Source organism: Hyaena hyaena, unplaced genomic scaffold (assembly GCF_003009895.1).
Source record: "Hyaena hyaena isolate Hyena2069 unplaced genomic scaffold, ASM300989v1 scaffold_168, whole genome shotgun sequence".
Lineage (NCBI taxonomy): Eukaryota > Metazoa > Chordata > Mammalia > Carnivora > Hyaenidae > Hyaena > Hyaena hyaena.
The window spans coordinates 1,270,923-1,521,158 of record NW_024080800.1 but is presented as its reverse complement, the minus strand read 5'-3'; the positions used below and the strand labels follow the sequence as shown (position 1 = coordinate 1,521,158).

General features: G+C 40.9%; 2 protein-coding genes and 1 pseudogene across 6 annotated transcripts; all 3 read right to left on the bottom strand.

Moving 5' to 3' along the window:
* Positions 1 to 7,106: 7,106 nt before the first annotated feature.
* On the bottom strand, positions 7,107 to 158,668 carry LOC120237010 (IQ calmodulin-binding motif-containing protein 1-like). The gene is given in 3 exon segments (XM_039240137.1): positions 7,107 to 7,842; positions 7,844 to 8,134; positions 158,538 to 158,668. Coding segments are annotated over 3 exon segments (1,005 nt in total). The 3' UTR covers positions 7,107 to 7,259.
* A 12,604-nt stretch (positions 158,669 to 171,272) lies between these two features.
* Positions 171,273 to 218,038, bottom strand: EVA1A (eva-1 homolog A, regulator of programmed cell death). 5 transcript variants are annotated; one of them, XM_039240095.1, is made up of 5 exons: positions 217,556 to 217,700; positions 217,170 to 217,403; positions 195,510 to 195,632; positions 187,981 to 188,151; positions 171,273 to 172,552 (listed from the first exon to the last, which is right to left on the bottom strand). In XM_039240095.1, the coding sequence occupies exons 4-5, from the start codon at positions 188,024 to 188,026 to the stop codon at positions 172,179 to 172,181; spliced, it is 420 nt and encodes a 139-aa protein (XP_039096026.1). In that variant the 5' UTR covers positions 188,027 to 188,151; positions 195,510 to 195,632; positions 217,170 to 217,403; positions 217,556 to 217,700; the 3' UTR covers positions 171,273 to 172,178. The 5 variants fall into 5 exon arrangements, with proteins under 5 accessions (XP_039096026.1, XP_039096027.1, XP_039096025.1 ...); XM_039240096.1 differs by lacking the exons at positions 217,170 to 217,403; positions 217,556 to 217,700 and adding an exon at positions 217,845 to 218,038; XM_039240094.1 differs by lacking the exon at positions 217,556 to 217,700 and having other exon boundaries at positions 217,170 to 217,453.
* LOC120237039 lies at positions 195,249 to 195,349 on the bottom strand (annotated as a pseudogene).
* Positions 218,039 to 250,236: the final 32,198 nt, after the last annotated feature.

Sequence of the window (250,236 nt, the reverse complement as noted above, 5' to 3'; positions counted from 1 at the left end):
TATTTTGTCAAATGCTTTTTCTGCATCTATTGACAGGATCATATGGTTTTTATCTTTTCTTTTATTGATATGATGTATCACATTGTTTGATTTGCGAATGTTGAACCAGCCCTGTAACCCAGGAATGAATCCCACTTGATCTTGGTGGATGATTCTTTTGATATGCTGCTGGATTCGATTTGCAAGGATCTTGTTGAGAATTTTTGCATCCGTGTTCATCAAGGATATTGGCCTGTAGTTCTCTTTTTTTGCTGGAAAATCCTCATTTATTGATGAGAAAACAGAAGCATATTGGGGTTCAGCAACTTGCCCAACATTACACAGCTAACATGTGGCAGAGCTGGGATTTGAATCCAGTGAAACGGGGTGAGAGACTTACCGAAGAGAGACTCCACTCTCAAAAGGGGACAACTGCAAATAACTCCAAGAACCTTGCCAGGAGGACCCTCATGCTTGTGAGCCACTTGAACAGGAGGGAAGCTGAGCCTGAGTCTGTTGGGATATAAACTCCTCAACTGTACTTTGCTGCTTGCATTTAACATTCATTGCTGAAGGAATAGTTAATAGCCTCGTTGTACTTTGTTTCAATTAATCATGGAATAAAAGGCAGATAGAGAAGTGCAGACCAGCTTTTAGAGGCTTCTTAGCCTTTGGTTTGACAGAGCATGTTTTTTACGCTTCCCATTACAAGTAGGTAATCTTTTCCAACTGTAAAGCAAGATGCTGACATGCGATGCCACACTGCTCCACCTGAATTCTTTGTCAGCATCTACAGATGCCATTACAAAGGGGACATTAGATTACACAGTTACCCCACAGGAAGATGATGAAAAAGCAAGCAAGGAGTGGGTTCACTGTAAAGATTCCAGGACATTTGATTAATCTAAGGGACATTAAACCTCCACCAAAATAAACTAAAGAAATATGCATTGCTTCTGCAGAGGCAGGCTGTGATTTCATATGAAAATAATAAAAAGAAGGAAAAAAACCCTCATGGTGAGTGCATTCTATTTCTGTCAAGTATTTTTATGACTCAACATGTAGTCAGTCAGCTAAGAGTTAGACGTCTGGTTGAGCTGGAACTTCCAAACTTAATAATGCATGGCATAGTGTCATTTACTGGAGATACGAGGTTTGTTGTGTTTTCTGTTTTTACCCTTCAGAATAGTTCCCTAGAAGTTTTCCTGTCTGCAAACCACAAAAGAACACCTGAAAGGAAGTAGAATTGCAGAAATGTGGCAGATATTTTGCTTTTTTTTTCCCCCACCTAGACATCAGCTCTGTTTCTGTTAGTGGAAATGGCCTAATAAACAAATTGGCTTTGTATACAATAATTATTAAAAGAAATTAGCTCTTCCTCACTAAATAAACAGAGATAGAAAAATATGAATTTTCAGAGGCATCAAATCATTAGCCTTCCCAGCCTGTCTTGTAGCCCCAGGAGAATAATCACTGTCTCCAATAATGATCACCACTAACATTTGTTTGCGTAGTTACTGTGTGTTAGGTACTGTCCAAAGTGGTCTACACACGTTATCTAATCTTGCAACAACCCCACAAGGTGGACATATCAGTCACCTGTTTTCACAATAATGCTGCCTGACAAGCAACAACAAAATCTCCGTGCATTCAACAATAAGTATCTTTTGCCCAGGTATCTGGGGTCAGCTGGGTGGAAGGGGATGTCTATAGTGGTAGTCAGATGGCTCTGCTGATGGTGACTGGCTCACTCACATGCCAGCCTGTCAAGGCTGGCCTCAGCTGGGACTACCAGGGAGATTCAGCTTGACTCCAATATGCCTCTCTTTTTCCAGCAGAATGGTTTGAGTATATTCCCAGGTGTTGGTAGGGGGTCAAGAAAGCAAGCAGAAAGACACACACAGAGGTCAGAACTGGCTCACTGTCCCTTCCACCTCCTTTTATTAGCCAAAGATCGTCAAAAGGCTGAGCCCAGATTCAGAGTGGGAAGGTACTGCAAGGTTACCTGGCAAAGAGTGTGGACACCAGGAGGGTGAGAAATGGGATACATCAGAGCAATCTATCACAGAAGGGACTGTTGTCACTTTACTCATTTTATAAATGAGAATACAGAAACAGATAAGTACTATACCTAATGTCACTTAGCTAGTTAGCAGTAGAAGCAGAAAATAAGTCTTGCGGTCTGACTCCATGGCCCATGGCTGTTAACCATTATGCACACTGCTTTACTCCTATGTTCATCTTTAGCCTGAGCTCTTCTCAAGTTAATCAGTGCCCTCCTATGGACAGATCCAATAGCCTTGGTTAATTGTCAGCATCTCTACCCACTCTAACACTATTGCAAGCTGCATCCTTGAGGCTCTTGTTCCCTTTGATTCTGCAGGTCCTGTGCCGTTTCTCTTTCCACCACTCCTCTGCCCAGCCCTCTCCACTCATCACCCAGTACACTAGCTTCTCTTGCTTGGCATCTCCCTTCCCAAGCCCACCCACTCTCATAGTTTCCATTACTACCTCTCTGTAGGTAACTCTCCTTCAACTCACATCTCTGGCTCTAAGAAAGCTCACTATAATTTCCAGTTACCTTACTTAGTGGTTTGTCCCTCACAAATAACAACCCAGGAGAATCAGGCTCTTCTCACTAGCATCTGATCATTTCCTGTCACCTAGCAACCATTCCAGAGCTTAAAATTGCATCATAAGAAACTTCTTACAAAAATATTACCACTGGAAAGTGTATTATACCTGAGGTCTTTTATCCTACCTTTTGCTCTGTTCCCATGGCATTTAAAACATGAAATTTCCCCTAGGTGTCTGTTTTTTACCTACAAAAGTAGCAATTTCACAAGTTTCAGCTTAATAGCATTTGTTACATTGTATTGTAATTATTTGTGTACTTGTGTTTCCCCACGAGGCTCAAAGCTCTTCGATTGAGGAAATCATACTTTCTTCTGCTCTAGATAGAGTTGCCTAGTACATGACACCATATAGGGATTGGAATAAGTAGATACTCAGTAACTATGAATGAAAAAATAAAAGAAACTCTCTGCAGTCAGGTCCCAAAGTCTGGAGACAGAGTGCTGGGAAAAGAAGAGGCAGACAGGGGCATCAGAACGGAAGTGGAATCAAAGTCAACGTTTGCAACGTGACTATTCCTGCCTTGCATCACTCGCAAGCACCACACATTATTTAAATAACACTTAAGAGGGGCACCTGGGTGGCTTAGTCGGTTAAGTGTCCGACTTTCGCTTAGGTCATGATCTCGGGGTTCGTGGGTTCGAGCCCCGCGTCGGGCTCTGTGCTGACTGCCAGCTCAGAGCCTGGAGCCTATTTCGGAGTCTGTGACTCCCTCTCTCTCTGACCCTCCCCTGCTCACGCTGTCTCTCTCTCTCTCTCTCTCTCTCTCTCTCTCTTTCTCTCTCCCTCCCTCCCTCCTAGAAATAAAATTTAAAAAAAAGTAAAAAGAAAATAAATAAATAACACTTAAGATTCTTCCAAGTGGCAAATGCACTGCATTCTTACTATAAAATAATGTAGAAAGTTCAGTATGTGTAAAGAGTAAAATCCAAGCCACTCATAATCCTGCCACCTTTTTGAAACTAGCCATTGACATCAATAATAGTGAATTTCCTTTAAGGTTTCACCCACAATATTTCTTTTATATAATTGAAATCATGCTATATACACAAACATTTACTTTTGATCTAAATCTTAATATTATTACATTAGCACTTTCTAATGCTCATGGAGATATTTCTTAATATCACATTATTCTTATTATTATTTTAAGTTTATTTTGAGAGAGAGAGAGTAAGGGGGAGGGAGGGGCAGAGAAAGACTGAGAGAGAATCCCAACCAGGGTTTGCTCTGTCAGCACTGAATGTCACAAACCGTGAGATCATGACCTGAGCTGAAATCTAGAGTCAGCCACTTAACTGACTGAGCCACCCAGGTAGGTGCCCCTAAATTTTACTTTTTTGAATGATGAAGTTTTTTTACATGTAAAGATTTCTCTGTATTTGGGTTATTTCCTTAAGATGTATTCCCAGAGGTAATACCCAAAACGTCATTTTAACTGGACCAAAGAGGACAAATAGTTTTCAGGTACTTCATACACATTTATACAGTGTCTGACAAAAAATTAGTACCATGGTACACTTCCCCATTTCTAAAATGTGAGTGCCTGCCTCACCACATGAAAATCAATGTTGAATACTATTATTTTTACCATTCTTTTATAACTTGATTGGCAAAATTCTAACCTACTATTTTCATTCTGCATGTTGCTGTCCAGTTCTCCCTGCACCATCTGTTAAAGAGGCTGTCTTTTTCCCATTGGATGCTCTTTCCTGCTTTGTCAAAGATTAGTTGGCTGTACACTTTTGGGTCCATATCTGAGCTCTCTATTCTATTCCATTGGTCTATGTGTCTGTTTTTGTGCCAATACCATACTATCTTGATGATGACAGCTTTGAAGTAGAGGCTAAAGTCTGGGATGGTGATGCCTCCCGTTTTGGTTTTCTTCTTCAATATTACTTTGGCTATTCAGGGTCTTTTGTGGTTCCATACAAATTTTAGGATAGTTCTAGTTTTGAGAAGAATGCTGGTGCAATTTTTTTTTTTTTCTAGGAGAGAGAGAGAGACAGCGTGAGCAGGGGAGGGTCAGAGAGAGAGGGAGTCACAGACTGAAACAGGCTCCAGGCTCTGAGCTGGCAGCACAGAGCCCGATGCGGGGCCCGAACCCACGAACCGTGAGATCATGACCTAAGCGAAAGTCGGACGCTTAACCGACTAAGCCACCCAGGCGCCCCAGTGCTGGTGCAATTTTGATTGGGATTGCATTGAATGTGTAGATTGCTTTGGGTAGTGATGACATTTTAATGATATTTACTCTTCTGATCCATGAGCATGGAATGTTTCTCCATTTCTTTGTGTCTTCTTCAATTTCCTTCATAAGTTTTCTATAGTTGTCATCATACAGATCTCTTGTATCCTTGGTTAGGTTTATTCCTAGGTATTTTATGGTTTTTTTGTGCAATTGTGAATGGGATCAGTTTCCTGATTTCTCTTTCTGTTGCTTCATTGTTGGTGTATACAAATGCAACTGATTTCTGTACATTGATTTTGTATCCTGCAATTTTGCTGAATTCATGGATCAGCTCTAGTAGGCTTCTGGTGGACTGTCGGGTTTTCTATGTAGAGTATCATTTTCTCACACCATACACAAAAATAAACTCAAAATGGATAAAGGGTCTGAACGTGAGACAGGAAACCATCAAAACCCTAGAGGAGAAAGCAGGAAACAACCTTCTTGACCTCAACAACAGCAATTTCTTACTTGACACATTCCCAAAGGCAAGGGAATCAAGAGCAAAAAAAGAACTATTGGGACCTCATCAAGATTAAAAGCTTCTGCAGGGCAAAAGAAACAATCAATAAAAACTAATAGGCAACCGACAGAATGAGAAAAGATAGTTGCAAATGACATATCAGATAAAGGACTAGTATCCAAAATCTATAAGGAACTCAACAAACTCCACACCCGAAAAACAAACAACCCAGTGAAGAAACGGGCAGAAGATATGAACAGACACTTCTCCAAAGAGGACATCCAGATCGCCAACAGACACATCAGATGATGCTCAGCGTCCCTCCTCATCAGGGAAATACAAATCAAAGCCACACTGAGATACCATCTCACGCCAGTCAGAGTAGCTAAAATGAGCAAATCAGAGGACTCTAGATGCTGCCGACGATGTGGAGAAATGGGCACCCTCCTACACTGTTGGTGGGAATGTAAACTGGTACAGCCCCTCTGGAAAACAGTGTGGAATTTCCTCAAAAAATTAATAATAGAACTCCCCTATGACCCAGCAATGGCACTGCTAGGAATTTACCCAAGGGATACAGGAGTGCTGATGCATAGGGCACGTGTACCCCAATATTCATAGTAGCCCTGTCAACAATAGCCAAAACATGGAAAGAGCCTAAGTGTCCATCAATAGAAGATCAAGAAGATGTGGTTTATCTATACAATGGAATACTGCATGGCAATAAGAAAGAATGAAATCTGGTCATGTGTAGCAACATGGATGGAATTTGAGGGTGTTATGCTGAATGAAATAAGTCAGGCAGAGAAGGACAAATACCATATGTTTGCACGTATAGGAGGATTAGGAGGAACTTAACAGAGGACCATGGGGGAGAAGAAGGGGAAAAATAGTGGGGAGAGGGAGGGAGGTAAACCATGAGAAACTCTTGAATGCTGAGAACAAACAGGGCAGGTGGGGAGAGGGAAAAGGGGGGATGGGCATGGAGGAGGGCACTTGTGGGGATGAGCACTGGGTGTTATATGGAAACCAACTTGACAATAAACTAAAAAAAACAAAGTTAGGAAATGAAAAAAAATTTTTTAACCTATTTTAAGTTTGCCTTTATTGTAAATTTATTTTCACACATTTATTAGGTATTTTTAATTTCTTGAGAAAATGGTTGGTTCATAATCTTTAATCCCTTGAAGTATTTTCTAATCAGCTGATTTTTAAGACTATTGAGGGGTTTTTTTGCCTGTTATATATTTGAATGCATTTTATTTTTATAAAATAACACCTACGTTTAGTTAAAAACATCTGGGTACTAAAAGCTTTATCACAAAAGGCCTCCTCAGGCTCTAGCCTCAGGTGTCAGAGGTAACCACTTTCAATTTTTTAGGTGTTTCTTCTGTACTTACTTCTGTTTTTAAAAATATTATTCTTACCAGGCCATTTTTTGACTTCTGAGTTTTAGACAGGATCTGCTGTGGACGACAAGAATTTCACTTTCCTTTATAGATAAATCACTTTTCCCTCTGCCATCCTCTTAATGTAATTAAAGTACAGTTTTTTTGTTAAATTACAAATCATTATTTCTTTTTTAAAAAATTTTAATGCTTAATTATTTTGAGACAGAGAGAGACACACACAGAACACAAGTGGGGGAAGGCTAAGGGGGAGGAGCTAAGAAAGAGGGAGGCACAGAATCCATTTTTTTTTTTGAGAATTGTTGAAAATATTTAGAAAACATCTCTAGTAGGAGAACAGCAAAAACAAAAGAACTACCACATTTCATCTAAGCCAACAGAATGCCAGGCTGAGGTTAGTTCCACAATAAAAGCCCTACTAATTTGTGTGTGGCCTGGTATGTTGATGTGGAAAAGGAAAAAGAGAACTGAGATAGAGGTAGAAGGTAACTCTTTTCTTACTGCCTGAAAATCTTACCTGGAGAAGAATCTGGAAAACCATGAGTTAGGATAGCTCTAGTCTACTGGCATGCCAGAGGCAGAACCAATATAATCTCCTGAAATAAGTGTCATTTCTTTGGGTAGCTCCCCAAGGGGGTTTGGTTCCACCAATGAGTAAAGTTCCTAGTTCTACACTAAGCTCATCCTTTGGGACATCAATCTCCTCTCCAGCTTCTTCCCCAAGCTTCTTCCACCAGGGTGCTTGTGTATGTTTCAGAGTGGTGAGATGGGCCTGCTTGGCCTTGGCTGCCACAGGCCTGGATCTACTTAGGAAGAGCTCAGGTTCCTTCTCTTCTGCTTCCTTCAGACTTGGTGCCTTCATCAACTGTTCAATGTTGGTGCTGATCTGAGCCATCAGAGCCTCCCTGTGCTGCTGGGCTCTCTCTTCTAGGGCTCTGCCTGTAAGGTAATGTTGCAGTTGTTCTTGAGCTTGGGAATGGAGCTCTTTGCTAGTCACATCTGACATCTGAGAGCTCGGATGTCTTCGAAGATAGTCATCCACTTGTTGCTTCAGTTCAACTCTGCGTACATCAGTGAGATCTTGGAGTCCTTGCCAAGAAGCAAATGGTTTCTTTTTCTTACGACACTGCTAGAAATTTAAGAGTTGCTCTCTGAAGTATGACAGCTGCTTTATTCTCCGTGAGAGATGGCCTCTGTTGGCGAAAATTTTTCCTTTCGTTGTACCCTCTTCAATGTTTCTGGGTAATCAATGCTGATTTCTCTTCTATTTCCCAATTATATTTCTCCACCTGACCTGGATGAACTATTTCGAGCATACTCAGCCGTAATTCTCGGGATAGTCTCAGGGCTCTCTGTCTTTGAAGGAGCAACTGTAATCTGCGATCCTCTTCTTCGTTCTGCCTACGTAGCTGTAGGCGGCTGGATTCACCCCGCACACCCAGTCCACTCCCTCAGAGACCTTCGCATGCTTCTACAAGGCCGGGGACTCCGCTTGCCTCCTCAGTCACGCAGCTCTGCAGTCCGTGACCCCACCCCCATGTGTTGGTCCCGCCCGCGGTGCAATCCATGACCCCTCCTCCTGACATCCTGGTCCCGCCCCTTGAGGCAGGGAAGCAGCTCCCTGAGGGCATGACTCAGCCTTCGGAAGGCAGGACCCCACCCTCTGAGCACCTCACACTGCCCTCAGAGTCCCTGGCTTCACTCTCAGAGGTTCAGGCTCTGTCCCCAGGGACTCAGGCTCTAAAACCAGAGAGTCTGCCCCGACTACCAGATACCCGCCCCCCCATCTCTGATTTGTAAAGTCAGGTCCCGGAAGTCGAGCCTGCCTGTAGAATACTCAGTAACACTCTCAGCATTCAGCTTTCAGAGGTGTTGCTAGAATTTCAGATTACATTCCTGGGATGCTACATTCTGTTCTTAGAATTCTAGATTGTTCTCTCAGAGTTCTACATTCCATTCCTGAGCCTCTACACAGAGCCTGGAGATCTGGCCCTGAGGCTCAGGCCCTCCGTGTGGTCCCCTTGTTGCCAGAGGTCCCGTTTTAACTGGGGGATAGGGTAGTCTGCTCTCCAGGGCTGGTCAGCACCCACATGGCCCAAGTAAAGAGAGCGGGGTCCTCTTCTCCGTGCGCCCATGTAGCTTTCCTGACCTCAGTCTTGTCTCCAGGGCTGGGAGAGGGGAAGCCCTAGGACGGTCAAGAGGAGACCCACTTCCAAGTAAACTAGAAGTGGGTGTCTCTGTGCTGCTGCCTGTGAGATCTGGGCCACACCTGGATCCTCAAATAAATAAAAATTTGAGTGGCAAAAAAAAAAAAAAAAAAGGCTCTCAGCACAGAGCCTAACATGTGGCTCAAACTCCTGAGCAGTGAGATCATGACCTGAGCTGAAGTCAGATGCTTAACCAACTGAGCCACCCAGGTGTCCCAGAAATCAGTATTTCTAAATGCAGTGTGGAATCCCATACGGGATTCTGGAACAACAACAACAAAACATCAGTGGAAAAAGTAGTAAAATGCAAAAGAGTTTAACACAGTAGTGATGAAGTTCATGGTTATATAAAGTCTTAACATGGGGGAAGCAGGGTGAAAGGTGCACAGGAACTCTCTGTACTATATTTGCAACTTTTCTGTAAATCTAAAATTATTCCAAAATAGTGTTTATTAAAACAACAATGAGATAGCACAACACACCTCTTAGAATGGGCAAAATATGGAACATTGGCAACACTAAATGCTGGCGAGGATGTGGAACAACCACAAGTCTCATTCAATGCTGGTGGGAATGCAAAATGCCACAGTTTGGCTAAAGGAGTTGTCCACACAAAAACCTGCACACAGATGTTGATAGGGTTTTTACTTATAATTGCCCAAACTTGAAAAGCAGCCAAGATGTCCTTCAGTATATGAATGGATAAGTAAACAGTGGTACTTCCTGATGAAGTATTATCCAGAACTAAAAAAGAAATGAGATATGAAGACATGGAAGAAACTTAAATGCATGTTAGTGGATGGAAGAAGCCAATCTGGAAAGGCTACATACTGTATGACTCCAACTATATGACGTTCTGAAAAGGCAAAACTATGGAGTTAAAAGGTCAGTAGTTGTCAGAAGTGGGGTTGTGAAGGGGGGAAATGAATAGGTAGAGCACAGAGAATTTTTAGGGCAGTGAAAATACTCTGTACATTATAATGATGGATGTATGACATTATACTTTTGTCTAAATTCCTAGAACATACGACACTAAGGGTGAATTTTAAGGTAAACTTTGGACTTTGATAATGTGTCAGCATAGGTTCATCCTTGTTAAAAAAAAAAAAAAACATACTATACTGGTGAGTGATGTTGATAACAGGGAGGCTATGCATATGTACAAGTGTGGGATATATAAGAAACCTTTTATCTTCCTCTTGATTTTGTTGTGAACCTAAAATTTCTCTTAAAAATAGTCTTTAAAATAAAATTTCAAAAGCAAGTTAGTGTTTACATTATTATATACATATATTTGCTGTTGAGCCAAGTAGTATGCCATTATTATGTTTCCCTTGGAATACAACATTTAACATTTTTTCTACAGTTAATACTTGTCTCATTTTAAATTTATTTATGTAACTATTTTTCAAATCATCTGTTTTCCAAGTTATCCAATAGGTATGCTTAACAAATATGGTAAATGTCTGTGAATATAATTATGTAAATATTTAAGTATATCTGATAATCTATCAGTTAAATATGTTTTCCTTTGGTATCTCCCTCCCTAAGTCCTTGATTCTACTGCTTTTAATCTAGTTTGGTGGATCTAGGACTTTCCTTTTTCTCTTCCCTGTGTTGAATTTCCTGTATCTTCAACTCCTGTTTTACTTATCCTTGGTTTATTCCTTAATTTTTCTAAAACACATCTTCTGATATTTCTCTGAGAAGGAGTAGATAAAGGATACATATATGAGTTATGTCTAATAACATCCTTATTCTACCCTTACATTTGTTTATAATTTGAAAGGTATAAAGTAATACTTGGAACTAATTTTTCCTCAGGATTTGGAAGGCATTATTCCATAGTCTTTTAGCTTCAAGTGTAACTATTAAACAGTCTAATACATTCTGATTGCACATTTTTTAGGGACCTATTTGTCTTCTCTTCAAGAGTCTTTCTAGAGTCTTCTCTTTATCCCTGAAGTAATAAAATTTTACCATGATTTAGGGTTTCTTTTTCATTCTTCTGGGTATTTTGATGAGACCTCTTGACCTAGAAACATATCATTTGGTTCTGGAAATTTCTCTAATAATTCTCTGCTTTTTATTTTCTCTGATTTCTCTGGAATTCCTATCAAGTGAATCTCCCAAATTGATCCTTTTTCTTTTCACTCCTTTTTTATATCTTTTGGGGTTTGTTGTTGTTTCTCAGTTTCTGAAACATTTTCTTAGTTTTATCTTCACACTCTTCTATTGCTTTTTACAAATGTGGATATCTCTGTTTTTTGTTTTGGTTGTTTGTTCCATTCTGAAAGTTTTTTTAAAAAATGGTGAACTTAAGTTGTCATTTCTTATTTAATATTCTGTATTAAAAAATGTAATTAAGAGAGACCTATTCCAAATGACTTTTAAATACAATAATTTGACTATACAACTCTAGTGGGTTATAGTCCAAAGATAAAATGACTACGTAATATGTTTAAACTGTTTTCATTAATAATATTGTCTGTAGAAATTGATATTTTTATTCTAAGACCATAGTATATGCATTGTGGGGTAAAGCAAATGAGTAATCATGTGAAATTCTAATTCTGTCATCCTCAGTACTATTGAAATCAGGATTATCAGCATTGGATAAAGGACAAGATAGAAAATATTTAGTAAAAGCTCTGTCCTGAGTTTGAACTGAAAGTATCATTTTAAATTCATCCTGTATTTTATTTTATTTTTTAATCCTAGCCCTGTCTACTGTAAAGGTCTAGAAATAATGACCAGTCCAGTAGCAATAAGTATCCCTAGCAGCCAGATTGTAGTCTTATAATATCATTTCCCATTAAAAGCAACCAGGGTTACTTAGAGAAATGGCTCAGTCCTGGCTGGAATAAATAGTCATACAGACAGCAGGGAAAATTATGAGTGACTAATGGTATCATGTCAAAAGGACTCAAGAGTCTACTTTAAAAGGCTCTTATAGCCAAAGATAGGACAAATTGAGCCTCAGAAGGAAAGTAACTGCAACATATTAAAACATATCAAATACTTTTAAAATCACGTGCTCAGAAGCCTAAAAAAATCTCATTAGTCAACATTGGAGAATATTGGGGAATCAACTTATTTTGAAAAGTGGTAAATAAAAAAACAGCACCAACTAATTGATGGGAGAAGTTTCTCTTCATAGAAATGCTTTACCTAATAAATAAACATAAAATAATAGAATTACAATATAGCAATATTATAAAATTTGTGAATTTAGGTGTTGAACATCAGTGACCACTCACATTCAAAAAAGACACAACCAAACAATGTTTCTTCTGATAAAAGAACTCAGTGCCACCTATGAAATAGACTTGCCATAAAAACAAATCTAAATCTGATCAGCCTTAAATCCATCTCTTAATTTAAAGGAAATATACAGGACAAAGAAGCACATTAAATTTAATATGACCAATTGTCCCTGGTTTAAATGCTGAAAAGTCCCATGTCCCAGAAGAGCCCTCAACCTCAGGCAGAGAGGACTATCTCTCTGATAGTCACTATCAAGAAAAGCCATCTGCAAAATCCAGAATATGGGAAGCTCCACCAGTGGGCTAGGGTGCAATGACCTTGACTTTAATCCATTCCTTCTGTGTTCAACCCCAACCTTCACTTCTGGTAGTTGTGTCTGGGCTTTTCTAGAGCCCGTGAAATACACAGCCTGCTTCTCTGGGCTGTCCTCCTCCTGAGGCATTCACATTTTGTGGCCACACTTGGATCTACTTTTTCTTTTTAATTTTTAAAATTGTGGTGAAATATACATATTGTCTACCATTTTAATTATCTTTAAGTGTACTGTTCTGTGGCATTAAGAATATTAAGAATATTTGCATTGTTGTGCAACCATCTCCATCATCCATAGTCCATATCTAGAACTTTTTCACATCATTCCAATCTGAAACTCTGTACCCTTTAAACAATAACTCTCTTTGCTCTGCTATCCTCTCTCCTGCTACCCTCTCCCCTGACAACCACCTTTCACTTTCTGTCTCTAACTTTTACTACTCTAGGTCCCTTGTATAAGTAGAATCATACAGTATTTGTCTTTTTGTGACTATCATAAACACATCATTATTTCACTTAACTATGTGTCTTTAAGTTTCATTAACATGGTACCATGTATCAGAATTTCCTTCCTTTTAAAAGCAGACTGGTGTTTCACTGCATGTGTATCCCTCACATTGTTTATCCATTCATCTGTTGATAGACATTTGATTTATTTTTACCTTCTGGCTTTTGTGAGTAATGTTGTAATGAAGACAGTGTGCAAATATCTGCTTGGGTTCCTGCTTTCAATTCTTTTGGGTATGTGTCCAAAACTGGGATTGCTGGAGTCTTTTTTTCTAATTTTGCATATCTCTTGAGTGAAAATTAGACCTCAGTATTGCTTTGTTTTTTCCCCCAAATTCTTTAACTTTTAATAGTTTTTCATTATTTCAAATTTACAGTTTTACCCATTCTTAAGTGTAGAGATCTTTGACATTACATATATTCGCATTGTTGTGCATTTGTCTACTTTTTGTCTTTTAAAGTTTTGTTGAAATTATATGGTGTCCTCTCCTGTTTTCTTTGTCTTCCTGGCTTTATGAAACCTATACATGTGCTTCTAAAGTACTACTTAAAAGTGGGTTTCCAAGAAGAGGAAGGATAAATGCGTGTAGTTAAGCCGCTGTGGTTAATCATGTCTCTCTGTTATATATTCTGAATATGTGCTCTTTAGTTGTGGTTTGTCTTTTATGTGTAATGGTATATGAAAATTATAAATCTGATGTAATTGCTTTTTCTTTTTCCTCTTTTTTTCCATATCAGATATTATGTTATGTTCTCTATTTAGGGATGGTAATAAAATTCATTTCTCTTTTATTTTTGTTTTTTTTTATGCATTAATATTAGACTGTTTTAAAATCTGAAGTTTACTCTGAAGTTCAGTGGATGACAAGAACCTGAAGTTCTTTTTTCCAATTGATATAATCAACTGTCCCATTGTATGAATCTTTGTTTGTTTTCCTAACTACTACCTGTGTGATCTTAACCAAATCATATAACCTCACTGAGTCAGAGTCTCCTCATAACAGTTCATACTTCACAGGACTGCTGTAGTGATTTAGTGAGTTAATATTGTCTCTCTCTTTGCACAGTGACTAGAAACAATTTATCAGTGAATGTCAACACAGCATTATATTTTCATTTCTGCCTCAACTGTCATTAACTGTACATGTAATAAGATGTTAAAGTGAGATTTTCCCCTTTTTTAGAGGTTTAATTTACCTCTTAAGCCTGGGGAAAATAGGTATTAATTAACCCCTCATTCAGAATCCAGTTCCTCAAATAGCTCTGCAGTAGGAAGACACAAAACTAATTCTGCCATCATTAGTGCCTATCACCTCCAGGGTTTCACCTCCAGGGTATCTAAGGACAAACCAAGGGTTCACCAAGAGGTAGAGGGGGAGTCAGGGTGCTAGGTTATCCCCCACCCACAGAGAAGATGAGAGCTCCTCAGAAAGTCCAAGATAAGAAGTTGGCTAAGTGTTGTGACAGCACAGAGAAGGAGAGAGACTCCTGACTTCCACTGGGAAAGAGAGTGTGTTTCCTGTGGTACACATGGGGACTCTGAGTTTTCCTGGAAGCCAGCAGCTGACAGGAGAATCACAAGTGGCCTATGGAGGAGGCATTGTGCATAGAAGGGAGCTGTAATTAGAGGGGTCCGGCTGGGGGATCTGCAACCCTGGAGGAGCCAAATGCAGAGTCAGTGGGGAAGATGGACAGAACATCAAGATAGAGCAGAACAGTGAAGGACCTTCACAGTCCCTTTCTCTATGGTCAATGTCAGAATCTGATTCAGACAGAGCCTAGAAAGAAGGGAAGTTTTAGATTGAAGATCGAACTTTTCAAAATTTGGCATTAAAGTTTTAGACCTTTGAATATATAGAAAAATTCTATAATTTTCCTGATATTTCATCCAGTGTCACAGAAGGAAGATCATAGAGACCCAGTTAGTAGGAGCAACAAGAAAAACACACACTAGCTTTCTGTTTACACCCTACTTAGTACTATTGAGTTACACATAATAGTATTATTGTTTATTTGTGGATTTTCAATTATATCCTATTGTCTATCTACATTCATGTGCCAGGAGAAGACTGTGATAGCCATTGTAACTTCAAGCAAATTTTTAAATATTTGGTGTACAAAAAATTAGTTTCCATTTGGAGCACATCTACTATGCATGGAATATTATCTTTAACCCTCACAGCAAGCATGCAAAGGTTACTGTGTTCCTTATTTTAAGGCTGAAGTTTAAGGAATTGACTGTAGCTCACAAAACCGTCATGTGGCTCTCAGATTCCAAACTTTCACTCTTGACATTGGAGGCAAGCCTCTAAGTCTTCTTTGTGTCAAAAACTTCATAGGTATTCTTGCCTATTCATTTTCTCCTAAGAAACTAGGGTAATTTTGCCAATGTATTTTTGTTGAAGTGATAGTATACCTGATAAAGTACACCCTTTTCCCAGGTTCTGCCAGAGGAGACAAATCTTCTAAGAGACACTTTACTTTTGTTACATAATTGTCACTCCATACAGGCATATCTTCAAACTACTGTTGAAAATGCTTTGTGGGCATCAGAATTGGCAAAGAGGAAGTCAAACTTTCACTCTTTGCAGATGACATGATACTCTACATCGAAAACCCGACAGACTCCACCAGAAGCCTACTAGAACTGATCCAAGAATTCAGCCAAGTTGCAGGGTACAAAATCAACGTACAGAAATCGGTTGCATTTTTATACACCAACGATGAAGCAACAGAAAGAGAAATCAAGAAACTGATCCCATTCACAATTGCACAAAAAACCATAAAATACCTCGGAATAAACCTAACCAAGGATACAAGAGATCTGTATGATGAAAACTATAGAAAACTTATGAAGGAAATTGAAGAAGACACAAAGAAATGGAAAAACATTCCATGCTCATGGATAGGAAGAATAAATATAGTTAAGATGTCATTACTACCTAAAGCACTCTACACATTCAATGCAATTCCAATCAAAATTGCACCAGCATACTTCTCAAAACTAGAACAAACTATCCAAAAATTTGTATGGAACCACAAAAGACCCCGAATAGCCAAAGTAATACTGAAAAATAAAACCAAAACGGGAGGTATCACCATCCCAGACTTCAGCCTCTACTACAAAGCTGTCATCCTCAAGACAGTATGGTATTGGCACAAAAACAGACACATAGACCAATGGAACAGAATTGAGAACTCAGAAGTGGACCCAAAAGTATACAGCCAACTGATCTTTGACAAAGCAGGAAAGAATATCCAATGGAAAAAAGACAGCCTTTTTAACAGATGGTGTTGGGAGAACTGGACAGCAACATGCAGAAGAATGAAACTAGATCATTTTCTCACACCATGCACAAAAATCAACTCAAAATGGATAAAGGACCTGAACGTGAGACAGGAAACTATCAACACCCTAGAGGAGAAAGCAGGAAACAACCTCCTTGACCTCCACCGCAGCAACTTCTTACTTGACACATCCCCAAAAGCAAGGGAATCAAGAGCAAAAATAAACTGTTGGGACCTCATCAAGATTAAAAGCTTCTGCACAGCCAAGGAAACAACCCAGAAAATTAATAGGCAACCAACGGAATGGGAAAAGATAGTTGCAAATGACATATCAGATAAAGGGTTAATATCCAGAATCTATAAGGAACTCACCAAACTACACGCCCGAAAAACAAACAACCCAGTGAAGAAATGGGCAGAAGACATGAACAGACACTTCTCCAAAGAGGACATCCAGATGGCCAACAGACACATGAAACGATGCTCAGCATCCCTCCTCATCAGGGAAATACAAATCAAAACCACACTGAGATACCACCTCACGCCAGTCAGAGTGGCTAAAATGAGCAAATCAGAGAACTCTAGATGCTGGCGAGGATGTGGAGAAACGGGCACCCTCCTACACTGTTGGTGGGAATGTAAACTGGTACAGCCCCTCTGGAAAACAGTGTGGAGGTTCCTCAGGAAACTAACAATAGAACTCCCTTATGACCCAGCAATAGCACTGCTAGGAATTTACCCAAGGGATACAGAAATGCTGAGGCATAGGAGCACATGTACCCCAATGTTCATAGCAGCACTCTCCACAATAGCTAAAACATGGAAAGAGCCTAAGTGTCCATCAACAGATGAATGGATCAAGAAGATGTGGTTTATCTATACCATGGAATACTACATGGCAATGAGAAACAATGAAATCTGGCCATGTGTAGCAACATGGATGGACCTTGAGGGTGTTATGCTGAGCGAAATAAGTCAGGCAGAGAAGGACAAATATCATATGTTTGCACGTATAGGAGGATTAGGAGGAACTTGATGGAGGAACAAGGGGGAGAAGAAGGGCGGAAATGGTGGGGGAAAAGGAGAGAGGCAAACCATGAGAGACTCTTGAATGCTGACAAAAACTGAAGACTGATGGATGTGGGAGGGAGGGGGGATGGGCATGGAGGAGGGCACTTTGGGGATGAGCACTGAGTGTTATGTGGAAACTAATTTGACAATAAACTATTAAAAAAAATAAATTAAAAAAAATAAAAAAAAAAATAAAATAAAATTTATTAATTTAGGTTTTCTATAAAAAAATGCTTTGTGTGTTTTCATATCTGAGCGTCTTCATCATTCCTTTCTATCTGGGTCATTTTCTTGTATCACTGGCCCTCCAAAGTGTCCAGTGTTTTGTCCCAACTTTCTGCACTGCTCATATTATTTTTCCCACATTAACTATTAGAAATTAATGGCTCCCTTTTCTCTCCCACTTTTACTTCTTCAAATCACCCTTCTTTATTTATTTTATAGTTTATTGTCAAGTTGGTTTCCATTTAACACCCAGTGATCATTCCAAAAAGTGCCCTGCTCTATGCCCATCACCTCCACCCCCATCAACCCTCAGTTTGTTCTCAGTATTCAAGAGTCTCTCATGGTTTGCCTTCCTCCCTCTCCCCAACTATTTTCCCCTTCTCCTCCCCCATGGTCCTCGTTAAGTTTCTCCTGTTCCACATTGAGTGAAAATATATGGCATCTGTCCTTCTCTGCCTGACTTATTTCGCTCAGCATAACACCCTGAAATTCCATCCATGTTGCTACAAATGGCCAGATTTCATTCTTTCCTCTTGCCATGTAATATTCCATTGTATATATAAACCACATCTTATTTATTTATTTATTTATTTATTTTAAAAAATAGTTTATTGTCAAGTTGGTTTCCATATAACACCCAGTGCTCATCCCCACAACTTCTTGATCCATTCACCAGTTGATGGACATTTAGGCTCTTTCCATGATTTGGCTATTGTTGAAAGTGCTGCTATGAACATTGAGGTACATGTGCCCCTATGCATCAGCACTCCTGGATCCCTTGGGTAAATTCCTAGCAGTGCTATTGCTGGGTCATAGGGGAGTTCTATTGTTAATTTTTTTTGAGGAATCTCCACACTGTTTTCCAGAGGGGCTGCACCAGTTTACATTCCCACCAACAATGTAGGAGGGTGCCCGTTTCTCCACATCCTCACCAGCATCTATAGTCTCCTGATTTATTCATTTTAGCCACTCTGACCAGTGTGAGGTAATATCTGAGTGTAGTTTTGATTTGCACTTCCCTGATGAGGAGGGATGCTGAGCATCGTTTCATGTGTCTGTTGGCCATCTGGATGTCCTCTTTGGAGAAGTGTCTATTCATGTCACTGCCCATTTCTTCACTGGATTATTTGTTTTTTGGGCGTGGAGTTTGGTGAGTTCCTTATAGATTTTGGATACTAGACCTTTATCTGATCTGTCCTTTGCAACTATTTGCCAGTCTCAGTTGCCTATTAGTTTTGTGGGTTGTTTCCTTGGCTGTGCAGAAGATTTTAATCTTGGTGAGGTCCCAAATAGTTCATTTTTGCTCTTGATTCCCTTGCCTTTGGGGATGTGTCAAGTAAGAAATTACTGCGGTTAAGGTCAAGGAAGTTGTTTTCTGCTTTCTCCTCTAGGGTTTTGATGGTTTCCTGTCTCACATTTGGGTCCTTCATCCATTTTGAATTTGTTTTTTTGTGTATGGTATAAGAAAGTGGTCTAGTTTCATTCTTCTGCATGTTGCTGTCTAGTTCTCCCAGCACCATCTGTTAAAGAGGCTGTCTTTTTTCCACTGGATACTCTTTCCTGTTTTGTCAAAGATTATTTGGCCTTTTATTTGTGGGTCTAATTCTGTGTTCTCTATTCTATTCCATTGGTCTATGTGTCTGTTTTTGTGCCAATACCATACTTTCTTGATGATGACAGCTTTGTAGTAGAGGCTAAAGTCTGGGATGGTGATGCCTCTCGTTTTGGTTTTCTTCTTCAATATTACTTTGGCTATTCGGGGTCTTTTGTGGTTCCATACAAATTTTAGGATAGTTTGTTTTAGTTTTGAGAAGAATACTGGTGCAATTTTGATTGGGATTGCACTGAATGTGTAGATTGCTTTGGGTAGTATTGACATTTTAATGATATTTATTCTTCTTTTCCATGATCATGGAATGTTTCTCCATTTCTTTGTGTCTTCTTCAATTTCCTTCATAAGCTTTCTACAGTTTTCATCATATGTATCTTTTACATCTTTGTTTAGGTTTATTCCTAGGTATTTTATGGTTTTTTGTACAATTTTGAATGTCACCCTTTTGTTTAAAGTCCAATTCAAGTTTCAAATGCTCCACAATTAGCCAAGTTAGTGGCAGCCATCTTTTGGTCTGAATTTATTATATTCTGCTTTATAATGTTAGGAACCTTGATGTGATTTTATGTTTGTCATTAACAGCTGGGCCCTATCTCAAGGGTTACTCAGAGATCTCAGTTGTCAGGGGAACATAAGCCTGTCCTACGGGGTGGGGGTGGAGAAGTTGGGATAGACAGGCCAACCTGTGTAACAGGCATGACCAAGTAGCTAGCTGCCCAAATGAACAACTTAAAAGACGCTGCCAACCTGAGTCTGATTCGAGGCAGCACCTATCTCCAGGGGTCCTTGACTCACGGTTGGAGGTACTTTGGCATTCAGAAAATAAATATTACATGCCTATTCTATTGGTGAGAGAAAGAAAAGTAAAAGAATCAGAAGCCCATGATCATAGTCATGGACTTTTACCTCAAGGTGGTCTTTTTGAGTTAATGGAGAGAAATAGGGGATAGTCTAGGGCAGTGATTTTGTCACTGAGGGTGATTTTGTCACTGAGGAACATTTGGCAATGCCTGGAGGAGATGCTTTTGATTGCTATAACTGGGAGGGGAGAAGGTAGGTTCTAATGGCATCTAGAGAATAGAGGCCAGGATCTTGCTGAAGTATCCTACGATACACAGGACAGCCGCCCACAAAAAACAAGTATGCTGTTCTAAATGTTGATAGTGTCAAAGGGGAAAGGGGCAAAGGATATCCAGTCTCTCACTGACTGTACCTTGTCAGGGGGTTTCAGGGCTGAGATCCACTAATAATATAAACAAGAACAAACAAACAAAAGCCTAAGAAATAGGGTAGAGGGCCAACTGGACACATAATCGACAAGCAATTGTAGAAAGGAAGGTTGTGTAATACCAATTTAATCTCATGCAGCTGTCACTCAGGATAGTCTGGCCATAGCAATAATTCCCAAAGCACTCTCAGGGAAAAGAGGATCTAATATGTCTATCATAGACTTGGAGTGAAGCTATGGGTGGTAGTAAATATTGGTAGAGTGAGGTGGGGTCAATAGGACTGATAATGGCCTTTCAGTTTTCTACAAAATTTAAGGACAGGGACCAGTTCTTAGCATGTTTATATTACGCATAATGCTAACACAATGTACTGTAGTTATTCAATTAGTGCTTATTAATTAACTGATTGATGATTTTCTTAATTGATCATGCCATTCACATCTATCTATGCTCAGCACCACCAGGACAACTTGGATATATTCCAGTGTACTGAGGAATTAAATCTTCCACTGAGGACCCTGACAATCATATCACCACAAGACTTGGATTCAGCTCTGCATTTAAATAGAAATAAAACAAGCACACTTCAACCCTCTGGGTAGAAAGTAGTATAATCTGCTTACTTACTGCTAAGCCCCCATGAGAGAGGAAAGTAATAGGCAGTAACTTCAGTGATGAATTATAGAACAGCTTCATTTAGCTCACCCCATCTAGGTAAGGCATCCTGCTGGCCTCCAGAGAAATTAATGCACCTTAATTTTAATTAGTGGATGATTTCAGATCAGCTATTTTACATACCTAGCTGTTGCTACTTTTTTCCTAGGTTATCTCTTCCCCTCAATCTGCCTGAATCTAGCTCAGTAACACACTTTGATCCTCGTTCTGGAGGCTGAATACTGAAGCCAAATATTCTAGAAGCTAAATATTGAAGAAGAAATCAGTGGACATGCATTGTGTCCTTACCCTCCCAACAGATGGCAAAATTTGTCCTTTCCCCCCACATCCTTGACTTCTGTTTGTTTTCAATACTCTCATGTAGTTTGTGGAGGAAGTTTTACCTCCTCCCAGAGAAGTTCCATATAAGAGAAGACCCTAAAATTCAAAAGGGCTTTACAATCCAAAGAAAATTACTCTTTAGGGGTAGGATTTCAGGCACCTCAAAGCAAGATAGACAAGGAAAGCCTCCAAATGCCCCTAAAACTCACACCATATCTACAAGTGATTAACAATGCCATCTCTTGACCATTAACTTAGTCATGAAACTGCCTCCTTTTGTGTCTCTATTTCTTTTTTCTTGATGATTCTTGTTCCCATTTACTCATCCATACTGATGAGGAGACATATTTTCATGTGATAAGAATGCACATCTCCCACTGAGGGGAGCCAGATGCAGTAGACCAAACCAGAACCTGTCTCTCTTTCATAGTAGTTTTATCCATGGTGGTTCTGAGTCCCTGCCCCAGACCCTCCTGGGTGCTGAAGGGGTCTCAGATGATAATGGGGACAAAGTTTTCTTTTCTTCTAATGTTGGTGCTCCTTATTGCTGTGGTGACTTTTCTTTTCTTTTTAAATTTTACTTATTTCTGAGAGAGAGAGAGAGAGGGACAGCATAAGCAAGGGAGGGTAAGAGAGAGGGAGACACAGAATCCGAAACGGGCTCCAGGCTCTGAGCTAGCTGTCAGCACAGAGCCCGATTCGGGGCTCGAACCCACGAACTGTTAGGTCATGACCTGAGCCGAAGTCGGACGCCCAACCGACTGAGCCATGTGGTGTCTTTTCTTATAACATGTTTGAATAGACATTTAGACAACCTAGTATTGTGATAGAAAGAAAACAGCTAAACTAGTTTCTTGAGTTGAAAACAGGACTTCGGACAACCCTCAGCATCTCAATAAACTTTGTTTTCCTATACAGTGAAAAGAAATTGCCAAAGAAGCTGCCACTTAATTCTCTTCTGTGAAGTAAAAACAAAGGTAGAGAGCAGTTTCTCATTATAGATAGAGTAAGTAGGAAAAAAGCAATGTTATTTTTACTTTCTTTCGGAACACTCAAGCAGACCTAAAACCATCAACTATTTCAATATATTGGTCTTGGAAAGAAAATCAACTATGGTGTTCAGAAGAAAAAGTAGCTATGTGCAAAGTAAAGTCAGAGAAGGTTTCACATTGGGGTCACTCTACCTGGTAATTGAGTGCTGGGAAAAATAGAACTTTCGTAGACATACCAGAAATAACAGGGCATAAGACTGTTTCTGTGATAAGCAACCAACAAACATTAATATCTTAGAATAGCAAAGGTTTATTTCTTGTTTATACTCTGTGCTCATTATGGGTCAATAAGCACACTACTCATGGTGATCACCCCGGAACCAAGCTCCAAAGTTGCTTGTTGCCCCTGCAGGAGAGGCAAACACAGCAAAACAAACCAGCTCTGAAAGTGACATGGCACCTCCACCCAACTTTCACTGGACAATACAAGTTGCCATCCATGACTCAAGTGGGCAGGAAAGTCGTTCTTCCATGTTCCCAGAGAGTGGGAGCCAGGATATTTGTGACCAGCCTTAATAACTATCATGAATTATGTTTGAGGCACAGCAAAAAGTTCCGTAGGAGGGAAGCTGAAAACTTAGGTTGGAAAACCTTGTATGCCACACTGTTTGGAATTTGTTCTGAAGATGTGGTAGGAGAGAAAATTGTCTTTTGTTATCTCAATGAGGTGACTTTTGGAAAGCCCCTAGGTCACCTAAGAAAGGGACTGGTTGCCAGGGGAAACAACCCCAGTAATTAGAGGGTTAGAACTTTCAGTCCCACCCCTCAGACCTGGGAGTAGGAGAAAGGGGCTAGAATTTGAATGTATCACTAAAGACCAGTGATTTTAATCAGTCATATGAATGTAATGAAGCTTCCATAAAAACCCCAAAAGGACAGGGTTCAGAGAGCTTCCAGGATGATGAACATGTTGAGATTCAGGGAGAATGGTGAGCTTGGAGAGGGTTCAGACGCTCCATGCCCCTTCGCACACACCTTGACCTAGGCATCTCTTCCATCTGGCTGTTCCTGAGTTGTATCCATTTGTAATAAACTGATGATCTAGTAAGTAAAATGTTACTCTGAGTTTTGTGAGCCATACTAGCAAGTTAATTGAAACCCAGGAGGTGGTCATTGGTATCTCTAATCTATAGCCATTAGATCAGACAGAGGTGATAATTTGAACTTGCCACTAGCCTCTGAAGTGAGAGGCCTGTCTTACAGGACTGAGCCCTTAACCTGTGGATCTGATGCTGTCTCCATGTAGATATTATCTAAATTGAGTTGAATTGTAGAACACTTGGCTGGTATCAGAATTTCTTATTGATGTGAGGAATGCCTGCTCCCCACAACACACACAGACACACACAAACACACTGAAATTGGTGATAAGAACTTTAGCCAGGATTCAGTAAGACAATAGCCCAGACAGGACATCTGGTGCTTACAATATATATCAGATAACACTGGTAGATGTGGGGGTAGGGTAGAGGGTCCTATTATAACATAACAGTTGGTAAGGAGAAGACATAGTGCCAAACCAGCCAACAATCCCCCACATGCAGAGCCTGGCCACTGAATGTTTGCCAAAGGCTAACCTGGACTAAAAATGATAAAGGAGAGCATCTGCCCTCAGGTCATCTGAGGGCACATCTCAGAACAGTCCAGTTTGTGTGTTCACAGTCCTAATGGTTTTGGCTTCATGGTGCCATGATTTATTTGAGTTGGATTCAAGTCACTAACAGAATTTTATAGATGGTAGATGAAGCTATGATCAATGGTTCTTCCAATGGGAAGAGGCTGGCTTCACTTATTTTATAAAGTTTTATGTTTAATAACATAAATACCATTTATGTTTAATAAGTTTAAAATTCCAAGTAGAATCTAAATTTGAAAGTTACAGTGGAGAACTTTTTTCCCTAGAGGTAAGGGCCTAACATCAGGGATCACGAAAGACATGAAGTGCAAGAGCATGGCAGATAACTTCAGTTCTTCTAAAAAACATAAAATCTATCTGAAATTAATGAGAAGTATCCATTCCCCCAAAATATGGGACAGAGGTTATGTGAACTAGAAGATCAAAACTGTCACATTGCCATCCTTCTGATTAAAAGAAACTAGTGAGAAGGTTATGTATTACTAAGAATTTAATTTGGCCTAGGGGAAAAACAAGGGTAATTCTAAAACCTAGTCTTTCCATAGCTAAGCTGTAGCCATTAAAAGGTTTAGAATTGGACGAGTAATAATTTTTAAATCATCTTTGAATAAGAGTACTTCAGGCAGAAGGAGTAGCATGTGCAAAGGTCCTGAGAAGGAAAACTTGTTTAGTATGGTTGAGGAGCAGAGAGAAGAGCTAGCTAACTAGATCGTGGGTGATGTGGGAAACAAAGGCAGAAGGAAATTGCAGATAAAATTAAATTTCCTTATCACCTCGGAGCCCATTGACAAATACTTGAGGCAGGTAAGTATAACATTTCTCCAGGAACTCCCTACTGTCTTAATCTTAATGTTTTGCTAGAGGGGAAAAATAACCTTAACTTGACTATAGCTAGGCCTCCAGTATCCAATGAGTCTCTTTAGCATATCAAAAATCCTTTGGAAATTTCCCCTTGCCTTTACTGAATCCCAAGTATTTAAGCAGTCTCTCTTCACAATCCTGAGGCAGTTCTTCCTGCCCATGGGTCCTGTCCCTGTGCTTTAATAAAATCACCTTTTTGCACGGAAGACTTGGCCATCAGATCCGGAGCCCCACTCTCACTCCATGACCACATCAATGGGGACCAGGGGGAGGCTGGGAAGAAAATTTTATGTAATAGCCGAGGGAAGATTGTTTAGGGCTTTATAGGACATGTAAGGACTTTGGATTTTTTTAAGCAGAGAAGTGACAGGATTTTATTTCTGTGCCACATATGGCAGATGGACTGGGTGGGCGGGGTAAGACAAGCAAAAAGACTGCTTAAGAAGCTATTGCTTTTGTTCAGGTGGGAGAAGAGGTAGTTTGGACCAAAGTCATAACAGTGCAGTGGTATTAAAGGGTCATATTTGTGATGTATTTTGGAAGTGATCTTGATGAGGCTTACTGCTGTATTAGATTTGAGATGTGAAGAAGAAAAAGGAATCAAGCTTCTGGAAAGCTTCTAGGAAACCCTAGGCTTTTGAGAGCTGACTGGGCAAAAGATGCCCAAAGGAGATGATAATGCAGAGTGCCACCTCCAAAGAAAATGGGGCTGAAGACCATGGCCACTGGGCAAATTGTAGAGCAATTAGAAAAATAGTCCTCTTTTTTCAGGGCACCTGGGTAGCTTAGGCAGTTAAGAGTCTGATTATTGATTTTGGCTCAGGTCATAATGTTATGGTTCATGAATTCGAGACCCACATTGGGCTCTGCACTGACAGCATGGAGCCTGCCTAGGTTTATCTCTCTCTGCCCCTCCTTTGGGTACATTCTCTCTCTCTCTCTCTCTCTCTCTCTCTCTCTCTGTCTTATTTATTAAATAAACATGAAAATTAAAAAAAAAAAGAAAAATAGTCCTCTTTCTCAATATGGAATTAGAATGTGATTTTCCCATTATATGTTATTCTTGGATGGAAGGAGACTGACTATGGGGATAAATTGGATTACATCCTCCATAGCCATGCAGCAATTGTATATTTAACCCCAGCAAGACATATGACATGATCTCCTGTGATAACCTAGTAGATAAAATGGAAAAGTAGGGGGTAGATAATAAAAGGATTTATGATTCATTGAGAGAATGTGGCCCAAATGTTGAAAGGCTCAACTTCAGCTTGGAGGAATATTTCTTATAACTCTAGAAATCTGCTCAGAGCTGAGATAAAGAAATAGAGGGCTTACTGATTAAATTTGTATACAACATAAAGCTGCAAAGAAACATGAATATATAAAAGACAGAATCAAGATCCAAAACCATTTATATTTGTATCTAACAAGATTCACTTAATGAAGGTTCACATAAGGTCTTACACCTCCAAAAAGAACAGATGAACAAATGCAGTGTGGAGGGTCAGGAATGGGCAGACACATCTATAAAAAGACACTAAGGTTTTAGCATCCAGAAAGATCGATATTAGCCCTCAGTGTGGTATGACTGCCAAAGAAATTAATGAGATTCCAAGGATATTCATGATGTATTATCCAGAGAGAGTTATTAGACCACATCTGGTCTCGTATAAGCCACAATTTAATGGATACTGAAAGTCAAAATAAAAGAGTTTAACCACTAGAGAGACTAAAAAACCACATCTAAGATATGGAAGACCTGGGTTATGTTTAATTTATTCAACATAGATTTGTCCTGTAATTAGTCTGTATCAGGCACCATCATAGGCATTGGAGTTACACTAGGAGATAAATCCTAAATCTTAAGAGGATGAGATTCCAGAAAGAGTAATAGCTAACAACTGTCATTTGGGAGAGATAAAAGATACACTCTGAATGGCCCAAAGGAGCAGAAGTTATAATGATTAGGAGTGTTAGGGAAACCTACTTTTCTTCAAAATTAAAAAAAGAAAATTAACAATCAGCTTTTTGAGAAAGATGAATTGTCCTGACATTATCAAGTTCTCTGTTACTAGAATCATTAAGACAAATAAAAAGTTATGCATTCAGTTCTTCTTTAAAGGCATTTTATGTGCACATTCCAGAAAATGTGAACAATAGAGTATTAAAAAAAAGAAAAGAAAAAGAAAAATTGCCCTTAATCTGATAACTTGGTATGGCTTCTTTCTCTAGGTATTAGATATCTCTCTATGTCCTTACACACACACAGACACACACACCATTAATCCTATCTACATATTAAATGGTTAAGATCATAAATGGAAGACAGCTTCATGTGGTTTTTTTTAATCAGTCAGACAATATTTTATTATATGGATGCACTATGACTTTTTTAACCATTCCTCTGATACTGGAAGCCTTAGGTTTTTCCTCCCCCCCCCCTTTTTTTTTCTTTTTTCTTCTGGGTATAAATGATTCTGTGGTGAGTATCTTTGTGCTGTGTGTGCTCCCATCTGACTATTTCCTTGGGATAGAGTTCTGACAGTGTAATTACTATGCAGGAAGCTATGGAAATTTTTAAGATTTTGGATGCATATTATAAAATTAATTTCAGGAAGATTAACCTCACTTACATGCCCATTAGCATGAGAATACCAATCTCACCTCACTTCTAGCCAATATTATTATTTTTTAAATCTTTCCTAATTTTATGCAAAAATTAGTGTTGTATTTTAATTTGCTTTTCTTAGATGACTAATGAGGTTGAACATTTTTTTTTTAATATGTTATTTATTTCTGAGAGAGAGAGAGAGAGAGAGAGACAGCGTGAGCAGGGGAGGGTCAGAAAGAGAGGGAGATACAGAATCTGAAACAGGCTCCAGGCTCTGAGCTAGCTGTCAGCACAGAGCCTGACGCGGGGCTCAAACCCACAAACCATGAGATCATGACTTGAGCCAAAGTCTGATGCTGAACCAACTGAGCCACCCAGGCGCCCCAAGGTTGAATATTTTTCAAATGCTTATTAACTACTTGTCTTTTCTAGAAGTTGGGATTTCTTACATTCTAGTAGATTTTCCAATGGTATTGTAAAGTTTCCCTTATTGCTTTGAACATGCTTTTAAGACATTAAGGATATTACTTTATAATATTTAGTATGCTCTTATGGTAATCTTTCCTCGTTGTCTCTGTTACTTGGTTTTGTCGACTTTTTATATAGCAGAGAAAGATATTGATAAATTTGATTGTACAAAATTTAATTTGGGTCAATTATAATAATATCAAAATAAAATCCATTACCTAAAAATATTTCCAACAAAATATTAATATGCTTAACTTTGACACCTAAAAAATCCATTAAAAAATCTGAAAATGCAATAAATAAATAGAAAAGGACAAAAACTCAATAGCCCAAGAAACAGTTTAATTTCACTAGCAATAAAATAAACTGAAATAAAACATCAATGTTTAAATTTTATCTATCATACTAGCCAATATTAAATGATAATATTGCCCTCTGTGTGGTCATAAGATGCACAAAAACTGCTAGGAAGCAATTTGGTAATATGCTATGTATTAGAAAGTTTAAAATATTTATATTCTTTGTCCCAGTAAGTCCACTCTCACTCTTGGAAAATTGTATTGAATCCATTAGGGAATGTGTTTACAGATATATGCACAGGTATGTTTACTAAATCATTACTTATTAAAAAAATTGTAAGCCATCTAAGAGTCCAATATCAGAAGATTTAAGTAAATTATATTCTATTCATATGGTGAATTATGCTGCTAATTAATGGAGCTGTCATCTTGGAAATTAAAACTCTGATAGCTAAAAAAAATCTAATAAAATGGTTAGAAGACAAAATGAGGCTATCTCCTGGAAAGTAGAAAAAAAGATAAAAATGAGAATGATAAGATCAGAGAATCTATTTGGGATAGCCAACTTCCAAGAAATGCAAGTTCCCAAAAGGGAGAAAAAGTAAATCAGCTGTAAAGAAAATAATCGAGAAAAAAAATGCAAAGAAATTTTCAGAACTAAAAGATACTTGTTTCCAGATTGCACAATACAACCAGTGTCCAGCGCAATGTAAAGAGGGAAAATAAACCATTATAATCATGAATGTTCAGAACACTCTGGAGATCAAAAGAAAATTATAATGTTTCCAGACAGGAGACCTAGGTCTCAGACAAAGTACTGAAATGAGAATGGCAGAAAGCTTTCTCAGCTGCAACAGTGGAGGCTAGAAAACAAAAATGTCTGTAAAAATCTGAAGGAGAAAAAAATATCCGAAGGTAAATGATTTTAAACCTAGAGTTCCCTAACCAGCCAACTCTCAGTCAAGTAGAAGAATTAACTAAGGGCATATTTTGGCAAACAAAATCTCAAAAAATATGCCTGTGTTTACCCTTACTCAAATCTTAAGAAACTGAAGAAGGATGTTTTCTACCAAAGTTACAGTGAGAAAGAGGAAAGGCAAAGGCTCATTAAGTATCTCAAATAAGAGGGAAGCAAGAGAAATCCAAGATGGTGGCCAGAGAAGCTCCAGAGACAACTGTGCAGCAGCACAAAAAAGAAACCCATCTTAACAAAACCAGGTGGACAAAGGAGCTCTTGATGGATATATCCTTCAGTTTACCATAGTCTCCACCACTTCTCATAAGTCCTCCAGCCCAGAAAGGCTACCTGATAGACAAGAATGTGTGAAAAATTAAGAGGTGTTTTATAGAACTATTGAAGGTTTGAAAAACTAAGAGATTCAAAGAAAATGAAGGAAAAATTTTAATGAAACAATATTAACTATAAAGTAAAGACAAAGTTGAGTAATAATTATAGCTGTTTACTGAGTATTCCTGGTATGCCACTTAATAACCTAAGTCCTTTTATACATATTTACTCCTTTAATTTTCACAACCACCATTGCAAGTAGGTATCATTGATATCTCCATTATATATTAGGAAAATATGGAGTGGTGATTTGTCTAGGGCACCAGAGTGGGATTCAAGCTCATCTTGTAAGTCTCAAACCCACCTCTCTAAGAAAAGAGATGAAATCACAATACTCCATTTGGCTCAGCAGTGAACAATAAATGCATACTGGAAATGATAAAACCACTGAATCCAGATTGACCCCAGCATGGTTATATAACCATATTGAGAGGATGGAAAAATGGGAATAAAAAGGAACACACAAATAACCAAAGGACAAGAAATAACTTCACCTGCAATAATAGGAAGTCAGTAAATAATTTCTACACACATATATATGTATACATCTGTATATGTTTAGATATGTATTAACTTGCTGTTATTATAGGTCGAGTGTGCATGTGGATGAGTGAATATGTTTGAAATATAGAGATAAATAGCAGAATAAAAGAAAAATGGTTGAGTGGTAGCTTCTAGGAGCCACTCAGTAGCATTTAAGTTTTAATTTAAAACTATGTATATTACACACACACACCTATATCTGTAGTATATCTATATGTATAGTTGATGCTGACAAATATTTTTAAAGGTACTGGTCATTGTCAATAGCCTGTGCACACAAGAGATACTTACATATTTGTTAATAGTTACTATCCAGGGCCTGAGTGCACCTTTATTCTCCTGCCTGCTCTGGAACATCCCTATATCCTCCAAACCTCCCTACGATGCAGCAACTAAGGGCAAAAGTGTGACAGAGGGCTCCTGGACCCTACTTCTACCCCAGAGCCAGCTGAGCATCAGTTTCACCTGCATTGGGTCTGTGCCTATGTTCTCTCAGCTGTTTAATACTTTTTAATGTCCTCCTTGCTTATGAAATGACATTAAGTGAGAGAACAATACAAATTATGTGTCTATAAAATCAGTAAAAATGAGTTTATCTACATGGGGAGTAATAGATTATTTTTTCATTATACTTGTCTGGATCTTTTATATTTTCCATGAAAAGCATATTAATTTTATGACAAAAAATATAAGAACATTAAAAAAAGCCATAGGTGGGCACAGTCTGGGGTTGTATTATGCCTAACTCTATGACTGGATCATATAGGCTGGTAAAGGCCAATCTCCACTTTCATAAACAATAGACCTCAAAAACCTTCGAAAGGCAAATGTCTAAGTGTGATGCTATAAATGTGATGAAGGGAGTCTTGATCTCAAAGAATTGTAATGGTTTTAAAGTCTCTGTTTACAGTCCTATGATCACAGATGAAGCTACCTCCCTTGGGTCCAGGAGGCCAGGTATACAGTGAGTGTCCAGTTAGGCAGGAGGTAGACATAGACAATCCCAAGCTAAGTTAGATGGTTGGCCATCCCCAGCCATTAATTCCTTGTCCATCTGCATTAAATATATGGAGAAGGAATAGGAAGCAGTCTGATTTGTCTAATTTTCCCTTTCCTAGAGACAGTACATCCTAAACCACTTCTCCCCTGCCAGCATAAGCAAGTTCTTATGATAGGTTGCTTATTTCTTCACCTACAACCCTTTGAGTTTTCTAAGGCAGGGCAAGAGGATCCCAAGGGTGTGCTTCTGGTGCCCATACCCCCCAATTCCAAAGTCCTTTTGGTCTGCTGGAGATAGGTTGACCAACCATCTCAGGTTGCCCAGGACTGAGGAGTTTTTCAGACTCCTGAAGCCAGACTTTCAGTGCAAAAATGGGGAGTATCTTAGGCAAACCAGGATGAGTCAGCCACCCTTTGATGGAGGTCTAGCTATAGATCATTACTAGAGCAGTGTGGGAGGGGATTGATGGGCATGATGCTAGGCAAGTAAGGGCTGACCTGGGAATACTCTTAGTGCCCCTGGCCTTTTCCACAGGGACAGTGGCTGGAAGACAGGAACCTCATTATAAGAAAGTGTAAATCATACCCCCTCAGATAACTTGTAAGGAGAAATCAGCATATATAAGAAGCAGCTTTTAAGTATCATATGTAAGGCCAAAAGCGACTGGTCGGGGGTAGTGTCTGGGTGGCTCAGTTGGTTAATGGTCCAACTCTTGATTTCAGCTCAGGTCACAATCCCATATGATTTGTGGGTTTGAGCCCTATGTCAGGCTCAGTGCTGACAGCATGGAGCCTGCTTGAGGTTCTCTCTCTCTCTCTCTCTCTCTCTCACCCTCCCCTGTTCATTCTTGCACTCTCTCTCTCTCTCAAATAAATAAACTTTAAAGAGAGAGAGAGAGAGAGACTGGTAGGTAAAGCAGTGGTTGGGGAATCCAGATAGAGTGGGTGGGGACCTTATTACCCTGAAAAGCCTCTCTTGCTTCCCTTAACTTCCTTTGCAACCCATTGAGGTTGCCAGGGGAGGATTAGGACCTAGTGTGGTCAGATCTTCCCATTTTACAGAAACCTGTGAAAAAAATATGAAATCTCAACCTTTCAACGTGGACAACTAATTCCAAAAACATGTAAATAATGCAGTCTTTCCAAACTAGTGCCTGTGAGTAGGTATGATGTATGATCTCTGTAACAGTAAGACCTATGTCTCTGTGACACTAAACTTTCACTATGTGGTATAGAGGATGCCTGGCGGGTGGGCATGGGCATCAGAGAACTTCCACAGGATTCACCATTCAGTCTCAACTGCTTTGTAATTGTGGATCTCTTTCTCTCTTTACTTCTCCAGATGTGTAGGTGACCCCACCCTCCACCCAGGTGGACATAGGAAATGGGGAGACTTACCTGATTTATTTCTTTGCCCCTATTTTATCTCCCCACTCCTCCAACCAAGTTTGAATGTTCAACTGGCCATTCATCTCTAAGATGGCACATGGCTTTAGAGCAACTAGAAAGTCCAAACTTATGGGTTGGTTTCAGTATCTTGTATTTTAGAAATTTCTGCTGCAGAGTCAAATTCCCTGGGCTCCTTTTGGCCTTTGAAACCAATATCCCATGCAGGCACACTGAAGGGACACATCCTGGGCCAGAGCTGGCTAATGGGGATGAGCAGATCCATTTGGCCATTGGTGTCTGACAAAACGTACATGCTGGGGCTCCTAATTAGCATTTCAGAAATTGACTTTTTTGCAGATTAAGGTTGTCCTTGTTAATTAGGCTTTAGGAGATCCAGTGTAGGGGAAGTCACCCTGCACTCAGCTGCCAAGTTTGGCAGCCTCACAATCCTATAGATAGTGCTTCTCAATGTGTCATCTAAAGACCACTTGTATCAAAATCACTTGGAGGTCCTTTAAAATATAGATATCAAGGTCCAACTTTCAACCTACTGAACCAGATTCTATAACAGAAGCCCTACGTTCTGAATTTTAACAAGCTCCTTGGGTTCTTCTTAAGCACAGTAAATTATAAGACCCACTGCTACAAAGACTTGCTTCTGCTTTCTTGGCAGCCAACAAGGCCTCTTTCCAGGTTGGGAAAGCAGGGGGAGATTAGCCATGTCTCACCCTTTGATCAGATAAAAGGGCCTAATTACTAGGATAAAACAATATGAGGGAAAAGGAATTACTCATTCACAGATTAGGAAATCAAATTCAAAATGAGCGTGATTTTTTTCAAAGAGTCAATTATGAAAGGGAACAGCCCAGTCTCCTGATGGAAAGGGCTCCCCAAAAGGCAGGCAGGATTTATATTCAATGTACCTCATGCCAGGGGCTCAGTTAGTATGTTACTCATTTCTTCAACATTTACTGGATTTATACGTGTGTGTGTATGTATATACATATTATATGTGTATACACACACACACGTAACAAGAATTCAAGTCCAAACACATTAAATGAAATACATAATTTAAATACATTTAATATTAATAGCATGTATAGGACAAATGAAGGTGTAACAATCATTATACTTGCTGTTCAACTAGTATACACCGTTAGTAAGATAAACTTAAGCTGTAAGACAATAGTGGGATATTTTTACATACCACCAGTCAATCTAGTAAACCAAATAGATAAAACTTAGTGTTAAGAGAATTTTCATCATGTGATCAATAAGTAGATGTACAGCAAAGTGTACAACCTAAAAGAGATCATCCTTAGCTGTACTTGAAGATTCGAATAGACACTTTTTCAAAGAAGACATCCAGATGGCCAACAGACACATGAAAAGATGTTCAACACTGCTAATCATCAGGGAAAAACAAATCAAAACCACACTGAGATACTACCTTATAGCAGTCAGAGTGGCTAAAATTCACAACTCAGGAAAAAACAGATGTTAGCAAGGATGTGGAGAAACGGGAACATTCTTGCACTGTTGGTGGGAATGCATACTGGTGCAGCTACTCTTGAAAACAGTGTGGAGGTTTCTCAAAAAATTAAAAATAGAAATACCCTAAACCCAGCAATAGCACTGCTAGGAACTTACCCAAAAGACACAGGAGTGCTGATTCATAGGGGCACATGTACCCCAACAGCAGCACTTTCAACAACAGCCAAATTGTGGAAAGAGCTCAAATTTCCATCAACTGATGAATGGATAAAGAATATGTGGTTTAATTATGCAATGGAATACTACTTGGCAATGAGAAAGAATAAACTCTTAACCATTTGCAACAATGTGGATGGAACTGAAGGGCATTATGCTAAGTGCAATAAATCAGTCAGAGAAAGACAGATATCATATGTTTTCACTCATATATGGAATATCATATGTCTTCACTCATATGTGGAATTTGAGAAACTTTACAGAAGACCATGGGGGAAGAGAAAGGGAAAAAACAGTTTCTGAGAGGGAGGCAAACCATAAGAGACTCTTAAATACAGAGAACAAATTGAGGCTTGATGGGGGGCCAGTGGGGAGGGGAAAATGGGTGATGGGCATTGAGGAGGACACTTGTTGGGACGAGCACTGGATGTTGTATGTAAGTGATGAATCAAAGGAATCTACTCCCAAAGCTTACTGTATATACTGTATGTTAGCTAACTTGACAATAAACTATATTTTAAAAAAATCCTTAGCTGTCTTCAAACATTGATTACTTCCATAGGCACAATTTTTCCAGGGAGCAATTTGGTAATACATACCAAAATTCTTTGAAGTATGTATATTCTTTAATCTTGTAATTTTATAAGTAGGAATTTATACTGTGGACCAAGTTGTATGTACAGAGATGGCAACTGAAGTATATACATGTCCAAGAATGGATGCCAGTTAAATAAATGAGGACCTTTCGTATATTTTTATTGAAGCAAATATTTCTCCAGATGAAATTGCAAAGCACAATTTCTGAAACTCTGTTTGAATTGGAGTATCAGCCTCCAGAGCCTTGTGCATCCCCAAGAGAAGTTCTTGTTTTCAGTGAGGAATGGTGGGGAGCCCTAGGGCCTGCAAAGGCTCATGGCCAGCAGAGGGCACACCTAAACCTGGCTGGGGCTGGTAGGAGATACAGGAATCTCAAGATCCTTTACAGGAGGTAGCCAGGTGCAAGAATCAGGTGAGACACCTTAGAAGCCAGGTATTTCACTGTAAATCAAAACCATATACCTCATTCCTTGACATGATACAGATCTACACAGAAACCAGGCACCATGGGGGAAAGGGGACCAGGAAACAATCCCAACTTCAACTATCTGAAAGTAAGTAGATCAAGGAACATAAGAAAGGAAATGCATATCACTAAAATCAGAATAGCAGAGGTGCCTGGATGGTTCAGTTGGTTAAGTGTCTGACTCTTGATTTTGGATTAAGTCATGATCCCAGGGGTGTGGGATTGAGCCCCATGCCAGGCTCTTCAATGAGCATGGAGCGTGCTTAAGATTCTCTCTCTCTTTCCCTCTGCCCTTCTCCCCTGCTTTCATTCTCTCTGTATATAAAATAAAAAAATAAAATCAGAATAGTAGTTTCTTCTGGTGGAGAGGAAAATTTAATACAGAAGGATACAGTGGTCTTCAAATGAGTTGGTAATATTTTACATCTGAAGTCAAATAGATGGTAGATACTTATCTGTCTGCTATATCATTCTTTATACCTCTCTATGTGTCTGGAATATTTCATAATATATATTTTTAAAAGATATCTGTTACTCTCCTGGGATGAAGAGATAAGCTGTGTAAGGACTATGACATCTTGGGCTCATGAGATAGAAGTGTGGAGAGATTTCTGTTGTGTTTTTAAAGTTTTTCTTTCATGCAAAGCGAAAACAAAGCTTTAAAGCAAAACCAAACAAATGTAATGTAGCAAGAGTAATGGTGGGGCCATCAGTAAATATCAGCATGGGTTAGCTGGAAGCAGGGAATAGACTGATTTTAAATAGCAGATTGGAAGTTATCTGTGCCCCAGATGCAGAGGCAGCACCTCCTACTGTCACTCAACAGCTCTGCTCTGGCGTTGGTGGCATACAAGATCTCAAAATTATCAGCTCCCATAGTTTATGTGTGTCCTTCTGTGAATTCTGGGCCATTGCACAGGGTGTGTGTGTGTGTGTGTGTGTGTGTGTGTGTGTCCATTGGAAGGCAGGTATGGGTTCAGAGGAGCACAGAGGCTCCCAAGTATATAAGTGGATGAATGATTGCTATTCTTTGTCCCTGGTCTGGGAGACAGGTCCTCTCAGCATTTTCTTGCCCTATAATACCTTGGCTCCATGTCCTTGTGAACATGTGAAGGACATGTGGACATGGACAGAAAAAAATAGAAAAATATAGTGAGGATTTGGCACTCTGCCAGAGGGGGCAGAGGTGGGCAAGTGTCCAGATCCAAGTAAGAGTACCCTCATTCTAAGGGGCACAGCTATAGCCTAGGGTGCACCCTGCCCAATGACACTTTCAAGGGTGAGGGGTCTGGAGGCAGAGTGGCAGATTGATCAAAGCAAAAGAAGGAACACAGGAGACAGCAATGTGCGATATCTAGGCACAGCCACAAGGGTTCCCTGTGTGGTTAATTGGAAGTCAGAAGGCAGATGTAGAATGTGCTCATATGAGGGAGGCCTCTCCCAGGGTACTGGGGCCAAGGTGACAAAAATAAGATCATGTCCCAGAAAGGACACCTGATGGCACTGTTGGAGGATCCCAGGTAGCCACGTGCATTGGAATAACTTTTGTCTATTTCTCCTACCACATGTCCAATCAACATACTGAGCTGAATTTATTGTCACAGTGGAAGGAAAATACTACCTAGACATGTAAATACAAAGAGACCTTTACTAAAATTATTATGAGATGAAGATTAATATTTTCAGACCTTTCTGTACTGACTCTATGAATGAGTAAATTAAGAGGTATTAAAATGGCATGATAAATGAAACTAAAATTAGGGAAGAGCTCATTTATGCATCTATTTTTCCTAAACAATGAGGTCTAAACATGTTATTTATGCTCAGTCATGAATATAATGCAGCTTTCAATTTCTCCACGATTGAAGGATGATTGTTTCCACAGGCTTATTTAATGTTGGTCTGACATCATTTAGTATCATATAATAAACTGAATTGAAATTTCATTTACAGAAATTAATAGGGTCATGATCCCACACAACATTTTGTAGCCAATATGCATATTTATTGAGAAAAGGAAGATTCTCACAGCGTAAACCACCAATAGGACTGAATCTCTCCTGTTGTGTCTTAAAGAAATCAAGTTTTTCAATCATCGATGTTAGGACCCCTCTAGGAAAGCATTATTTTATGAAGTTGTACTAAAAAAAAAATGAGATTTTCCCCCAAGCTTGTTGTTGAAAAAGTAAAACTGGATCATTTTCAGTATCAAGATTTGGCTGTAAACTAGTCACACCCCAGAAACTAAGACAAATTGGATGAAAGTGGAAAAAGATGCCCATATTCAAGGGCATCTCTTGGGGATGGACAGTCTTAGGGCTGTATAAGCCATCTGTAAAATTCCAGCAGTCAAAAGAAGACAGCACTTACCTGGGAGAAGAGCCAAAATGGAATGGATTATATGCCAATCAGATCTCACGGTTCATGAGTTTGAGCCTCATGATGGGCTCTATGCTGACAGTGTGGAGCCTGCTTGGGATTTTCTCCCTCTTTCCCTGCTCCTCCTCCTCTTGTACTCTCTGTCTCTCTCTCAATCAGAAGAGATGAGGCAAAGATGTGGGTGGCAGAAGCTGTTCCAGAATGAGTGGTTGAGTTAGGTAGCTCAGATCCAACTTCACAGACACTACGTCGTGGGGGGTGTTTCTTTTACATGTGGCCTAACACCTTGATGGAACAGGAGCTGGTCTGAAAGCTGGTCCTGGGAGCTTGTCCTGAGGAGCTGCTAGTCTAAGGAGCTGGTCTGAGGTCCCCAGAAGTGGGTTATGGTACACAGCTGTAACAGATGAATAGCAGATCAGGGCACCTCCTCCTGGTGTACCTTCCTCTGCCACAGAAGCTGAGAAGTTAAAAGCTGTGTCCCATACTTCCCTGAACTAGGATGGTCAGATGCACTCATGTGAGACCTGAATTTAGAACTGAGTTCTTTGGGGAGGGAGGTGGTGGCATGTGAGCATTCATTCTGCTGGTGTGGCTCTAACTGGCATATAAAGCTGGTGGCAGCTTTTTGATCCCTATTTAGAACCACAATGCTGTGTGACCCTGAGGCCAGCATGGGGTACAGTGGCTTTCTGATCCTCCAACTTTCGAGTCATAGCACAGGTAGCAGTTCTTTCAGTCAGTATTGTCCTAAAAGTCATCCCTAGAGACCTAGCCTAGAACCTGCTTTTCTAACCCTTCCAAAAACTGGGAAGCAACTACTTTCCCGCATTAAATTCTATTTATGTGCAATGGGACCTTTACTGAGATCACAGCACTTCCATTTGACTAATTATTTTGGCTAATATTTCTGGTACTTGGAAGCCCATACCAATACTTCCCAGAGCAGATACGTATGTTGAGATATTAATAGGTTGCTTTTCCCTGTTCTATACTCCACCATCTCTGCTTCAGGCTTTAGAAGTAGTTTTTTCTCAAACAACATTCAGAGGAAGCAAACATATACACAGTGAAGAGTCATTTTCTTGACTTTCAGATTCTTTATTTTTAATGTTTATTTATTTTGAGAGAGAGAGAGAAAGAGTGGGAGTTGGGGAGGGACAGAGAGAGAGAGAGAGAGAGAGAGAGAGAGAGAGAGAATCCCAAGCAGATTCCATGCTGTCAGCATGTGAGATCATGACCTGAGCCAAAATCAAGAGTTGGAAGCTTAACTGACTGAGACACCCAGGTGCCCCTTGACTTTTGGATTCTTAAACAGACTTGCAAATATTTGATTAAGAGCATAGTCTTAAAAAATTTTTTTTTAATTTTTCTTATTTAGAGAGAGACAGAGAGTACATGAGGAGGAGGAGCAGGGAAAGAGGGAGAAAATCCCAAGCAGGCTCCACCCTGTCAGCATAGAGCCCATCATGAGGCTCAAACTCATGAACCGTGAGATCATGACCTGAGCCAAAATCAAGAGTTGGACACTTAACCGACTGAGCCACCCAGGCTCCCCAGACCATAGTCTTAAAAGTCAATGTATGGGGCGCCCGGGTGGCTTAGTCGGTTAAGCGTCCGGCTTTCACTCAGGTCATGATCTCGTGGTTCGTGGGTTCGAGCCCCGCGTCGGGCTCGGTGCTGACTGCCAGCTCAGAGCCTGGAGCCTCTTTCAGAGTCTGTGACTCCCTCTCTCTCTGACCCTCCCCTGCTCACGCTGTCTCTCTCTCTCTCTCTCCTAGAAATAAAAAAAAAAAAAAAAAGTCAATGTACTATTGACTGAGTACATGAGAGAGAAATAGTATTTATTTTGAATTCTAAAAAAATAATGTCTTGGCTCAAAAGGAACATGCCTGGAGAGCCAAAGGTATAGACTATATACCATAAAATACAGAGTTTGAAAAAAAATGTATAATGTAATACAATTTTTCTTCTTCAAATGAGCTGAGAGTTCCATCAGTCAACAGTAAGGGAAAGCTAGAGGGGATTTCATGAGAACCTAGTTGCTGTCAGGGTCCCTAAGAATGGACTCAGGCCCTTGTGTCAAGTTGCAGGTGCTGCACATGTGATGGGAACCTGAGATGTATATTTAGGAGTAATATGACAGCAGAACATGCGTCCTTGGGATTCAATTGTCAGGGTACAGCCCAGGAGTTACAAGCCTCACCCCATATTGCTCCTAAATGGCAGAGAGGCAGTGTCCCATGGAGGCATTGAGGTAGATGTGCCTGTGGACAGCCTCACACAATCAGCACTTCCCCGCAGAGGGGATTTACCATGAAGCAGAGGAAGCTTAGGTTCAGGGACTTCCCATTCACAAAGCCCTGGACATGCTCAACAGTGTGTTCACAAGTAAGATATCTTAACTGCAAGCAGTTAAGACCACTGTCTCCCTTCTTCACCTGCCCCTTCATCATAATTCTCTTCTAGGGGATGGCCATAGACTGGGATCTGTGTAAAGAAAGCTGTGTTGAGAGTACATTCCAGATACTTATGTCTGGATATACTTATGTGGCTAGCAGGCACTTCACTGTACACCCATTCTGGTGCAGGAAAAGTTTCCAGGAATTCTCCTATTAACTTAAACTGTACCATCTCATCTGGCATCATGATAGGATGCAGTGTCTAAGAAAATATTGTAATATGGATATGCCTTCTGGTGCCTGAAACTACTGAAAACATACAGGTAGTGGAAGAGAAAACACATCTGAAATGTATGGGACCAGAAATTAATCTGTAGGAAATTTTTCCAAACAACAGTTGTGTAAAACTATAAAGTGAGGATTTAGTTCTCTTTACCATCTTGCCAAAAAGAAAGTCCCTCCCATTGGGAACAAACTCAAATTGTTTGTTTATTTCTAAGTGGGAATCATACAAAATATAATTTATCAGAACTTATTTGTTGGTAAGGCACAAGCTTGTAATAAACCTACCAACAGAGAGTGTGTCTATGTGTGAAGCCACATGTTTTACCAAACATACTAGAGGAAAGACTGAATCATTCTATTATTCTATTCAAAGAAACAATATTCTAAAACTATTGTCATGAAAGAGACGATTGAGAAATGTGCCAAAAATTTGTAAGACAAAAGTATTCCTGAGCTGACAGTGATAATTAAAAGTATTTTTCTAGATTTTGTGATGGCTATGATATGCTGGCTTCTTAAATGTGTAACTTATGATCTCCCATTCTAAGTAAAAAGTTACTTTTGTCTCTAATTTTGTATGTTTTTTTCTTAAAAGAGGCCCCACAAATTGCACAAAGTGCAGGCTCCGTAAAACCAGGATACATATTTAATTTCCAGCCTAGTATTCCTGAGTCCCCAGAGGGTCTTCAGAAATTCTGAGACAGCCATGTTCCAAAGGGGTCTGTGCTCCGACTGAGGAAGATGCAACATGCATGGTACCTATGGCCTGAGGGCATGGTAGGGACATGTGTAGAAATGAGCATGGACCAGCAAGGAGAGAAGATGGCTTTCAAAGCAGAGTTTCTCTCCCCACAGTGACTGGAGGGAGCTCAGCTGCCCTACCCGCTACCTCGCCCCAAGGAGGAAGACAAAAATAAAAGAGGGGATAAAATCTCGAATTGCCTTAAAACTAGAATTAATCTGAGTTACCTTGAACTGGCAAGATTAAGTTTTCAACCATTAGTGGAAATATAGTCTTGACAGCTAACTTAAGTTCACTTACAGGAAAACAATGAAAAGTATGCATTTGAATTCTGGAATCAGTGACTTGAAAAACTCACCCAGCTCCATGAATATATTGGCTTCCTTTCACAATCACCAAGGCAAGCTCCAGGGGTAAACACTGCACAGTAGGGCCCTCTAGTGAGATATGCTGAGAACTCGTGGGTTGGGGTGCATTTGAACAAGGGAAGGGCATTGGGGAGAGCCATGTATGGGGCCAGCTGCCCCAGATACCCCAAATTGGCCCAGGAGCCTGCCCTCCTTATTTCAGGATGAGGGCCAGAGCACAGAACAGGTTGTAGATTCCCCATCATTCATTCAGCAAATATTTACTGGAAGCGTCCTACCAAGTGTAGTGCTGAAACTATAGCAGTGACACAAGGAAGTCCCTGCTCTTGTGAAGGCCCTCAGAGAGAAACAGTACCCAAGTAAATTAAAACCTCATGTATTAGGTTGTATGCAGAAAAGTAAGGCAGAAAGTAGGGAGAGAGCACAAAATGACAGGGAGAGGGTGCTACTTCACACAGAGGGATTAGTAAAGTCCTTCCAGAGAAGGTGAAAAACGTGGAGCTATCTAAAGGAATGAAAAAGTCACCCCTGAGGGATATGGTGGGAGAACTTCCCGAACAGGTGGAACAAATGCAAACACCCAAGATAGGGGTCTGGTTGGCTGTCTGAGGAAGGGGAAGGAAACCAGGGAGGCTGCAGCAGAGGGAGGAAAAGAACTCATAGATATGGCCAGAGGCTGGACCTTGGGGGCCTGGGCAAAGACTTTGGATTTTATTCTCAGTGAGATGAGAAGCCACTGGTGGGTTTGGGGCAGAGGAGTGATTTTGTCAGACTTTGTTTAAAGTTAATCCCTCCAGCTATTATATGGAAAATTGATTGAGAAAAAGACAGGGGTAGAAGCTAGGAGAACTGTCAGGAGATTACTGCAATAATCTAAAAAATAATGGTGGCTTGAGCCACCACATAGAGGTAGTGAGAAGTGGTCTCATTCTGTGTATGTCCTGAAGGAAGAACCAACTGGATTTACCAATGTACTGCGTATATGTAGGAGAAACAGAGCAGAGTTAAGTACAACTCCAAGATTTTTATACTAACCAATTCTTAAAATGGAATGGCCATTTACTGAGGTAGGGAAAACTCGAGGAGGGGGAGACTTGGCACAAGGAAATCAAGAGTTCAGATGGAGAAAGATAGTCAAAAGTACAAGCATCCAGTTGTAAGAGCAATAAGTCACTAGGGTTGTAATATACAACATGGCGACTATAGTCAACACTGCTGAATGTGCATATAGAAGTTAAGAGAATAAATCTTGAAAGTTCTTATCAAAAGGAAAAAACCCCACTCTTTTTCTTTTCATCCCTCTCTCACCCTTTCTTTTTATATCTACAGTCGCCTCTTGAACAACATGGATTTGAACAGCATGAATCCACTTACATATGTGGATTTTTTAAATAAATACAGTACAGTATTGTAAGCATATTTTCCTTACGATTTTATCAATAATACTTTCTTCTCTCTTGCTTACTTTATTGTAAATATATGGTATCTAACACATATAATATACAAAATATGTGTTAGTTGTTTATGTTATTGGTGAGACTTCCAGTCAACAGTAGGATATTAGCAGTTAAGTTTTGGGAGAATCAAAAGTCATATATGGATTTTCAATTGCATAAGAGGCCAGTGCTCTTAATAAAACTGGTAAAAAATGTTCATTTTTGGACATGTTTTGAGATATCTATTCGAGATCAAGGTGAAGAGGTCAAGATTGTAGTTGGGCATAAGAGGTATGAGTGTAAGGGAGAGAGGTAAAAATTTGAGAATCACTGATATATAAATGGCATGTAAACCATGGGTCTGAACGAGAGCATCTCGAGAGTGAGGATAAGTAGGAAACAAATAGGGGGAGAGAAGGAGAGAGGGAGCTAAAGCCTGGGACACTTGGATATTTAGAGATTGGGGAGATGACAAGGGCACTTCTACCACCTCCTCACTGGTCATCTCAGAGCTTACCCTCTATCGAGTGGAGCCACTTCATACATGAATGTCCAGGCTAAGTAATGTCAGAAAAACCAACATCTGGAAGTGACAAGGAAATAGGAAACCATAAAGAATTAACTTCCAATAAAAAGCAAGGGGTTTTCTGGCTGTCTTTTGAACTGAAAATAACAGTCACCTGACTCTAGATTTACACCAGGTGGATTTCAAGACAGCAGATATCTTTGAAGGTAAGATCCTGATCCAGATCCTGATCCTTCCACATGCTAACCTGGACCAAATGGATATTTATTGGAGATGAGTGTCAGTACTGATGGGCCTATTAATCAAAGGACCATTTCCAAACAATTCAGCAAGGCAAGGCACGTTGTGTATCAAGTCTACATTAATAAAATTCAAAATCTTGATGAATCATAATATTTAATTAGAAATTACAATAATTAGCTAAGAAGTGGTTGAAACTTGAGTTATGTAAGGAATAATGATAGAAGAAATGTTTAAAGTTTGAGAACCATATCCAAAAAATACTGAGCCCAGATAATTGTATTATTTTATCCTTTCAACCTTTTCAAGGAACAGGCAATTCCCATGCTATATATAAAATATCCTGGAACATATAATATGAAAGCTACTTAATTCATTATATTAAGACAGCATAACTTCTGGTAAAACTTGCGAAATATAACACACACACCACATACAAGAAATACATAAACTACATCCCCTATGTTGATACATTTTAAAATATCAATAAAATAGTGACCTGCTATCACTAAAGTAGCCTCTACTGGACCAAAGTCATCAGTAACCACCTTGGTCCCTGGCACCCTAGACCCATGGACTACCATGGGTGAACCCATTTGTTATAAGTCTTTGGGCCTCCCACAAGTCTTTGGGCCAACCAATACCACTCCCATTTATGCTGAGTCATTTTCTAGTAGCTGCTAACTATGGAAAGTTGAGTATCATGGGGGGGGGGTAAAGGGTGGAAAGGACAAAAGTGTTCAAAGCTACCTCAAAATCCATGTCCATGTGTTACAAACTCTGGTTCTGAGACCAGAGACAGATAGTGAGGGTGATACAGAGTGTCTGCTTACCTATCTTCAGGATGTACCTCTATAATGAAACAAAGTCCTTGTTTTTGCTTTGTTTTCAAAACTAATTTAGGGGGCACCTGGGTGACTCAGTTAAGTGTCCAACTCTTGATTTCAGCTTAGGTCATGATCTCATGGTTCATGAGGTGGAACCCCACATCAGGCTCTCTCCTGACAGTGTGGAGCCTGCTTGGGATTCTCTCTTCTCTCTCTCTGTCCCTTCCCTGCTCATTCTATCTTTTTCAAAATAAATAAAAACACATAAAAAAATACTTAGTGTAATATGCTTTGTAGTTTGTAAAAATTCCTCCAAGATTCTGGCACTAATCTGCTTGTTGCTGAATTTCCTGGTGTGTATTTCTCTAAATTTACTTCTTGCAAAGTTTGAAAGAACCATAGAAACACTGTGGTTCCTTGCCATTTTGAACTGGAAGTCGAGGCCACTGGATTCTTTAACTGAACGGACTTATCAATACTCGTCAAAGCCCCTCATTTCTTGGGGCTCAGTGCTGACGTCAGAGGATACAAACGGGACATGAGAGACTTGGTTGGGTCTGACAAAGTGTGATTTCCCTCTGGTTTACCAGTCTCTCTCCCTAATCTTGTCCAGAACCTGACATTGCACATTCCTTCTTATTTCTGACTTGGTCATGTTTCCTGAGCTCAGCTTATTGAATCAGTATTTTCATTCCCTTCCTAGATGTGTGTTACTAATTCTCCAAAGGGTACGGCTAATAACACGGTTTGAGCTGGAAATGTGTCTTCAAGCAAGAATGTCACAAAGGATCCTTTTGTATCAACTGCAAAATAAATATATCTCTAGCCTGTGAAAGGAAAAACATGTCAAAGTTTTCCTTTATTTCCTAGAGAGACCAGAAACCCTGGGGGAAACAAGTCCAATTCAAGCAGACATTTTTCATTAGGTAAAAATAATTAGCCAAAGTGCATCTTGTTTCTAAAAGCAAGATTTGGAAAAGATGCCAAGTGCCTTAATAACACTCTGGATGTAATCCAGAAGAAAGGAGAACTCTTATCTTGGGGGCCCTGATTTCCCCAGGCTTTGGGATGTGATCAGGCTGGCAAATATATAAGTAAAAGTCAATGTTAGTTCCCAGATTAGTTTTGAGCAGGAACAGAGAGCAGAGCAGTGCAAGTATGGAAACCAGCAAAGAATTTGCATCTCCCCTAAGCCTAAGGCATTTGCATTTCTGGTTAAAAGGAGGCTGTGCCCACTATGAATGGAAGAGGAAAGCCGCCTTCCTCCCTCAGCCTCCCTGCAGCCTTCCTTTCACTCTGCAACCGGGAAGACCACTCAGCAGATAATCAATAGCAGCCGGCAGTCCTCATGGGGGTCCTCCAGCCCCTGTGAGCATTTGGCAGCACTGATCAATGCAGTGCTCCTGCTAACGATGGGTGGCATCTGTCCTTGATTGTCCCAGTCCAGCGTGGCTGCGCTGTCCCCTCCTGCCACCTGCCCCGGGAAGCTGCTGCTCCCTGACAGCACATGCTTGTGTTCATGCGCTGCCCCCTCCCTGGCCCTCACCAGAGAGTTTTTCTTTTTCTTGATTTCTAGAGAAAACTCTTTGCTGTTCACATTCTGTTGTCAGATGCCTTTGTACTGAGGCATTACAGAAAAGTCATGCAAACGGAACAGCCGTACCATTGCAGGGATCCATGAACGTTACCTGAGGACGTGCAATCTTTCTACTGTCTTGCGTTCTGTCTCAGCCACCTTCTCTTTCCAGATCTCTCTGTTTCTAGGATGCTGGGTCCAACAGGTCAAGTAGTTACTCTTGCTTGTTTGAAATATGAGATCCCAGTATGTAGGAGGAAATCCCATGTGGTATGAGGTAAAGCATGCAAGTTTTGGAAGCATCAGATTTGGACTTCAGACCTTGCTGTGCTGCCCACTGACTGAACTTGGTAAAATTACTGAACCCCTCTGAACCTCAGTTCCCTATTTGTGAAGTGGGACACAAATCCTTACAATGCAGAGCCACTGTATTAGAGATAATTCATGCAAAGTGCCTATATAAACACCTGGCACTTAGTAGGCGCTTAAGAAATAATTGCTATTATCATCACTAGCTGACCTATTATGTTCCTTTTTTGGTGAAGGTTAATTGAGATGTGAGGTGCTTTGAATAAATTGCTAAATAAATTCTAAAATATTGTCCTACTTTTTACATTATAGAAAAGTCACATCCATTATATCAGCGTTTATTCTCTCATGGCATTCTGTAACTTTTCTAAACATAATGGCAGGTTTATTTAAATAATACATATTATAAGAAGGTTGTATATTTCAAGGGTCATTTTGATCATTCAGTTGCTAGTTACAGAATTCAAGTTGATATAACATGGTACTTTGGTTGCAAGTGAAAGAAACTAAATTAATATGTTTTATATATTATATGGAGAATTATAGTTAATAGATGTATAACTATGGATATCCGAATACATAGAATATATATATATATATAATATAAAGATATAGCAGTAGCTCACAAAAACTTTGGAAAAGTTATGAAAACTAAGAACTGGGGCCTAAGGATCTGACACTGGGTACTCAGCACCACTAGTATTGTCACTGTCCAGCTCCTATCTCTTCTCCATGTGTCAGTGACCTTGGTCAGCAAACCACCATCAGCAGGGAAATCTTGTTTCTCCCCATGTTTGTTTGGGTCATGTGACCACACTAGAACACATCACATCACAGGGCAATGGAGGCTTATGATTGGCCAGGACTGGTTTCACTGGTCACTATCTGAGCCAGCAGAGCAGAAGCTCTTAATACAAAAAGGGGAAAGGAAAGTTTGCTGGGCTAAGTCTATTTGCCTTGTAATTTGTACCATAATCTCTTATATTCTAACCACCAGAATCTATTACATTCCACCTTATGGCTGCCCCAGGATTACACTAACCTTTATTCCCACACTTCCAATTCCAGAATTCCCAGTGTAACACAATTGTCCCATGTGAAATCATACATGCGTTCACCACCACTTCCTGAAAGGAAGATCACCCCAAATCATATCCAGTTATCCACTCCAGCTTCAAGACCAGGGCTCCTGGGTGGTAGGTATAGTCTGGTTATGGCCTCTTTTAGTTTGTCAGTTTATGGCTAATTGATAAATTTAAGCATCCCCAACATACGGAAGAATCAGTAGTAGAGGGAAAGCAGGAAAACCGTAACAGGAGCACCCATCTGTAAAGGGGGAAGCTGAAAATGCATGAGACATGCCATCCTCTGTAGCATGTCCTCTGCTTCTGTGTCTGGTTGGCCAGTGTGGCTTCCTCATTCTCCTCCTGGTGAGATTTCCTGTTTGACCCCCAGGACCATGGTTAAAAAGCATGTAGGGATAACTCCTCTTCAGGGAGCTGCTTTGGCTGGTTCCCAGGATTTTCAAGCCTGGGAACTGTTCTAGGAGTTCAGTATCATAGACTTTTTTTTCTAAGCTTTGTTAGTTTAACTTCCTTAAAACCCTAATAGACTGCTAGTCTATTCGATCCCTGGGGAAATTTATAACTAGTAAACAAAGCAATAAATTTAAAAATCATGATCCTTCATTCTAGGACATACCCCACTAGCTTACAGTTTCATACTCTTTGCAACAGGCCTGAGGGCTCTGCCCACTGGACCAAACTTCAGCCCTCACTGGCATGGCACAGCCCAATGCAACAGGCCTGCAGGGAGGCAGAGTTATCTCCTCCCCATCCCAGCCTATAACCTGCTGGGGAGTGTTCAACAGTGGGAAAATGATCGCTTTTGATGCGCATCACATGCACCGCAGGACATGTTTAGGGGGTTGGGGTTAAGTTCTCTCTTTTTTGTAGATCAGCCAGATTTCAGTCTTACAGCAGGTATCAGAAAGGAAAGGTACAGAGGAGCCCTATGTGGTGAGAGAGGTGCCAGGGGGCACACGCTCCCCATTTGTGAGGACGATCCTGTGCTCTGTTTCATGTTCACCCTGTTTCCATCATTGCCCTGTTTTTACTCACACTAATTCAACTCACCTTCATAGGTCCTGGATTGCTGGTGACAGGAGAAAAGTCAGCTTCATTTGGCTCTCTTTCTGCTTCTATCTCATGGTTCAGCTTGGACAAAGACTTGTTTCTTGCAGGAGCTTCCTGAAGGCCAGAGTGATATTTAACCATTCACTGTAGGACCCAGACTGAAAGAGCTATAGCCTTAAGGCTCTTTCTAGTCCCTTCGCTACCCTCCTCCCTTCCCTGGTGCCCTGACTCCTCCCTGGGGCATCCTAGAGGACCCCACAACCAAAAACTATAGGGTCAGCATGGGCCCAGCAGCGCCCCAGGACCCAGCTCCACGAACCTGGCATCCATTCTCCTTGGAGGGCCCAGGGCTGTACCAGTTGTTAAGCATGTTTTGAATATCATCCTTGCTGAAAGCCACAAGAGGTAACTGATATCCTTGAATAATCTGACATTCTCTGCCAACTCCCCAAAGTTTCACGTGAGACATATGATCTCAATCCCAATAAACAGCTAACAGTTTAACTGGTTTTTTTCTGTAGTGCATTAAATGGATCTGAGCCAGGATGGAATGAACCACAGAGCATGCTTCCTCCCATACCATGAGCAAACCAAATTTTATATTTAAGATCATATTTTAAGTTCTATTATTTGAACACCTCACTTTAGGCTTGAAATTTTGTATTAATTAGTATTTTAAAGTGTAAATAGCACAAACCAACTCTGTCCAACTTATGCATAAAACAGTATTTATTGGAGAGATAACGATAGTTCTGAGGGAATGAAAGAATAAGAAAATGACTAAGTTTTAGTAACATACAGAAAATCTGTATGCAAAAGAATGTTTACTTCCGAAGTGTTCCCTTCGAAAAACTTCATATTTATTCCAACCATACCATCACTGCTCAGGCTTTATTTTTGGACTTTGAATTGCCTCCAGAACCCACATCTCATTCTTTTGAATATCTGAATTATGCCAAATTTTTGCCATTTGAAAGTAGATTTGATTTTCTTAGAAAATCATTTGAAATCACAGCTAGTGAACAAGGTGATTTATCAAGGTGAGTATTACTGGTTTGGGTAATGATTTCTTTCTTTTTTTTTTTTTTTTAAGTTTCTTTTGTGACAGAGACTGAAAAGTAGTGGCAAATTATTCTCTCCTTAATATTATCTAAGGTTCTTTCTCTCTCTGACTAGTGAATTGCTAGGCGATAATTAGCCAATAATTGCCCGACAACTGCTAGCCAATTGTTACTAGCCCCAAAGAGAGAATGTGTGCCAAGGAGAAAGTAAATTTCAGATTCCAGGCAGGCTCAAATAGGCACAGCAAACTGACCCAAAGGATTTAGAGAAGGAAGCCATTAAGGGAAATAACTGAGGACTGTAATTCAGCCTGAGAGACCAATTAAACCAGAAGATAGGAAAGCTATAGAGAAAATCATGGACTCCTAGCAGTGTGTCATTTTGAGAGAGTATGGTTATGGCATAAACGCCTTTGGAGTAATGTAGACCTGAGTTCAAATCCTGACTTCATGTGACCTTGAGCAAGGTACATAACCCTGCTGGGTGCCAGGTGCCCAAGCTACATGGTAGGGATTTTCACATCTAACTTGTGGGTTGTTGTGAGAACTACATGCGAATCCTTATTTTATTTTATTTATTTTAACTTTAATTTAATTTAATTTTTTTAATGTTTAGTTTTATTTTTGAGAGGGGGAGAGAGAGAGAGAGAGAGTGCCAGCAGGGAAGGGGCAGAGAGAGAGAGGGAGTCTCAGAATCCAAAGCAGCCTCCATGCTCTGATGAGGGGCTCAAACTGTGAGATCACGACCTAAGCCAAAGTCAGATGGTTAAGCAACTGAGCCACCCAGGCACCCCTGAATCCTTATTTTAAAAACCTAATGCGGGGCACCTGGGTGGCTCAATTGTTAAGCGCCCGGCTTCAGCTCAGGTCATGATCTCTCAATTTGTAAGTTCGAGCCCCGTGTCAGGCTCCATGCTGACAGCTTGGAGACTGGAGCCTGCTTTGGATTCTGTGTCTCCCTTCATCTCTGCCCTTCTCCTGCTCATGCTCTGTTTCTCTCTCTCCCCAAAATAAGTAAACACTAGAAAAAAAACACCTAGTGCAATGCTTAATACATCATAAAAAAATAGTTATACTATTGTCTCACCCTCAATGCCAGAAATTAGTATATGTTAATTTATTCTTAAATTCATCCCTGAGAAAAGAAGGATTGAAGAAATGCTACATTACATACCAATGTAGTAACATAAGGAATCTCCAGATAGGAAGCTATTCAAAAATAAGTTTAGGAAGTTTAGTATTCTGTGTGGTTCAAGGTCAATAAAAACGTGTCAAAAAGCATGACAAGTGTGAGGAGATAAGAAAAGAAATTGCTTCCTGGGTAAACATCTTGGAGTCCCTTCCTTTGCTTTTCCTTTCCCTGGCTTCCAGCAGCTTCATCTGATTTCTCTGCTGGCTGCTGTCTTATCTCGGCCAGCCTCTGGAGCGGACGCGTCCATTCACAGGAGCCCAGCAGGAGCCTCTGGGTTCCCACAGAGTGTTAAATCTACATAATGTTAAGAGAATTGAGCACAGTGTTCAACCTCTGACTCCTGGAGCTTCTGGTTTGTCAATGAACACTCAAACGGGTGTCTTGTCTTTTTTAATTCTGTTTCCTATAGCAACTAATTTGCAAATGTTTACTCCTTCTGAGTCTTCAAATAATTTGCTTTACTTGAATTTTTCCTTAGAGCCTTTGTTAATTTTATTATATTATTATTTTTTAGTTAACTAATACTTCAGAAAGGAGCTATACAGGCCTAATATCTAGCCACAGAATTTTAGGAAGAATCACTTAGGGGGTACCTAGCCCCTGGGTACCACTAGGTCCCCTTTTCCAATTTGTACTGAGAGGCGTTTCTGACTGCTCCTGCCTCAAGTTCTTGGGCTTGGCCAGAAATCTCCTGAAGGAGATCTTTATCTGTTCTCTGAAGGTAGGAGAGAGTCAGCTCGAATCTGCAGCTCTCCTGATGATATATGTGGTACCGTGAACCTTCACAAGTTCCCAGGCTTTTCCTAGGGTGACCACGGATCGCATAACACAGTGTGGCTCAGCCAGTTTTCACTCACACCTGTGCCTTTTCTCACAGTTGGGTTTGAACGGGAAACATGTTGCTGTGTGGTGGGCACAGGGAAGCGGCAAGCCAGACCACTTATCACATAGTTCCCATCACATAGTCTGCTTTTGGCTCCTTGGGTATCGTTGTGGGGATGAGGTAGGGCAAGGCATGTGTGGTCCGATTGTGTGTTTCTCAATCTAATACCAGCTGATATGTCAGTCATTAGAAATTCTTCAGACTGTTTTTCTTACCTCCATATTCAGTGTCTTTGCTAAGTTTTTCCCTTGTTATAGATCTCCTTGGGTATTAAAATACAGTGGTGAAACAAAGCAAAGCGGCATTAATCTACTACTATGGGATAATGAAAGACTTTCATCTAAAATTTGTTTTTGGGGCACTTGGGTGGATCAGTTGGTTATGCGTCTGACGTTGGCTCAGGTCATGATCTCAGGGTTTGTGAGTTTGAGCCTCACGTTGGGCTCTATGCTGACAGCTCAGAACCTGGAGCCTGCTTCAGATTCTGTATCTCCCTGTCTCTCTGCCCCTCTCTTGTTCTTGCTCTGTCTCTCTCTCTCTCTCTCAAAAATAAACATTAAAAAGAATTTTTAAAAATATTTATTTGGTTCTCTGGGGTGTCTCTATCACCATCTGCTATACATTTATATAAAGTTCAGCCAATCTGTTATCCATTTCATCTTTTAGACCTCTCTACACCTTTGAACTTACATCAATTTTATTGTTAAAATAAGGTGCATGGTATATTGTATATTTTATATGTTATAAATATATGTTATATACATTATATTATACAATGTACGTGACACATATCCAATAACTCATGTCTATTAGGCCCACCACTGCCTATCAGAGCTATCAAGAGCTATCTTATTCCTTCAAAACCAGATGTGCACTTGTCTGTAGATGATAAAGAATTTTTTTTCCCCATGGGCATTCTTCTGCCTTCCCCTGCTAATCTGAAAACCTCTGCCTGGGTATTAGGGCATTGCATCACTAATAATTACAAAGAGCCTCTGGCTCTAACATGGCCCATGCTTCAGATGTCTGAATATTTCTTAGAGATACCTTTTGTTTATATCCTAAGACATGCTTGAAAACAACACCCATTCATTACCTGGAGAATGGTTTTCTATGGATAATTACAGAGCATAGGCAGATTGAAATGTTTATCAGCCAGGATAATTTTATGATTGATTTATTATGATGCATTTTAGTTAGATGGTTTTTAAAAACTTGTGTCCCTGACCTCATGATAAAATGGTTCCAGGCCCGTTATTACAATTTTGCTCAATTCTGCTAGCATCCTTGCTTGCCTGAAACCCACATAGTCCTTGAGTATGAGGTAGTTTTCTTCTGGAATAGCTCCCTTAGATTTTATTATGCACCAGGTTATTTATCTGCTAAGAAAAACAAGCCAAGCATCCAAGGATCTCATAATCACCTTCACATTCGTCCATTCAAATCCACAGGCTTTCAGGCATTAACCCATCCCCACACAGTCTTCATGAAATAGCTCATCAAATGCTTGGCAACAGGACGAAGCCATCTGGTAAAGAGTAAATTGTGATTATAACCCATCCAAATCTGCCTTCTCATCAACAGCAACACTGTCTTCGCCCTTACCCTTATAATCAGTCATGAAACCCTTGGAAAGAAAGGTGAAAAATAAGCAGATCTGACCACCCAGAGTTTTAGGTGTTTTGTTTTTTTTTTTCTTTTTTCTTTAGTTGGTGGAGCCCTATCACATTCATCTCTGAGTCAAAAACAAATTTACATTATGGTAATTACCTTGGTCACTGAAGACCAATATCTCTCAGCATCTGCTTCTCTAGCTGCTGGGCACATGGGATATTCTGGGTCATTGTCATACCTACCCCTCAGCAGGAGGCCCCTGAAAGCTGACAACAAGGTGATTCAACAGGAGCTCCATGGAACAAGCTCTCTTCAGTGCATTTGGTGGGCTTCTAGGCATCTTCAGGCCCACAGCAAAGTGCAAGAGCCACAAAACCATTCTGAGGAGTGAGCGATGTGCCATGGCCAATTTCAGCAGGGTTCCAATCAAATTGCTTATGCCACCATTCCTGTAAAAAACACTGTTCCAATCATATGTCTAAGCAGTGGGCTGAGGAACCAGTGATGTTGGTCATGTGATGAGATTTCCTGGTGCCTAAGTCTCACCCCTGAAGCTGTTTTCCCACTTGGTTTTAGTGTGCAGTCAACATTAAGTGCTTCAAGTGTCATTAGCAGACCAACCACAGAAGCATCCTATGGGAAGCTGGTTAAACATGCCCTACTTCAGACCACTGAGTCAGAACCTGCATTTTCATAATATCTCCAGAGACTCCAGGACTTTGTATGCACATTGCTGTTCGGGGTAGAGCACTGCTTCCCACAACATGCTACCCATCAAAATCTCTGGGAGAGCCCAGACTAACATCAGAATCTCCAAGATGGAGCCTAGAAATGTGATTTATAATAAGCTTTCTAGGTACTTCGTATTCTGCCAACCTGACACAAACCTGTGAACAGTAGTTCATATAATTCAGTAGCTCCCAAATGCCTTTGATGATAAGAATCACCTGGAAGAGGAGGCTTATTTAAAAAAAAAAAATCTGAACCCACTTCCCAGACTGTTTTATTTGGGGCTGAGGTGGGACATGAGAATCTGTGTCCTCTCCCTACACACAAGTGATTTTTGTAAATTCTGGGAAACATAAGTGTGGTCCCTAGCAACGGCTCTCAAATGTTAGTGTGCAACAGAATCATCTGGAGAGCCTACTGACAATATTGTTTCCTGGAACCGGTAAAAATAAATAAACACCACCCAAATGAAAATACACTAAGTCTATTTATTCAGAATTTGCCATAGCAGGAGAGCCAGAACCATCACTTGCGTTTGACAGAAACACAAAGGTGGGAAGTGGGATGTAAATGGTTATGGTGAGGAAGGGAAGGACTTTGGTATGCCTTGATTGGAGGTTGCTGACATGGGGATGCTGGAGGAACTAACTGGAAGTAGAACATCATATATGATTAGTTAGGAGAATACATTTAGCTTTCTCTTGTTAGTGCTATGTTGGGAGCAGGGACAAAAATTAGGGAAGCTGGCGGTTAATTGATCAAATCATGGCTGTTTAGGGCTGATTGCTGTGGAGGCTGTGGGTCAGAGTTCTATTTTTATATATAGCCTGGTCATGGTCAGTTTGTCAGTTTGAGTCTCTCAACATCCACACCAGAATTACTAAATAGAAACAATGACGTAGGCCTGGATAATGATATTTTGATAAGCTCCCCAGGTTTTCAAATTTGTGAACCACCCATCTGGAGACATCCTGGCTTTTAACTAACTGTCCTAACACGTTTTCAAAGGTATCAGGTAGGCTTTTACCCAACTCTGACCCCCACACACTATTTGAAGCACCCTTTTGTCCTCTTTGGTTCATAAATCCCAGTGGTGAAGCGGACTTTGTAGCAGAAAGTATGGGATTGGAAAGCAACTAGTCTCTTCTTGGTACTTGCTGAGGTAGTTAAGTTGTTTGTATCTTAATTTTAATTTAAAATAGATGCAGAATCAGCAGTTTCTAAGTCTTTGTTGGGCTAAAGAAAAAAAAGATTTTCCGTTTTCAAAAGTTTTCAGCTTTATTTGAGATTTCTGGACTCACATGTGGGTAAGGATTGGGAAACTGTTGATTTGGAGGGTCAGAAAGGAAGAGTGGAGAAATTCTTAAATATTTTAACAAAATCTTTCTACAAGTGATGTTGAAATTGCTAAAGATTTCTAGTATTTTCAGAATCAACCAGAGTCAAGCAGATGTGGGCTGTAACACTTCGAAGTGGGTGGCTTAATGAGACTAATATTTTTTGCTAGAGCATTTGATTAAAATTGATGTTTTAGTTAAAACAATTGACTCACTTAAGCAATACTTTGACAGGTAATGTCTTTTTTTAAAAACAAAATCACTGATTCAAATCTGAATAATGACATTGATTAGTTAAGATTCTCAAGTAGTGAAATGTAAATTGGAATTCCAGCCTTCATGGAAAGTTTTGGAAAAGTGTTCCTCACCAGCATCTTCTCATTTCTTACCTATTTCTCTAATGTACGTATGTAAGTTGCATGGTGCAGCCCAAGGTTGGACCATGAACTCAGACCAGGAAAGCCAGAAGTCAGGTGAGCTGCCGTTCTGAATCTAAGTGAAGCATAACAAATGGCTGGCTACGTGACAAAGGTAATAAGTTGTATTAGCTAAAATCATTTTTTTACATTTATTTATTTATTGGGGGGGGGGCAGGTAGAGAGAGAGAGAGAGAGAGAGAGAATCCCAAGCAGGCTCTGTGTTGTCAGCACCAAGCCTGATGTGGGGCTCAGACTCACGAACTGTGAGATCATGACTTGAGCCAAAATCAAGAGTTGGATGCTTACCTGATTGAGCCACCCAGGTGCCCCTAGCTAAAATCTTAACTGACTTAATATGTGTCATGCAGGAGTTGTCTGGTTTGAAAAATGACATGAAAGAAAGTAAGGAAGGGAAGGAAGGAGAGGAAGAAAGAAAGATGACATGTAGGAAATTCTTTATTCTAAAAATAAATAATTATTTATTCTAAAAATAAAAAGTATAAAATCTTTATAAGTAGTAAATTAGCTTATTCTCATCTTCATTTTTAAAAATGAATGAATAGCTATATATAGGAAATTGGTTTGCTTCCTCAAAGTTTAATTGGACATGGGTTCACATGACCACTTGAGCCAATAATCATACAAGCTCATGCCTGTTCATTACGAAGCATTGAAAATGGTGAGCCAGTGAAGAAGAGGAGGTGGTAATTTTTAGAGTTAAATGTTTATGAGCATTGACTTACCAAACAAAGACTTAAAATTTAATAGGCCTAAAAATGAAGACTATGTGTAAGAACTTTTAGAAACTGTGAAGGAAAAATAATGAGACTGTAGGGAAGAGACCAAATAGATTAGAATAAAAGGACACTCTGAGATAGTTAAGATGGACTGAAGCCCTTAAAGAACAATTGGAGCTGAGAACTATACACACACACACACACAATACCCATATAAAAATATATATATACACAATGAAATTATATGTCAATAATTATATATAATTACACACATATATGTGCCTGAGTATAATTTGTTGAAGTATTATGAATAGCTGGTAAGTCCAGTCAGAATGAATTCTGTTACATCACAGAGAGCTAATGCAAGCACATCTGTTTTAAGGCGTGCCAAATTATTAGCCCACCTGCAGCACCCTGTGCATTGTTTCACTGTGGTCTGGGCTAATATGAGATAATAAGAAATAAACATATTCTTTTCTTCCCTCAGTTCCTGGAACAAAGGTCCAAACACCCTTGTAAATTCCTAAGTGATAAAATCACTGGGAGCATCTTTTGTTCTAATGAGGTGACACTGGTGAGCTTCTGGATGGCTACTAGATGGAATGGTCACCAGAAAAATGAAGTCATAGTTAGAAGCTTGAAATTTTCAGCTCCATCCTCCGTCTTCTGGTTGGGGAGAGAGGTTGGAAATAGAGTCAATACTTGATAAGGCCTATGTGAGGAAGCCTCCATAAAATCCCAATTAGTATGGGGTTTGGAGAGCTTCCAGGTGGGAACACATCCAGAATGGTGACACACCCTCAGCCCCGGGAAGATAGAGCTCCTGCCCTTGAGACCCTCCCAGACCTCATCCTATGTATCTTTCCATCTGACTGTTCATCTGTATCCTCTATCACATCCTTTAGTGAACTAGTAAATATAAGTGTTTCCCTGAGTTCTGTGAGCTGCTCTAGAAAATTAATCAGACCCGAGGAGGGGGTCTTTGGAACCTCTAATTTGTAGTCAAATCAGATGGAAGTGTGGGAAATGCTGGAGGGTGGCACCTATTACTTGTATCTGAGGTGGGCACAGTCTTGTGCGACTGTGGAGTCCGGTAGGGTCTGGTGCTATCTCCGGGTAGACGGTGTCAAGATTGAGTTAAGTAGTGTTGGAGAATTGGTTGGCAGGGGAATCCTCCCCACATCTGGTGCCAGAAGTGCATTTGGTAGTGTGTGGGAGTGAAGGAGACACGCAGGAGGACTGGGATTCCCCATTATAGCTAACTTTTCCTCCCAATTCCTTCTTCCTTTTGTGCATCTCCTTTCATCCCAATTCTACTGGGTTTTAAAGCTTTAGACCTCCATTCTCTGTGTGCCTTTTCCTCACTCCTGTGTCATGTTTGGTATCTCCCCTCCTCTAGCAAGCACTTGGACTCATTAACCTAATGGCCTACTTCCTGCTTCCTGCAGCACTCTGTGGCAGGGAGATGGAGCAGGAGCAAGAGAGAAAGGAAAAAAACTTTGAACACAAGTCTCTTTTGTGTCTCTGAGGAGCTCTATGACCAAAGAGACTGGGGTATTTATGACACTAGGGTAAGGTGTTTATTACTGATTTATTATTTAACCTGATGTTTCCTTTATTTAATTAAGCTCACCTCCCTCCCCCCTCCCCCTTCCCCCCTCCTCCCACCATTAAGTTGTATTCCTTGCCTATAAGGATGGGATGTAGCAGAGACTTACTAGAAAGTTTCATCAGAGATAGTTTCCCAAGTCTCTGGGCTTGGGCAGGAATTAAGTACAAACTCCTAAAACTTCAAGGTCCCAGGATATCTCTGAGCAAAGGTCACAACTTTTTTCTACCATCTTCAGACTCAGTCATAGGCTGCCTCACGCACTTTTGTTATAGTGCAAGCATGTTTTCTAAGCATGTCTGTGTTTGCCCTTTTGAATTTTTGAAGCTCCATTAAAAAAAAGTGCTGATCCATTGTGGAGCCTCTTTTTAAATTTTTAATTACTCTTCCATATAGGAAATAACATTCAAGATACAGCTACTGTCTTACATTTCCTGTAGCTTCTAGCTGCCTAGTATTTGTGCCGCTTTTTATGGAGGTTTGCAACCATTTTCAGTGGACTAATTTTTCAATCTTAAGTAGAGCCATTAATAGTAATAAAACTTTATACTTAAACAGGCTTTCCTTAGGAATTTGAAAATGGATTCCAAACTCATGTTTTGGTTCTTTGCTCTCAGTTGTACAGATGGGACCAATTATTTCTGCTAGCAAATTTTCCTTTACTCCAAATACTTCTCATTTAAGTTAGGTTTGAAATTGCCAATTCTGCCAGCTGCTCTAACTTCCAGGTCACTTTTCCACTGACACCGGAATCACATAAAAAGCAACCTAATTCTGTGCGTCCACTTATTCAGTGTAAAGGATTAGCCCAAGACACAGTGGTTATTCATGCTTGTTTTTGAGGTCCTTCCTGATCACTGCCTTTGGCTTTTGCTTCTGTCCTAGAAAACTACTACTTGATGATGTTCTTAGGCCACTTCTGTTTGGGTTAAGCATCCTGCCCAGACCTGCTCCATTGTGAAGCAGAGTTCTTCTATCTTTTGTGGGGAGAATAGTATTCCTAAAAGAAAGTTATCTGATATAGTGATTATTTATAAAATGCTGATGCCTGAAGTCTCCCAATGAGCTTTCAATTTTAATAACAAAGATATGCTTACTCCAAAGGAGTTTAAGGCCAATTGAGGAGATACTTTTTTCAGGGAGGTAGAAGGATCCTTTATAATACCTTCTAATATAAAACCTCTATAATACAGTTATTATTACTGTAATATACAATATATATTACTGTATATATACTGTAAATATACAGTATATATTACTGAAGATAATACAGTATATTCAACTGTATATACACACAGTTGAAAGTATATTCCACCTACACCAATTCCTTGGTCAATGCCCTTTCATCTAGACTGGATATAAAGTCCTCCTACCAACAACTAGTGGTACCACCCCTCTGGTCTGGAGGTGGCCATGTCCCATGCTCACCAACTCACTCACTTCCTGAGCACCCACCTCGTGTCAGGACCATGTAAGACCCTAGGAATGGAATGTGATAAGAATAGTTCTTGTCTCTGGAGAGCTCACCCGCTTGTGAATGAAGCAAATGTGCAAAGAATCATTGCAGTGTACAAGTATTTTAGTAGAGCTTTGACGGGGCTTCTTCATTCTGCCAGGAGAGGTCAGCGAAGTCTTCCCTGAAGAGCCTTCACTAACTGCTTCATCACTGTCAGTTTATGTCAGTGTTGTCTTCTCAAAAGCATTATCAACCGTCCTTATGTCCCTCATAGTCCCTAGCACAACACTTCACATGTACTAGGCACCCAGTAAGTGTTTGTCAACTTACTGAGTAACCATAAATAAGCACAGCTTTGCCCAACTTTTCATTTACCTCCCCATTACCTCTGGAGGATCAGGTACCATAATGGAAGACATCATCCAGTGGGCAATCTAGCTATTACTTTCAACGAAGCCTTTACTTGATTAGTGCCTCGATGTTGTCAACTCTCCAAACTGCCCCACATTATCTCACTCGCACTAGCTACCCTACACATCCATAGACAATGAACATACATTGTTCTGATGTGCTGGAGTTTTAAACAGTCTGAAAATGAGGAAATTGCATCTCAAGACTAAATAAAACAAGCTCATCTGCCCCCCTGCAATTCCCCCAGGGGGTGGCTCTCCAGCATTTGTCATAAACAGAATGGAGGTCATTAAAGCCTGGCAAAACCTAGCAGCATATCTAATTATAGGTTTGAAATCATAGAGCTGAGCATTAACGACAGGACGTGCTGAGTTTAGTTACTTGTGAACACACTTTACTGCTTTGCTCGGGTAAATCATTCCCCATACTTAAAAAGAAGTGAAGATTTGTAGCATCATCTCCAAAGGGGCAGTCACCAGGACAGCATCCTCCGGCAGCAATAGAGTTCTTGAAATTGTCTAAATGGACTTTTTATCAGAGTTGAATGTAAAGTGCAACCCTTAGCAGCAGGCAAAACAAAGCTTAAGGTCCTCTGGAAAGAGTATCTCATAACTTACATTTATCTCCTAAATGTGTCCCCTTCAAGTTCTTACTGGCCATGAGAGAGTTGCCAGTTTCTTTAAATTGCAAGGGGAAACTAGGTAATTTGGTCAACAGAAAGGAAAATGAACAAAATCATTGTGGTTTCTGTTTGTACTTTATTTCTGGAGAAAATATTACATAATATGTTTGTATACATATATGCATGTATATTATATATACTCTTCTAAACCTTTAATGTAGCTCAGAAATAATATATGTATATATATATTATGTTTTGTTCTATGTCTTTTTAATGTAGCCCAGATATAATATATATATACATTTACATATGTGTGTATACATGCATATATACTGTATCTATGTTTTGTGCTATGTTTTTTAAGTAGTTCAGGGGTGCTTGGGTGGCTCAGTTGGTTGAGTATCAGACTCTTGATCTCACTCAGGTCTTTATCGCAGGGTTGTGAGTTCAAGTCCCACAATGGGCTCTGTGCTGGGTGTGAATCCTACTTTAAAAAAAACTAATTGATTAATTAAAATTAATTTAAATAAGTAAATAAAAGTAGTCAGAATAGGAAAATCTTATAATAATTCCTATGTTGCTGTTAATGTGATATAAAGTATGAAAATTTAAACATATTTTCATGACTTACTGATTGACCCATTTTATTAATAAGAACATGTCACTTAAAATAATCATACAGTATAAATATAAAAATGTATAATATGCTATTTTTTATATCATAAGAGGATTAGATGATATTTTATAGATAAGAGTGGCACAGATGGTTAAGGTCGTGCTTTGGCTCAGGTCATGATCTCATAGTCCGTGGGTTCAAGCCCCGCATTGGGCTCTGTGCTGACAGCTCAGAGCCTGGAGCCTGCTTTAGATCCTGTGTCTCCCTCTCTCTCTCTGGTCCTCCCCCTGCTCATGCTCTGTCTGTCTGTCTCTTGCGCGTGCTCTCTCTCTCTCTCTCAAAAATAAACTTTAAAAAAATAGTTTTTAAGTACATGAAATAAAAATAATTATTTTCAAATTATTTTATCTTGTTAAATAAATCATTTTATTAGTTTTCTTTTCAAAATGTTATTGCATACTCATGGGATGCCTGGGTGGCTCAGTCGGTTTTACTTGGGCTCAGGTCAGGTCATCATCTCCTGGTTTGTGAGTTCGAGCCCCAGCTGTGCTGACAGCTGGAGCCTGAAGCCAGCTTCCCTGCTCTCTCTGCCCCTCCCCTTCTTGTGCTTTGCCTCTCTCTCTCAAAAATAAATAACATTAAAAAATGTTACTGGATATTCTTGCCCTTTTATTCCTTCAGAAAAACCTAAGTATGTATGTCCAGTTTCTAAAATCTCCCTTTAGAATTTTGACTGAAAAATACTATAGGTATGAGTTAATTTGGGAGATATTGTCAACTTTATAAAATTAAATCTTTTTTATTCACTTCTATGCTGCACTTTTAATTACAAGCTCTTTTGCACTTTTGCTTTTAGTTTTATTCATATAGGGTTCACACAATTCTGATTATGTTTATTTCTAAGTATTATGACTATTGTATTTGGTTATTTTATTTTAATAAACACTCTACTAGTATTGCTAATATAGATGCTTAGGGGAGGCATCAATCATGGTGAGTAAATCTTGCTGCCCTTTGCATTTGATGACTATATAGAATTGGAATGTGAGAAGCAGTTTGATCACAAATTAGGGTCTGCAGTTTGGAAAGTTTCCCCTATAAGTTCTGACATAGAGTTATTTATTTGAAACCACCATTTGATCTATTGTTTTCGTGTGTGTGTGTGTGTGTGTGTGTGTGTGTGTTTTGCTCCTCTTTTCCTGTCACTTTATTACCCATGGTATTTTTCTTCTATTTGACATTCACATGTCACATTTGCCTCCCATGCCTCTGTTTAGGCAGAAAATGCTGCCCATCTCTTCAAGAGGCCTTCTTGTGAGACCCAAACAAATATTTTTGTCTCCTAGCCTGTTTAAAATCAGATAACCCAGCCTCCCAAACATAGCGCCCCAATTAGTAGAAATTATACCATTCATTTCATGAGCTAGAATTACAAACATATTATGTTTATACAGTTTATTTAATATATATTCATAAGCAAGGTCTGTTTGGGATTTTGTTTTTCACAGCCTATAGATTTTGTTCTCAGATAATACTTGCTTCTTTTCTTTTTTTTTTCCTAGATAATATTTAATATATACTGCAAACATTGCTGTCATTTTCTGAACTCTGAAATAATTTCCATAGAGTGATTGATCTTAAGTGTTTGGAAATTTGAAATGATACTTATGAAAAGTCACCTAAATGTTGTGCTTTGACACCTGTTCCAATTCTTCTCTGTACATTCATTCAGTTTGTTGAATGTCTACTCTTTGCCGGAAGCTCTATTAGGTAAATTTGAATTTCTACTTATTCTCGATTCAATTTGGAGTAATTATTTTGTCCTGGTGATTCATCCATTTCATCGAGCTATTCAAATTAGTTGAATGGCATGATGTACATTTTTATAATTTTTGAATCTCCTTTAATTTCAAGTTTATAATTGTGTTTTCTCTGTTTTTGATTAAACTTGTCACATTTGTGTACTCTATTGCTTATATTTAAAGAATTTGTTCTGAGTATCTTAATTCTGCTTTTCAAGTATATAATCTTCTGATCTCATTATTTATTTATATTTTTTGATCTTTAAACTTTTTTAAATGTGTTAATCCATATTAGTTCTTATCTTTAAGAATGAAGGTATAGTCGTGAATTTTTTTTTTTTTTTTTTTTTGGTAACTGCTCTGGATACCTCCCCATACATATTTCTGTATACTACTTTATGTTTTTATTTTATAAAAAGTCTGTAATTATGGGTTTTATTATATTTTGATTACAAACAATATATGTTCAGTCATTTTGCATTTCTCAAAAGTAACAGACATATTTAAGCAAGCAGCAAACTCTTCGTCCAGAGCCTGTATGTCTTCTGGATCATAATTTCAAATTTGATGCTTTTATTAAAAAGCTTATATAAATAAAATTAAGATACAGATATTAGTTAATGGACTACATCTAACTTAAATTTCATTTTTAAGAAACTTATCCTCTTGTACTGACTTTTAGTTAATTGGGTACTCCACTGGTGGGGTTCAGGACAGGCTACCCCAAAATACAGCACCTTGGCATACTGAATATTTTAACCTAAGGGAGTTTGAGAAAGCAAAAGAAGCAGGAAGATCACTCTGACCTCCCCCTTCACCCCACCTCTCAAGAAGTAAGTCAAAAAAACCCTCATGTGAAAGGGTCCTCCCTATACCAGTAAGAAAGGAGCATCTGTATATCTGAAGACAAAGAGACATAGGAAAATTCCAAGCAGGTTCTCCCCAGCTTACCACACTTACCTCACACTCTTGACCTATACTGTGTCTCCATATCTGTCCACTCTTCATCAAACCCAGCATAAAAGTACTGAGGTTCAGTCATTTCTTTGGGTCTTCATTTCCTTATGATAAGGCTCCTCTGTTGTGTAAAACTTAGATTTTTTAAATTGTATGTTTTTCTTTTGTTAATCTGTCTCTGTCCATTTAATGTTCAGACCCAGCCAGGGATGCTCATAGAGTCAAGGAAAACATTTTCCTTCCTTATACCATGAAGGCAAAAATGAAGCTTTGTTCGTCTTTTTTTTTTTATTCTCCAAGACTTGCATAATTACAACCTCATAAGTTTAAATAGATTTTAATTAGACACAAAAGCAGCCGATAGTCAATATAGTCATCAACTTCAAGAACCTAAGTAACCTTTTGAAAACTATGTCATTTTAGAGCAGCTGCTGTGAGAAGTAGTGGAAACTCAACCTAAATTGGTTTGAGAAAATAGAGATAGGTTTATGGTAGGATCTGTGGGTCTGATGGGTCACAGGCAGACATGCTAGGATCACAATAATATTATCAGGGCTCTGTCACCCTCGTCCCATCTTTGAATCTGCTTCCTTGTGTTTTTGTCGGTTTTGTTCTTCTTAAGCCTCACTCCACATACTTGGAAAGATGCCAGTAAGCATACATGACCTACTGGCTAGCAATCCTAGGGGAAAAAAAAAAATCAAGATTTCTTTTTAAATGTATCTCCAAGTAAACCCACCAGAGTGCTCAGACCAGGCCATTTTGGACTCAGTTCCTGAGGCTGGGAGGGTGAAATGTTCTGAGATTCCAGTCCTGGGCCATGTCCACACCCTAAGGATGAAGGTGAAGATGGGGCAGCCGTCCTTCACCATCACCCAGGTTCCTGCCCAGCAGACAGAGGAGCCTGCTGCAAAAGACAGGAGGATGAATTCCATGGCAGGCAAATAGTAAGTGTATTCCTAAGTCATTTATTTTATACTTTTGAATGTCCTGTGATTTCTGTTAAGACCTGTTTGCCTGACATTAATCCACAGCTCTGAGCTCCCTGAAGAGTTCCCTGGTCCTAAATCTCTACTTTTCTTTACTCATAGTGCTTCAGCTAGATCTCAGCTCAAATTACACAGCTTCTCTCTTTCTCTTTATGGTGGAGTTGGCGGAGGTGGGGGGAGTTACATTCAACTCGAGACTTCTTAGGGAAAGTTAGAAGCTAAATGCTGTTTGATGGTCCATTTTTAATCAGAGGAGAGCAATTTTCCCCTCTCAAAGGAAGACTTTTCACATCAGGTATTTGGCTTGAGAGGCGCTTGCTGATTAATTACTTACATTTACATAATATTAATCTCTTTTCTAACATTTTAGCAAGCTTCCAACTGGTGCCCCCATATCAGTCTGGTAGAACACCCTTGCTCTTAAAAGGTCAGAACTATTTTTCTAGTGGAGTTGGCAGTATTGTTCTTAGGTGAGGCAGGAGGGGCTCCTGCCTGGTGCCCCATTCTTTCAGGGTTCTGCCCTGGCCCTTCCCCACCTATGCACTGCCCCATGCCCCCCCACTATCTAGACCAAGTTATAAGTAGTCAATACTTTGAGTTCCCTGCCTAAACATCCCCAACTCCCTTTTGCCACCTGTGCTGACCTCTTCCCCAAGTCCAGCCTCTTGAAGACAGAATGTATTGGCAGTATGTGCACCCCTAGTCCTAGGGAGTGGCCGGGGGGCTCTGGGAAATGTGGCAGGAGCTTAGACCTGCAGACTAAGCTGTCCATACACATGTGTGTGAAGCCCCTTGTTGTAAGAGTGAGGGAAGAAGCGGGGTAGGCTGAAGGTCCAGGACCCAGGCACAGGTGTTGACTCTTTTATACCCTAGGGTCCAGCATGGAAATCCAAAGGATCTAAAAATTCCAAGTTTGAGCCTAGTCTTCAGGTCATTATGAAGGTACGTTTGTCAAGGTAGAAGGATAGAATACATTTCATATAACAGTTTTTTGACTTGATCTGTTTCAAATATGCACATATGTGATAGATTTGCCTCCACTTATACTCTTGCCCAGGGCCTCAGAAATGTTGGAGCAGTTCTGGGAGTCAGAGAGGCTGCAGAGGCTGTTCTGAGCAGAGAAAGAAGGCAGAAAGGCCCAGAGATGGGATTCAGGGAACCCAACCACAAATGGGTTGATGTAATGTCAAGATGGTGTGGAGAATAGTTAGTTAAGCACGTGTTCACCTTTCCCACCAGGTTGTCAACTCTTTGAAGTGAAATTCTATGGAACATTCATTCCTGTGCTTGGCAGAGCATTTCGCACAAACTAAACTCTCAGTTCACGGTAGATAGACTTGTTCACGTTGAACAAACGAGGTAATATACATCACCCAGAGGGAACCGCAAATACACTTGTCATCATTCACTCATCATAAAGACAACTACAGATAAATGGATAGTAGTCTACAATTTTATTAATTGATGTCCTCAGTGAACCAGTTTCATGCTATGTTAGTCTCAAATAACAGGTAATAAGCAGAAAAATAAGAAAAACAAAAGATGGCTAGCATAAAACAGTTGAATTGCAATGTACTTTTCTAAAAAACTGGGGCCTATTGTACTTATTTGGGCCCCCACTGGCAAGGATGCGGGAGCGCAGACATTGCATGTGATATTTTGTCAGTGACAGATCAGCACAACCACCCCTCTGACTTGTCCACAAGGCTTGAGCATGTTCACTCTTAAATGTGCCATCTCTCCAAGGCAACTTAAACGCGTGACTTAAAAAAACTTTAAGGCACTTTTTCCCACAGGCCCAAGGCAGCCAAAAAAGATATGCCAGTGACCTCTCGTGTCTGCCCATGGGACCTCACACAATCTTACCCCTTGTTGTAGGAGAGGGTTTTGTAAAAACCCTCATAGATGGATATACAGTTTTGTTGTTGAAATGTTTCTTTCTGTGTGCCAGGAGAGGGGCAAAGGAGAGAGAAGGGAGGTAGAAAATAAGGGGATGTAAGTAAATGGTAGTAAGTAAATGGTAAATAAATAGCAGATGTGTGTAGAGGTAAGAATCTCCCTGGAACTCACATCTTACCTTTTTCTTCACAGCCTTCTGGGATCTCCTCTGTGCACATGTACGTTGAGCTTACCGCCTTGCCTCTGCTGGTGCTCAGTAGTCTCCCCTACCGTGGAATCCTTCCGCCTCCTTGCACACAACTAACCCCTTTCAGCTCTGCACCTTTGCACATGGGGCTCCCTCTACCTGGTCCTCTCCTCCCACCTACCTTCCCAGACAGCTTTAAGTTACACTCTTCAACCCCATCACAAACCAGGGAGGCTGCCCTTGACCCTCCAGCTCTGGGTAGCTGCCCCTCCATCTGCCCCCATTGTTCCCTATGTTTTCCCCACTGTAGTGTTACTACATGATATTGTAAGTGTCTATCTACTTTCTTGTATCTTTCACTCAACTACAAGCTCTATGCAGGTAAGGAACAGTGTCCTCACAGCCTTGCTTATGATCTCTATAGATATTTGTTGAACAAATGATTGGAAGAATGAATGAATGAATGAATGAGTGAATGAATGAATACTATCCAGGTTGGCAGGTAGGCTTATGGCAGAGCCTCAACTTCCCATTGATTTCTCACATGAAAGCTGGGCCAGGACTCTGCCACAGGTAGAGCTACATTTCAAACAGAAACAGGCAGAAGATGAAGTAGGCACAAGTCTGTAGAAAGTGAGGACAACTCACTACTGTGCCAACCACGGGCAGGAATGTAGGAATGCACTGAACAACCTGCAAAAGGTGAGAATGTTATTGGCCCAGCTGTATATATGAAGGGAGAAAAGATATCCCATACCTATTGAGTATCTACTACTGATAGGCACTCTGCCAATTATTTATATGTGTGATCTCATTAAATCGTTACAGCAAGTCCATGGAGACATTAACTAGTATCTCCATTTTACCCAAGAAGACACTGAGGCCCAGAGAGATCAGGCACTTTGGCTGAAGTCACTGAGCAGTGGATTTTGGATCTAGGATTTAAATCCAAGTCTGACTCTTACCACTGTTTCATGCTGCTTCCAGAAGTGGGGTGAGGAATCTTAGAAGCACCATATGACTCCCACTTCTAACACTTGGGAGCTTATTGGCAACTTCAGGTGGGAAATGAGGAGGATCTAAGCTAAAATAATATGGACAGCTTTGGGAGGAGAAAGAGATAGATGTAAGAGCTCTCTGTGAGGTAAGAACTGGATTAGTGCACCTTATACAACACTTATTCATTTACTTATTCATCCAATATTCATTGGGCTTTTTAATGTGCCAGACACTATGTTAGGTTGGCCCAGGGAACGTAAATAAGAGTAAGACTTGGTTTTGACACTCAGCGAGCTCAGATTCTAAAAGAAGCAGTAGATGAAAATAAATAATGATACTACAGGGTCACTAAATCTTTTGATTCTATCTTTTAATATCTCCGTCCATTTCTTCTTTTCTCCTCACCGATTTGTGGCTCACAGGCCTCCGTGAATTGTATCCATTGCTGCCAGGGTCTCACACACAGTCTTCCTGGCTTGCGTACAGCACCAGCTCTCACTACATTTTAACATGAAGGCCTGCCAGGAACCACTTTCTCAGTTCATTGGCAACATAATCACAGCTAAAACTGCTTACCTTAAAAAGTGACTGATGGATGTGGGGGGGAGGGGGGGATGGGCATGAAGGAGGGCACTTTGGGGATGAGCACTGAGTGTTATGTAAAAACTAATTTGACAATAAACTATTTGTAAAAAAAAAAAAAAAAATGTTGCTAACATTGTAAAGACTGGTGGGGTTCCCTGAACATGTTTATATTATAACTAGAAAAATAAAAATATCTGAACGAAAAAAAAAAAAAAAGTGATGCATGAAAATATTAAAATATTAGTAATCACTTATTCAAAACCTTCTATATGTCAAGCTCTTGAGCAGACACCAAGTACAACACTATGACTTCAAGAGATGTGGCTGTCCTTGAGATTACATTTAAAGGGAAACACGGGAAAGTAAATGGGCAGATGCCCATTAAGTGGGTAAGCATAACTGAGTAAGTCATGACAAAATATAGAAAGGACATCTCATTTGACCTAAAGGAGTCAGAATGAAGCAGTGATGTTCAAACATAAAAAAAAGAGAAATATGTATATCAGGAGAGTCTATTCAAAATAGGGCCCTTTTCCTCACTCAAAATAATTATTCTGAATGTATCTTTTGAGATATAGGGAGCAAAAGACATTAAAGAAAAAAAGTGGGTTATTTGTCCTGGAATCTAAAAAAACTAAATTGAAAGATAGAGAATGTACCCTCACTAATGACGTTAATCAAAAACTCAATCTATGTATCATCTTTAATACTCAGAGGCATGTTATCAGGGCCACCAACCAGACTCTGTCTTTCTAATCCTTTTTCTGAGTCATCTTTTATCTTTTCCATTGTTCCTGCTGAAAGAACTGTCAAACCTCTATTTCCCTGCCCTGGAATTTAAGTTGATAAATGGAAAGACTGTTTCCATTGGGAATATTGACAACCTCCAGACGTTGGCTCTTGGGTTTTGAAAGAGGATTCTGCTTTTGTTGATGGAAATTCGTGAGTATTTGGAACACACTGATGCAATAGTTCCATAGTCTGGGGTCAAAGGGGGCCTGTGTGTATTAGCAGGAGGCACTGGCTCAAATCTAATCAGCAGTAACCTTAGGACCATTAGAGATCAAGCAGCACTTGCAGTGGGGCCATAGCAGAGTTCGCCGCACAGCTGTGAGTGGTGCTGCTGCTGAAAGTCGCAGAATCTCTCTGTGCTGCTTTGACAATTCTGCTTGCCTCATGTGAACCCAGCTGCGGACCACCTATGCTTGATAGTGTTTCCAGTTCCCTAAGAGGACCCATGCCAAGGACTCTAGTCTACCACGACAGAACCCTGAGGCTTGCCTGACCTCCCACAACTCTTGTGGCTTTGGGGAGAATGTGTATAATAGTCAATTTGAGAGGAGGAAGGAAAAGGAAGAGATCTATAAAGACATATTATTTCTCTCTCCCTCTTCCTCTCCCTCTCTGTCTCTTTCTAATTTCCTCTATCTTCTGTGTGTGTGTGTGTGTGTGTGTGTGCGTGTGTGTGTGTGTGTGCGCACAGACTTGAAAATCCAGCTCATTTTCATGGTTACAAAACCATTCTGGAGAGTGACATTTCATTTTAAATGCATCTCAGCAGAAGTTGGCCAGACACATGTGGACTTGTCATCTCACAGCTCTTTCCATGGTGACTCCTGGAGACAGCATTTCTCAAAATCATGACTATAAAAGGAGCATTTAAGCACCCATAAGGAGAAGCAAAATAAAACAATAACCACAACCCAAAAGCCTTCAGGGTATTGTTTTAAGGACAATTTTTTAAAGTTTTTAGATTTTCCCCCCATATCTAATTAGGAAACATTTTATTTTATTTTTTTATTTTTATTTTTTTTACAAATAGTTTATTGTCAAATTAGTTTCCACATAACACCCAGTGCTCATCCCCACAAGTGCCCTCCTCCATGCCCATCCCCCCTCCCCCCCACATCCATCAGTCCTCAGTTTTTGTCAGCATTCAAGAGTCTCTCATGGTTTGCCTCTCTCCCTTTCCCCCACCATTTCCGCCCTTCTTCTCCCCCTTGTTCCTCCGTCAAGTTCCTCCTAATCCTCCTATACGTGCAAACATATGATATTTGTCCTTCTCTGCCTGACTTATTTCGCTCAGCATAACACCCTCAAGGTCCATCCATGTTGCTACACATGGCCAGATTTCATTGTTTCTCATTGCCATGTAGTATTCCATGGTATAGATAAACCACATCTTCTTGATCCATTCATCTGTTGATGGACACTTAGGCTCTTTCCATGTTTTAGCTATTGTGGAGAGTGCTGCTATGAACATTGGGGTACATGTGCTCCTATGCCTCAGCATTTCTGTATTAATTAGGAAACATTTTAAACAGCCTATTCCCAAAGTAACTGCTGAAAGCGTGTACTGGGCTTGCCCTGGGGTCATGGATTGAATTTGCACAGAATGGGAAGGAGCTCCCCTGATGCAGAAGGCTGAGCTGGCTGAGGTTGACTTAATAAAAACCCATGGAGACAGGCCCCAGGAGATCATCCCAATGCAACTCCTGTTAGCAAAGATGAGCAACACAAAGGGAGTGAGACCCATGCCTGTTAATGGCATTGGTCCCATCAAGGATTACACAAGATGGTAATGAGGCAGGCTCTGGAATTTTCACCTGAGATGGGGACAGGACTGACATTGACTTAACTGGCAAAGTAGTTTATGTGTGTAGTACCACTCTTCTTTCTGGGTACTTTGGATGGCTGCCTGGGGTGGTGCCTCTCTTAAGTAGACAGATACACAAGATATATATGGTGTTTCAAGTGCTCCCATTCAATGAAGTTTGTTGCCATAGCATCCCCAGGAGCCTCTTGTCCCGGATGACAGAGTTCCTGTCCAAGAATTCTCTTGCCCTGGATAACATTTGTCTTTCACCTTAGGAAGGATCTTCAGCATGAAAACTAAGACCATGAGCTTTGAATATGGATCATGGTCAATACTGTGCCCCACCCCCTTTGCTAACTGTATCACAGAAGGAAGTTCCTCGTTTTCTCTGGACCTCTTTCTACTCATCCATAAAATATTGGTGCTTTACTAACTGCACCCACTTCAAGGTTGTGAGAATATGAAAGTGATTAAAAACAGAGAATGCACACTGAGCCTGACACATCGAAAATCTCAACAAATGGCAGCCATGGTTGCTCGTGGTGTTAAGATGCCACAGTTTTGGTTGTTTTTAAATCCAGGGAGAGTCACCAGGCATTTCTCTGCGCTGGGCCAGGCCGTCTCCCAGACTCCTGCCCATGTCAGCTGAGACACCTATTGGGAGAGACTGGCTCATGCAGCTCCCTGTGCACTAACCTCTCAGCACTGCCACTTCTAGGCTTCTGCGTGGTATTTTGTCCTCCTTGTCTCCCTATACCAACCACTGCTGAGGCTTCAAAGAGAGGAAGATTTTCTCTTCCTCAGGAAGAGGTTAGGACCTCTCTCCCCAGGTTTCTTCACTTCATACCAGGAACTTCCACCTATTGGCCCAACCTAATGTTTATCTGTGCGATTCTTTTTTTTTTAATTTTTTAAATGTTTATTTATTTTTGAGAGAGACAGAGACAGAGCACTAGTGGGTAAGGGACAGAGAGGGAGACAAAGAATATGAAGCAGGCTTGAGGCTCTGAGCTGTCAGCACAGAGCCCAGTGCAGGGCTTGAACTCACAAACTGTGAGATCATGACCTGAGCTGAAGTTGGCCACTTAACAGACTGAGCCACCCAGGCTCCACTTAGCTGTGCAATTCTAATCCAAGAAGACAAACATTTGAGATCCTGACCCTTACACTGAATACTGGACACTCTTGTGGATGATTGCCCAGTGTGTGTATTCCCCACTGCGAGGCTTTCTCGTTCTTCCTTTTTTACTTTCATATCTGGGTGCTTCTGGCTGATTTTCTAGCTGTTGGCCTTTTCAGAATAGGCTATTCCAAGGATAATTGAGATGCAATCCAAAGTGAGCTCATTTTTTAACCTAATTTATACCAATAATAGCAGCTTTATGAGCCACCCTTCCCAAATATGGCTGCTTTTAAACATAGAATTCTGACACATGGTGATAACAAAATTCAAAAGAATATTTGAGTTGTGTTGAGTTGAGTTGAGTACCAGGTGCCATGACATATTGTGAAGGGATGTGTTTAATCAGAGAATACTCTTCCTAGCCCTGACTTTTCTACTGCATCTCCCCAAACTCATAACTTCTCGCGAACTGCTGGGCATGGAACCAAGTGGCTAAAAATATGCCCCCATTTATTAAGAAAACTAGAACTTTTTTAGAATACTGTTTTCCTCCTCTATTCAATTCTTTTAATCATTGCAGCAATTTGGCATTTAAAATCGGGTAAGGACAAATCTATTTATCTCTTATTCTGGATAAATACTGTCCAGCTGTACCAGACAATCAATGGTGTTTGGCTTTTCATTTTTTAAACACACAAAAATATTTATTGGAAGGATTTCTGGGACCTCACAAAATTGACAGGAAGCCTGAAGCTCCAGACATGACAAATATGCAGGAGTGGAGACATCAGTCAGCTGACAACACAGCTAAGATCAGGCCCCAGGAGCAGTCTGCACAGGAAACCACTCCACTCCACTGCCACCAAGGTGAAGAATCTCCAGTTATTTCAGACAATTGGGTCACCAGCACAAGGTTCAGGTCCCGGGTGGGACCATCCAGTGGGCTAAACCTAGACCATTCCCACAACCAGGGAGAAGGGGAAGGGAAGACATTTCCTCTTTAGCTTCTTTAATGGGAAGTGGAGTCTCGCTACCCACCTAATTTGTGACTTCTTTCAAGTAGCACAAGTGTTCATATGCCAGGTCATCCCTCTCCCCCCACCCCACACACTCCAAAAACAGAGAGGGAGAATCAAATATTTACTCCATCAGGGATTCAACAAATTTGATCTTAGCTATGTGATTTTATCTAATACCTTAAGCCAAACCATTGTCTTTTTCTTCTTAAAACTGCTTGGGGAACAGATTTGGCCATTATTTTTGCCTTTTAGCTCACTTTGACTTCCATTTTACATGAATAATCTTAGTAAAATATAAATTTCTCCTCGTAAACTTATTTGGGTAAATAAACTTGCTCATTTTCCTCATCGTCTATGACATTGTGCTTCCCTCAGAAAACGTGCCTGTGACATCCTGTTAGAATCCCTCTTCACACTTTGAAACTGATGCTGATGCTAAGTTTTTGCTGGTATTTATAACTACCTTCTTCTACTACCCATTCTTTATTCCCTTTGCTTTCAGCAAACACCTCAGCTTGTTGTGTTTCCTTACCTGGTGGGATGACCCGAACCTTCTTTCCTGAAGGGTCTGGGCTATTAGAAATCCTACCCGGATTGGATTGTGGTTATCTACTGACTTTCATCACCGGTCATGGTAATACTAACAGACATAGTCCAGACAATTTCCAGACATATTCCCTCTTACCTCCATTTTTGTAGTAGTAGTGCGATTTCCCCTTGATAGTCATGATCAATTACCCTAACAAACACTGTAACTCTCTTCGTTGCCTGTTTATTCAGAGCCATGAGGAGTCCAAAGTTACCATGTGGTCATTTTAACTTCTAGTCCAATGACATCATGGTTGTATTACCTGGAAGAAGTATTCCTTCCTCTGGAACTAAGACCTCTAGTCCAGCAGAGCATAAAGTCATGGAAATAAAAAGCAACAATTGTACTAGTGCATCACCAGGACTAATAATGAGGGTTCTCTTTCTCCTTTCTACCCCTTGGTTTCTGGACTCATGAATCCTGGCTACTGGAGAAATGGCACCATATATTGAACACTGATTCAGAGCATATATAGCTTTCTGGAGAACCTTGCCCAGCCTTGCACTTAGTTGGTGCTATAACTGAGTCTTCAAAAGGTCATTCTATCAGGTCAGCTGCTTCAGGAGAGTAGGGAACATGGTAAAACCAGTAAATTACATGAACATGGTCCCATTGTGACACTTCTTTTGCTATGAAGTGAGTTTCTTGACCCAAAGTAATGCTGTATGGAATGTCATATTAGTGAATAAGGCATTCAGTAAATCCATGGTGGCAGTTTTGGGAGAAGCTTTTGGTGCAGGAAAAGCAAATCTGTATCCAGAGTTAAGTGTCTGATCCAATAAAGAAAAAACACTTATTTCATGTTGAGCACAATCTAGTGTAATCCACTTACCACCAGGTAGCTGGTTGATCACTATAGGAAATGGTGCCATATCAAGAGTTCAGTGTTGATCTCTGCTGGTAGATGGGGCACTTTATGGTGACCATAGCCTGATCAGACTTGGTGAGTAGAAGTCCATGTTGCTGAGCCCATGCATACCTTCCATCACTGCCTATATGGCCACTTTGTTCATGAGCCCATTGAGCAATGACAGAGGTGGCTGGAGAAGGAGGATGAATGGTATGTACACAATGGTTCATTTGAACCACCTGATTATCAAAATCCTCCTCTGTTGAGATCATCCTGTGATGAGCATTCATATAGGACACAAGTATCTTTATATTTTTCACCCATTAAAAGAGGTTTATCCACATACCTCTTTTTCAAATGTCCTTATCACCAGTTTTCCAGTGATGTTCCTTCCAAGTCCCTGACCATCCAGCCACACTATTGGCCACAGCCCATGAATCAGTATATAATTGCACATCTGGTTACTTTTCCTTCTGAACAAAGTACACAACCAGGGGCACTCCCTGAAGTTCTGCCTACTGCAAGGATTTCCTTCAGGAATGTCCCAGAGAGGGGCTATAGTGCTGCATACAGTGCAGGTAGTGGCTGCAGATAGTGCAGAACCATCTATAAGTCAGACCTGAGTCTTCTCTGTAAACTGATCATGGGGAATCCACCGTGAAGCCATAGGTACAGACTGGGAGTGAGAAAGCAGTGTAGCAGGTATGGGGACCAATGGTACTTGGACAACTTCCTGTAACTTACTTGTGCTTTCAGCTCCTGCTCAAGCCTGATCACATATTTACCATTTCAGTTTGATTCAACTAAATGGCTTGGTGGAACATATGACACCCATTCCATATGGGCAGCTCAGGTCACATGGCAACCTGGTGGCCCGTGGTCAAGTGTTCAGTCTCTACTAAGGCCTCATGGCAGGCCAGGAGCTGTTTCCGAAAAGAAGAGTAGTTATCTATGAATGATGGCAGGGCTCTGCTCCACAGTCCTAAGTCCACCTATAAGAGCTTGCCAAAGACTCCAAGCAGGGATACTGAGTGGCTCAGTGCATTAAGCATCTGACTCTTGATTTCAGCTGAGTTCATATTCTTATGGTTCATGAGTTCAAGTCCTCCATCAGGCTCTGCACTGACAATGTGGAGCCTGCTTGGAATTCTCTCTCTCTCTCTCTCTCTCTCTCTCATTGACTCTCTGTCAAAAATAAATAAATAAACATTTTTTTAAGAAGGCTCCAAACAGCATCCCTATCTACCAATGATACTTAAGCACCATTGGATCTGCTGGATCATACAACCCAAGTGGCAGAACAGCTTGCACAGCAGTCTGGACCTGTTGCAGAGTCTTCTTTTGTTCTGGCCCCCACTCAAGACTAGAAACTTTTGGGGTCACTCAGTAAATGGGTCATAGAAACACACCCAAATGAGAAATACGTCGCTTCCAAAATCCAGAGACACTGTGTCTCTTTCTTGGTTGCAGGAGAGGCCAAATGCAACAACTTATTCTCCTCCTTAGAAAGGGCATCTCACCATGCCCCATACCACTGACACCTAGAAATTTCACTGTCATAAAAGACACCTGAATTTCAGTTGGGTTTATTTCCCACCCTCTGTCATACAAATGCCTTACCAATAAGTCTAAAGTAATTGCTACTTCTTGCTCACTAGATCCAATCAGCATATTACTAGTAGACTAATGAATTAGTGTGATACCTTATGGAAGGGAAAGGCAATCAAGATCCCTATGAACTAAATTATGACACAGGGCTACAGAGTTTGATATATCCCTGAGGTAGGATGGTGAAGGTGTATTGTTAGCCTTGTAAGCTGAAAGCAAATGAATTCTGATGGGCCTTATGGACAGGTGGGGAGAAAAAGGGATTGCCAGATCAATAGCTGCATACCAAGTACCAAGGGATGTGTTAATTTGCTTAAGCAATGAAACCACAACTGGTACAGCAGCTGCAATTGGAGTCATCACCTGATTTAGCTTATGATAATCCACTGTCCTTCTCCAAGATCTGTCTGTCTTCTGCCCAAGCCAAATAGGGGAGCAGAATAGAAATGTGGTGGTAATCAGCACCCCTGCATCTTTCAAGTCCTTGATGGTGGCACTAATCTCTGTAATTCCTCCCAGGATGCAGTATTGCTTTGATTTACTATTTTCTTGGGAGAGGCCATTCTACTGGCTTCCATTTGACCTTTCCTACCATATTAGCACTTACTTCATAGGCCAGGGAACTAATGTGGGAATTCTGCCAGCTGCTAAGTATGTCTATCCCAATTATGCATTCTGGAACTGGGAGAAATACCACAGGATGGATTTGTGGACCCAATGGATCCCCAGGAGACAGACCTGAACTGAAAGTCCATTCATCACCTGACCTCCATAAGCCCCTACTCTGACTGCAGGGCCACAGTGATGTTTCAGGTCTCCTGTAATTAGTGTGCTTTCAGAGCCAGTGTGCAATAGTCTCTGAAAGTTCTAATTATTTCCTCTTCCCAAATGACCAGGTACCCTGATAAATATCATAATCCCTTTGAGGAAGTCTGGGAGAAAGATTAACAGTATAAAGTTTCAGTAGTGTACCCACATCCTTCCTTAAGGTGGCCCAGCCTCCTAATTATAAAAAAGAAAAGAGGCAAATCAATAGAAAACCAGGCAAAAAGCCTAAATAAACACTGTATTAAAAAAGAGCATCCAAACATCCAACAAAAAAATGTAAAGTGCACAACATCATCAGATAAATACAAATTAAAGCCACAATGAGATACCTGAATGCATCCATTGGAATGGCTAAAATTAAAAATAACCGAACACAGTGTGTGTGTGTGTGTGTGTGTGTGTGTGTGTGTGTGTGTTCACAACAGCACCATTTTAATATTTGAAAGCTGGAAATAACCCAAATAACATAAAAATAAAGTTAGTAAATAAAATGTGATAAATTTCCTAAAATGAAATACTACACAACAATGAAAAAGAACCAACTATTGCTATTTGTAATAAGGGTGAATCTCACAGACTCACTCTTAAGCAATAGAAGGCAGTACTATTGAGTACACGCTATTATTCTTTTTATTTAAAATTTAAAAAGCAAAATATAATGATGAGTGTTTAAAAATAGTAGTTAACTTTGCAGAAGGTGTAATAAAGGAGTATCTGATGTGGTGTTAATATTCCAGTTAATGCAGTGGTTACAAGGGCATGTTAAAATTTGTAAAATTCATGGAGCTGTACACTTACAAATTTTGCATTTTACTGTCTATATATATGTTATACTTCAGTTAAAATTTTACTCAAGAAAAACATAGGGGAATATATATGGTAATAAGTTTTAAGGGTATTTGGACAGGAGGAATTTAATTTCAGATTCAGTTTTATCAATATAGCTGCACATACCATATAGTCTGGATTTAATGTGTTAGCCTGAGTAGGTGGAACAGTTTAAATTATTTGCTCAGTTGACGACTATATTAATATCAGACAAAGGAAGCTTCAAACCAAAAAATAATTCAAAGACTAAATCCCTCAATGCAGCACATAATCCCTGACACTAGCATTAAGAATGGGATAAAAGAAAGAATGTGCATTGCTGTAAGTTTATTTTATGTGAAGTAGTATAATATTATTTGAAAAAAAAGTGATAAATTAAGATGTATACTGTAATATTTGTAATAACTAACATATAACATTTAATAAGCCAATAGAGAAGATAAAATGGATTTAATAAAACAATAAAATAAGCCAATAAAAAATTAACCTATAAAAAATAAATTATTTGCTCATTTGAGTGCTGAAAGTTAGACTCAACAGTGGCTTACATTTAATAAAGTTGGGATTATATAAATTCATTTTGTAATTGCAATGTGTAAGTAGACAATGAATTTTAAAAAATACTATGCCTGTGTCCCACTTCTAGATAGTCTTGGACAGAGGTGCAGACTGGGCAACAGGAATTTCAAGAACTCTCCATCTGGTTCTAATGAGCTGTCATGTTGAGATGTACAGAAAGAAACCCCAAAACTTATGAAAATGGGAATGTAGGATAAGTAAGACCCATTCTCCTTCTAGGATCCATTTTCACTTTTAAATGGTCCCTGAAGATGCTTACTTCACAAATTCATAGAGAAATACACTGATGAAGGGATCATCCATATAAAAAAACATAGAAAAAATTTTTTAATGTTTTTCAAATTTTGAGAGAGAGGGACAGAGCATGAATGGGGGAAGGGGCAGAGAGAGAGGGAGACACAGAATCCAAAACAGGCTCCAGGCTCTAAGCTTTCAGCACAGAGCCTGACATGGAGCTAGAACCCACAAACCATGAGATCATGACCTGAGCCAAAGTCAGATGCTCAACTGACTAAGCCACCCAGGCATCCCCAAAACAAAACAAAACAAAACAAAAAACAACTTCAGTGTCTGCTTCCTCTTGAACAAATATGTGAGTAGTACATGCCATCATTGAACTAAGCTGCATAATTTCAGTGGGATGAATAGGAACCTGGAAAAGAAAGAGGCCAACTAGAGGCACTTACCCAACCAAGGCAAGATGGACCTGGTTATCATAATAGATCCCCGTACTGGGTTGATAACCAAATAACCCAACCCACACAGGTCTCTGGTAATGCTTAATTAATCATGAGGTCTAAGACTAAACTACATGGAAAATAGACTAAGGTACTAATTAATCTGCATAATACAATTTAAAAAAAAAAGACCTCTAGACCTGGCCAACAGATGTCTGACTTGAACCATGATAATAGGGAAATATAGTTTCTCACTGAATTCTCAGACCTGTGATTAGTTCAGATAACCAGAGTTCCTTGACTGAATGGAAGTCTAGTGTACTTGAGGTCATAACACAAACTGTATCATATTTTTCTCTCTGTCCTTCCCTAAGGGATCTGTGGTCATTCACCAGGAACCTATATATGGGCAAAGGAAAATACATAGATATTTGACAGTCTTTGAATTCTGATTCTGAGCTAATTGATTGATTCCAAGGGACCCAGAATGCCACTGTGGTCTAAGTCAGATGATAAATATATGAGTTTTGTCCAGGGCCCATACTATAATGTGCATCTATTTGTCTAGATCTGAATGTTTACTCCAAAACAGGTTTAGTCAGTAATTGGCAGAAGTGCCATATTAGCTCTCTGATCCATGCCAAAATTATAAACCAAAAGTAATTAATAATACTATCAGTGGTCTGAAAGATTTAAGGGTGCTTATTTCTTTTTTTCCCCCTTAAATAGTTTATTGTCAAGTTGGTTTATATACAACACCCAGTGCTCATCCCAACAAGGGCCCTCCTCCATGCCCATCACCCTCCCTTCCCCTTTCCCCCACCCCCATCAGCCCTCAGTTTGTTTTCAGCATTCAAGAGTCTCTCATGGTTTGCCTCCCTCTCTCTCCCCAACTATTTTTCCCCTTCTTCTCCCTTATGGTCCTCCATTAAGTTCCTCCTAATCCTCCTATATGTGCAAACATATGGTATTTGTCCTTCTCTGCCTGACTTATTTTGCTCAGCATAACACCCTCTAGTTCCATCCATGTTGCTACAAATGGCCAGATTTCATTCTTTCTCATTGCCATGTAGTATTCCATTGTATAAATATACCACATCTTCTTGATCCATTCATCGGTTGATAGACACTTAGGTTCTTTCCATGTTTTGGCTATTGTTGAAAGTGCTATGAACATTGGGGTCCATGTGCCCCTATGCATCAGCACTCCTGGATCCCTTGGGTAAATTCCTAGCAGTGCTACTGCTGGGTCATAGGGGAGTTCTATTGTTAATATTTTGAGGAACCTCCATACTGTTTTCCAGAGGGGTGCACCAGCTTACATTCCCACCAACAGTGTAGGAGGGTGCCCATTTCTTAAGGGTGCTGATTTCTATGACATCCCTATTTAAAATGTATTTTTAAATTTTTTTTCTTTTTTGAGACAGAGCATGAGCAGCAGAGGGGGAGAGAGAGAGGGAGACACAGCATTCATAGCAGGCTCCAGGCTCTGTGCTGTCAGTGCAGAGACCAATGCGGGGCTCAAATCCACAAACTGTGAGCTCATGACTTGAGCTGAAGTTGGACGCTTAACCAACTGAGCCACCCAGATGCCCATAACATATCCCTATTTAATCTGGACCTCCTAAATCAAAAACTCTGGAAGTGTTGTCTAGCAGCCTGTGCTTTAATGAACCCTCTATGTAACTCTGATATACATTTAAAGGTAAAGAATCACAGATATAAAAAGAGTGTTTTTTCCTCTTTCCCAAAAAAGGAGAGAACTACAGAAGCACATTGCTATAACTTACAAAGGGCAGGAATACATTTACCATCTAGCCTGAGAACTATACCAGTTCTTCCTATTTACGCTACTGTTTAGTCCCAGATACCTTGTTTGTCTCAACATCCCCACAGTATATCAGCTGGTTCCTCCATTAATGACATCATGTTTGTAGGAACTATAGCAAGATATAATAGCACTCTAGGTAATGTTATGAGATACACGTGTACCAGAAGACAAGATATTTCCCATGAAAATAAAGACTTGAGCCACTACAGTGAAGTTTGTAGGAATCAGTGGTCTGGGGCATTATGGGACATCCTTTCCAAATGGAAAGACAACTTGCTGTACTCTTTATCTTCACCTCCTCAAATCCCAAATATAAAGGCATATTGTTACTGTGTTTTAGGTTTTGAAGTTAACAGTGTAGTTGGTGTATGGTTCTAATCTATTTACCAAGGCTCAGAGGAAGAGGTGGGTCTACAACTGATCCAGGTGGATTCTTTATGTGAAGAACCCAGCAGATAATCTGCATAAAATCAGTGTGTTAAATGGAGTCTGGTGCAAGCACAAATAGAAAAATGAGAGCAGAGTGTCCTGATAGGTTAGCATATCCTTCTTAGACAAATAAATAAGTCCCTTTTAAGAAACAGCTATTAGCTTGCTACTGAACCCTGGTAGACCAAATGCTGAACCATGAAACATTTGGTGATTATACAATCTGAGATTCCCATAATGTACAGGGTTTTATGTGACTCATCAAGTCAGTAAAATGTTCATGTTCCATAACACCCAATGAATAAGCAGAGGCGTTATATAAAGAAATAGGCTCAAGCAAATCCTGAAGGCTCAAGTAAGTTACATCAACAGCTGGATCATATCCTCAATGCACCTGCTCCACCACACTGCCATCTCTTCCTCAACCCAAATCAATGAAGGGTGTTCCAAAGAATTTCTTGTGATCACTTAAGAGAGAAGAAAATACTTTAAGCCTAACTGACAATGCTCTGAATGACAAGACTGTGGTGATAGAGATCCATAAGAACATTGGCTAAAAGTAATCATCCCATGAGGTAGAATTCCATCCATGAAAAGGAAAGATGGCCTGAAGTATGCATCTATAGTGATTCATGGGAAGTGGCTGATGACTTGGCTAGATTTTCAGAGATATTAAAGGGAAAAGATTGGTGGCAAAGAGATTTGAAGATGAGTTATATGAATGAAACTCAGAATTGGCCCTCATTGGATCCCATGTGAATGTACAACAAAAGGTCCCACTGTGCTGGAGACTGTCAGTAATCATGGGAGTGAAATCATGGGAGTCTTGTGGATGTCAGTCACCGTCTTTCCCCAGTTCTCTCAGTGCTAATCCAGGGCACTCAATAACAAAACCTCCATCCTGGCAGAGAGGGATGCTAAGCACAGGCCCAGTCACAAGACGTTCCCGCACCAAGGCTGACCTGGCCATCACCACAACTGAGTCCTCATTATGCCAGCAGCACGGACCAGCTTTTAGACTTGGATTGGCTGCCACAGACTGAGAGATCAGCCAGCCACCTGGTGATAAGTTGATTGTATTGTACTCTTTCCATCATGGGGTGGAAAATGATTTTTTCTCACTGGAATAAACACTCATTCTTGACGTTTATTTCTTTCTGCCTGCCACTCTCATATGCCAGATATACCATCTGTGAACTTACTGATCATCTTATTCATCATTGTGAGATTCCACACATTACTTCTAATAAAAGAACTCACATTTCAATCAGAAAGTGCTGGTTTGAAACCTTAGGAATCCCCCAGGTGAAATTCAAAATTGGCCATGATACACATAGGACAAGGAGAGACCAAAGAAAGAGGCAGACCACTCCAGATTGGTAGGTGGCAGTTTAATAAACAAGGAAAGTTTCTTTTGAGGCTTTTCTTGAGTGGGTGTAAGATGAGCAACTCTCCACACAGTGTACCAGAATCTTAAAAGTTCACATAAAGGCCTTAACTAGATTCAGTCATGTACACAGTCCAGATAGTCTCAACAACACCTTACTCTCTCAGGATTATGTCCTTGAAATGGCTCCAGCTATGAGAACAGCAGGTGCAATGTACATTTCAAGGACAGGGGAGTAAGTAAGGATCCTGCAATTGCTTGGGGCAAGCTTATGGACCAACCATTGGTCACATCTTCTTGTTGACCTCCTCTGACCAAAAGGAAATCAGTGGACTAATAACCAACAGCATTCACTGGTTTTACCATTGACCCCATATCCCATTAAGACAGCTGGTCTTAATGAATGGTGGAATGGTCTAATAAAGGCTCAGAGTGCCGGGGGGAGACCACACTCAATGAGGTTGGAACACTGTTCTATATGATATTTACTTTGCCATAGTCAGAAAGCATGGTTCCAAAGGCAAAGAAGAGAAAGAAAAAGGAGTATCTCTCACCATTATAACTGAATGGGACATTTAGCAAGCCTTTCATTCTACTCCCCCTATGATTCTGGGCTCTAGAAATCTTAGCACCCAAGGAAGGAAACCAATCTGGTAAGCCAATATTACTTCAGGCTTGTTCTTAGATATCACTAGGCAAAAAGATAAAAGAAAGTCATAAATAATCCTGATTATTACTAAAGAGGCTAGGAAGAATATGGAAGAACATAGAACCCTTGGGAATTCTCTAAAAAGTAAATTTTAAATGATCAAAGGCTTGAAAAGATACTTCATGAAAAGAGACCTTTTTAAAATGATCAATAAGCAGATGAAAAAAATGGTCTACACTTTTAGTCATACAACGTAAATTAAAATGACAGTGAGTTACTCTACATACCCACTAAAACTATTAGCATTCAAAGTACAAAGTATTGAGGATTTGGATCAACTGAAACTCTCATACATTGTTGGTAACAATGTTGTATGGTACAACAACCTTGGAAGATAGTCTAGTGGTTTCTTATGACCTTGCAATTCAACTCCTATGCAATTATCTAAGATAAGTGAAAACATATGGCCATGTAAAGAATTTGTACATGACCCTCAAGAAGCTTTATTTATAATAGCCAAAAACCTATATGTCCGATTAACAGGTGAATGAATAAACAAGTCATGACATATTCAGCAAATGGAATGCTAATCAGCAATAGATATGAACTAATGAAATATGCAACATAAATGAATCTCAAAGACATAGTGATCCAAAGAAGTCGAGCATAAAAGAATACACATTACATGATACTACTTATATGAAGTTCTAGAACAAGCAGAACTGATCAGATAGAAACCAGATCAGTAGTTGCTTGAGGGAGGGAATGGAATTATAAAGGAAAAAGCCCAAGGAAACTTTCTGAGTTAATGAACATGCTCTACGTTCTCCTGACTGAGGTTTATATTAGTCAAATCTCATTGAATGGTTCACTTAAAATGTGGCTAAATAAATAATAAATAAAGTGTGCATTTCAATATATATAAATACTATATTGATTTTAATTTAATTGTTTGGCTTTTTGGTGTTGAGCTATATAAGTTCTTTTTTTAAAAAATGTTTATTTATTTTTGAGAAAGAGAGGGTAGGAGAGGGGCAGTGAGGGAGGGGAACAGACAGAAGATCCAAAGTGGGCTCTGTGCTGACAGCAGAGAGCTGGATGTGGGGCTTGAACCCAGGAACCATGCAATCATGACCTCATCTAAAGTCAGACACTTAAGTAACTGACCCAACCAGGAACCCTAGGCTGTATAAGCTCTTTATACATTTTGGATATATCACTTGATTTTAAAACTCAAAAATAAGATAATTTTTCCTTTTGCCTTATAATTTTATATTTTTTAGGATAACTTTAGTAGTGGTTAACACTCTGATCCATTGCTTATGAAATATTAAAGCAAGGATTGTGACAAGCCTAAGGAAGTAACAAACACAACCAGAGATCCTGGACTTGAAACCAAATGCAAATGGGTTAACCCCATTGAGTGAAATGGCAAGGTTTTTTAAAAATATAATGAGAGATTATTGGACTATGCTAGATGGGAGCATTTTTTAAATGTTAAGAATGGGACAAAAGGTGTAGATTGTTGTTGAAAAGCCAAATAAGCATAGTGGATATTTGAAAAATCCTTTTGATCACTCAGCATTTGGACCCCTTCTTATGTTTGGGGAATTCTTCTAACTTATAAGTATGGATTTACTAGAGTTATATGTTATTTTCCCAGCCTGCTTTGCAGCTAGGAGATGAACATACAATTTAGGCTCATCCATTTGGTTGCACTCTACTCAGAGTTGGAATATGGAGGTAATGATGAGAAGAAAAGAGTCCTACAAGGATTTTCTCTGGGGAAGGAGCAATACTGAGCATAGAAACTTAAAGTCCCCTTGTCAGGAGGGACAGACATGACAGTGATGGACGCTGGGTCCGGCAGCAGTGGATTTGGCAGTGCTGCCTCCAGCATATAGCCCCTTACTGCATGCTATGGGCTGAATTGTATCTCCCCAAAATTCATATGTTGAAGCCCTAACCCCCAAAGTGATGCTATTTGGAGATGGATCCTTTGGAAGATAATTAGGTTTAGATGAAGTCTTGAGGATGGGGCCTTCATGATGAGCTCTTATAAGAAGAGACACCAGAGAGTTTGCTTTTTCTCTCCACCATGTGAGGACACATGAGAAGGTGGTTGTCTACAAGTAGGAAAAGAGTTCTCACCATGAAGCAAATCAGTGGCACCTTGGACCTTCCAGCCTCCAGAACTATGAGAATAAATGTCTGTTGTTTTGGCCACCAAGTCTGGCATTTGGTTTGGGCAGCTTGAGCAAATCAAGACACTTCAGTAGCAGTGTTTTCCTCAGTGGGACAGTTTTGTGATTTTTAGCTATTTTTCCTGACTGTTTAGTCTTGGATCTGTTTTTGTTTTTCTTAGAATTCTGAAGATTCCACAGGACACTAAATATTTCTTCTTAAATAAGTCATATTTGATTTCCATTGATTGCACCTAAAATCCTGGCTGATAAAAAGGGATTTGGAAAAGCTTCTAAAAGAAGGTATAGCATAGCCTGAACTGTGTCCAAAAAAGATTAAATTCTCTCTCTTTCTCTTTCTCTCTCTCTCTCTCTCTCTCTCTCACACACACACACACACATACACACACACACGAGATAAAGCACAGAAAAAGGTACTAGATTAAAAGAATTACAAGCATTTGGGTGTGGATGTAACATGAATTTCAAAGTAGAGAGTCACCAAGGTTTAAGTTGGAAAGATCAGTAGAAAACAGGTAATTTGGGATCTTACATGTTATCTTATGGAGCTTGAACTTTGTCCCATAGAAGATGGAATGCCATGAAATGGCCTTCAGCAGGGGGATGACATGGTCTTATTTGCATTTTAAATAGATCACACTAGCAGCTGTGTGGAGAATGGATTTGACCAGGATATAATTGGAATCAGCTAGAGCTGTTAGCAAGTTCTGTCAGTAGTCTACATGAGATATGATGAGGTCCTCAACAAAGAAATGTTCATCTGGATAGGACTTAGAGACAACTTTAAGAGATTTTTAAAGGATAAAATCACCAACTCTAGGGGTTTGAAAGTAAGAGAGTCAAGAATATGCAGACATAAAGGAAAATAGCAAGTTCCCCCCAAAAGTCATGTTGAAATGAGGTATCCTATGGTACATCCAGGGTAAATGTTCAACAATAATCTGGATAGATGCGTCTGACGCAGGATAGATGACTGGGATTCATCTGTTGACCTGCAAATAATGAATTGATACAAAGTAATTCATCCTATAATGGTAGATTAAATTACAAAGAGAGGTGGGTAGGGAGTAGGGCCACCACATCTGAACATGAAAGTTGTGCACGCAATCATACCAGGTGGTAAAAAGGCCTGTGGACTGTGGACAAAACCCTATGACATCCACTTTTAAAAAGTAGATGTAGTAGAGCTCTCGAAAAAAACCCCACAAAACAAAACAAAACAAAAAACAGGGAAGAAATGGTTAGAGAGGCATGAGAACAATAAGAAAGTTGAAATGTCTTGCCTGATAGATTTTGGAGAAATATTTGTTATTTGCAAAAATATTAACATCTGCTACAATAGCTTAAATAGATAAGGGTTTGTTGATCTTAAGCAACAAGATGTCTAGGGGAGGGCAGTTCCAGGCTGACACACCATTCCTCTACCCTCTTTTTCATGGGGTTTTTGTTCCTTATGGTCATACTATGGCTGCTGCATTCTCAGGCATTGTATCCTCATTCTAGTTAGGAAAGGAAGAAAATTGAGTCCCTTGGCTCAGTTGTAAATATTTCTGTTACAGCTGGATATTTTCCTCTCAAATACAGTAGAAAATTATTTCTTGTTTTTTCTGCTTAATGAGGATATTTCAGGTTAGTGGCAATAAGGGGAGGGACCTCTCTCTGCTTAAGGACCTAGGGTGACAGTAGCTCTGCCATGTTCAACACATAGTTTCCAAGATTTCTCTGTTGGGTATCCCAGTTAGATGCAAAGTGAAAAGAGGCCATCATGCTTTTCAGCTAGTTGTTATTTGACTGTGGAAAAGCTATTGACTTTAGAATATTAATTTGTGCCCAACTTCCTTAACATCTACATTGTTTTTCAGCCAATTCCTAGATTTATAATTATATTAGCTGTAAATAGTGATTATTTTATCTTTTTCTTTCTAGCTTTCATACATCTTACATCATACTTTCTAATGCGTAGGGTAGTATCTCCAGAACTATGTGAAACAATAGAGAAAAATAGTGAAATGGGAAATAATTTATGATTGATTAAAAAGAAGCAGAAAGAAATTTGGGGGGATAATGGAAACATTGGAGGGCTGTGGTTACCTAGATGTACACATTTGTCAAACTTTATCAAAGTATAAATTTTAAATATGAGCATTTTATTGTGTGTAAATCCTCTCACCTATGTTGATTAAAAAAATAATAAAAGTGACATTAAAAATTCTTTTTCTGTTCCTAGCTGCAGTAGAAATTCTGTTATTGTTTCTCCATTACACATGATGGCAACTTATGTTTTGAGATAAATACACTTGGTTATCTTAAGGAAACAATTAGCTATTTATATTTATTAAAGAGTGTATGTTGGGGCACCTGGGTGGCTCAGTTGGTTAAATGTCTGACTTTGGCTCAGGTCATAATCTCATGGTTCACAGTTCATGAGTTCAGGCCCTACATTAAGCTCTGTGCTGACAGCTCAGACCCTGCAGCCTGCTTCAGATTATAGGTCTCCCTCTCTCTCTGTCCCTCCCCCATCCATTCTCTCTGTCTCTGTCTGTCTGTCTGTCTCTCTCTCTCTCTCTCAAAAATAAAAAAAAAAAAACATTAAAACTTTTTTAAAAGAGTGTATCCTGAGCTTTGCAAAATACATTTTCAACATTAGTATGGACTGAATTATGTCTCCCCCAGATTTCATATGTTGACATCCTAACCCCTAATGTGATGGTATTTGAGCCTTTGGGAACTAATTAGGTCTAGGTGAGGTTATGAGGGTGGGATTAGTACCCTTCTATGAAGAGACACTAGAGAGCTTGCTCTCTCTCCCCTTCCAGACCTCCTTGCCATGTGAGGACACAGGGAGGAGGTGGCTGAGGAAGAGTCCTCACCCAAAACCAAAGATGCTGGCACCTTGATTTCAGACATCTAGCTTCCAGAACTGTGAGAAAATAAAGTTCTTGTTTAAGCCAGTCAGTCTATGATATTTTGTTATAGCAGCTCAAGCTAAAACCAACAGCTATTAAGCTAATTATTTAAGGATGCAACCTAATTTGGATGTGGTTGTAACCTAATTAACCTATAACACTGTTAACCTATAACACTGTTAACCTATAACCTATAACAATGCTTTCAGCATTGTCCTTTGTGCTGCTTCCCAGTTAGCCCTTAACCTATGACACTCATTTTTCTCTTCTACTTTTCCCCTGAGCTCTGCCCTTAGTTTTAATCTTATTTGGTTGTCTCCTTATCTCTTTCTTGAGCTCTTTTATTTCTACTTTTAGCTCTTGTTTTAGAAAGATAATATTTTGTTAATATTTTTTATCATAATTTCATTTACAACATGGGAATGTTTTTCTCATGTGTTCTTTATCTACCATTCCTCTGTTTTCTCCTACTATTTTGTAATATTTTTGTATAGCTCTGATACTGGTTTATTATTATTATTATTATTATTACTCATCTTTACATGAGGTGGTATTCATCCTGGAACAATTATTAGGGAGTTCACGTGAGAGACAACTAAGTCAGTGTTTTGGCTTAATTAATACTGTTGGGGTTGTACGGTTAGGTTTCTTTTTCCTCATTCCAGAGAAATTAGCAGCTGCAAAGCATGACATTTCCATTTTTGTTCCATGCCACATGACTGAAAGTTCACTTCTTGCAACTATGGTATATATTTATGTCTCAGTATCCAACCAGGTGTTCTCTACCATTTTGTTTTAGAAAGCAAATCCTTGGAAGGGGGCCTGGATGGCTCAGTCAGTTAGGTGTTGGACTCTTGATTTCAGCTCAGGTTATGATCTCATAGTTGGTGAGATTGAGCCCCAGTTGGGCTCTGTGGGCTCTCTGCTCTTATAAATTCTATTACTATACTCCAGTGGTTCTAAAGTTTTTATTCACATATTAATATATATGAAATTAGATTATATTTTATAACCAATGGAACCATACACTTGCGATCAGGATTGTGACGTGGTTTTCATTGCCTCTGTATGCATGAACTTCAACATGGTTGTTCACAGCGTCATTAATTCAGTAGAATTATGTACATTGTTGGGGCTTTATTGAGTCTAATGGACATGTAAAATTAATTCAAAAAGAATACACTTCAGGGCTGCCTGGGTGGCTCAGTTGATTAAGCGTCTGATTTTGGCTTGGGACATGATCTCATGGTCTATGGGTCTGAGCCCTGAGTCAGGTTCTGTGCTGACAGCTCAGAGCCTGGAGCCTGCTTTGGAATCTGTGTCTTCTCTCTCTTCCCCTCCCTCATTCATGCTCTGTCTCCCTTTCTCAAAAATAAGTAAACATTAAAAAAAATTTTTAAAAATACACTTCAATTTGGCATTGAAACAAAATGTTATTAAGCACACGGAAAGGCATGGAAACAGTATATCAGGATATAAATTTAATATTAGTACAGCAGATACTCATTATTGTAAGGATTACTGGATTTCTATAATTTCATACAAAGCAACAACTAAATACTGTATAGGACCTAAAGAAGGATGATAACCCCAAGTATGTGAGTCTCTGTTACATTTTATTATTAAGATCTGTGCAAAAGGATTGTCTATCACCTGCTAAGCAGTGCCTCTGAAGGCAGGAGAAATTGCCTGAATAGATGAGAGAAATTTCTGAGAAAGGAGAAGCTGTGTGGCCCATTCAAGCTTTGCATAGGACTATCATTAAGGCATCACATATCAGTTTGTCATAAGCTTCCTATTTTCACATCTGATAGCACAATTTCACTGTACTGGACAGGTAAAAAGCTTCCATCTATCATGAGTCTTTCTGTGTGTCTCTCTATTTCTGTCTCTCATTTGAAACATCAGCTCCTTCTCTTTTTGCTAGGCTAAGACATACTCTTCAGTCTTCTCACTTGGTTCAGGACCCTTTCTCTTCAGTATGTCTATCTAACAAACTACCTCTTTTCTTCCTTTCCTAAAATCTCCCTTTGTCTTGATTCAAGTTATTTTCCATTGGCTACTTACCCTGCCTTGAGTTTTCCAAATGTTACTATTAACATATAATGTAATTATAGAGAATTGTTATTAAAATATAATGTAGTAAACTATATAAACAAAGAGCTGTGAGGATTCCACCCACTCATCTTCCATTTAGTTCCAAGGATTTTAACACCATCTTAAGGCAAACTTAATTGGAGTGTTCATCTGCATGTAGATTTTCCTTCTATGTTTTGCAATTTTTCTAGAGAATTGTTTTTAGAATACCCCTGTTAATTACCTCATCTCTCTTACTTGTGTACATTTGCTCCTCTGAACACTCATATCACATTTCATCTTATGAAAAAGTTAAACACATTGGGATCTTCAAAGAAGATGATCATCTTGGCTCCAGAAAAGCTACAGTATGTCTTTGAGACTTTGTATCTATGTAAACCCAGGTCAAATGAAATACATTGAGATGAACTTAAGATTTTTCATCATCCATTCCTCTGGAGTCTCTTGTCCTTGCCATAACAATATAATGACTAAGTTGCTGTATTCGAGCTTTGTCTTTTCAAATTCATCTAGAATCCTAAAGGCATTCTACATTATAGGAGAGGTCTGAGTGTTGTCAAGGTTACTAAAGGTTCCAGTGGTATTCCCTGAGTATTTATTGCCCACTCCCACCCATGTGAGGTTTCTCTTCTGAACCTGGCATTTTATTCCACTCGGGTCTTCGCAAAACACATCTGCCTTTTTACTCTTACCATGTGGGATGTCAACCTGAATTCACAATAGTGTGACACCCGTAAAAGGTGGCTCAGGCTTTTATGCTATAGGCAGCCTTTGAAAAAGATTCTACAGGCAAAGAGTTAAGCAGCAGTGTACAAAATCTCCCTGACTCTCACCCATTCATTTTATCACTTTCAGAGTATAGAGTAAACCCTTTCACATTTCAGAAGTTAGATTTGCGTAACTGTGCATATACCATTTCAGCTTCTGCCTTTTTGCTTCTTCATCTCTTTCCTGTACCAACAATTCATTACTACCTGCCCTTTCATCATAAAGAAAGATTCATATATTTTTTTTTTTTACAAATAGTTTATTGTCAAATTAGTTTCTACATAACACTCAGTGCTCATCCCCAAAGTGCCCTCCTCCATGCCCATCCCCCCCTCCCCCCCACATCCATCAGTCCTCAGTTTTTGTCAGCATTCAAGAGTCTCTCATGGTTTGCCTCTCTCCCTTTCCCCCACCATTTCCGCCCTTCTTCTCCCCCTTGGTCCTCCGTCAAGTTCCTCCTAATCCTCCTATACGTGCAAACATATGATATTTGTCCTTCTCTGCCTGACTTATTTCGCTCAGCATAACACCCTCAAGGTCCATCCATGTTGCTACACATGGCCAGATTTCATTGTTTCTCATTGCCATGTAGTATTCCATGGTATAGATAAACCACATCTTCTTGATCCATTCATCTGTTGATGGACACTTAGGCTCTTTCCATGTTTTAGCTATTGTGGAGAGTGCTGCTATGAACATTGGGGTACATGTGCTCCTATGCCTCAGCATTTCTGTATCCCTTGGGTAAATTCCTAGCAGTGCTATTGCTGGGTCATAAGGGAGTTCTATTGTTAGTTTCCTGAGGAACCTCCACACTGTTTTCCAGAGGGGCTGTACCAGTTTACATTCCCACCAACAGTGTAGGAGGGTGCCCGTTTCTCCACATCCTCGCCAGCATCTAGAGTTCTCTGATTTGCTCATTTTAGCCACTCTGACTGGCGTGAGGTGGTATCTCAGTGTGGTTTTGATTTGTATTTCCCTGATGAGGAGGGATGCTGAGCATCGTTTCATGTGTCTGTTGGCCATCTGGATGTCCTCTTTGGAGAAGTGTCTGTTCATGTCTTCTGCCCATTTCTTCACTGGGTTGTTTGTTTTTCGGGCGTGTAGTTTGGTGAGTTCCTTATAGATTCTGGATATTAACCCTTTATCTGATATGTCATTTGCAACTATCTTTTCCCATTCCGTTGGTTGCCTATTAATTTTCTGGGTTGTTTCCTTGGCTGTGCAGAAGCTTTTAATCTTGATGAGGTCCCAACAGTTTATTTTTGCTCTTGATTCCCTTGCTTTTGGGGATGTGTCAAGTAAGAAGTTGCTGCGGTGGAGGTCAAGGAGGTTGTTTCCTGCTTTCTCCTCTAGGGTGTTGATAGTTTCCTGTCTCACGTTCAGGTCCTTTATCCATTTTGAGTTGATTTTTGTGCATGGTGTGAGAAAATGATCTAGTTTCATTCTTCTGCATGTTGCTGTCCAGTTCTCCCAACACCATCTGTTAAAAAGGCTGTCTTTTTTCCATTGGATATTCTTTCCTGCTTTGTCAAAGATCAGTTGGCTGTATACTTTTGGGTCCACTTCTGAGTTCTCAATTCTGTTCCATTGGTCTATGTGTCTGTTTTTGTGCCAATACCATACTGTCTTGAGGATGACAGCTTTGTAGTAGAGGCTGAAGTCTGGGATGGTGATACCTCCCGTTTTGGTTTTATTTTTCAGTATTACTTTGGCTATTCGGGGTCTTTTGTGGTTCCATACAAATTTTTGGATAGTTTGTTCTAGTTTTGAGAAGTATGCTGGTGCAATTTTGATTGGAATTGCATTGAATGTGTAGAGTGCTTTAGGTAGTAATGACATCTTAACTATATTTATTCTTCCTATCCATGAGCATGGAATGTTTTTCCATTTCTTTGTGTCTTCTTCAATTTCCTTCATAAGTTTTCTATAGTTTTCATCATACAGATCTCTTGTATCCTTGGTTAGGTTTATTCCGAGGTATTTTATGGTTTTTTGTGCAATTGTGAAGGGGATCAGTTTCTTGATTTCTCTTTCTGTTGCTTCATTGTTGGTGTATAAAAATGCAACCGATTTCTGTACGTTGATTTTGTACCCTGCAACTTGGCTGAATTCTTGTATCAGTTCTAGTAGGCTTCTGGTGGAGTCTGTCGGGTTGAAAGATTCATATTTTGAGAGACTCACACAAGAATAGTCACATGGTTCATTTCTCTGGTATTAACATGCTTTCAAAGTATGAGGGCTCTTCCTTCCTTATCTCTGGGTGCAGAAAGCTCCTTCCCATGGTGGCGCTCTGCCCCCTCACCCCACATCCTCCTTCACACAGTGTCTTCTGTTTTCTTTCTCTCATTAAATTGATAAGAAAACTGAAACTTCTGACTACATTTAAATGTAGATTAAAAATATCTCAGTTTAGGTTAACATTCTACCTATATTTTTTGTAACAAAAAATATATAAAAAGTAAATGAGAATGTTTTGAAGTTTGTGGAAGGTTTCTTTTTCTCTTAAACCCTAGAATAGGTACAAATTTATTTGCTTTGCTGAACGTTTAAAAATTATATAACCATTTTATTTGCCAAATAAATTTGCTTACCATTTTATTTACCCACTCTCTTCGCTACTATATTGCATCCAGAAGTAAACTACTGACATGAAATTTCAAGTCTTCCTGACCTAAATAGAAGGTGTCAGTTGCTAAGACATCGTGACTGACTATAGTCCCTATGAAATAAAATAAGCAAAATACATCCAGCTATAAAAATAGGTTAGAGATTTGATTTATTTTAAACTTCAAAATACTTATTTTCTTCTCACAAAAAAAACAGTTTATGTACATGTATATGTATATGTATGTATATCAGTAAGCTGACACAATAGAATACAATGTGAGAGAAACAAAAATATCAGCTCACTAAAATACCTGATGAAATAACTAAGCTGAAGTCAAGCCACAAACAGCAAGAGTTGGGTCTGTCATAAACCAAGAAGTAATTTTTTGAAGGCTCTATGAATGTCAAAATGAAAAAAAAAAAAACCTTATCATTTGGGAGGCTTGAGGAGGACAGGGAGAGAAGGACTGGTTTGCAGAAGGAATGCAAGTATTTTTAAGGGACTAAAGACTGAGGCTTTCCACCAGAGCAACAATAATCTCACTCAAATGTGGTTTGTTCTTTTTTTGGTTTTTTTGCTTGTTTGTTTGTTTGTTTTTTTACAAATAGTTTATTGTCAAGTTGGTTTCCATATAACACCCGGTGCTCATCCCCACAAGTGCCCTCCTCCATGCCCATCACCTCCCCTTCCCCCCACACCCATGAGTCCTCAGTTTGCTCTCAGCATTCAAGAGTCTCTCATGGTTTGCCTCTCTCCCTTTCCCCCACCATTTCTCCCCTTCTTCTCCCCCTTGTTCCTCAGTTAAGTTCCTCCTAATCCTCCTATATGTGCAAACATTTGTTATTTGTCCTTCTCTGCCTGACTTATTTCTCTCAGCATAACACCCTCAAGGTCCATCCATGTTGCTACACATGGCCAGATTTCATTTTTTCTCATTGCCATTTAGTACTCCATTGTATAGATAAACCACATCTTCTTGATCCATTCATCTGTTGATGGACACTTAGGCTCTTTCCATGTTTTGGCTATTGTTGAGAGTGCTGCTATGAACATTGGGGTACATGTGCTCCTATGCATCAGCATTTCTGTATCCCTTGGGTAAATTCCTAGCAGTGCTATTGCTGGGTCATAGGGGAGTTCTATTGTTATTTTCCTGAGGAAACTCCACACTGTTTTCCAGCTCACTCAAATGTTTTGAGTGGGCCTTTATAAGACAAAAGATGACTCATAGCAAAAATGTTGCTTTTATCATGGCGTTTTTCAATAAAAAGAAAAAATATATAGATCATATAAGGATTTTCTCACAAATTTGACAATCATTGGCTCTCCATTCAATTTTAAGAGTGAAGTAGGCAGAGTCGACCAAGAAGGTGCTACCACTGGAGGTTCCTGAGTGCCCCTCTTCTGGCAAATGCATCAAACGTACAGCCACCCATGGAGAAATCCCCTCTGAAAGAGATCTGGAAAAGAGCTGAGTGACTCCTACACATCAGATGATGAGAAAATGCCCGCATTGAAATGTGTAAGAAAGGTGGAGACACACTCTTGCCATCGACCCCATCCCAACAAAATGCCTTACAGTCAGGAGATAATCCCCCACTCCTAGCTGCTCCCTGAGAAGCAAAGGGTTTAGATTTCACACCTAGTGCCCCAATTTTTAAGACACCCACTGAGGAATGGGATCCCAAAACACCTAGCCAGTGGGGCGTGAGTCTGTAAGACCCACAGGACTATAGTAAACAAAAAAGCAATTCCTAACAGATGCACAAACTCTCATAGCAACTATGCTGCAGGGGTCAACACAGAGGAAGTGAGCAAAATTGCCCATCTCCCAGTCTTTCCCAGAAAGTGGTTTATTTACATACTTTAAAAGCTGCTCTTTATTAACAATAGCCAAGAGATGGAAGCAACTTAAGTGTCCATCTGTGAATGAAGGAATAAAAAAATTTGACTGGGGCACCTGGGTGGCTCAGTCAGTTAAGCATCCAACTCTTGAATTTGGCTCAGGTCATGAGATTGAGCCCCACATCGAGTTCTGCACTGACAGCATGAAGCCTACTTAGGATTCTCTCTCTTTCTGCCCACCCCCCACCCCGACTCATGCACCTGCACTCTTTTTCTCCCAAAATAATAAAACTTTAAAAAAAGAAAACATGAGATAGATAGATATAATCTTCTATATCTATATGTAATATAATCTATCTATCTCTATTATATGTCATTACTCAGCCATAAAAAAGAAGAAAATCTAGCCTATGTGACAACCTAGATGGAACCTCATGGTATAATACTTAGTGAAATAAGTAAGACAGAGAAAGACAAAATACCATACAGTCTCACTTATATGTGGAATCTAAAAAAAAAAGAAAGAAAGAACAAAACAGATACAGAGAATATATTGGTGCTTGTAATGTACAACATGATGAACATATAGTTTACAATATTGTTTTGTATATTTGAAAGTTGCTAAGAGAATAGATCTTAAAAGTTCTCATCTAAGAAAAAAAATGTGTGACCATATGTGGTAATAGATGTTAACTAAACTTATTGTGGTGATCATTTGGCAATATAAACATATACCAAATCATTATGCTGTGTGCCTGAAACTAATATAATGTTTTACATCAATTATATCTCAGTTAAAAAAAAAAAAAAAAGCTGCTGCCTGAGTGCCAGCCTTCTAATTTAGCATGCATCTAGGGACTGACTGCAATCTCCCCCAGAGACTGAAGAAGCTGGTAAACACCTCTACTGTTTTCTCCCTCCAGCCTGCTCCAATAATAAAACCAAATCCAATATCTCCCTAGAAAAAGCTGTACACACATCTGGCACCCCCGCTTTTGCAGGGATGGGTCTGCAGATCACCTGGCTGTAAGAGCCCACAGTACTATAGCAAACAAGGAAGCAGTTTTTAGCAGGTGCACACCCCCCTGCAGCTGCACACCTGGCCCCAGCACAGAGGTAGCAAGCAAAGATGCCCATCTCCTAGGTTCTCCCTAGAAGCTGGTTAACTTCATACTATCCCAGTGGCTTCCTGAAACTCCAACTTGTAATCTAATAGGTACTGACTGCAAACTTCCTCTTTGGAACATTGATGGTTCTTGGAATGCTACTGGGAGTCACTAAGAGCAACGAAGGAGACTGGACAAGCACAGAGGTTTGAGAGACAACTAGGAGCTCAAGCCAGGCTGATCAACCAGGTTCATTTCTCACATGAGATCACACTGTCAGGAGTGGGAAAGGGGTGTTCTCTCACCTGCACAGAAATCACAGAGTCAAGGAAAAAGTACAAGAATATATCCTAAACAAAAGAACGTGGTTAAAACTCCAGAAGCAAAGCTTAATGAAATGGAAATGAATGATTTACCTAATAGTTCAAAATAATGGTCATAAAAATGCCCAATGAGGTCAGAAGAGCATTGCGTGAAAAATGGAAAATTTCAACACCACTTCCTGCATGCTTGGGGATACTTGCTCAGACATTCCAATCTATGGACAAGCCTAGAAATGAGCAGTAGTTAATACTTCATGGGGCATTGACCAATGCAATAGAAGTTGCTTGATAAATATCCCCCTCTTTTATTGCTGGAGTGAATAATTCTAAGGTGAATTATAAATGGTTCTTTAGATGTTCCCAAATGGAGAGAGCCTTAGCTGTCTGTAGTGGTGAAAGTTTGATAACACACCAATGGATTATTTTTCCTTTCTTCCTTGTCCTTTACCTCTATCCTTGGGGTCATTTCCCAAATAAACTATTGACATACATGATCTTGTCTTGGGCTTGACATATTGGGGAAATCTAGACTAAGACAATCTTTACTTATGAGAGACTTTACCCATTCTTAAAAATTTATTATTTATTTTTGATATGGGGTGGAGGGGCAGAGAGAGAGGGAGACACAGAATCCGAAGCAGGTTCCAGGCTCTGAGCTGTCAGCACAAAGTCCGACAAGGGGCTGAAATTCACAAACCGTGAGATCATGACAGGAGCCAGAAGTCAGAAGCTTAACCAACTGAGCCACCCAGGTGCCCCTACTCATTTTTTTAAGAAAAGAATTTCAGACATTAATTTGGCTGCTTATTCTCTCTGTTTATAAGACCAATCCAGCTACAGAGTCAAGATTCACAGATACATTGTTAGTAAGAACTCAGCATTGTCCTCTTCCCTCAGCTATGTTCCATTATAAGAACTATCTGTACAATATCAATGCGTCTGTGAGCAATGGAGCACTTTTTCTTGGCAGAATCTGAAAGCACATGACGCAATCTCCCTTAGAAATACTTGTAGCACAGGGGAGAAAGTTAGTGGAAGAGCCAAAAAATAAAGCTGATTGAGGTTGAAAAGAAAGTGATCTCGTCAGGGAGCCACATAGTCCCTGAATTTTTAAAAGCAAAAGATCTATTTGTTTGTCTTAAAACTCTCATATCATAAGCCCTGAGTAATTTATGCAATTATAATATTCTACATCCTAAATGAGATTCCACAGCCCCTCATCCAAGAGAAATAAGCCTTGATATAATTTTACTCTGAAGTCCCTAAATAACATAAAATTCAATTCACAGAATCACATTATTACTGGGAGAATCGATAATTTTTTCAACAAATGAGTTTAACAAAAAGATTTAATTTAATCTCCAAGTTTATGAGGGTAATTCTTGCTTGTTTCCTGCAACTATTACCATACTTATTTCAGTTAACTGCATGAATAATATCATCGAGGCTGTTTTCTAATGATTGATCTGTGTAATAAAAAAATTCCTGTATATGCCATTCCTTGGAAGAATTAAAGAACTTTGCCAGCATTAGTCAATGTCCTGCAATTGGCACCAAGAAATGCTCAGAGCAGTAGACTGGATCCCCCTGAGAACACACAGTTTGTGCAAATCCCCAACTTTCTACAGTAGGCAAAGATATGGAGTAGCAGGATTTCTCACTGGGACCTTCTCACTTCCCCTTTCCCTTTCCGATGGTTCTTCCATCACCCAGTGCTCTCCCTTCTTCCCGGCTGTTCTGGTGTCACTACCTCACCTCTCTCCCCTGACTCCTCTCCTCTACCTTCTTCCCTCCTCCCCACCCTACCCAACAGCAGCACTTGTTTTTGCTGAAAACTCTCCCTCATCAAGTGCTGTTGGGTGGGAGGGTGTGTAAATAAAGGCACCAATTTCCCCCTTCCAATAGAGAATTATTAAGGAGAATGTCGATAATCCAAAGGTCAGCATTTTTTTTTTTAAATTTTTTAAATGTTTTTATTTATTTCTAGGAGAGAGAGAGAGAGACAGCGTGAGCAGGGGAGGGTCAGAGAGAGAGGGAGTCATAGACTGAAACAGGCTCCAGGCTCTGAGCTGGCAGTCAGCACAGAGCCCGACGCGGGGCCCGAACCCACGAACCGCGAGATCATGACCTAAGCGAAAGTCGGACGCTTTAACCGACTAAGCCACCCAGGCGCCCCCAAAGGTCAGCATTTTTGAAGGAGCCACTGTTCTTCGGCAAAAAAAAAAAAAAAAAAAAAAAAACAACTCCAAAGTGTCAGAATTTTTTGTGACATCTTCTGTTTAGGACTACTGTGTGTGAGTCTGTGGTGTAACCAGTGTAAGATGCACTTACATTTTTTTGTCAGTCTACTTCTTGTTTAAGAAGCTGTAAGAGTGCATGGGGGCCTCAGGGCAATTGCAAAGCATGAGGTTATAGATTAACAAAGCTGACATCTTCTATCATTTACTTCTTGACATCACAGCCTATGGCTGTGGAAGAAAAGTGGCTGCAATTTACCAATTCTCTCTCCCTCTCTCTTTCTCTCTCTCTCTCTCTCTCTCTCTCACTCACTCACTCACTCTCTTTCTCTAGCTCTCACTCTCGCTCTCCCTCTTTCTCTTTCTCTCTTTCTCCTTCTCTCCCCCAACCTCTTTGGTAAACACCAAATCAAACACTCCCAGAGCAAGATAAGAAAGCCAGATCCATGTCTCAAATATTGGGAAGACAAACCTATTTAACTTATTTGACTTGACAACTGTCTGACAGTATGAGGAGCAAACAATAATTTTTCTTCCTGACAGGCATAAAGTCTTGACATTTGGGGAGTGAATTGAGTTTCTGTTGCTTTCAGTAGACATTTCCTGCTCATGGGATGCTTAAAACTGGTCAGTGGCTTGGCAATCTCCAATTCACTTTTATTACTTTAAAAACATACGATTTGATTTTTTATTTTATTTTTAATGTGTATTTGTTTATTCTGAGAGAGAAGGGAGAGAGCTAACGGGAGAGGCAGAGAGAGAGAGAGAGAGAGAGAGAGAGAGAGAATCCCAAGCAGGCAAGATGGGAGGTGGGGCTCAATCTTACGAATCTCAAGATTATGACCTGACCTGAAATCAAGAGTCAGATGCTTAATAGACTTAGCCACCCAGGTGCCCCATGATCTGATTTTTCATTATATGTATATATCTCTCTTTCAAAAAACCACCTGCTTGTTTTTCATTCATCTTGGGATCATAACATGTGAAGTGTAAAAGAAACACTCAAAAAGCCCTACTTACCCTCATATGTTACAGCCAGGAAGACAGAGGTCCAGAAAAGCCAGAGTTTCAGCTCACTTGAGCTCATGGAGCTAAATGGGAACACATAGCTGTACAGGTCACTGTGAGTCAAACAACATCTGCATGAAAACTGACTGCCTTTTTCCTTGCTAAGAAATCTTAGCAGAAGCTTTGGGTACATTTTAATAGATGCTTATCCACTGGTGAAAGCCCTTGACATTTCCAGGTCCTTTTCCTTTTACCCTTATCTTTAAACCATCTTTATGCCCCTATAAAAGCCACCCAGGTGTCCCACTTATTTGGGTCTCCTGAAAAAAAAATTTTTAATGTTTTAGTTTATTTTTGAGAGAGAGAAACAGAGCACAAGCTGGGGAGGGGCAGAGAGAGAGGGAGACACAGAATCAGAAACAGGCTCCAGGCTCTGAGCTGTCAGCACGGAGCCTGACATGGAGCTCGAATTCGTGAACTGTGAGATCATGACCTAAGCCTAAGCTGAACGTTTAGCCAACTGAGCCACCCAGGTGTCCCACTTATTTGGGTCCCTAATTGGGACATTCGAACAGTAAGAATTGGCTTTTAGATTGAGATGTGTCTTCTATGGCCCCATCATTTCTTCATATAATAAAAATTTATAGAGAACTGTACATACTGAGAGCTGCACTAGGACATACAGAAAGAGACTTGGTTAAAAAGAAAAAAAGTCCGCTATTTGCAACTACATAGATGGAGCTAGAAGGTATTATGCTAAGTGAAATTAGTCAGAGAAAGACAAATACCATATGACTTCACTCATATGAGTAATTTAAGATACAAAACAGATGCACAAAAGGGAAGCGAAGCAAAAATAATATAAAAACATTGAGGGGGACAAAACATAAGAGACTCTTAAATATGGAGAACAAACAGGATTGCTGGAGGGGTTGTGGGGAGGGGGGAATGGGCTAAACGGGTAAGGGGAATTAAGGAATCTACTCCTGAAAACATTGTTGCACTATATGCTAAGTAACTTGGATGTAAATTAAAAAAATAAATTATTTTAAAAAGAGATTATTTCACAATCAAAAAAATCATCATTGCTCTTAAGGGTTTTGTGGGCTAGTGGGAATTATCTATATGTAAATAAATCATTTTAATTCAATGTGGTAAATGCTATAAGAAAGCATTTACCATGCCATGGGAATCCCAACTTTCTCCCTAGTGGGACTTCTCTATTTCTCCCTTCCTAAGGAGTTATCATTATTATGCCTTAGAACTCCATTCACAAGCACTGAGCAAAAGCCACCAAGATTAACTTCTAAGAACATAGGGTTTTTTAAGGGCTAGAGGACTCAGTAATTTCAACTAAATTATCTTTAAAGTCCTTTCTTTTTTGGGGAGTGGGGTAGGGAAGATAGAGACTATTTATTTATTTTTAAAGAAAAGAATGTCCTTTCAAGATATATTAATAAAATGCTTTGGTTTTGTCTAGGTCCTATTCCTGCCCTCACTGATAACAGTGTGTGAAAACTGCCTAGTTTTTTCTTTTCCCTTTGGTTTAAATTGTTCCACACTTTCAAAAAACATCTTATATTAACAACTACAGAGCATATAAAAATATAAAATAATCAAAAACTAAAAAATGGTGGAAACAAAATAATAACCCAGCCTCACTTTCAATAAAACACTAAATAAAGTAGCAGCAATTTAAATCCAAGTAAGCTTAAATGATTGCCTACCTCCATCTAGTATATTTTGCTTTAAATATGCAAGATACTTTGCTATTAGAATATCTTGAAACATAAAGTATGGTGCAAATAGGTCTAATATGGAAATGTGTATGAAATTTTCAAGAGATGCTGAAAAGCATATGAAAACTTTTAGCATGCACTTTTGAGGGGGAAAACATGTTAGAAAACTAGGAATAAATATGTAATTCTTCAACCTGATTTCTTGTTTTGTTTTTTGTTTTTTTTATTGTCAAGTTGGTTTCCATATAACACTCAGTGCTCATTCCAACAATTGCCCTCCTTCATGCCCATCACCTCTTTTCTCCTCTCCCCCAACCCCCTTAATCCTCAGTTTGTTCTCAATATTTAAGAGTTTCTTATGGTTTGCCTCCCTCCCTCCCCTTATCTATTTTTTCCCCTTCCTCTTGGTCCTCTGTTAAGTTTCTCCTGTTTCACATAGGAGTGAAAACATATGGTATCTGTCCTTCTCTGCCTGACTTATTTCACTTAGCATAACACCCTCAAGTTCCATCCACGTTGCTACAAATGGCCAGATTTCATTCTTTCTCATTGCCATTCAACATGATTTCTAAAAAAATCTATCTTAGTGGCTACACATCAAAGGCATTTCTATTGAAATCAGGACCAAAAGAATGATACACATCATCACCATTACTAAGAAAGCTTTTGTAGAAGTTATGACTGATTCAATGAAACATAAAAACAAAGGTATAAGTGCTTTTCCTTTGTAGCATTCACTACATTTGCAACTAAACAATACATTATGTAGTCACTTGTTATCTTCCCTGCTAAAATATAAGCTGTAAAAGACAGGAACTAGACTTGTATTGTTTATGTAGGTATCCTCAATGCCCAGAAAAATATCTTTCATAAGAAAATGTTACATAGATATTTATTGAATGCATGAAGCAGCAGTTCAAAATATAACTAGGTTAGAAGGTCAGCAAATCCCCTCCTCAAAAAGCAACTATAAAGTTGGGACCAAAAAATGACAGAAACAACTATTCCTATGCTCTGGAAGTCTACAAAAGGCAAACCTTAATTTGAGAAGTGTTTATGTTTGAAAAGCTTCAGAGATTTTAAGACGCATGGGAGTCTATGGAATTCATTCCTGGCACTGCTCCCATCCTCCACCCAGTGTGGTTGACATGGAAGCTATGACAGCCTGTGATGACTAGTGGTTTGGCTGCTGTGGCATATTGGCACACTTGATGTGGAGGGATGGGCCACACCCAGGCAATATTGTCTGTGGAAATGACAATTTCGAGCACTGGACCAATGGAGAGGGCCGGTGCCTCAGCTAGCTGGAGGGTGTGCTTGGGACAAGCATATCAGTTGAGACTGCACACATCCACACTCAGACCAGAGAGGGCCCAAGCCCTCCACATACTCCTGGCCAACACCGAGTCCACACCTGCACAGAAGAGATGAAAAATAGGCCAGGAGAAAAAAACAATTGAGAGAAGAACTTAAAACATTTTGAACTTTGAATGTGGTGCCTTCTCCATACAGAGATCCATCAACAGAGAACAGAGAACAGGTTGGAGTACAGCCTGTGTCCAGACCCTGCTGACCACTAAGCTACAGGGGAGGAGGGGTGACACTTAGTAAGTCAGGCTTAAAAATAGAAGCAACAATAATAATAATGTTTTAAAGGAGCAGACATACACAGTCATTGAGGAGAAGTTATTAAACAAAGGCAAGTTACTAAACAAAGCAAAAAAAAAAAAAAAACAACAACAACAAGCATTAGGAGAGAAAAATGATCACCCAGAGCTACTACAATATATTATAAAATGTCTTATAGTATTATAATGTATTCCAAAATATCTAGTTATCAATAAGAAATTATGAAATCTACAAAGAAAAGGAAAGTGTAACCGTATTCAGGAGTAGGGAATTGGGGAGTTTCTCCAACAGAAACCATCTGACTGCCTGAATTGCATTCTCTGCCCTCCACCTGTTTTCCTCTGGCCAACCCCTGCAAACCCAGGCTTTCTTGATAACTGGCTTCAGTCAGGTTCAGCCAGGGTAGACCCATTGGGAAGCCCCAGCTGATAATGTCATCTTTTCTCTTTGTCCCATTAGCAGTGGACATGGTAGTAGTTGCTGTTGCATATCTCTGGGTTTCCTACCATCCCATTTGCCCTTTTAGCAATTCCTCTGTAACAATTTCCCCATGTTAATTTCCTCTCAAGACATTTGTGTTATTTCCAGTCTTTTGTTCTTAAAAAATGCTGTAGGGGCACCTGGGTGGCTCCAACTCTTGATTTTAGCTCAGGTCATGATTCCAGGGTCATGGGATCGAGCCCTGCACTGGACTATATCCTGAGCTCTGCACTGAGGGTAGAGCCTGCACAAAATTTCTTGCTCTCTGCCCCTCCACCACTTATGCTCTCTCTTTAAGAAATAAATAAGCAAACAAACAAATAAGTAAGAAACACTATAAAGAATAGCCTTATGCATGTATGTTTTTATATTTTTGCAATTATGGGATAGATTGGGATAGATTCCTAGAATTGGGATTTATTATTCAAAGGGTAAATGCATATGTTCAAGCAGGCAGAAGAAGCCAGAAGAAGCACTATCATTTCAAGCCAAGTGTTTTTTCCCAGACATTAACTTTTTTGAAGAAATCAAATTAAAAAGAGAGCTTCGAAATATGCTGGACTTTTCAATTGATTCTCTTTGTGGGGAAAGTCTTCTTCCATTGAGGTGGCTTATTCTTCAATCATCCTTAGTTTGAGGAATGGGGAAGGGACCAGAGAAGGGATCTGGAGGTCACTTTTGAGAGAAGCAGCCCATGTGGAGCATTTCATAGTGCTGGCACTGTATAATTAGGGCCGTAAGGTCATTCGGTGCATATGTATCACTTGGTCTGTAACCATGGCTGGTCATGGTCACTGACCCTTATTCAAGATGGAAAGAATACTAAATGAATACCTAATGTCAGAAGTGGGTCAAGATAAATCATGCCCTCTACTGACCTCTTTTTAAAATGGTAGTGGGGGAGGTGATTCCACAGACTTTGAGTTACTGAAGTACTCATGCTATTGACCCCAGGAGACGTGAAGAAGCAGAGACAAGAACTCAGGAAGTAGACACATGATCCAGCAGGATTTTCCTGATTATCTTTTGATATCCCAACATAAGGGCATGGCCACAACCTAAGGACTATAGTCTTCAAAGTAAAGTATTTGGTATTAACTAGAGAAAGTACAGAAACAGAGATAAATGTTGGCTTCTATAGGGGAGATGTAGAGATATTCAGGCTTCCCCTGCTCATCTCCCTCTTTACCCCATGCTGAGGATGAGTCTTGTAAAAGGTTTAATCCTAACGCCCTAGGCATCATGGTCAGGGGAGCCTTCAAGTCGATTGAAAGATCTCAGGCTTCTAGTCAGCTGTATGGAAGATCTGCTTAGTTCAGTTCTTGTAGTCAGCACTGTTAATTATTTTCTCCAGTATAGAAATCTATTTTTTTCCAACATGTGAGATGCCATTTTATTATCTTCCCTGCCTTTGCGCTTTGCCTATGCCTTCAAATGGACATTTTTGGTATTTTATCTGGTTTTTCCTGTTTTCTTGTCAGCAATGGTCACAGCAAGGCTCCTCCACCATTGCTGAAAGTCAAAGCCTCTACTATTAATTATTAAAAACTTTGGGGTGCCTGGGTGGCTCAGTCGGTTAAGCGAACAACTTCGGCTCAGGTCATGATCTCACGGTTCATGGGTTTGAGCCCCGCGTCGGGCTCTGTGCTGACAGCTAGCTCAGAGCCTGGAACCTGCTTTGGATTCTGTGTCTCCCTCTTTCTCTGACCATCCCCAGCTCACGCTGCCTCTCTCTCCCAGAAATAAAGAAAACATTTAAAAAATTATAAAAAAGAAACATCTATTTTAATATCTCATATTATGGATATTTTGTACCAGAATTAGTTTTGAAATTTTATTAACCCTTACTGTTTATTTACCACATAAGCTTTAGAAGGTCAGTATCATGTACTCTCCCCCATGTTACTAATTTCACCAAATATATCAATTTATTTGGAGACATTTGAATATTGAGTATTCTTTATCCAGAAACATGATATCTTTCTTCTGAATTACCTTTTTGGGCTTTTTTTTTTTTGCTTTATTTTAGTAGGATCTGAATATTTCTATATTTCTTATTAAGTTTAATCCTATATATTCTAATTGCTATTGTCAATGGTCTCTTTTTACAAATCTGTGTTCTGCATTGTTGAATATGTACAAAGTCTTGAATGTTGTATACATTTTTAACTGATCATCTAAGTAAACTTTTTTGAATTAATTAATTATTTAATGTTTATTTTTGAGAGAGACAGAGACAGAGCATGAGTGGAGGAGGGGCAGAGAGAGACGACTTACAGAATCTGAAGCAGGCTCCAGGCTCTGAGTAGTCAGCATAGAACCTGACATGCTACTTGAACTCATAAACCATGAGATCATGATCTGAGCTGAAGTCAGATGCTCAACCAACTGAGCCTACCCAAGTGCCCTTAAATTTATTTATTTTTTAATTTGCATCCAAGTTAGTTAGCATATACTGCAACAGTGATTTCAGGAGAAGATTCCTTAATGCCTCTTACCCATTTAGCCCATACTCCCACCCACAACTCCTCCAGCAACCCTCTATTTGTTCTCTATATTTAAGAATCTTTTATGGTTTGTCCTGCTCCCTGTTTTTATATTATTTTTGCTTCCCTTCCCTTATATTCATCTGTTTTGTATCTTAAATTCCTCATATGAGTGAAGTCATATGATATTTGTCTTTCTCTGACTAATTTCGCTTAGCATAATACCCTCTAGTTCCATCCACATAGTGGCAAATAACAAGATTTCATTCTTTTTGACTACTGAGTAATACTCTGTTGTATATATATGCTACATCTTCTTTATCCATCCATCTGTCAATGGACATTTGGGCTCTTTCCATACTTTGGCTTTTGTTGATAGTACTTGTATAAACATTGGGGTGCATGTGCCCCTTCAAAAGTGCACACCTGTATCCCTTGGATAAATACCTAGTAGTGCAATTGCTGAGTCATAGGGGAGTTTTGTTGTTAATTTTTTGAGGAACCTCCATACTGTTTTCCAGAGTGGCTGCACCAGTTTGCATTCCCACCAGCAGTGCAAAAGGGTCTCCTCATCCTTGCTAACATCTGATGTTACCTGAATCATTAATGTTAGCTTTTCTGATAGGTGTGAGATGTTATCTCATTGTGGTTTTGATTTGTATTTACCTGATGAGGAGTTATGTTGGGCATTTTTTCATGTGTCAGTTGGACATCTCAATGTCTTCTTTGGAGAAGTGTCTATTCATGTCTTTTGCCCATTTCTTCGCTGGATTCTTTGTTTTTTGGGTGTTGAGTTTGATAAGTTCTTCATAGATTTTGGATACTAACCCTTTATCTGACATGTCATTAGCAAACATCTTCTCCTATTCTATCTGTTGCGTTTTAGTTTTGCTGCTTGTTTCCTTCACTGTTCAGAAGCTTTTTATTTTGATGAGATCCCAATAGTTCATTTTTGTTTCCCTTGCCTCTGGAGACATGTTGAGTAAGAAGTTGCTGCAGCCAAGGCCAAAGAGGTTTTTGCCTGCTTTCTCCTCAAGGATTTTGATGGCTTCCTGTCTTACATTTAGGTCTGTCATCCTTTTTGAGTTTATTTATGTGTATGGTGTAAGAAAGTGGTCCAGGTTCATTTTTCTGCATGTTGCTCTCCAATTTTCCCAGCACCACTTGCTGAAAAGACTGTCTTTATTCCATTGGATATTCTTTCCTGCTTTGTCAAAGATAAGTTGGCCATGTTTGTGGATCCATTTCTGGGTTTTCTATTCTGTTCCATTGATCTGAGTGTCAATTTTTATGCCAGTACCGTACTGTTTTGATGATTACAGCTTTGTAATACACCTTGAAGTTTGAGATTGTGATGCCTCCAGCTTTGTTTTTTTTTTTCAAAATTGCTTTGGCTATTCGGGGTCTTTTCTGGTCCCATACAAATTTTATGATTGTTCTACCTCTGTAAAGAATGCTGATGTTATTTTGATAGGGATTGCATTGAACATGTAGATTGCTTTGAGTAGTATTGACATTTTAATAATATTTGTTCTTCCTATCCAGGAGCATGGAATATTATTCCTTTTTTTTTTTTTTTGGTGTCTTCAGTTTCTGTCACAAGCTTTCTATAGTTTTCAGGGTATAGATTTTTCACCTCTTTGGTTAGATTTATTCCTAGATATTTTATGGTTTTTGGTGCAATTGTAAATGGGATTGATTCCATGATTTCTCTATCTGTTGCTTCATTTTTGATGTCTAGGAATGCAACTGATTTCTGTGCATTGACTTTATATCCTGTGATTTTGCTGAATTCATGGATCAGTTCTAGCAGTTTTTTGGTGGAATCTTTTGGGTTTGCCATAACGAATATCATGTCATCTGTGAAGACTGAAAGTTTGACCTCCTCCTAGCCAATTAGGATGTCTTTTATTTTTTTGTGTTGTGTGATTACTGAGGCTAAGGCTTCTAATACTATGTTGAATAACAGTGGCAAGAGTGGACATCTCTGCTTGTTCCTGACCTTAGGGGGAAAGCTTTCAGTTTTTCGAGGATGATATTAGTGGTGGGTCTTTCATATATGGCTTTTATGATCTTGAGGTATGATCCTTCTATCTCTACTTTCTTGAGAGTTTTTATTAAGAAAAGATGCTGTATTTTGTCAAATGCTTTCTCTGCATCTATTGAGAGAATCATGTGTTTCTTGTCCTTTCTTTTATTGATGTGAGTATCACGTTGGTTGTTTTGTGGATATTGAACAAGCCCTGCATCCCAGGTATAAATCCCACTTGGTCATGGTGAAAAGTTCTTTTAATGTATTGTTGGATCTGGTTGGCTAGTATCTTGTTGAAGATTTTTGCATCCATATTCATCAGGACAATTGGTCTGTAGTTCCCCCTTTTTAAAAGTGGGGTCTTTGTCTGGTTTTGGAATCAAGGTAATTCTGGATTCATAGAAAGAGTTTGGAAGTTTTCCTTCCATTTATATTTTTTGAAACAGCTTCAAAAGAATAGGTGTTAACTCTTCTGTAAATGTTTGGTAGAATTCCCTGGAAAGTCATCTGGCTCTGGACTCTTGTTTTTTGGGAGATTTTTGATTACTAATTCAATTTCTTTACTGGTTATGGGTCTGTTCAAATTTTCTATTTCTTCCTGTTTCAGTTTTAGTAGTTTATATGTGTCTAGGAATTTGTCCATTTCTTCCAGATTGCCCATTTTATTGGCATATAGTTGCTCTTAATATTCTCTTATTATTGTTTGTATTTCTGCTGTGTTGATTGTGATCTCTCCTCTGTCATTCGTGATTTTATTTACTTGTGTCCTTTACTTTTTCTTTTTGATCAAACTGGTGTTTAAGTCCCCTACTATTATGATATTATTATCAATGAGTTCTTTATGTTTGTGATTAATTGATTTATATATTTGTGTGCTCTCACATCTGGAGCATAAATGTCTACAATTATTACATCTTCTTCGTGGATAGACCTCTTAATTATTAATTATTATATAATACCCTTCTTCATCTCTTATTACAGTCTTTATTTTAAAATCTACATTGTCTGATGTAAGTATGGCTACTCTGGTTTTCTTTTGGTGACCATTAGCATGATAGATGGTTCTCTATCTCATTATTTTCAATCTGAAGGTGACTTTAGGTCTAAAATGGGTCTCTTGCAAACAGCATGTAGATGGATCTTGTTTTCTTATCCATTCTGTTACCCTATGTCTTTTGATTGGAGCAGTTAGTCCTTTGACATTTAGAGTGAGTACTGAAAGATATGAATTTATTAACATTATGTTGCTGGTAGAGGTGGAGTGTCTGGTGTTGTTCTCTTGTCCTTTCTAGTCTTTGTTGCTTTTTGTCTTTTTTATTTTTTCATCTATTCTTCCCTCAGAGAGTCCCCCTTAAAATTTTTTGCAGGGTGGATTTAATGGTCACTGACTTCTTTAATTTTTGTTTGTCTGGGAAACTTTTTATTTCTTCTTCTATTTTGAATGACAGCCTTGCAGGATAAAGAATTCTTGGCTGCATATTTTTCTGATCAGCACATTGAATATATCTTGCCACTCCTTTCTGGCCTGCCAAGTTTTTGTAGATAAGTCTGCTGTGAACCTGATCTGTTTTCTCTTGTAGGTTAAGGACTTTTTTTCCCTTGCTGCTTTCATGATTCTTTCCATGCCTGAGTATTTTGTGAATTTCACTGTGTTATGCCTTGTTGTTGTTTGGTTTTTGTTGAATCTAATGGGAGTCCTCTGTACTTCCTGGATTATGATGTCTGTGTCTTTCCCCAGGTTAGGAAAGTTTTCCGTTATGATTTGCTCACATAAACCTTCTACCCCTTTTTCTCTCTCTTCATCTTCTAGTACCCCTATGATTCTGATGTTATTCCTTTTTAATGAGTCACTGAGTTCCCTAATTCTTTTTTTTTAAATATTTTTATTTATTTCTAGTAGAGAGAGAAAGACAGCATGAGCAGGGGAGGGTCAGAGAGAGAGGCAGACACAGACTCTGAAATAGGCTCCAGGCTCTGAGCTGGCAGTCAGCACATAGCCCGAGGCGGGGCTCGAACCCACCAACCGCAAGATCATGACCTAAGCGAAAGTCGGACGCTTAACGACTAAGCCACCCAGGCGCCCCTGAGTTCCCTAATTCTTATATCATGCTCTTTTGCCTTAGTCTCCCTCTTTTTTTTCTCCTTCATTATTCTCCATAAGTTTGTCCTCTATATCGCTGATTCACACTCTGCATTATCCATCCTTGCTGCCTTGACATCCATTTGGGACTGCATCTCAGTTATAGTGTTTTTAATTTCATCCTGACTACCTTTTACTTCTTTTATCTCCACAGAAGGGGATTCTAATCTAATTTCAACCCCTGCTAGTATTCTTATTATCGTGATTCTAAATTCTGGTTCAGACATCTTCCTTGTATCTGTGTTGATTAAGTCCCAGGCTGTCATTTCTTCTTGTTCTTTCTTTTGGTGTGAATTCCTTCATTTCATCATTTTGAAGGAATAAAGTGATTTAATAAAGTAAAACAATTAAAATTAAACAATTAAAAACAACACAAAAAAATCTAATAAAGAATGCTAGATCCTAGGTGTGTTTTGGTCTGGTTGTTGAAAGAACCTTGATAGATTAGAGAAAAAAGGAAAGATAAGAAAAGAAAAAAAGGGAAAAAAATAGGAAGACGTTTGAAAATTTGGAAAAAATGAATACAATAAGATAGAATGAAATGAAACGATTTAAGAAAAATAGGGGCGGCTGGGTGACTCAGTTGGTTGAGTATCCAACTTTCACTCAGGTCATGATCGCATAGTTTGTGAGTTTGAGCCCTGTATCAGGCTCTGTGCTGATAGCTCAGAGTCTGGAGCTTGCTTCAGATTCTGTGTTTTCCTCTCTCTCTGCCTCTCCTCCACTCACCTCTCCCTCTCTCTAAAAAATAAATAAACATGAAAAATAACTAAAAAAGAAAATAGAATATAAAAAATTTACAAATATAATATAAAAAAGAATATATTAGAAAAAGAGTAAAGAAAACCTTTTTAATAAAAATGGAAAATAAAATAAATTCTTTCTCTTTCTGTATTCAAGAATAATATGGTACACCTGGGTGGCTCAGTTGGTTAAGTGTCCGACTTCAGCTCAGGTCATGATCTCACAGTTTGTGGGTTCGAGTCCCACATCAGGCTCTGTGCTGACAGCTAGCTCAGAGCCTGGAGCCTGCTTTGGATTCTGTGTCTCCCTCTCTCTCTGACCCTCCCCTGCTCATGCTGTCTCTCTCTCTCTCAGAAATAAATAAAAAACATTAAAATTAAAAAAAAATTTTTTTTAAAAATAAATGAAAAAAAAATTGAATAGATGGATCAGCAAACTGAATCGAATATGATTGAAATTATATCCAGTTTCCCCTAGAAGTCAAACTAATAAGCACTTTATAGTCTGTAAACTAAGCAAGCGGAGAGACTTGTGTTCTTCAAGAGCCAGTTGGCCTTTGGGGCTTAGTGTAATGGCTCTGTTCTGCACTAAGTGGCACTGCTTAGCTTATTGGGGTGGATTTTTGTGGCACCTGTAGGTGTCTATGAGCATGCGTGGAAGGGGTGAAATGGTGTCACCCATCTAACCAATCTCTGCTATCAGAACTCTGTGCTGTCCACAACTGGCAATCAAGCACCCCTCCTTTGCCTCTAACCTGCGTCCACTCCCTGCTTCTACACTGTCTGTAACCAAGCCATCAGGATGTCAGGTTGCACCTTCCTCCTGAGTTTTATCTCAGATGGAGCTGTGTTTCCCAACCCCTTACTTTGGAGGGACTGTGGCTTTGACCCATTCTGACCCCCTGGGGGAGAGTACCTCATTGAACAATTGCTGGGTGCCAGCTGCACCTAGGAATGTTCATGGGACCATGATGCTGCCAATACCCAGAGACTGCAGCCGGTGCCAGCCCTCCCCAGAAAAAGTTCGTGTGATTGTGTAGTAGCAGTGTTTCAGGGACTATGGCAAATCACAACACACATTTGGCACCAGGCTTCACCCTTAACGTCCTCACTCTAACACCAGTGAATATGGCTGTTCCCCAGGATCCGCTTTGACCTGTGCCTATGGGGATGCCAAACAGCTTCTACCAAATGTCCTTCCAGCAGGGGATCCACCTTTTCTGGTGTGGTCAGAATGGTCCTCCCTTTCTGCTCCCAGAGATTTGCCCTTCCCACCAGAGCATCGCCAGGTATTGAGCTGCAGAATTTCAGACTCTGTGCTCCCCCTGTTTATAGAGTTTTAATGGAATTTAAACCTTCTCCTTTCTCCCTGTTTTGTTCAGTCCCTGCAGCTATTTCCACTCTTCTTCTCTCCAGTTACTTTGGGGGGGCGGTGCTTTTTCCATACTCTCCCCCCCGCCCATCTCCATCCTCTCTCTGTAAGCAGAGACAGAGTCCTTGCTTTCCTCATCTTCTTTCTCCCCCAGTTCACCTCTCCACACTATATACCTGCCATGTTCTGTGTTTCAGGTTGTGCGGATTGTTGTGTTAATCCTCAAATCAATTTTCTAGGTGTCCAAGATGGTTTACTGTTGATCTGGCTGCATTTCAGGGAAGAGAGATAAAAACCAAGAAAACAAAACAAAAAAAAAAAACAAGAAAAAAAACCAAAACCTTTCATGCTGTCCTGCTATCTTGGCTCCTCCTAAGTAAACTTTTATTAGTTCATTTCCTTTGGTTGTCTAGGCAAATATCACATGGAAATTATAATGTTGTGTCATTTCCAATAGTTGCCCACCTTAATTATTTTCCATGGCCTATTGTTTTCCCTGAAATTTCCAGCAAAGTGGTAAACAGTACTGGTCGCAGTAGCCATTCTCCTTCTGTGCATGTCCTGATTCTACCTTAAAAAATAAAAGCAAACACCTATCATCTTATTTTTAAAAAGAATTTTAGAAGTCAGAAATTAATGTTAAATTATATAGATGCCTATTCATTTGGGGGTTTTATTTCTTTTTTAAATTTGTTTATTTTAATTCTACTATAGCTAACAAGCAGTGTTATATTAGTTCCAGGTGTACAATATAGTGATTGAACAATTTTATACATTACTCAGTGCTCATGACGATGTGCACTCTTAATCCCCTTCACCTGGTTCACCCATCCCCCACCCACCTTTCAGACAACCATCAGTTTGTTCCCTAAAGTTAAGACTCTGGTTTTTAGTTTGCCTCTTTCTCTCTTTTTTTTCTTCTTTACTTTGTTCATTTGTTTTCTTTCTTAAATTACACATACGAAGTCATATGTATTTGTCTTTCTCTGGCTTGCTTATTTCATTTAATATTATACTCTCTAGATTCATCCATGTCCTTGCCAAATAGCAAGATTTCATTCTTTTGTATGACTGAATAACATTCCATTTTGTGTGTATGGGTGTATGTCACATCTTTATTTGTTAAAATTTTAATTTAAATTCCAGTTAGCTAACATAGAGTGTAATATTAGTTTCAGGTGTGCAATATAGTGATTCAGCACTTCCATCCATTTTCCAGTGCTCATCAGAAGTGCATTCCTTAACCTCCATTAACTATTTAACCCATCTCCACACCCACCTCTCCTCTGGTAACCATCAGCTGTTCTCTATACTTAAGAGTTTGTTTCCTAGTTTGCCTCTGTCCCTTCCCCCCCCCTTTTTTCATTTGTTTTGTTTCTTAAATTCCACATATGAGTAAAACCATATGGTATTTGTCTTTCTCTGACTGACTTGTTTTACTTAGCATTATACTCTTTAGCTCCCCTGAAATGATCAGATATGTCATTTACAAATATCTTCTCCCATTTTGTCTATTGCCTTTTAGTTTTATTGATTGTTTCCTTTATTGTGCAAACCTTTTTATTTTGATGTAGTCCCTATAGTTTATTTTTTATTTTGCTTCCCTTGCCTCAGGGAACATAATTAGAAAGGAGTTGCTATGGCTTATGTCAAAGAAGTTACTGCCTGTGTTCTCTTCTAGGATTAAAAAAAACTTTTTTAAATGTTTATTTTTGAGAGAAAGATAGTGCACATGGGGAGGTTGCAGGGAAAGGGGGACAGAGGATCAAAAACAGTCTGTGCTGACAGCAGACAGCCTTATGTGGGACTCAAACTCAAAAATCATGAGATCATGACCTGATCTGAAGTCAGATGCTTAACCGGCTGAGATACCTAGGCACCCCTCTTCAAGGATTTTTATGATTTCAGGTTTCATATTTAGGTCTTTAATCCATTTTGAACATATTTTTGTATACAGTGTAGGAAAGTGGTTCAGCTTCATTCTTTTAAATGCAGCTGACCAGTTTTCTCAACACCATTTGTTGAAGAGACTGTCCTTTTCCCATTGGATATTTTTTCCTGCTTTGTTGAAGATTAATTTATCAAATAATTATGAGTTTATTTCTGTGTATTCTATTCTGTTCTGTTGATCTATGTGTCTAGTTTTGTGTCAGTACCATACTGTTTTGATTACTATAGCTCTGTAGTGTAACTTGAAATCCAGGATTATGATAGCTCAAGTTTTATTTTTCTTTTTCAATATTGTTTTGGCCATTCAGGGTCTCATAAGATTACATACAAATCTTAGGATTATTTATTCTAGTTGTGTGAAAAATGCTATTGCTATTTTGATAAGGATCGCATTACATCTGTAGATTCCTTCGGGTAGTATAGATATTTTAACAATATTTGTTCTTCCAGTCCATGAGCATGGAATATCTTTCCATTCGTTTGTGTCATCTTCAATTTTTTCATCAGTGTTTTGTAGTTTTCAGAGTACAGATCTTTCACCTCTTTGGTTAAGTTTATTCCTAGGTGTTTTATTATTTTTGGTGCAATTGTAATAGAATTACTTTCTTAATTTCTCTTTCTGTTCTTCATGTTTAGTGTATAGAAGTTCAATGAGTTATCTATACATTGATGTATCCTGTGACGTTATGGAAATAATTTATCAGTTCTAACAGTTTTTTGGTAGAGCCTTTAGGGTTTTCTATATATAGTTTCATGTCATCAGCAAACAGTGAAAGTTTTATTTCTTTCTTACCAATTTTGATGGTGATTTTTATTTTTTTTAATGTTTTTTTTTTTTTTGAGAAAGAAATAGTACAACTGGGGGCAGGCTAGAGAGGGGGGAGGGCCAGAGGATCTGAAATGGGCTTTGTGCCGGACAGCAGAGAGCCCAATGTGGGGCTCGACCTCATGAACCTAATTGTGAGATCAACTTGAGCTGAAGTTGGATGCTTAACTGACTAAGCCACCCAGGCACCCCAGGATAGCTTTTATTTTTTTTTTTGTTGTCTGATTTCTATGGCTAGGACTTCCAGTACTATGTTGAATAAAAGTGGTGAGAGTGGACATCTTTGTCTTGTTCCTGACCTTACTGGAAAGCCTCTCAGTTTTTCACCATTGGGGATGATGTTAGCTGTGGGTTTTTCATGTAAGGCATTAATTATGTTGAGGTATGTTCCCTCTAAACCCACTTTGTTTAGGGTTTTTATCATGAATGGATATTTACTTGTCAAATGCAATTTCTGCATTTTTTTATATAGTCACATGGTTTTCATCTTTTCTCTTACTGATGTCATGGATCACATTGATTGGTTTGTGAATATTGAAACATATTTGCATCCCAGAAATAAATCCCACTTGATCATGGGATTTTTAATGTATTGCTTTTTAATGTATTAGTTTGCTAATATTTTGTTGAAGATTTTTGCATCTATGTTCACTTGGGATATTGACCTGTAGTTCTCTCTCTCTCTCTCTTTCTCTCTTTCTGGAGAATCTTTATCTGGTTGTGTTATCAGAATAATGCAGGCCTCATAGAATGAATGTGGAAGTTTTCCTTCCTCTTCTATTTTTTGGATTAGTTTGAGAAGAATAGGTATAAAATCTTCCCTAAATGTTTGGTAGAATTCACCTGTGAAGCCAACTGGTCCTGGACTTTTGTTTTTTGGAATTTTTTTGATTACTGATTCAATTTCATTACTGGTAATTGGTCTGTTCAGATTTTCTATTTATTCCTGATTCAACTTTGAGGAGTTATATGTTTCTTTTTTTAATGTTTATTTATTTAGTTCTGAGAGAGTGAGAGAGAGAGAGTAAGCAGGAGAGGGGTCTGTACTGTCAGCACAGAGCCAGATGTGGGGCTTGAACTCACGAACCATGAGATCACGACCTGAGCTGAAACCAAGAGGTGGATGGTTAACCAACTGAGCCACCCAGGAGCCCTGAGAAGTTTTATGTGTCTAGGAATTAACCATTTCTTCTAGGTTGTCCAGTTTGTTGGCATATAATTTTAATAATATTCTCCTACAATCCTTTGTATTTCTTTGGTGCCAGTTATTATTTCTCTTCTTCCGTTTCTGATTTTGTTTGAGTCCTCTCTCTCTCTCTCTCTCTCTCTTTCTTTCTTATGAATCTGGCTAAAGGTTTATCAATTTTGTTGATCTTTTCAAAGAACTATCTCCTGGTTTCATAGATATGTTCTATTGTTTCTTTTAGTTTCTATTTTGTTTATTTCTGCTCTAATCTTTATTATTTTCTTCCTTCTACTAGTTTTAGGTTTTGCTTTTTATTTTTTTTATTTAAAAAACAATTTTTTTAATGTTTTATTTATTTCTGAGACAGAGAGAGACAGCGTGAGCAGGGAAGGGTCAGAGAAAGAGGGAGACACAGAATCGGAAACAGGCTCCAGGCTCTGAGCTGGCAGTCAGCACAGAGCCGGACGCGGGGCTCTAACCCATGAACCGTGAGATCATGACCTGGGCCGAAGTCAGACGCTTAACTGACTGAGCCACACAGGCGCCCCTAGGTTTTGCTTTTTAAAAAGATTTTTCTTTTAGGCTTTTTTTTTTTTAGTTGCTTTTATGCTTTTTATGACCTATGTTTATTTTGCCCTCTTTTATTGAGATGTATTTGACATACAACATCGTGTATGCTTAAGGTTACAAAGTGATGATTCAGTAAATGTATGTATTGCAAAATAACTACAATAGGGTTAGTTAACACCTCCATTACATTACATAATTTCCATTTATATTTTTGTGATGAAAATATTTAAGATTTAATCTCTTAGCAACTTTTAAGTATCTAACACAGTATTGTTCACTATAGCCCCTAATTTGTTTAGCCACTGTATACACTCAGCTGAACAGAATCTCAACTGATACAATAAATTTGCTAGATTTTGGAAGCAGTTTGTTTTTTAAATATTATATAGGAGGGGCACCTTGATGGAGCAGTCTGTTAAATGTCCAACTTCAGCTCAGGTCATGATCTCACGGTTTGTGTGTTCAAGCTTGATGTCAGGCTCTGTGCTGACAGCCCAGAGATTGGAGCCTGCTTCAGATTCTGTGTCTCCTTCTCTCTGCTCCTCCCCTACTCATGTTCTTTCTCTCTCTCAAAAATAAACAAACATTAAAAAAATTTAAAAAATAAAATTATAAAATTATATGCGAGACTTTCTACTCTTTTCAATAGTGTGAAATGAGAATTTAATTAACAATAATGTTCAGTTCACTAATAACAAACATATCATAATGATTAACATGTTAAAAATAGGAGAAACTGGGTGCAGAGCATATTGGAACTCTCTGTACTATTTTCTCAATTTTTCTTCAAATCCGAAACCAACTAAAAACTAAAGTCTATTTTAAAAACTAAATCTAGGGACACATGAGTGGCTCAGTAGTTGGGCATCCAACTCTTGATTTTGGCTCATTCATGGTCTCCCAGTTCGTGGGATTCTATCTCTCCTCTCTCTCTGCTCCTCCTCCTGCTCATGTACTCTCTCCTGCCCCTCAAAATAAATAAATAAACATTAAAAAAAACCCTAACAGATAAATAAGTGTGTATGTATACACACACACATATGTATTTACATACCCTTACATACATTTACACACATATGTATATATATAGTGTAGACACACACATAACCTCACACACAGAACTTTCTACTTAACAGAGAATATACATTCTGTACAAACACACTGACTATTCACAAAAATGACCAATTATTAGGCATAAGGAAATCTCAGTAAATCCCAAAAGGGCCAAATTTTCTGACCATGTTAGAACAATTAACAACAAAGCAAATATACATTTATACAGATATATATAGCATATTGTATGTTGCATCAGAAAAAGAAAAAAAAAATCCAAAATCTTAAAGCCTTTCAAAGAAATTCCTATATAAAAGAGTAAATCAAAGTTGAAATTACAAACTGTTAAGATGTGAAGAACAATAATGTGAGAATATTACAAGTGAAATTTGTGCAAATAAGGCCAACGTGTACACACAGGGTATAGTGCACTAGATCAGAAAACACAAAAGATTAAAAGTGAAAAAATAAGGCATTCAACTCAAGAAGTTAAAGAACCACAAAAGAAAACAAAGTAAAATAAATGAATCAATGAAGATAAAAGCAAATATTAAACCAAATAACAGAAATAGAAAAGATGATCAATAAAATAAAAATGGTTATTTAAAACAACCAATAATACATTCAAACTTTTGACAAATATGATCAACATCAAGGAAGAGAGAAAAAAGCTAACAATATTAGCAATGCGAGAGATGTAATTTCATATTTGAAGAATATTAGCAAAAAAGAACGAGTAACACTTTATACCAGTTAACTTAAAAATATCTGTAAAAAGACTACATTTCTAGAATAATAATTCTCAAACTTGATGGTGTATGTAAATCTCCTGGAGAGATTCTTAAACAGATTATTGGGACTCCTTCCCAGTTTCTGATTCAGTGGTCTGGGGTTGAGACCTGAGACATTGCATTTCTAACAAGTTCCTGAAGGTACTGGTACTGCTTGTCTGGGGACAATACAGAGCCACTGTCTAGGAAAATATAAATTCCCAAATTTGACTTAAGAATAAATTGAAACCAAAAACCTGAATGTAGAAGCTGAAACTATTAAACTCTTAGAAGAAAACATAAGGGTAAATCACTGTGACATGCAAAATGACAAATAAAACATTAGCAAAATTTAATTTTAAAAATCTCCAAGAATCACATGAGGAAAAAAAAAACCCTATAGTAATTACATTATAGCCCCCAAAAAAATTATTTGAAACTTTTAAGAGAAAACAATAGATGAGAATCTGGAGATTGCAAATGGAAACTCCTTATATCAACCAGTTAATTGGTTGTTCAAGAGAAGACACATGATGAGGTGTCTGGGTGGCTCAGCTGGTTAAGCATCTGACTTCGGCTCAGGTCATGATCATGTAGTTTGTGAGTTCGAGCCCTGCGTCTGGCTCCGTGCAGTAGCTCAGAGCCTGGAGCCTGGTTTGGATTCTATGTCTCCCCCTCTCTCTGCCCCTCCCATGCCCTTCCTTTTTTCTTTTAAAAAAAGAAAAGACACATGGTCTAGTAATTGAAGGAGAATAGAGGATCAAGGATGAAGTGTGTATGTGTGTGTGTGTGTGTGTGTGTGTGTGTGTATGATGGCACACACTTGAACATGTTCTTAAGTTGATTTGTAAGCAGCCAGTAGATAGAGAAACACTGATATATAAGAAAGGAGTTATTGACTGAGTAACATTGAGATGAAATAGAAAGGACTAGTGTCCAGAATGGAACTTTGAACAAAACATTGACTTAAATTTAAGATAGCAAGTTGAGAAAGTTCAGGCTGGTTCACATATATTTTCCCTATGAAGTAGGACATGAAAGCAGATGTTACAATCAGGTGAACAAAGGGATGAAATTTTTGAAGGTCAAATTGACCATTAGGAATTCAATGGTGACCTTTGAGATGAGCTGCCATGGGTTGTCAGTGGCTCAGAATCCAGTGAGTGAAGGAGTGACTGGGGTGTGGGAATGTGGCAGCAAGTACAGATTTTTATTTCAAAGATCAAGAGTGAAGAGGAATGGAAAAATAGACTGGTATCTAGATTTCAAAAGAAAACATTTCAAATTTTAAAACAATTTCTCAGTATTCAAGAATTGGCATACACTATGGGAGAGGATATGTCACTAGTTTTACGTGTGATGCAATTTATTGTTTTGTTTGCTAATGAGACATCAGACACTGCATTGTGAATGCACAATCAACTACAAATTACCTATCACACATCCAAAGGAAAGAAAAATTGGCACCAAAACTCCAGCAAGTATGTAAATATAAAAGCTAAAGGTTTTTGAGCTTCCCACTCAAATTAATTCTTTTCTTAAAAAAAAAAAGTACTGAATGAAGCTCCTCATTCTCCATCATAATAACCACTTCCACGTAGCTCTATTCTACAAGCCATAACGTGGGCTTGTCTAAATAGACAAACACTGGAGTAATAAGTCAGAACAAAATAGCCTTTTGAAAGTTACATCTAGGAGTTTCAATTTAGCATTATATGACCCAAATGCAGTCCATTTCAACTTTCCACTTAAAGGCCTATGAGGACAGAGGGGGAAAAAGACAAAATTTCATCAACTAGAATTGAAAATCAATCTACCACAAAGATCTTAGAGGAATAGAATTGGATGGGGCAGCCCACACAAGCTCTCTTATCAGAAATATAGCAAACCTGCTGCCAGCATAAAAAATAAATAAATAAAGGGAGGAAAACATGATCTCTTTCCTCCACTGTCTATGTCTTGATTGGAAAGCTCCAGGTGAGTGTCAGAAAATCCATGCTGCTTTATCTCTGCAAAGGAAGGGGTGATTTTTGAGGCGCTTGTAGTGATGTATTTCTCACCACCCCCACATCTCCACATATCCTTAGACAGAATCTTTCCACTTAGAGTCCACAATCCCCACAAAACAACAGGCTAAATGTGTGTCAAGGGCTAATTATGGTGAAGAAATCCTGTAAGGTAGGTCCTTAGAAGTTGACTGAATGGCTGTCAAAACACCAAACAGTATAGTGTTACAAGACTTTCCCCAGTCCCTCAGAGACACACTAGGTGAACTGCCATCTTAAAATGCTTCACCTAAAATGCTAGGTAGCTGTTAGAGGGGCTGCCCCCAACACACAAACTGAGCAGAGAACAGTGACAACATTAAGTCAGGTCTCTGATAGCCACCTTCCTCACCAATGCAGTGCTGTGGGAAGAGGTCCCACAGAAGACCCAGGCTTGTAAGGAAAGCTGTGTTGTACTGGGATGGGCCATACCTAACGGTTATATAAATAGGAATTGTTGGGGTGGGGTTGGTAGAGAGCCTCAGATGGCATTTTGGCCTATGTAAAAGGAAGCTATCTGGGGTAGTGAGGGGACATCTGATCTGAAAGTGAAAATGTGGCAGTAGAGGTCATCCTGTAGAATGCTGGGTACTGGTCACAGGGTCGATTTGTGTTCTCTCTAAGCGTGTGCAGTCCATACCATACCTAAAGACTAGCAAATTGTTGCAGGGGCCTCAGCAATATTAACAGGTCATACTGGCGATGTTGTTATCTTGGAAAACAAATTAGCTCAACAGACTGGCAATGAGTCCAGCCAAGACTGACTATATAATGGTGCTCAGCAGTCCAGGAACAGCCCATTCATGCAGGCAGGTGGAGGAAGGTCCTCCCATTTTCTTAGTTGGATGTAGATGTGGGTGCTGTCAGGTGGAGAAATTCTGTCTGTTTCACAGCAGATAGCCACTTCGTATTGAGCCTGGCAGTTGTACAGGTAAAACTAAAACAGGCTGATTGCAGTCCCAACTCTATTTTAAATTAACATTATATTTTAAGTATAAATTCATGACATGCTTGATACTAAACCGTAGGAAGCACAGAAAGGTACAAAGAAGCTGTCTCTGGGAAGCCCCACCATTGGCCACCTTTTCATTTGCCATGCTCATGCTTGCCTTTACATCTTCCACCATATGGACTCCCCAGGGCAGCTGCTCTACAATGCTAAAAGGACTTCCATGTCAATAGTTCCCATTCTCTTCCACAATATGCTTTCACCTCCAGCAATAATTCTTCCAAATTAGGGTATATAATTGGACCTAATAAGCTCTACTTTCTCTCAAGTAAGAAACTTTTTTTAATGTTTATTTATTTTTGAGAGAAACAGACAGAGAGATGGAGACACAAAATCTGAAGCAGGCTCCAGACCCTGAGCTGTCAGCACAGAACCTGATGTGGGTCTTGAACTCACAAGTTATGAGATCATGACCTGAGCTGAATTTGGAGGCTTAACCAACTGAGCCAGCCAGGCGCCCCTCAAGTAGGAAGCTTAATGAAAGATCTTTGATGTCTTCCACCAACCTCAGCTTGTTTATAATATACGTGGAAGAAATTCCTTTACCAGTTACTAATACTAAGGAAGCCTTCCCCCCTTTCTCTTCTGGAAGCTTGACAGAAAGGGGAGAATGGGGTTTTAGGTAAAAAGAATGACAAAAAGACATCGGGGTGTGAAAACATGGTGTCCTGGGAAACAATGAATACTTTGGTGTGGAGAAACTCTAGACTGTATAGAGAATGAAGCAGAGAAGAGGAAATGAGAATTAAGTGTAGGGCTGAAGTCCGGTACTGAACAAAGTTGAATGCTGTATGCATTAATTTCCTATTGCTGCTCTAACAAATTAGCACAAACTTGGTGGATTGAAACAATACATATATTGTTATCTTACCATTCTGAATGTCAGAAGTCCAAAATGGATCTTATAGGCTAAAATCAAGGTATCAGCAGAGCTGTGTTCCTTCCTAAAGGAGAATCTGTTTCCTTGCTTCTTCCAGCTTTTAAAGGCCAACTACATCCTTGACCCATGGTCTCTCTCTTCATCTACAAAGTGCACCACTCCAGCGTCTGCTTCTGTCCACATCTCCTCTCTGACTCTGATCCTTCTGCCTGCATCTTACAAGGACTCCTGTGATTACAATGGGCCCACCCACTTAATCATATCTCCAAAGCCCCTCTTGCCATGTAAATTAGCATAGTCAAATGTTCCAGAGATTAGAACAAGAACATCTTTGGGGAACCATTATTCAGCTCACCATCTCATGCAAAGGAATTTGGGGAGTATCATGTCAGCCAGGGACATGGTTTAATGCCTACCAATGTCAGACAGGAAAGTAGATAAGTGAAGTGGGTATTACACAGTAGGGAAGAGTGGAGAAATAACAAACTGGAGACTTCATGCTCTCTCTACAGGGAGTGCCAGTTACTCAGCTCTGAATGTCACCAGAATAAATACAAGCCAGTGGTGCTTTATCACATATTCTTATGGATATGTCATGGTTTATTGAACCATCACTGTTAGAAATTAATGTTGTTCCCTATGTTACACTACTGTAAATACTGCCATAATGGCCACCTTTGTATATAAATAATTTTCTGTAACTCTGATTATTTTTCTAGGATAGATATCTCAAAATAGAATTAAACCAAAGAGCACTGAGATGCCTTTAAAAAGCATGAGCAGAATGTGCCTGGACCACATGGGCTAGGAATGCAGTGTACAGTATATAAATCATTGCCTCTCAAAGCATGCTCCTGAAAACAAGCGACATTCCTTGAGCTAAAATTTTTTTTAAAAATCAGCTTTTGCTCAATTCATCAAAAATTAAATGGATAGAATTTCAATCTTAATTTACTATCCAATAAATATTTCTTAATCTCAGGAACCTGTCTTTGATTGCTAAAAATGAGTCCTAGCAAGTATCAAAGGAGTAATTAAGCAACCAGTATTTGTGGCAGACATAAGATGTGTTTTTACTAAATAAGCAAATACACATACAAACACACATTTTGTGGATCATGACCTTAACTGATAAAATCTAAAGCATCCTGAAAAGAGTATCCTGACTTCCAGTTGTTCCTAACATTGGAACAATTATATAAATCTTTTGATTTAGTATCCATTTTCTCAATGTCATGGTATATACTTTAAAAAGTAGGACTACATCTCTCTGGAAAAATACAAGAAACAGACCATTGGGAAGGTCAATACAAGGCAAGAAACCTCCTGCACTAGCCAACGATGGGGTAATCAAAGGTTAATGCTACTACCCCCATGTGAATCACAGCAAATTCTGCCAGTGGGTGCACGTAAATGGCATTTTTGGTATGTGTTTGGTCTTTAGTGCAATTGTGTGGGTTGTAACCAGAATTCTCTTTTTAAAAAAAAAATGACAGGGACACCTGGATGGCTCAGTCAGTTAAGTATCCGACTCCTGATTTTGACTCAGGTCATCATCTCGCACTTGTGAGATGGAGTCCCATGTCCAGCTCTGTGCTGAAGCATGGAGCCTGCTTGAGATTCTCTCTCCCTCTCTCTCTGTCCCTCCCCTGCTCACGATCTCTCTCTGTTTCCCTCAAAATAAATAAGTAAAACTTTAAAAATAAATAAATAAAAATTAAAATGACATAGAATAGAATCATACATTACATATAGTTAAGATATTGTTCTTGAACATTTTTTCCATATATACATGATGTATATTTGCATATATATGGATACACACACACACTGTGACGGGATGAAACATTTTTTTTAAATAATTTTTATTTATTTCTAGGAGAGAGAGAGAGACAGCGTGAGCAGGGGAGGGTCAGAGAGAGAGGGAGTCACAGACTGAAAAAGGCTCCAGGCTCTGAGCTGGCAGTCAGCACAGAGCCCGACGCGGGGCTCGAACCCACGAACCGCGAGATCATGACCTAAGCGAAAGTCGGACGCTTAACCGACTAAGCCACCCAGGCGCCCCGGGATGAAACATTTTTTTCCTTACTGTGGGTCTCAGTCAAAAGTATTCCAAAGTTACTGCTGTAGAAGAGAGAGATGTGATATGTCAGTCCAGATTCTCCAAGAAGTAGACACCAAGATAGAATTAGCTGTGCCGGAATAATTTAATTCACTTATTGGTGGAACCAATGTGAATAAGGAAGAAAGAGGGAGCAGGAGAAGACAGAAAGAGCTTCTTCATTTCTTATGTTGGGCAGGAATAGTCCAGGACAAATGAGCCCCCAACCCAGGGAGAACATTGCCTTGTCATGAGAGCAATGGTGAATACTAAAATACAGCTTTGGCTACTGTCCACCAGCTGTACTCCGTAAAGGGAGATCCTTGGCCGTCACCCAGAGGTCATGGGGAGACCTCTCCATTGTTAGATCCTTCTCTGTGGCATTTGCATGTACTACAGGTTAGGAGCCTGTGCTCTGAAGGGAGACTCCTTGGGTTCAAGCCCAGCTCTAAGGCCAAGTCTCAAGTGAGGCAAGTGGAGCCTTCAGGCCACAAAGGTTAAGGAGGACCTTACTTCCTGAGAGGCACTTGCATAGTCCCGACAGTGACTGCTTTCTTCAGTAGTGTGCCCATGACTCCCCAGCGTCCCCACCTTACCCAGATGGATCATTTATTTACTAGCTATGTGACCTCAAGTCAGTTACTTGCCTTCTGTTTCCTCATCTGCTGCTGGAAATGAGAATAATGTACCTTATGTGCAGGATTGCTGTGGATATTAATAGAGTTAGTGAATATGAACACTTTGGACAATGCTTGCCACATAGTAATGAATGCAAGAGTTGAATGCTTCTATTATCCTCAGTGTTACATTTATGTTTAAAATTCAGATTTTCAGGCACCATCCTGTGCCCCAAACAATTTTTGATGCAGCAGGTATGGGGTGGGGTGGATGAGTGTGTCTCTGTAATATGCCCTTTTATTCTTACAAGTACCCATGCCTGAGAACCACTGACCAGGTTGTCCTTGATGAGCCCTCCTTTCTTACTACTCAGCCCCTTGCTACTCATCTCATTCTTGCTCCAACTACCATAACTTGGGCAATGAAGCGAAACTATGCCAAGTATGCTTTCAATCTAAAGAAAGATGCAGGGGAAGAGCCCAAAGGTGCTGAGTAGTCTCATCACGATGTGGCCTTTAGCAGATGAAAACGTTACTCCACCTTTATAAAGGCTTTAGAAGTAGATGCCTACATTCTGCATTACTGTAGAACTGAACTCCTCTGCCTTCCTTTCCTCGTGTATTTCTCACCCTCCCTGTCGGACTTTGAAACAATCCTGCTGGAACCACCCCGAGAATGCATTCAACTATTCATGGGGCCCCACATCACAACAAGGAGTGATTTTGTGAGCAGTACCTTCCTTTCATACAGAGAGATGCTTCAGGGATGTGGTTGTGAATGCCTCCAAGCCCACAGACGTCAGACCCCCGACAGTGCCCTCACCCACAGCTTTGAAGTCTCTCAGCCTCGAGATGCAGCCCGTGAGAAGCACACAGGTGCACATTCAATTGGGGTTTGTGGGGGACAATAGCTTCTGATTGGGATGCGATCCCACCCATGGCAGAAATCGGCAGCAGCATAATCAACTTTGTATTAAATGACAGCACCACTCTGCCATTACCTTACACTCTGAAGGGATCTGTTTAATATGCAAAACATAAGCCAAAAAGCTTGAGAAGCTGAAATGTTTTGCCTGACTCTCAAAGAAGGGCTGAAGTCAGAATAACAGCCATGGTTTCAAACATAGCCTGAAGAGGAAGTCACGGAGGCAGGGAATGCATCTCAACCTGGTCAGCAATTCAAGCTGTCAGCCTGCATTCATTACATGTCACGGTGTGCCCAGCATGAAGAGCCTTGCTGATCACCCAATGCAGTGGGCTGGTGCCAAGCATGGCAGGCAATGCTGAGACCACAAGCAAGTGTTGCTATGATTTATTGAGCACTGACTATATGTGAAGCAGAGCCTTTTGCAAGCACATTATCTCATTTAACCATCATGACAGCTTTATAAAGTGGGTATTATTATCCTTATAAAGATGTAAACATGTCCCAAATCACAAAGTTAGAAAATAGAGATTCTGGGTCATTCTGGCTGCAGAATCACTACTCTGCTTTAAGGAGATGACTTTGAATGGAATGAAACAAAAAAACATGACATGGCTCTGCCATATATATTATGGGATATAGGTGGAGAAAGCATCAAACAAACAAGATACAAATTAGGGAGAGTCAGATTTGAAAAGAGCAGGGCCCAAATTCTGCAGAAAGAGGATCATCAAAGTGAGGGTGTAATTTGTACAGGCAGGAGTAGGTTAGAGAGTGCATCTTGTTGCCGATCCACCTGTTATCTAAGCACAACTAGGAAGACTATAAAACCCAGGACCTGAAACTCAACCTGTCTCAAGGGATGGGTAGGCATCAGGGGCCAGACTCAGCTGCGTATCACCAGGCAGTAAGTAGTCCTTTGATTGAATGTATCCAGGCAGTGTCCCCTCAAAAAGGTACAATCCAAGAAAGCAGAGTATTCTGGTAGAAGGGCAGGGAGTTCAATGTGAAAAGAATAGAGAAGAGAATTTCTTTGCCATACTGGAGAGGAAAAATCTTGAAGAGGATCAGACGACAGGCTGGGTTTATTCAAGTTTCTATCAGTCACAAGCTATGTGATCTTGGACAAGTCACTTAGTCCCTGGTTCTGTTTCTTCATCTGCAAACTGGAAATAATGATGGTACCTCAATCATAAGGTTGTGAGGAAGATTAAGAGGATTCATGGAAAACACTTAGAAAAGTGTCTAAAACAAGTTAAATGCTCTGTAAAGTCTTGCTGTTGTTTTAATCATACACGGGACATAATAAAACTTGTTAGAAGGGGAAATTTATCAGAACTGGACAGATTAACAAGGAGAAAAGGGAAGCAGACAGGGAAGTCTGGGAAAAGTTGGTGGCAATGGGGTGTACCTGGGATAATGTACCACAGGCATGTGGTTGGTGACCTTAAGACAGTCTCTGTTCTTAACACGTGTCCTAACTCATTTATAGCTCACCACAGTGTCTATGATGTAGGCTACTTTATAGCCCCACTTTACAGATATGGAAACTGTGGCTCAGAAATAACTTGTCCAAGGTCATACAGGTAATAAGGTATGAAACTGGTATCAAATGAGACATCAAATGTCAAATGACTTGTTGTCCTCAGGTTTCTATTAAATCCTTGGTTCAGAATTAGCTTAGTGACTCTAACAGGTGTTAGGGAGGATTTTGGTCATCTGGAAACTACACTAGGTTCTTCTTAACCACTAAGATTCCAGCTACCCGATGAAACAACCTTTTGTGTATTAGGATATGTGTGATCTAATCTCATATAATGTATCTAGGTTATGAGCACTTTCACACACTTTACCCATTCCAACCATTATTCAGACAATCCTTTATTCAACCTATGCCTGTAGTTAAGTTCTTTCCTCCATTCTAGGTATTATTTAGGCCTTAGGGACTCAAGTGAATAAAATACAGAGGCAGAGAAGCAGTTATATAAACAACCTCAGAACATTCTTACAAATGCTATGGCAGAGACATTCAAAGGTTTGTGTATTGGGGTAGACAGCATCATAGGGGGCAGTCAAGAGCCCAACTGCCTCACTTAAGAGATGTAACTGTTGAAATCTAGGATTAGATTCACTCATGGACACTCTCATTCTTGTCTCCTGTCTCTGCTCTGTGCCCAACCCCTGCTTCATATCCCCAGCCTCACATTGACTTCAGCCCCATCCCAGTCCCTGGAATTCCTATTTACATTTCTTTGATCATATAATGTTCAAATTAACCAATCAGTATTGAAGGTGAGACTTACTCCTTTCCCAAAAGTCAGATGTTGAACCACAGAGAGACAGAAAAGAATTTCTAATCTCTGAAGGGAGAAGAAGGAAGAATTTTATGGCAGTCTGTATATCTCCTTCTAAGCTAACAGGGATTGGTGGAGACAAATTATATTGATGATCAAAATAAATTTATGATATTAAATTAAATATTGATATAAAATTGATATTAAATAATCTGATATAAATATCTGATGATTATTTGTAGTCCTAGTACTAATATTATCAAAGTGCTTTAAAGCTATTCTAATAAGGGGATCTCGGGAGTTGCTAATATTCTCGAACTGTTTTTCAGTGTTTCATTTTATTAGAGCAATGAGTTCTCTGCTATTGGTCTTGAAACTTAGCAGCTCTTGAACAAAGAAGATAGCAAAGAACTACTGAAAGCTGTTAGTTCAAATTCTTTTTTTTTTTTTTTTGTGAGAGAGAGAGACACACACAGCATGAGCAGGGGAGGGCAGAGAGAGAGGGAGATACAGTATCTGAAGCAGGCTTCAGGCTCTGAGCTAGCTGCCAGCACAGAGCCCGACGCAGGGCTCAAACCCAAGAACCGTGAGATCATGACCTGAGCTGAAGTCGGTGCTTAGCTGAGTGAGGCACCCAGGCGCCCCTCAAATTCTTTAAAATGTGGGAAGACAGAACTCAATTTCTGACATCTTAATGTTTTCTATAACCTGATCAGCAGCAATAAGCCATCTCACCCACTGGTGATCAATATAACACTTGGTGAAACACTATATTCTGGTAACAAACAAACAAACAAACAAAAAGATGAGAGGAAGCTGATATGCACATCCATGATGGAGATGATTCCCCTAGCTAGTTCATACAGCCTGTAACCAAAATCAGAGAGAGCATTGACTAAGTTTAGTGGGGGGGAAATCTCCCTCCTTTATGTAAGGGCCTTATTTATGGGTCATACAGACAATCATTAGGAAGACTGCTTTGCTATCAAATATCTTCTGAACAGCTGCTAGAAATTTCACTGTTAGCAATTTTCCCCCTTTATATCTTTCCTCTTCCTCTGTTAAATTCAGGACTTTGAGAGCTGCAGGCAGTAAGCTATAATCAATTCAGTTTGGGTCAATAAACATGTATGGAGTGCCTCCTGTAGACCAATGCTATGCTAAACTTAAGATACAAAGCTGAGGAAAATGCATTTCTTTATTAAGGACCATATAGCCTAAGCAAAGATTTTCTAAAGCCAGCCCAAAGGATTGCAAAAGATGGCAACTCAGGTCCTTGTTAAATAAAAATAAAAATAAAGGTCTCCAGGCTCCATCCCATAGATTCTAATTATGTAAAATTCTCCAGGGGATTTTGTCATGTATCCTAAGTTATGTTTCGCTAGCCTAGGAAAAAGGCAAACATCCATGGACTACAATCCATTCTACAGTGGAAGCATCTATAAAGTTAACTGGAAGCAAGCAATTAATACTGGCTGGGAGGATGAGTGGAAAATCCACAGGTTAGACGGGTACTCAGACTGGATGGATGGATGAATGAAGTTCTCTAGCAGACAAGGGTGTGGGAGAAAAGGCGTTCCAAACAGAGGGAAAAGCTTGAGTATGAATTATTCAGTGGGCAATTCATTGCTTGCTGTGATTTCAACTCAAACAAGTGGATTTGGAGCAGATGTAGACAAAGGGAATGAAACTAAGGGAGAATTGAGTGAGAAGCCCCAGGCAAGAAGGAAAATGCATCAAACAGTTAACTTAAATGTAGAAATATTCATGTCTTGGGGATCCTGGGCGGCTCAGTGGGTTAAGTGTCCGACTTCAGCTCAGGTTACAATCTCTTGGTTCACGCGTTCAAGCCCCATGTCAGGCTCTGTGTGGACAGCTAAGAGCCTGGAGCCTGCTTAGGATTCTGTATCTCCCTCTGTCTCTGCCCCTTCCCCACTTGCTCACCCTCTCTCACTCTCTCTCTCTTACTCAAAAATAAACATTACAAAATTTAAAGAAAAAGAAATATTCATGTATTTGGTCATTCACTTATTCACTCAACAAATATTTATCAACCCACTGCACTCAAACTGAGCATTTTGTCAGATAAAGGCCACAGGTCAGCATAGGGGAGAGTGGGATCTTGGGACATGAGAAAGTAGGAGGCTCAGAGGTGAGCCCATTTCATCATTTAAATTCAAATCATTGAAAATACTGAAATTAGAGACCCAAGACTGGAGATTCCTGAGATATGGCTAATTTGCACTTGAATATAGGAATCGGAATTAGGTAATACATGTGAAAATCATTTGCAACTATATATATGGCTATACAAATGTTGACATTGCTACATATTCATACAAAAGTAGAGTGATGTGTGAAGTGTGAGAGAAGACTGGTCCCAAGACAGATTGCTTATCAAAAGGTTAGTTCATTCTTTGTCAGGCAGTTTAGAACCATGAATTTATAGAGGCAGGAGTTGCCAGTAAATTTTGTCAGAAAAGGAAGAAGCTTCAGGTATGACTTTTGGTTCCTTAATAATTCATCATAAAAGTCTTCCATTGGGGGTCCTAATTAATAGACCCTGATTCTGCTCAGAAAAATCTCATTTGCCCACAACTAAGAGAGTTCAGCCAGGGGATTTATGCTGCTAATCATTTACCATTCTTTTTTTTTTTTTTTCTTTTATTGTGTTCAGTTTTCTGATTTGAACTGTTGGGGAGTACTCTGTTTTGTGTCTTTTGTATTGTTGTTTTACTTTTGTTTTGTGTTAGTTTGCTTCATTTAACTTTTTTTCTTTGTGAGGAGACAATGTATAGACTTGATTAATATAACTGATGATGCATGACGAGCTAAGTCTCTATAAGCCCCTCCTCTTCTCCAGGAGACTTGAGATGGAAATGTATTAAGGAGGAGAGATTCTCAGGGATGAAGGAATAGAGCTAGGCCAGTGTCTGTCATCTTGGGCTACCAAAATAAAATAACAGGGACTGAGTGGCTTAAACAATAGAAATTTATTTTTTTATAGATCTGGAGCTAGAAGCCCAAGGTCAAGGTACCATCTTGGTTGGTTTCTGGTGAGAGCACTCTCCCTGGCTTGTAAACAGCTGCCTTCTCTTTTACGTATTTTCTTTTAAGGACATTAATCCCATCATGGGAACCCCACCCTTATGACCTCATCTAAACCTAATTATCTCCCAAAGGCCCAATCTCCAAATAACATCACATTAGAGTTAAGGCTTCAGTGTAAGAATTTGCAGGGGATGCGTGCGTAATTCAGTCCATAATAGCCAGTGAAACCCACCCACCCAAAGGCCAACTCTTCTGATGCTTTTGCTGGGGCTGATGGTCCAGGGTGCTTATTAAGTAGAGGCCACATGGACTGTGAAGTCTACCACAGAGATACTAAGGCCAAACTCATCATTATGCTAGAAAATAAGCCTATAACATGGTTGGGAGGGCAATAACAGACCCAATATCAGAGGTGGAGGAGTGGGTATCACTGTAAAACCTCATTGTCACCCTGGATACCCCTCTGATGCTTGCTTTAGCACTTCTTAAATGTTGTCATGTTTTGCAACTTTCTTCAGAGGTCAGGTCAAATCCATGGCGGATAGGGAATAGGAACTTGAAAGACCATGCCAGTGAGTTTCCTGTTAAACTCAGAGACGCCCTTCCCACAGCCTTGACAGTACCAGTGGGTGTAAGGATGGTGTTCTGGGCAGCATCCCAGCCATCACGTCAGTTTTCCAAAGGAGCTATCTAAAGCTTTCTACATGGCAGCAATAGTGTAAACATGGTTATCTACCTTCCACAATGCCAATGTTGTCATAATCACCTGGGCCAGGGAGGCCAAGAGTTGGTGCAGGTGGCATTGCTGACAATCTTGAGGGAGTGGTCATACCTCTCATGGTTTACTGCCAGCACTACCACGGCAGCATCAGCAGAAGGGGCAGAGATGATAGCCCTTTGAAGTCTACCACACTAGTAAACTGGTAAAGACGCTAGTGGACTCTAAAACATGTTTAGCCCCAGAATCATCCCCCTTTGATGTTATAAGACAGAGTCATGCTTCCCATTGATCACAAGCCTCCCAGTCTCACTTGAGACAGTGTCATTGGATTTGCATGCATACAACCGATCATGTGGTTGAGGTAAAAAATGGTAACAATGTTGCTTTGCCAAAGTTGAAGGCAGCTCTCTCTGGTCATCAGGCATGCAGTTTGGCCAAATCTGTTTATTCTGACCTTCATCACCATCTTAGGGACGCAGTTGTCACTTCATAGAAAGGCACAGCTGATTGTTGAGTGAGAATGAGTTTTTTCTTAAGGAGGCAGGATGGCAACATGATTCCATGTACCTAATCTCTCCTTTCTCACAGTCTTGAGGAAATAACAGGAGAGGAAATCCTCTGTATAGCAGTGAAACCCAGGGGTGTGTGCAAACACATGCTAGACACCTGAAGGAATCTCTCAGATTTATTGTGCAGTTGGAGTCCTTGAAGACTGACATGAGACCTTCAGAGCACATGTAGTAGAGTTCACTGGGGAAAGAAGTTCCAAGAGTCAGAGCAAGCAGCCCCTTGTGGCTCACAGGAAGAGGGTTTCACTTGTCCACTGAGGCCACTGAAAGATCTTAACCAAAGTGAAAAGTTGGATTCCTATTTTTAACAGATTAAGATTCTGGTTAAGGAACTAAACTAGGATGGTGGCATTAGAAATGGAATAAAGAGATAGATTTTCCAAATACATTAAAGGTACAATTACAGGATTTGGTGTTGGACTAGATATTAAAAGTAGCTGTCTCTGCGTGGTGGCACTGAAGGGTAATTTTTAGTCCCCTCCCCCCCTTTCTTTCTTTCACATATTTTGTAATTTTGTACAGTGAACATTGATTATATCAGAACTCTTTAAGGACTTAAAAACTGAAAATCAATCTTTCTGAATACAGCAAAAAAGGACAACTAGATTATGTACTAGGAGTATCCTGGAGAATCAACTTCAAAATAAGAAAAGTTCTCAAAAGACTAGCACAACAGATGAAACAGAGGCAAGACTCCAGGCATGTGCAAGCATAGGATTTTCGGTGTCTCTGTTTGGCTGGGGCAGTGGTTGTCAGATTTTTTTTTCAGCGTTGGGATTCTTTCTTCTAATAAAGTCTACACAGAGGGCTTGCATATCGCAGAGATCACAGGAGCAAGGCTCTGGATGAAGGAAAAGAGGTTGAATTTATGCCTGAGGTCACCCTCCTCTGTCTCTCCCCTTCCTCAGGAATAAAGGCCGAGGCACCTGAGAGAGAGAGAGAAAGCAACTATGGTTTGGCTTTTTCTTTTCATTTCCCTGGCTTTAGGGATTTAAGCAGAGGCAGCTCTGCTTGATGCACACGATATGTGAGTGATGGACAAAGCTGAGCAGAAGCCCGCTTTCAACCCAAAGCCAATCACAGCCATTATTGTGCACTGGCTAGAATAAATGTATCTGAAGGCAGTGAAGAACTGATTGGAAAGACGCCTTAAATGGGAAAACAAGAAAAAGAAGCCCTTTATCTTTCAAGGAAAGAAAAGACTAATGGGAGATGAGAACATGACTTGCAAGAAAAATGCCTGCCCCAGTTTGGGGCTTAAACTGTGTTTCTTTAATCTTCTGCTTGAATCCTCACTATTCCTAAGGACATCCAGGCGAGTCACAGTGCTGGGAGAGGAGGGCCAGTGCAGAGAAGGTGAATGGGCTGGGCCATGCAACCCATGGGGAATCACTACCCATCTGTCGCCATTCAGACAATGAAGGGACATAATTGTTCCCACCAAATGGAGTTCGCAGTACACTCGGAGAGGTTATGAATGAGGGTTGGAGAACCATACCTTTTAGACTGTTGTATCAGAGGAGAGGGGAAGAAGAGTTTATGGGAGAACAGGCTGGGAATGCACTGTTTCTCCACCGCTCACTCCTCTCCCTCTCCATTCCCAGGGTTTCCATGGTGGCTGTCCTGCTCTCCATGACTACTCTCCTAGCTAGAGATGCACCGGGTGGCTGAGCGCAGACCCAAGGTGGACAGATCCTCACTCCTTATCCCCACTCTTAGCTGATTTCTCCAGGGATGGCAATCTAACCTATGCTGAGTCTCTGAGCATCTTGCAGGGGTTTCTGGATTTGAAACCAAGAACATCAGCTAATCTTTTTCCGCCAGCCAAAAAGATAAGTGTTAAGACTATCACACTCTAGATGGATAGATAAACTCTGGTATCTCTGTGCAATGGAATACTGTGCAACTATAAAAAGGAAGAAACTACTGATAAACATATCCACTTGAGTTAATCTCAAAGACACCAAACTGATTGAAGGAAGCCAGGCCCAACAAGTTGCATCGTATATGATTCTATTTATACAACATTCACAAAAAAACAAACTCTCATGATGGGGAACATAGAAGAGGTTGCCGGGGTTATTACGGGAGGTGGGAGGGGATGACTGCAAAGCAGTAGCATGAGGCAATTCTGAGAGCCATGTAAATGTTTGTCTTCTGGTTGTGCTGTGGTCACATAAACTTATACTTGTGTTAAAATTCACAAAATTCATAAATATATTTCAAAATAAAAAAGTCAATTCTTATGGTTTTTTTCTTTCAGAGAGAGAGAGAAAGTATGTGAGTGAGCAGGAGAGGGGTACATAAAGAGAAAGAGAGAGAGAGAGAATCTTAAGCAGGCTCCATGCTCAGTGTGGAGCCTGTCGTGGGGCTCAAATCCCCACAGACCCTGGGATTGCGACCTGAGTCGAAATTAGAGTTGAACGCTCAGCCAACTGAGCCATCCAGGTGCCCCTGACAATGGTACCTTTTTTCCCCTTAAATAGTTTATTGACAAGTTGGTGCTCATCGGAACGGGTACCCTACTCCATTCCCATCACCCCCTTTCCCCTCTCCCCCATCAGCCCTCAGTTTGTTCTCAGCATTCAAGAGTCTCTCACGGTTTGCCTCCCTCCCTCTCCCCAACTATTTTCCCCCTTCTCTTCCCGCTTCGTCCTCTGTTAACTTCCTCCTAATCCACCTGTATGTGCAAACATATGGTATTTGTCCTTCTCTGCCTGACTTATTTTGCTCAGAATAACACCCTCTAGTTCCATCCATGTTGCTACAAATGGCCAGATTTCATTCTTTCTCATTGCCATGCAGTATTCCATTGTACAGATAAACCACATCTTCTTGATCCATTCGTCAGTTGGTGGGCACTTAGGTTCTTTCCATCTTTTGGCTATTGTTGAGAGGGCTGTTATGAACATTGGGGTCCATGTGCCCCCATGCATCAGCACCCCTGTATCCCTTGGGTAAATTCCTAGCAGTGCTATTTCTGGGTCATAGGAGAGTTCTATTGTTAATTTTTTGAGGAATCTCCACACTGTTTTCCAGAGGGGCTGCACCAGTTGACATTCCCACCAACAGTGTAGGAGCGTGTCTGTTTCTCCACATCCTCGCCAGCATCTAGAGTCTCCTGATTTGTTCATTTTAGCCACTCTGACTGGTGTGAGGTGGTATCTCAGTGTGGTTTTGATTTGTATTTCCCTGATGAGGAGGGATGCGGAGCATCGTTTCATGTGTCTGTTGGCCATCTGGATGTCCTTTTTGGAGAAGTATCTGTTCATGTCTTCTGCTCATGTCTTCATTGGATTATTTGTTTTTCAGGGTGGAGCTTGATGAGTTCCTTATAGATTTTGGATACTAGCCCTTTATCTGACATGTCATTTGTAACTATCTTTTCCCATTCCATCAGTTTCCTGTTAGTTTTATGGATTGTTTCCTTTGCTGTGCAGAAGTTTTTTTTTTAATCTTGATGAGGTACCAATAGTTCATTTTTGCTCTTGATTCCCTTCCTTTGGGGAGGTGTCAAGTAAGAAATTGCTGTGGTTGAGGTCAAGGAGGTTGTTATCTGCTTTCTTCTCTAGGGTTTTGATGGTTTCCTGTCTCACATTCAGGTCCTTTATCCATTTTGAGTTTATTTTTGTGCATGGTGTGAGAAAATGATCTAGTTTCATTCTTCTGCATGTTGCTGTCCAGTTCTCCCAGCACCTCCTGTGAAAGAGGCTGTCTTTTTCCCGTTGGATACTCTTTCCTACTTTGTCAAAGATTAATTGTCCATACATTTGTGGGTCCAATTCTGAGATCTCTATTCTATTCCATTGGTCTAGGTGTCTGTTTTTGTGCCAATACCATACTGTCTTGATGGCTAAAGTCTGGGATGGTGATGCCTCCTGTTTTGGCTTTCTTCTTCAATATCACTTTGGCTATTCGGGGTCTTTTGTGGTTCCGTACACATTTTAGGATAGTTTGTTCTAGTTCTGAGAAGAATGCTAGTGCAATTTTGATTGGGATTGCATTGAATGTGTAGATTGCTTTGGGCAGTAATGACATTTTAACTATATTTATTCTTCTGATCCATGAGCATGGAATGTTTTTCTATTTCTTTGTGTCTTCTTCAATTTCCTTCATAATTTTTCTATAGTTTTCAGCATACAGATCTATATCTTGTGGTTAGGTTTATTCCTTGGTATTTTATGGGTTTTTGTGCAATTGTGAATGGGATCAGTTTCTTGACTTCTCTTTCTGTTGCTTCATTATTGGTGTATAAAAATGCAACCGATTTCTCTATGTTGATTTTGTATGCTGCAACCTTGCTAAATACATGGATCAGTTCTAATAGGCTTCTGGTGGAGTCTGTCAGGTTTTCGATGTAGAGTATCATGTCGTCTGCAAAAAGTGAAAGTTTGACTTCTTCTTTGCCAATTCTGATGACTTTTATTTTCTTTTGTTGTCTGATGGCTAATGCTAGGACTTCCAGCACTATGTTAAACAACAGTGGTGAGAGTGAACATCCCTGTCGTGTTGCTGATCTCAGGGGGAAAGCTCTCAGTTTTTCCCTATTGAGAATGATGTTAGCTGAGAGCTTCTCATAGATGGCTTTTATGTAAATTCCTTCTATCCCGACTTTCTCGAGGGTCTTTATTAAGAAGAGATGCTGTATTTTGTCAAATGCTTTTTCTATATCTATCAACAGGATCATATGGTTTTTGTCTTTTGTTAATGTGATGTATCACATTGATTTACAAATACTGAACTAGCCCTGTAACCCTGATCATGGTGTATAATTCCTTTTATGTGCTGTTGAATTCGATTTACAAGTATCTTGTTGAGGATTTTTGCATCTGTATTCATCAAGGATATTGGCCTGTAGTTCCCTTTTTTTGCTGGGTCTCTGTCTGGCTTGGGAATCAAAGTGTTGCTGGCTTTGTAGAATGAGTCTGGAAGTTTTCCTTCCATTTCTATTTTTTGGAATAGCTTGAGAAGAATGGTTATTAACTCCGATTTAAATGTCTGGTTGAATTCCCCAGGAAAGCCATCTGGCCCAGGGCTCTTATTTTTTGGGAGATTTTTGATAACTGATTTAATTTCTTCACTAGCTATGGGTCTGTTCAGATATTTTGTCTCTTCCCATGTGAATTTTGGTAGTGAGTGTGTGTTTAGGAATTTGTCCATTTCTTCTAAGGTGTCCAATTTGTTGGCATATAATTTTTCATATTGATCCTTGATAATTGCTTTTATTTCTGAGGGGTTGGTTGTAATAAGTCATGATTTGGTCTATTTGAATGCACTCTCTTTTCTTTTTCAGAAGCCTGGCTAGATGTTTGTCAATTTTGTTTGTTTTTTAAAAAAACCAACTCTTGGTTTCATTGATCTGTTCAGCTGTGTTTTTTTTATTCTATATTGTTTATTTCTGCCCTGATTTTTATTATTTCTCTTCTCCTACTGTGTTTGGGGTGCTCTTGTTGCTCTCCTTCTAGTTCCTTTAGGTGCACTGTTAGATTTTGTACTTGTGCTTTTGCTAATGTCTTGAAATAGGCCTGGAGTGCAATGTACTTTCCTCTTAGGACTGCCTTTGCCGCATCTCATCTAGTTTGGATTGTTGTATTTTCATTTTCATTTGTTTCCATATATTTTTAAATTTCTTCTCCAATTGCCTGATTGGCCCATTCATTCTTTAGTAGGTTGTTCTTTAACCTCCATGTTTTTGGAGGTTTTCCAGACTTCTTCCTGTGGTTGATTTCAAGTTTCACAGCATTGTGATCTGAAAGCATGCGTGGTATGATCCCTATTCTTTTATATATATTGAGGGCTGCTTTATGTCCCAATATATGATCTGTCTTGGAAATGTACCATGAACACTTGAGAAAGTGAATTCCATGGCCTCAGGATGTAGAGTTCTAAATATATCTGTCAAATCCATCTGGTCTAGTTGATTTATCCATTGCTGTAAATGGAGTATTAAAGTCCCCGGCTATTAGCATGTTCTTGTCCATAAGATTGTTTCTGTTTGTGATTAATTGTTTTATGTATTTGGGTGCTTCCATATTCGGTGTGTAGACATTTATAATTGTTAGCTCTTCCTGATGGATAGACCTTTTAATTATTATATAATGCCCTTCTTCATCCCTTGTTACTGTTTTTACTTTAAAGTCCAGTTTGTCTGATATAAGTATAGCTACTCCAGCTTTGTTTTGACTTTCAGTAGCATGATAGATATTTCTCCATCCCCTTACTTTCAATCCGAAGGTGTCCTCAGGTCTAAAATGAGTTTCTTGTAGACAGCAAATAGATGGATTTTGTTTTTTTTTTAATCCATTCTGCTACCCTATATCTTTTGATTGGAGCTTTTAGCCCATTTACATTCAGTGTTATCATTGAAAAATATGGGTTTAGAGTCATTGTGTTCTTTGTAGGATTCATGTTTGTGGTGGTGTCTCTGGTACCTTGCGTTCCTTGCAATATTTCCCTCATAGAGTCCCCCCTCAGGGTTTCTTGTAGGGCTGGTTTAGTGGTGATGAATTCTTTCCATTTTTGTTTATTTGGGAAAACTTGTATCTCTCCTTCTATTCTGAATGACAGACTTACTGGATAGAGGATTCTTGGCTGCATATTTTTTCTGTTCATCACATTGAAGATCTCCTGCTATACCTTTCTGGCCTGCCAAGTTTCAGTAGACAGGTCTGTCACCACTCTGATAGCTTTCCCTTTATATGTTAGGGCCCTTTTCTCCCTAGCTGCTTTCAGAATTCTCTCTTTGTCCTTATATTTTACCAGTTTCACTATGATATGTCATGCAGAAGATCGATTCAAGTTACATCTGAGGGGAGTTCTCTGTGCCTCTTGGATTTCAGTGTCTGTTTCCTTCCCTAGATTGGGGAAGTTCTCTGCTATAATTTGTTCAAGGATTCCTCCAGCACCTTTCCCTCTCTCTTCCTCTTCTGGAATTCTTATGATATGGATTTGTATCCGTTTGATTGTATCGCTCAGCTCTCGAGCTCTCCTTTCGTTGTTTCTGGATCAGTTTATCTTTTTTTCTCGGCTTCCTCTTTTTCTGTAATTGTGTCTTCTAATTCACCTATTCTCCTCTCTCCATCTTCAGTCTGTGCATTGGACGCCTCCATTTTATTATGTCCTTATTTATAGTATTTTTTAAAATTCATCACAACTATTTTTAAGCTCTATCATCTTTGTAGCAATAGTTTCTCTGATGTCTCCTATGCCTTTTTCACATCCAGCAATTAATTTTATTACTATTGTTCTAAATTCTTGTTCAGTTATGTTGCTTATATCTGTTTTGAGCAGTTCTTTAGCTGTTATTTCTTCCTGGAATTTCTTTAGAGGAGAGTTCTTCCGTTTCATCATTTTGGCTAGCTTTCCGTCTCTTGTTAGTTTTAAAAGCTTGTTATGCGCTCTGCACCTGCAAGTACTGGTGTATTAAAGAAGGCTCTTTAACTGCCCAGGGCCTGTCTCTTCAATAAGTGTTCTTTGAATGGTATCTCTTGGTTTCTCTTGTTGAAACTTTGGTTATTTTATTTCCCTACTCATAGTGGTATTTGGGACTGTCCACCGTGTGTACTTTGGCTTGCTTCTTGAGGTAGCACTCTTGAGCACCCACGGGGGCTTGCCGCTTTCTTAGCTATAGGTCCCTCCTGGATCTCCGTTCTGCAGCTTCTGCATAAGGCTCTTTCACACTGTGGGCATTTCCTCTCCTGGACTCGGGCTGTGGTCAGACACTGAGGGAGTCTGAGGTTTGGTGGCAGCTGACCTAGAAACTGGAAGAACTTTGGTCCGACTCAGATATGGGACCAGGTTCGTGATTAGAAACCCGACTGTATGCAGTACAGACTGGGTCCAACTTAAAAACCGCTATATGGTACCTTTTAAAATAAAAATTTTAACCTTTAAAGAAAAAAACTTTCTCATTTGCAAGGAGAGATGGCTGATCTACAAAAGATAGGAAGTAGAAAAACTTAAAATTGCTCAGATGCAAAAAGGTATAAGAGACAAACCATAGTCCCTTTCGGTCCAGTTCTGGCAATTGTGTTCTTATTCTTGGCTTCCCTGAGACATACTTATATTCTCATGATAAATTCCCTTTTGGGACTTAAGCTAATTGAGCTCAGATATTTCATCAGCAATCCAGAATCCTAACTAATGTAGTAAGAATCATTGGTTCAATGTTGCCTTAGTTCTTCAGGAGCTGGAAGGTAACTTCCCTCTACAAGCCTAACAGTAAACAGAGGCCTACTTTATAGATGATGTCACCTCAGCAACTATAGGTTTTACTGCACTGATATAATAAATGCACATTCCAAATTGCTGACTCATTAAGCCCTAACCCTTGCCCAAAATCCTCTCTCCCTAAGGTTACCACACAACGCATGAGTGCTCATTAAATCTCAGAGATTTTTAAGTGACATTTACTGTTATACACAGTTCAGCTGACCTTATGCGGGCAGTTTCCACAAAGCACGCCAGGAAAAGCCCCATGTCACCAGCCTGCTGGTGGAGTTTCCTTGCAGGGTGAGGGAAGCCCCATGTACATAGAGACCAGCTGTTCTTCTTTTCTAATCCTCACAAGGGACAGATATCTGGGGTATCCAGCCGGCTTATTTCATTCCTCACGGAGATCTATTCTATCCTGCTTGTAATTCCCCTAGAGCCAGATGCGGTGAACATATCACTTAGTCAGAGCTACAGTTTTCCCCAGTAGTACAAAGGATAACAGGGAACTCTGCTAGGAACATTCATTCGCATGTTTATTAAATAATTTATACACCAACTATTAATACATTTTTGTTTTCTTCAGTGCAGCCAGCACTTTGCTAGGAAACTGAGATAAGTGAAATAGTGGCCAAGGAGTTCATGGCCACATGGGGAAATACACTTTCTGATAATATCTGCACCCTGGAGGCAGACCAATACCCCAGAGTGACACCCAGGAAGGAGGGAGGAACAGAGGTGGCTTGGGCAGCTGCTGGGAGAAAGTGACACATGGGTTTTAAAGGATGAGTAGGAGTTTGCCATGCTTCCATGTGGAGAAGGGCCCTCTAGATGGAGGAGACACATGCAGGGCAAGAGGAGTGAAACTATGCTGTGGAGTTGGCCACCTTAAGGAGTCTGGAACGTGTAGAGGTGTGGGAGAGGTAGGAGCCCCAGCACGAGCTGGGACTTTGTCCTGCAGGGAGTGCGTGGCTATGTGGGATTTCACAGAGAGAGATGACATACATATTTTTGCACTTGTAGAAAATATCACTTTGGCAGCAATGTGGGTGACTGATGAAAGATGGACTGAACTGAATGGGAAAAAGGTAAACTAGGAGCCTGAGACTGTAATCCAGGTGAACGAATCAAGTGGAGACAAAGTTGAGAGGATATATTTGGTAGGAAGATTTTTTTTAAGTTTGTTTGTTTGTTTAGAGCATGAGTGGGAGGGGGCAGAGAGAGGGGGAGAGAGAGTATCCTAAGCAGGCTCTGTGCTGAGCCACCCAGGTGCCTCTGGGAGGATAACATTTGGAAGACAGAATTGATAATAGGTGGTGACCAGTAGAGTATGGGGTTTAAAGAAGAGAGACTAGGATGCCACTCACATTTATGATTTGGGATCACAGGCAGATGGGAGATGACAGTGTCAAAGAACGAGAGGGAAGACTGGAGGAGGAATAGGGTTGGGTAAGGACAGGTGAAGATGAGAAATACTGAATTCAAAAGGGAAGCTGTTTTTCTCCTCCATCGAGACAAAATGAATAAATCAGTAGGGAGGCCTGTCTTTGGGATAGGAATTTTATTTTGTCCACATAGTAATGCTCTGCACATCTTTTTTTATGTCTTCTATTCATGTAGAAGAAACAAAGAAAGAGGCAGAATAAGGAACCTGGGGAAATTTTAGACTGGGACATAAAGCTTTCTCATCTGAAACACTTCTAGCGAGCCAGTAAGCGAGAGAGACAAAGCCACTTTGATGATATGCAGTCTACCAGGTCCAACACAAACTGCTAAAAGAGACTGATGATGTGAAGCTCAAAGGAACATTTTAAAATGCAGCAATCAAATCACTATCTGTGCATAAGATTAGGTTTGGGAAAAGTTCAAAACATTTCAGAAACAGTAAGAAAGACAAGTTCCTATTGACTATGAAATTTGTTCTCGGTGATCAAGAGATAGTGTAATGTTAGGATCACTGTTTTAATATGGAATTCTATATTTTTTATTTGGAAAATAAAAAGAGATGAACTGTGTATGTCTTCTTGCTCCTCTAATAGATGGAGAGGCAAATGTTTCATTTTAAAGGCTGATTTTGCAATCAGAATTTAGGGCTTAAAAACAAATATTACTATATTTATACTCATAAGATTTATATTATAGTAGAAGCTCTCTTAAACCATCTCAATGAATCAATAGATAGAGCAGCATTCCCCATTCTCTTTGTAAAACACTCTGGCCCATGCTCAGGCTGTCCCATTATTTTGTAAAATGTCCCCACCCATTGAGTTGTGAACTTACCGTGCATATGGGTTCCTCACCTAACTCCAGTCATTCTTGTATATCCACTGTAAACAATTACTCCATAATCTGATGAAATGTGATTTCAAAAAGAAAAAGTTGAGTGCTTTCGAAAGACTCAATAAAGAAAAATGGCTTTAAAAATGAATTAGGGGACACCTGGGTGGCTCAGTCAGTTAAGCGTCCAACTTTGGCTCAGGTCACGATCTCACAGTTCGTGGGTTCGAGCCCCGTGTCAGGCTCTGTGCTTATAGCTCAGAGCCTGGAGCCTGTTTCAGGTTCTGTGTCTCCCTCTCTCTCTGACCCTCCACTACTCACATTCTCTCTCTCTCTCTGTCTCTCTCTGTCTCTCTCTCTAATAAATAAGCATTTAAAAAATGAATTAGGTTAACTGAGACAACTGTAAATAACTAAAGAGAAAAGTAAACATCTAGAGATGACACATACAGAGTTTTTTGCAAGTGCCTCTTGGTTCTCGTCCCACCTTATAGAAACTGAAACTAGCAATCCCAGGTGGTGCATTCTAAGTGTGATCTAAGCAAAAAGATCACATAGAATTCTAATCACAGGACCAAAGTTTTTTAAAAGCCATAATTCTGTATCAAAGACTGACATGTGAGTATATTTACATCTTAAGTTAACCTAAAATGTTTGATCATTTTACATACAAATGTGACCTTTGGTCCTTTATGTTAACAAACATTTTTTAAAAAATTTTTAAGTTTATTTATTTTTTGGAGACAGAGAGAGACAGAGCATGAGTGGGGGAAGGACAGAGAGAGAGGGAGTCACACACTATAAAGCCGGCTTCAGGCTCTGAGCTGTCAGCACAGAGCCCGACATGAGATCACAGAGGGTGAGATCATGACCTGAGCCAAAGTCAGCCACTTAACCATCTGAACCACCTAGGCGCCCACCCCTTGGTTACCTGTCCACCTGCTGGTTTCCATGACAACACAGGAGCGAGCATTTCCTCATACAGCTTCAGTTATCAAAATGTCGAAGTGTTAAAAATCTCCCACTTTACAATCTGTTTATGAGAATTTTTACTGAATATATTCACTTCCCACCACACAGCCTGCTCCCTCTTGTGTGTCTCTTCTCAATGGGCCCGATACAGCAGCCCTCATCCCTGATTTCCTCCTAGGCCCCCATCACTCATCAGTTCCTGAGGGACATGTGTGTGTATGAGAGAGAGAAGACTCTAATCTCTTAAGAAATCTTCACATGTACATAGTTTTCTCTAACCACACTGCCATTCTTCTACTCCAGGCTGCTGTCAGCTCTCTCCTGGATTATGGCTATGAGAGCCTAATTGATCCCTCCGCTTCAAGTCTACTCCAATTCAATCCTTCTCCTTCCCACAAAGTGACCTTTCTAAAATGTAAGCGTGATTATGTGAATCCCTTGATGAGTTTCTTGATTAAAATTCTACGGTTTCCCTTTGTTTTTAAGTTAAAGTCCAAAGTCCTCAACATGGTTACAAGGCCCCATGGGGTCTATCCTCTAATTATAGCTCCAGACTGAGATATTACCACTTCACTTTCACATGCTAAACTCCAGCTAGAATAAACTTCGTTCCCTTCTAGAGGCATATGAAGCTTGCTCTCACCTCTTGGGCTTTGAGTAAATTCTTCCTTCTCCTTGGTACACTCCCCTACCCATCCCACCCCAACCTCCAAAGAAGTATCTTCTCCTGGATTAGTTCCACTCATCTTATAATTATCCACACAGGCATATGTCCACAAAACTCCCTTAGGACTCCCATCCCATCTTCCTAAGAGTTCTTCAAATACCCTGCACCTTCCCTTCCATGCACTTGTCTTCCTGTGTTGTGATTATCTCCTTATGAGGGCCAGAGCAATGTCTTCTTCACTGCTCTACTCCCAGGACCTGGTAAAGAAGACGTTCTTAGTAAAAGATGTTGAATGAGTGATTGAAGAAAAGTGTCCCCACAAGTGTCCCTGGTCTAACAATGGAATCTCCTTTTTTTGGCAGGTTATCTCCCTTACCTTCTTTGGAAGTTTTACTTTCTTTATTGCTTTTAGTACTTATGACACTAGAACTTCATACTCTAGCACTGAAACTCTATTCCCAAGGGCCTGCAAAGGCAACATATCCTGACATTTCTCTTCATCATTTACTCTTTTCATTGCATAAAAATAGTAGGTTTTGGCACCCTCTTTTGGCATATAATTAAGTCAACCATGAGCTGGAAATGACAAGTTTATTTTATAGCCCTATAATAAAGCTATCTTACATCACTTATCTGCATAGGATTTCGCCTAGTCCAAGGGATTGTATTTTCTGTGAGAGGAAAGGAAGCATTCTAGTATTTATTTATTTGGTTATTTGAACTAAGCACCTTCTATGTGTAGAGTCACTGGCACACAGTCAGCTAAAAAATGGGTCTGTCATAAACAGTAGACTTACTTCTATGGGTTAGACAAAGCATATTGTGGAGAAGCTGGGTAACGTTTTTCCAGACTAGGAACTCAACCGTCATCATTCTGAGAATTTGTTGTAGACAGAACTAACCAGATAGTGACGACTCCAGGAACAGAACAGCAGGGATGAGTTCGTTCTCATTGACCAAATCTTGGTCCAGGCCCTCATTACTTGTCTGTTCCATGATCTTACTAACTTGTTTCACAAGGTAGCCTAAACTAAGGGTTTGGTTTTATTTAATTGCCAAAATTCTCAAGTACAGATTAATTTGGGAGGAGGGGGATCACTTGCACATGGCAACCATAAGCTGGAAAAATTGTGGTTGTATTCTTTGAATGGGTCAATTTCTCTCCTGTCCCCACTCAACTATTTCAGTCACTTTCAGGTCTACCTATACCCTGAAGGCTTTTAAGATTATGTCCAAGTCCAAAGTCAGCATCACAGGCTCATTCAACCTGTCCCCAGCTCACCTCTCCCGCATTATTACATCTGCATCTCAGTGTCCTAGTTTCTCTGAGTTAATAGAAAACAGTCACAATAGATCCCGCTTACTCCTTTCTCCCAATGCACAAACATGCTGCTCCATCTTCCCAGACAGCATCTGTTTATTAAGAATGAACAAAGAATTTGTGGGGGAAGGAGAAATCATGAGAAGCAGTTATAGAAAGGCTACAGAATTTCTCCTCAGACAAGGAACACTTAGAAACAGTACCCTGCACTAGGAAGCCACAGAACTTACAGCTAGCTGTGTTGGACCCGTGCATAGCCTGAATCTACAATAGAATTGTCTTTAGAATAACCTTCTCCAGTTACAGGACCAAGTTAAAGGCACTTTGGTTTTGCCTGCTGGCTCTGCATCAGGTTTTCACATCACGGCAATGAAAAAGCTGGCAACAGCCTGGTGTTGCTTCAGTCATTACCATGACAGGTCATGGCAACACTCATTCAGCTGCTTTGGGCAATGGATAAAGGAAGGAAGGGGCAGAGACTTGGGGACAGTTCATCCTAGATCAAACTTTAGGTCAAGATCAACTGCATTATAAAACTTTTGTTTTTAACCAAAGACAAAAACTAATTTATCAGTATATAATGTGAAGATCAGTACTCCTCATTGTAAGTCTGGGCAGCAGCTGTGTGTCTGTCCAGTAGAGGGAGGTCTCTCACCAACTTACAAAGACAATATTCATTACATAGTAACCCTCAGATTTACAAAGGAGGGGGGGGGGGGGAGTGAGAATAATAACTATAAAATGGTTTGATATAAAATCATGCCAACTAGGGTTATTGGTGTTTTGAAGTCTACCTAAATATAACAGACAGAAAAGGGAAACATAGCAACACAGCAACTAATCTCCAAAGTTCTCTTCAGTCCAGGCTGCCTGGATTGCAGAAAAAATATCATTAACACTTAGCCCAGGCTGAGGATAGATAATTAGCAAAGGACTCAGGGAACCCACCCTACAGAGTTCAAGCTAGTTAGATGTAGAGGATTTCAACATTCGGTGATGGTTGTGGTCAATTGCACTATTTAACTCTAGAATATATCTTGAGTGATGATGTCTTTGCTAGCACCCAGAATTTTGAACCTACACAACCTATATGTAGGTTCAAATCCAGTGTGGAGAGGAGGCCTGCCAAAGGCAAGTTCTCTTCTCCCCTAATCATGTGACCACTTTAACACTGCATCTTGATGAATTAAGCTGACTTCATGAAGTCCCAAACTAAGGTTTAGAAATAAAATAGCTTAGTGGCTTTCCTGGTCCTTTCTCCCAAAGAGCTTAACCCTAAACTCAGCCCTCTAGGTCTTGCTTCTCTAATGGTGAATACAGGTAGGCCAAACAGAAGGTAAGCCCAGGGCAGAAAGCACACAGCAGGGAGGTCTCTGCTTCCCCAAAGATGGGCAGGCCTTGTCTATATCATGAGGAGATATAAACATAGTGCTTGAGGACTAATGGATTTTCAAGTGCTTATTTTTTTTTAAGTGCTTGAGAATCAACTTAAAGTGACATAGACTATGAAATATGAAAAGAGGGATGCCTGGGTGGCTCAGTCAGTTAAGCTACCAGCTCTTGATTTTGCCTCAGGTCATGATCTCCTAGTTCGGGAGTTTGAGGCCTGCATCGGTCTCCTTGCTGACAGTGCTGTGCAGAGCCTGCTAGGGATTCTCTGGCTCTCTCTCTCCCTCTCTCTGACCTCTCTCTCTCAAAAATAAATAAACTTTTTTAAAAATAAGAAAACTACAGAACAAAATAGTAATCTCAGCAAACACCTGCCTAGTACTTGTTAGGCTCCAGGCTCTGGTCTGAGTGCTTCTCTCACACTAACTCATGTGCTGTTCAGCATCTCTCTAGTACTACTTCCATCTCTGTGCTACAGCTGAAGATACTGAGGCCCATAGTAATCATTCTGCTAGTAGGTGGTAGGGTCAGGATTTGAACCCAAGCATTTGATTCCTGAGTCCTCAATTCTGGATCTCTAAGTCAGGACACCTCTCTAAATAGTACATCTTTAACTTTAATATTTATAAAATGTAACATCCTGTCAACTAGAAAACTGCATTCCATCTTTTTATAATTGTACATAAATTACATTTATTGAGAGATGTACAGTTGACTCTTGATCAACATAGGTTTGAACTGCACAGGTCCACTTATATGTAGACTTTTTACAATAAAGTACTATAAATGTTTTCTCTATGATTTTTCTTAATAACATTTCCTTTCCTCTAGCTTACTTTATTGAAAAAATACAGGATATAATGTCTATAACATACAAATTATGTGTTAATTTACTATATTATCAGTAAGGCTTGTGGTCAATGGTAAGCTATTAGCAGTTATATTTTGAGGGAGTCAGATTTTCTACTGTGTTGAGGAGTCAGCATCCATAACTTCTGCATTGATCAAGGGTCAACTGAAGTACATTTTATTTATTTATTTATTTTCTTAAGTTTTTTGTTTTTGTTTTTGTTTTTTTTACAAATAGCTTATTGTCAAATTGGTTTCCATATAACACCCAGTGCTCATCCCCACAAGTGCCCTCCTACTGAAGTCCATTTTAGTAAAGTTTGATGTAGTAGAGAAGGAAGGACCAGAGCCTTCAAGGTTTTAAAGTGTCTCTGATCCCAGGCGTCTTGGTGGAGCACTGGAGAAGAAAATGGCAGAGTCACAGGAGAAAACTCATGGCTCACACTCAGGGGCCCTGAACAAGCCATCCTTTGTTCCATGGCCCAGTAATACCCCTGACGACCACCCTAGACTAAAGGTTTGTAAACTATTTCTGCAAAGGGCCAGATAGTAAATATTCTAGGCTCTAACAAGATGGCAGAGACAATTTTGAAGAAGAAAAAACTGTATATTTATCTCATGCCTCAAAACTGATTATAAGCTATGTTAAATTAAGTTTGTGGTAATGGTGTGTGGAGTAGACAAATAGATCAATGGGATAAAATAAGAGGAAAAGACATTCCTGATAAGTAACATAGATGGCCTTACAGAGCAAGGGAAGAAAGAATGGGCCAGTTAATAAATGATACCAGGACAGTCGGTTATCCCTGAGGGAAAAAATGGAGTTAGATCTCTAACTCATCTCAGCAATAAAAAATCAATTTTAACATGAGGAAAACATGAGGAATAAAAGTTTTAAACTTTTAAAAGAAAACATAAGAGAATATCTTTTCTGCTCTTGAGGTGGAGGATGAATCTTAAATAAGACTCAAAGAAAGCACAAATCATAAGGGAAAAGACCGATAAAAAACTGACTCCAGTAAAATAAACCTTTATGTTCAACAAGAGATACCAACAACAAAATTAAAATTCTAGCCACAGACTAGGAGATCTACAAAGCGTATAACCAACAAAGGATTATATCCAGAATTTATAAAGAGCTACCACAAATCAGCAAGAGTAAAGCAAAGAACAAAGAATGTGAAGGGGTATTTCATAGAAAAGGAACCCTAAATAGCTAATAAATATGTGAAAAGATGTTCAACATCATTAATAATCAGGGAAATGCGATCTGAAATAACAAAGTGTTCTTTCATATACCAGAACAATAAAATTAATACAGCTGATACCATGTGTTGGCAAGGACAGGCCAAAAGAGGAGCTATTCTGTGAAGATTATGTGACTATAAACTGGCACAATCATTTTAGAGAAAAATTTAGCAATATCTGCTAAAGTTGAAGAGGTACAAACCTATGACCCTAAATTCAACGTCTAGAAATATATCTTAGAAAAACTCTCATACATGTTCCAAAAGAAGATATGTAAGAGAATTTTTATAGCAGCATTATTTGTAACAGCAAAAAATTGTGTATACATAAATGTACCTGAATAGGATAATGGATACCTGAATAGTGATCTGTTAGAAAGGACTTTAACACAGTGTTTCAAGTGACTGATGGAGTGAGAGATCTCTAAAAACAGAGTGTTGGTGAGAACAGGCAGACTGTGGAATAACACACACAATTTTAAAACAGGGAGAACAATGCCAGACATTACTTGTGGATTCATGCCTATGTGGTAAAGTGTTAAAACATGGAAATGAATAATAAATTCAGAAATGCTAACACAGAATGGTGGTTCTCTGGTGAAGGAAGGAGGGATGGCAAGGGGAAGGGAATATGAGGAGTCCTGCCTGTATCTGTTGGACTTCCGATAAGGTTGGGTGCTATTTACCATGTACTTCTATGTACATTTCTGTATAAGGGAAATATGTTGTAATAAAGAGGATTTAAAAGAAGACTGGGGGGGGCGCCTGGGTGGCTTAGTCGGTTAAGCGTCCGACTTTCGCTTAGGTCATGATCTCGCGGTTCGTGGGTTGGAGCCCCGCGTCGGGCTCTGTGCTGACTGCCAGCTCAGAGCCTGGAGCCTATTTCAGAGTCTGTGTCTCCCTCTCTCTCTGACCCTCCCCTGCTCACACTCTCTCTCTCTCTCTCCTAGAAAAAAATGAAAAAAAAATAAAAAAATAAAAGGAGACTAGGGTTAGATGTAAGGCCACAAACCTTCAATCAGACACTGGAATGTCAAAAGTTTTGTAGTGGGTGGAGGAGAAAGAAGTTTCAGAGAGATTTTATCCCTTATCAACAGATTCAAGGAATAAGGGTATGTGGTGGTAGAAGCTTAGTGAGAATTAACAGAATGGATAAACAAAAGGGTTTGCCTCAGGCAGTCCCAGTTTATGCCTATTACTTGGAGTGATTATCAATAGTTCCCCCTTTCACTTTCAAAGGATCAGTGATATGCTCTGCCTAGTAGATGATGGGTACCAGATACGGAGCTTGCCCATTATGGTCAGAGGGACTCATTAGATGAATGAAGAGCTTGACATCAAAGAAATTCAAAAGAACAATAATAGTAGCCAGTCTTCAGTGGATCTTTTATCTGAAAACTAAAGACGTCAAGGTTCTCGCTTTTTCTTTAGAATCATGTCAGATTAAAGGCGTCTGGGTGGCTCAGTTGGTTACGCATCTGACTTCAGGTCATGATCTCACAGTTTGTGAGTTCATGCCCCACATCGGGCTCTCTGCTGTCAGCATGGAGCCCACTTCGGATCCTCTGTTCCCTTCTCTCTGTCTCGGCCCCTCCCCTCCCCTCATCATGCTCTCTGTCTCTCTCTCTCAAAAATAAAAAGTAAACATTTGGAATCATGTCAGATTAGAACATAGGTTTACAGTCTTCTAGTCTTCTCAGAGACATGGCTGATGGAGTAAAAAAGGCCTATAGAGTTAGCTCACAGACCAGACATGAGCAAAAATTACCTGAATAGTTTTGAAAAATAGAGATTCCTAGGTTCCAACACCAGATTATTGGTTTGAGATCTATAGAGTTGTAGCCACAAAATCCATATTTTTCCCACTCTCTAGGTCACTCTGGTACATGGATCCACAGAATCTTGTATGAATACCAGAGCTCTAACAGCTGTGCTACTGTAAAATAGCACTTATTACTAATAGCTAGTCTTATATATTACATATAAATCCTCAGGTATCTATCATAAACCATCCTCATCTCTTGCCTTAATGTAATAATTTTCTAGTCTCATTATACACAGCTTGCAATCATTCCCTTCATGTGGATGGGTCTCCACTACTCAGATTTTAAAAGGGCTGGGACCCAGGATCCAGAACTTGCTGGCCGAGTTCTCTCCCAGCCTCGATGAGAAAGCATCCAGGAGTGCACTGAAGGCAATGCCAGGTCAAGGAGCACTTCCTTATGACCTGAGTCCAAACCCTCATGTCAAAAACTCCACCCCTTGTCATTCAGTAGAGGTATCCTGCTCTCTGGACGAAGCGGGCTAAAGTGGGCTCCTTTCCCAAAGCTTCATGCTAGTTCCTACAGGATTTTCGAGAGAGTGGGCTGAAAATTACAAAGAGAAAATTCACCCAGGCTGCAACAAAACATACTGAAAAGTACTGAAGAATATTTTTTCACATTTTTGCTCTTAATTTTTTTTTGTTCGGGTTCACTTGTTATTCTTTTTAATTTTTTTTTAAATTTTATTTTTCTTTTTGAAAAGCATCTTCAGATATTGCCAGTGCTTTCCAGATTTACTTTTGCATGTATTGAGAGATGAAAGAATATAAGGAGAATGTAATTGGTAGCTGAGTATGCTGCAGTCAGCAATGGAAGGCACACACCATTGAGGCATCATCTGAGCCTGAGTGGTGGCCTTTTCAGTTTGAATTTTTAATTCATTGGCATTGGATTCTTGAGGAACCAAATGATATGGTGTAAGATACATGGACTCCTAGAAATTGTTCTCATCTAATTGTTTGGAAATTTTAAGAGCAGTATCAGGTATGTCCCTATGGTGGATTTAGATAATTGATTTTGTTGGATATTCTCATTTCCCTGTTTGGCACTTTTTGATTGTTTGAGAACTGGGAGAGTGCTAAACCATAATTACCTGTATTTTTTTTAATGTTTATGTATTTTTGAGAGACAGCAAGCAGGGGAGAGGCAGAGAGAGATGGGGACAGAGGATCCAAAGTGGGCTCTTCGCTGACAGTAGAGAGCCCGATGTGGGGCTTGAAATCACAAACCGTGAGGTCATGACCTGAACCCAAGTTCAACGCACAACCAACTGAGCCACCCAGGTACCTGTATTTCTGAAAGGCCTCTGAGAAACTGGGTCAGCTAGATATCTATTAGAGGACACATCATGTCCTAAGAGAAACCTTTTTTCACTGGCCTGATCAAAACTAACTGATTGTGTCTTAGAGGTGTGATCTTCAGCCTTCATTGAGCATCAGAACCACCTTGTGAAACTTTTGAACATTGATGCCCAGACGCCCCATGCCAATGAAAAGATACTGTCTGGAGAGGGGCAAACATCAGCGTTTTTTTATAAAGTTCTTAGGGATAGTAGGGTGACTATGTGTCCCAATATACCTGAGATTGAGGAATTTCAGTACTAAGTACAAGATTGTTGTGGGAAAACCCTGCTGAAAGTCACCTTGATGAAGCCCAAATTGCCATTATGACCATAGGTTCTCAGTATCTGTCCTACATATGGTCCTTTCAGATTTATCACACTAATGGGATTCAGAACTCCTGGGGATGGGATAAGGAACTGGAAACTTCTAATGCTGTTAACTGTAACCTAACAAAAAAATGTGAACAAGATGTTGGAAGATGCACTAAACCTGGCTTAAGGAGATGAAAAAAAAAGAAAAATGGGCCTACATTGCCTGTGACAAGAGGGAAAGCAATGACAAATTATTTGAGATGATTTGAAAAGAAAAGTGGTAAGGAGGGATTTTGCAAATAATACTTTTTCCTTATTCTTGTTTTTTTTCTTATTGCTTTTTATTAAGAGATTAGGGCCTCCCTTTGTAGATCTGATGTTTTGGCTGTTCTTTGCCTAGGGAGAGTCAAGTTTCTTTTGTTTCAGGTGTTCTGTTCTGGTGTGTTCTTTGTGAGGCAGCCAGTGGGAACATGAGTGTGTGCACATGGTAGGGCCGGCACCATCCCCACATCTGGGCTCCATGATTTATGCCTAACTGTGGTTCACTCTGGTCTCCCCTGAAGCCAAGTTGGAGTGTTTGGAATTTATTGCACTTCAATGTAAAGAGCATCTGGGCATATAGAAGAGGAAGCCTGAGTCTTTTAATATGAAAACAAACTAAATGTTAGGTGGATTTATAGAAAAGGCAAATGCACTTGGGGTGAAGGTGAGCTAGATGAGGTATCTCCACCAGGGGCCAAAGCTTCCGCAACTGATGGCTTGAGCCTGCCTAGGACTGCATCCCTTCACCATTCAGAATAGAGCTTTCGTGATGGTTTGTTCACCATGCACCATGTCCTCCTCTTGTGACTCAGATATATTTTTCTATTGTGGGTATTTCCTAGGCACTGCAGAAGGAATCTCCTAGAATCCTTTGGATCCACCACATGGATTTCCCAGTGCTCATAAGCAGATTCTCTATGCCACAAAGTGCCAAAATTACACCCCTAAGGACAAACAATTCTGAATCAGGACGAAGATTGCATTTTTTTTTTTTTTTACAAATAGTTTATTGTCAAGTTGGTTTCCATATAACACNGAATTAATGTCAGCAAGTAACTTTTATTTCTTCTCCTCTTTGTTAATATAATCTTAGTGTTGATGTTTGTTGAGCAAAATATACTTAAACTTCAAGTTCTTATCAGTTTTTTTTTTTACAAATAGTTTATTGTCAAATTGGTTTCCATATCACACCCAGTGCTCATCCCCACAAGTGCCCTCCTCCATGCCTATCTCCCCCTTCCCCCCCACATCCATCAGTCCTCAGTCTGTTTCTCAGCATTCAAGAGTCTCTCATGGTTTGCCTCTCTCCCTTTCCCCCACCATTTCCCCCCTTCTTCTCCCCCATGGTCCTCAGTTAAGATTGCATTTTTATTTTTTATTTTTAAGCTTATTTATATATTTTTGAAAGAGAGAGAGCTAATGTGTGCAAGCAGGGGAGGGGCAAAGAGAGAGAGAGAGGGGGGAAAGAGAGAATACCAAGCAGGCTCCATGCTCAGTGAAGTCACTGACTCTGGGCTTGATCTCACAACTGTGAGATCATGACCTGAGCTGAAATCAAGAGTTACATGCTTAACTGACTGAGCCACTCAAGCACTCCAATGATTGCATTTTATTGATTGATTGATTGATTGATTGATTCATTTTAACATTTATTCATTTTTGAGAGACAGAACATGAGTGGGAGAGGGGCTGAGAGAGAGGGAGACGCAGAATCTGAAGCAGGCTCCAGGCAGCACAGAGTCCAATGAGGGGCTCGAAATTACAAACCGTGAGAGCATGGCATGAGTCAAAGTCAGACACTTAACTGACTGAGCCACCCAGGTGCCCCAAGATTGCAGTTTTAGACACAACTCCTGCTTTTCCTTAAAATGCCTCTTCCATTTATTAAGGGATATGAGTTGTTAACTATACTGGAATCAAAATTAAAAATTTAATAAAACTTAGGGGCACCTGGGTGGTTCAGTCCATTGAGCATTCAACTTCAGCTCAGGTCATGATCTCATGGTTTGTGAATTCAAGCCCCACATCAGGCTCACTGCTGTCAGCCTGTCAGTGCAGAGTCTGCTTCAGATCCTCTGTCCCTCTCTTTCTGCCTCTCCCCTGCTTGCACTCTCCCCAAAAATAAATATTAAACAAAAACTTAATAAAATTTGAAAAGAACTTTTTAAAAAAGGGATATGAGTTGCTAGTGATAAGCAAAGACCAAACTAGGAAGGATTGTGCAATGGGAGGGTGGTTATAAGCTACACGCACTTTTGTGTAGATTTCCTTTGACCTGGACTTGAGACCTCACGTTGCCTGTTCGCACGAATTGTGCAGACATCAGTAAAGCTTCCTCATCTTTTGCAAATATGACCCATCTCTGCCCTCTACCTTGAAGGTTCTGTATCTAGAAGCCCACACTCTTAGTGAGAGAAAGAGTCCTGGAATTACAAAAGGAGACAATAAGCAATATTTCTTGGGTTTGCATCATATTCTAGATTCTATTCTTATTTTCCTATGCATTAACTCCTTTGACCCGCATAATAGCCCTACAAAGTAAACATTTACAGAAGGACACTCATTTTACAGAAAGACACTGAAGCAAAGAGAAATAAACGAACAAGCAAACAAAATTTGCCCAGAGTTACATAGCCAAGAAGCAGAGAGGCCTGGGTTCAGAGCGCAGCAACTCCTACTTGATCTCTGCTGGCTCTTGCTATACTCCAGGGTCCTACCTCACAGTACAGCATAAACTCAACTGCTGGGAGTGAAGGGAGGCAGGCTGACCAGCCTGGTAAATGTTTGAAATGCTGAAATTGGAGAACCGAGGGAGAGGGAGAGACAGCAAGTCAGAGAGGGAGGGAGACAACTAGTGTGGGTCTCTGAGACTGTGGGGCAGCACTAGGGAATAATGCTTTGTAGAAGCGCCATTCTGTGCATTCAGGTGATGTTTCTTTTTCATCAGGAGCTTATGTGTTAGAACAAAAAGATAAACAGTTGTGTCTCTCCAGACTGGTACACAGCCGATGGCATATACCTCATAAATGATAGGACTTCTTCTTGGCTGTCCTGCACTTCATGGGACTTGGGGGAACAAGCAGCCTCCAACCCACAGGGCCACAAGGAGAAGTGACACATAGATTGAAGTCTGGTTTCCATTAAAACAAAATGTGGAGAAAGCCCTCAGGAAAGAGGTGGATAATATAGGATAACCATTTTATTTTTACCTTATAATAGGACTTCCACAAGGCAGAGCAGAAAGGTTTGGAAGTGAGAGAAAAGAAAGCAAGGTGTGTATAGGATCAAGAGGCCAGGAGAGGGTAGCCTACCAGAGGGCTTGGATTATGGACATTAGAGGCATTTGGTGCCCCACAGATGCCCTGGGGCCCAGGGGGCACAGTGTTATCTTGGCTGGTTCAGGCTGAGGTCTCACATGCTGGCAGCAGTCCCGCATATGCTGATGTAGGGGCTGACTGGGGCCACGGGGGATAGTTCTGTCCCTCATTTCCAACATGTGTTCTTTCCAAGAAGAATTGAGGGTGAGACAGGGAAATTGTGTGAAGTAGGGAAAGCCCAGGAGAAAATGGTGCCCTTGGGCTGCCCACCCACATGCCTCAATTCCAAAGAATGTGAACAGCACAAAAATACATTTGCCCTCTACTCACTGCAGATGATTTCAGCCAGAAGGCCAGTAGATACACCCTTGCCTCTCAGTAAAATATGGCACAGGCCTCTCTCCTTTTCCTCCCAGAGCCTTTTCTGATACCTGGTTATTTCTGCCAACAGAGGATTAATGCCTCAGGGCAGGATGTCCTGTGTTGATTTAGGGCAGAAGTCAGCCAGTCTTTCACCTGTGATAAAAGACAGTTTTACCTGCTTTTATTATTTTATTTAAACTGTTTCACAATTTGGTGCTGTGCCAAGAATGTCTCTTTGACCCGACCTACCGTGGCGCCTGACCCCATTCATCAATATTCTGCTCTCAAGTTTCCGACACTAGGAGGCCAGGCAAGATGGCTCCAAGTGTGGTCTGAGGACCACCCACAGGAGAGAGCCCCTGTCCAACTCCAGCCTTACTCCCTGGAGCTGGGCTGAGAGTCTACATGTTTATCAATGTGCTTGGAGGCACATTCCAGCTTGAGAACCACTGTTGGACTGTTCTGACCCCTTTTGTTGCTCTTTGATTGACTGCTCCTTATTTCCTCCATGACCACTAGTTATTCACTTACCAAAATTCGTGAGAATGTAGGAGCTACAAGAAAAAGTGATTTGTCTGTTTCCTTGTGTATCCCAGATTCTTAGAAGAGTGCCACTCCTGTAGTAGTTGCTTAATCTTTATTAAATAAATGAAATGTTTTTTGAATGCTCACTTTGTGTTAGGCATCGGCTAAGTGCCGAGGATGCCACAGCAAACCAGACAGGCACAGGCTGGTCCTCTCCATTCATGACTTCTGGTATGTGTAGGGGGCGGAGGGTGGGAAGCAGCAGACAGGTTGACTAAACAAGCAATTACGATGGAGTGTAAAGAGTATTATGATAAGGGGTGGTGAGAATAATATCAGGGTTTGTGGATGGAACTCAGGAAGCCACTGAAGAGATGAAAAGTTACGATGCCCCTTCCTTAGCCTTCAGATGCAGATGGTCTACAAGCATAGACACATGAGAGCTCACATGGCCAGTCAGACCCGATGGGACTCAGAGCGCAGGGAAGGTGGGAGGTAGGCTGGATGCCCACCCCACCCCACCATGAAAATAAAAGAGGAATAAAAGAGGGACACAATAAGGTGTGTAAGAGCTCTACCCTTTCCATGGAAGGCATCAGTGAGGACAGAAGTCTGTTTCAATGTCAGCAGGAGGGGGGAAACTTATCTAGTCTCCATGGTATCTGAAGCCTCACCTAAAGTAATACTCAGTAAAAGCCAGAAGGTAAAAGGGCATGGGCTGGTTCAGAGCATAGCAAAAAGGGGGTGAGAGACTTACATTCATTCTCTGGTGCCTCAAGCAGCTAGATGAGTGGAAAGAAGATGGACAGAGGGTGAGAATCTTATGGCCAAAAGTCAGCGAGTGAAGGTGTGGGACAGCATGAGAGGGAGAAAGAGACCCAAGCAGCAAGCATCCTCAGTTCCTTTCTTTGCCTTTCACTGGGTAAACTCTATCTCTTCCCATAGGCAGGTTCTGTTCTCTTTATTCTGAATAAAAGAAAAACTGGGATTTAATCCTGCTTTCTTTTCTTTGATTGCCGATTATGAAAACTGTCCTCTTCTTTTCCTTGGCCATGAGATTCAGAGCTAAAGTCAATGTCCAATTAAAATAACCATATTTTTCCCAAGCATTTAGTAAATTGGTTTCCTGTTACTTCTTTTTTAAAAATATTTCTCTATTCTATTTTAACAGCTGCACACTGCAATTGTTTCTATTCTTGAAAGCCACCTTAAATTTTTTGGAAGTGTTGTGCAAACATAAACTATAAATAAATAGAGCACATGTGTCCATTTTCTCCCACACAGCAATCCCTTAACATTCACTCTGACTACAGTCACTGTCATGCAGCCATTACCTCTTCTTTGGCCTTTCCCCAGTCCTCATAGTAATCCTTTGTTCCGACTCACTGCAGGCACCACCATGCTCCTGGAATCTCTCATTCCCTTCATATTTGCCTTGATTTCCACTTGCTGGCCTTACTTCTGGCCCCCACCTCTGCCTTGACCCCTAAGTTCGACAGTCATTGTTTTTCCCTGGCTCCGAGTCCTCACTCTGCCTCTTGGATCCTGACCACCATGACACCCATTCCACTGGGGCGGGATCAGAACTATCTTTCCCTTCACAAAAGATTCCCCCCGGAAAATCAAGCATTCAGTTGGGGGACCTGAGGTTCAGGGATTCGTATGCTCTGGCCCCAAACTCCAAGCAATGAAATCACTTTAAGCAAGGTGTCCCTTTGTGTATTTCCATCCTTCTGTTAGTAAAGGCATGCTCACTCATTCATAACTAAGGCTTTCAAGCCCAGCCACACTCATCCTGCTGTTTGACAGTTATGTTTCCCAAACCCTTGAATCTTAAATTAGTGTCACTACAATGTTATGATTCATTGCTCTAACTCTCACTCAAGATTGTGATTGTTTCTTTTAAGCAGCTCCTCCATTAAGGTGGAAGAGCCAGCATAGAACACACACATATACAGGCCCAGATCCCCAGCTCTGTGGGTGGTCGTGGCCTTGCACTCCAAATACAGCCTCTGAGAAAGGGAGGAAGGGAAGTTATGCTTGTTTATCTTTCTGAAAACTTAATTTTCAGTGGATGTCTGTGCTTGTACACTTGGGTTATAGAGATTCTACTCTCCTTTTCTTTCACAAAGAGACAGAAAAAATTTTAAAGGGGTCCAACTGCTCATATGCAATACTATCTCCGAGTTCTCCAGTCCCAAAGATGATCTTTATCATAGTCCAGTTTGACTAACACAGAGCATGAAAACCATTCATTCATTCATTCATTCATTCAGTGTTTGTTGAGAATGCTGTTTTAGGATCATGGAATACAGCAGTGAAATCCTTGTGGATCTTACAATCCAGTAAAGAGAAGATAAACCATACCACATGTAAAAATGATGTAATATTGGATTGTGCTAAGTGTTATAAAGAAAAATAAGATAATCTTAGATAGAATGATCAAAGAAGACCCCTCTGCAGTGTCATTTGAGCAGAGATCTGAATGAAATAGTGATTTGCTCCCTTCCCTTGCCCATGGCAGACATCAATAATCAATCAGAGCCACCAAGTCTTTTCCATGGAGCCATATAATCCTCTTTGCAGTCCAAACCATCATTGCCATTTGGTTTGTGTTAAAATGCATGATTAGGCTTGTTTTCCATCCTGTTCCAAAAATGCCTTCCTTTTCTAAAGCTAGGAGGAAAATATAAAATAAAGAACAAATCTAGGGACCAGGTTTTGGTGATCACTAAGAGCCCAATGATATAAGATGGATTATCTTCTTCGATTTTCTCATCATAAATACAAGATATTTCCATCCTTTTGCAAAATGTTTGCTTTGCATGTTTGAGTTCATTACTCAAGTCTCCTGTGTTTTATGATTCGCTCACAGTCACCGGGCTCTGCAGCTACCTAGGCTGATTTATCCTACGTGCCAGCCTTAAATTGTGGATGTTGTTATGCTACAGGCACATTCTCAGATTTCAACTTGAAGTACATTGTAAATAACATGTTTTCCCTGACAAAACCCATTTCCTAAATAAAAACACTCTATACATACATCGACCAATTTTCTTTTTATTCGGTCATTTATTGAGCACCCACTGGGTATCAGGCAGAGTGGTAAAGATGGATAAGATACATAACTCCTACAAAAGCCAGTGGAGGATAAAGTAAAGTACTATATAAGGGGAAATCCATATCTTACCCTCTTGTAATCATTTTTAAGACCCATGACTTTACAAATCACTGCCTACTGGTGGCCAGTGACTTCCAATTGCCAGCCCAGTGACAAATCAATCTGCTTAACTTCTATTTAACCCCTCTGGCCCATTTCTTTTCTTCTCTGCAGTTGTGTCTCTCAGTTCCTATGACTAAGCATTGTTCTGCCCTCCGTTCCCTCCCAGCTTTCTCTACATTCTTTCTCTTGAGGATCTCAGTCACTTCCAAAGATTTAACATCCCTTTCATGCAGGTGAGTTTCAAATATGGATCCCTGGTTACAGCTTCTCTTTGGAATTATAGTCCACCAAGATATTATGCTGGAACCTGAAATTCTATATGATTGAAGCCAAACACATCACTACTGCTTTCACAAGGGTCTTTTGTATTACATATGATGGAAATCCAACTTAACATAGCTGAAATGGGGAAAAGAGGAATATATTTCCCTATGTAACTGTAAGAGTCCTGAACTAGATCCAGGAACTCAGTATTATTGGGAATTGAATCTCATCCTCTTCCCTCAACTCCCCTCCCCTTCCCCCCTTTTCTCTCTCTTTCTCTCAGTTATGTGGGTGTACTCACTTCCTTCTTTCTAAGTCAGGGTCTCCCTATTAGAATACATTCATAATATAGTTGCCATAGGTACCAGGCCTACTTTCACCACCTTAGTAAACATAGAGAAAGAAAGAACTCTCTTTCCCTATATTCCATTCAATATTCTACAATTGATTTCATTGGGCTAACTTGGGACACTGACCGTCCTGTAACCAATCACATGACTGAAATGTGGAAATATGCAAATTATTGATTCAGGTCCCTGGAAGCTACGGATAGGCTTCAATCACATGAACTGTAGTCTTATATATAATAATGGCTGTTGGAGGCCCATTCATTTTGTTCCACTGATTTGTCTTGATTGTTGCCAGTGTCCCATTTTATTAGAAAAACTTCATAGAACATTTTAGTGCCTCCTTTTATAGAAAAATTGAAAAAAAGGAGAAAATATGTTGGATAGGCAAAAGCAACAGATGTCAACTATAGTCTACTCCCCCAAATACCAAGTTTTCTCCACGGACTCACTTTTTCTGTTAAAAAGAGTTAATGTAGGGGCGCCTGGGTGGCTTAGTCGGTTAAGCGTCCGACTTTCACTTAGGTCATGATCTCGCGGTTCGTGGGTTCGAGCCTCGCGTCTGGCTCTGTGCTGACTGCCAGCTCAGAGCCTGGAGCCTGTTTCAGAGTCTGTGACTCCCTCTCTCTCTAACCCTCCCCTGCTCTTTCTCTCTCTCTCTCTCCTAGAAATAAATAAAAAAAAATTAAAAAAATTAAAAAAATAAAGAGTTAATGTATGTAAAAACATCATGTAAACTAAACTGTATTTCTTAAATGTTATTAATCTTACTATTTTAATGATGTCACAAGATTAAATAACTCAGATTTCAACCCTCAGATCCCTCTTGGACTTCTTTCTCTCCCATCAACATTGAATCAGTGGTTAGATCTTCTTGATTCTGTAACCAAACTATTGCAAAGTCTTCTGCCTAAACCCCTTTCCACAAGACTCTACCTTCTCCAATCCAGATTAATTTTTTATGAAGCATGTGTTGATCTTATAACCCTCTGGTTCATACATCTTCCCTTGCTTCCCATTGCTTAAATACAAATGGCCAGTCTTATTAGCCAGTTCTTAAAGTCCAACTCTCTAGAAACCAGAATCTAACCTAGTTTTTAGGATTTAATCCCCACCTCTTCCCTAAGTATGTCTCATGCCTCTAGCTAAATGGATCTACCTACTGCCCCTCATTCTGCCTCTGAAACTTTCTCTGACTGTTTCCAACAACCAGGTTGTTGTCCTTCCTCTCCTTTGTCATTGTCCTCACCACTTTTCAGACCCAACTCCAAGACCTCTGTGGATATTCAGAAAGGAATTGTTAAGTAGTAATTTAAAAATTTTTAATGTTTATTTATTTTTGAGAAAGAGAGGGACAGAGCACGAGTTGGGGAGGGGCAGAGAAAGAGGGAGACACAGAATCTGAAGCAGGCTCCAGGCTCTGAGCTGTCAGCACAGAGCCTGATGTAGGCCTCGAACTTGTGAACCACAAGCCTCAGCCAAACGACCTTGGTCGTTTAATCGACTGAGCCACCCAGGTGCCCCTATGTAGTCATTTAAAATGATTTTTAATAGACAGAAAGCCTAGATTAGATGAGCAGTTTCTGCTAATTTTGGATGATAGGTTTCTATCTTATAAGTTTTTTTTATATATGAGAATACTTTCTTTATCCACAACAGGCTTTGGTAAAGAAAAAATAACCCAGTTTGCTGGTGCATGAAGCACCAACAAGATGTGGAAGTAAGCATTACTGGTAACTAGAATGTACTGATAAGGCTGCCCTTCCTATAGAAGAAGGCAAATACTATGTGCATATGCTGTTCCCCAAGCAAGTAGGAGGCATTCTGCTTTAAGAAAAGATGGCTAATGGATGTGTACCCACTTTGAATGTGTATTCAGTTGGCCTTCTTGTGCCATAGAGACTTTATTCTTCCTGAGACTGAATGCCTCAGAGAAACAGAGGTATCTCTATGGCTCTTTTTCTCTGCCACTGGAAAGTTCTAGCACTTTGTGTCTTTCAGTCTTATGTTTATCATGTTATACTTTGCAAAGAGGCCATCATGTACTTTCTTACTTCTTCTGCAGACTGAGGTAAAGGACACAATTCTCTTGGTGTCTTGAATATAATAAGTACACTATAAACACTTCCTGAAATGATATTTTTCAGTATCATAAGTAGAAACTCCATAACTTATGCCAAGGAACCTCAGGGGTAAAAAAAAAAAAAAAAAAGTGCTTTATAAACATTCTACTCTTTCATAGGTTTTCCTCATATTAATAATTATCTCCAGATATAATCAGAGATTATTTTATTTGTTTGTTAATTTTTACCAAAAGAACAAATTTCCCCCTATTGGCAGCTCAAATAGCATGGCAGAAAATAACAACAGCACAATTAGTATTGCCACCTTGTATAGCAATAACAGCAATGCCAGAATTGCCTCTGAACTTTAAAAGAGCTTTGGGACACTAAAAATTTAACATTCAGCTATTCATTCAATGTATGTTTACTGAGCATATAGAAAGGCATGACATTGTGCTAGAGATACTGAAAAGACAGGTTTATTGACCTCATAAAACTAAGAATCTAGTGGAACAGACACACAATTAAACAAGAAATTACCTGATGAATACCCTTTTAGCGCTCAGTATGTAAGAAGAGTTAAAGTCAATTAACAAATCGCCTGTTTTTTTACTTGCAATATGTCAAGGTTGATCCTTGGGGCTCTGTTTCAAAGCCAACAAGGGAACCTCAGTATTCCTTTTTTAAAAAATGTTTTAATGTTTATTTTGAAAGAGAGAAAGTACAAGTGGGAGAGGGACAGAGAGAGAGGGAGACACAGAATCTGAAGCAGATTTCAGGCTCTGAGCTGTCAGCACAGAGCCTGATGTGGGGCTCGAACCCATGGACCACAAGGTCATGACCTGAACAGAAGTCATACGTTCAACTGACTGAGCCAGCCAGGTGTGCCAGAACCTCAGCATTCTTGAAAGTTTTTCACGCTTTTAGGGTAGGCAAAAGAGTATATCTGGGCATCCTGCATGTCAAGGGGGCCTTTGGGCACTTGGCACCTTCCTGGTCCCTAGAGAAATCCTGGCCAGTGGTCCTATTCACCTGGAAGGAACTGGTGATTGTGGGTTGCAGACATCTTGGGAAAGGGGACATTGTGAGTCATTGCACTCACATGCAAGTTGGTTCAGAAAAGTTTAAAAACTGCTCAGATATTTGGGGAGATCCTCCAAAAGTAGCTTTGGATTTTCATGCTTTTATACTCATATGGTTCATAAATAAATTTGAATTGTAGGGTCTATTTCAGTATGGGCCCAAATTTCTGAAAAAGCCTCAGGAATTGTATGTATGGGTAGCTTCTCAAAGACCTGGAACAATGCAAGAACTCACTCCAAATGTCAGTTTTAACCTGTGTTTTGCATTTAGTTTTATTGATTTAAGGAGGGGCTTCCCAAAGTGTCTACAGGTCTATGGACCTGTAGTTCCAAAGAGTGGTAACTGGTAAGATGCAGAACATAATTTGGAGAAAGGTTATCTTAACAGATATTGGTGTGTTTGGTGAATAGTTTTTGAAATAAGGACCCGATTTTGAACTCTAAAGGCTGTATCTGCGGCAGATGACTGGTTGCCAAGGATACCACTGTGTGCAAATTACAGAAAACATAATGAACAGATGGATTCTTGGAGAGAGAATTGATCTGAACGTTAAGAGGCAGGTAGAGATAAATATTCTGATTGAAAAAGAAGTCACAGAGTTTATATGGCTGACAAAAACACACCCTTATCTTTTTAAGGGCTTCCATCCTTTCTCTTCTTCTGCCAACGGAGATATCATTGGATGTCAGATAGATACCTGGGTGGAGGCCATTTGAACCCTGAGGCTAGCTAATGCAGCTGTCTCCTCTCCCAGGTCTGCCAATCATTTACCTCCCTCTGACTTTCAGCCACATTCCTCTTGGCAGTTCTTCCTTCTCTAACTGATTACAATTGAGCTCTTCCTTGGGTGCTTTTTCCAGATACTCTCTAAAACCATCAATCTGCAATCAGCTACATGTTCCACACTCTAAACTTCTTCTTCAACTCCACCTCTTCCTCTTACCCACCTTGTCTACAGGCATGCTGTGTATTGTCTGAGAGTCTATAGTGAAGCCTATAATTCTTCTACAACACAAGGAACACGGGGCTGATCGACATATCAGTTTCCTATTGCTGCTGTAACAAACTACCACAGACTTAGTGGCTTAAAACAACACAAGTTTATGATCTTATCGTTTGGAGTTTAGAAGTCCAAAGAGAGGCTTATGGCTAAAATCAAGGGGTTTGCAAGGCTGATTCCACCTGGAGAGTCCAGGGAAGAATCTGTTCCTTTTCCAGCTTCTAGAGGCTGCTCATGTTCCTTGGTTCATGGTCGCATCCCTGAAAATTCTACTTCTTCATCACCTATCTTCTATGACTTAGACCCTGCTGCCTCCTTCTTATAAGGATCCTGTGACTACACTGGGCCTACCCAAAAAAACCAGAATAATCTCCCATCTCAATTAGCCCCTTAATTTGTAAAGTCCCTTTTGTCATGCAAGGTAACATATTCACAGATTCCAAGAATCTGGACATGGATATCTTTAGGGAATCATTATTCAGCCTGCCACCATTGGGAAGGGAATAGAAGTCTGCATTTATCCTATTTTCTATTGATATCTCCAAGTCATTACTCTACAACGAGTGTCAGCAAACTTTTTCCATAAAGAGCCAAATGGTAAATTTACCAAATATTAAATTTAGGCTTTGTAGGGGCCCCTGGGTGGCTTAGTCGGTTAAACGTCCGACTTTCGCTTAGGTCATGATCTCGCGGTTCGTGGTTTCGAGCCCCGCATCAGGCTCTGTGCTGACTGCCAGCCCAGAGCCTGGAGCCTGTTGCAGAGTCTGTGACTCCCTCTCTCTCTGACCCTCTGCTGCTCACGCTGTCTCTCTCTCTTTCCTAGAAATAAATAAAACATTTAAAAAATAAATTTAGGCTTTGTGGGTAAAGCAAAATTGAGGATACTATGTAGGTGCATACATAACCATTTAAAATGTAACTATTTTAAGATGTAAAAACCATTCTTAGCTTATAAATGGTACAAAAAAAAAGGTGGCAGGCTGGATTTGGCCCAGAACCTGCAGTTTGTAAAATTCTGCTTTACAATCTCTTATAAAGTACTTCCTTAGAAGCTCATGTGATTCAGTTAAATCACTTCTACTTTATTCTGCCTCTGTCACTTACAGATGTCCTGGCTACTCTTCAGTACACACTGATAAACTGCCTACCTGGAGACGTATTCAAAAAGGTAGAAATGGTTCCTTGGGTCCTGGATATGCAAGTCTAATTCTGCAAAATAACAGTAATATCATGAAGAGAAAATGTCTTTTTGTTTATGTATCTCTCCTTTCTATCAGAAGTTCCTGCTTCAGAAATGCATTCTTCTTATTCAAGGAATTCACTAGGGGATGTCCATATAGTACACTGAGTAATAACAGTTTTTCCATTCCAAAGGCATATGTGAGACTTGGTGTTGTAACACAGTCTAAGGCATCAAATACTCTCCATGAAAAGACTGGAGACTATGGATAAAAACACAAATTTTCAGGAGTACAAGGGATGGATTTTAGTTCATCACCTGGTCTTTTTGACTATGTGGAGCTGTTGCACAATTCTGAGTCTGAGCAGACTCCCAAATATGGGGCTCAGCCTTGGGCCCAGAGAAATCTTTATTCTTAGAACCTCAGAAATTCCTGTGTTCTCCAGATGTGAGCTGGAAGGGCTCCCATTAATTAATATTGATTAATTTCATCAATACCACTTTTAGGCCCTGATCTCTGCCCACTGATGAAAGAAAGAAACCAAAAAGGTGTAGAGAGCTAGGAAAAGAGACTTTCTTATGGCAATTCCCTCTCTTGGGGACCAAATGATGGTTTTTCCCATAGAAAGGAGATTTTTGAATGCAACCTAGGGTCAAGTGCCTCAGATCAAGTGAGGCCAAGATGATCTTGAAAGTAGGAGTAATAAAGTATAGATGAGATGACTATTTGGGAGGAATAAGAGATACACCCCCAGTGGTTAAGCCTGATTTCAAAGTTCCCCTTTATTTGTTTCAAGCCTGGGGAACTGGAAAGCTGGTCATCCATGAGGTTAAGATTAGCCATTGCAATTTCAAGAAGGTATACCCATTCCTTACAAACCTGTAAGAATTTTGTAAGACTCTCCGTGCTGGATTAAACTTGCAAAGTGCCAGGAAAGTCCTACCACCTGGTCACCGCTGAGTTAACGTAAAGAAGATGGGAGATATCCAATAGCTGAAAGAGACAAGAAAATGGCTAACAGTACAGGAAAGAATAACTGAAAGCAGATAAGGCAGAACTTCGTAAACTTTAAGAAAATCATCTTCATCGCAAACAATTAAGGCTTTGAAGCTCTGTAGAACAGCACACTGCAGTTAGCCCTGTTTCCCATTTTCTGAGGTTTTGTGTTATTTCATTAATTCAAAACTGATGAGAAGCTACTGTGATACACGCCCTGCATGCACACCAAGAATACAGAGGTGAGTAAGGTATCATACAGCTGCCAGGGCCTTAAAAGCTAGGGCACAAAGGCAGATGCACAAAAATCACACAGAGTGTGAGCGTGCAAGGAACAGTGGGAACACCAAGGAATATTGGACTCTATCTGGAAAATGTAAGGAAGATATTCTTATTCCAGGGTGAGAGAGCAATTCATATCTTTAAAACCTAAAGAAAAAATCATGAATCTTCAAATCTACAATCAATGATAAATTATGATGATAATTTAAATGATAAATTAAATGATAAAGTGAGGTCATGATGCAGATTTTCAATTAGACCTGGGGAGACTCTTAACCCTGAAGCCTGATACTTACTGGTCCTATGTTTGCTAAATATTAAATCCAATATTTAGGGCAAAGAAACAAAGTATCCTGATCTATACAGACTGACTTGGGCTGGCAGACAATTAGAAGATCGACACCTCTTTCTACCCACAATTTTTATTTGACCACAATTTTAAGAGAGGTCCATTTTTCAATTTGTGCTGTCTCAATATAGGCTGAGGAGATGAGGAAAGACATAATAAATGAGGCTAATTTTGTTCTGCCCAAAGCTGATTAGAAGAGTAAGACTAACTGCCTCTACTAGGACAACCACCCTGATAAGAAAAATGCTGAAGCTGTTGTGAAAAGCTAGGGTGATAGGCAGGAAACACTGCCCTTTTACTTCAACACAGTGAATGCCAGCAATGTATGCATGTAAATAAAATATTAGAATAAAATGGAAGAAATACCATGAGAAACAAGTAGATGTAAAAAAAATTAGCATAACAAGAAGAAATGTAGGAATAAGCTAACTTTGAATCTAACATGAATTATTGCAAACCAAGATGGAAGGATATCCTCAATGAATATAAAGTAATTCCAATTAAAGCATAAGAATTTAAAGATATCCTTTCATGTGGCACCTGGGTGGCTCGGTTGGTTAAGCATCTGACTCTTGATTTAGGCTCAGGTCATGATTTCACAAGTCTGGTTCAAGAGATGAAGTCCTCCGTCATCTCTCAGTGTGGAGCCTGCTTGGGATTCTTTCTCTCTCCCTCTCTCTCTGCTCCTCCCCAGCTCGTGCGCTCTCTCTCTCTCCCTCAAAATAAATATATAAACCTTAAAAAAAAGATATCCTTTCATGATAAAGACTCTTGATAAATACTTTAAAGAAGCCATATATGACAAGCCCAAAGCTAATATCATACTCAACAGACTCAAAGACACTGATTTAACAAGATTTTTGGCAGTTGTTACTAGCCAATGAGGCAACCCAAAATGATATAACCAGACCAGCCACCAAGGTTTCAAGCTAACTGCATTGTCCCCTGGGCAAACAAAGATTTGTGATTGGTCACTTCTTAAGGCAGCCCACCAAGTCCCTATCACAGACAGTGGTTTGCTAAAGCAATAGAGTCTAGCAGAGGAAGTCTCCAGACCATCCTTTCAGACATGGTGATGACACCAATGGATGCCAATGGAGATGCTCTCAGTAGGAAGGCTGAGGAACATTCAGACAGGTTAAGGAACCCAGTGTATGTCAAGAGAAAGGAGCCAACAGAACCATAACTCACTATTCCTGTCTATCAGGCTGGAGGATGCTGCTTCCTCCTCTATAATCCATTTCTAAATGTGGTTCAGTTATGCTCTCTTTCTTCCCTACCATCTTCCCCTCTCCGTATGGTGCCACCTTCTTATTTCTAGCCTTGGGTAAGTCTATCTTCTATCTGCTTAACCACCATTCAGCTACATTGTAACTGTAAAATGCAACACATGGCAATTGAAAGGTCTCTGGTTATGGGGCACCTGCGTGGCTCAGTTGGTTAAGCGTCTGACTCTTGGTCTTAGCTCAGGTCATGATCTCATGGTTCATGGGATGAAGCCCCACATAGGGCTCTGTGCTGACAGTGCAGAGCCTGGTTGGGATTCTCTCTCTCACTCTACCCCTCCCCTGCTTGCGCACATGCTTTCTCTCTCTCAAAATAAATAAATACACTTAAAAAATGTAAAAAAAAAAAAAAAGTCCCTAGTTAGTCACACAAGGGCCATTTCTTTATTCTCCAGTTTCTCTATTTCTCCTAATTCTCCAATTATTCAAAGACCCTGGCAAAAGAGCATAGCCACCTCTCAAATGACTGCCACTTAGGGTAAGTATAACCACAGAGATAAACATGAAACAAAAAAGATTTTATGTAGCATTTATTATTTTTTTATCTCCTAATTTTGGCTTTATTCCTCATCTCCCATTCCCATTCTTTTTTTGGAAATCCAAACTTGTTTTTTTAACAAAATTTTTAAAATCATGATTATTTTAGGGTCGTAACAAAATTTCTTTTCTTGAAAGGGGGGGAAACATCTTTTATTCTTATGTAGCATCTTCAAATATGCATGTTAATATATATTTTATAAACTATTTAAAATAAAACCCTTCATCCTTTGAGGTTATTGATATTTTCTAGTTCACTGACACATCTCCCATAATACATTAATTCCATCCATCTTCACGAATGAGGTGGGAACTATACTAAAAAATAGGATTTTAATCCCTGAGGTGCCAGTTAAAATGGACAAGGTTGCCATTGCAACACAAGATTTTTAGAAATCAGCCTTAAATAATAAGCACAAATCATGCTATCTGGATGAGAATCACCTCCATAGCATGGGGGTCATTTAGAAAATTGCATTTACTGGGTTAAGTTGGCCCTGCTATCCCTAGCTTCCATGCCATGATAATCTTCCTTTTGTAAAGGAGGAACACAAAGCAACGAAGTCTGCAGAAACTTCTGAGATCCTCAGAAATCAAGAGAAACCACAGTCCCGTTTCTCTAATCTCCACCCACATTGTTGGAGAGGGTTTTCAGCACCATTCCAAGACCTGGAAAGGTCGATGAACTGACTTGGGCTTTCTACTTCTCCATACATTTCGTCGAAAAGGTAAGATCAGTCCTCCTGTCTAGAAGATGGGCTTGTCCTGCATATCTCTGCCCCCAGGACTTCAGCAGAGCTGCTTTCAGCCCTGTGCCCACCCTCCCTGCGGACCCTGCCCCTCCCTGGCAGCTTCCCTAGGCGGGCAGGTATCCGTTCTGGCCCCTAGTAGTAGCGGTTCAGGCTCCTGGTCCCCGGAACCTCGGGCTGGCCGTTCATCCAGATCTCCCTGATGATGCGCTCCCGCTCCTCCAGCCGCTGGGCGCGCTCCAGCTCCTCCGCTGACGTGAACACGTTCTTGTTCAAAGTCCTCTCGAAGCGGCGGTGTCTCCTGATGGAGATGTCAGACGCCGTGTCCGAGCTGCCGTCCTCGCTGTCGCTGCTGTCGCTACTGCTGTCTCCATCCTGCAGGAATTTCTTCCGAGGACGCTGCCGACAGTCTGTGTGGCAAGAGATCCTCATCACCAAGGCGGCCAGGGTGAGCACCAGCCCGATGCACACACCGGAGACAAAGTACAGGGCCGCTCGCTCGGGGTTTTCTGCAGGAGGAAGCAGAGGCGTTTGAGAGATGTCGACCCCAGATGCGGAGAGCAAATAGGGCTCCCGGCCACCTTGCACACTGCTCACCACACCTAGTGGTTCCAATGGTTACAAATAGTGCCTTCCTATGTGACAAACTGCATACTATATTCAAAACAAAATTATTAACAAATATTGAATCTGGGTATAGGGTGTATGGGATTCTTTTCCTATATTCTTGCAACTTCACATTTGGAATAATTTCAAAGCCAAAAGATAGAAGAAAGAAAAGTATCATTTAGCACCTATTATAAGCACAACTGTACTTAGATGTCATTTGCTTAAGAGATGTATGTGTCTGGGGCCACCTGGGTGGCTCAGTGGGTTAAGTCTGTCTGACTCTTGATTTTCCGCTCAGGTCATGATCTTACAGTCCTGATATCCAGCAGGCTCTGCACTAGGCGTGGAGCCTGCTTAAGATTCTCTTTCTCTCTCTCCCTCTGACCCTCTCCCCCACTGGTGTGCACGCACAGTCTCTCTTTTGTTTCCCTCTCTAGAGAGAGAGATAGATGTATTGTTTAAAGCCCATTTTTGCCTGTACAGGAAAAATCTTGGCCTCTGAATTTTCTCCTCCTCCTCCTTTTCCTCCTCCACCACCACCACCACCACCACCACAAGAACAAATTTATAAATAAAACCAAGGGTAGCTGCCTCCTTTATTCTAACTATATCATCACAGCCTAGTCAACAAATGTAGTTAGCTTCCAAGATGCCCCCCGCCCCCCACTTCTTAGTATTCAGACTCTTACACAAGCCCGTCCCTTTGAAGGCTGGACCTAATGGGCTAGACCCAGTCAAAGATTTCTAACAAATAGAATATGGCAAAAGTGATGGATGAGTCTAAGATTAGGCTGTGTAAGACTGACTTCCAATGTGCGTATGCTCTCTCCCTGGCTTTCCTCACTCACTGTTATGATGGAGATAGCTGCCATGTTATGAGCTGCTCTATAGAGCAGCCCACATAGCAAGGAACTAAGAGTAGCCTCTGGCTAACTGCCTGCAAGGAACTGAACCGTGCCAGCGGCCATGCGAGTCAGCGTGGAAGTGAACCATGTCCTCCTGGTGCAGCCCTGGCCTTGAAGCTAAGCTAGTCTCAGATTCCTGACCCACAGAAATGAGAAGATAATAAACGTGTATTGTTTTAAGTTTTGAGGTAATTTGCTACACAAGAGACAACTTATATAATCACAGAATGAAAGGCCAAGTAGGTAGTTTGTAATAATCTCATCAAGTTCATTTGGAGGTGGGGGGGGGGAGAAATTTGAACTTTTCCTTGGTGAGAAAAGAAAATAATCATTCTGTTGATGTGCAGCATGTTTACTGAGCCCAATGATAATCCCTGAATGATGTGCTCAATAGGATGAATAACCTTCCCTTTCTAGGCAGCTATGAGAATATAGGCACATGCTGGGACTTGAGTCACAGGGCATGGCCAATGTGACATGACCCAAGATTGCCATCAGCAAATTAGTTTTCCATAATCTATATTCACTTGTAAGTATGAATCAAAATGCACGTTGTTTAGTGGACTTTTAAAGAATGTAAGTGAGATCATATATAATATATTTTTTTAATTTAAGACTATTTCTTAGATTTCCAGATATGTCAACAGAATTCTTTTTGACTACTGCAGTGTTCTGTAGTGTGGACATATTAAGGTTTATTTAACCATTTCCTTAATACTATCAATATGAGTGGTTTACAATTTATTACATATAATGACCAAGGCTAGAGTCAACATGATGGTGTCCTTGTACACATCTCTTTATACACATGCATAATTATTTGCATAGGTTAGTTATCTAGAAGTAGAATAACTGCATCAAAGGGCATAGGCATTTTGAAGTTTTATGCATCCTAAATTGTACCCAAAAAAGGCTCTATCAGTCTAAACACAGCATATTGAACACATGTGTTTATGATACCTCCTTCTCTCCAAAACTCCTACCAAAAAGACAGTGATGTGAATAAAATAGATATAAATTAGAGGTACAAAGAGGAGAGAAGAAAATAGAGGACACTAATAGCAGATGCAAGAGCAGTCAACAAACAATGTAAATGTGGTGAAAGGAAATGACATCAATATCATGGCAGTGTAACACATCCCTACTTTTCGTGTCTCTTGTTTTTAACAGCTAATTAAGCATCCATCCACAAACAAAAGTGTCTCTGTGGGAGTCTTGTGATCCAACAACATAGTCCAAGAAACTGGGAGGAGCCTCGCCCACCTGATCATCCCATAATAGACCACAGACAGACTTCGGTTTGGGCTGTGGAACTAACAACCCCAACCCAAACCCTTCCCAGCTGTGTTTGGGGAAAATTTTTTAAAGTGCTAACTTGGACGAAACAATTCCAGCATATCACTGAAGGAAACAAACAAACAAAGGAATTTGAAGGAACTTTTCCAGCATTGCCCCTCCCCTCCAAGTTGACACAGCACAGAATTGAACTATCCAATGGCACCACTCTCTGGGGGGAAGGGAGAGCCCAGTTACCCGAGCTGTGCTGGATGTAGCAGGGAAAACCCATTTCCCTCCAGGAACATCCAGAGTGCTAAAGTGTGACCCCCATGACCGAGGGGAGGGAAGAAACTGGGAAAGAGACAGATAAGAACATCAAAGGGCATTAAAGAGACATGGTTCATGCTGACTGCACTCAGGATGTCTGGAGAAAATCCACCCACAGGCCTCTGGGAGAACCTCAGCCAAGGATCTCTCCACCAGCTGGCAGATACTCCTCATGTCCCAAATGGTAAACCTACACTTTCCCTCACTCTAAGGTGGCTCCTTTTTGAGCTCCAAGATTGGCAGCAAAAGCAAGCTGGGTAAACTAGAGTGCTATCAGAAAATCAGACTAGGATCTGTGGGCAAGAGAGAAATCACAAGCTTGACCTGTAGCACCACCTTCTGGAAAAACAAAGAGAGGTTTCTAGTAGCCAGCCAGGTGAGCAGTAAGATCCAAAACAGACATAAAAGCTTAAAGAATTTTGCCACAAGAGGGAGCAGGAAGTGTGGAGCAGGTGTATAAATGCAAGCCAGATAAAATAGGATCAATGAGCAATATACCCCATCTGAAGGCAACTAGTGGAGAGCTGAGGAAGTGTCTTTTACTTCAAAGACAAAGCAGCAACACAAAACAACAAGGAACATGAAGAATCAAGAAACATATCATAACTAAAGGATAATAATTCTTCAATAAAGATTTCAAAGACATGAAATCTTATGATCTAGCAGATAAAGAATTCAAAGTAACTGTTCTGAGGAAACAATGAGCTACAAAGAAACACAGAAGACAATTCGATGTAATCAGGAAAAAAATACATGAACAAAATGAGAAATTTAGCAATGAGACAGAAACCTTGAAAAAGAACCAGACAGAAATTCTGGAGCTAAAGAAATCAATGATTGAAATGAAAAATGCAATACAGAGAATCTGCAGCAGAGTAGATCAAATGGAAGACAAAATAAGTGACCTCGAAGACAGTGGTTATCAAATAACTCAATCAGAGGCAAACAGAGAAAAAAAATGACAGTGAAGACAGTCTACATGACCTATGAGATTCAGTCAGATGTACAAATACTAGCATAATCAGAGTTCCAGAAGGAGAAGAAAAGAGGAAGGGGCCAGAAAGATTATTTTTACAATAATAGCTGAGGGGTGCCTGGGTGACTCAGTTGGTTGGGCATCCAACTCAAGTTTGGCTCAGGTCATGATCCCAGGGTCATGGGATCAAGCCCCACATCTAGCTCCACGCTAAGCATGGAATCTGCTTGGTATTCTCTCTCTCTCTCTCTCTCTCTCTCTCTTTTTCTTTCTCTCTGCCCCTCCCCTGCTCATGTATGCTCTCACTCTCTGTATAAAATTTTTTTAAAAATAGCTGAGAACTTCCAAAAACTGAGAAGAGACTTTGACATCCAGTTTCATGAAGCTATTAGATCACTCTATTATCTCAAAGCAAAAAGACCTCCAAGACACATTATAATGAAAGTGTGAAAAATCAAAGAAAAAGAATCCTAAACACATCTAGGGTGTTATAAATTATAAAGGAACACACATTAGGCTATTAGTGGATTTCTCAGCAGAAACTCCACAGGCCAGTAGAGAGTAGAATGACATACTCAAAGTGCTGAAAGAAAAAAATTGCCAGCCAAGACTACTCTATATGGCAAAGTTTTCCTTCCGATATGAAGGAGAAATAAAACTTTCTTAGAGAAACAAAATCTGAGGCTATCCTGCCTTACAAGAAATGCTGAAAGGAGTTCATCAAGCTGAAGTGAAAAGATACTAATTAGTGACATGAAAACATCTCGAAGTATACCACACACTGGTAAAGGTAAATATGCAGTCCAATTTTAAAAGCCCTAATTCTGTAACAGAATTGTGTATTAACCACTAAATGATAGCATATGGTTAAAGGAAAATAGTATTAAAAATAACTATAACTATTATAATCTGTTAATGAACACACAACATAAAAAGAGGTATATGGTAACATCAAAACTATAAAGAATAAAAGGGTGTATCTTTGTATGCAGCTAAGAAGCTTTCACTATTTTACCAATGACCATGATGTTAGCTATGGGTTTGTCGTACATGACCTTTATCATATTTAGTTATGTTCCTTTTATACCCAATTTGTTGAGGATTTTATCATAGAAGGGTGTTGTATTTTGCCGATGCATTTTCTACATCTATTGAAATGATCAGGGAAACAGAAGGAGGTGAAGTCACTATCTTTAAGAGATGTCTGCATTCCCATGTTTCCCAGCAGCATTATTCATAATAAGCAAGACATGGAAACAACCTAAGTGTCCATCAACAGATGAATGGATAAAGAAAATGTGTTGTGACCATAAGTACATTATGCTTATTGAGATAAGTCAGACAAAGTGAGACAAATACTGTACGTTATCACTAATATATGGAATTTAAAAAAGCCCTCATCACAAAAACAGAGGGTATAGTGGTAGTTAACAAGGACTGGAGAATGAGAGAATCAGAGCTGTGTTGTTTAAGGCTATAAATTTGCAACCACTAGATGAATAAGTCCTGGGGATTTAATACACAGCATAGTGAATTATAGACAACAATATTGTATTGCAGGATTCAAAGTTGCAAAGAAAACTTAACTGTTCTCACCACTAAAAAAGAGATAATAATTAGGAGACGTAAAACACATGGTAGCAAATGTCATGATGGTAATCACATTGCAATATATAAATATGTCAAGTCAACACCTTGTCATCTTAAATCTATACAATGTTATGTCAATTATATCTCATAAAAATTAACTGCTTGATATAGATAGATACATGTTCAGTGAAGGAGGATGAAACTGAACTCTGTCTAGTTGATATCCAGCAGACACAGAGAGGATTGACGAAGCTCTTGCCTTAAGGAGCATTCAGCAAGGAAGCAGACCCAACCATTCCAGTACCAAAGGGAAGAGCTATTCTAGAAGCATGAAAAGGGATCTCTGGAAACACAAAGGTAAGTGCAAAAGCTAACGTTCATATATGGGGATGTGAGAAGGCTTTCTAGAAAAGATACCCAAATCCATGCTTTTACCAAAATGGAGCACCATTGGGCAGTACTGCATCAATTTGAAGCCTCATCTAAGTCATTTCTGAGCCACCACTTATCTACCCTGTTGAATTGTGGTGAAGGGTAAAGGTATTACAGATGACCAGCATAAAGGGATTAGCCATGATCTTGGCAAAGATAGGCATTCAATAAGTAATAATTCACTCTATTTATTTTCTTCCTCCCTCTCTCCTGCCCTTCCTTCTGAGTTCTCTCCCTTTCCATCCATCCCTGCATACATCTAATCTGTTTTTCTCCCTCTTTCCTTTTCTCCCTTTTCTTCCCTCCTTTTCTCATCCCACCCTTTCTTCCCTGTGAAAGTATGTCACCATGTTTTTCACACCCTACCCTCACAGCCCCCCATTAGATAGGTTAACTTTGAAGATGGTTATTGAACTTTATCTTGGGAACCACTATCCTCCCCTCTCCCCAGCTTAACGAGTCCATCCTGTCCTGCTGTTCCAACCAGAAACCATACTCTTGCCTATAGCAGTCTCAGACAAGGATTCCCAGAGAAGCCCAGCAAAAGCAGTTAGAAAGGGAGAGGGAGTTTACTGGTTCCTGAGGAGGTGACTCAGGGTTGATTTTCACAGCCAATATAATTTGTTTCGGTTTTCTTCATCATGCTTCTGCAAAAATCGAAACTGTAGCTCTATCGTGGCTGTTGTTTTCTCATCTCTGCTCCAGGTCACTTCCTCTTGGCCAATGATCCACCCTGGTCTTGGCCATATCCAGACAGCTGTTAATTGCTCAGGAAGTAGAGTGGGGAGGGCTATTGTTGGTTGTTTTCCCTTAGTAAATAAAAATAAATGTATTGCTGTATCTTGCTTCCTGCAGGGTCATTGTTTTCATGAGCAGGAAGAGGCTCTATGTGGAGGTCCTGCGACTAATTTCATTTGCACCCTCAGAGGTCAGAACATGCGCAGCCAACTCTGCAGAAGAGCAGAAGCAGCCCAGGCCAGATCAGCGGGTTTTCGTGTAAGTGTAACTGGTTCTCCTGCCTAAGCTTTTCTTGTTGGCCTCAAAGCTTGCAATCCCTTGACTGGAAAGAAAAAAATTTTACCAATAGGTTTTAAAGAGAGTAATAGGGGCTTTTGTAGTATCAGGGAATAGTCAGCATAATCTCTTCTCTGAACTCTTAAGGCATTGCAAGGATTCCTCTTTATGAGAGAGATTCCGTCCTTCCCCATAGAGAAGTGAAGACTCCTACTAACACTTCTGCCCTCTCTGAAATGCTGGACAAAGCTGCCCTCTTTCTTCCATCCCTGACTTGTTCTTCCTCAGGAAGAGGGAATATTGGAGAATCCCTGCCCCACTAGGCTGGCTCTGGAGTATACTCCCTTGCTTTTGCCTCTTTTGACTTCCTTCACCACCCATCCAGGCCATAAGCACCCCCCAAAAGGGGCCTCCATTCCCTTACCTGTCATCCTAATCCACCCTCCTCAACTTTCTTCATCTGCAGCAGGAAAGACCTGCACTCCTATCACCCCAGGGCTAAGGGGAGCTCAGTAGAAGGCCCAGAACATCCTATATTCTGGCTTAACCACTGCTGTAGTGATGCGTTTCTGGCTTCTTGAGTCTAGAAGAAAGAGTGTGATTAATGAGTCCCTCCAACCTAGGCATCCCTTTATATAGTTGTATTATAATTAGTTATATAACTACTATTTTTCCCATGTAAGAGTGAGAAATTTGAGGACAGAATCCACATGATTCGCTTTGAATTTCCAGAGCATCCAGCACATTTCCTTGCCCATTGTGTGTATCTCACAAATATTTATTGAATTAGATCATGAATACACAGTTTCTAAAAGTCCAGTTAACAAATTTATTATATGTGGATAAACATGTATATAGATGTTTATAGTTGTATATATGTGTGCATACATATAAAGGTAAATGTATGTGTGTATATAACATTAAAAGAGTAGGGAGTGGAATAAAATTTCATAAAATCACCATAAGTTCACTACCTGAATATAACTACACACTGTGTAGTGTAGTGAATTTTCTTCTGTTCTTTTTTTCCTTTCATATGAATATGTACGTATTTACTTAAATTTACTTCAGAGTATTTATATAGTTTATATATTTTTATCCGCATGTTTTTTTGTTTGCTTTTAGACTTTTTAGAGCAGTTTTAGGTTCACAACAAATTTAAGAGGGAAATACAGAGATTTCCCAAATACTGTCCACCCCCACACACCTATGGCCTCTCCCATTATTAACATCCCTTCCAGAGCAGTACATTTGTTACAGATGAGGGACCAACACTGATACATCATAATCACACAATGTCCATAGTTTACATTAGGGTTCACTTTCGGTGTTGTATATTCCATGGGCTCGGACAAACGTATAATCAGAGTATTTCCTTTTCTGCTTGTTTGTTTCATGTGTTGGCTTTTAATGCATTCTCAGAAAAGGAATAATTTTTTTAAAGTATGCTTTTTAAAAAATGTTTACTTATTTTTGAGAGAGAGGGAGAGAGAGAGGGAGGGAGAGACAGAGTATGAGGTGGGGGGGAGGGACAGAAAGAGAGGGAGACACAGAATCTGAAGCAGGCTCCAGGTTCTGAGCTCTCAGCACAGAGCGCAATGCAGGGCTCAAACTCATGAACCCCACAATCATGACCTGAGTCAAAATCAGTCAGTTAACTGAGCCAGCCAGGCGCCCTATCAGAAAAGGAATCTTTGTGTTAGAAGGGATACATATTTTTATACCTCTTGGTACATATTGCCAAATGGCTTTTCAAAAGTAGTACATTAAATTTTCTTGCCATTGGCTATGAATGAAAATACTAGTTTTATCAAACCTTCTCTAGGAGGGTATATTCCAATTGTTAAAATTTGTTCAAATATTATAGGTCAATAAAAGGTTACTTTGTTCCACAAAAATTTACTGTTAATTTATAGTACCTTCCAGGCTAAAGACACAAAGGTTCTCACCTCTCACAGGATTTCCAGAACAAAGGGGAATAACACAAAACAGAAACTATGGTGCTTTCTACAAGCTCCAAATTTGTGACTGTCAATTGAGTTATGGTGAGTTAGGTCCCCTCACCATTAAGAGACAACCTTTCTCAAGCTAGTCTCATAGGAAAAGTGATTCAAATTCTGGTGAACTACTACATAGTCCACGCCACTGTACTTATAGTCACATATTCAAAGAATATTAGTTAAATGAAAAAGTAAGTGATCCCCCAAAACTTCCGCATTGAAAAAACTTATTGTTTAGTTAAAAGACAAGTGCCAAAATTATGAAAAATGTTTGAAATATGTAACAGAGACAAAGGGCTAGTTTATAAACAGCATCTAGAAAGAAGAGCATTAAGAAAAGAAGACCAACCAATAAAGAAAATGGACAAAAGATATGAACAGTTCACAGAAAAAGAAATACAAATGGCCCTTCAGTATTTGAAAGGATGCTCACCTAGAGCAGGGATTGGCACACTATGGCTCAGAAGCCAAACTTGACCACCATCTGTTTCATTATTGGCACACAGCTGATGCCACTTCATCTATGTTTTATCTATGTCTGCTTTCATGCTAACAACACAGGAATTGAATAGTTAGAACAGAGACTGCATGGCCCACAAAGCCAAAAATATTTATCTGACCCTTTACAGAAAAGGTTTGCTGACCTGTGACCTAGAGAAACAGAAATTAAATGATATTTAGGTATTATTTTTCATTTATCAGACTGTCAAAAATCCAACAGTTGGAAAATACTGTCGCAGGATCTTCTTATGCATTTTAAAAAGAGTAAATTGGTAAAACTCCTTTAAAATTTTTTTAAATCTTTATTTATTTTTGAGAGAAAGAGACAGAGTGCGAGAGGGGGAGGAACAGAGAGAAAGGGAAATACAGAATCTGAGTCACTCAGGTGCCCCTGGTAAAACTCCTTCTTAAGTGGCACTTTGATAATATTTACCTTAATTAATAACTTATACACACTTTGATCCAACAATTCCACGTTGGGGAACTTATTCTACAAATGCACTTGAACATGTATATATATATTTATTTAATCATTTATTTATTGCAACTCTGTTGCCCTGTTTGAAAAGATCTGAACCACTCCCACTGGCCATCAGCAGAGGACTGGTTAAATTATGGTTTCATCTGTACATAAGAATAGTATATAGTTGTCTAAAAGAATAAGGAAGCTCTCTATACACTGCTATAACACATATTTATGATACGTTGCTTGCTGAAAAAAACAGAGTACAAAACCATATGTATGATATGCTACCTGTGTATAAGAGGGGAGAGAATGAGACTGTATGTTCATATTTCCTTGCTTGTGCACAAAGAACCCTGGAAGGATGCAGAGAAGGCTGATGATGGGTCAGACTTGAGGAATGGATGGAGAGGTAGTAAGACTTCTCATTATTTGTCTTTTTATATTGTTTGATCATTGAGCCATGTTGATTCACTAATTTGTTGAGCATCTAATAGGTGCCTGACACTGTTCTAGAGGCTGAGGAAAGAATGAAAAATTCTAGTGTTCCTGGGAGCTTGTAGTCTATTAGGAGAGATATTAAATAAATAAGATAAATGGTTATATATTAGATTGTAATAAGGTGATAAGGGAAGAAAACATTAAAAATAGGAAGGAGGGTAGGGAATATCAGATGTGTGCTGGAGGGGAGCAGGCAGGTGGAGTGACCAGAGGGAATCTAACTGAGAAGGTGACTTTTAAGGAAGAAACTGAACGAAATGGAAGAGTGAGCAGGAGAATGTATTATCAATTCAAAACATTAAATTAAATAGCAATCATTCCATTTAATCTTTCTAACAACCCTATTAGAAGTTATTCATGAGTTTATTACTATTAATGAGATTTTTATCCTCATCATAAATTATTATATTGATCCCAAGAGGTTGCCTGCACAGAGTTGAAACAAGAAATGTTAACTCCTCCAATCCAAGTGCTGAGATAGAGTGAAACAAAACATGTGTGAGGAGCACATGGATAGGCACCTAAGCCAGGTAGGGGAGCAAAGAGAATAGATAAGCAGACCCTGAAGACTGCAAGGGAGCTAGCCAGTCTGGGACTGAAGGGCAGAATTCTTGGAAAAGGAAATGACTGCAAAAGCCAAAGAGGTGAGAAAAGGCTCAGCAAGTGGTTTAGAATAATTGGAATCAGGTGTTTGTCAGGGAGGTCTACAATTAAATGATGGCACAGAAAAGTTAAGTTCAGGCACTAAAAGCCCCGGTAAGCCACATAAGACACTGCGAGTTGGAGAACTCACACTGCCCCAAATCTCTTCTCCCTTACTTGCCTCTGGAACATGTCTTCTCAACCTCAGCACTACTGACCTCTTGGACCAGTTAATGCATTGTTGTGGGGGTTGTCTTGTGCATCGTAGGATGTTTCTCCACTGACAGATGCCAGCAGTAGCCCCACCCAACCCCAGATGTGACAACCAAAAGTGTGTCCAGACATTTCCTGAAGTCCCCTGTAGGGCAAAATCATGCCTGGTTATGAATCACCGGTCCAAAGGTTGAAAAAGCTTTGTCATTTTTTTCAGCTAGATGGTCCTGTAACAAAGTTTTGGCCAATGAAATATGAGAAGAGATCTACTGGAACATCCTTCCTTTTTTCGACCATCTTGAACCAGGGCAAGAATGACAGCAGCCTTTTTGCAGCCATAAAAGAAAGAACATGAGAAGCACAGAGATGTTGGTCCCTACATCTTTGAGCCAATGGACCACTACCTCCAAACTTCTCATGAAGGTAAGATAACTGTTATATGTTTAGGCCACCAAGTTGAGGTTTTCTATTATTTGCAATTGAAAACAATCCTAACTATTAAAACATGAAAAAGTACTTGGACTTACTTCATCCCAGAGATAATGAGTAAAGTAGTCTAAAAAATAAAAAGAATTACATCATCACATCTACAGTTCAGAAGATTATTTTGCTATAAAACACAGTCTATGAAGCAAGATTGCAGGCAGGCAGACCATGGAAAATGCCATTATAAGCAAGATAAGCAAAAACTGAGTGGGACTTGGATTAATTTAATGATGGTGGGAATAAAATAAGGGGACACATATGAGAAACATTGAGAGGCAAAATGGATCGACCCTAAGCAGTTGTATATGGGCAGTGAATAAGGTACATCAAAGACTAGAAATCATATTTCTGTTGTAAGTGATGCCCTGGATGGTACAGAAAAGAAAGAACAATTTAAAACAAAGGGCAATATTCCATTGCAGGCCAGGTTGAATTTGAAATACTTATGGAACACCCAACTGGTAATGTTCAGGGCGTTTTGATACATAGGTCTAGAAGTCAGAAAAGTATAAGGGAGTAGTAATTTTTAAAATATATGTATGATATAATTCTAAATCTTAAATTCCAATAAAATAACATTATTTATGACAAAAGTGATATAAATGAAGTATAGAATACTTAAACATACAGCTAAGCAAAAGAAAATTAAAAATACACAAATACACTCATAAAATCCCAGCATCCAGATATAATTTGCAGTAAAATGTAGTTACATTACATTACATATACATGTGAATATACAAATATAAATGGGATTATACTACGTATACTATACGGTAACAGGCTTTATTCACTCAATAGCACATTTTTCTGCTTCAATTAATATTCACCCATTTTCTGATTTTTTACTATTATAAACAGTTCTGAGATCAATTCTTCTCATAGTAAAATTTTTGCTCATGTCCCTAGTTATGTCTTTAGGATAAATTCCTAGCTGTGGAACTGCTGGCTAAATGATATATGTATTTCTAAGGCTTTTGATAGATGTTCCAAAATCATTGTCTAGAGAGGTTGTAGTAATTGACAGTTCTATAACACTATGTGTAAGTACTTATTTCCCCACACTCTCTCCAAAACAGAAATTATATACATAATCACTCAAGCCTTTGAGAATTTTATAAATTAAAAATATTAACCTCATTGTTTTTATTTTGCATTTGTTCAATTGCTAGAACACATGCTGTGTGTGTTTTATCAGCTATTTGTATTGTTTCTTTGGCAAACTGCTGATTTGTGTTCTTTGTCTACTATTCTTTGAGACACTGATCTTTTATTGATTTGTAAATACTCTTTATATATTATAAACTTTAGCCCTTCTTCATTAATGCTGCATTTTTTCCTCTTTGTTTGCATTTGCCATTTAATCATAGGTTACATTTTGATAAATAGGTATTTAAAATTACTAGAACTTCCAGGGTTTGAAATGGCTATTGTGAAGAATGGAAACAAGATAGTGCTTCAGTCTCAGCTGAAGTTTGATACCATGGATTTCCAATGGCCTCAATCTACAGCAGCATTTGGTTACTTCAGCACAGAGAGAGAAAGGGGAGAAAGTAAGTTTGCTTAGCGTTAGTGTTTTGCCTGTTGTTTTAATCAGAGGCTGGACAGAGAATAAAGGAGTCATGTGCATTAGCAAATATATTGCTGAAACAATAGACCACATGGACAATATAAGAGTCAACTGATGTTCTGGAAGAAATTAGGAGGGATCAGGGGCCCATGTGTAGTTGAAGACCAGATGCAGCTGAATGAGAACATGGGAGAGCTACAAGATTAGGACATTTTTTATAATTTTCTTCTAACATACTTTTCATTATTGCCTCCAATTCATTTGTTTTATTTTCTTCTTTTAAAACAATTATTTTTGTATCTGTTATATTCACCTTCATATTTTAAATTTTCTTAATTCTTTTTTTTTTTTTAATAGGGATTGTTCCCCCAGCACACTCAGAATTAATTTTCAGCCATGAAGTCTATTTACTAGATAGAGCACATTTTATTTTGGCCACTTTACTTTCTATTTCCTTGCATTCTCTTTTAATTTCAGCCCATATTTATTTAAAAGAGGCATTATCTTACTGTCTCTCAATCAATATTTAATTCCAGAATATGTGGTTGGAAGGAGGAAGGTTGGAGGTGAGAGAAAAGCGGGGCCATGCACTCCTTCAGCCCTAGAAAGATCACAAGACACACAGTAAACACCAGACCATTCAATGAGTTACCTTGTTCAATGGTCACAGCTCAGGGTCATGCTGGCCAAAATGGAAAACCGCCAGGTACCTCCTGTGCCAAGCACAGCTTCAAAGTCCAGTAGCCTGTATTTTCTCACCCGAGATACTTTCTTGAAACAGCTGGTTTGCAAGTGCTTTGGAGGCCTTGGAACCTCCAGGGCCTCCCTGCCACCACCCACTTCATTTTGGCTTTGTCTTCACTATAGACTTGAGAGGATCATCATTCTATTGCTTATGAAACACAATACCAGAGTTTCAAACATCTCTTTTCCAATTCCAGTGCCCTTGCTCCCCAGTACAGCCTTGAAGAAAGAGCAAAACTGAGATTCCTCTGCTGTGTGGTGCTCTTGGAAGGAGGCTGTGGGCGTGAGACTTCCTTAGGGAGGTGAGGGGCTGACTGACGACCCAGGCCTTTACTGACCCCGGATGGGAGAACCCTGGCCTTGGGGCACGTGCAGGCTATGTGCTGCATCTTGTCAACACTGAGAAGTCCTCCTTTCTAAAATTAGGTTGCATGTCATCCAAGATCCTCCCTCAAAGAGAAACCATGAGCTTCCTCTATCCTCAGCCCTGGCTCAGATTTGCCGCTGTAGGGGCGCCTGGGTGGCTCAGTTGGTTAAGCGTCCGACTTCGGCTCTGGTCATGATCTCACAGCTTGTGGGTTCAAGCCCTGTTTGGGCTCTGTGCTGACAGCTAGCTCAGAGCCTGAAGTCTGCTTCAGATTCTGTCTCTCTCTCTCTCTCTCTCTCTGACCCTTCCCTGCTCACCCTGTCTCTCTCTTTCTCTCAGAAATAAAATAAAAAACATTAATAAAAAGTTAAAAAAAAAAAAAAAGATTTGCCGCTCTAAAGAGAAATGTCAGGTTTTACCTCTGAACTCTGAGGTCATCGCCTATCAACCCTGGCCAGAGAACCAGAAGGCAGAATTGGTCCTCTGATTAGAGAAATTCTAATCAGATCCTCAGACCCTTCCTTTTTATACAACATCCTGAGACAACAGGCAAAACAAAACACAGCAAAAGCAAACTATCAAAAAATAAAATTCAAGCGGCAGAAAATTCGTCTGGTCACTCAAACCATTGAGCATTTTCATATGTCTTTTAAAATTTCACCTTGATCGAGGTATATTTTCATGGATTTTTAAATGGCTTCTCTTAAATGAATAGCATCTATTCTCAAGAAAGTGGCTTGAGGAGACAGTAAGCTATCTTCCTGAGTACGGCTGAATCAAGGAAGGGGCAAATAACAGACTCTCAGACTTACATGCTTCATGTCTTCATGTGTCTGAGGAGGTTATTGGATACCTCATACAGCCCCACAAACATACACCCCCTCCACACACACACATTCACACACACACACACACACACACACACACACACACACACACACCTGGGTGGGGCTGAGAACCACTGCACAGAAATAAGCAGGCTGAGAATACTCCATAAGCCTCTCTCACCTGGAGTCAAGTGCATAATGACAAGAATAGCCTCAAGCTACTTTATTCACTCACCTGAGCCCCAAGGAAGCCAAATACTTTTAGCAAGATAAAACTCTGAGAGCCCACCCCCTACCACAAAACCATCTGCCAAATTAGAGAATATCAAGCTTAACCTTCAAACCAGAAGATCTTTCATCTCAAAATTCAGCACAGCAGAATCCCTCCGCTTTGACCGTATTAGCATTTCTCTCCTGAGTATAAGGCCACTGATGGCCACTCAGAAGATACCCTCAGCCCTCAGCCCTGGCCCAGCCAGACCGGACAGCTACCTGAGACAAAGGAATAGGCCGCTAGGATGTTGCTGAGCAAAGCCATGTCCACGCACTCGGCAATCACCAGCGCTGTGCTACGGCGGAAGGGCAGCCTCGACGTGGCATCCAGAGGGAAGCCTCCTGGAAATGCTTCAGCTGGATCGAGGTGGCACCTCCCTCGCTTCTCTTCTGTTTGGAAACACAAATTAAGTGATGAGAACACATTCTGCTCTTCTGAGGCTGTGTTCCAGGTAGCCTGGGCTCAACAGCAAAGACCCAGTCCCCTCAACGCCAGCCAGACTTCCCAGTCAGGGATCTGGGGTCTTGTCCTCTTTGACTCTGTGAGCTTCTTGGCTTTCAGTGAAGCAGAAACTCCTTACATTTCTGTTTGTTCTGGACTTTCCCCGTTCCCTTCCCCATCTCCTCCCCAGTTCCCTTTTAATACTTCCCCCTCACCTTCCCTACAGCTTTTTATTGCATTGTGTCTGGCTTGCCTTGGAAGCACAGCCCATCATTAGTTCAAACGCTCATTGTAACCCCAAGCGGCAGCCCACTCCTTGCCTGGCTCTGCTTTCTCCTGCACTGACAATCTTTGTGTACTTTGATCAGTTTGGCTCATCCTGCAGGTCACCAAATGTGTGTCTTTGGCAATGGGTCAGAGTTGGCTGTCCCAGAACTGCCAAAATGTTTCCAGTTCTAAAACGCCCACAAGAACTTGGGAGCTTAAGCCCACTCCCTGCCCCTAGTTCCTTGACTCCACCTGTGACCAGGAAAGGACCAAGCAAACACACATGCTGCCAACCAGCAGAACGGTCCCACCAGGGTTTAGAACAGGGACTTAGGATCTCAGTGCTAAGTGGCTCAGCCTCGGGCTGATGGAGCACATTCTCTCCGCAGCTGCTGCTGCTGCAGCTCAGACTTGGCATTCTCATCACCCAGTTCACTCAGCAAAGCACTCGCTGAGATAAAGGGAGAAAGAAGTGGCAAAGACCCCGACAACTATTCATTGCTAGGAGTTGTCTCTAGGCCGAGGGCGGGGAACTGAGTCACAGTGGAGGGATGTCAGCTTGGGGAAAGCTGACTCCAGTCTTTGGAGAATAAACGGGTTCTCAGGTGGGTCATGGCCTCAGTAACGTGGACCACACAACAGGGCCTGGGGAGCTGTAATTCCACAGGTGGATGGAATGGGTCACAACAGAGAAGACAACTCACATTCTGGTGGATTCCAGTGGGCTCAGGGAAACCAAAGCAAGGAAAGAAAGATCAATGTACAGGTAAGACAGAAATAACCACAAGGTTGTTGGAGCAGCCCAAGGCCCAAGAGTGGCAGGATGCGGAGCTGTAGCTTCAGGGGCTGGCTCTGAGAGGGACCGGCTACTGCTGAGGGACCCTGCACCTCTGAGCCAGAGCCCTGGACCTTAGTCAATAGCCACTGGAGTTCTTGAAAGGGCACAACTATATGATACAAGTGAATAGCTGGAATCACCACTCTGAGTTCAGAGACTGTTCTGCAGATCTGAGGACTTGAGGACCCAAGAAGAGAGTGAAGTCACTGGGAAATGTCTGAGTATGTAGTGATGCAAGACTATTTCAGATCCATTCCTTCCTATCGTTCCCCACTAATTCTACCATAGCACAAATCTCACTGTTTCATTTCTGAGAGTTTTACTCCACCTAATCCTGCCAACACCTTCTTCCTGCCCAATCTAGTGCACACTCTCACCAACTGGGCCATCTTTATATAAAGTACAAACCTAATCACTTCACTCCACAGCCCAAACCTTCAGCTAATCTCCATTAAACTTCTTAGCACAATACACAGACACTTCCACAATATCGGACTCCTACCCTAGCTCCTAATTCATCTCCTCCTCAGTCTACACCCACACTCACATACACTGAAATGTAGACATGCCTAATGCTCCAACATTACCAGTTTACTTTTAGTTCTCCAAACATAACAAGCTCTTCTGCCTTTTCATGCATTTGATCATGCTTTTCCTTTTGCCTAAAATGCCCCCTCCTCCCCTTATCTGTCTGGTAAATTTTCCTTTAAAAGAGAATTCAAAAGTCCTCTAGAAGTCTCAAAATCCCAATGACTTTTTTTTTTTTTTCAGAAATAGAAAAATCCATACCAAAGTCATGGAATCTCAAGTAGCCAAAAGAATCTGGAAAAAGAACTGCATTGGAAGTCTCATACTTCCTGATTTCAAAATTTATTACAAAGCTACAATAATCAAAATAATGTGGGACTGAAATAAAGACAGACATCTGGACCAATGGAATAGCCTACAGAGCTCAGAAATAAGACTTTACATATATGGTCAGATGATTTTCAACAGGGATGCCAAGACCATTCAATGAGGAAAGAACAGTCTTTTCAACAAATGGTGTTGAGAAAACTGAGTATCCACATGCAAAAGAATAAAGTTCAAACCTTACCTTATACCACATTAAAAATTTAACTAGAAATGGGTCAAAGACCTAAATGGAAGAACTAAAATTATAAAACTTTTAAGAGAATACATAGGAGAAAAGTTTTATGACATTGGATTTGACAATGATTTCTTATATAAATGCTGAAAGCACAGGCAACAAAAGTTAAAAGAGATAAATTGGGCTCCATCAACACTTAAAACTTCTGTGCATCAATGGGCACAATCAGCAAAGTGCAAAGTAACCCACAAAATGGGAGAAAATATTTTCAAATAATATATCTGATTTGGGGGGTAATATGCAGATAATATAAATAAACCCTAGAAACTCAACAACAAAAAATCAAACAACCTGATTAAAAAATAGGCAAATGATCTGAATAGATATTTCTCGAAAGAAGATACACAAATGATCAATAAGCTCATGAAAAGATGACCAACATCACTAATCACTAGGGAAATGCAAATCAAAACTACAATAAGATACCACCTCACACCCATTAGGATGGCTAGTATAGGAGGAAAGGAGGGAGGGAGGGAGGGAGGGAGGAATGAAGGGAGGAAGGAAGGAAGGAAGGAAGGAAGGAAGGAAGGAAGGAAGGAAGGAAGATGAATGGATAAACAAAATATGGTATATACATACAATGTATATTATAGACTTAAAAGGAAGGAGATTCTGACACATACTACAACATGGATGAACCCCGAGGATATTATGCTAAGTGCAATAAATCAGTCACAACTGTAATGAGCCAGAATTCTGTAGCATTTCACATATATGAAATAACTAAAGTAGTTATATTCACAGAGACAGAAAGTAGAATGGTGGCTCTCAGTAGTTAGGGAAAGGGAAAAATTAGAAGTTACTGTTTAGTGGGCACAGGGTACAAAGTTTCAGTTTTGCAAGATGAAAAGTATTCTGGATATGGATGATTGCACAACTATGCAAATGCACGTAATGCCATTGAACTTTAAGTTTAAAATGTTAAGCTGGTAAATTTTGTGTTATACATATTTTACCACAATTTCAAAATAATAGTAATAAGGTGTTAACGAGGTACAACAGTGAATTCTGAAAGTTACTCGATTTAAAGAATCCTGTATTCAAATTTTGGTTTTAAGTTAACAGGAATGGTAGCAGAATTATTTTATGCTATTAAAATTGAAGTCAATTAAATTCTAATTTATATCATATTATGAATATAGTTCATATGAATATGAAGATGTAATTTCACTTATTAAAAATTGGATAGTAAATAATTATAATCTATCACATTTAGAGATTCAGAGGAAAAATATATTACATCATTACAGTCAAGAACATGTTTGTATAAAATTCAATAAATTTATACAATGCTTGATTTGCCTCCCTTCCTCTCCCCCACTATTTTTCCCCTTCTTCTCCCCATGGTCCTCTGTTAAGTTCCTCCTAATCCTCCTATATGTGCAAACATATGGTATCTGTCCTTCTCTGCCTGACTTATTTCGCTCAGCATAACACCCTCAAGGTCCCTTCATGTTGCTACACATGGCCAGATTCCATTCTTTCTCATTGCCATGCAGTATTCCATTGTACAGATAAACCACATCTTCTTGATCCATTCGTCAGTTGGTGGGCACTTAGGTTCTTTCCATGTTTTGGCTATTGTGGAGAGTGCTACTATGAACATTGGGATCCATGTGCCCCTATGCATCAGCACTCCTGTATCCCTTGGGTAAATTCCTGCAGTGCTACTGCTGGGTCATAGCGGAGTTCTATTGTTAAGTTTTTGAGGAACCTCCACACTGTTTTCCAGATGGGCATAGAGAGCACTTGTGTGGATGATCACTGGGTATTATACGGAAACCAACTTTACAATAAACTATTTTAAAAATATATATTCATGCTTGAGGGAAAAAAATATAAAAGGTCCACTACAGTAAAGCTCCTAATCACTCAGACCCTTTTCTTTGGCTACCAAAGTCTCCAAATATTCTTCTAATATTGCATCTGTGATATTATAATTGGAATGATAAGTTTACAGGTTTTCTTCTAGACTGAAAAGGCATCTGATGTATCCTTGTTACCTAAGCATATAGCATGGTGCCTGATGAAAGGAGTCTCGCAGTAAATTCTGGCTGGCTGAAAATCAAAAAAAGCATTTAGGCATGAGTTTTGTGTGCATATGTTTCTGAAGGTATTTCTAAGCCACCAGGATACCAGGGCTGACTGGCGCTGAGTGGGATGCCAAACAGAGAGAGTACTTTCTCAGCAGCATGAGAGGATCACGTGCAAAATGGAGGCACAGAAATTCTTCCTACAAGCCTCCTCGTGCCCCAGGCACCAATGGAGAGGGCTGCAGGAGCTGGAGACAAGAGGAAGATGGATGAAAAAGGCAGGCCAAGGGTAAGGAAAGACAACTTCTGGGTGGCCCATCCAAAAGAGCAATCGGAAGATCCCCCATCATCCTTGTGCCACAAATCAGCCTAAAGCAGGAGTCAGTGCATCTTTACTGTAAGGGCCAGAGAGTATTTCAGGCTTCAAGGACCATAGAGACTCTGTTTCAACTACTCAACTTTGCCATTATGGTATGAAAGCCACCACAGACAATACGTAAATGAACAAGTGTGGCTGTCTTCCAATAGAACTTTGTTTGCAAAAATAGGTGGTAGACCCAACTTGGTCCATGGGCCATAATTTGCAGACCTCTGGTCTAGAGTCTTACTACTTAAAGTATGGTTCAAGGATGAGCAGCATTGTTGGATCTCATAATCTTGGACACCACCCAAGACCTTTGGAATCGAATTCTAATTTTATAAAATGCCCAGTAGAGTTTGCACAGTGCTCTACCTGACCTCTGTGATCCCCTTCAACCTGAACACTAGGATACTATTAGCAGCACAAGCCCAGGAGACACTTAGTGCCTCCTTTATAAATCTGATGCAGGATACAAGGGTGAGTTCTCACTGGCCTTGCCACACAGGCAGTTCTCCAGGTGGTCATAGGGCACTTTAGTGAGGGCACTGAGACAGAGGGCAGAACTTGGCAGAGGAGATTCTGCTCAAGACAGCTGCCAATGAGACAGGTTCTGCAGAAGTTAGAGAAGTGATGAACCCTAGAGCCAAACTCTATACCAAACCCTTCTCCCTGACCTTCCCTTAACAGCGATGGAACAGTCCAGGTAGCTCTGGACACCTCCCACTGGAGATCTGCCTTATCATTAAAACTTTTCTGCATCTCCTACTGTGATGGTTAATTTTATTAATCAACCTGACTGGCTATGGGATGCCCAGATTAAACATTATTTCTAGGTGTGTCTGTGAAGGTTTTTTCAGATGAGGTTTACATACGAGTCTGTGGACTCACAAAAGTAAACTGCCCTCCCCAATGTGTGTGGGCATTATCCAGTATGTTTAGGGCCCAATGGAATGAAAGGTGGAGGGAGGACAAATTCTTCCCTTTTTTCTTGTCTTACTGTTTAAGCTGAGACATCTCATCTTATCTTCTCCAGACTCAGATTGGACTTTCACCATTGGTCCTCAGCCCTCTGTACTTTAACTCAACAATATCACAGGTTCTCCTGGGTCTCCAGCTAGCAGATAGCAGATCCTGGAGCTTCTCAGCCTCCAAAATCACGCACGCACACACACACACACACACACACACACACACACACACACACTTCACCTATAAATAGGATATATATACTCTACTGTTTCTGTTTCTCTGGAGATCCCTGATCAGTACACCTACCAATACGAAGGTAAGGAGTATGAGGCATTCATCCACCCTCCAGTACAATTTGTGGTCTGTTCCCTTACAGGAACAGTAGTAAGGGAAGTCCCTTACCACTGCTTAGTTCCTAGAATCAATGATTATCAACTTTGGGCACTTTGCCCCCCAGGGGACTTTTGGCAATATGTGGAAATATTTTTGGTTGTCCCAATTGCAGTGAGAGGTTGATATTGGCATCTGGTAGGTAAGAGGGAAGGATATGCTGAATAGCCTACAATGCCCAGGATAGTTCCCCACAACAAAGAACTAAATGGCCCAAAATGTGGATATATCAAGGTTGAGAAGCCCTGTTCTAAGATCATAACTTCATTGACTGGTCTAAGTGACTCTTACTGTTTTTGAGCCTTGTGTGCAACACCAGTACCATCAGGAAGGTGTCAGAGAGAGGGGTTGCTTGGCAGGCCTTGATCAGGACATGAGTGCAAGGTCTGGGCCAGCAACTTAATATTCCCAGTGACCAGAATGTGTTCCGGAAGAATAACTCACATTAACCAAGCCTTCAAGGGAACATATCAACCAATAGCAGTTTATTAATTCGTAACTGGAGAGTCAACTTCACAAGAACTAAATCAGGTCCTCTTCTAGACACGTGGATCCTGGCGATTATCTTGGTAAGGATAAAATTGCAACCAAGGAGCTGCATATTTTCAAAGACAAGGGTTTCTCCTGGTGATAACTCATCAGATTAACCCCACACTATTCTGGGGGAAATCATGTGTAGAGGACACCCCAGGCCCAGTCAATTAGCAGCACAGCATACTCTCTCTGGGCAGAACCCACCAATTCTTACAATTCTTACTCTCTAACAGCTTTTTTCATCCCTGACCCAAAGCTACTTCTCCTAATTACTGACTAACTGCAACACAATTGAAAAACCACAGCTTCTGTCCATCACTTACATCTCATAATTTTGTCTCCCTAAACACATGCTAGTCTCTTGATGAAGATGACAGCCTGTCTATGAGCACCATCTCGTAGACTGAATGGCTAATTAAATGCATCATATACTATTTTCACTGGCTTCCATCTTACAGGCAACCTCATTTCCAGTGGTACAAAATCATATTCTCTGGAACCTTGAGTCCACTCATTTATATTGAGTGTAATCACTGAAAGTATATTAAACTGATAAGAATAGATACTACACTTGATCTTAGCCAAAAGGCCGAGAAGCGATAATCACTGAAAGTATAAAATGGAATGTGCCAGGTGATGATACATTTCATCTTATACTTTAGTAGCAGCAATGAGTAGGCCCTGGTATGTGAGTCCCCATGCAGGTGACTATCTCATTACACAGTGTCATGAGTGTAAAACCTCATTATCCCCATAGATACCTGGGGAGAGATGTGCTGTCAGGAACAGAGGATTATCTGGCAAAAACAGTTCATCTCTGGTGACACTGGTGCCAGGCAGTAGAGGTCCTGAAACTTGGTTGGCCTCAGCTGGCTTCTCAAGTTCTGAAAGAAATGGCACAAAAAACATCAGAAAGCCATCACATGCTCAGGAGACCACATCATGCCCTAGACCTAGTATAGTTACGCACCTCACAAAGAAGCCCAGATGATGTTTACCCGAACCTCTGAAAAGATGGAATGGCATCTCCGGAGAGGATAGAGCCCACTGCCAGAGTATAATGGGGAATTTGAACCAGACAGCGAGAGAAACTAAACTCCCAAGTTCATAAAAAGGGAAGCAAGGGGTAAAAGATCACAGATGCTTGCTTCCTCTTTCCTCCTGTCAGCCAAAACCTACAAAACAACCACAATGGGCTATGTCCACGTGGCCCCTCATCAGTGAAATTTTCAGGCCAGCATCTCCCTGGAACAGGAAGGGAGAAAATTCGGTTCCCAGAGAGCAGTGCCCAGATGGGCCATGAAATGAAGCCTCACGCAGCTCTGTGTAGGCATGAGAAACTGGAAATGCTGATGTGTGACTTCTCACAGCCAGAAATCTCAAGTCCTCAAGCTATGTTCAGCCCAGCTAGGGAAGCCAGCGAGAGCCCCTGAAAGGACTAGATCCCACACAGCTTCTTTATGTTGCCAGCCTCGCTGAAAAGTGTACAGAAGGACTGGAGTCCGTCCGAAGCTCCTAGAGCACTGAGCAGCCCCTCTGCTCCACGTGTACACATACACACACATTCAGTTGTCCGCACCACTGCCTGTGACTTCTGCTTGTTTATGTATGTCTCGTAGATACTTATCCACACTGCCTCAGCCTCACAAAGGATTTGTGGCACCTTCCTATCTCCATTTGCCTCATGGAGAAATTAAAGGCAAGAACAAAAAGGAAACTTGAAGCACAGAACTGACAGCTCTTTAGAAACTCAGGCACCAAAGTGTAGAAGCAGGTCTTTAATGCCCACTCACCCTCCCCTCTAAACTAGTGAAAACCATGCAAGAGCTGACCCTAACGTGGCGGCATGGAATCCGAGATGCAAAGGCTTCAATGGAAAAGAGCTCCCATACCACAGGATGGGAAGAGGATACACATGGCCAGGAGAAATCACTGGGCAGAGAGAAACCTGCTCTTCTCTACAGGACTGATAAACACCATGACACATCCAACATGCTAGCCTACCAGACACTTGGCTTCCTTTGCTCCACCAAACTTTCCCTCCAACCCACTGCAGCAAACCATTTCCAGGGACACATCTGGAAAGGCGCCACCTCTGAAATCTAGGCTGCAAGCCCCTTAAGAGCAGGGACCATGTCTTCATTCTGCCCTTTGTTCCCAGGCCCTCCCATAGTGACTGTAAGTGACACTCACACTCAGAAATCCCACTCTCCAACCAGAGCCTTCTATCTCCCTACTTCTGTCACCCCTGGAATCCAGGATGAGGAGGAGGATTTGTAGGCTTGACCCCAAAATTACATTCCAAAGCAGAGAAAATTGATAACTTGGACATGATCAAAATTAAACTTTTAATTTAAGCCATTAAAGCTTCCTCTCTGTTAACAGGATGAAAAGACAAACTATAGAGTCGGGAAGGGGGGGGGGGAATTTGCAAATTATTTATCTGCCAAAAGGAATAGTATGTAGAACATATAAAGAATCTTCAAAAATAGTGACAACACCAAATGTTGATAAGGATGTAGAAAAATGGATCACTCATACATTGTTCATGGAAATGTAAAATGAAACAGCTACTATGGAAAACAATTTAGTAGTTTCTTAAAAAAAAATTAGACATACAACCCAGCAACTGCATTTCTCCTCAGCATTTATCTCAGAGACATGAAGACTTAGGTTCACACAAAAACCACATAGGTATTTATAGCAGCTGTATTTGTAATAGCCCCAAACTGGAAACAACCCAAATTTTCTTCCATGAGTGAATATTTAAACAAAATATGGTGTATACATGGGATACTACTAAAAAACAAAACAAAACAAAATGTTAACTCATACAACAACCTGGTTGAGTTTGAATTCAAAAAATTATGCTGAGTGAAAAAACTCCATGCCAAAAAGTTGCGTATTGTATGATTTCACTTATATGAGATTCCTGAAGTGTCAAATTACAGAAATGGGGAATGAATTAGTGGTTTCAGGGGCTAAGGAGGTGGTGAGGTCAGAAGGGAGGTGAGTGTAGCTATAAAAGGGCAACAGGGGTAGGCTTGTGGTGATGGGAATGTTCTGCATTTTTTACTGTATCAATGTCAACATCCTGGTGGATGTGGTCATTGTACTACAGTCGTACAAAATTTTATCATTAGGGAAACTGGTTCAATGGAACAGAGGCTCTCTGTATTATTTCCTACAATTACATGTAAATCTGAAACTGTCTCCAGAGTCATCCTGAATCATAATTTTCACATTAAAGTTTAAGAAGCATGAATCCAAAAGACTCAACCAAGATATCAGGGGAAATTCAAAATTCTTTCTTATGAGCAACAGTTGGAGGGAAAAGAATTTCATCTGGGGAAATCTTGGAGAAGGAGATGGTAAGAGTTTCCTTCTTCCAGAATGTGAATGGAGTAGGCAGGAGATATTAGACTTGGTTCATGCAGCACCAATGAGCAGAACACAGGCTAATGTAGGGGAAACCTCATAAGCTTCAGGACTGATCAGGCCTGAATTTAAACCTGAGCTCCACCATCCCCTGTCTTTAAGTCTGGGCAAGTTAATTGACCTTATTAAAATGAAGCTGATTCCAATCTTAATCCATCAGTCAGCATCTAAGAAGAGAAACAGAAACTGTTTCAAGTATTTGCAACAGAAATAATTTAATGCAGGTAATTGATTGCAGTAATAAAGGTAGAAATGCAGGTGGAAGGTGAGAGGTTGAAGTGTGAAGCTTGACATAAGAGACGACAAAGTGGAGGGTTTAAAGAACTTCTGAAATTGACATGACTTTTAAAGTTTATTTATTTTGAGTGAGAGAGAGAGAAGGGGAGGGGCAGAGAGAGAGGGAGAAAGAGAATCCCAAGCAGACCCCACATTATCAGCAAGGAGTCCGATGTGGGGCTTGAACTCATGAACTGTGAAATCATGACCTAGGCTGACATCAAGAGTTGGACACTTAGTCAACTGAGCCTCCCAGGCACCTCTCAAATTGACCTGAGTTTTAAAAGATGAAATTTGTTGGAGGAAGGTTGTATGGGGTGGGACCATGAGGCAATCAAGAGATCAACAATGGGCAGCAGACAGTTGAAGGGACAAAGTGAGGAGGCAGTGTCGCCCAAGAGCCAGGGTCACCGGGAGGAATTTGGAATCACAGAAATGCGGCCACTACTAGAGGAGGTGCTTCAGGAAGAGAGGGAGGGAGGAAATACTGGCTTCCTTCTTTCCTCTACCCTCTAACGGCCCAGTGGTGCCTCCATGGGCCAAACCCAGCAGGAAGCCAGAGCATCCTTGAGGCTGAGAAAGGCAGCCTGCAGTTTGGCTCCTGCTGTCCAAGACAGAACAGGGATCAGAAGACAAATAGGCCCAGGTCTGGTGCACTTCTGGGTGTTTGTGAAGATACAGAGCATGTAAATGCATGGTACATAGTAGGTGCTCAATAAATAGTAATTCCAATTTTTATGCACGAATATTATATGATAAGCATTTAGAAGCACATTTTCTCATCACTTTATATCTAAATATATAGCAACACAAGCTGGGATATCTGGCTCATGCCACATGGACTCTGCCAAGAATGCTTTTTTTTTTTTTTTTCCCAAATGAGCTACATATCCTAGAAATGTGAAAAGCAGCCCTGTCCTAAAGTTTCATTGTATAAAGCAAATGTTGAATTTCCACAGCTGCTGGCTTCTGCCTACCCAGAGGAATAGTTTCAGTGAAATATTAATCTCGTAGAAAGCCACACTGGGGTAAGACTGCACAGTAATTCAAGCAGCATGTGCAAAATTTATTTAGTGTTGGCCAGGAATGGTTTTAATTATGTGAAGTCTTCAGAATGAGAGGAAAGTGACTGAAGATGCTTGACTAGATCAGTCACAGAGACTCTGGATGCTCCCAGCTCACTCCCCGGTTTCAATTTATTTCTGCAGGCCCCAAACTACAAACACAAAGGAAGCTTCCATGGAATGGGATGACAGCACCGCACAGAACCCAGGTGCAACCAGAGGCAGAAACAACCAAGACAGGAAACATCAGCACCAGCAGCGCAGAGACCTCCATGTGGCATTAAGGTCAGATGTCCAGGTGTGGGAGGATAACCAGGCTGGACAGAGGGAGGCGGGATGCAAGATGCTTTCATCAAAGGTCCCAGGTGGATGCAAGGTGCAGTGTGCTCGCTATGCACCTGCTGGACACCTCACATCTCCTGGAAGTCACTTGGTGAGGTGTGGTGTTGGACTTGAACTGAGGCCTCGATCTTGCAGACAGCAGAGTTGAGCCAGTCCTATGGGCCTTAAAAATGGTCACTGGCCAGAAGCCACAAGGTGTTCCCTAGGCTGACAGGACAAACAGAAAACCCAGGAAGTTATCTTTAAAGGTTAGCTTTCAGCTTCTGGGTTCTGTCTATGGATATCAGGGCCCTGGCACCAGCCTGGGGATAGGGGCTTCTGGCCCAAGGAGGCCTATATGAGTGAGAAATAAGAAAGAGAATAGGAATTTGCAAAGGAGATGAACAAAGGCTGGTCCTGTGAGGGTTTGGAGATAAACAACAAGGTTCTCATCATCAGCCCATCAGGGGGTTAGTATTTAGTGCCTCAAGTCAGATAAGCCTGGGTGCCAAAGCAGGGCTGGTCCTGGCTGGGAAGAGTGACCTAAAAGAGGAGTCGAGAACACTGAGGTTGGACATGGGGGAATGGGAGTCTCCACTTGGATTTGCCAGATATCTCTCCAGCCCAGCGTGTCCTAAATTCATTCCCTCTACCCATCCATTTCCTCTTTTCTCTACAGTGTTCATAATATCCTGAGCCTCCCAATCACAGGTTCAAACCTGGGGATTATCATGAACCCTTCCTCTCCTTTGCCCTGAAAATTCTACCTCCGCTCCCTTCTGACTCTCTGTGCTCTCTGCCACTTGTCTAACTCAGAAAAGCCTCTCTTTCCTTCCTCCACCACCCCAATATCATATACTGGTGCCAGGCTGAACATTAGGAAATTGTTCTAATAATGCCACTCCTCTGTCCTAAAATCATCTCCTACAGAGTAAAATTCCTTCCAACACAACCGAATGTCAAGCAAATAGAATCACTCTCTTCTTCGTATACTTCCCAACCAGTTCTACCTCTGGATTTCCCTCTGCTGAATGTACTTCATTGTATATTACATTACATATTGTACTCTATGTCATTGCATTTCTGAGTCCTACCCATCCTTCAAGATCCACATCACATCACCTCCTGCAAGAACGTTCTTTGATCTGCCCCTGCATACATAATTGTTCTCTCTTTTGGACTCCTGTAACCCTGTGGGCCAATCTTCTGCACATAGTAAAAGCATGCGCTTCTTTATATTTTGCACTAGGCTATAAGCTTTTTGAAAAGAGGGACCTTACATCATATTCACCTTCACAGAGGAAATGTAGGAAGACCCAGGAACATGGAGTCTGTCCAGCTTGTCAGAAATGTAAAGAAGTTTGGGGGAATACCACTGGAAAGGAAGAAAGCAAGACTGGAGTCATGCTGTGATCCTGGAGTGATAACTGCAGGTGCTCGGACTCCTGATGAAGCATACCAAATGTAGAGGGAAAGGTCCACGGCTGAACTCTGGAGGGAACCAGCCTGCCAGTGTCAGTTGCAGAAAGAAGAAACTGTCATGTGGATTGGCAGGAAGTGGTCAGACAGAATCACAACATTCCTACCACACTGGACCTGAAAAGAATTCCAGCCCTATTGGTCAGCCACACCAACATGTGCTTGAATAACTGACCGAATCCTGTGCGGCTTTCTCTTTATACCTGCAAGTAGGGCCGGACATGCAGGCAGACTAGTGGATCCTTAATCAAGGCCATTCTTTAAAAAAGGCGATCCACTGGCCATGTTATTCCCAACCAGTATTGCTCACGCAGAGGCTTTGGTCCACCACCAGCAGCACCTCCCCCAAGTCCAGTCTATTGGAGGCATCTGCAAATGTGGGGAACTCACAGAAATAACGCCCCACCGAGGAACACACAAATGGGAACAAAAAGCATTCCTAGTCATCTGATTCTTCTGTGTGGGCCTCCTGGTCCCAAGCTGACTTCTCCGTTCACTACAATTATTATTAAAACCAGAGGATAAGTCAGAAGGGTGGGACAAAACCCCTGAGTGGAGGGAGTCTGCAAGGCCCCTTCAGTCCCTCGGGGAGTTGCAGGAACGAGAAAGACTAGGTAGGGGGTGCACCAGCCTTCCCTGGCAGGAACCCTGTCGGCCTGTCCTTGGGGGCAGGCAGCTTCCACCTGAGCCCTTCCTGATGGCTCTTCGCCAGGGGGAGCTAGTCCCACAGCCACACAGGGCCTGTGCTGTGCCAGCGCACTTCAAGTCAACACAAGCCTTGAGCATTTGGAAGGTGAACATTCCCGAGCGGGGCAGACGTCTCTCCGTTTCTAATAGGGAGGCCCTCCCCAGCCAGCTCAGCGGCTTCCCTGAAGCCACAGCTGTCTTATACCTTACCCTGACACACTAGAGCCCAACCTCTGTGTTTTGAAGCTTCTACAAATATTTGAATCAAATTACATTTTTTAAAATGTTTTTCAAACCAGAAGCAGATACAGTCAAGCGTGTGATAGGCCAAACGTGAACAATCGCAGACCCCATGAGCTACAGGTTAATACACTCATGCCCACTTCGGCATACAGGTTCTCTTGACAAAACCATGCATATGTTTGAACACATGTAATGAATTAGGAAAGCTGCAGTGCCAAAAAATGTCTTTTAACAATTCAGACCCCAGCAAGTCTCCTCATGCTGTAAAATCAGATGTGTAGATACACTACCGCCACCCTGGCTCATGTGGGCCATGCCAGGCAAGCCTCGGGGGAACCATGGAGTGCATGCTCACATAAAGATCTAAGAGTGAACCGTACGGTAACGAGTGACCACACAACTATGCTGCACCGTGTAGCACTGGTAGCTTTAGTGCTTGTTTTATTCTCAGAATGCTCAGCAGGCTTTAAAAATACCAACTCAGCAAGGCAGGGCCATGCTGTTACCATCCTTCCTACAGCTGATGAAGTGAAAATGACAATTGAAGTTTGGACTCCACCTGCCAAATTAAATTAATCTTTTCCTTTCCTCCCTCTTTCTTTCTTTCTTTCTTTCTTTCTTTCTTTCTTTCTTTCTGTCTGTCTTTCTGTCTGTCTTTCTTTCTTTTTCTTTCTTTCTTTCTGTTAAAGGTTTTAAGGGATTACTAGAAAGAAACAGGCACTGGAGTTTCTGAAAATAATTTTAATAACATAATTAATGTTTCATAATGATACACTATGTTTTGGGGAAGGGCTTCTGCCAAAGATATAAATAGGTTGAAGAACCTGTTCATCTATTCCTTTCAATCAGATCCTTTGTAATTAAGGAATGCAAACAGTTTTCACATAGTGTTAGTGAGTCAACATTAAAAGCAATTTTTCCTGTATTCCTCTTTCAAGGTTCTGGGTCATTTTAATCAGAATAACCTGAATCTGCGAGGGATCCTGGTTAAAATTGTTATCACTACCAATGGCTAGCAGTCATAATTTTCACAAGGCCATGGTGCTAATACAAAACACAGGGACACATTAATAGTGAGGGTGTTTGGAGGCTGTACCTGTCATTTCAAATCCTCCATTTTAAATTTTCATCTTCATCATGACACATTGTTTTCATTAATTAACTGTATGTTATAAGCTAGAATTATCACAGAAAATAACATATACAACAAAATACTAGGTTATTTTCCATTTCACTCATTGATATGCCATATAAGATTTCATGTAAAGAGTTTCTTTTAATGTTTATTTATATTGAGAGTGAGAGAACAAGTGGAAGAGGGGCAGAGAGAGAGGGAGAGAAAGAATCCCAAATAGGTTCCACACTGTCAGTGTGAAGCCTGACTTGGGGCTCCATGCCACGAACTGTGAGATCATGACCTAAGCCAAAATCAAGAGTTGGTTGCTTAAATGACTCAGCCAGGCAGGCACCCCTCCCTTAAAGAGTTTTAATGCTAAAAATTTTTTTGATCACTATGTCATTCAATACACAGAAGAAACCCAATATATTTAGCAGGAAGGGATTAAAGAACAGATCTTGTTGATTAGAAAGGCATAAGCTGGATGAGAGTTGATGTGCTTCAGCAGAGCCCCAGGTACAAACTTGGAGCTCAAAAAGATAATTGTTGAATTATCAGTGTAGCAGGAATGGCATGTCCCTTGCTCCTAAAATTGGAAAAGGGAGAAGCTTTGGAAAGAGAGACACAGAGAAGGCCATCGAGGCAGTTTCGCTTGTCCTAGGAGAACCAGCTTCCTACAGGCAAGGAAGCGGGCCTTTCTTTGTGTGAATCAGGGCACACCAGAGAGAGAGATACCTCTCATGTGAACGGGTAGCCACATGTGGCCACTGACCCCAGAGCCAGCATAGCGGAAGTGTCAGGGTAACGGAAGCTACCTGGCTACTAGAAGCTGGGAAGAAACCTGAAACAGATGTTTCTCTGGTGTCTTCTGAGGGAGCCCTGCCCTGTTGATACCTTTTCTGGCCTCCAGAAACTGTGAGACAATAAATTTGTCTCACATTTATTATCTGTTTTTACCCATAATTATCAGTTGTTCTAGGCTATTCGGTTTGCAGTACTTGGTTGTGGCAGTCCTAGCAAACTATAAGGCTGGTGGTCAAAAGCAGATCAACAGCTGTGGCAGACACCTGTGTTTATCTCCCCAAAAGGCATTTCCCCTTCCTGCTTGCTGCAGGAGCCCCACTTTTGTTTGTGTCCATCTGCTGGGGCCCAAGGCATGACGGGTCATGCGATTGGTCCACGTCAATCATGGTGGTCTCTTTGCCATTCTATTTACCATGTGACCCAATTCTGGTCACTAGGTCTCACTAAAAGGACTGGTGTATCCATGGCATAATTCAGTTGTTCTTGGATATTTCTCTGCCTCTAAAGCCCTGTTTAAAATATTCGGTGCAGACTGTCTCTAGCTGAATCTGGACAGATACTGAATTAATGATGAGTGGGGTTTGTAGACAACCCCATGGAGATGGTAACTGAATTGATTTCCTTGACCACACTTGGTCAGGTTTGTCCTTTCAGTGGCTAACCTTGGCCTCCAAGGTTTAAACCTACAAGTTTTCCCTTATATGATACTATTACCTAAATCTGACAAACATCTCCTGGGTATCTATATCAGGCAGTGAGTCAGACAATATTCTAATCTAAGCACTTGAATTCAGGGATTTCCCAATCCATAACTTAATGCTACCCTGTCTTCTACATACTGTAACATGCACAGATCATCAGGTTAGAGCAGTAAGCCTGGGTCTGAGTTTTGTTGTACATCCTCTATCAAACACAGAAGAATAAGCTCACACCTAACATTTTCCAGAGTTAAAACACACGTCCAGTCCTTAAACTGTGCCAGAGGCTAATTGAGAGCCTTAAAGGGCAGAATGGGTCTTCACAGGGACAGAAAGAAGGGAGAGGTGGGAGCTGGGAGACTTCGGGAGAGGGGCTTCATACGACACCCTGCAAGGAGAGGAGAAGATTACATTTAGGAATGGCACAGGCTTTGACACTAGACTAGGGTTCAATGTCAGCTCCACGATGTACCAGCTATGTGACTTTGGGCAAATGACTTAGTATTTCTATGCTTCAGTTTGGAAAATAGGAAATACAACTTAATATTCTTAAGAATTGTGCTTAGCAATGAGGCAGTCTAAGTAATACATCCAGCATGGTGTCCTGTGACCAGTAGGTGACCTCCCAGGATATGTGTGTGGTTCTGAGTCACACATACAGAATGTCTGAAGTTTTATGTTTTTTTCTTCACTGGAAGAATTGATCCACTGACCATTAAAGAAACAACAAACTGGTCATGTATTCCTGTCACTTTCACCTCAGAATGTGTCACAAACCATTTCTCCCCATGATCTTCCATTTGATTCCCCTGAATTAAAGCAATGGCTCTTAACTGGTCTCCCTGCCTCCATTCTCTCCCCATCCTCCAGTCCAACCTCCAGTGAGTCACCAGATTGTCATTTCAGAGCAGGGACTGGTTAACTACAGTTCCCAGGCAAATCCAGCCCACTGTCTGTTTTGTACATAAAGTTTTATTGCAACAGAGCCATGCCCATTCATTTATGCCCTATGGCTGCTCTGCCACTGACAAGTTGTAGCAGAGACTGTATGACCTGCAAAGCTTATAATATATACTGTCTGGTCCTTCACAAAAACATTTTGCTGGGCCCTTGGTAACTTGGTAACTTGGTACACTCCCCTCAGTAACTAACCTGTCCCTCCTTTGACTTGCCTCCAAGAGAAAGTCAATGCCGTGTTAGTGGCCCTTGGCTATTTCCTAGCTCACCTCTCGCCACTCCCCTACCTGCAACTGAATCTCCATCCTCACTGAATGAGTGTTCTCCAAGCACACCAGGCTCCCTTCATCCAGAACACCTCTATTCCCTTTCCTATAGAAAATTCTACCTATTCTTCAGTATTCTTTCCATTATGAAGCCTTCTAGAGTTGCTCCCTCAGTCCTATGCAAAGACACTCCTTCCTTGGAAGTGATACCCCACCAATGAATGGAACATTGTAGACACTAGATATGGGTCTTCACCACTAGACACCCCCACGCTGAACTGTCTGGCTCTCTATCCCTCCTGGAGCACCCTGTTCTTTCCCAGCATAGCACTTACCAAAGTTTGTAATTATGCATTTCTTTGTATTTTTATCTCTTTAATGTCTGTCCCCTAACAACTGTGAGCTCTAAGAAGGTAGCAACCAGACTGTTAGATTCACCACCACATCACCATCATGTAGCCTGGAGCCAGCCACATAGTAGTTCAGTTTGTTAAATGAGCAAACGATTAGATGAAAAATAAAATGATTTTACTAATAAGTCAAACACAAATGAAAGAACCAAAGGCATCAAAGCTGTTACTTTCTGAACATGCCCGATATTGCCTCTCAGACCCTTCAGGTACTCCTGTGGTCCAGAAGGTCAGATGGGCATAGGCATCACTGATGGTTCTGATGTGGGTATTTGGAACACGTATACAAACCCTCATTTTTGGAATCAGTGTGGAACATGTACATGGCCCCTTGCTGTATCGGTAAATTCAGACCCTGCAGAATTGGAATAAAGCCACATGTAGGATTATATCATTGAGTCCATGTCTGCCCTGAACTATATAATTTCCTGCCCATACCCTCCTGAAGAAGGACATCCTCTAGTCCTTGTCTGCTGAGGAAGGATGGGCAAGGCTCCTGCAGTTTTTTCCCCTCTGTCTGTAGGGAGAGTGTCCTGTCTGTCCATTACACCCATACCCAGCCAAAGAGTGAGACACATGGGTGGGACAGGATAGGGAAGGGTGTTAGGCTAAAATGATCCTTCCCTGGATCACTCATACCATGTCCTCCAGTACCAAGGGAACCTCCAAGCTTGAAGTGTGACTCTTGAAAGATGTACTGTTCACTTTTCCTGAAATCCAAGCTCAAGATCAAGCAAATAATTTAGCTGAGTTGCTGCTTCATGTGGGGGAAAAAATATCCCAAGGCCATTTCCTGTGTGGCCTTTCTGATTCTGGACAGCGTCTCTCTGGAAGCCCCATCCATAAAGGCCCTCTGTGAAGGTATGCGCATTTCTCTGAGATGTATCCAAGAAGAGCAAAGATGCCATTTCAACCAAGGTAAATTTATGAAGTTGGCAGCCAAACCCTAATTCTAGCCTTGAGCCTCCGAGATGTCAGCACCATGAACTAAGGCAAAGCTGGATTTCTTGTTTAAAGTCAAGCTTTTAACCCTCTGTGGTATCTGTCTCTGGTCTGAACAACAAAAGAAACCTATGTATTAAAACACAGACTGTCTTTGGCTCTAGATCTCAGAGTCTGTTGGACCTGTGTTCTTTAAGCCCGGTAACAAAGCATTTATAAGGACATGTCAACCTCTTCTATTATGAAGAACTTCAATGGCAGTAGCCATCTAGGGTCATTCTAAGTGTAGGGTTGTCACTCCGGCAAATTGCTTTATCATGTGCCTTCTATTTCCTGTAAAATCTAAGCAACACTCTGTCTCCTTCTGCAGATTTACTTTAGTCCCCAATCTCCTTTCCCTCCACTCGGGTCATGTGTCTTGTGTCCATTTCAAAGCAAGTGTCCCTCCCTGTCCCCACACTGTGCTCTGAGTCCCTTTCCTTCCTCTCCAAGCTTTGTGCCATCCACCGTTCTTACCACCCTGTCTCCAGAGCAGACACTAATCCCCCATGTGTGCTGTGGGGCCCCAGCACACTGTGCTCTCTCAGAGAATATTTCAAAGACAAATTCAGTAGATGATGTATTGTACATGATTCTGATATGATCTGGATTTAACCACACGTGATGCTTCATACTGGGCATTGTGAAAGAAATTTCCTCTACTCCCCCTAACAATAGCTAATGATCTGAAGCACCTATCAGGGGCTTCTTTAATGATTTCTAACCATCAACATGGAAGCCATCCAGAATGTGGGGAGAAATATTAAAAATCTGTGTGAAAAAGAAAATGAACATTGAGATACTTCTCCCAGAGTGCGTAGTGGATTTGCTGCCCCTCTGTGGGGCCCACCTCACTCTGTCCCTCCCCTCATATATGCTAACAGGTCTTTCCAGCCCTGAGACACTCCTGCCACCCCAAACCTCTCTCTTGTTACTTCCAAAGCCAAGCTTCTGGAAAGAATTGCCTATACTTGGTATCAACACCTCCTCATTTCACATTTGTTCTTTAACCCACCTCATCTTCCAAACTCTCTTCACCAAGTCATCAATAGCTCCCTAATTCCCAAATCCATGGATATTACACTTCTTGTCTTAGTGGATTTCCACATCATTTGATGTTATTGAATCCTCCCTCCTGGATACACTCCTCTTCCACATTCCAGTCTCTCATCTCCTCCTGCCTCTCTACCCACCCCCTTCCTGTCATCTTCACTAGGTTCCCCCCTTCCCCTCCCTCAGAGACCACCCACTCTCCAAGGCAGGCTGGTACAGACAGGTAGCACAGTCCTGGATCTGACTGCCTGCGCTAATATCTCAAGTCCATGACTTACTGCTCTTAAGACCTCTGGTAAATGATTTGCTGCCGTGGCACCTCCATTTATTAATTTGTAAAATAGGTACAGTGATAGTCTTCCCTGGCAATGGTTATTGAGAGAATTAATACATATGAAGTATTCAGAACACAATATATACTCAATAAGCATTAGCCATCATAATTCATCTATAACTGACCTTACCGTGTTTTCCTGCAAGTTCTGCAAGCCCCTCCTCCCCTACCTCCTCCCCTTTCTCACCATTAAGTCTCCTAATAAATAATAGACCCACTATCCTTCCTCTTGGTTGCCCAGGCCAAACTCCCAGAGTCATCTTAGGACTTCTGCCCTCCCCTTACTCCCCGACACAATCAGTCACCAGAATGCGTCAACTTTATTGCCAAAGTATTTCCTGAGCTTGTGCCCAATCCCCTGCCCTTATGGCCGATGTCTCAGAGCCTCAGTATTTCTCACCTGGAAGACAATAAATAATAATCCTAAAAAATAATTTTTACCACTATTATCACATACTGATTACAGATCAGTCACAGTAGTAGACATGTCATATATCTCATCATACATAATACTGAACACCATGTATTCAAGAGGGAGGAATTGGGAGTCCCAGTTTTCAGATGAGAAGACAGAGGCTCAGAGACATTTAATAAATAGCCTGTTACACAAAGACAATATAGATGGAGATTTCCCTGACTCCAAACCCCAGACTCTTTCCACTCTTTAAAGTACAGTGCTATCCTAACTGGTCTTCCTGCCACCTATCTTATTCCTCTCCAATATCTACTCTATTGCCAGAGGGACTATTTTTACAATGAGACTCTCATCCAGTCTCTTCTCTGTGCGAAATCCTGCAAGAGCTCTCCAGTGCCTACAGAATAAAATCCAAATTCTTCAGCAAGACTCTCCCTGGTGGTTACTTTGCCTGTTTACAGATCTGCCTCCTTTCTCTCCATCCATGCCTACCCCCTTCCTATCTTGGAGCACATCATGCCTTCTCTCCTGGCCATCATGCCTCCTCCCTCCGCCTTTGACATTCTTCTCTTCTCAGCAGCCTGGATGCCTCCACCTCAGCCTGCTAGATGCATGTCCTCTTTGATTCACCTGCTGTCCAAAATGGGTGTAGGCGCCCCTCCTTTGGATGCCTACAGCACTCAGTGATTGCCTCCAGCACAGAATTTTAGTGGCACCACCATTACTGGTCAAGCACCTGCTATATGCCAGAGTTCACAGTAGCCTCCAGCAATCTATATCTTGCATTCAGAGAACTTACTTTATTTTTTCAAGTGTATTTATTTATTTGAGAGAGAGAGAGGGAGGGAGGGGGAGACCACAAGAGGGGGAGGGGCAGAGAGAAAAGGAGAGAGAGAATCCCAAGCAGGCTCTGTGCTGTCAGCACAGAGCCCAACACGGGGCTTGATCTCATGAACCGTGAGATCATGGCCTGAGCTGAAATAAGAATTGATGCTTAACTGACTGAGCCAGGTGCCCCCAGAGAACTTACTTTAACGAGAGAGATGAATAGCAAAATGCTTTAAGCTATCTCTGAGGGTCCTGTGTCCACACTGGATTGCTGAGATTTTTGAGCAAAAGTATCTTGTTCTTCTCTGTGTCCCCAGGCCCTAGAACTGTGCCTGGCACAAAGGATGTCAGTAAACACTACAGCCTGAGCTGAGCAGACACACAGAAGCCACCAAGCTGTCTCTGTGAGCACACAAGCTTCCATCCCCAGGGATGGAAGGGACGCCCTTCATTTCATGTGTGTCTTTTACAGACTCTAAATGTTCAGGTTATTGCTTTCCGTGTTTCCACGAGGTCCTCACAGTGCATCCTACTATAATGTGCAACAGAGTGTAATGTTGGAGAATTTCCAGGTCAACCATCCCTGTCCCACGTAACTGGCCCAATGAGAGATGAAAGGACCAAGTCTTCACAGCAGCAAAGTGTCAGTGCTGACTCCTCTTGCAGTGCTCATTCTGCCCACCCACGGCTTCCCCATCACATCTCACCGTAGTGAGGAAGGTTGCTGCTGTCAGAGGGGGCTCACCCAAGTGGCACAAAGGATAGGAGTTTCAGGAAAATAACACAAGCATATTCCAGCAAGAGGCCCTCTGACCCTCTACCAGGGCTGCTGGGGCCTGTCTTGTCCCAATAAACTAAAGGAGTAAAAGTCAGCTGTGTTTGTGGATGTGTCCAGAGGAAGACAGCTTTGGCAGCCCTTTTGATCAGGGGTCCTCGTGCAGAAACAAGATCCCCTGACATCTGTTCCCTGCAGCTACTGACCATCTGAATGACACAGGCAGGAGGGCGCAGGGCAAAGGGAAGAGGCTTAAGTTACAGCAGGTGTTTTGTCAAAAGCCTTATTTTCTTCTAAGTTTACCGCGACTTCTCTGTTGAACAGTACTTCCGCCTTGTCTCACCTCAGAGGACAAAGTGCAAGCTTCCCCGGGTGATCAAAGAGGAGGCGAGGGGAGGAGGACAGAGGTGTTGATCCCCAGAGTAGAGAGCTTCTGACTGCTTCGAACCCCTAAGAAGGTAAGGCCTCAGACATCAGGCAGGGGAGATGGAAAGGGGCAAAATGAAGATGAAATGTCCATTCCCACCCCCAACTCACCCCTCCACACACACCAAACCCTAATGCCTGTACTTTCCTTATTGCAAACTAGATTTCCTAAGAGCATCTTCAATGATAATATGACCATCCTGAAACTGTGTGGGGCCGTGGTGAAGGGCTCAGAGTCTGGTGGCCTGATCAGATCCCAGGTCTGCCTATCGGCTGTGGGTGGGATCCCGATTCCTCCTCCAATACCAACCTCAGAAGGCGGTTGTGAGGAGCAATGCAATGAAAGAGAGCAAAGCCCTTCACAGGACTTCTGGCACCTACCCTAGGGGCTACTATTATAATGGCCTACCAGCCACCACCCAGGGGACCGCTTTCTCTAGAGGGCTGATGTTCCTCAGAAAGGACCACCCTTCCCTCCTGCTCCATTCCCTGACCCCGGGATTGAGTCTTCCTCTGCACCCATATCTTCTCTGTCACTAGCACACTGTGCTGCATTGGTTGGTTTTCTTGTCTATCTCTCCATGCAGGCCCCGAGCATCCTAAGGGACAGGATGTGACTTTCATGCTGGGGTGTTCATTCTCTCATTTATCACTTACAAAGTGCCTCCTATGAGGCAGGGGGTCACTGAATGGTAAACAAATGAGGGAAGTCTTGGAATGACCTCCAGAAACACCTATATCAGTGGTCTGATCAGCAAGCACATGTACCCATCACCTGTGGAAGCCTTATGAAAATGCCTCGGGGTCAAAGAGAAGGGCTAGGAGCATGAACAAAATTCCCAGGCAACGTAGCTGCCCTTGTAGGTCTACAAGGGCCACGTTCTGGATTTCATGTAAATCAGAGCTGATCAATCTTCCCCCACCGGCCCTCTCTTTTCCTCCTTGCTCCCTCCTTCTCTAAATCCAGAGAAACCTGGCAATTGTGTAGCAATCCATACAGACTTCTGGATCTTCCAAAGGTAATGTTCAAAAGCCCAGACTCAGGAGGGGCCATCCACACAGTTCATCAGCCAGGGCTTTGAAAACAAAACAAAACAATCCACAACCACCATCACAGCTTTGTTTGTGACTGTGGTTTCTTTGCTTACTGGAGACAGTGTCCCTCCCACGGTCCCTGGGCTCTGGTCCCATTGCCCTGGAGGAAACAGACTAGTAGAGACGGGAGGGAGAGCCATCGTTCAAAGAGCTACAGCACACCTGAGCTTAAAATGTCTACTCCATCGTCCCCCACAAAAACAGGAACAGGCTCATGGAGTGTTGAAAAGTTCGTCACCACCCCTCCAGGCCCATCACCAGTCCTCATCATCACATACCTTCACATCTGTCAGACCCTTCCCTGGTTTTGTACCATGTACATGCAGTTTCCTGTCTGTCACACTCATGCTCACCAGTAACCCCCAAACCCAGCAAGCTCCTACTTTTCCGTTAAGACCCAACTCCAATATCCTCTTCTTTCTGAAATGTCTCCTGACTCCTTAGTGGCTGGTGCCTTTCAGCCCCAGTTCTCTGCTCGTATTCTCTCGTATTCCACTTAACACACTCTGATGACCTGTTCATGTGTCCATCACACATCATGAACTAGGACCATGTTGATAAGGACCACGTCCTCTTCTTCATGTTCGTGTCTCTGGCACCCAACAGCAGCTACTTATCTCATGTGTATTCCAAACCCACCCTGATACTTCAAGATGCCATCTAGTTTAGTCTAAACCAAATGCCCCTTACAGCATCAGATTTTCACAAAGAGGCAAACGCCAGAGGTAGATTTCACAGGGAACATAGCCTAAGACCCTAAGCAGGTGAGGTGTCTTTCCCTAGAACCTGACATGCAAGTAGGAACCAGCTTCATTAAGAATCTGTCTGCTGGTCAGTTGAGAGGTAAGACTCAAGGTGGTGGCCAAGGTGTGATGTCAGAGAGCTGAAAACTTGGCAATGGACCTGAGATTCCTGTTCTGGGCTAGTTTACCTACTGGGTCAGTCCTTAAAATCCTTAGTAAAAATGCAGGTGATGCCCCCAAACATCTTGGGTCCAACTTTTACTCCAGCCATTAGCACCCAGGGGAATCTGTTCCTCAGGTCAGCCAGCTGGTAACCCAGGTGAGGAGATAATGCCAGGAGGCAGTAAGAGTGTGGGGTGCAGGGGGACGGCGGTGCCCCAGGGAATCTGAGAGGTCTCTAATGAGTTGAGGGACAGAAAGGTTCTCACCCTGCTCCATCCTCAAAAGCAACCTGACTGGAGTATTTCTGTGACCCCTAACAAAACGCAAGGCCTTGCACATACCAGGTAACCTCATCCCACTGAAGTTGGGAGTTGACTTGCCAAAACAAGCAAACTCAGGGGGACCCCAGCTGTGGGGGTCAGCTATGGAAGAAGCCAGAATACACAGATGTGCAGGTATTTGTGCATGGCCTTCTGGCCTACAAAGCAAGTGACCAAGGGAACAGCAAGAAAGGGGGTTCTGCTTTCAAAGGCGGTGCTGCATTCAGGGAAGTAAAAGATTCCAAGTTGGTGAAGTGATCAGCTATAAGCCTTGTATCCGACATCACACATAACTCAATTAGGAGGTCAGGGACTGATTCCAAACAGGGTTCTCCAAAACCCTGTATGGGTCATTAAATTCTCTTAACAAGTTTACCTTTAATATATAAATGGTCCTTATAATATTTGGAGAGAAAGTGTACTCTGCATTGGATCAAGTGTAAGGTGGGAGACCCAGCTGGTGGCATTCACCCATCCATCACACACTCATTGATTGACTTCACCAGTATTTATGTGCTCAGAGCACAGTGCAAAGGGCACGTGCTTGCAAAGGACAAAGCTGGAGTCAGGTAGTTCCTGACCCCAAATATGCACCTCTCTCCCCAGGCAGGTGTACTGATTTCACACCCTCCTCCCCCAACAGTAAATGCTGTTTTGACCCTAACTTTAGGGTACACTTACGGCGCCATTTAGCATCAAGTTCACTGATGCTGACCCTGTACTATGACTGAGGACTGACCCCAGTGTCCTGTCTCTCTAAGGATGGGTTCTGGGCAAGAAGGAGAGGAAAAGAACAAGAGTTGCAAAAAACTAATGCCACAATCTTAGATCACAGGTGTGGTATGGGTAAAAAAGACAGTGGACTTTGGCTTTTATTAATGCACACAACTCACCCCAGCTCATGTTTACTGAGCACTTACTATATATGGAGGACCACATATAAGCCCTCTACCTGCCAAGAGTCTAGTTGTCTGTGTGAATCTTGGCCCTGCCGCTCATTAGCTGTGTAACTTTGGGCAAACTCCTTAGCCTCTCTGCCTACCATTTCTTTGTCTGGAAAACAGGACAATACCAGTTCTAACTTTAAAGGGATGTTATGAGGATCAAATGAGTAAAAACATAAAATGCTAAACTTGAACCATGTCCTGGCATGGGAGGTGGCTGTCAGTATTAAGATGAACAATTATTATCTCATTAGTTAGTTGCACCAGTCTGCAGAGAAGATAGACTATTTCTTCCTCTTTTACCAATAAGGCTTTGAGAGATTGAGTCAACTTGATCAAGGTCAAGGTCACAGAGCTAATAAGTGGCAGAGTTGGGATTTGAACGCTGGCAGCCTGACTCCCAAGCCTGCAAGCTTAACCACCACGAGTACAGCACTGTGCTAGTTCTCGGTACATAGAGACCAGTGTGGGGGTGAAAAGGGATCTCTATTGTAAACACTACAGGAAAGATATATTGAAAGAAAAAAGTAGAGGAGGGGGCAGCTGTGAGCAACAGAACTGCTACAGAACTGAAGAATGCTTCACACGGCAGGGGACTTGAGCTTTAGTCTCAGAGAATGATGAGGAATTTGTCGAGGAGGAAGGGCATTCCAAAAAGTCGGGACCTAGAATACCAAAGCAGTAAACTGGGTGGCAAGGCAGGTGTCTGAAGATGTGGAAAAAGGTGAGGCTGGGAAGGTAAGTTGAGGCTTTACTGCGATCAGCCAGGTGAACCAGTGTTGGAGATAAGATGTTACTCTGAAAGATAGCGATTCTCAAACTTTAATAGGCACAGGATCTACCTTTGGTGCTGGTAAAACATGTGCAGATTCCCATTCCTTCTGTTAGCACTGGGGAGCTGACAAGCGTATTGAAATAGTGTAGTAGCATGGCCTGCTGTGGTTTTAACAATAGAATTTTGGCACTGGAGCATGAGGAGATTTGGGGACAGAGACTGGTATAATCGGCCAAATTGGAGCAGATAAGAGGATGAGAGCTGGGAATAATAGCACTCTTCATGAACTGATACATTACACCAGGGTTTCTCAACCTCAGCACTACTGCCATTTGGGGCTGGATCATTCTTTGCTGTGGGGGGTGTCTGTGCATCGCAGGCTATTTAACAGCATGCCTGGCCTCTGCCCACCAGATGAATAGCATCCTCTCCCACCTACATGTTGACAGCCAAAAATGTTTCCAGACATTGCCAGATGTCACTGGAGAGGCAAAAATGGAAACTCCAGTTGAGAACAACTGCTTTAAACCTCCCATCCCTACTTTACAGACAGGAGCTCCAGCCGCAGAAAGATACAGGAAGGCCCCAGCCAGGATCCAAAGGCTCCAGCCACTGAGCTAACTGCCTCTCGGGAAAGGGACTCAAGCCAGCCTTCTGGGGCAGAATATATATTTTTGGAGAGACTGGATGATGATTAGCAGTTGAAAGAGTGAGGGTCAAAGGTGAAACGTCAAGGCTTGCCACTGAACTTCGAGGAGAGTAGGGACTAAATAAATCATCAAGATACAATTTGCTCAAAAACGAAAAAGTCTGAACCTCCATGTTGTGAGCCGGCGGGAGGTGATGGGGTCCTGCTCACTCCGGATAGAGGAACCCTGTAAACCCTGTATAGGGTTGGATGTGAGGTATGTGCTATAAACCAACTGGTACCCAAATCCTGGCTGGGCCCCTTCCCGGCTCTGTGGCCCTGGACCTCTCTGCGTCTCATTTTGCCCGTTTGCAAAATACGGGTAGGAGTCCCTACTCAGTGGCTTGATGTGACCACTCAGGCAGTTAAAAAGAGCAAAATGGCAAGCTAGCACGATGTGGTTGGCCCTTCTCTCCTTTAGAGCTATCCTCATTACCTCCACGCCTCACTTGCATCTGGGAACCAGTGCTCCCCTCATTCCTTAAAATCGTGGGGAACCGGACAGAGCCTCAAGGAGCCAACTGCGCCCTTCTCCACCGGCAGAGCGTCCCACTGAGGCTTTAGGGGGCGCCACCGGCCTTTCCACTCCCCAGTCGGCTCTGATTCCTGGGTCCAGGGGGTCCCCAAAAGCGCACGGCGAGCTGGGTGCCTCCAAAAGGGGTGAGATCAGTGAGTTCAACATGCGCCACAGAAATTTTGGACAGGTCCGCACCCGGCAGGCCCGGGGTCAAAGCCAGTCGCTGCCGAGATTGAGCCAGGTCACCCCGTGCTCCCGGAGACGGAGGAGGAGACAAGCGCCGAGATTTGGGAAGGAAGGACCCGCTCTCCGAAGCCAGGCTGCAGAGGCAGAGAGCTGAGAGTTTGGCGATCTAGAAAAAGAAGCTGGGGGCGGGGGAAGCAACAGGAAAATTGGAAGAGGAAGCAAAAAAGAAAGCGCTAGGAAACAGAGTTCCCTCGGGGACCCAGCCTACAACACCTGGGCAGGGGGTCAGGAACAAAGGAGCGGCTTCAGGTCAGAAGTGCTCTGGGTGCTTCCGAAGAGGGGGCGCTCGGGGGACGCCCGGGCCCGCTGAGGATGCCTGGCGCCCCTGCTCCCGGGGCGCGCTCTCCCGCGCCGCTTACCTTAGCCCCGGCCGCGGGCGCACACTTCCGGGGGCTGCGTTCGGGGCGCGCGGAGCAGAGCCGGGGGACCCGGAGCCGATCACCGAGGGGAGGAAGCGGCAAAGCGGTGCCCCGGGCTTGGGCCGGCGCTGACGCCTCGGAAAGAAATCCCAGTGGAGGAGCCGCCAGGGCTGGCACGGGGTGCGGGGTCCTGGCCTCGGCGCTCACGGGCGGCCGCACCGAGCCCCGCAGACGCTGGAGGAACCCGAGTCAGTGGGAGGAAAAGGTTGTCTCATTTCCTTCGGTCTCCCCCCTCCTCCACCCCCTCGGCTCCGGACCTGCCCTCCCTCTCCCCCGCCCCCTTCCCCAAGCCAGCGGCCCATGTGGGCGCTGGAAAGACGCGAAACCTGAACGGCTCCGGCGAGCGGCGCCTCCCTCCACGCCAAGTTAGTTCACGTTCCCCAACTCCTGCCTGCCTCTCCAAGCTTCCGATCCTCTCCAGGGCTGTGGAGGGTTCCCCATCCGCCGTCCGCACCCTGTCCCAGAGCTCTAGCCTCCTTTCCCCCTGCTGGGATGAGTCCAGATTTGAAAGCAGACCTCCAAGCTCTTGCCAGCATCCATCCTCTCATTCCTGTCCCGTCGCCTGCCTTGAGCCCCTATTAAACCACCCAACCCAGACAGGATATAAGTACTTACTTTGTTAAATTTGATCAACTTTTTTCCCCCTTAGGGAAGTTTAAAGCCTGATGCATAATCTCGAAGGAATGTTCATTTTAATCAGGAGAGCGCTGAGGTTTTTGTTTGGTCTTGCTTATTCAGAGTTGAGGTTCTGTTTGTTAAATTCAGCAACTATTTATGCAGAGCCTGATAGGCGTTGAGCTGGGCGCTGGCAACGCAGAAATGAATCAGAAGGGCATGTTGTTCCTGGACAATCGTCCTAAGTCACTAGCACAAGCAGAGAGGCGGTCTAGGGATGCTGTGGTCAGAGGCTAGGAGGAATGAGAAAGCCCCACCAGGAGACAGTCTAGCAAAGAACATGGCAGAGTGCGGAGTGGCGGGGGGGGGGGGGGGGGGGGGGGGGGGGGTAGATAATGGGGATCCAGTCTATCAAGAAAGGATTCGAGCCCCCCCACCCCCACCCCACCCCCGCCGCCCCGGAGGGCGCAGTTGGGGATGGAATTGACAAGACCTGGGGACCAAGAGCTGCTGGGGCAGGTGAGGAGACAAAGAAGGGGAGGAAGGAACTTCCAGACTTCAGGCTGGAGTAACCAGTGACCAGTGGATGAACAAAAGCCAGGGTGCCTCCTAGAGCTGCTACCCAAGTGTGTTCCCGAGGCTGGTAGTATTTAACATCAATTGGGAGCTTCCTAGAAATAGGGACCTTCCCATCCCACTTGACCTACTGAATCAGAATCTGCATTTTAGCAAGATCTCCAGAGAATCACATGTGTACTACAATTTTAGAAGCACTGCTCTCTAAGACCACTGACTGTGTACTAGAGTCACTGCATATTAGACTTTGAAGCCCCTACTGTATATTAGAAACACCTGGAGAGCTTTAAAAACTATGAGGCCCCTGCTCCACTCCCTTAAATGCTTATTTAATTGGTTTGGAGTGGGACTCCCACATAAGTATTTTTGAAATGCTTTCCAGATGATCTAATACAGTCAGGATTGAGGACCACTGTTCTAGACTTATTCAAGAGCTACTTACTTCATTTAATCTTGAAATGCACCTCTTCAGAAAAGAAAAGAACACCCATGTCTAAATGAAAACGTAAAGACTAATTATCTCGTTCCCACACAGAGGTAACTGGTCTGCTTGAAAGGACCCCTGTTTCTTAAATTCGTCAGGAAAGCAATTCTAGCCTCAGATGGCTGCTAAATTACTCTCTGAACTTGGGCAGTACTCCCCTCTCAGGCCCCAGTCTCCTTATCTGTAAAATACATGCCTGACTAACTCCACATTTCATGCCCTGGCCTGTAAGGTGCCACGATCAGAGATACCCCTAACTCTCCAGCTTTCCCGTCAGGCAGATGGAGAGGTGGTGTTAAGAAGCGGGTTTTCCTGGGGTAATATGTGTGCCAGCCCCGTGCACGGCCATGCATGTTCATGAGGGATCAAAGGACTGTGTGCTGAGCACAGGGCTACACACATGACTGGTATCAATAAACATGTGCTAGACATACAAATAAATAATTAAATACACTAATGCCAATAGATGGCATAGGCTTACCATAGCCTGGCCCTAATCCAGAGCCTATGCATTTGTTGCTCCCTAAACCTGGATGAAGGACATTTGGAAATACTCTGACCCATGAACCTAGCTTTGAATGTACAACTACAGCTGTGAGAACTACTTACATTTGTTGAATAGTTAGGGCGCACAGGGCATTGGACTAAATACTCTGCTTAGGATCACCTCATTTCATTAGAATGAAGGTCATTGTTGAGCCCCTGCATTCCAGCTGGTTTTAGGAGCCACAGATATAGTGGGATGAGAGCTGCCACCTAAGCCAGCCCCTGCCTCTGGCTGTACAGCTTGACACAGGAGGCTCAAGAGCCCTCTTGGGGAGTCTTATGGCTCATTCTCCAGAATATACATCTTTGCCTAGAGACCAACTTTGAGGGAATGGCTGTGGGGTGACTGTGTCGGGGTCCTCCAGAAACAGGTGCTCCCAGAAGCTGTCTCAGACGACCCCGTGGGCTACGACTAAGCCTTGGGAAAGGACTGTTCGAAACTGCTGGCTTCGGTGAAGCGTGTGGGTGTGCGTGTGTTGTAGGTGTGCCGGCCTCTCGGTTGCCCTTCCTTTTCACGTAACTTTCTTTTAATCCTCCCAGCATCCTGACAGATTAAGTACTCTTGTTTTCCTCTTTTATAAATGAGAAAACTGAGATGTCATAACGTGAAAATCCTTCTGTCCCTGCAGCCAAGCTTCTTAGGAAGGACAGTCCACTGCCACCATTGCCCACGTCCACCACCATCCCTGCCCGACCCTGTCCCTTCCGTGGAAGAGAGTCCTCGCTTTAGGTCCCGTTCGTTTGTACAGTTACATATCATGATAAGTCTCTGTGCTTTATGTTCCCAGCTGTAAAATAGCTGTCTGTGGTTGCCTTAAATATTCAAGTGTTGTGTGTGGCTTGACACCCCATAGCCTGAAAGGTGATGAGGGGACATAGCTTGTAGACTAAGAGAAATTGAGAGTAATTGGGGTCTCATCTTATTTATACCAAGATGAGAAGATCCAGCATTTCCCTAATGGCACAATTATCGTAAAAGAGGAAATCTTTTATTTTCCATCTCTAGGAGGACATCATGAAAGGATAGCATTACACAGCGATTTGGACATTAGGTCAGATGTAAGGAACGGGCATGAGGCCCCTGTGGCTGACCAGGGCAGTGGCTGCCTTGCAGATCTGCTCCCCCTGGGCCTGTAGGGTCTGTTGGACTGACCTGAGGGCAGAGGGGGTGGGGGAGGTGAGCGCACAAGCCAGGGTTGAGATCCACAGGACAAGCTGGGCAGGGGCAGGGGCAGGAGGGAGCCCATGTGTGCAGGTGCAGATGCCGCTCTAGGTACAGCCAGGGGTGGGAAGTTAGAAAGAGAAAAAGGTTTATCCCAGGAAACCAGGATCTGAAGCAGCCACTCCATGGTCCAGGTCCAGGCCTGTGAGCTGGGCTGGAGTATGAGGACCCTTGCTGGTTTGGCTGCCAGCAGGCCTGGTCCTCCCCGCAGGGTGTGCAGGGCCCCCAAGGCACTGGTGCTCAGAACGGGGCTCCACCTCCCCACACACTGACATCCTGGGCTACGGCATATCCGCATATCCGACTCATAGGAAGGTCCCTTGAGTTAGCACAAAGGAGATGCGGTAGTTCTAACCATCAGTGAGGGGAGGCTGTGACAGTCCTTCAGCAACAACATCTTGATGCCGGGATCAGACAGGAGGATCCATATGCCTGCATCACCGCTGGGCCCCACAGATTAGCTGACCAGGGCCTCAGACACATCCCTGCTGCTTCCACTTTCGAAACTCCCAGCCGTGTTTCTACGACAGCAATGTGACCATTTTACAAAAAGTTTATGGTGGCAAATTTTTACTGCTGGCTTTTGCCTCAAACAAATATGACCTCAGACTTCAGTTAACCCCATTTTATTGATAGGAAAACTAAGGCACAACACCCAAAGGCAGACAATTGATTAAAGCCAGGCTACCAGCTGAACTAAGGTGTGACCTCCAGGCCCTTATGGTTCTACCCAAAATGACGAGCTGCAGCAGTGAAGTATGAACTGGTATGTCCTCAGTGCAAACCGTCCAGCCCTGTGCAGCCCATTTACCTGTCAGTGCAGTTCAGTTAACTGCCGTTTCCTGCACTTGCCCTTCACAGGGAATTGTCCAGACACTGTAGGGAACCGACACATGGCACTCAGTCCTCACTTGGGGAGTGTTTTGTAAGAACAAATCTGGACGTCAGACCAGACCAATTGAATCAGAATCTCTATGGGTGGGACTTTTTTTTTAACCTCTACAGGTAATCAAAACATGCAATCAGGATTGAGAACTACTTTGTAGGAAACGCAGAAACAAAACCTAGGCCCTAACAGATGAGAAGTTTATAAAACAGTAAGAAACTCAGTCTAGAAGTGGAGGGTTTCCAAAAGTCATCAGGAAAAGGAAAATATTGAAATCGCTCCCTCGTCCAAAGCATGTGAAGACAATGCCAAACTGACAAAAATCCCTAGATTTATCTCAGCCTTGAGTGAGTGAGGTCATCCCCACATGGTCAAGCATAGGAAATCTGGTTCTGGCCCAAGAAGGTACAAATGATTGAAACCAGAATCCTTGCCCCTTCTCCGATGGCACTGCTATTTACAGGAAGCCTTCAAAAGTCCAGCACTTATGAATTCCAGAAGTAGTAAATGATCTCCAGGAGCGACAGAGCAAGGCAGTCATGTAAGCCGAATAATGAAAGACAAAGGAAATTGCCTCATGGCCCAATGAGAGGCTAATGGATGTGCAGACAGAGACACCAATGTGTCACCATTAATGATGTCACTTCGGGAAAATCAAGAGGCTGGGATTTTTTTTTTTAATGCTCTGCCCTATGGTCATTTCACGTTTATTCATCTTATTCATCTTACAAAAGTGAGCTTGGAAAGAAAATGTGTACTTGTTTAAAATATTAGTTTGGGGAAGCAGGACAATTTCTTTTTCTTTCTTTGTTTTCCTTTTTTTTTTTTTTTTTTAACCCACTGTCTCACTTTTGCCATTATGCTCCCTGGCAAAGTAAAGGGATTTCTGGGATTTCTGTCATTAACCAGATGGCATTAAAATTCACTCATTCCACAAGGGCCTGCTGAAATGTAACTGCTCATTTGATCGTATTAGCCACTAACACCTCCCAGACAGCAAAGGTCAGAGAATGCAGCGCCACACACTTAAACAGGCCAACTTTCACCAACTTTTTACAAGTGCTAATGGATGCCTTTAATCACCAAGTAAATCAATGTTGATGGCTACGTCCTCTCTGAAGTTCTATTTTCCAGATGTAGACAACCAAATTATAACATCCATGTGCCCAAGCTTTCTCTTCCTTTTCTGCAAGTGAAGCTTTACCTGTACAGAGGAATATGAGGGGGTGCTGGGCACACCAGTCGGTTGGTTCAAAGAAATTTTAATAGACTGAAAAAGCCCAGGGAATAGAAGCCGTACAAATGAGTCCCCCTCTCCCACAGTGTGCTAATCACCTCTCCCACCTTTCTTAAAAGGTTGCATGCCCAGAAGGGATGAGATAATGAGGAGCAAACAACAATTAAGCATCTTCTCTATTCTGTTTCAAAGTGGAGGCTTATCTCTCATGGTTTTATTTCTGTCATGGGCCCCAGTCAGAAGAATGGAAATCTAAATACTCTTGGCTCAACCACTATATCTGACTCGGAGTACTAGAGTAGAAATGAAAATATTTCTCTAGCCAGTTGATGCTGCCCAATACATTACCTCTGATTAGTGATGGCTCGTGGCCATTGAAACATATCCACCAGTTAAACCATAAACATAGCTTAGTATAAACTTTGCATCTTTTTTTCCCCCTCCATTTTCCGTAGGGAGATTCTCATGCCCAGGCTGACACCTCCTTTACTTTCTTCATCTCGGCCAACAGGGGTAAATAAACATGAACGGAACCTGAATAAATCGTCCATACAAACACTCTCTCTAACCAACAGCAAGCCACTGTAAAAGCAAGAGGTTGCAATTATTTAAAAAAAAAAATGAAAAGATGGTACTGTGAAGCATGCCTAGTGAAATTGCTAATAGTTGTCCTTTAAGAAAATGTTGTTAGATCTTTTAGCCACAATATATATGACCCTAAAAAGTTATCCAAAAGATAAATATCTCTTTCTACTTTTATATTGAAAATACTAGGGGCTCATTACAAAACTGAAACATCTTACTATAATTTTAGTCTCATGACCTCTTTAAATATTACGCCCTGGGGCACTTGGGTGGCTCAGTTGGTTAAGCATCCAACTCTTGATTTCCGCTGAGGTCATGACCTCCCCGTTTGTGTGCTGGAGCCCCACACTGGGCTCTGTGCTGACAGCGAGGATCCTGCTTGGGATCCTTTCTCTCCTTTTTCTCTGCCCCTCCTTCTCAAAATAAGTACACAGTTCTAAAAAATTACACTTTAGGGGCACCTGGGTGGCTCAGTTGGTTAAGCGTCTGACTTTGGCTCAGGTCATGATCTCACGATTCGTGAGTTCCAGCCCTGCATCGGGCTCTGTGCTGACAGCTCAGCACCTGGAGCCTGCTTCAGATTCTGTGTCGCCCTCTCTCTCTCTGCCCCTTCCCTGCTCGTGTTCTGCCTCTCTCTCTCTCTCTCTCTCTCAAAAATAAATAAACATTTAAAAAAATTACACTTCATATGTGGCAAATTAAAAGTCATATTTTTAGAGGAATAAGAAGTACTAGAGCTTAAAGCAGAGTATAAATTTTAAATTAAAGTAGTTCAACCTAACAGTGTCACTGAACTAGACACTGTGGCCTCTTTCAGTGTTTCCTCACAAGACTGCCTGCAGTGATTCCAAACTCCCCCAAACTCCCCCAAGACTCATTTCCTATAACCGTGAAAGATGTGAGCTTGATAAAATCAGAAAAATTAGAGCGAGTTGGTCTGAAAGATACATGGGCTAACAGCACAGACAACAAAACATAACAAACTATTCATTTCCTTAAAGAGAGTGCACTAACCCAGGGCTTAACCTGGAGTGATTTCTATTACTCACCTGGTCTGTGCAGCCAGCAACCAGTCAGCCTTCTGTGCCTGTGCACAGCTGATGGAGTTTGGGATCTACTCTGGGTGTGAACAAGGAGTTAAGACTATGGTCCTTACAGAAGAGGAGATAATAAATGAAAGCCTTGATTCATTGGCTTCACCTAAAAGTACACACTTGGAATTCTTTACATTAGTGAGTTTGATTAATGTATTTACATTATGGCCCATTTGCTTCATTTCTAATGGTTTAATGCACTTCTCAGAAGCACAGGGTTTACTTGTAATGAGATGTGCAGTGTGACAGAGCTGCCACAGATGTGTGTTGATGTGTGACCTAAAGCCCCTGGGCACGCGGGAAGTTTGGTCAGGTTGGGGGATCTTCACTGCTCTTCAAAACCCTGCTTGTCAGAACATCCTTCCTCACTCTACTTCCTCTTCCCTTGTCTTTGATCTTCCCACTCTCTCCTTCCCTTCAACCCTGAACATGCCTAAAACTGCCCCATCATTTAAAACATATTAATAGGGGCACCTGGGTGGCTCAGTGGGTTGAGCATCTGACTCTTGATTTCTGCTCTGGTCATGATCCCAGGGTTGCAGGATTGAGCCCCATGTTGGGCTCTGTGCTAAGTGTGGATCCTGCTTAAGATTCTCTCTCTCTCCTTCCGTTCCTCACCCACTTTCTCTCTCTCTCTCTCAAATAAAAAACCCACATTATTGTTAAATGAAACTTCTACATTATGTACCCATTTATTGATACTTCTCTAAAGTCGGTAAAACCTTGGATTGCGAGTAACTTGTTCTGCGAGTGTTCTGCAAGATGAGCGAACGTTTCTAATAAATTTTAACTTGATAAATGAGTGATGTCTTACAATACGAGTAGTACTTGACACCAAATGTCACATGATCACAACTGAGCCAATGGTTCTCCTCTCTCTCTCTGCGGAATTGTGTGTGACCATTTCCCACCCATGCTCAATGCTTGATCTCAGACCATGGTCTTTGTCAGAAATCAGTGATCTTTCAGAACATTGGAAAGTGCCCTCAACTGGCACTGGTGTATTTTTTGTCACTTCAAAGAACCTAGGGACAGTCCTTTGCTTTTCCATCTATGAGTAAGCTTAGAAATGGTTTGCTTCATTCTAGGTCAGGCTGCCTGCAGATAGAGGCCCTTTCCTCTGCTGCCTTATTGCCAGTTACATTAAGTACAGTATATGACAAGAGTTTATTAATACCATACTGTAGTCAATATCCGGGCAAGCATAAACAATGGCCTCCATGCAGAAGAAAATTCCACTGAGACAAGAGGTAGCAGTGATTCCATTAGTGATAGTGAAAGTTGTCCTGCACAATACCTCTCCTCTCTCTTGTCTCCCTCACACCAGCCACAAAGGTTTTCAAAGGTAAGTGCAGGTTAATTTTATTTTTCTTTATATTTTGTATTTTCTTTATTATTTTATATTATATTACAGTATTATAATGATTTTTATATGAATATTTTGGGGTTGTGGAGCAAATCATCTGAGTTTCCATTACTTCTTATGGGGAAATTCGCTTTGATATACAAGTACTTTGGATTACAAGCATGTTTCTGGGACAAATTATGCTCGCAAAGCAAGGTTTTACTGTATTTATTTTCATAGACAAAAGTCTCAAACAAATGGGTGTGTTTACCATCATTACTTTCGTAACCTCCATTCAGTACTCAACCCACTGTAGTCTGGTCTGTCCCCAGCACTCCACTGAAACCGCCCTCATTCAAGTCACCAGTAGCCCCCAAATTTCAAAATCCAGCTGCTGCTCCCAAACTTGTGCTGGTGACCTCTTTGCAGTGTTGTCCACTCTTGGCCGCTTCCCTCAGCACGCCCTTACTTCCCCATCCTCTAGATCCCTCCTGCCTTTGTGATCCCTCCTCCTCTGTGACCTTCCTCAGCTGGCTTTGCTTCATAACAAACACATCTGTTCTTGTCACTAAAATCCTTCAGGGGTCTCCCGCCTCTCACAGGATATGGTCTAGATTCCTTAGCCTGGGATGCCAAGCCCTTCAGGTGGGCCCCCGCCTGCCTCTCCCACTCATCCAGTAACTACCTGTCATGCCTTCACCCCATCAGCCTCTTTACAGTCTCCCAAACATGTCAATGCTGTTTCACGCTTCTGTACCTTTTGTACAAAATGTTCTCGGCGCCACCCCCATCCTCCCCTGAGGAATTCCAGCTCATCTTTAAAGACTCAGAACAAAGGTGAGCAATTCTGAGAAGGCTTCCCTGCCCCCACAGTGAGCAGAGGCTCCTGAGTCTGCAGCATCAGTGACACTCTACATGTCTACACTGTGAGCTCTGCACCCTGCTGCCTCACCTGGGGGCTGGTTCTGCAGAGTGTGGCCCAGGGCCTGGAACTTAGTAGGTGCTACTACATGATCAGGGAGCAGGGGACATCACACACTTACTTCCTTGCATTGAATTGAGTTGAATTTGCTCTGAGCTTCTGACTGTCTCCATAGGGAAATGTAATCTCAGTCATCTTTGGGGCATGCTATCTCCTCAGGGTCAGGGGAAGGTCCCTGGTGACGTCATCTGTGAAGAGCATGCAAAGAGGGCCTCTGGACTCTGTCCATGCTTGTTACCACATCCAGGCTTACTGTCCAAATCCTGCATGGGACCAGGGGGCAGGGTCTCCTGAGGCCTGGGCTTTGGACCTTTTTGGCATAAATGTTCTTAAGGCCACAGCCCTTAATGTTTAGTTATTTCTACATACCCTCTCCCCCCTCTGGCAGCCCCCAGTGTGGGTGCTGTAGGAAAGCAGGGTCCAGGAGCTCACACTTCATGAACACCCCAGTGATCCTGTTCTTCTTTCCTATTCAGGGACTCAGCCTCCAGCCAAGATGCACACCCTCAGAAACTCAAAGCCACCCCTCCCCCATCACCATACCCCCATAACTCCCCCTCAACTCCTCACCACCCCACACCATCCCTCCCCACAGAAAAATGCAATTCCCCTCAATAAATGTAGGCAGCTAAAACAAAAAAATAGGAATAAGGATGTCTTCTGTTAGAAAGTCTGTTTTCAAAGACAAGGGCCCCCCCAAAACAATCACACACCTGGGTCTTCCTACCTCCTTGAGGCAAAGGAAAGAAGAATACAGGAAAAAGAACACAAAACAAAAGAATACCTCCATACATTATTCTGCCATATAACCTTCAATGAATTTGTTTAATCACTTAATTAAAAGCAGAAATTCCCGTGAAAAACAAGAATGAATCTGCTCTCCCAAAGAAAGACACCTCCACCTGGCAGCCCTCCTCACTCAGACTAAACCTCCTTATTCCTGCCTCAGGAAGGGAGACTTAAAAATCTCTGGGATCGTCCCCGTCTGTGGCCCAGGATGCCACTCACATGGCCAAGTTTATTTGAGCTGCTGACTTGGATTGCTGACACGGGCATTTACAGCAGCTGCACTGACCCACTTTCTCTCATGGATGATTTTAATCTCTTTAATTTTTGCCCAGCCTGTGAGAAAACTGGGAGAGAGCATGGCTGGGAGGGGGCGGGAGGTAGAAGTTGCAGGTCATGAGCTGAGTGGTGGTTAAATCCTGTGGGAGGAAGCAAACGCGTGTGTAATCCTTTCAGGAAAACAAGCATTACTGGTGAGGAGAAAGCTGCCAATGTAACTTTGTTCCAAGAATAAATAGCACATTTTCCCTCAGTGTTTGCTTTTCTCTCTTTGATCCCTGTGAAACCCTCTGGAAATGCCTGGCCAGCAATTTTTTCTTCCCCTCCGAGGCTGGGGAGAAGGAGCCACAAGCACGCCCTTGAGATTCCTCAAATGGAGGCATGAAGTAGAGGCTCCCAGGTGATGCTGGAGCCAGGGAGGCTGTAGAAGCTGAGGACCCAGGCATTTTAGTGAGGTTTAGTCACCACAAATATGCCACGGTGTTTCCAAACATGTCATCACGATGCCCAGAAGCTGTTTAAAAGAGAATAATAAAAGAGAGGGTCTATGACCAAAGCCACTGGAAGGCATGACAGTTTGCAAAGGGAAAGAAAAAGCAGAGCTGGCGTGGGTTAATGTTTAGCTTGGGTCCCAGGCGGTGGTAAATGCCTGCACGCAGAGAGGCTGACAACATGCCCTCTCCATGGGGAGTTTATGGTTCAAATGTTCTAAAAACCACAGCCTGCAGTTACATAGTTTTCCCCTCTTTTCCCAGATAGCTTCATTTCAAGGAAGTTGTAGGCAGGACAATACCAGTGAAAGATAAGGGCCTTGTCGTCCAACAGACCTGCACTCAGGTCTGGTTCTTCCCCTTACTCGGTTTGATGTAAGGCTAGTACTCGATTTCCTTGGCTGTCAGATGGGAATGATAATGCTTGCTTTATAGGACAGTTGTGGAAAAGGTATAAAGTGATGTGTGTATCACATCATGCTGAGCTCTAAGTGCTCAATACATGCCAGTTCCCTATCACCACTGTCTCCTCACAAACTATCATTAAAATCAGAAAAATCCTAAGCGCTGATTAATGGCAAAACTTTATACCAGGCACACAGAGAAACCAAGGAGTAGGAAAACACACTCAGTGGGTGGCTACATACGTTAGTCTTTAAGTCTGCGAGTAACAGGCACATGTGTTGTCATAAAACTATGCAGGAGACACTAATCAATGGCTGATCCTGAACATCAGTTCTAAGGGTCCCCCAGAGGGTAGGGGTATCTGAGGGAAAGGTTTATGGAGAGGGGTGGACTGTCTCTGAACAGAGGCAAAGAGCAAGACATATTTTGGAAATGCTAATAGACTTAAGATATTTAGGATCCCCTAAGGGGAGTTTTGGGAGATATTTGGAAAGGACGTTGGGAATACAGTTGATTAAAGATGATGGCAAATTCTTTGTCACTATTCCTACGGAGAGGTAGACTTTACTTCTCCTATTCTTGAATCTGGGCTGGTAGCAGAAACATGCGGTGCTAGTTTGGGACTTAGCCTTTAAGAGAATCAGCAGCTTTTTCTTCCTGCTTCTTGGAACTTTGGCTCTTAAGACACTGTCTCTCAGAACCCAGACACCATGCTGTGAGAAGCTCAAGCCATATGTAGAAGCCATGTGTAGACTCTTTGATCAAATCCCCAGCTGAGCTCCTGGCCAACAGACAGTATTAGGACTAGCCGTGTGAGTGAGCCATCTTGCACATCTCAACCCAGTCTAGCCCCCAGATGCTTGCGGTTGATACCATATGGAGCAGAAGATCCACTCAAGTGATCCCAGCCAACCCACAGAAGAGTAAGAAATAATAAAATGGCCCATGCTGTTAGATACGAATTTGGGAGTGGTACCTTATATAGCAATAGATAATTGAAACAGGAAAGTACTTATGAGAGGCCTCGAATGCCAAACACCAAAGAGTATACTTCGTCATCACTGTCGTCGTCATCATCATCATCATCATCAAAACTGTTAGTAAATGATCACTGTGCCAGACACTATGTTATAAATTTTTAATATACTCTTAAGATTTAACCTGCTTTTAAACTTGTGTGGTAGATACTCTTATTCATATTTAAAAGTCAAGAAAACTAAAATACAGAAAATTTTAGTAATGTGCTTAAGATTATACAGCCATAAAAACTAGTAAAGATGGGATTCAACCAGTCACATCTGACCCGTCTCAAACCTGCCATCTTCCTCCTGCAAAAAGAATAAGCAATTCGCATGCTGCTGATCTTGGGAAATACAAACAACACTTCTAGCTGGAAATTGGCAGCTGGTTTGAAAACCAGAAGCTGAGATGACTGGCTGGCTCAGTCAGTAGAGCATGAAGCTCTTGATCTCAGGGTCATGAGTTCAAGCCCCACATTGGGTATAGAGTCTACTTAACACACAGACACACACACACAGCAAACTATCTGGGCATGTCAAGTCCAAGCAAAAAAATGGCAATGAGTTTAACTCCATTATTCAGTGACTGTATAGGTACATAAAACAATATAGGAAAGTTAAGAATGAAAAGTTTTTAAATAAGGGAGAAATCAGGAAACAGAAACTATCTCTTTCTGTATAATCACCCCCCCCAAAAGAAAACTTGGTGGCTTACATGACAATAACCATTTATTATTTTTCATGATTTCTGGGGGCCAGGAATTTGGAAGTGGCTCAATTGGGAAGTACTAGCTTGGGGTCTCTCAGGAGGTTGACTGGGGTTTAAGTCATCTGAGGACTTACCTGGGACTGGAGGGTCCACTCCAAGGCTTCACTCCACTCACACAGCTGGCAGACTGATGCTGGTTATTGGCAGGCATCTCAGTTCCCCAACAGGTAGGCCTTTCCAGAGGGCTGTTTGAATGTCCTGGTGATTGGAAAACTGCCTTTCTCCAGAGCAAGACCTCCAAAATGTCAACACAGAAGCTGCAACGCCTTTTATGACTGTCTCAGAAGTCATACAACATCCCTCCCACCTGACTCTGTGGGTTACAGAGCCATCCCTGTTGAGGCTGGAAAGGACTCCATGAAGTTGTGAAATCATGAATACCAAGAGAAAGCAATCATGGGCCTATCTCAAGGGCTGGCTACCATATTCCCTGATCCACTCTACATAATAAAGGCTTTAAAGCAGGGCATTTGAGGCTTTCACATATGTTTGCAACGCAAGGGAGCAAAGGTCAAGGAGGCTATTTGTGATGATCTCAGCCTGCATCACCATCATAAGAAGGTCTGAAGAGCTTACTTGAAAAGCTGCTTCAGATATCAGAAAACTTTGAGAAATTCCTACCATCCATCTTAGCCAGCAACTCTGAAGCAAGAGATTTTCTAGAGACTACTGTTGGCAATTGCAACTGAATACTGTACTTGAGAGGTTCGTTCATAGAAGAGTACCCCACAGCTGCCGAGAACTTCACATCGGCCTCCAGTGAGTGTGGACTTTTCCGCTCCTCTGCCTTCCAAGCTCCTGCAAATGCCTCTCAGTGGCCAACATGACCCTGGGATCATAAAGAGAAGGGAACTCTGGGAAATGTCATCCCTGGCCTCTCCTTGGGTGATGCAGGGAATCTGTGGGTAGAAGTGGGTGGTGGGGATGCTGAGCTGACCACAGATAATCCAGCCAAAACTTTGGGGGGGGGTTTCAGTCAATGAAACATGCATAGTACTATGCAAGTTTGGCTTGAAATTCTCCCTTCTGCTCCAAAGATAGTAAAAACAGTTTTTAAATGTTCTTAAATTTTTTTTTCATGTTTATTATTTTTTAGAGAGACAGAGTGGCAGGGAGGGAGGGACAGCGAGAGAGGGAGACACAGAATCCAAAGCAGGCTCTGTCAGCTCAGAACCTGATGTGGGGGTTGAACTCACAAACTGTGAGATGATAACCTGAGCCGAAATCAGATGGATTTAACTGACTAAGCCACCCAGGTGCTCCTAAATGTTTTTAAGTAAGATAAGGCATGCTCACAAACAAAAATGAGATAGCAATGAACAGGGGCTGAAGCCATAAACCTATGAATCTAGAAAAGGACAGAGAGGGTTAAAATCCTAGCCCTTTAGGGATGTGATGGACTGTTTGTTTCCCCTTAAAATTCATATGTTAAAACCCTAATCCCCATGTGACAGTATTAGGCGTGGAAACTTTGAGAGGTGATTAGGTTTAGCTGAGGCCAGGAGGGTGGAGTCCCCACAATGGGATTAGTGTCCTTAAAAGAAGAAAAACCAGAGCTGCTCAGTATCTCCAGAAGCACACAAAGAGGTCATGTGAGCACGCAGTGAGATGGCAGCCATCTGAAGCCAGAAAGCCAGCCCTCACCAGGAACAGAATCTGCTGGCACTGTAAGGACACAAGTCTAAACGTCTAAACCAAACTGACTCCATGACAGGCTTTAAGTTTCCCCTCTAAACTAGAAGGCCTAAGTTCCAGCTTCCCCGATAGAAACTATCAGACAGTTACACATTGCCCAAGGCAGGAGAAACCACCCTTGCAACAGCCAATCAGGAAAGGCCAGCGACCACCCTCCACATTACTGAGGGAGAGGCCTATAGATAGAAACTATAGATGGGACCCTGTTACCTAATGTTAAAGTTAACCCATTAGTCGCCGAACAAGACCCTAGGCTGGCTCTGTAATTGGTTGAATTTAAAATGTTGTAATTGGTAGCAGCACTCTCCACAATAGCTAAAACATGGAAAGAGCCTAAGTGTCCATCAACAGATGAATGGATCAAGAAGATGTGGTTTATCTATACCATGGAATACTACATGGCACTGAGAAAGAATGAAATCTGGCCATGTGTAGCAACTTGGATGGACCTTGAGGGTGTTATGCTGAGCGAAATAAGTCAGGCAGAGAAGGACAAATATCATGTTTGCACGTATAGGAGGATTAGGAGGAACTTTACGGAGGACCAAGGGGGAGAAGAAGGGGGGAAATGGTGGGGGAAAGGGAGAGAGGCAAACCATGAGAGACTCTTGAATGCTGACAAAAACTGAGGACTGATGGATGTGGGGGGGAGGGGGGATGGGCATGGAGGAGGACACTTATGGGGATGAGCACTGAGTGTTATGTGGAAACTAATTTGACAATAAACTATTTGTAAAAAAAAAAAAAAAGAAATGCAACATAAAAAAATAAAATGTAATTGGATCCCACCAAAAGTAACGAATACTCTAGACAATGTGTATGGTTAAACCCGCTGTCAATAATATTGAATAATTATGATTGGATCACTGTTCCCCTGCCACAACTTCTGTAACTCGCCCATCACAAACCCCATAAAAACCCTACTCTGCCTTTGCTTGGGGATCTCAGCAGGGATCCACTGTGTTGGTGAGGTCTGGGAGCCTGAGCTTAAGCCCGAATAAACGCCCTTTGCTTTTGCATACGTGACTCGGACTCCTTGGTCGTGGGATTTTGGGGAGATCGTGATCTGGACATAACAGCACCTTGATCTTAGATTCCAGAACTCTGAGAAATAAATGTCTGTTGTTAAAGCCACCTATCCTGTGGTGTTTTAACATAGCAGTCTGAGCTAACTAAGACAAGCAATTTCAACTCCTGAAGGGTGAAGAGACTTAAAAGCACCCTGTGCCTAATGAAACACCAGAGCTGGGCTCTCCTCATGAATGATGGCCTCTGAAAGCTGAGACCACACTTAGGACTGCGTCTTGTTAAAGGGGAGTGCCTATGGCCCTACACCAAGTGATAGTCACCCATCCACATCTTGAAGAAGAAGAGAAAGGCCTTACATGTATTATCTCCTCACTGAAATCCACTACTTTCTTATATTAGTTTCATCTTTTTAACTTCTCCAAATTATTTCATTAGATTTACCAATAAATTCTTCTCTCTTAGCCTCATTTCCTCTGTCCCATGTCATTAGTATGAATTTATATGTCTTCTTGCTGAAGTATATCCTTTAGTAACTCTTTCTCCAAGGGTCTATGAAAGGTAAGTACTCATGCTTTTTCTATTTCTGAAAATATCTTTATTTTCTCTCCTCCTCTGTACAATAGTTTGGGTACAGAATTCTAGGTTGGCAGAGATATTCATTCATAACTTTAAAAGTGTTACCGTCTTCTGACATCTATTATTTTTATCTCTTTAGCTCTATAGATTTCTGTGTGATTTCTACCATACCATATCCCAATTCATCATCTCTAAAGAGTTTCCAGTCTAGAGCTTATCTTATGTATTGATTTGTATTTTAATTTTCAGAGAATATACTGACATTTTCAGGACTTCTGATTCGTTTTTTTCCTATGTCAAGATTCTCCTATGTTCAGGATTCATATCAGAATTGTTTTTGTTTCACAAATCCTTGGATATAAATAATGGATATTATTCTGTTCCTTAACTCTTTGGATATTGTACTCATTTATTTAATAACCTATATATAGGGCTACGTATATATCATTATAATATTTTATAATATATCATTAGAATATATTATACATACATGGCTAGATATATGAATTCCTTATAACAGTTCTTATCAAACTGCTCTTGTTATTCCCATATTACAGATTGAGAAACTGAGCTCTTAACAGTGTGGAGCCTGCTTTGGATTCTGTGTCTCCCTCTCTCTCTGCCCCTTCCTGCTTTCTCTCTCTCTCAAAATAAATAAACTTAAAAAAAATAATGAAAGGGTAATTTTGAAGGAAGAAGTGGAAGATATCTGGTACAATATTCTTATCAATTTAACCTGTAAGTTCTATTCAATTCTAATCAAAATCTCAATAGGCATTTTCATTGAATTGGACACATTTCCTCTACATTGCATATGGAAAAACAAAAAGCCAAGATGTAGCCAAAATAATTCTGGAACAAAGATTTTACCTTACAAGCTATAGAGGCTTACTGTAAAGTAAGACAGCAAGAGTAACAGCCCAGAGATGGACAAACAGATCAATGGAATAGGATAAAGAATAGAATAAAGAACATAGACCCAGTATAAAGTAGACATATTACAGTCCTTGTTATAAAGTAGTTTGAGGCATTATAAATCACTGGGGAAAAGATTATTTAATAAATGGAACTGAGACAACTTGGCTTCCATATAGAAATTTTCACAGCTAGAAAATGCCTTTGAACCTCCATTTTACACCATTCAAAAAATAAATTCCAGATTGATTGAGAAAATAACAATGGCTTTGGAAAGGGAAGGAACTCCTAAACAAAATATAAAAATCATAAATCATAAAGTCCTGTTTAATTTGATTAAATCAAATCTACAGCTTCAGTACAATAAAGGCCACTTTACTGAGAGGGATAAGTGTTCCTTCCTGGTATTCACAGAATAACATAAATGGATGATTAGCATATGAAATACTAGTACAAGGAAAGTGAAAACAACACTGAGCTTCCATTTAGCACTTTTCAATAGGACAAAAGCTGAAAGTCTGGAAGTGTCTGCCTGGCTCAGTCGGCTAGGCTAGGCCGTTAGGTGTCTGACTTCGGCTCAGGTCATGATCTCACAGTTCGTGGGTTCGAGCCCCGAGTACTGACAGGTGGCTCAGAGCCTGTAGACTGTTTCGGATTCTGTATCTCCCTCTCTCTCTGACCCTCCCCTGCTCACGCTGTCTCTCTCTCTCTCAGAAATAAATAAAACATAAAAAGAAAAGAAATAAATAAAACATTAAAAAAATTTTTAAATAAAAAAATTTTTAGCAAAAAGCTGAAAGTCTTACATATTCCTTTTCGCTAAGGTAAAGAATAACAGGACTTGTTAAAAACTGCAAATGTAAGTAATATTTGATTCAACCACTTTGGAGAATTGTTCCATAAAAATTGGAACGTGGAAAGTGAAGACCCACTGCTTCTAACTCCAGCTTAATACCTCAGGTGAAGTCCTACCCCTACACTCTAGAAGGGAGCTCTGTCTGCAATCATAAAATATTGAAAACACCTCAAATGTACATCAGAAGGAAAATAGATAGGGGTGCCTGGGTGGTTCAGTCAGTTAAGCATCCGACTTTGGCTCAGGCCATGTCCTCATGGTTCATGGGTGCCAGCCCCACATCAGACTCTCTACTGTCAGTACAGAGCCCGCTTCAGATCCTCTGTCCCTCCCCCTTTCTGCCCCTCTGCCACTCATGTGTGCTGTCTCTCAAAAAAAAATTTTTTTTAATTTTTAAACAGATTAAAAAAGATTTAAAAATTTAAAATAGAAAATAGGTAAGTACTGATATAAATAATAAAATATAACAATTAGTAGCTGAATTTTTACTATATATATTTTATATATTCTATATTTTATTTATATGTATTTTTTATATGTCAGCAAAAATAAATTTCAATAATACAGTGTTGAGTGGGGAAAGTTGCATAACGCTATGTACCATATGAGACCATTTCTGTACATTTTGTGAAAAACAAGGATATATTGTTTGTGGATATATATGTGTGTACATTTATACATGACAAATTCATGGTAGTCCTTGCTTCTGGGGAGGGAAGGAGGTGAATGGAAGTAGGGAGATGAGCAAAAGACACTTCAACTTTATTGTGATGTTTTATCTCTTTAAAAAGAAAAAGAAATGAAAGCAAATTTGACAAAAAGTTTCCATTTATTGGTTTTTGGAGTTGAGCACATTAATGTTCATTCTCTGTAGTTCTTTTGTATTTTCCCCCGATCAAGAAATCAAAGGCCTGTTGCCCTTTCTATCAGAACACATGAATCGATCAAAATGTTTTAATTCTTTCCTATGTTTAAGATGCACTGAGAGCCAAATAGGGTAGCACCAAACACTGAAGCTGGCCTAACCTAGAAGCCTCAGGATTTCTAAGAGAAGACAGCCATAATGGAATTGGTGACCCAGAATTGGTCAGAGGACTCCATATCCTGCATGAGCCATGCTGACTGCCACAAACTTATCAACGTCAACTGCCTTAAAGGAGTCTTCCGCTCCCCACAAACTGCCTACCTCACATGTTGACCATGACCACGTCAATGCCCAGGAAAAACAGGAAAACCTGACCAGGGCTTCACACAGGAAAGAGTCAAGTGAGTCATTACATTTTCAGCCATACTAACTCCGAAACTAGAACATGCATTCGCCTGGCAGAATTCCCTTGGAGCCAGGATGAGTAAGGAGGGCTTTTTTTTCTTTAGCAAATGCTCATTCCCAAAGGATTTCATTACCTAAACTAGCTGGTTCCCAAACTCTTTCTGTACTAAATTCTAACTCTAATTGTGCTGGCAATGGTAAGCTGGTTCCAATTGAGAAAAGTTAATTCTCCTGGCCCAAATCTATACCAGGCCAGTTTGCTGAAGGAACACGCAGAATATGATCAAGGAAGTAGTTAGTAGTTTCCAAGAAATCAAAGTGGAGATTAATAAAGTAATATCCAAATTTTCAAACAGGGAGAAAAGTGAATCTCAGGAATTATGCCAATTAGAAGGAGTCTAGAACATATTGGTGACTATGAAAATAAAAATATGACAATGTGAATGAAAGGCAATTTTCATGAGTTTTGAAACCAGGCAGGCCTTGAAAGCCAGCTTCACCCTTTAAGAGAAGTACGAAGTTGAAACTCTGCTTATCTTCTCTGAGCCTTTGTTTCCTCTTCTGTAAAATGAGATTATTAATACTTACTCCACAGGATTTTTATGAAGATTATAAGCAGATGAAGGTAAGACATTCATCATTGAACCTACACATACCAGTTGCCCAATAAAAAGTAGTGGCGATGCTGATGTGATGAAGGTGATGATGATTTATAAACATTGAGAGAGAGTACAATGATCCTTAAAGACTAGGAAAGATACATTAATAGTGGTTCCAGACTCATTTCATTTACTATTAACTTGGGTCATTAATTTGATAAATGAAGGAAATACCACTAACCCTAATCTGTCTTCATTTTATTACAGCAGAATCTTGCATTATGTGTTCAAAATGATATCATGTTACCTATGAGGAGGGACCTTTAGTCTGTTAATAACCATACCAAGGGACTAATTTTGTTTATAACCAAGATGCTGTCATGTTTTATAGTTTATTATTTATTGATGGTTTGGGTCAATTCATAGTAAAGGTTTTCACTTAGGCCTCCCTAGATAGGAAATTAACTTATCAGATTGGGACAATCTATATTTTGTTGAAGATAACAACTGTATAACTTTCATTATCACCTCCCCTAAGGAAAACATTTTAATGTGATTTAATCTCTCCATAAAAGAAATTAAATACTAAGGAATAAGATTTTGTTGGGTAGGGCTGAGCTTTGGAGAGCCACAAACCATAGAGACTTTTCCACTAATCACTCCCATTGAGAATGCATGGATTAAGAGAGATAAATAACTCATGCATTTTATTTTATTTAAACAGGCACTATTCAAATTCATATGATATTATAAACATTTTCTCATGTTATTGCCAACTTTTTATTTGGTATTCACATTTTATTTGAAGAGACATTCAGTATGAGTCAACAAAGAGATACAGCCGCTAAAGGAGGTATCATAATCATGAGCTATGTCAAAAAGCCAAAACTTCCGTGTTGAAGATGGAAGTGGTAGAAAATCTACTGTACGTTGCATTGGTGAGACTTCTTGAGTTTGGATCCAGTGCTAGACAGCAAACCACCAGTGAAGTTCTGACAAGCTGCAAAGAATCAGAGTTGCGAAGCTTTGCCAAATATCACGCAAGGAGCCAGATCATATGAGGAACCAGATTACAGGAGAAAAACTCAAGGGACTCAGAGTGATCAGACTGAAGAAAAAGAAATGTAAAAGGAACATGATAATTATATTAAAATACTTAAAGGAAGAAAACAGGCAGGAAATTGTGACTCAAGAATCCCACCCACAAAGCTGCCATTTATGAGTAGGAGTCAGGAAAACATTATTAGCTATGCAAGGACCCAGAAAACACACAACCCAGCTCTTTTTCCTGAATGAACTACTACTGCCATGTTTTTCTTTTAAGTTTATTTATTTATTTTGAGAGAGAGAGAGAGTAGGGGAGGGACAAAGAGAAAGGGAGAGAGAGAATCCCAGGCAGGCTTCACACTGTCAGCACTGAGGCCAACACAGGACTCAAACTCATGAACTGTGAGATCATGATGTGAGCAGAAATCAAGAGTAAGACACCAGCTGAGCCACCCAGGTGCCCCCTATCACCATGTTTTAAAAGTTGAATCCTCAACTCTATAGGGTGTCATGGATTCCCTCCTAGAACAGGAAAAAAAAGACATCAGGAAACAACTAGGGACATCTGGAAAAAGTCTATATTTTAGTCAGTGAATGGCACCTATGTCAGTTTCTTTTGTTAAATGTACTAAGGGTATACAAGAGGTTTTTCATATTCCTGTTTTACTCTTTTAAATATTTGAACTTCATGCTGGAGAGACTTCTTCTGGAGTTTTGAGTCTACTCCCAGGCAGCAGACTATGAGCCTAGTAAAATAATTTTTAAAAGCTGCGTGCACAAAGATGTTCGTTACATCATTACGAATGCTCATGAAAATTGGGAAACAACAATATAGGAGCTGTTAAATTATGGTACATCTCTATGACTACATGTCTTGAAGCCATTGCACATGTTTATGAAGTTAATATTAACATAAGGAAATATTTATGATGTAATATGAAATTTAAAAGCTGGATACAAATCTGAGTTAGAGGCCCAACTGCTATGCAATTTAAGTGGATAGAAAAAAAGACATGCAAAATGAATACACATTTTCTCTGGATACTGGGTTCTTTTTCTGTTTCTCTAATAGGTATTATATTACTTTCATAATAAAAAAAAACATGAAAAGATTTGAGCTAGTTTCGTTTTGTCAACGGTTTTGAGGCCAACAACCACTCCCCTCTCTCCCCCAGGCTTTGCCTGACTATAGAATGCTGAAGGGCTGCAAATTAATGTCTGAAGATTGCACAGCATAAAACCACTCATAAGGATTTTTTTAAGAACACGAACTATGGCTTAATCCATTAGAACTGAAAAAAAAAAAAAACCTGTCTGCATGTTTCTAAGCAGTCACAAATGGCTTAGAGGCAAGAAGGCAGCAAGATGGAAAAGTATGCCAAAGATATCTCAATGGGAGATGAGTGTCCCATATATAAAGATGGAAAACAAAGCCGGGGGACGAGGGGGATTAGAATCTGTCACAGATCTTGGACAAAAAGCTAATATTACATTTTGGTGCAGACAAATGTTTGTAAAATAAGTGTGGCAATAATCCAAGCTGAAAAACATATTTAAGGATGGCATTTATCCAGAACAAAGATTTAAGTGTTACTACCAAAAAATGCATCATGCAACATTCATCATGCAAAAAAGACCAAGAAAAATCCAAGTCAGGAAGCTGAAACGCCACAGGCAAAAAAAGAGCACAAAGCATGCAGGGATTGCATTATATCATGGACGGCCTTTGCTTGCACGAGCCCATCATTTCCCCTGATGAGGGCTCCTTACAGAAAGCTGATGAAAACAGAACCTTAAGCTCAAAGATGAAAGAGAGCATCATCCCATTTATATGGGGGAAATTCTGGCCAAATGATAGCAGCACCAAACAATACCCATCTTGCACAATCATCCTCAGGCATTTAGGAGTCCCAAAACTGTTGTGGAGACCAGCCAGGAGTCAGAATCCCTCCAAAGATACCCCATCCAGCTGGGCATTTTATTTTCCGATGGGCCACAGATGTATATGAATTGTACGTAGGTTTTACAGATAATCCATTTGCTAGCCAGAAATATGGGCTTTCTTAGCTCTAATACCAAAGCAAATCAAAACATATTTTAATAAATTTTGTTTCCATAAAACATTTAAAGGCCTGTTACTAGTCTGAGTTAAATTTCATCCCTGTTAATTATGGAAATGGTATAAACAGGCTATGTTGTTATCAAGCCTATGGGATATATTTGTAGTTTAGTCTAGTATGTATATCCCCGTCTCCAGAACTTCAGAATTAATGACTTCTTCCCAGTGGATACAATACACTTTTAACCCAAATAGTCAGTCTGCTGGAAGCTAATGTTCAGCAGTTCTGAATATCTTGAAGTTTCCATTCCAAGATCAGCTACAGAAACATAAATAATGATTCATATGCATTTTATAAATCTGAGACTTTCTTTTAATACCATGAATTCATTTCCATCAAAATATCTACAACTTCTACAAATCTGTATTCCCTCTGAATTCACAGCAGTTTGATAAGGAAAAATATGTCCAATTTGAATCTGAATGTCTTTACTTCCTTCAATAAATTAGAGGTCCTCTTGACTTTTTCCCCCTACAATTTCAAGGTTAGTGTGTTCGTGTCTTGTCATTTCACCAAGGATATAAAATTTTCTGAGCCATTGAGAGCCTGATAAACGGGGTCTCTCAGGATATAGTCAATTTCCTCAAATTGGTGATCTGAGAACAAAGCCAGTTAACCTCTTCTGACTATGTTAAGTCAAATCAACTTTTATTCTCTGCTCCAACTTATTCAACTATTTCTCAAGATACAGTCCTGAAGAAAATTCAGCTTTGTTTACTTTCTCTTTCTTATTGTGTAAGAAAACCTATACAAACATTCACAGGAGAAAATTTCCTGATGGATTAATGGAAACTATCTTGCAGACACCTATCTTCTCTTTTAACGTAAATGTAGATTCCAGTCCTACTCTTCATTGTGGTGGCCCATCTATGACATGGAACTGAATTTTCCCAAGGTACTCTGTATATCAGTAGGGAGGGGCAAAACCCTGCGTCACCCCAGGACCAAATAGCACATTGACTGAAACTCACTGAGAGTTGGTCCTTTTTTCTCTTGTCCCGGGCTCAAAAGGGAACAAGATGGAAAGGAGAAATAAGGGCTGTTTGCCAAGGCCCACCGTCCATGAGCAAGATTTTCCCTGTTCACTGGAGGCAAAGACCAGTCAAGGAGAAGTTGCAAGGGCACATATTTGTCATGGGCATGAGCAACTTACAAAAATATTGCCACAAGCCACAAGCCACAAGCCAAGGCTGCTCTTTGAGATTTATGATCTGTTTGTTTCCGTCTCATTTGGGCCAGCTTTTTTGGAGAACAGTTTTGTTCCCAGGGTACTTATTAGTAAGGGCTGTAGATGTGTTGCAGCTTGAAAACTGACTAGGATGTGAATATGTAAGTAATATTCAAAAACAGTGGGCACACGCAGCTTATAAGTCAGGATAGGGTCTTTGGGGAAATGCCAGTAGACAATACTGTCAGAGATAAATCTGAAGATAGATTTTTTTTTTACACTGTCTGGGTTCCTTCCTTCTATCTACCCTGTTTAACTTATGTAAATAATCTAGAAAAACTATGGGTAGATGAGAATATTACATTAATGAGACAAACCATCCTATGTTCTCTGTTCTCTTGCTCAAGAGAAGTATTTAATATTTCAGAAGTATCTGAGTGAATAGAGCAATATAAATCAGGTAGGATGAATTCTGATCTCCTAATTCAAGCTGGATGACAGATTTCACATGGCAACTTTAAAAAAAATTTTTTTTTAATGTTTATTTTTGAGAGGGAGAGAGAGACAAATTGCAAGTGACAGAGGGGCAGAGAGAGAGGGAGACACAGAATCCAAAGCAGGCTCCAGGCTCTGAGCCATTAGCACAAAGCCTGACTTGGGGTTCGAACCCACAAACTGTACGATCATGACCTGAGCCAACATCGGGTGCGTAACTGACAGAGCCACCCAGGTGCGCCTCACATGGCAACTTCTGCTTTCACTTCAAATTCTTAGAAAGCATAACTCACTCTCGGAGAACCTGAGTGGTTCCATCAGTTAAGTGTCCGACTCGGACTCAGGTCATGATCTCACGGTTTATGAGTTCGAGCCCCCCATTAGGCTCTGTGCTGCCAGCTCAGAGCCTGGAGCCTGCTTCAGATTCGGTGTGTCCCTCTATCGTTGCCCCTCCCCTGCTCGTGCTCTGTCTTCCTTCCAATCTCTCACTCTCTCTCTCAAAAATAAATAAACATTAAAAAAATAAAGAAAGGATAATCCACTCTGAAAAATAAGATATGGGGCATCTGGGTGGCTCAGTCAGTCAAGCTCAGACATTGACTCAGGTTATGATCTGACAGTTTGTGAGTTGGAGCCCTACATCAGGCTTGCTGCTATCAGCACAGAGCCAACTTCTGATCTTCTGTCCCCTCTCTCTTTGCCCCTGTCTCGCTAATGCTCTCTCTCTCAAAATTAAATATATTTTTTTAATTTAATGAAAAATAAGATGTACTGTCAGAGGACCAGAAATCAGGAAAAAGGTCACTAAAACATGGATTATGGATAGGATTGGATTGAATGAGAAAACCACAACCAAATTGCACACAGAAGTGGGCGCCTACAAAAGGCAAAGGAAGAACAGGGCACAGCCTACAAGAGGGCAAAAAAGGAGGGTCCTGTAATCACTAACTGGATTCTTCCCTAAGCATTTACTGTAAGAACTACCGGGTGTATAGAATCCTTCCTCCTTCCATCTTCCATCTTCCCGTCTTCCTCCCATGCCTCCCACTTGGACTGATCCACTTGGATCAGGCAGCAAACAACAGGGCTCTCTGCACTTATAGATGAGCAACGAACACATGTACTTGGATAGAGAAGCAGACTCTTCCCCCAGCAGGTAGGAGGAGCTCTTCTGCCCAAGTCTAACTAGCAAGGGAACACACCTCACAGCAATTTGCTCCTTCCTAGGCCAACGCCTTAAGTGCACTTGAATATAAGTACAGCAGGGTGCAATGCTTCTTTCTCACCCTGTCCCATGCAGGCTAGTAAGCAGGTAACACATGCATCACAGCTAACAGACAAGACCATATGTAGACAATTGCTTACAATCACAAATCCTCAAACATTGAAGGAAAGCTAACACCTTCATTTTGGGGGGCAGGATTCTTTTTGTTAAATTTTTTAACATTTATTTATTTGAGAGAGAGAGACAGACAGAGTGTGAGCTAGGAGACGAACCGAGAGAGAGGGAGACACAGAATTTGAGGCAGTCTCCAGGTTCTTAAGCTGTTAGTACAGAGCCTAACACAGGACTCACAAACCTTGAGATCATGACCTGAGTTGAAGTCTGATGCTTAACTGAGCCACTCAGGTGCCCTGGAAAGTTAACACCTTTAAAAAGAGGCACCAGACTCAAGGAATACAAGAACTTGCCTAATAGAAAACAGAGGTAATGGGGTAGCCAGAAAAAACAAACACAAAATAAGTTAAAAGAAATACTCAGAAAATAATTGCAATGAATATAACTGTTAAAGGAAGAATATGGAGGAAATAAAAGGAATGCCAATAAATCAATACTAAAAAGACAAGTAGCCCAATAGGAAAATGAGACAAGATTCTAAAGAAGTAATTTATAAAAATAAAAATATAAAAACAGCTTAATCTCACTATTAATGGAGAAATGCAAATAAAATATCATTTTCACCTTTAAGATAAAAGTTTCTTAAGAATAATGATGGCAAAAATAGTGGGAAATGGCAGTTCTTATGTGATGATCCAGCCACCTGAAGGCAGATTAAAGAGCATCTATTAAAATGAAAGTCCCGGATTTTTTGACAAAGCCATTCCATCTTTCTGTGTGAACTCTAAAGAAACATTCACATATTTGCACAAATCACTTATTAAAGATGTTTGTGGCCACACTATTTGTGATAAAAAATCTTGGAAATAACCTTAATACTTTTAAATAGAGAAATTATTAAATATACTATGGCACAGCCATGTTATGGAAAACAATTAAATAGAAAACAATGAGATTTCTCTATACTGACATGCAAAAGTTTTTTTTAAAGTTTATTTATTTATTTTGAGAGAGAGAGAGCAAGTAGGGAAGAGGCAGAGAGAGAGAAAGAGAGAGAATCCCAAGCAGGCTCCACAGCACCAGTGCAGAACCCGATGTGGGGCTCAAGCCCACAAACCTCAAGACCATTACCTGAGCCAAAGTCGGATGCTTAAACGACTGTCAGTCAGGTGCCCCTACATGGAAAACTTTCTAAGATATGTTAGTAAGTGAAGAAAGAAATTTGTAGACAGTATGTACACTGGATTCCATATATGTAAACAAAAAACAAATTAAGGTGCACAAATACCACCTAATTTTACAGATACACATATATGTGTAAACATGTGTATAAAAATGTGAAGGGATACTCATATAACTGATGACAGCAATCCAATCTTGGAAAAGAGAATGGGAATGGGAGTTAGCAAAGAGGGATTGCAGCATTTTTTGCAATAAATGAATTATCTATTAGCAGAATATATACACATATTACTGGAATAAAACATTACAGCTTCTAAATTCAGAAACCAAATTCAAATATAGATCAAGTAGGGAGATACTTAATTATTTGTTAACCAGTAAAATAAACCTACCACCTAGGATACCATGAAGCATTGGTGGCTATCTTTGCAAACGAGATGAAAGAAAGCACCTACTCAGTGCATGTTCTCATCCTGAGCAAAGGAACAAGGGTCAATGGCAAGTTGCAGCTGCTTAGATGTAGCACCTCAGCTGGCTCTGGAGAGAACGCAGCACTTCCTCTCTCTGAATATAGGGTTCTCAGCATCCCTACTACAAAATGAGAGAAAAATTATCTCTAAAAATAAAATCTGAATACGTAGAGCACAATTTTGCTGAGTGTGGGAAACCCACATTCATTTCACTGGCAAACGGATTCTCTCACACCAGTGGCTTTTCAAAGAAGTCAAGAAACGTGCCTTGTAAGACAGCCCTTTATTATTTTTTTTTTTTATTTTTACAAGACAGCCCCTTGAAAAGATAATATTACACAATCTGTTTTATACCTTTAAGTAGAATTTTCCCTTAATTCTACTTAAGTAGAGGATTCATCGTTAACAGAGTCCCATGTGATAGGCAAACAAAAGCTATTACCTTTCAACTGATAATGTTGTGTTTTCAACACTTACTGGCTGTTCTGAGAATACTGACAGGTCCCTGACAAGTTTACTAGGGGGAAAAGTGTTCACTCATGCAAGAAAGGGAATAGAACTTTGTGATTAATAAGTCTGTAAAGAGGAAAAACAGAAAAGTCAAATTGATTATGGGGCATATCCTTCCCAGTAGACACAGACTTCAGAGTGATAAGCCTAACATCTCTGGCTCTATCCGTTTGCTAGCTAGATGATGTGATAATACAAACTTCCCCAAATTTCAGTGACTTCAAACAATAAAAATTCTTTGCTTGCTAATATCACGTGTCCATTGTAGGTCAGCGAGGAGGCCCTATACGTCATTCTCAGTCAGGGGATGCTGCTGATAAAACAACTACCATCCCAGGGCACCTGGGTGGCTCAGTCAGTTGAGCGTCTGACTTCGGCTCAGGTCATGATCTCACAGTTCGTGGGTTTGAGCCCCGCATCGAACTCTGTGCTGATAGCCAGCTGAGCCTGGAGCCTGTTTCAGATTCTGTATCTCCCTCTCTCTCTGACCCTCCCCTGCTCACACTGCCTCTCTCTCTCTCAGAAATAAAACATTAAAGAAAAAAACTACCATCCAGAACACTGCCGGTCGAGAGAGAATTCTGGAGGGTTTTGCACTTGTAATAAAATGCTCTGTCCCAGTAGTGACACATATCACTTCTGCTCATTAGCCAGAGTTGTTTATGTGGTCCCACTCAATCACAGGGATCCGGGAAATGCAATCTTAGTATATGACAAGAGGAAAAAGCCATAAATATTTAGCAAAAAACACTAATGACTAACGGATTCTTTCCTTTTATTTACACACATTAGGTTGGTCCAGGAGCATCATCGAGTTAAGTGAAGAGTAAGTATTTTAAGAATTTTGAATCCCCAGGTTGGCTTAACAAGAGAATAGAAATAACATATTGCACCCAGGAATTTTAGCATAAATAGAAACTTTCCAGTAATGGTAACTTTGGTAACTTTTGCTGAAGACATTCAAGTCCAGCAGTCCTCGTGCAAGGTAATGCACCAGCCTTCCACTCTCACAGACCACTGAGACTGGTGAGCCACCAGGTGACCCAAAGGGAGCCACAAGAACCAATGCAATAGAGTGAAAGAAACACTGGCTGAAGGTCATAACACCTACTACCTGGTTCTTGTTCTGATTACCTCTTGCTGCACAGCAAACCAGCCCCAAACCTAGTGGCTTAAAATCCCAACAAGCATTTCATTTGCTCAAAAATCTACATTTGGGGCAGGGGTTTGCAGATATGGCTGTTTCTTCTGTTCCATGTGTTTCCAGGAAGGAGTGCTTGCTGGGAGCTAGAGAACCCACTTCCAAGTTGGCCACACAATGCGGGATGTCAGCAGGGGCTGTTGACCAGGGACCCCAATTCCTCTCTCTGTGTGTCCGTCTCTAGGGTGCTACTTGGGCTTCCTCCCAGCATGGCATCTGGGTTCCAAGAGTCCATGTTCGCAGAGGAGGAAGTAGAAACTTCCAGTATCTTAATGCCTGAGTCCATAAACTGGTACCATGTCACTTAGACAGCTTTTTGTTAGCTAAGTGGTCACAGAACCTGCCCAGATTCCAGGGAAGGGATACAGTTCTGCTCTCAATGGGAGCAGTGTCAAAGAATTTGCAGCCATCTTTAATCTGCCACAGTCCTTGCTCTGCCTTTTGGTCCTCAGGCTTCTCACCTGTGAAATCAAAGAGTCAAACTGGATTATCTTTGAAGGCCTTGCCAATCCCCAAAGGCTATGAGTCACTGGATCTGATGCATAATTTGCTGACTGACAAAGAAGCCCAGTCTGCAAGTCCATACCCTTTGTAAGCTAGGAAGCAGTGACAGTTTAACAAAGCCTGAGAGACATGCAGAGCTCAAGGGGCAGCAATGACCCTGGGCTCTGAGGCCCGTCTGCATTTCCCGCTAGACTCTCTGCTGTTTTTTTTTCCCCAAAGCCAAACTTGTATCCTAATTCCTAGAACCTGAGAGCAGCTGCCCTGAGGGCTTCCTAACCATCCACATCATTCTTGCCCCGTCTCTTAGGCAATAATTCCTAAGTTAAGCAGGCGGTAAATGAAGAAGAAATCTCAACAGGAGATTGGCAGAACTCACGAGCAAAACAAAGGGCTTCAGTAGGTGGGCTCTAGTCCCAGACAGCCTGGATTCAAACACCCCCAGGACCACATTCTAGCTGCAAGCCCTCGGATAAAGTAACTTCATTATTTTAAACTTGGTATTTGTTTTAAAATGGTGATATAGATAGCACCTATCTCAAAGGGTTGTTTCAAGACCGACTTGAAATAATACATATTAAACAGTTAGTCCGGAGCCTGATCCATAGCAGACACTTGATATGTATTAGCCATTGTTTTTATTAAGGCATAATGCAAACAGTCATACATTTTCCAGAGCCAGAGAAGATGGGTCTTGCTTTCCAGAGCCAGAGAAGATGCTTCTCTTTCAGAGAAGATGAGCAATGTTAGCCCAGCACTGCAGATCTGCAGTAGGCCTGGTCACTGGCCACTGGAGCCCCACAGAGGAAAAGGTGAGCATGCGAACATCTCCTGCTCACCCGGCATCGGTGTGGGGAGAGCCCCGCTTTGGCTGGGCATCGCTTGTTAGTCTTTTACTGATCTCAGGGTGGACACCCAGCTCACATCCTAGGCCACCCAGAGCCTAGGGATATTTGTTGAGGGTCTACCATAAGTCTACCAGACACAGGGGCTCCAACAGAGAACAGTCCAGACAAGGAGGACCTGCCCTCATGGAGAGCACGTTCTATTGCTTACTCTGTCTGAAAGGCACACTTTTCAAAAGTCCTCTGCTGAGTCATTGGAGTCTGCCCGGACTCTCAGTCTCACATTGGAGACTCTGCAGCTTTCTCTGATACCAAAAAGCTGGCTTTGCAGCCTCTCTTACGGGTGAGTGGGTGTGCGCAATGGGAGGGGAAAGACTGTATACACTCTGGACAACACTTTTATGGCCATATGGGAATATTTTGGTGATGTTGTAAAGTGTATTTCCTCAGTGTTATTACAAAACTGCCAGCTCATTTCTGAAGAAACGCAAAACACAAACAAGCTGGCCTTGTTTGCTTTATCAATGCTGTACTGTAGTGCTGAGTTTAGGGAGGCGGCTGTCCCAACAACATCTTGTAACGTCCGTGCTGACTCCTTCAGGAGATGGCTCCAGGGCTCCACGGCTTCCTGAATAAGGAAAAAAGTCCATGTCAGATGTCGGGGAGAGATTCAGACATGGAGGAACCAGGCGACAGGAAACACAGTCTGGCACTGCAGTGGGTGATGGTCAGCTCCTGGCAAAGGCAGGGCACAGGCCAGCTCACTGTCAGCCACGTCCACAGAGTCCCTCACACACACCACACGCTCTGGCCCTTCTTCTCAGTCACCTCCTGCATGGGATCCTCTGCCCCCTGTACCTCCTTAAACATGACCTCCACCAAAGTTTCTCTTAGACCGCTCACGCCATGGTCTTTTGCTGACAGATTCTAAATAAAGATACAGCCTGGGCATCTCCCCTGAGCCCTCACTCCCATCTATCCAGAAGTCTCCTGCCTGGACCGCCCAAAGTCCCATGGCCCTTCAAACTCGATGTTACAGGTTGAATTGTGTCCCCCCACCCTGCCGATAAAGGACTGAAATCTTGACTCCTAGTACCTATGAATGTGACTTTATAGGAAAATATGGGCTTTGCAGATGTAATCGAGTTGAGATGAGACTGGAGTGGGTCCTAATCCAGTATGGCTGGTGTCCTCATACGAAGAGGAAAGTGCCATAGGAAGACACACACAGGGAAAACCACAGGAGGACACAGGCTGAGATGGGCCGACATGGCTGTAAGCCAAGGATGCCAAGGGTTGATGGCCACCAGCAGAAGCTGAGGAGGGGGAAGGGAGGACCCCACCCAGAGTCTCAGAGGGAGCCCACACCTTGATGAGGACTTCCATCCTCTAGATCTGTGAGAGAATTCCATTTCTGTTGTTTGAAGCCATGCAGTTTGCAGAACTTAGCAGCCCTAGGAAAGGAATAATCTGAACATGGCCCAAACTGAGTTCTCCATTTTCTGCCTTTCTCAGACTGGCTTCTGCTAATCTGTGTTGGAACAAAAGAAACAAGCTGCCGAATCAGAAATTTGAGAGTCCATGTTGACTGCCTCCCTGTCCTCATGCCAGCCCACCATCAAGTACCAAGTCATGTCAAGTTGACCTCCTTTTATTGCCCCAGTCTCTGTCCTGGCTCAGCCTGGTCCCTTCACCAAAAGAATACTATATTGACCCCCTTCCTGTTTTGCACACTTGCAAATCTCCCTTCATCTGACATCATCTGAGGCCCCCACCCTCACTTACCCTTTGCATTCTGCCAGTGTGATCTAAACCCCCTCACGTCACACCCCTGCTTAAACCTTCCACAGTACTTCCCCCTCTAAACT

Excerpts from the sequence above, each read along its gene's own strand:
- EVA1A (XM_039240096.1), bottom strand. The coding sequence starts at position 188,026 with ATGGCTTTGCTCAGCAACATCCTAGCGGCCTATTCCTTTGTCTCAG. Across the intron at positions 172,553-187,980 it reads GGCCTATTCCTTTGTCTCAG|AAAACCCCGAGCGAGCGGCC; the intron begins GTAGCTGTCCGG and ends TTCCTCCTGCAG.